At 36.6% G+C, this 288,358-nt stretch overlaps 17 protein-coding genes and 5 long non-coding RNA genes across 41 annotated transcripts in view; 13 read left to right on the top strand and 9 right to left on the bottom strand.

Moving 5' to 3' along the window:
• The window catches only part of LOC114538203, a 1,840-nt gene extending 1,607 nt beyond the window's left edge, over nt 1-233 (top strand). Inside the window, exon 3 of the long non-coding RNA XR_003688692.1 lies at nt 1-233. This exon is cut by the window's left edge and continues 311 nt beyond it. This is a non-coding gene — a long non-coding RNA (uncharacterized LOC114538203).
• A 25,239-nt stretch (nt 234-25,472) lies between these two features.
• On the bottom strand, nt 25,473-33,919 carry LOC114538213 (serine protease inhibitor dipetalogastin-like). Its single transcript, XM_028559362.1, has 8 exons — nt 33,874-33,919; nt 32,887-33,030; nt 32,597-32,755; nt 31,244-31,387; nt 28,733-28,876; nt 28,442-28,600; nt 25,768-25,911; nt 25,473-25,639 (listed from the first exon to the last, which is right to left on the bottom strand). Exons 1-8 carry the CDS (start codon nt 33,917-33,919, stop codon nt 25,473-25,475), a joined length of 1,107 nt encoding a protein of 368 aa, XP_028415163.1.
• Nucleotides 33,920-62,385: 28,466 nt separating this feature from the next.
• LOC114538197 lies at nt 62,386-62,867 on the top strand. Its single transcript, XR_003688691.1, has 3 exons — nt 62,386-62,409; nt 62,586-62,644; nt 62,846-62,867. It is a non-coding gene; the product is annotated as an uncharacterized LOC114538197 (long non-coding RNA).
• Nucleotides 62,868-85,150: 22,283 nt separating this feature from the next.
• Nucleotides 85,151-88,467, top strand: LOC114538218. Its single transcript, XR_003688695.1, has 5 exons — nt 85,151-85,321; nt 85,501-85,559; nt 85,762-85,830; nt 86,697-86,866; nt 88,330-88,467. It is a non-coding gene; the product is annotated as an uncharacterized LOC114538218 (long non-coding RNA).
• A 6,361-nt stretch (nt 88,468-94,828) lies between these two features.
• LOC114538207 lies at nt 94,829-99,905 on the top strand. 2 transcript variants are annotated; one of them, XM_028559356.1, is made up of 13 exons: nt 94,829-95,682; nt 96,522-96,556; nt 96,681-96,908; nt 97,053-97,113; nt 97,195-97,357; nt 97,511-97,778; nt 97,900-97,973; nt 98,171-98,371; nt 98,484-98,558; nt 98,641-99,023; nt 99,109-99,251; nt 99,388-99,565; nt 99,648-99,905. In XM_028559356.1, the coding sequence occupies exons 1-13, from the start codon at nt 95,520-95,522 to the stop codon at nt 99,899-99,901; spliced, it is 2,226 nt and encodes a 741-aa protein (XP_028415157.1). In that variant the 5' UTR covers nt 94,829-95,519; the 3' UTR covers nt 99,902-99,905. The 2 variants fall into 2 exon arrangements, with proteins under 2 accessions (XP_028415157.1, XP_028415158.1); XM_028559357.1 differs by having other exon boundaries at nt 98,484-98,512; nt 98,849-99,023; nt 99,648-99,798.
• Nucleotides 99,906-104,575: 4,670 nt separating this feature from the next.
• On the top strand, nt 104,576-106,361 carry LOC114538199 (putative transporter SVOPL). Its single transcript, XM_028559351.1, has one exon. It carries the CDS (start codon nt 104,683-104,685, stop codon nt 106,180-106,182), a length of 1,500 nt encoding a protein of 499 aa, XP_028415152.1. The 5' UTR covers nt 104,576-104,682; the 3' UTR covers nt 106,183-106,361.
• A 4,482-nt stretch (nt 106,362-110,843) lies between these two features.
• LOC114538212 (putative transporter SVOPL) lies at nt 110,844-112,289 on the top strand. The gene has a single exon (XM_028559361.1). The coding sequence runs from the start codon at nt 110,844-110,846 to the stop codon at nt 112,287-112,289; it is 1,446 nt and encodes a 481-aa protein (XP_028415162.1).
• A 3,851-nt stretch (nt 112,290-116,140) lies between these two features.
• LOC114538200 (putative transporter SVOPL) lies at nt 116,141-118,253 on the top strand. The gene has a single exon (XM_028559352.1). The coding sequence runs from the start codon at nt 116,209-116,211 to the stop codon at nt 117,694-117,696; it is 1,488 nt and encodes a 495-aa protein (XP_028415153.1). The 5' UTR covers nt 116,141-116,208; the 3' UTR covers nt 117,697-118,253.
• Nucleotides 118,254-121,204: 2,951 nt separating this feature from the next.
• On the bottom strand, nt 121,205-122,289 carry LOC114538210 (kelch domain-containing protein 8B-like). Its single transcript, XM_028559360.1, has 2 exons — nt 122,086-122,289; nt 121,205-121,993 (listed from the first exon to the last, which is right to left on the bottom strand). The coding sequence occupies exons 1-2, from the start codon at nt 122,287-122,289 to the stop codon at nt 121,205-121,207; spliced, it is 993 nt and encodes a 330-aa protein (XP_028415161.1).
• A 4,931-nt stretch (nt 122,290-127,220) lies between these two features.
• LOC114538217 (cathepsin D-like) lies at nt 127,221-134,445 on the top strand. The gene is made up of 7 exons (XM_028559367.1): nt 127,221-127,404; nt 130,154-130,425; nt 131,070-131,188; nt 131,476-131,675; nt 132,939-133,215; nt 133,453-133,551; nt 134,005-134,445. The coding sequence occupies exons 1-7, from the start codon at nt 127,340-127,342 to the stop codon at nt 134,164-134,166; spliced, it is 1,194 nt and encodes a 397-aa protein (XP_028415168.1). The 5' UTR covers nt 127,221-127,339; the 3' UTR covers nt 134,167-134,445.
• Nucleotides 134,446-135,037: 592 nt separating this feature from the next.
• LOC114538198 (ubiquitin carboxyl-terminal hydrolase 32-like) lies at nt 135,038-158,656 on the bottom strand. The gene is given in 37 exon segments (XM_028559349.1): nt 135,038-135,433; nt 135,914-136,006; nt 136,518-137,033; nt 137,187-137,429; nt 137,879-137,951; nt 138,444-138,562; nt 139,299-139,419; nt 139,619-139,693; nt 140,043-140,221; nt 140,518-141,174; nt 141,388-141,473; nt 141,476-141,538; nt 141,867-141,981; nt 142,554-142,613; nt 143,337-143,406; nt 143,541-143,587; nt 144,173-144,229; nt 144,317-144,422; nt 144,982-145,111; nt 145,875-145,955; nt 146,183-146,270; nt 146,609-146,680; nt 146,803-147,045; nt 147,525-147,665; nt 148,101-148,349; nt 148,990-149,101; nt 149,467-149,528; nt 150,359-150,442; nt 150,919-150,990; nt 152,183-152,298; nt 152,521-152,628; nt 153,156-153,287; nt 153,883-154,042; nt 155,855-155,973; nt 156,662-156,767; nt 158,190-158,317; nt 158,421-158,656. Coding segments are annotated over 37 exon segments (5,112 nt in total). The 5' UTR covers nt 158,479-158,656; the 3' UTR covers nt 135,038-135,262.
• A 5,418-nt stretch (nt 158,657-164,074) lies between these two features.
• LOC114538190 lies at nt 164,075-190,641 on the top strand. Of its 2 annotated transcripts, XM_028559344.1 has the most exons (4): nt 164,075-164,723; nt 170,256-170,657; nt 171,085-171,183; nt 190,201-190,615. In XM_028559344.1, exons 1-4 carry the CDS (start codon nt 164,138-164,140, stop codon nt 190,389-190,391), a joined length of 1,278 nt encoding a protein of 425 aa, XP_028415145.1. In that variant the 5' UTR covers nt 164,075-164,137; the 3' UTR covers nt 190,392-190,615. The 2 variants fall into 2 exon arrangements, with proteins under 2 accessions (XP_028415145.1, XP_028415146.1); XM_028559345.1 differs by lacking the exons at nt 164,075-164,723; nt 170,256-170,657; nt 171,085-171,183 and adding exons at nt 188,408-189,001; nt 189,308-189,709 and having other exon boundaries at nt 190,270-190,641.
• On the bottom strand, nt 178,564-189,294 carry LOC114538188. 11 transcript variants are annotated; one of them, XM_028559336.1, is made up of 8 exons: nt 184,206-184,411; nt 182,783-183,843; nt 182,336-182,576; nt 180,810-182,056; nt 180,575-180,719; nt 180,062-180,505; nt 179,880-179,992; nt 178,564-179,767 (listed from the first exon to the last, which is right to left on the bottom strand). In XM_028559336.1, the coding sequence occupies exons 2-6, from the start codon at nt 183,822-183,824 to the stop codon at nt 180,175-180,177; spliced, it is 3,006 nt and encodes a 1,001-aa protein (XP_028415137.1). In that variant the 5' UTR covers nt 183,825-183,843; nt 184,206-184,411; the 3' UTR covers nt 178,564-179,767; nt 179,880-179,992; nt 180,062-180,174. The 11 variants fall into 11 exon arrangements, with proteins under 11 accessions (XP_028415137.1, XP_028415139.1, XP_028415138.1 ...); XM_028559338.1 differs by having other exon boundaries at nt 180,062-180,719; nt 182,783-183,520; nt 183,728-183,843; XM_028559337.1 differs by having other exon boundaries at nt 180,062-180,719; nt 182,783-183,124; nt 183,248-183,843; nt 184,206-184,410.
• Nucleotides 190,642-196,233: 5,592 nt separating the features above from the next.
• Nucleotides 196,234-211,189, bottom strand: LOC114538194. Of its 7 annotated transcripts, none has more exons than XR_003688688.1 (10): nt 211,139-211,189; nt 210,913-211,043; nt 202,909-203,077; nt 202,013-202,083; nt 201,482-201,725; nt 201,109-201,180; nt 200,579-200,622; nt 199,554-199,637; nt 197,375-199,051; nt 196,234-196,564 (listed from the first exon to the last, which is right to left on the bottom strand). It is a non-coding gene; the product is annotated as an uncharacterized LOC114538194 (long non-coding RNA). The 7 variants fall into 7 exon arrangements; XR_003688689.1 differs by lacking the exons at nt 210,913-211,043; nt 211,139-211,189 and adding an exon at nt 206,668-206,911 and having other exon boundaries at nt 197,375-198,212; nt 198,931-199,051; XR_003688686.1 differs by lacking the exons at nt 210,913-211,043; nt 211,139-211,189 and adding an exon at nt 206,668-206,910 and having other exon boundaries at nt 197,375-198,212; nt 198,392-199,051.
• On the top strand, nt 207,367-209,920 carry LOC114538192. The gene is made up of 6 exons (XM_028559346.1): nt 207,367-207,583; nt 207,691-207,786; nt 207,915-208,286; nt 208,509-208,616; nt 208,717-208,955; nt 209,053-209,920. Exons 3-6 carry the CDS (start codon nt 207,962-207,964, stop codon nt 209,173-209,175), a joined length of 795 nt encoding a protein of 264 aa, XP_028415147.1. The 5' UTR covers nt 207,367-207,583; nt 207,691-207,786; nt 207,915-207,961; the 3' UTR covers nt 209,176-209,920.
• On the top strand, nt 209,982-211,341 carry LOC114538193. Its single transcript, XM_028559347.1, has 4 exons — nt 209,982-210,063; nt 210,266-210,357; nt 210,455-210,575; nt 210,927-211,341. Exons 1-4 carry the CDS (start codon nt 210,051-210,053, stop codon nt 211,325-211,327), a joined length of 627 nt encoding a protein of 208 aa, XP_028415148.1. The 5' UTR covers nt 209,982-210,050; the 3' UTR covers nt 211,328-211,341.
• Nucleotides 211,342-214,424: 3,083 nt separating this feature from the next.
• Nucleotides 214,425-216,578, top strand: LOC114538209 (coiled-coil domain-containing protein 57-like). Its single transcript, XM_028559359.1, has 5 exons — nt 214,425-214,442; nt 214,540-214,770; nt 214,973-215,108; nt 215,901-216,113; nt 216,418-216,578. Exons 1-5 carry the CDS (start codon nt 214,425-214,427, stop codon nt 216,576-216,578), a joined length of 759 nt encoding a protein of 252 aa, XP_028415160.1.
• A 4,123-nt stretch (nt 216,579-220,701) lies between these two features.
• LOC114538208 lies at nt 220,702-228,117 on the bottom strand. Its single transcript, XM_028559358.1, has 2 exons — nt 227,875-228,117; nt 220,702-221,706 (listed from the first exon to the last, which is right to left on the bottom strand). Exons 1-2 carry the CDS (start codon nt 228,115-228,117, stop codon nt 220,702-220,704), a joined length of 1,248 nt encoding a protein of 415 aa, XP_028415159.1.
• Nucleotides 228,118-229,747: 1,630 nt separating this feature from the next.
• Nucleotides 229,748-238,809, bottom strand: LOC114538204. Its single transcript, XM_028559355.1, has 8 exons — nt 238,648-238,809; nt 236,024-236,163; nt 235,427-235,585; nt 234,707-235,015; nt 234,236-234,415; nt 233,798-233,977; nt 233,054-233,153; nt 229,748-230,079 (listed from the first exon to the last, which is right to left on the bottom strand). The coding sequence occupies exons 5-8, from the start codon at nt 234,384-234,386 to the stop codon at nt 230,043-230,045; spliced, it is 468 nt and encodes a 155-aa protein (XP_028415156.1). The 5' UTR covers nt 234,387-234,415; nt 234,707-235,015; nt 235,427-235,585; nt 236,024-236,163; nt 238,648-238,809; the 3' UTR covers nt 229,748-230,042.
• Nucleotides 238,810-248,958: 10,149 nt separating this feature from the next.
• Nucleotides 248,959-258,198, bottom strand: LOC114538201. 2 transcript variants are annotated; one of them, XM_028559353.1, is made up of 8 exons: nt 258,042-258,198; nt 255,407-255,546; nt 254,810-254,968; nt 254,090-254,398; nt 253,619-253,798; nt 253,181-253,360; nt 252,437-252,536; nt 248,959-249,462 (listed from the first exon to the last, which is right to left on the bottom strand). In XM_028559353.1, the coding sequence occupies exons 5-8, from the start codon at nt 253,767-253,769 to the stop codon at nt 249,426-249,428; spliced, it is 468 nt and encodes a 155-aa protein (XP_028415154.1). In that variant the 5' UTR covers nt 253,770-253,798; nt 254,090-254,398; nt 254,810-254,968; nt 255,407-255,546; nt 258,042-258,198; the 3' UTR covers nt 248,959-249,425. The 2 variants fall into 2 exon arrangements, with proteins under 2 accessions (XP_028415154.1, XP_028415155.1); XM_028559354.1 differs by lacking the exons at nt 255,407-255,546; nt 258,042-258,198 and adding an exon at nt 255,271-255,378.
• A 17,560-nt stretch (nt 258,199-275,758) lies between these two features.
• LOC114538206 lies at nt 275,759-277,297 on the bottom strand. The gene is made up of 3 exons (XR_003688693.1): nt 277,228-277,297; nt 276,705-276,745; nt 275,759-275,797 (listed from the first exon to the last, which is right to left on the bottom strand). It is a non-coding gene; the product is annotated as an uncharacterized LOC114538206 (long non-coding RNA).
• An 8,100-nt stretch (nt 277,298-285,397) lies between these two features.
• On the top strand, nt 285,398-287,996 carry LOC114538196. The gene is made up of 3 exons (XM_028559348.1): nt 285,398-285,826; nt 286,148-286,216; nt 286,368-287,996. Exons 1-3 carry the CDS (start codon nt 285,398-285,400, stop codon nt 287,994-287,996), a joined length of 2,127 nt encoding a protein of 708 aa, XP_028415149.1.
• Nucleotides 287,997-288,358: the final 362 nt, after the last annotated feature.

The following is a 288,358-nucleotide window of genomic DNA, read 5'->3' as shown; positions in this document are numbered from 1 at the left end:
TTTGTTAAGTAAATTATTGATGTATATTATTACTCATATTATAAAAGCATATATTAATAGGATTTTCAGCTATTTTTAATGGTCAAAATTGTCTCATTTGAAGTTATTTATTCTCAAAACAAGGATGTTTTTCTTGAAATAAATTTTTTTTCTTATATGTAAAAAGTATTTTCTTATTTCAGGTGTAATTTTATCTAACTTAGACATTATAATTTCTTATGAAAGATGTTTTCTTAAAACAAGAAAATAGGTTTTGAGAAAAATTTTCTCATTCTGAAAAAAATTCTTGCTGAGAAAATATTTCTTGCTATTCTCCCACTTTCTTAAAACAAGAATATTTTTCTTAATATAAGTAAATATTTCTCAAATTAAGTTAATTTTTCTTAAAAAATAGTTACTATATTTCTTGTTTTAAGATTATTTTTCTCCAAAATTTCTTGTTTTAAGAAAACATTTTTTTCTTAGAACAAGAAAATATTTTCTTGATATGTTTTCTTAGCGAGAAATTATTTCTTGCTATTCTCCCATGAAAATTTTTCTCATTTCAAGATAAAATATCTTGAAATGAGTTTTTTTTTCTCAAAATAAGAAAGCGACTTTTTGCTGTGTACACGTGGAATGACTTGCGTGGGAGGGCTGAGGGCCCACGCTATACATAATTATAAATACACACTAAGGATTTGCGAGGAAAATATTTTATTACTCAAATTACACATGTTACAACATTGAAAATATTTCTTTTAATACCATGAGGCATTTTCATTTTAAAAGTTGCTTTTTTAAATATTCTTTGTACGCTTTGAGATGACTGTTCTCGTGACTTTTAAACTGTTCTCTTGTCGTTTTAACAGCGTACTTAATGGTAGACGGCTTGGTAACGGAGACAATAAAACTTGACACGAGTGGGTCATTTTGGTATGAGTTTCTTTTTCCAACGAGATAGCTGGTTTAGGATACTTAGAACATATCACCGTCGTCGTCATCATCATCTCTGCCTTTGTTTTCCTTCACATCTTCACATCGTTTAAAAGCTTCTTAATAAGAAACTTTCTTTTATCAACGGCAGCTTCTATTGCTTCTTATTGGTCAAAATCATCATTTGTAGTAAACGCATCTTTTGTGTGCATTATTTTCTTATGTACCGGATCTTTCTTTAGTTGTCTCATCCACAAAAGGCGCTCTAAATAGATATTTTCTAATTCTTTCTGGAGTCTAGGCATCGCATTGAAGTAAGCTTTCTTTTTAGAAGAGTGCTCATCGAAACCACTGTTTATAAGGCTTTCTTTCATTTCCTCGAAAGCTGGGTTACTTCTTTGTCATGCTTCTTCTATTAACGGTATCCAGGGATCCATTTCTTCTTCACATTCTGAGTCCGTTGTCGTCGTTGTCGTAATATTCGGGGGTTAGGATGCCCATGCAGTCAGCAATCGGGCCATCGGGCTTAATAGTGTCATATAAGGCCATATAAGGCCCAAACGAGCCTATGAGCACATGCTCATGATTGCTCATGAGCAGAGGCTCATCCGCTCAAAGAGATATTTCAGGCCCAAACTCCTCAAAGGGAGGAAAAAGGGGGTTTGGCGAATGCGAAAATGTGTGCATTTTTAGAGCGAAATATATGTTAGTGTTATGGACAACGCGATGCTTGGAGCATAAATTAAGACACGGATTAACGCTTGTAACAATGTAATTAAGTATAACAATTTTACAAATATTTTAAACATATTGTCCGGGCACTACATTGTTTTCTTGTCTAGATGGTTTGACTTTGTCTTGCGTAAGCAAGAGTTTGCGTTGACAAGCCCGGACTTGTCCGGGTTAGGACGCTTAGTCATGCAGCAATCGGGCCATCGGGCCTAATAGTGCCATATAAGGCCATATAGGGACCAAACGGGCTAATAAAATACCTGACCAACGAAAAAACGAGCCAATTATTATTAGGAATTTGTTGAGCAATCTTCTAAATATGGGTCGCATGCGTAGGAACTGTCCTGTGTTTACCTGTGGTAGTACAAATTTAGGAAGGTTAGCAATCGTCGACCAAGTACACGGCATGGGCACAGAGGAACGCAAGAGATGGTTAAAGTGGAGTAAGAAAGGAATATGTGTACCTCGACAGTGTAAAGAACCAAAGGAATTCGATATGGAGGAGCATCTGGAAAATTTATTCGAGCGCCAAGAAGACATAGAGAGAAACTTTAATGTTTATTTAAGCACTGAAACCAAGAGCCTCTATCTCGGGGGAAACGAAGAAAGTACATAAGGGATGGCTAACATTTTAGTTTGTGTGCATGTACTGGAGTAAGAAAAAGTACCGTTGAGCAGATGAGCACATGCTCATAACTACACATGAGCAGACATCTGGTCATAAAACTGCGTTGCTGCTCGATAACAAGGCATTTACACACTTGTAGTGCTAAGGCGATGAGCTGCCAATTTTGTGGAAGATATTTCAGCCGCAGTTACAATCAGCGCAGACAAGAACGGGAGTATTGACTACTACGAGAACAAGGAAGAAAAATGGCTCAAACAGACTCGGACAGTCAAGAAAGTGATTTCCAAGATGATGTCTCGACCACTTCCACTCAGCAATCTGGAAGTTCGACGACAACGGACTCAGAATGTGAAGAAGAAATGGATCCCTGGATACCGTTAATAGAAGAAGCATAACATAGAAGTAACACAGCATTCGAGGAAATGAAAGAAAGCCTTATAAACAGTGGTTTCGTTGAGCACTCTGCTAAAAAGAAAGCTTACTTCAATGCCATGCCTAGACTCCAGAAAGAATTAGAAAATATCTATTTAGAGCGCCTTTTGTGGATGAGACAACTAAAGAAAGATCCGGTACCTAAGAAAATAATGCACACAAAAGATGCGTTGATTACAAATGATGATTTTGACCAAGAAGAAGCAATAGAAGCTGCCGTTGATAAAAGAAAGTTTCTTATTAAAAGGCTTTTAAACGATGTGAAGATGTGAAGATGTGAAGGAAAACAAAGGCAGAGATGATGATGACGACGACGATGATAGTTCTAAGTATCCTGAACCAGCTATCTCGTTGGAAAAAGAAACTAATACCAAAATGACCCACTCGTGTCAGGTTTTATTGTCTCTTTTACCAAGCCGTCTAGGCTTAAGTACACGGTTAAAACGGAGCTTTTGGAAGAACGCGATTGTATCATCAAGGAACAAAAGGTTGAAAGGGTCTTAATTTCGAGTGCTATTATACACAATTCAAATTCAAGCCAGGAACAGTGGATGGAAAAATGAGTCAACCATACGTTCTCAGTGGCAAGAGCATTGCACCGGCATCGCAAAAGCGTAGGTTCGATTCTTGCCATGATCTGTCCTGAAACACCACACGAGTCAGAACACGAGTGAACACGAATGAACACCAGTGAACACGAGTCAGAACACGTGTCAAGAAATATGAACACGAGTGAACACGAGTTAAAAAATCATCAGCACGAATGAACACGGGGACAGGGTAGGTGGATAGGTAGTTAGGTAGGTAAAACTTTATTTAAAAACCAAGAAACATGCTAGCCCCATCAACTCTAGGCTGGTTTCCATGAGGGGCGTGTTTAAATATTAAGACAGTAATAAGAATACAGTATAACAATTACACTCAGACAGTTTCACACACAGGTAAGTAGGACTCATTTCAGTGTCCAACAACAATTGATTTAAACAAACGAGCGACTCAGCTGATTTTGCTTCGTTTGTGAGCCGATTCCAAAGCATAGCGCGGCTATATTTGAAACTTTATTGAGGTATTCTCGATTCGGCCTTGGGAGTCTATTTCTCTTCTCATGAAAGACTCCCGAAGAGCCGGCGCAGTATGGTAATTAAGTATCTTGTACATTAATACTGACTTAAAACCCTCGCTGCACGAAACTGAACTTTTTGCAACTAAATTGAAATCTCTGAGCAGCTTGCCACAAGTATCCAAAAGGGCGAGCAGCAATCGAAGTAGGGCAGAACAAGACTTTTTCAGGGGAACAGGGAACATTGGAATGGGAGAACCGGGAGACAGGGGAATTCCCCTCAGGATCTCACCAAATCCTTTTTTAGCAAATGTTTTCTTTTAAATTGAGTAAAATATTCGCGAAACATTACCTTAATATATGACACGTTCTTTATGTAAATTCTAATGGGAATTCCAGATTCACATGCACACGCCTTTATTTTGGACAATTTATTCCAATAGTTATTTCAAGGTTAAATTTCTCCTATAATATTTTATACAATTACTCGATGAGGCTAGCATAATATTTAACAATTATTGAATGGAGTTGAACACAATATGAAAATATTATCAGCCGGTGAGCTAGTGCACGTAAGTGACAAGGTATTATTATCTCACGTATTGCCAGGTTTTGACGTCATGTACAAAAATATCATTATGAAACAAGAGATAAGTGAACAAATTAAGTACACGTGATTGATATTTTTATATTTGTATAATTATGACCAAAGTGGAATTGATCAAAGACCCACAAGTTTACTTTGTCTATTTAACTTCAGATGAAATCAATGTTCTCAACGTAATTTCGTGAGTGATTTCAATGAGAATCTCACTGCGCCAAACTCTTAAACGAACGTGGTCATTACTGCTTTCACCACAGCTTACGCTCGCCTCAAACTCTACGATGTTCTGGATCAACTTCAAGAAAGAGCGTTGTATTACGACACTGATTCGGTGATCTTCGTTAGTAAACCTGGTGATCCATAGCCCCCTACAGGTCCGTACCTCGGCGAACTGACGGATGAGTTAAGAAGACTATATCACCACATGTACATTTATCTCGGACCAAAGAATTACTGTTACCGCACAAATTCGAACAAAGTTGAGACAAAGATACGAGGTATATCACGTTGAATTGCACCGCTAGGAAAAACGTTAACCTTGAAGTGATTCGTGCTTTGGTATACCTTCATGCAAAATGTATGTCGCAGGGCGGGTATCCGTAGATATCCCATTCAAAATTACTCGCAACACCAAAACAAAGGACATAGAAACCAAACGCATGAAAAAGGACTATCGTATTGTTTATCTAACCATTTGGCAGGCGTGCATAAACTTTCCTCTACGCAAAGGCAACCTTATCTTATCTGTGTAAAAAGTGCACCTTTGGACTAGGAAATAATTTTAACCGAATTTTATAAACTAATTGTTAGTATGACATAAATCATCTTGCAAATTATTTCAAACCTCATTGTCAACATGTACTCTATACGGTTAACTACACATCCGTTTGGCCTCTTAAGTACCAAGTCGAAAAAAACTAAATTTGTGAAAAAACGTTTGAGCTATGCAGATGTCATGATAGATAAACCTCCAGAAAATATTGTTTATTTTTATTCTGAATATCAGGAAACATTTGGAGAAATTCAAAATTTAGTGCCTATAGAATAAAACTTATTCAAGGCATACCTGACGATATACTGCGTAGACAGTATTAATCCTGAAACACGCAATTTATATGTTATTGATGATATTATGATGGGTGTAAAGGACGAAGTAATTTCAAAATTATTTACGAAAAAATCGCACCATGGCAATTTCAGCGTAATTTATATCGTGCAAAATTTGGTTCAACATATAAAAGAACACCACCGAACCATTTCCTTAAATGAAAGTTATTTGTGTCTGACCAAAAACGTTCGCGATGCTAGTCAAATCATACACTCAGCCAAGCAGATGTATCCCAGTCAAATGAAATTCTTTCAACAAGCTTTTCAATTAGCAACGAAAGAAGCCTATTCATACTTATTTGTTGATTTGACACCGACGTGTTCTGATAAAATTCGATTACGATCCGGTATCTTTCCACCAGATACTCATCATGTCTATCAACCAAGAGTATAAACGTAGGATGTGCTTGTGGACCTGGCTCATTTGACCATGTCTGCTTGCATGAAAAGGAACTCCGAACTTCTGAAAGTATTAGCCAAGTGTAAACCCGAACTGAGAAAAGCTATTTTAAAAGCAAACGAAAACGATCTACTGGAAGCTATAAGACAGTGTATTTTGAACGTCTGGTTTGATACAATTAAACTGAAACCAAAAACAGCGAAAAAGATTGAACCACACAACAAACATAAAAAGTTTGCAGCTGGCAACGAAATCCTATTGGAAAAAGAAGACCACGTCTTGTCCAGAAAGGGGAGGGCTTCCTACCGCTTCTACTCACCTCAGTTTTGGGACAATTGGCTAACTTTCTATATATGGAACGCGTCAAAAGATTGGTTCTTGTACCCGAACATATGGTTGAACAACGAAAGAAACCTTTCGTAGCACCTTTGACTGCACAAGTAGGTGAACTTGACTCCGAGATGCAAGGCAGCGAATGCGTTTGAAAGTCTCACGCAGTTCTATACTAGGTGTTTGCGGCTGTCCGAAACAATTTCCCATGTCAACATGACAAACTTGACAAGCGAAATGAGCCCCGTGTCGTATTGCAACGCACTTTTAAGACATTCTCCACTGATCGAAATGTTGTGCTTTTTGTTGCTCGTTTTGTTTAATTTTTCGGCAGTTTAACGTTTCCAAAGCCTTGCACGTGTTCGACGAGTAGGAAAATGATTAATTGTGCGAATGGAGGGTTTGCGAATATTCCACATGTACAGGGAAATGGTGAACGGTATCGGACGTTGGTGATGGTCCACAACAAGATTACAAGACTAACCAAGAAAGAAATCGATGTAATATTGCATGGTTTTCAAGAACTAGACATGAGGGACAATCCTTTGAACTGTACTTTATTTCGTTCCTTACATCTAAAGGATAACATAACTATACTTAAGACGTTAAGTTTCTTAGTACGATAACCATCGGTCACAAGGTACAACAGAAGCACAAATTCACGGGGTTTGAATAACACTTCAACTACAAACACTTTGGTTTATTTGAACGAAACGTCATCGGTACAAAAATACTCAGAACAAAAAGGAATGCTCTGGCTGTTCGTTATACCTGTGGGTTTGTCTTAGCAATGTGTGTTCTGTTGATACGGTGTTGTAAGTGTAGGTTCCTACAACAAAGACAACACGTGATCAGCCAGTTACCACTAGAACTAATCCCGCTCAGGAATGAAGAAAACGAAGAAGTAATATTGTTTGAAATGAAAGAAAAATGTTTATAGGTTTATTTATATGCATGCATGGTCACAACAATTCAGTCTGAACATAATTAGTTCACTCTGCACTATGCATTATGTTATGCAATCTATTAAATGTTATGTTCAAGATTGCTTAATAACAGTCTGTTTGTGCCTTCGTTGTCATCGGCAATTCCTCCATGTATTCAGCGTATGCGTCGTGAGGATTTTCCCATGCGCTGGAAAAGGTAACCCAGCTAGCACAATCACGTTCTATAAACGTTGTATTAACGTTCGTCGAACGTTTGGATAACGTTATTTAGTCAACGTTGTGTCAACGTTTTTTTGTGAACTCGTAGGAACGTGGTATTAACGTTAAGACTAACGTAACACCAGACGTTTATACAACGTGGGTTGAACGTTCAAATAACCTAACGTTAGAACCCGAAGTTAATACAACGTTCAACCAACGTTCGGCCTACGTTTACGCAACTTTCAACCAACGTTAAGATGACGTTAGAACCCGAGGTTAATACAACGTTCAACCAACGTTCGGCCAACGTTTACGCAAGGTTCAACCAACGTTAAGATGACGTTAGATACCAACGTTGGATACCAACGTTGAGACAACGTTATTTTGCGATATTTGAAAATTCCTAAAAGGTCATTTGCCAGCTTGAGAATACAGACTTATATAGTTATCGGCTGTCTTCACCCGTTCCTCGTGTTCTAAAACACATATGCTGACTATTCTATGATTTAGAACGCCAGTTATATCTGTACCAGGTGATCATAACCTGGCCGAGGAATTTTCACAGGTCTGATAATCACTTCTGCTAAGTTAGAGAAAAACATGGCCGACAGGCAGGGGCGGCGTGTTGTAAAACGATTACATTCTTGTAAAATTCGTGTGAAAACGAAGTCGACTACTGGAAAGAAGTTCTCTAGAGCTATACCTCTATTAGCTAATAGATATTCTCGTCTGTCCGATAACACTCCTGGCACAAATGTGAACACAGAACCAGATGTATTTTCCTCGGAAGACGTCAATGACAACGTAGATACTTTTGACAAAACTCACAAAACCACATATCCATCTCTGTCTAAGCATTATCAACGCCGCATTAAAGAAAACAATACTTGGAACGCCATAAGGCAAAGTCTCTTAAAAGCTCGGCTTGAAGAAGAAGCATTTGATTCTGATACTGAAAGATGTGTAGCGTGTCAGAAGAATCATGCATGTTGTCGGTGTTTGGAATGTGGTCCAAGGCAGTATTTTTGTCTTGATTGTGCAAAATCAACCCACGAATATCGAAATTATTTCCATCAACTGGAAATATTTAAGGTTTGCAAATTTTTAAATAATATTTAATGAGTGGTTTACAGGCTTAATACTCTTTCACAGTTTTACAATTAATAGGTACATACACTGTAACTGTTGTAAACCTTCAAATTAATGAAATTATTAGTCCACAAACAGCAAGTGTTGCCGAATATTATTATTAGTCCACAAACGAAAAGTGTTGTGAGTTGTAACAGGCATATACTAATTGTAATAGATTATATGTGTATGATTATTAACCGCAGTAAATACTTAAGTGGTGTACCTACAAGCTAACATACTGGAATATTATATATACTGGAATATTATAAACACGGAGAACATTTTTGCCTATATTATTACCTGTGTTGCAACTCCAAATTTATTTTGGAGCAAATCATGTTCAATATATATATATATATATATATATATATATATATATATATATATATATATATATATATATATATATTTACGGGTCATTACTAATCAATGGGTTGCTTAGTCAATAATATACACATCTATTGTTTCATTGGTATGGGCAATGCGGGTTGATGTATAGTCAAACTAGAATATTTTAAAACTTTGACTGAAGCCAAAGTCAAACCTTGTTTAACAATGGGTACCTATAATGAAGAAGTGACTTGGAACCCTGACAAGGGGAGCCTTTCACTCAATTTCAACCTGCTAGCCTTAAGGTAATAATTGGTATATTGCTCTTACAGATCTTATACTTGGTGGATAGGATTATCTGGAGTAAAAATTAAAGTAGCATACATTATCAATCTAAACCCACATGTTAAAACTTTTTAAATTGTTGAGAAGAAAAATGGTCTTTTATTGGTCAACCGAGTGGGGCATGTTTAGCCCTTGCCAATTGTTCAGTATATTATAAAGCATTATATTGAATACACATTCATTCCATTTAATATGTAAGTCACTCTACATTTAATGCTTAATTAGTTCATTTTTCACATCTTGATTAACAGGTAAAAAGTGGTACTTGTTGGGTGCCTAACTGTCCTCATTATGGAAAATTCTATGCGCGGTTGGACAACCATTTAAGTGGTGCTCATAGGGGCACTACAAGGGCAATGAACGACAAAATTCCACTTCAAAATGCAAGTCAAATAAACAAAGGCCCGTATTCAAAAAGCTCACTCACACTCACACTCATTGAGTGTGACATATAAATTTTGTTAATGCTGATCAATGAGAAAGTTTTCTCTCAATAGATGAAAAGATATAAGGTAAATCACTGAAAATCAAGCCCCTGTTCGGCTGAAAATACCGCCATTGAAACGTCATGAGAAGATTAAGATCTCCCACTCAATGAGTTTGAGTGTGAGTGAGCTTTTTGAATACAGGCGAAAGAAAAATTTGAGTATAATGCTCTGCAAATTCAGAAACCATTGAGTCATGCCCATGGTGGTGGTGAAAATTTGGGCAGTGTAATTCCAGATAGTCAGCCAGTTCTGCCTCCATTAGAAACACATCAGAACAACAAAACGTGTAAAAAAGCTGTTAAACGACAATTGTTTTCCAGTCATTCTGCAACAACTGTGCCATTTATTAAATTCAAAAGGATGAGACTTACATTCCAGCAACCATCCTCCCTAACCCTACACACAACGGTTAAAAAATCAAAAGAGCCAAGTGATAAGAGTGAAATGTTAAAGTCAACTGGATTAACAAGTAAATTGTCAAATTTTTGCAGCAATGGTAATGAAAATACAAATCCATCTGCATCCAATAAAGAAACATTTGGCGTTGGCAATCCTCAATTGATTCGTTTCCTTATTCATAACTCATCATCTTATGCAGTTCGGTCACTGGCATGCTTTTTTAAAGAGAAAGGTTCCATCAAGGATTACCACAACTCGGGACTGCGCTGGGATGTCTTTGGCGATGTGTCCTTGTCTTTTCTGGAGGAATTATTTCGAAACAAAGCCGTAGTCCTCAGCTATTTTCGACGTCTAGGAATCTATCCAAACTTTGGAAAAAGATCTGATAATTGTGTAGCATGTAATGGGAAGTGTGATTGTCCAACGTTGAAGCTACCTTTTTATCTTTTTTGCAGAGAATCATGTGATAAGAAACAATATGATTGTAAAAAATGCAAGAATTGGGTTGCGTGGCCACATATATGCTACGATTTTTTTTTCTCTCCAATATGCGATAAGTACTACAATTCCACGAACAAATGATAAAATATGGTCAATATTAGTCATAGAGTATGAAACAACAGAACTCTGCGACATGGTATATAAATTCAATAGATATAAGGGATTCAGATTTGACATCCAAAGGGTATCTGAAGGGTGATTTAAACCAAAAGGGCACACCTGGTATATCAAAGTTTAAAACCACGATTGAAAATTATCTAGTGGTTTTAATATCTACCGCCCCTGTTAAGAGACAACGAGAAACTTGTCTTAGAGTTTCTAGAAAAAAATCTTTGTCTCCAGGGAGATGCGCACTCGCATTCTTTGGTTTCTTGACCGCGTTTTTGTAGCGTATAGCACTGTTGGTCTATAGTAACCCGAAAATGTGTGTTCGAACTTCAAATGCAGCTCGTGGCAAGAATGTTTCGTTTCTCTCTTAGCACCGGTCCATGCATGCGCAGGGTATTACATCAAGTCTAGCAGATGGATATCAATTTTGAAAACAATCAAAACATGAAGTTTATTTATGGCACAAGGGGCCTTTATCCTCTCTTGTACACGCTGTATGACTATTTATAGAATCCCTTAGTATACATAAATAAATGGTTAGACGGTATATTCTTAATCCCAATTATTTCTTAAAAAATTTTACTGTGTGTATGTTAAAAAAGATATCTGCTATATATGTGATATATGTTATTTACACAAATCCTTGAGATTTCAAGTTACAGATAATGGTGTCGTGAAACGCCATTGGTATAATTAAAATTGTGTTCTGCTTTAATAAAAGTTTTTTTCGAAGAAACAAGGGCATTCCCTGCTCATTTTCATGACGTTTTATGATGCTCATTGCCTTAATTGCTACCTGCTCTGATGATAACAGTAGTTTGTCCGTAAATGGTTGAGTCCTGCACAAGATGTCCAAGGTCGTTTAGGGAGGATGGGTAATAAAACAACCAGTATGCATCTGCAGAGTCGGTGTAAATGGGAAAGACATACCCTTCATGTTGAATACAAACTTCATAGTTAGCCACAAGTGATTTCAGGGCGTCTTCTGAGAAATACTGTTTTCCTACTTATTTCAAAAGATTAAACTCAGTTTCAGTTATTTTGAGGTCTACTACCTCCAGATCTTCTTCTTCGATGATACACGTTTCAGCTATGGCAGCCTCCACCTTGTCCATGTCTATTACTTTTGACAACGCCTCGCGTATGTTTTGGGTATTCGTAATGGGTAAGGTCCTAGTTTCCACGTTTGCTGCTTCCTCAGTTTCACTGTCGTCATTTTTTGTGAACTCAAAAATAATGCTATCTTTGTGTTCCATAATCTTCTTGATCTGGTCAGCACCATAGCCGTTTGGCTTTCTAAGTGGAATATCATTTGGAAGGCCAATGATCTTAAACCCTCCTTTCGAATACGGAACTTTTGATCCTGGTTTCCCACATGCCTCACCTAGAAATATAAAAAATTGTAAAATATGCAATTTAACACACTAAACCATTTTTGGATAATATGGCAAGATAGACACATTGACTGAGATGCGTATAAATGCTGTCCATGCCTGAAGAACCGGCTTGACGGTTGCCGCCCGGTCACTGGGCTAAATTAGGAAAAAAACAGTTGTTTCTTCTGTGTGTACACGATTAAGTGTGCAAATGCTTATGTAAATTTAATTGTATACTGACGGACCCCAACCCACAGACAGGCAGTACAATTAAAAACACATTTACGCACTGTATTTATTGTTGAACAATTCTTGGATATCTTTACGCGTGAATTGTGCACTGCCACTGGGACTATCCGCATCTGCAATACAAGCATATTCATGTTATGGCAAGTTTACAAGGGATTCGTTTTCATATTTCCACGAAACCATGTAATATTTTGTACACACTACCATTAAAATGTGCCATAAACTTCAAAGATATGCTCTGGTTTTGTAACAAAATTTGAACACCGTTTTCGGAACCATATTGGCTTATTGATCCACTCTCAGGCTCCAATATTAATAAAGCTGTTTCGCATCCAAGTGTCTCAAGATATGAAATCTAAAAATATAAATCAAAAAGGCGTACCGGTACATTGACATTGTGCACAACATTACTACCTACTCGGTACCGTACGTATACATACATATATGGTCATGGATCCATGGAGTATGGCTATATTATAAGATCAAATGATGAAAATATAGTCAAGTCGTTTTAATTTACTCACTTGCTTAATAAGATTTTTTGTTTCCCTTTTAATTGCTTTTTTTTTCTCTTCAACAGACATGGTCTTCGGATCAGCCTTTCCAAGTTTTTGAGCTTCATGGTTCCATTTTTTTCTTTCTTCTTCACTGATGTCTTTCCATTTGGACGCAGCCAATTTCATCTTCTCTTGATTAGAAGACGTTCCTTTCAAAGCATCTACATAAAAGAGGAAAAAGTTTATACTTTTATTTATTCACAAATTTAGAAACTTAACAAAGGAAACCGTAGTACCTACAAATAAATACAGTAGTTTAATATACAGAGCAATAATCAATATAACAACATGATAAAAACCACACAAAAAGTAGAATACTCTTCTCACCTGAACTTAATAAGTTTGAAGTGAACATGTTGTATCCTGAGGCCATGCGTTTTATTGGAGGACACTTAGTGTATTTTGACATGTCTTGCTCTAGTGCTGTAGGTTCAAAGTTTCTTTTTCTTCTCTTCTTTCTTTCATTGCCAATCCACTTCTACACATTAATAGAACAAGACAAATTTATCATTAGTCAAGCTTTGTCTTGTTGTACGTGTGTCAGTTTAAATTACTTCATTACTAACCAGTGAATTATACAATGAAATTTATTGCAGATTATTAGTGCATGATGTTTAAATTATAGAAATTTAAAAAATAATGTTAATTAAGCAAAAGATAAATAATAAAATCACTTCAAAATACCAGTTACATGTACCACAGAATACCAGTTTTTTGATAATTGTAAAAAAATTGCTTGATGGTTAAATGGATTATACTTGTAGGCAAGGGCATAACCGGAACAATAATGGGAGGTGTTTATAATTAATTCACATATTCAGTTCTGACTTTTTCCCTAGAGATTTCTTTGGTAAGTGCAATAGCTTACAAAAGAAATCTGTAGGGCACTGAACTGAATATATGAATAAATACCCTTCCCCCTAATTGTTCTATTTACCCCACTGCTTGCAGATGATTCCCCTAGGCTAATAATGCTATTAATGCAGAAAAAACAACTAAATTTATCAGTTCTTTTTGTTTGCTCAGTTGCTTCATATTCTGGCCAACAGACTGTATAAATCAATATCAATCATTGTCAACATTATCTAAACTTAAATACAAACTTACACTAAAGTTAACTCATAAAAGACTTTGAGTAAAATTTTTTGCCATTTCAAATAGAGTAAAGGAACTACAGTACATAAAGGGTACAATACAGTGCTTTCACAATTTAAATTGCATACTTTTTACTGTGGGGGAGCCTGTCTTGACTTTTGAATAACCAGACATCCTCCCTCCCTCCTCCAATCCTCCCTTCCCTTGATAGAGTCAAACTTTTCTAAGGAAATTTCTTTAGAGAAGCGAGAATGCTGGTACAATAGTTCATTTATTTTTTTTATTGATTTTTTTGATTGTTGACCATTTTTCATTTTCAGGAAAACTAATAATCATTATTATCAATAATTTGGCTTTGGGGTAAAACAACAAAGGGTGTATTAATTGTTAAATAGTATAGGTATAAATATAACTAATTTTAGATACATAGGTCACCTGCTTCCTTGCGGATTAAGTTTATTATTTGTATGGCATTGTTTCATTTTGCAAATGTCTCTGGAATGGCAACATGAAGGCTTGAAGCATAAATCATATTATGATATTTAAAATGCTAATAGCAGCATTTTCATGGAACATATTTTCCTGAATGTTTAAGTTCATATACAGTGTATCACTATCATTTCGAATAAGCGTATAGGTTGTTACAATATTTAAACTAACTAGGTTTCTAATATTAGTCCTTTTCAATATAAGTGTATATAACAAAATCAAAACAATATGCAAATTTCACCAGCCACGGTGCATAATATGCAAATATAAAATTATGAGATGCTTGCGAGCATAATTCTATGTTGAAGACTGTTAAGAAATTAAAGTACGATGTTTCTAGCATAAATCAAACAGCGTAATCTGCAAAATTGATGAAATAAATCAGTCCTGACAACCAGCTACACCTGTCTATATATAAAAATCAACTACAATCATGATTATTTTTTTTACCTTAACTTTTTCAACCGTCGTTTCTGCTTTCTCCGCAGCTTTTGTTATCGTATCCTCCATTTCTTTTGAGGCAGAAATCATTCCGTTGTTATAAAACGAGCTTAGTATACGCTTCTGCTCATCACTTAACATTTCATAATTTCGCGTGGCAGCCATTTTGCTGAACAATAAACGCTATATTCGAGCCACCTTAAACTTTGCCTTAAATGAGCGACCTCGGGTTAGCGAGGTGATCACCTGGTACAGATATAACTGGCGTTCTAAATCATAGAATAGTCAGCATATGTGTTTTAGAACACGAGGAACGGGTGCTGTCTTAATTGTCGGTCTATTTGTTAGAAATGTCTCAATCGATGATATAGTGTCGGTATTCGCGGCTAGCGAACCATATATGCATGTCTGCGAAATCGGATTTTTTTTAAAACCTATACACTAAACAATATGGTTCTGATATTTTATTTCATGCAAGAATATATACACAATGTTACAAGCGACCTATTAACAAACATATTCACGTAAACATATACATATAATTACATAACAGTCTTTATAAAACATAAATAGCCAAATGATTGTTCATCTGATTCCTTCTTACGATCCTGTAAAAAATAACGTTAAAGACAATAAAGTGAAAATGGTGGAACTGCAAATGAACGTATTTGTCTAGCGCGACCGCGCTTGTAGGGGCTAGTAAATATATTTTATATGAATTAAGTTTACTATTTACTTTGTTCAGTCATCATTGGAGGGAAAACGTGCAGATACATAATCTAAGCCTGAAAACTCTCTCAATAGTTGCCTCATAAACTCTCCCTATAAAGATCGGGGCAGGTTTTTTATAACCAATTATATTCCATATTCAGCCATACAATACTTAATTCTTTTGTTAGTTTGTTACCTTAAATCTTGAGCCTCCAGCCTTGCTTGGAGCATATTTCAAAACTTCGCCAATCTGCTCTTCGACTGTTGCTTCATTGCAGTCCTTATGGACTCTCAAACAGGCCTCTATTAATACAAAAACAAACATAAACGTTAATTTCAAATAATTAAGGTGTCAATATCGTTAGCATTTCTTCATCAAGGCGTTTTAGGTCCTACTTCCAGACGATGGCGGAATAATTTGAAAACATAAGAATATTTTTACGGTTACGGGTTCCATGCACACGTATCCTATAAATTTTGAAACGATGTGAAAACGTTGCCTTTGTAGGCCCCTATTTAAAGAACGTCGATTTTGAGGAGTTACATGTACGATGCAAACCATAAAGAAATAATTATAACTGTAAGAAGGAAACGCTGAAAACAAAACTTACTTATTACAACTTTGCACACAGCTAGATCTTTGAATGGTCGTTTTGCTTTTCTGCCTTTGAAGCTATATTTAGACCAAAGATTATTTGTACCAAGCCTAGCCATTATCCTTCTAACACTGTTGGCACAAGTGTTCGCACAGAGTGTGCTCAAAAACCGTAACTAGAAAACAGAATTGATTGAAATGGAAACATTAATCATAAAACGGCTATACTAAATCCCCAGTCGTTTACGTAGTTAGTGTTTTTAAATTTTGCTGTATCAGCAAGGAACTCGATCATGCTTTCGGCCCATCACGCATAGGAGTTTAAAAGAAGCTTAGAACCATCGAGTATATTAACTTAGGAGAGTCTACTTTAATATCAAATTACTAACTCTTTTCTGTAGTCATCGTCAATAAGACGAGATGACAACTCTTCCAGGTCATCCACTGTATCCAGAGCATTTGATATGATATCTTCAACGATATCTTCATCATTTGCACCTTTAGTAGCACTTAGAAGAAAGCGCAATATCGACAAGGCTTCTTCGTGCTTAATTATCTATTAGGGTGCTTAGCTTTGTTAAGACGGGCCTTTGAAAGCCTAGGAAGTGAAAAAACGAAATTAAACTTTAAACATAGTTGCATGCAAGGCTGGGTTCAGTTATTAAACTGTTCAACAGAAAAAGATAAAAATCGTAAGTTTCGCAATATCAAAACTTAACAACTAACCACTGCTATGCGACTGGGAATGTCTCCCAGACGTTACACTTGTCAAGGGTGTTCCCTGTGTAAGATTCTTGTTTGATTCTACAAAGAAAAGAAGTATTATCAGCACTTCAAATATAAGTTACATCACCACGTCAATAAAACATTCCCCTAATACTATGAACATACACTTCTGTATATGTATAATGTATAAGGCCTGTTTCGGATACCATATACGTGTACAGGGCTGGATTACTCTGCAATAGGCCAACTCTCTGAATGTGAGGAAAGTGATCTTGGTTAAAAGGATTCTCTGGTACGATTTTCCATTCGAAAAAGCCAAAAGATTTTTCTCGATCGGTCGTTTGGGCAGCAGAAGAACAGACGGCCTTGGTTTTCTCCCTCCTTTTTAACTTTTCGCACTCAGCAGTTTAACCCGTGCTGGCACTTCGGTTTCGGGAGCTCTAATCTGTCACCCCATTGCCAAAAGTTACACGGATTTTTACCATCGCAGCAAACAATTAAGAACAGCCTCCCAAAGTTACGTTTACTTAGATCCTTCACAACTTTCATCTTGGTCGGTCTTTGGTGTGTGTCACACAGCGGATGAATCGTGCCATTCGCCCTCCACATCATCATAGCCGTATCAAATAGCGAACGATCTTGTTCAGGGCAAAGAATTCACAAAATTTAGGGTTGTTCTTGTTACAAACACAAAACTTTCCTTTCTTGGTAGAGATTGCGTTGCAGGCACTCCATGTAAGCACTCCATTGCTGTGTTTTCTTGGTCAATTTCTGCTCGATCTGCGATATTTATGTGCAAGCTACTCTTTGTTTGGAGGCGAACATGTTCAGGTTCGTCCTATCATTCAAACCTATTATTAGTAATGTATGCATAAACGCGTTTGGACAAAGTCATCTACGGACGATGTGTGTAAACAAATGCTTGTGCGCACATCATTACGCGTGGGAGTAGCGCACACCGTAGCGCGCACCTACACCTGTGACGTTTTGAGTTTGTAGAAAATTGTTGCACTCCTTTACCGCCGTTTAAGAAAAAACGCTCAAAACACTCAACAATTGCGTAAAAAGGCGGGTACCATGAGAAGGATCTCCTCGCAAACCTGAACATTTCCTTCATCAATTTGGAGTGTTTTGGATGCCCGTAAGCGCAAATACTGATAAAAAATCTAGTATGGCTGGAGACCTGCGGGAAGCATTTAGCAGCCGACGCATATCAACATTGTCCTAAAGTTGAAGAAGAAGCGTACGGGTTATGGCTTGAGAGACAAATGTAATAACAAAAAAAAAATAAAAAACCTGTTCCCTTACAAACCAAGTCCTAGTAGGATTGAAAGAAACATTCTCATAATACTATGTAATAAAATAAACAGTCCTAATAATGCTATGGAAAGAAACATACTATTAAAATGTTGACATACTAAATGTGTATAACCTGACAAATAAAATATTTTTCTCGCAAATCCTTACTGTGTACTTAATTACGGTTTAATAACGTCACACTCTCACCCTGCGTGGAGACCACGCATATCTTCGGGAAAATCCGACAGTTTTCGACATCCCGCGTGGGGATCACGCGTTGCGTGATTTTGGCGCTATATGGGGGGGGGTCACCTACTAATGAGTCAACTTGAATATTATGCACTGAATATGTAGTTGTAAACAGTAGCTTTGATTTAAGGTCAAAAATATTTTGTTCACCTGTTGAATAAAACGGCAGCCTTGCTTTCTATTTTGAACTTTAACTTATCCACCGTTTAAGCTAAACGGGCTTGATACAACCGGCCCCTGGTGCGTAAGCATGCATGTAGGTTTACTACCTCATCACGGTTGGATGAAGTTGTGATGTCATACATGAGGCACCTCTTAAGATTTTTTGCAGTTGAGAGGGTATTTTCTCAAATAAATGCGTGACTACAGTGCATGTCAATAACAATTTTGAGCCTATGGGTATTAGTCCACTACGAGGGACATGCATATACGCCAGATTTAATTGTACTTTCTAATGTACAGAAGGTATGATTAGCAAAACCATGTTTTTTATAAAATCCGTGTATTTCTAAAAGCAAGCAAATATACGCTTGCGAAATGATTCTGGGACTGTGACGACATTTTTCTTTCGTAATGCAATTGTTTGTCCCAAACATAAATTCTTCTCTTCACCACTAACTGCATGCTACTGATGATACTGACTGTATCAATGCTCATTCTGTTCTTTGATTCTAACAGTACATACTTGAATTGTTCCACTAGATTTCATAGATTTTTCCAGGATAATGGAAGAGCCAATAGGGATCTTTGACTCTGTGTATACTGGCAAAACATATCCCTCATGACCACAGTAGCAAAGTTTCCATTCAGTCAGTGGCGTACGGGAGAGGGGGGGCACATATTCATATATTCATGTTGTGTAAGATAAATTTATTTTCAAAGTCCATTGTCTTTACAGGTCTGTTAATATGAATTTATGAATATGTGCCCTCCCCCCCCCAATTATCGTCTCCTGTACGCAACTGGCATTATTTGTTACCCATTACCCGCGAGGATTCGAAGGATAAAGTTCCCGTGTTTCTAAGATCTGGTGTTGTATACACTTTTCAAGTGTAAACTGGTCAAACCCATTTGCACACCAGAGTACGTATCGGAACACTTGGGAATTTTCCTAATAACTGGAAAACGTCATATAGTCCGGTCATGTCCAGCACACTTTCCCACGTAAGCACTACAGGTCACTCTGTAGCTAGTAATATAGGTCTGAAATTTGATTCCACTTTTCATTCAATTTTCTAACTTTAATGACAACAACATTAAATTTTCTAACTTTAATGTTTGAATTCGAGGTATAATAATTATTTGTTACATAGGTGCTGTGTATTTTAAATGTGAGGAATTTAAATGTGAACCTAAAGCGAGGGGATTCGTGAAATATTTCATTGAATATTTCCCTGTGCGAAGGGCTCGCAAATTATATATCACATCTAAACAAAATTTATGACTTCCTTTTCCTGATCTTATATTGTTAGCATTGGCGAGGTATTTATGCGTATATAATCTGATCACGGGGAAAACCTCGAGATGGCTAATTCAGTTGAGATATATACCAAGCCAATCAGTTTACAGACGAGTCGCAGACACGCAGGGCCAAAATTGAACAGCTTAAACTCTACATTTTAATTTACAGGTTAATTTTTTAAGACACCTTGGCACCAACGTTGTTCACCTGTTGTGAGCCAGATGTCATTTTTTGAATGTTAATATATTATAATGAACGAAACAGTACACAGTCTTAACATATACAAATAAATACACCTACATTTAGACATTTATAAGTTTGTAATTTTGCAAAACGACTTGAAATGTCTAAAGTGGGCAGCGAAGCTAAGAAATTAAAACTGCCATTCATTCAAAACTCCACATTTTAATTTAGAGGTTTTTAAGACACCTCGGCAGCAACGTTGTTCACCTGTTTTGAGCCAGATGTCATTTTTTTAATCTTAATATATTATAACTGATGAACGAAACAGTACACAGCCTTAACATATACAAATAAATACACCTACATTTAGACATTTATAAGTTTGTAATTTTGCAAAACGACTTGAAATGTCTAAAGTGGGCAACGAAGCTAAGAAATTAAAACTGAATTTAGCGAACTGGGCTTCCAAGCAAGATGGATACATTCAATTAACATTCCGTTAATAGCTTGACATTATAACATTCCTATCAAGAAATATGAAGAAATATCTGAACTCCATCATGGAGCGAATTCGGTTATTCGATGAGCTGCAAGTATCCGATCTTTGGTAAGTCTTGGGAGCAATGAATATGCAAGAAAATGTTCGCGCCATATATAAGTGCTTAATTTATTATTTATTAAAATATTGTTCAAATATTACTGTTTAAAATGACAAGTTCCACTTGTAATAAGACTTAGAGTGCAGGTGTTATACGCATATGTAGGACAAAAACAGACCGCAGATGAACTATTTAAATATTCCTCGACTCAACTCGGCTGGTAAAAGGAAATTACGTTTGGAAAAAAACCAGCCTGGGTTCAACTCGGCTGGTAAAAGGAAATAACGTCAGGAAAAAAAGCCAGCCTCGACTCAACTTAGCTGGTAAAGGAAATTACGTCTGGAAAAAAACAGCGCAAGGAACAGCTTTGGTAAGGAAGTTGTTGTCTGGAAATGTTTTATGCGATATACGTTTTCTATCGATTACATGCACAAACAAGTGTTCAACTTCAGAATTGTGTCCTAGCACGCTATTCAAAATAGATTTAGGAGCAAGTTGTCCACCATCATACAGGTATATCCACCCTGCAGTCCTGTAATTACTGCCAAAATGGTTAAATATTGGTAAAAAACGACAAATGGAAGCAACTCAGTTGCATGGCTTCGACGCCACTGACCTATATTAGATGGTCTGAGCCTTGAGATCTTAATGTGTCCCCACCGTTGCTCACGTCATATAGGTCCACGCGTCGATGAAAATTACCGCAGACTGATATTTGTTTGGGTTTGTGGGTGGGTTTACATTTTCAAAACAAGTTTTTAGTAAGTATCTTGTGCAAATTTAATTACAATGTTTTAATAACCCCTCGCACATTACAATTACTTGTTGTCAAATATTCTAGTTTGTCAATTGTTGGAGTTGTCCATGAGAGAGTATTAAAAATTTTGACTGAAGAGCTTAAAGCCCTCTGCAGTTACTCCTTATTTATAAAAACGAAGTAGCTAAATTTTCTGTTCATTTTTTGCTTTTTCATTTTTCGGCTCGAACTTATATTTATCGAACGGTACAAATGCTTCGAACGCGATCGCTCGTCAGTTTATAACAAGGACAACATAAGAAACATATTCGCGTTCTTTAGACCAGAAGAGGAAAATGGTCAGAAATTGAACTTAAATTTATATCATATTTCAATCAACTTTTTATATCACTCACTCCGATATCCGAATTACGAGCCAGTTATTTTCGGTCAGCAAATTTACGAATGAGAGCAAAGACCTATATTATGACGTGAGCAACGTTGATCCCATTCAGCTGCTGGTTAGATAGGTCGTGCGCTCAGTCCATCTAGATTCTAGTATAGGTAAGTGTTTGACGCCTTGTATAGCAATGAATGGTTCCTAAATTTAAATAACTGACACATATTTCCGTTTGACACATTTTTCCGGATCCAGCATAGCCTCCTCCGCAGGCATCTCTTATATATAAAATATGCATAGTTGGCTTGGCAAATATCTGACCCTGGTAGGACTTTATTATGCAAATGTTTTGGACAGTATGTCTTTGTCTGACAGTGAATTTTAATTTATTTAACAGGAGATAGCACCCAAACTGTATCCCCATAATTAAGAGTATACACATAATACTTAATAGAGAGTTTTAGTTAGACATTTACCGCGGTTTCACGTTAGCAGTTTGACGTTGCCGTTGTTGCAAATTTGGCATTTAGTTAGCAGTCATTTACCTATACTTTATCTTAGAGCGATTCAAAATTGGCATCCAGTAAACAGTTTCGCTGTTAAATTTCTACCAGCTATTTCTAATGCTTCAATTTTTTTGAAATCAAGTGTCATTTACACCTGGAAAAGTTGAAAAGAACCTCCATTTTAATAACCGACAATTGACCTACGATATCATAGTAAACCGCCAATTGCCAATCGTGTTATTGAATAGCGGTAGACGCTCGGTAAACTCATTGAAAGCAGGCCAGAAAATTACCACAAAGATATGGATATCCAATATGTCTACTATATTAGTAATGTTTATACGTGAAACGAGACACTATTGCAATGACAATTCGCTCAGGTAAATGAACTACGTCAAAACTAATACACCTCCATGCAGTGGTTGAAAACGTGAACCGCAAACGTAAAATGGAAAAACTTCAACGTCAAGCCGCGGTTTACGCTTAGCGGTTGAAGAAAAAACGTCAAACTAAATCTCTCTAATAACAACTTATTACTGTTAACTGATGTACCTGAATTGGTTTTTCCTGATGAAGTAATATGCCGTTTACATTATAGAGTCATTTGCTGGTGATGTATTTATGATGTATTTTCTTTTTTCAGGTATAACGTTTTTATAGTAGGCATGTCAACAAAGGTTTTTTGTTATTTCAGTTAGGCATCTCCATTTATATTTATAATATAACATTTGTGGTACGCGCGTGCTGATTGGTCAAGAAGCGTGTTTTTATAACTGTATAGAAACAGTCTCGAGCCTCTACTAGAAATAACGCACTGATTATTTGACGTTCTCCCAAACTCCCACGCGTGTTTCTATAACTGTATAGAAACACGGAAAATGTTTTCTATTTCTTAACTAACAGTTTTTCACATCACGTTAATTAAACTGATGTTAGTTAGCTTTTGCATAGGTTGACCCGGTCAAATTGTCAAATCTTTTACTATAATCAAAGCAGCTGGCGCGTGTTTGCCACGATTTATGTTTGGAATAGTGAGCTTAAGCATGTGACGTTTTTGACAACACAAACGGCATGAGTAACGTTAAAAGACTGGGTCAAGGATTGTGATTAGTGAAAAACAAAAACTTTCCGGTTAACGTACGTGTTGTCAAAAACGTCACTTGCTTAAGCTCACTAATGCTTACACGAGCGGCCGTGTTGTATTGAATATACACTGGCGGTAAAAAAACTGCTTAAAATAAGTTAAAATCCTCTCAAATGAACGTAACTGTCCCTCTAACAATATATACGAGTAAATATAGACTATATTACACGCAAAGTTATATGAAATATTAATATTTTGTTGACCCTCCTTTGGTCTTATAATTGATGACGGCCTTACACCGGCGTGGCATGCTTTCTGTTAAGGTGGTAATCTTCACGGTCAAAAGAAATTCATCCTTTGGACAGTCTATACAGCAACGCATAAATCATGGGCGCCTTATGAATGAATTTTTTTCTTGCACTATCCCCTTGACATTATCCCACAGATTTTCAATAGGGTGAATGTCTTTTGACTGTGCAGGCCAATCCATTTCTGTCACTCCCTCTTCCTGAAACCATTGTTTGACTGTATCTTGGAAGTGGCAGGTTGCATTACAAACATTGTTTAGAATAAGAGAATTATACAAAATGCCTATGAAGCTCTCTCCTATATTCGCTTCCTTCTTATCAATTTGTATCTAAACAGTTCCTTTTGAACGCTAGTGTACAATAAAAGATAGATTGTTACGATTCCTGTTACATACGATTATAGAAACATTTGAGCAGTTCTTTTTGACCGCCAGTGTACAAACAACTTGTATAATTAAATATACCTGATAACAAATGTTTGTGAATGTAGAGACTTTTCTAATAATAAATTGAATATTGAATTTATACAAATAAAACGAAGCCTATATTGAGAACTAATAAAAAAGTAGTCGTAATTATCCTGAGCACGTGTGGAGGTGTTTCATGTAATACAATATTTCTGTGTGGGTGCGGTCAACAATGACTGTTTAAAAATAAATGACTTGTTCGTCACAAATACGACACAAATACTAAGCTTTAAGGTTGTTCATATGTCATCATTCAGAAATAACTTATTTATTGTCCACTTGGTCTTTCTGAGTAAATGAATGAGTAACTGCATGTGTATTTTAGAGTCATAAAAACATGTAACCACAATGTAGATACAATCCAGGATTAGACCCTCCAACATGTACAACCGGCACTCCTAAATTTAACCCGATTGCCTCCTAGAGATTTAAGATACATTTTAGTCTCCCATGTCTCAGATATCGAAATAACAATCTGCGAACATTAGTTGTTTATTCAACAGAAACATAAGAAGCCGTTAAAAAGGAAACGCAATAAAGCGTGAAAAACAGAACAGAGTTCTAACCACTGAAACGTTTATTTGTAAAAAAGCAAAAAAAAACTAACAGCTAACACAATAGAACACATCTTACAGAAGTAACTCGATTGACAATTATTAAAGCAACTATGCTAAACTACGCATTGTTAAACTAATAGTTTGCCATCAGAATGCCGGCTTCGTTCTTCACCCCTTTCTAGGCCTATATTAAATAATGAATAACGTAAAAATGATAAAACATTTATTTTAATAATGAGAAGTGAAGATGAAAGCACGCGGTAAAGCCTCTTTCATGACTACAATTACAAGCCCGGAACAAATCAAAGATCTATAAAAGCCCATTTTCACAGGATTATTTTTCGTAAATTGTTGAGAGTTGAAGCGGTGATGTCAAGTGATAACTGATAAGCGCTGACTTAAAAGTGTCTTAGAATGTTGGTGATGAATATGTCAGAAGACTGATCTGAATCAAAGGGTAACTTACTCCTTACACTCTCCATGATGCGCCAATCTTATTTTCCCATTACTTTTACATTGGGCATATTTAAAGGTGCACGGATTAGCGTATGTCTTCCCGTCTGTACCACATTGAGGATTATATTCCCTTGTACAAGCTGCAGAACACTTTGGTTCTACAATAAATTGAGAATATTTCAGGGGTTTAACAGTGAAGATATGGCTGGCTCAATACAATGTTTAAGGATAATTGTGAAAACCCGCTTCTATATAGAGTAAATCTCATTTCACTCACTGCAAGGTCCTTTGTGCATAATCGTGATGTTTTGTTTGAATTGACAAGCAGTCTCTTCCAAAATGCAGTAATTGGGATATGTATTGCCATCTGATCCACATACTGGAGGGAGTCTTATTCTGGGACAAGGAACGACACACGTTGGCTCTGGGTTTGGTCCTAAGATAGCAAATATTTGGATATCGTATATTACATCATAAATGGTAGAATGTGTTGCAATATACCTATTCTTGAACTGAATAACTAAATATATAGGAAAGTCTAAAATTGAGGTGTAATTTACATACCGCACTCTCCATGATGAGCCAGTCTCACTTTTCCATCACTTTCACACAATGCGCTTTTCAAAAAACATGGGTTACTATATGTTTTACCATCTGTACCACACTGAGGACTCCAAGGCAATGGGCAATATGGTCGGCACTTAGGTTCTAAAGTAAATAAATTTATAATTCAACACACTTTGACATAAGAACTCTACAAGTTATGAACTACAAGAGTACGGTTAGCTTGCTTGAATAGTTCAAGAATGAAGCCAGTACTCTTCAGTGAAGTAATTTTTTATTAAATTCTAATTAGGCCCATTCTTCCTATTGTTTAGGTGATTTTCCAACGTAAATATAATTACTCTTTGACAACAGTAAATTGGGGATCCTATAGGTATGTATATATACGAGCTAAACACGAGAAAAATAATATAGCCATGTTTCGCTAAATAGCTATATAGCCAAAGCATGCAAAAAATCAAAAACTATCAGTCCATTACAGAAATTGATTTATTGATAACTTTATTAAAGAGTTATGGCTTCTGGCAAAAAAGTAAATCCGTCACATAAAAGTGCGATGCTTGATAGAAAACCACAAATGAGCTCCGTGGAGGAGTAAAACATGTTTAACATTCAGCGGTCAAAATGACCACTTTTAACAACTTACTGCAAGGCCCTTTGTGAATAACTTTGATATTTTCTCCGAACTGACAAGCAGTCTCTTCCATTATGCAGTAATTGGGATATGTATTACCATCTGATCCACATACTCGAGGGAGCCGCCTTTTGGGACAAGCAACGGCACACGTCTTCGGTTTCTCCTCCGACGTAGGTTCTAAGATTGAAACATCATGCAATAATTCAAGCTATCGTGTAGGCACCAGTTCATTATTCTGAGATACATGCTAGGATATTGTGCGGGCAATTGCCCCAAATTCCGGCTTTCGGGGGATGCATGATGAAAGTGGATATACGATGCAACACACAAACATTTGGATTAAATTGGCGTCATGGGGAAAGCGACCCAAATGGACTTTGCATGCACCCATCCCCAATCTCTTGATTTAAATCATGTCTTCCCAAGACAAAAATAATTTAAATTTGAATTTTTTCAAATCTTCACCTAACGATTGGTAAATTTACCTATCAATATTCGAAATTTGACTATATATATATATATATATATATATATATATATATATATATATATATATATATATATATATATATATATATATATATATATATATATATATATATACAGTCGTTATCAAAAAGGTTGTCCCGATCAATATATATAGAAATATATAAATATCAATCACGTGACCATTAAACATGGCATATTTTGATCATTTATCACTTGTTTCTTTATTATTACAATATTGTTCACCTTACTATGACATTTAAGAAATTTTCACGACAGATTTCCAACGATTTCTCATAAAATTAACGTATGTAGTAAAATCACGTGACCGATATTTACGTATTTATATATATTTCCATATGACAACCTTTTTGATAACGACTGTATATATATATAATATATATATATATATATATATATATATATATATAATATATATATATATTATATATATATATAAATAACTGAAACGAACTGAAATTAGTCGCCTGATGATTGCCTCTGTCGCATGAAACTCAGAGTAGCGATGCCAATTTTTTAAGAATTATGTAAATGAATTAATATATATATATATATATATATATATATATATATATATATATATATATATATATATATATATATATATATATATATATATATATCACACGTGCAGTATCATAAAAACGTACATTAAAGCAACGTCTTAGAATAACAACTGACGATCATTTAAGTTAAACAAAACATGAAAGATATTTTTAAAATATGCATCATCTTGAGATGTCTTTCTAATTAATTCTGAATGCAAAATTCTGTTGTATCCAGTGACATTGTGGGGAATCATTCCATATTTCAGGACATATTTCAAGATATTTTGTTGTATCTTGGGTGTCATATTGTGCCGTTCAGAACGTCCTACGACATGTATACTTTGGTTCTACGTATATTGCCGTGAAAATCTGAGATTGCATGAAGAGTAACTTATACTTACTACATTCTCCATGATGCGCCAATCTAACCTTTCCGTTGCTTTGACATTGAGCATGTTTAAAGGTACACGGATTACTGTATGTTTTGCCGTCTGTACCACATTGAGGGTTGTATTCCTTTGTGCAAACTGCTGAACACTTTGGTTCTACAATGAATTGAGAGAATTTATAAATGTCTTAACCTCGTCCACACAATGTCCGGTAACGAAACTCTACGGACAAGAATCGCAGCATTTTGCAGCTACTTTCAAGATAGGCAGAAAATTCTCTTTCTCTCCGGAATCTGTCCCTCGTTTAGTTTCATTGCTGCGCACATTCTATATCATGCATGATATCAGTTTTTCAAATTAAAACTTTTATGAAGTCAAACTCTTTTTTTCATAATAACACTTTTTTTCTTCTCATTTGAAACTTTATCAATACATGAAATAAGATAACCAGTGAAGTTTCTAAGATATTAGCATTACAGCTTTATATTTTCTTTATGGTATCGTATGAACGCAAGAATTGGTTCAAGAATACAATGGTTTAAGAATGGTTGGGAAAAACCGTTAATTTATAGGGTAAACCTCATTTCACTTACCGCAAGGGCCTTCGTGTACAATCGTGATGTTCTGTTTGAATTGACAAGCAGTCTCTTCCAAAATGCAGTAATTGGGATATGTATTGCCATCGGATCCACATACTGGAGGGAGTCTTATTCTGGGACAAGCAACGGCACACGTTGGCTCCGGGTTTGGTCCTAAGATAGCAAATATTTGGATATCGTATATTTCATCATAAATGGCAGAATGTGTTGCAATATAACCATTCTGGAACAGAGTATATAACTTAATATATAAGAGAGTCCAAAATTGAAGAGTAATGTACATACCACACTCTCCATGATGAGCCAGTCTCACTTTTCCATCACTCTCACACAATGCAGCTTTCAAAAAACATGGGTTACTGTATGTTTTACCATCTGTACCACATTGAGGACTCCATGGCAATGGGCAATATGGTCGGCACTTAGGTTCTGAAGTAAATAAATTTATAATTCAGCGCACTTTGTTACAAAGAAACTCTACAAGTTTTTGACTATAGTTAAAGTACGGTTATATAGTTGACTTAAATGGTTTAATTAGAATGAAGTCACTACTCATCACTGAAGTAATTTGCTACTAAATGCTAATTATTTTTCTATTGTTTTTCAACGTAAATAATTATTCTTTGAAGACAGTAGATTGGGATCCTAGGGTTTGTATAATTTATACGAGATTCGGCACAAGAAATATAATACAACCATGAATTTTGCTTCCAAACAAACAAAATATCCGTCTATTACAGAAATTGATTTATTGATAACTTCATATTAAAGAATTAGGTCTTCTCGCAAAAAAGTAAATCTTGATAGAAACCACAAATAAGTTCCGTGGAGGAGTAAAACATGTTTAATATTGATTCAGCGGTCAAAATTACGACTTTTAACAACTTACTGCAAGGTCCTTCGTGAGCAAATTCGATAGTTTCTTCGAACTGACAAGCAGTCTCTTCCATTATGCAGTAATTGGGATATGTATTGCCATCTGATCCACATACTGGAGGAAGCAGTATTTTGGGACAAGCAACGGCACACGTCTTCGGTTTCTCCTCCGACTTTGGTTCTAGGATTGAAGCATCATGCAATAATTTAAGCCATCGTGTAGGCTCCAGTCCATTATTCTGAGATACATGCAGACTATCGATCCTAGGATATTATGACACATAATAACGAATGCCGATTTCAGCTTCAACGTGGCCCTTTAGACGTAGGCTTTTGCCCCAAATCCCGGGTTTAGGGGGATGCACGATGAAAGTAGATATACGATGCAACACAGAAACATTTGGATTAAATAGGCCTCATAGGGAAAGTGCCCCAAACAGACTTTGCATCCGCCCATCCCCAATCTCTAATATGGCTTTAAAACCTCGGAAATCGATTCTACACCTCCTAAGCGTCACTAAATCAAATACATGTAAAGCAAATCATTGTCACTAAATCAAATACATGTAAAGCAAATCATTGTTAAGATTTTGGCAAGGGGTAGAATTAAAAAAATTGAAAAAAATATTTTCTTTTTATCGATTACCTTGAAACGTGGCTTAAATATGTCAAATACCTAATGTTAAATTTTCATTGATAAAATAAAATGACGAAAACTCGCATTGTTTCCTCGTAACTAATCAACGATTGAAAATATTTTCAATGTTTCTCACTTCATTTATGCAAATGTTGCAATTTTTGGTCACACGTTACTTTTGAAGCGGAAGGAATCGTATAGCTACTCGGAAGACAACGTCTTTAACTTTCAGGAGATATAATTTGCGCTGCGAAAGAGCAAATGGTCGCGGAGAGAACCACGTTCACATTCGCCGCTTCATAAATATTGTAATTTGAGCCAGATAAGAAAGAGTTATTATTAGAGCAATGTCTTATTTCAGGTAAAAAAACGAAGGATATTTTTAAAATTTGCATCATTTTCAGATATCTTTCTGGGGCCAGTTGTTCAAAAGGTGTTTAGCTTAAACAGTGGATAAGTTCAAAATGGAAAACAAAACTGTATATTTATTGAACAACTGAGCTGAAATATTTTGATGTAAATAGCTTAATTGTCAATGAGAGTACATATTTAATGCATACGATGCAGATTTATAGTCATTCACAAGATGTATGAGAGTAATTTTAAACTTTGGCTTATGCACCGTTTAAGCTAAACGCCTTTCAAACAACCGGCCCATGATTTATTCTCAAAGCAGAATTTTGTGGTATCGTGGGGAATCGTGCAATATATTAGAGTACATGCGCTATCTAAGATAATCTGTTGTGTCTTGGGAGTCATATTAGGGAGGTTAAGATCTACTTCCACTACCAGTACCGATACGAAAATACATGACGTATTACAGTTTGGCAGCGCGGAAATTTTAAAGCGTTAAGATTGTGACTTCCGTAAGAAGTAAATAAACATGGCGGAGTATAGCGGCTATATTCACATCAAAAACTCTAATTACAATCTTTAAGTCTCGCCAAACAAAGCAGAAACATTATACAACTAAAAACTAAATAATATTATTAGAAAACTACTGCAGAAAATGACAATAATACAGTAAATATAATTCGGTACTTCGCCTACCTATCCACTTCCATTTTCAGCCCCAAAACCGTACTCGCGACTTCCAGTGTTGTCACATTTTGGACGATTGTTACGTCTGCGCATGCGCGTGACTGATTATTGGTATCGGTACTCGTAGCGGAAGTCGATCTTAACCTCCCTATTGTTGCGTCCAGAGCCTCCTACGACATATATACTTGGGTTCTGCGTATATATTGCAGTGAGAATCTGAGATTGAGGAGTATTTTACTTACCACACTCTCCATGATGGGCTAGTCTAATTTTCCCGTCGCTTTCACATTGAGCATATTTCAACATGCACGGGTTACCATATGTCTTGCCGTCTGTACCACATTGAGGATCGTAATTTTTTGGGCAACCTGCCTGACACTTCGGTTCTACATTAAGTTAAAAATTTATGGCTTGACACACATTTAAGATAATATCAAATTAGTTTAATATATAAAGTTAGTTGTTGTATTGGTGATTATTGTAGATTGTAGCCTTTCGTAATTCGTCGAGAGACCTCGGATCAACAATAATGGATCGCAAGTAGCTAACGCATTGCTAAAATGACATTATTGGGGAATCTGTTAAAGGTAAGACAAAATTACGAAAAAATTGTAATAACTATACTGAGTTTCTGTCCGTCTTAAATCGAACTCGGCAGCTGTAACATATAATTAGGTAAGATAGAAGTTTTAAATTCAAATTTTGTCTCATGCCTTATATAGGGTGTATAAAAAAAAAGGTAATCCAACTTTGGCGCGCTATTGTGCGTGAACTACTCACTCTATCACTTTTGGAAAGGTTAGGCTTTTATCTATCGAATGACATGTATTTAGTACCAAATAGTGAAAAAAGGAACAAATAGGAGGCTGAGAAAAAGTGTTAGTCAAAATCGCATATTTTTAACTCTGAGAGTTGGGACTAAAACCATTGAAAATTAGCCCCCTTTGGGACTTAATTGAAGAATTTTGTTTCCGCGAGTAAACTACCCGCATATGCATATATATTAAGTAGGAATAAACCACATCAGGAGAACATTCCAAGCAATGCGGCGGCGATGTCAATTTTATATCGATAGAGATGGTGATCAAGTTGAAGGCATCTCTTTTTAAATAGTGTAAATGTAAATAATTGCAATAAACATGTTGTAAAACCAGTGCAAGCTGTGACATGTTCGTGATTATTTTTTTTTTTTTCTTTTGTTATGCACTGCTTTAATTTGGCTCAAAGATAAAAATATGTTATTAACATTTTTTATCAGTCTCGTATGTGCTCATTTTTCCACCATTTTGTATTAAAAGCATGTCATTCGTTAGTGAAAGGACTGATCTTTCCGAATGTGAAAAAATTTCATTCATAGACAGAGTAGTTCACGTACAATAGCGCGTTGAAGTTGGATTACCTTTTTTTGATACACCCTGTATAATTCTATTACAACAAGGCAGTCATCTTTGATCCGAAATCCTGACGTTATTGTAATCAATGTCTTGAGTTTCTGGTGAGGATTTGCTGAGTTTCAGATCTTTTCACCCATAAGTGCGAAAGTCTGGCCTAAATTCCTAGTCCAGTACTCAGTAAAACTGATAAATACTACTTACTGCAAAGGCCTTCGTGCACAATCGTGATGTTCTGTTTGAATTGACAAGCAGTCTCTTCCAATATGCAGTAATTGGGATATGTATTGCCATCGGATCCACATACTGGAGGGAGTCTTATTCTGGGACAAGCAACGGCACACGTTGGCTCCGGCTTTGGTTCTAAAATAGAATATTAAGCGTTTAAAATTTAGTATAGGGCTATCATGTTATATGACATCATAATTTTTGTACCGATTGGAATAACAAAATATATATATAAAACCAACTAAAATTCTGTGTAATGTACATACTGCACTCTCCATGATGAGCCAGTCTCACTTTTCCATCACTCACACACAGGGCAGCTATCAAAAAACATGGGTTACCATATGTTTTTCCATCTGTACCACATTGAGGATTATATTCCAGTGTGCAGTAATTACGACACTTTGGTTCTGTAGAAAATAAAATTTACTTTAATTACTTTGGCACAGACAGTTGTTTAAGAATATTAAGCTATCTTTAAAGCAAAATTAATGTTGGCTGATTTCCTTAGTTTGAGACTGTGGTAAATAATGGTTCAAACAAGGGCCTTAGTTTGAAAACTTCGCCGAAGGAGCATGAACAAAATGGTCCGAACTAGAAGTTTATGTTTGTGATTTAACATGCCGGAAGTTGTGAAAGACCTTTCCCCAAGAATTCCTAATATTGGATTTTTAATTACTTAATTTTCTGAAAGGGAATTTATCCCAGCGGGCGAGGTTTTTTGACAGAATATTTGGCTGATTACTTCCTTCTGAACACGACAATTTTGCTGATATTCACACTTACTAAAGATTAATAATTAATTTCTAAACCCAAATTTGTGTTGCTTCCTTCGGGACTTCTCTAGTTGGGCAGAGTGAAGATTACTGATTTACTTACGGCAAGGTCCAAGACTAACAGCTTTGATATCTAGACCGAAATCACAAGCTGTCTCCTTCAACACACAGTAATTGGGATATGTAAAGCCATCTGAGCCACATACTTGAAACCGGAAAAATATCCACGGACAAACTTTGGAACAAACATCCCTCGCTTCTATATATGGTTGACGATTAAAAAAATGTACTGTGAGGGATGGCAACGGTTTCTACATCAACTATATTAGGTCGCATTTTGGTCGCATCGCATGCACTTCAAACAGATTCTAGTTATCATCGAGTTCAATGGTAATACGACAGGATGCCCAATCAGGTCCAATATAGGTAATGATATACTTCGTGTACATTTAGACGGTCTAATTCTTGGTTATTTACCTCTGCTTTTGGCGTGTACGGGACTTGATACCAAGTAAAAAGCCATTACGGCAACAAAGAAAAACAGATCTAGCAATAAAAAACACCATTGTTAATTTAAATCTCAAATCAGATTCAATTGGGCAGAGGAAAAGCGATGGTTGTATATTGTAGGTTCAGTAAGAGTAATTATCAGGTAAAGTACTCTTAAAAAAGTTAAAAAGACTACCAACCATCGCAATAAAAAAGTTTAAGAATTGTGGAAAAACTGACAAATTACGAAGGCTCCTATGGCCTTAATTATACATTCAGTTCACAGATTATCGCTATTAGTGGTTGAAAAATATAGCACATAATCATTTTATGTTACCTGCTTTCATATTGTTTTTTGATAGAATTCGTTCCAGCAGCAACAGCAGCTTATTTAATAACCTGAAAATGGGAAAAGAAAAGAAAGAGAAATTGTAGCGAGATGTCTTTACAAATTGTATGAAATTTCCCCATTGAAACAACCTAAAAGAATACAGGTAGACGCATACGATTAAATATGAAATGAGAATTTCATCTTACCTGGTTCAAAGTCTTCGTTACTCACTCCAACAACAAGATGAAGGTGTTATGGGCAAAGCTGATAAAATTAGCTTCCTTAAATAGTATCGTTTTCGTGCATAGCCCAAGTATCGATCTTCATGCATTTTGAGTGTGATACGATACGACGCAAAACACTATTGGCTGCAAGCACGCAGAATCCATGATGCATGTTCAAAGAATTTCCGCGGCTACAAATTAATTATGCCGAAAGGAAATATCAAGCTCTTATTTCATGGACGACTTCTCATGCAACCTTTTTGTAATGGCTGATTGGAAGCAGAATTTGATTGACGCTGACAACCCTATTCACAAGTTATTTCACAGTTCACAAGTCACACCGTGACCGTAAACGCGCAGCAAAAGTTTAGAAAAGCCTTCATAATACATAAAATGTTTGATTTTGTTATATTATAACTATTACAATTCTAATGCGTTTTACCGATTATTGGTTAAGGTTCACAAACTTCTGAGAGATGTAAATTTGGTAGCTATGAAACTTTTGTACATTCCACGGATCGATGCATTCCTATACAAACATTTGCAAGATCGACTAAGTTGGCTACATTTCTCGAAAATAGAATTTCATTGCAAGTTGCACGAAATTATTGCATCGTGTAATACGGAGATAGATCCATTCTCACAGCTATACAACAAAGACTGTTCAAGAAATGACATCATACGAATCCTTATAAGTTGGTTTTATGGTAAAACTGAGAAAAAAATTTGTATTGCTGCTCGATTTTGTGCTGTAAGTTCAGTGACCTAAGTGATATTTAAAATGAGAAGATTCATTTAGGCACTTATTCAAGCGAGGTCTTTCAATCTTACAATCCTATTATTGATGTTTTAATGACTATATTTATGGGGAGAAATTAAACTTAAGATGCTAATAATCTAAATTAAGCTGCAAAACATGTCCCAAATACTCCTTGAAAATACTCTCATACTGAAATGAGCCACTTGTATTGGGAGGAGCTTGCCACCCATGCATGCATGTGATGCATTTCAAACGTCAGTTCAAAAGAGTCAAACACTTCAAATTCGTTAGGCATTAGTAATTCGTGGAGGCAGCATAGCTATATGTTTACAGGCATTTCATATATACATATTTTCGTCACTATTTCATATTTGCGCATTTCTGCTTTGCTCCCAATTTAAATACTACTGAATAAGTAACAAGTTCAAATTCCTTCTGCATGATTAGGACGTACACTGCAAGGCTTAAGCATATATAAGAGGTTATTAATTTAGACGATTCGTTTATGCCTTGCGAAGGCTCTAATTAAGTCTTCTGTGGAGGACTGCATGCAAGACATATTCTGTTGCGGATTTACAAATATTTTTGCTCAACAAATATAAAGGCTATAACTTATGAAGAATTGCGGCTAAGTCTATATGAACGCAAACCAATTTACGCATTGGCGCTTTTAATATATATTTCTATTAAAAAGTTAAAAAGCGTCATATAAAGCTATATACGCAAGCTACACTTCAAGCTACACTGAAATCATATTTTAATGTGGCAGACGAGTTAAAAATATCTAAGTATACGCTAGATCGTTTATGTGCATAGAAGAAGTTATCAATCATGCTAACGCACACGGCACACCACCTAAAGGCTTAACTTCACAGAGTTCTTTTTCGTTATACTTGGGAGGCTTTCCTATTCCACATGCATGTATGCTACAATCTATTGCAACTCAGCGATTTGATGCTGCATGCTGAGTGTTCGCCTGTGATCATGACGTATATGAATTTCCGTGGTTTATATGTGTCCGGAATACATTGACCGATTACGTCTGTCTTTGTAATTTCTGCTCTACTTTCGTCACGAAACATAAGAAAGTTATCATTGCGCTTGGTGAGAAACAAGTGGCAAAGTTTAATTATGTGTTGTGGTCAGGTTTCAATTGGGACGCAAGCCATGTTCCTTTCTTCTGTCACACTTAAGTCCTCTGTTATTGTACATGTATATGCGTAATAATTGTATAATTGTGTAATTGTAATTGTGTTGTGATAAATGATTAAATGATTACAACGCTGATGATGAAGTGGATAAAATCTTCAAACTGCTAAATTTTCGACTGTATCTATTTAAACGTATTTGTTCATCCCTTCCAATGAAGTGTAGAATTTATGTTTTATTATGCCTTTACACACCTTCGTTTATTATATGACATCACTGTGTGGGGAAATGCACGTCGCGAGCATATTGATCCGCTGCTAAAGGGTACCTTTAGTCAAATCTGGGCTTGCTAAAACTAAACTCTTATACAGCGGAATTTCACTGTTTAACTCTCTGCCAAATGACCTAAAAATGGTCACTGACTATACTCCCCTTCTGCATACAATTTTAAACTAAAAAAGTTCTTTCGTGATTTAAATTATGAAGTTGATCATCTTGAACATTTTTCTTGTTCTTCATGCACGAACATTGTTAAATGTCTCTGTTATATCCACTGACTTTTCACTTGCTCTATTTTTCGTCCTCTCAATTTACTCAATATTCATAATATTTCTACTTCTTTCTTTTGTTCATATTGTCTCGTCCACTGTGTTGCACATATACATTGTGTTGTATATATTCATTGTGTTTTTTATACACGTATACATAATATTCAAACTTAATGATAAATAAGCAAACTTATTCAGTATGAATCCTCTCAAACGTATTTTAGAGTACACCGAACGAAGACCTTTTGATCTATGAAAAAGAGATAAGGAAACGGGGTTTTACTTCGTCGTTGACAATTAAAGTATTTGAGAGAAAACTGAATAGTTAGACCTTAGAAACGTTATAGTTTCCCCCTAGAAACGTGTACGTTTCAAGTGTGAAACAAACGCGTTCGAATCGAGCCTGTGCAAGGTCAATCGAGTTCCGTAGTAAATCCATGCGATGAAAAAGGAAAGTAAAGAGATAAAAGAGATGAGGAATCTCATCCGCAGACGCCGGAATAGAAAGGAAGTTCTGTGGCGAAGCGAAAGGCTTCTCATAAGCACAAAATTGAAGCCAGCACCAGCAAGGTACTTGAGAGACGAAGGGAAAAGCTTAGCACGACAACATTTGCAACTAGAAACCTCAGAAGAAAAGGAAAATCTCTTTGAAAAGGCGTAGGGCTGCTTATAAACGGAAAAAGGGAGTAATACACGTGAAGAAAGTGAGATGCGAAGGGAAGGGAATAGGGCTTATGCAAGAGAGAGAAGGCAGCAAGAAAGCGTCCAAAAACGACCAGAAAGGCTTGAGAATATGAGGAAACGAGCGAAAAGATCTTATGAGACAAGGTCAATACCTCAGTAGGTATAGTAAAAAAACGATCAGGTAGGACTGTGTGATGAGAATAGTACGAATGAGGATCTTATATAAGTAGTTCAGACCAATATTTGCATGAACGTGGCTCGCAAAATGTTGACAACCCTTTGTATGAGCAGGAATTCGTTCAGAATGAAATGCACAATTTTTATTTAGATCAAGAGCATTTAGATAATCGCCATTGTACAATTTGTGCAGAGGCTTGAACATGGAAAACTTGGCAGCATATCACTTTGTTTGTTACCGGTGTCAAAGAGACACAACAAGTCCCCAAAGAATTTCAGTGTTTGCAATGACATGGACCCGGGTACTGTTCCTGAGCAATTATTGAGAGGTTTGACACAGGTAAAGGAAATGCTGATTCCAAGGGTTTGCCCCATTATGCACCTCTACAGAAAACATGGCAAGGGGCAAAGAGGCTATAAAGGCCTTGCACTAAACTTACCACAGGACATTCAAATTGCCAATGGGCTTTGATCCAAGTTCATGTCAAATTCCGAATATTAATTTTCCAGTTCTTTGCCCCTTAAGTGCTTCCTAGTTTACAATGCTCTGAGGGCAATTGTGCGTCGTCTTCACAACGCATTCTTTCGATCAATCGACCACATTAACAACAAATCATAATGTATTCTTTGTAGCAAATTATGTAGCTAATTTCAATAAAGGTTGGATTCCAACGCAAAAATGATGATGGGTTGTAATATTGATTATCCTCGTTTATGTCAAAAGACTGACCCCATGCATAGCAAAAAGATTCCCTTTGTGGAGAATCGCAGGTTTCTTGTGTTTAAGGCATTCGTAAATGCAAGCTTACGGGATTCAGTTAATCTCAGTACTCTCAGTTAATATCTTGGAAAGACTGCCTTTCAACTGAAACGTTGCAACAACGATTGAACTTGTATTTATATACTCATCCAGTTATCTCCTTGAGTTCCTTATGTACTTAAACAGCGCCCCGATTATATATCATGTCATACATATTGTAGATTATAGCTACATATCATATCATACATATCTATACATCCTTAAATCTCTATTTCTATGTCTGAATAAACTTAAGATGCTAATATCTGAAGCTGCAAAGTCAAGATAATAGCGAACCTTAAAGAGCGGCATGCTACATATGTTAATAACCATTCTTAATCTCGACCAACAAACTGAATTAACATGTACTTTTCACACCGACATTCTTTTGAAATTCTCAAAACGCTATAGCCTACAATTTATGTGTATTTCACACATAATGCATGTTATACACAGGCTGTTTTAGATACCACATTAATCTTTGGAGACTGAAGTCATTGTTTGTGTTAAGCAGAGCGTGTATGTGCATAGAAGAAGTTACCGATCGTGCATACGCACACCTCTTAAAGGCTTAACGTCACAGAGTTATGCATGTATGCTACAATCTATTGCAACTCAGCGATTTGATGCTGGCGTGTTCGCCTGTGATCATGACGTATGAATTTCCGTGGTTTATATTTGTGCCGGGAATATATTGACACTGATATATTATTACAACACTGCATGATGATGTTTATTAAAAGGTCTGATGCCAAATTCAGTTTGTCCACAATTTTAATGTGAAAATATCGTTTGTTAATGCTAGCGAAGCCTTTTTATGCAGTGTCTGAAAACTTGGCATCATAAAAGCTAGGATAAAAAGTGGTAGGCTGGTATCATTTGAAGGTCGCGAACTTTATTTTAAGAAATCGTTGAAACTTAGAAACATATTCTGGTATTTATAAAACAATATATATGCTTGAAACTTAGATTGTGGGGTATATTTGTGAAAATCTGAGTGCAAATTAACGGAATCTCTGTCCTGAAGTTACATTATTATAAGACTATCTATTTACTAAACACCATGGCTTCCTATATATCAACGGTTTTGGGCCAAGAATGTAGGATAAAAATCCACTGTTGTCAAATGAAACCGTTACTGTCAGTTTCAAACATTTTACTTATGATGATGATTTCTTGCTGACTGACATAAGGAAAGGTACAGACAAGACCATGCAGATACTTGCGGTCATTCAAGACCTTAAGAGAAAATAGCTTAAGATGCTGATAACCTGAATTAATAAGCTGCAAAGTCAAGATTATAGCAACTTTGCAGAGCTTAATGTTATATTTTTACTTACACTTTTTACATACATTTTTCAGTTTAATCTTGATCAACACACTGACCCTAATTCTAAACATATCCCAACACTCCTTGAAAATACTCTCATACTGAAATGAGCCAAGTGGCCAAGTGTATTGGGAGGAGCTTGCCACCCATTGATGCTTTTCAAACGTCAGTCAAAACACTAAAACACTTCACAAAAGAGTCAAACACTTCAAATTCATCAGGCATCAGTAATTCATTGACGCAGCATACTTATTTATAGTATAACATTTATAGTACGCGCGTGCTGATTGGTCGAGAAGCGTGTTTCTATAACTGTATAGAAACACGGGAGACATGGGAAGCGATGTAATGAGAATTTGTAATTGAATCGAATTTTAATATTTGTACAAAATCTTTTTATTGAGTTATATTATAAAAGAAATAGAAAACATGTTTTCCTGTGTTTCTATACAGTTATAGAAACACTTGTGGGAGTTTGGGAGAACTCGAAATAACCTGGAAAAACACGCTCTACGGGCTCGTTATCCCACTGATTATTTCTCGTTCTTCCAAACTTCCACGCATGTTTCTATAATTGTATAGAAACACGGAAAATGTTTTCTATTTCTTAAATGTTTGGCATTTCATATTTCATGCATGCACATTTCGTCACTATTTCATATTTGCGCATTTCAGCTTTGCTCCCAATTCAAATACTACTGAATAAAGGTCAAATTTTACTTCTGATTCGGACGTACTCTGCAAGGCTTAAGTATATACAAGAGGTTATTAATTTAGACGGTTCGTTTATGCCTTAATTGTGCAAGGTTTAATTGCAAGTCTTCTGTGTAAGACCGCAAGACATTTTTGTTGCAGATTTACAAATATTTTTGCTCAACAAATATAAAGTCTATAAGTTATGAAGAATTACGACTAGGTCTTTGCTAAGTCTATATATGAACGCAAATCAATTTACGCAGTGGCGCTTATGATATATAATCTATGTAAATCTATTGAAAAGTTAAAAAGCGTCATATAAAGCTATACACGCAAGCTACACTTTAAGCTACACTGAAATCATATTTTGTGGCAGACGAGTTGATCGTGTATGAGTGCATAGAAGAAGTTACCGATCATGATGACGCACACCTCTTAAAGCCTTAATGTCACAGAGTTATTGCTCATTGTACATGCATGGAAGGTTCTCTTATTCCGGCCAATTGCATATATGCTACATGCATCTATTGCAACTCAGCGATTTGATGCTGCGTGCTGCATGACGCCTGTGATCATGACGTATGAATTTCCGTGGTTTATATTTATGTCCGGAATACATTGATCGATTACAACACTAATGACCTTTATTAAAAGGTCTGCGTGATGCCAAATTTTCTTCCAGAGATTTCAGGTGAAAATATGGTTTGTTAATGTAAGCCTCATACCCTACAGCAAAGCTTTGGTATGCAGTGTCTGCAAAAGTTGGCATCATTCAAGCCACGATCAGCAGTGGTATGCTCGTGTTATTTGAAGCCGTACTTTATTTAGGATATGTATCGCCATCTGATGATTCACAAAATCATGAAATCCAAATTTTTACGCGAGAAACCACGTATTTGTAAAACCACATATATATAGGCTGCAAATTTTAAATGTGGGGCATATTTATGAATTGTGAGCAAACATGCACTAACGGTATCTCCGTTCTGAAGTTACATTATTGTAAGACTACCTATTTACTAAACTCCTTGACTTCCTATCAACGGTTTTTGGATAAAAATTCACTGCTGTCACACTATTGTTTACCTATGTGAATTATGATGATGATTTCTTGCTGACTGACATAAAGAAAGCTACAGATAAGACCGTGAAAGATATTTGCGGTCCTTCAAGACAAGACAGTCTTTTTATTGACGTATGGATGACTATATTCATATGGAGAAAATAAACTAAATACGCTAATAGTCTGAATTAAGGGTGCAAAGTCAAGATTATAACAACCTTAATGAGCTTAATGCTATATATCTGTACCTACATTTTTTTAATCTTGACCAACACACTGACCCTAATTCTAAACATATCCCAACACTCCTTGAAAATACTCTCATACCGCTGAAATGAGCCACTTGTATTGGGAGGAGCTTGCCACCCATTGATGCTTTTCAAACGTCAGTCCAAAAGAGTCAAACACTTCAAATTCATCAGGCATCAGCAATTCGTTGACGCAGCATAGCTATTTATAATATAACATTTATAGTACGCGCGTGCTGATTGGTCGAGAAGCGTGTTTCTATAACTGTATAGAAACACAGAAAATGTTTTCTATTTCTTTAATGTTTGGCATTTCATAATTCATGCATGCATATTTCGTCACTATTTCATATTTGCGCATTTCAGCTTTGCTCCCAATTCAAATGCTACTGAATAAAGTTCAAATTTTACTTCTGAAGAGGTTATTAATCAAATTTTACTTCTCAAGAGGTTATTAATCCAGACGATTCGTTTATGCCTTAATTGTGCAAGCTTCAAGCCTTCTGGGTAAGACCGCAGGACATATTTTGTTGCGGAAATTATTGCTAAATTTTGTTACAAATATTATTGCTAAACAAATATAAAGTCTATAAGTTATGAAGAATTACGACTAAGACTAACGCCTGTATTCAAAAAGCTCACTCACACTCATACTCATTGAGTGTGACATATAAATTTCGTTAATGCTGATGAATGAGAAAGTTTTTTCTGAATAGATGAAAGATACAACGTAAATCACTGAAAATCAAGCCCTTACTCGGCAGGAAATACCGCTGTTGAAACTTTATGAGAAGATTAAGATCTCCTACTCAATAAGTTTGAGTGTGAGTGAGCTTTTAGAATACAGGCGTAAGTCTTTACTAAGTCTATATGAACGCAAACCAATTTACGCAGTGGCGCTTTTGATATATAATTTATGTATATCTATTGAAAAGTTAAAAAGCGTCATATAAAGCTATACCCGGCCAATTGCATTTATGCTACATGCATCTATTGCAACTCAGCGATTTGATGCTGCGTGCTGCATGACGCCTGTGATCATGACGTATGAATTTCCGTGGTTTATATTTGTGCCGGGAATATATTGACCGATTACAACACCGATGACGTTTATTAAAAGGTCTGCGTGATGCCAAATTTTCTTCCAGAGATTTCAGGTGAAAATATATACCACTTATTAACCGAATTGAGGTCCGTACTAGAAAAATATCAGATCGAGGTCTTGACAGTATGGACCGAGCGATAGCGAGGTTCGTACATAAACGACCGAGGTCTGATATTTTTCCTGTACGGACTGAACGTATTCGGTTGATAAGCGATTTATTATATGGCATACAGTATTTAGTTTATTTATCTATACAATGTGCTGCAGCATTCTTGCCGGCTCTTTCGCCAGCCAGTTGCCAAGCAAGCACTGAAGTGGCTTCTAAAACGTGAAATCGTGTTATGGCGGGGAGTAAGTGAAATGAAATATGTCGTACCCTTACAAAATATTGTTATTTCCTAGGAAATTTATAATAAATATATTAAAATAAGCATATTTTTTCATCATATGGCAAAAATTTTTAGAAAATAGGGAAAATTAGACTTTGCCAGGTGAATCTGTAATTTTATGCATAATTAGCAGTTGACCTGGAATAGTAAACATTAATTTTCTTGTAAAATATGAAACTTAGACTAATTTCAGCCTCCAGTGACCACCCATTAAAACAACCATTCTGAACCATATAAACAACTCAGAAAGACTGTAGCTTTGATAATTTAGGATTTAGAGCTATGTCGACTATGCCGTTTCTAGGCGTGGTCATTTTCAGGACTTTCATCCCGGATTCAGATTTTGGCACACATGCCATGTTGACCAACATGGTCATTTTACCTTAAAACAGTTGAGATAATCTGTCCTAAATGAAATGCATACAAACTTCTTTACAGGTCTTAGACTAATATAAGGACAATTCTCCAGTCAAAAATTTTAACACTCTCTCATGGACAACTCCGAAAATTGACAAACTAGAATATTTGACAAGAAATTTTAACGTCAAGCCGCGATTTACGGTTAGCGGTTGAAGAAAAAACGTCAAACTTTTCATAGTAGGCATGTCAACAAAGGTTTTTTTTTAATTTTAATTAGGCATCTCCATTTATAGTTATTATATAACGTTTATAGTACGCGCGCGCTGCATGATTGGTCAAGAAGCGTGTTTCTATAACTGTATAGAAACAGTCTCGAGTCTCTACTCGAAATAACGCACTGATTATTTCACATTCTCCCAATTTCCCATTGTCAATTCTTTTACTAATAAAAGCAGCTGGCGCGTGTTTGCCATGCAGACCTACTTTTTGTTTAAGATTCGATAGATTTATGTTTATAATGTTTACACAAGCGTGTGGTATTGAATATACAAACAACTTGCGAAATTAAATATTCCTGAAAGCAAATGTTTTGTGAGGTAGAGACCTTTTTAATGATAAATTGGATATTGAATTTGTACAATTAAAACGAAGCCTATATTAAGGAATAACTAAAATGTAGTCGTAATAATTATTATCGTGAGCGCGTGTGGAGGTGGTTGATGTAATAGAATATTTCGGTGTGGGTGCGGTCAACAATGACTGTTTAAAAATAAAGGCAAATTGACTTGTTCGTCACAAATACGACAAAAATGGAAATTAGCTTTAAGGTTGTTCATATGTCATGATTCAGAAATAACTTATTTATTGTTCACTTGGTCTTCTGGGTAAATGAATGAGTAACTGTATTTATTGTTCAGTTGGTCTTTCTGAGTAAATGAATGAGTAACTGTGTAATATTATAGTGATGAAAATATGTAACTACTGTGTAAATACAATCCAGAATTAGAGTCATTAGACCCTCCAACATGTACAACCTGAACTCCTAAGTTTCACCCGATTGCATTTTCGAGATTTAAAATACGTTTTAGTTTCCCATGTTTCAGATATCGAAATAACAATCTGCGAACATTAGTTGTTTATTCAACAGAAACATAAGAAGCCATTAAAAAGTAAACGCAATAAAGCGTGAAAAACAGAACAGAGTTCTAACCACTGAAACGTTTATTTGCAAAAGAGCAAAAAAAACTAACAGCTAACACAATAGAATACATCTTACAGAAGTAACTCGATTGGCAATTATTAAGGCAACTATGCGAAACTACGCATTGTTAAACTAACAGTTTGCCATCAGAATGCCGGCTTCGTTCTTTACCCCTTTCTAGGCCTATATTAAATAATGAATAACGTAAAAATGATAAAACATTTATTGTAATAATGGGAAGTGAAGATGAAAGCACGCGGTAAAGCCTCTTTCATGACTACAATTACAAGCCTGGAACCGATCAAAGATCTATAAAAGCCCCCTTTCACAGGATTATTTTCCGTAAATTGTTGAGAGTTAAAGCGGTGATATCAAGTGACAACTGATAAGCGCTGGCTAAAAGTGCCTTAGAATGTTGGTGATGAATATGTCAGAAGACTGATCTTAATCAAAAGGTAACTTACTCCTTACACTCTCCATGATGCGCCAATCTAATTTTCCCGTTACTTTGACATTGGGCATATTTAAAGGTGCACGGATTAGCGTATGTCCTGCCGTCTGTACCACATTGAGGATTATATTCCTTTGTGCAAATTGCAGAACACTTTGGTTCTACAATGAATTGAGAATATTTCAGGGGTTTAACAGTGAAGATATGGCTGGCTCAATACGATGTTTAAAGATAATTGTGAAAACCCGATACTATATAGAGTAAACCTCATTTCGCTCACCGCAAGGTCCTTTGTGCACAACCGCTAGATACCGCGTGATAGAAAACCGCAAATGAGGTTCGTGGAGGAGAAAAATTTGTTTAACATTCAGCGGTCAAAATGACTACTTTTAACAACTTACTGCAAGGTCCTTCGTGAACAACATGGATATTTTCTCCGAACTGACAAGCAGTCTCTTCCAATATGCAGTAATTGGGATATGTATTGCCATCTGAACCACATACTGGAGGAAGCACTATTCTGGGACAAGCAACGGCACACGTCTTTGCTTTCTCCTCCGACTTTGGTTCTAACATTGAAGCATCGTGCAATAATTTAACCCATCGTGTAGGCTCCAGTTCATTATTCTGAGATACATGCTATACATGATATATATAATATATCACACGTGCAGTACGCACATTAAAGCAACGTCTTAGAATAACAACTGACGATAAAAGATATTTTTAGAATATGCATCATCTTGAGATATCTCTCTGATTAATGCTGAATGCAGAATTCTGTTGTATCGAGAGGCATTAAGTTGGAAATCATGCAATCAGTGGCGTAGCCAGCCCGACAATTTAGTCATGCTATGCTAATATTTTGGTGTTCATCGACTGTGAAAACAATGAATTTCTAAAGAAATGAATAACGATAATAACATAAAATTTGCATAGCATGACTAAATCTTCAGGCTGGCTACGCCACTGCATGCAATATATCAGGGTACATGCAGTACATAAGATACTTTGTTGTATCTTGGGAGTCATATTGTGCCGGACAGAACGTTCTACGAAATATATAGTTTGGTTCTACGTATATTGCAGTGAGAATCTGAGATTGCATGAAGAGTAACTTATACTTACCACATTCTCCATGATGCGCCAATCTAACCCTTCCGTCACTTTGACATTGAGCATATTTAAAGGTACACGGATTACCGTATGTTTTGCCGTCTGTACCACATTGAGGGTTGTATTCCATTGTGCAAACTGCAGAACACTTTGGTTCTACAATGAATTGAGAGAATTTAGATGTTTTAACCTCGTCCACACAATGTCCGGTAAAAGAATCTCTACCGAAAGAAATTGCAGCATTTTGCAGCTACTTTCAAGATAGGCAGAAAATTGTCTTTCTGTCCGGACTCTGTCCCTCGTTTAGTTTCATTGCTGCGCACATTCTATATCATGCATGATATCACTTTTTCCAATTAAAACTTTTGTGAAGTTAAACTCTTACGCCTAGGTGTTCACAAAAGTCAAAGATAGAATGTCATTCCAGTTTAAATGAAGTAAATTGATATAAAAATCTTCCATAATAACACTTTTTTTCTTTTCATTTGAAACTTTATCAATACATGAAATAAGATAACCAGTGAAGTTTCCAAGAAATTAGCATTACAGTTTTTTTTTCTTTATGGTATCGCGTAAACGCAAGAAATGGCTGGTTCAATAAAATGGTTTAAGAAGGGTTGGGAAAACCCGTTAATTTATAGGTTAAATCTAATTTCACTCACCGCAAGGTCCTTCGTGTACAATCGTGATGGTCTGTTTGAATTCACATGCAGTCTCTTCCAAAATGCAGTAATTGGGATATGTATTGCCATCTGATCCACATACTGGAGGGAGGCTAATTTTGGGACAAGCAACGGCACACGTTGGCTCCGGGTTTGGTTCTAAGATAGCAAATATTTGGATATCGTATATTACATACATCATAAATGGCAGTATGTGTTCAATATAACTATTCTTGAACAGGTTATATAACTTAATACATAGGACAGTCCAAAATTAATTGAGGAGTAATGTACATACTACACTCTCCATGATGAGCAAGTCTCACTTCTCCATCACTCTCACACAATGCGCCTTTCAAAAAACATGGGTTACTGTACGTTTTACCATCTGTACCACATTGAGGACTCCATGGCAATGGGCAAAATGGTTGGCACTTAGGTTCTAAAGTAAATAAATTTATAATTCAGCGCACTTTGATATAAGAACTCTACCAGTTTTTGACTGTAAAAGTACGGTTATATAGCAGACTTGCATGGTTTAATTAGAATGAAGTCACTACTCGTCACTGAAGTAATTTGCAACTAAATGCTAATTATTTTTTTATTGTCTAAGGTGAATGACAGTTTTTCCAACGTAAATAATTACTCTTTGAAGACAGTAGATTGGGGATCCTAGGGTATGTATATACGCGATTCGGCACAAGAAATATAATATATAACATTGAATTTTGCTTCCAAACCAAAAAAATCAGTCTATTACAGAAATTTTTGATAACTTCATATCAAAGAGTTAGGTCTTCTCGCAAAAAAGAAAACCACAAATGAGTTCCGTGGAGGAGTAAAACATGTTTAACCTTCAGCGGTCAAAATGACCACTTTTAACAACTTACTGCAAGGTCCTTCGTGAACAACTTCGATAGTTTCTCCGAACTGACAAGCAGTCTCTTCCATTATGCAGTAATTGGGATATGTATTGCCATCTGATCCGCATACTGGAGGAAGCACTATTTTGGGACAAGCAACGGCACACGTCTTCGGTTTCTCCTCCGACGTTGGTTCTAAGATTGAAGCATCATGCAATAATTTATCGTTTAGGCTCCAGTTCATTATTCTGAGATACATGCAGACTATCGATCCCAGGATATTATGACACATAATAACGAATGCCGATTTCAGCTTCAACGTGGCCCTTTAGACGTAGGCTATTGCCCCAAATCCCGGCTTTAGGGGGATGCACGATGAAAGTAGATATACGATGCAACATACAAACATTTGGATTAAATAGGCCTCATATGGAAAGTGCCCCAAATAGACTTTGCGTGCGCCCATCCCCAATCTCTAATAAGGGCTTTAAAACAACCGAAATCGATTATACATCTCCTAAGTGTCCACATAGTCATGCACTAAATCAATTATAGGTAAAGCAAGTCATTGCTAAGATTTTGGCAAGGGGTAGAATTAACTGAAAAAATATTTTATTTTTATCGATTACCTTGAAACGTGGCTTAAATATGCCAAATACCCAATGCTAAATTTTCATTGATAAAATAAGACAGCGAAAACCCGCATTGTTTGCTCGTAACTAAGCAACGATTGAAAATATTTTTCACTTCATTTATGCGAATGTTGCAATTTTTGGTCACACGTTACTTTTGAAGCGGAAGGAATCGTAGCTACTCGGAAGACAACGTCTTTAACTCTCAGGAGATATAATTTGCGCTACGAAAGAGCAAATGGTCGTGGAGAAAACAACGTTCAAATTGACCGCTTCATAAATATTGTAATTTGAGCCAGATAAGAAAGAGTTATTATTAAAGCAATATTTTATTTCAGGCAAAAAATGAAGAATATTTTTAAAATATGCATCATTTTGAGATGTCTTTCTGATTCATTCTTAATGCAGAGTTTTGTGGTGTTGTGCGGAATCATGCGATATATCGTGCAGGTGACATGCGCTGTCTAAGTTACCCTGTTGTATCTTGGTAGTCATATTGTGCCGTCCAGAACGTTCTACGACATGTATACTTTGGTTCTACGTATATATTGCGGTGAGAATCTGAGATTGAGGAGTAATTTACTTACCACACTCTCCATGATGGGCCAGTCTAATTTTCCCGTCGCTTTCACATTGCGCATATTTTAACATGCACGGGTTACCATATGTCTTGCCGTCTGTACCACATTGAGGATCGTGATTTTTTGGGCAACCTGCCTGACACTTCGGATCTACATTAAGTTCAGTTATATAGTATAATTATTGTACTGGTGATTATTGTAGATTGTATAGCCTTTCGTAATTCGTCGTAATTAGTCCAGTACTCAGTAAAACTGATAAATACTACTTACTGCAAGGACCTTCGTGCACAATCGTGATGTCTTGTTTGAATTGACAAGCAGTCTCTTCCAATGTGCAGTAATTGGGATATGTATTGCCATCTGATCCACATACTGGAGGAAGCACTATTGCGGGACAAGCGACGGCACACGTTGGCTCCGGCTTTGGTTCTAACATAGAAGATTAAGCGTTTAAAATCTTGTCCAGGGCTTTCATGTTATATGATATCATAATTTTTGTAGCGATTAGAATAACAGAATATATAAAACAAACTAAAATTCTGTGTAATGTACATACTACACTCTCCATGATGAGCCAATCTCACTTTTCCATCACTCTGACACAGGGCAGCTATAAAAAAACATGGGTTACCATATGTTTTTCCATCTGTACCACATTGAGGATTATATTCCAGTGTGCAGAAAGTTCGACACTTTGGTTCTGTAGAAAATAAAATTTACTTTAATGTACTTTGGCACAGACAGTAGTTTAAGAATATTAAGCCATCTTGTTTTAAAGCAAATGCTGGCTGATTTCCTTAGTTTGAGACTGCAGTGAATAATGCTTCAAACAAGGGCCTTCGAAAATTTCGCGGAAGGAGCATGAACAAAATGGTCCTGACTAGAATTTGCGTTATAATTATATAAAGTTAGTTATTGTACTGGTGATTATTGTAGTTGTAGCCTTTCGTAATTGGTCGAGAGACCTCGGATTATCGCAATAATGCGTAGCAAGTAGCTAATGCGTTGCTGAAATGACATTATTGGGGAATCTGTTAAAGGTAAGACAAAATTACGCGAAAAAATGTAATAACTATATTGAGTTTCTGTCCGTCTTAAATCGAACCCGGCAACTGTAATAAATAACTAGGTAAGATAGAAGTTTTAATTTCTAATTTTGTCGCATGCATGCCTTATATAATTCTACTACAACAAGGCAGCCATCTTTGATCCGAAATCCTGACGTTATTGTAATTAATGTCTTGAATTTCTGGTGATGATTTGATTTGAATTTCAGATCTTTTCGCCCATAAGTGCAATACTCTGGCCCAAATTGTTAGTCCAGTACTCAGTAAAACTGGTAAATATTACTTACTGCAAGGGCCTTCATGAACAACCGTGATGTCTTGTTTAAATTGACAAGCAGTCTCTTCCAATATGCAGTAATTGGGATATGTATTGCCATCGGATCCACATACTGGAGGAAGCACTATTGCGGGACAAGCAACGGCACACGTTGGCTCCGACTTTGGTTCTAACATAGAATATTAAGCGTTTATTTAGTCTAGGGCTATCATGTTATATGGTATCATAATTTTCGTAGCGATTATAACAAACTAAAATTCTGTGTAAAGTACATACTGCACTCTCCATGATGAGCCAGTCTCACTTTTCCATCACTCTCACACAGGGCAGCTATCAAAAAACATGGGTTACCATATGTTTTTCCATCTGTACCACATTGAGGATTATATTCCAGTGTGCAGTAATTACGACACTTTGGTTCTGTAGAAAATATAATTTACTTTAATGTACTTTGGCACAGACAGTTGTTTAAGAATATTAAGCCATCTTGTTTTAAAGCAAATGTTGACTGATTTCCTTAGTTTGAGACTGCAGTGAATAATGCTTCAAACAAGAGCCTTCGAAAACTTCGCCGTAGGAGCATGAACAAAATGGTCCTACTAGAATTTTGCGTTTGTGATTTAAGATGCGGGGAGTTGTAAGGGGTTCTGAAAGACGTTTCTCCGAGAATTCCTAATATTTGATTTTTAATTACTTAACTTTCTGAAAGGGCGAGGTTTTTTGAACGAATATTTGGATGATTACTTTATTCTGAGCACGATGATTTTGCTAATATTCACACTTAAAGATTAATAATTACTTTCTAAATCTAAATTTGTGTGTTTCCTTCGGGACTTCTCTATTTGGGCAGAGTGAAGATTACTGATTTACTTACGGCAAGGTCCATGACTAACAGCTTTAATATCTAGACCGAAATCACAAGCTGTCTCCTTCAACACACAGTAATTGGGATATGTAAAGCCATCTGAGCCACATACTTGAAACCGGAAAAATCTCCACGGACAAACTTTGGAACACACATCCCTCGCTTCTATGGTTGACGATTAAAAAAGGTACTGTGAGGGATGGGAACTGTTTCTACATCAACTATTTAGAAGGTATTTTCTTAAAAACACAAGCTATAGCCTAGTTCATACGTCGCATTTTGGTCACATCGCATGCACTTCACACAGATTCCAGTTATCATCAAATTCAATGGTAATACGACAGGATGCATGTCCAATCAAATCCATAATGATACTTGATGGTAATGATACTTCGTGTACATTAAAACAGTCTAATTCTTGGTTGTTTACCTCTGCTTTTGGCGTGTACGGGACTTGATACCAAGTAAAAAGCCATTACGGCAGCAAAGAAAAACAGATCTAGCAATAAAAAACACCATTGTTAATTTAAATCTCAAATCAGATTCAATTGGGCAGGGGGGAAGCGATGGGTGATATTGTGGGTTCAGCAAGAGTAACTATCAGGTAAGTACTCTTAAAAAGTTAAATAGACTACCAACTATCGCAATAAAAAAGTTTAAAAATTGTGGAAAAGCTGACAGATTATGAAGGCTCCTATGGCTTATATGCACTCAGTCAACAGATTATCGCTATTAGTGTTTGAAAAATACCTGCTTTCATATTGTTTTTTGATAGAATTCGTTCCAGCAACAGCAATTTATATAATAGTCTGAAAATTGGAAAAGAAGAGGAAGAGAAATTGTAGCAAGATGTCTTTACAAATTGTATGAAATTTCACCATTGAAACAACCTAAAAGAATACTGATCTAAATATGAAATGAGAATTTCATCTTACCTGGTTCAAAGTCTTCGTTACTCACTCCAACAACAAGATGAAGGTGGTATGGGCAAAGCTGATAAAATGAGCTTCCTTAAATAGTATCGTTTTCGTGCATAGCCCAAGTATCGATCTTCATGCATTTTGAGTGTGATACGATACGACACAAAACGCTATTGGCTGCAAGCACGCAGAGTCCATGATGCATGTTCAACGAATTTCCGCGGTTACAAATTAATTATGCCGAAAGGAAATGTCAAGCTCTTATTCCATGGACGACTTCGTGCAACTCTTTTGTAATGGCTGATTGGACAGGATTTGATTGACGCTGACAAGCCTGTTCACAAGTTATTTTACAGCTAGTTCACAAGTCACACCGGGATGGTGAACGCGCAGCAAAAGTTTAGAATAGCTTTCATAATACACAAAATGTTTGATTTTGTTATATTATAACTATTACAATTCTAGTGCGTTTTACCGATTGTTGGTCAAGGTTCACAAACTTCTGAGAGATGTAAATTTGGTAGCTATGAAACTTCTGTACATTCCACGGATTGGATGCATTCCTACACATACATTTGCAAGATCTACCAAGTTAGCTACTATACATTTCTCGAAAATAGAATTTCATTGCAAGTTGGACGAAATTATTGCATCGTGTAACACGGAGATAGATACGTTCTTACAGCTATACAACAAAGACTGTTCTAGAAATGACATCATACGAATCCTTATAAGTTGGTTTTATGGTAAGACTGAGAAAAACATTTGCATTGCTGTTCGATTTTGTGCTGTGAGTTCAGTGACATACGTGATATTTAAAATGAGAAGATTTATTTTGTCACTTATTCAAGCTAGGTCTTATTATTGATGTTTTAATGACTATATTTATAGGGAGAAAATAAACTTAAGATGCTAATAATCTAAATTAAGCTGCAAAACATGTCCCAAATACTCCTTGAAAATACTCTGAAATGAGCCACTTGTATTGGGAGGAGCTTGCCACCCATGCAGGCATTGATGCATTTCAAACGTCAGGTCAAAAGAGTCAAACACTTCAAATTCCTCAGGCATCAGTAATTCGTGGAGGCAGCATAGCTATATGTTTGCAGGCATTTCATATTTCATACATATTTCGTCACTATTTCATATTTGCGCATTTCTGCTTTGCTCCCAATTTAAATACTACTGAATAAGTAAAAACAAGTTCAAATTTTCTTCTGATTAGGACGTACACTGCAAGTTTTAAGCATATTCAAGAGGTTATTAATTTTGACGATTCGTTTATGCCTTGCGAAAGCTTCAGGTCTTCTGTGGAAGACTGCATGCCAGACATATTTTGTTTACAAATATTTTTGCTCCACAAATATAAAGTCTATAAGTTATGAAGAATTGCGGCTAAGTCTATATGAACGCAAACCAATTTACGCGGTGGCGCTTTTAAATTACTATTAAAGAATTAAAAAGCGTCATATAAAGCTATATACGCAAGCTACACTTCAAGCTACACTGAAATCATATTTTGTGGCAGACGAGTTAAAAATATCTAAGTATAGGCTAGATCGTTTATGTGCATAGAAGAAGTTATCGATCATGCTTACGCACACTACCTAAAGGTTTAACTTCACAGAGTTCTTTTTCGTTATACTTGGGAGGCTTTCGTATTCCACATGCATGTATGCTACAATCTATTGCAACTCAGCGATTTGATGCTGCATGCTGCGTGTTCGCCTGTGATCATGACGTATATGAATTTCCGTGGTTTATATGTGTCCGGAATACATTGACCGATTACGTCTGTCTTTATAATTTCTGCTCTACTTTCGTCACGAAACATAAGAAAGTTATCATTGCGCTTGGTGGGAAACAAGTGGCAAAATCTAATTATGTGTTGTGGTCAGGTTTCAATTGGGACGCAAGTTTTGTTCCTTTCTTCTGTCACACTTACGTCCTCTGTTATTGTACATGTATAGGCGTATTAATTGTATCGTGTTGTGACAAATGATTAAATGAATACAACGCTGATGATGAAGTGGATAATCCTCAAACTGCTAAATGCTCGACTGTATCTATTTAAGCGTATTTGTTCATCCCTTCCAATGAAGTGTAGAATTTATGTTTTATTATGCCTTTACACACCCTCGTTTATCATATGACATCACTGCGTGGGGAAATGCATCTCGTGAGCATTTTGATCCGCTGCTAAAACGTCAAGAAGAAAGGACTGAAAAATTAACTTTGGATGAGAGTATGTCAACTGAGAGTTCTGTCGATCTTGAAAAATTCTGCTAGTTGTCCACACCCTGCGTAGCTCATCTCCGAGTGAGCTTCGCAATTTGTTTCATTTCTCTGGTGAGATGCATGGTGTTTATAGTCGATGTTCCTTAACAGACCTAAGGGTTCCTTTAGTCCAATCTGTGCTTGCTAAAACTAAACTCTTACACAGCGGAATTTCACTGTTTAATTCCCTGCCAAATGACCTAAAAATGGTCACTGACTACTCCCCTTTTGCCTACAAGTTTACACTAAAAAAGTTCTTTCGTGATTTAAATTATGAAGTTGGTCATCTTGAACATTTTTCTTGTTCTTCATGCTCGAACATTGTTTAATGTATCTGTTACACCCACTGACTTTTCACTTGTTCTATTTTTCGTCCTCTCAATTTACTCAGTATTCATAATATTTCCACTTCTTTTGTTCATATTCTCTCGTCCACTGTGTTGTACATATACATTGTGTTGTATATATTCATTGTGTTTTATATACACGTATACATAATATTCAAACTTAATGATAAATACGCAAACTTATTCAGTATGGATCCTCGCCAAAAGACTAACGTATTTTAGAGTACACTGAACAAAGACCTTTTGATATATGAAGAAGAGATGAAGAAACGAGGTTTTACTTCGTCGTTAACAATTAAGGAATTTGAAAGAAAACTGAATAGTTTGACCTTAGAAACGTCATCGTTTCCCCCAAGAAACGTGTACGTTCCAAGCGTGAATCGAGCGTGTTCAAGGTCAATCGAGTTCCGTAGTAAATTCATGCGATGAAAAAGGAAAGTAAAGAAATAAAAGACGTGAAGAATCTCATCCGCAGACGCCGGAATAGAAAGGAAGTTCTGTGGCGAAGCGAAGGGCTTCTCATAGCAGTAAAATTGAGGGGAAAGGGAAACGAAGGGAAAAGCTTAGCACGACAACTTTTGCAACGAGAAACATCAGAAGAAAGGAAGTAATGCAAGTGAAGAAAGTGAGATGCAAAGGGAAGGGAATAGACTTACGCAAGAGAGAGAAGGCATGCAGCAAGAAAGTGTCCAAAAACGAGCAGAAAGGCTTGAGAATATGAGGAAACGAGCCAAAAGATCCTATGAGACAAAGTCAATACCTCAGTAGGTACAGTCAGAAAACGATCAGGTGTGATGAGAATACTACAAATGAGGATCTTATACGTAGTTCAGACCAATACTTTCATGAACGTGGCTCGAAAAATGTTGAGAACCTTTTGCATGAGCAGGAATTCGTTCAGAATGAAATGCACATTTTATCATTTAGATCAAGAGCATTTAGATCATCGCCATTGTACACTTTGGGCAGAGGCTTGAACATGGAAAACTTGGCAGCATATCCCTTTGTTTGTTACCGGTGTCAAAGAGACACAACAAGTCCACAAACAATTTCAATTGCCATTAGGCTTTGATCCAAGTTGATTTCAAATTCCGAATATTAATTTTCAAGTTCTTCGCCTCTTAAGTGCTTCCTAGTTTACAATGCTCCATCAACAACGCAATTGCAGCATCGTCTTCACAACGCATTCTTTCGATCAATCAACCACATTAACAACAAATCATAATGTATTCTTTTTAAGAAATTATGTAGCTAATTTTAATAAAGGTTGGACTCCAACGCAAAAAGAATGATGGGTTGTAATATTGATTATCCTCGTTTATGTCAAAAGACTGACCCCATGCAGAGCGAAAAGATTTCCTTTGTAGAGAATCGCAGGTTTCTTGTGTTTAAGGCATTCGTACAAGCTTACGGGATTCACTTAATCCCAGTACTCTCAGTTAATATCCTGGAAAGACTGGCTTTCAACTGAAACGTTGCAACAACGATTGAACTTGTATATATATATACTCATCCAGTTATCTCTTTGAGTTCCTTATATTATAAACAGCGCCCAGATTATATATCATGACATACATATTGTAGATTATAGCTATATATCATATACATATCTACACATCCTTAAATCTCTATTTCTATGTCTGAGTAAACTTAAGATGCCAATCTGAAGCCGCAAAGTCAAGATATAATAGCGAACCTTAAAGAGCTGCATGCTACACATGTTAATAACCATTTCTAATCTCGACCAACAAACACATTTCACACCGGCATCCTTTGAAATTCTCAAAACGCTATAGCCTACAATTTATGTGTATCTCACAAAATATGCATGTACACGCAGGCTGTTTTAGATACCACATTAATCTTTGGAGACTGAAGTCATGTTTTGTGTTAAGCAGAGCGTGTATGTGCATAGAAAAAGTTACCGATCATGCTTACGCACACCTCTTAAAGGCTTAACGTCACAGAGTTATGCATGTATGCTACATCTATTGCAACTCAGCGATTTGATGCTGGATGATGCATTTTCGCCTGTGATTATGACGTATGAATATCCGTGGTTTATATTTGTGCCGGGAATATATTGACCGATTACAACACTGATGACGTTTATTAAAAGGTCTGATGCCAAATTTTTGTCCACAATTTTCATGTGAAAATATCGTTTGTTAATGTTAGCGAAGCCCTTTTATGCAGTGTCTGAAAACTTGGCATCATAAAAGCTAGGATAAACAGTGATAGGCTCGTATTATTTGAAGGTCGGCGTACTTTATCTTAAGAAATTCAAATTTTTAGGCAAGAAACCACATATTCTGGTATTTATAAAACCATATATATGCTTGAAACTTAGATTGTGGGGTATATGGCTTGGGTATGGCTTCCTATATCAACGGTTTTGGGCTAAGAATGTAAGATAAAAATCTGCTGTTGTCAAATGAAACCGTTACTGTCAGTTTCTTACTGATGATGATTTCTTGCTGACTGACATAAGGAAAGGTACAGTCCAGATACTTGCGGTCAGTACAGATACTTGCGGTCATTCAAGACCTTAAGAGAAAATAGCTTAAGATGCTAATAATCTGAATTAAGCTGCAAAGTCAAGATTATAGCAACCTTAGAGAGCTTGATGTTATATTTTTACATACATCTTTTACCTACATTTTTTTAATCTTGACCAACACACTGACCCTAATTCTAAACATATCCCAACACACTTGAAAATACTCTCATACTCAAATGAGCCACTTGTATTCGGAGGAGCTTGCCACTAATTGATGCTTTTCAAACGTCAGTCCAAAAGAGTCAAACACTTCAAATTCGTCAGGCATCAATAATTCGTTGACGCAGCATAGCTATTTATAATATAACATTTATAGTACGCGCGTGCTGATTGGTCGAGAAGCGTGTTTCTATAACTGTATAGAAACACGGGAATTTTCCCGCCGAACTTGACAAGCGGAGCGATGTAATGAGAATTTGTAATTGAATCGAACTATAATATTTGTACAAAATCTTTTTATTGAGTTATATTATAAAAGAAATAGAAAAAAATTTTCCTGTGTTTTCATACAGTTATAGAAACACTTGTGGGAGTTTGGGAGAACTCGAAATAACGTGGAAAAACTCGCTCTACGGGCTCGTTTTTCCACTGATTATTTATCGTTCTCCCAAACTCCCACCCGTGTTTCTATAACTGTATAGAAACACGGAAAATGTTTTCTATTTCTTTAACGTTTGGCATTTCATATTTCATGCATGCATATTTCGTCACTATTTCATATTTGCGCATTTCAGCTTTGCTCCCAATCCAAATGCTACTGAATAAAGTTCAAATTTTACTTCTGATTAGAACGTACTCTGCAAGGCTTAAGTATATACAAGAGGTTATTTATTTAGACGGTTCGTTTATGCCTTAATTGTGCAAGCTTCAATTGCAAGTCTTCTGTGTAAGACCGCAAGACATATTTTGTTGCGGATTTACAAATATTATTGCTGAACAAATATAAAGTCTGTAAGTTATGAAGAATTACGATTAGGACTTTGCTAAGTCTATATGGAACGCAGATCAATATACGCAGTGGCGCTTTTGATATATAATTTATGTAAATCTATTGAAAAGTTAAAAAGCGTCATATAAAGCTATACACGCAAGCTACACTTCAAGCTACAGTGTATGAGTGCATAGAAGAAGTTACCGATCATGCATACGCACACCTCTTAAAGGCTTTACGTCACAGAGTTATTGTTCATTGTACACGGAAGGTTCTTCTACTCCACGTACATGTTACAATCTATTGCAACTCAGCGATTTGATGCTGCATGACGCCTGTGATCATGACGTATGAATTTCCGTGGTTTATATTTGTGTCCGGAATACATTGACCGATTACAACACCGATGACGTTTATTAAAAGCTCTGATGCCAAATTTTCTTCCAGAGATTTCAGGTGAAAATATGGTTTGTTAATGTAAATCTTATACCCTACAGCGAAGCCCCTGTATGCAGTGTCTGCAAAATTTGGCATCATACAAGCTACGATCAACAGTGGTATGCTCGTATCATTTAAAGCCGTACTTTATTTAGGATATGTATCGCCATCTGATGATTCACAAAATCATGAAATCCAAATTTTTACGCGAGAAACCACGTATACTGGTATTTGTAAAACTACATATATATATAGGCTGGAAATTTTAAATGTGGGGCATATTTATGAATTGTGAGCAAAAACTAAAGGTATCTCCGTTTTGAAGTTACATTATTATAAGACTATCTATTTACTAAACTCCATGGCTTTCTTTCAACGGTTTTGGATAAAAATCCACTGTTGTGAAATAAAACCGTTACTGTCAGTTTCAAAATTTTACTTATGATGATGATTTCTTGCTGACTAACATAAGGAGAGGTACAGACAAGACCATGAAAGATACTTTCGCGGTCTTTCAAGACAAGACAATCTTATTATTCACGTGTGCATGACTATATTCATAGGGAGAAAATAAACTGAAGATGCAAATAGTTTGAATTAAGGTGCAAAGTCAAGATTATAACAATCTTACTGAGCTTAATGCTATATTTGTTACATAGCTACATTTTTTTAATCTTGACCAACACACTGACCCTAATTTTAAACATATCCCAAATACTCCTTGAAAATACTCTCATACTGAAATGAGCCACTTGTATTGGGAGGAACTTGCCACTCATTGTTGCACTTCAGACTTCAGTCCAAAAGAGTCAAGCACTTGAAATTCGTCAGGCATCAGTAAATCGTTAACGCAACATAGCTATACGTTTTCGATTTCATATTTCATACATATATTTCGTCGCTATTTCATATTTGCGCAATTCTGCTTTGCTCTAAACTTAAATACTACTGAATCAGTACAACAAGTTCAAATTTTCTTCTGATTAGGGCGTACACTGCAAGTTTTAAGCATAAATATGAGGTTATTAATTTAGACGAATCGTCCATGCTTTTGGCAAGTTTTAGGTCTTCTTCAAAAGACTGCAAGATATATTTTGTTGCAAATTTATAAATCTTTTTCCTCAAGAAATATCTAAGTTGTAAAGTTTTTGCATCCAAAGTTTTGTAAAGTCTATATGAACGCAAACCAATTTCCGCGATGGCGCTTTTGAGTTTTGATATACGTTTTAATTGAAAAGTTAAAAAGCGTCATATATACAGTAAAGCTACACACAAGCTACACTTCAAGCTACACTGAAATCATATTTTGTCACAGACGAGTTAAAATTATCTATAAATAGATCGTGTATGTGCATAGAAGAAGTTACCGATCATACTTACGCCCACCTCTTAAAGGCTTAACGTCACAGAGTTCCCTATCGTTATACATGGAAGGTTTTCTTATTCCACATGCATGTGCTACAATCTATTGCAATTCAATCTATTGATGTTGGATGGTGCATGTGCCCGGAATGCATTGACCGATTAAAACACTGCATGGCGACGTTTATAACGAATTTTTTAAAAGGTCTAATGCCAAATTTTCTTTCACAGATTTCAGCCAAAAAATGGTTTGTTAATGCAAGTCTATATTCTATACCATAGCATGCAGTGTCTGAAAACATGGCATCATAAAAGCTAAAAAAATTATGTTAATATTTCGCTAGCGAGCTATTTCTCTGCAAGCGAATATCCAGTCTTAAAGGTGTGGACACAGACTGGACGCGATGCGGCAACGCGACGCGAATTTTGAGTTTTCAGAAGCATATAAGTTAAATTCTTGAAGCAAAATTTGGAAACGATGGACGCTAGAGCAGTCAAAATGTTTTATTGTTATGTAATCTACAAGAATATTATGATAGTTTAAAATTTATTTGATTTTAAAAAAATTACAAACGTTGAAAATTCGCGCTGCGTTGCCAATTCGCATCCTGTCAGTGTGGGCCTTTAAAGGTCGAGATTGTAAATATATTCATGTTGTATCACTGAAAGACCCTTTTGAGGTGATATGTAATAAAGTTTATATAGTTTTATAGTTTATCAGCCATGTTTACTTTATACGCCCAAACACCAATTAAATATTTGCTTGGATTTTGTATTTGTAAAATTTGGAACGGGTATATTTATTTTTGCTTTGCCGTGCATGCTAATAAATTGTGTTTAGAGTATACAGTGTGTATAAAAAAATTTCGAATCCAACTTTGACAGGCTGCTGTGTATAAAATACTAAAGTAAGCGATATAATTTTTATATGGCAACAAAGATTAGCTTATTTAGTATGCGATTATACCGTTCTTATATCGACCCAGTTATCGTCTTTTTAAAATTGTTGTTCGAAATCAAATTTTTCCGCCGATGGGAATTCGAAATTAGACCTCCAGACAAAAGAAAATGCAAATTTAATTAAATCGACAAACTGTTATGTAGCAAAATTTAGTTAATTGTTGTTTCGTGCTTCATGGAGGCATTGTGTTCTTCAAACTTCTATCGTTGAACATTGAATAAGCAGAATTTTTGCGATAAACTTGCGCTTTAGTTTTCAGTAATAATTAGATTTTAAAGCCCTTTGGGACTAATTTTCAATAAAACAAACTTCCAGTTCCCATCGGCGGAAAATGGTGATTTTTATGAACTTTTTTTTCGAACAGGTACTTCTTCATTTTTCAACTAAATTACACGTACAACGTGTCATTTGAAAGAGAAATAAATGAACTTAACAATGGTGTAAAAATCAACCAAATTTGTCAAATGCATTTTGCATTATTACACACAAAATTTCGATTCGAATTTTTTTGATACACCCTGTAGAGTGCTATAAACCGCGGTTAACCTAGGTCAAACGTCGGTCTCATAAAGGTTGAGGTCAGACCGAGGTCGAACCGCGGTGAGACGGAGGTTAAACCTCGGCATAACTCCATCTGACAGACATTTATTTCTTAAGATTTTTTCGATTTGGTTATTGTGTTGTTCTTCTCAGCTGTTCATAACATTTCGTTCGGAAGCGAACGGCAACTGCGAAGGTATTTTTCCCTAGCGGTCGTCTGCGGTTTCTATCGGTCCACTGCAACCGAACCGCAGCGTTAGGTTATTTCTGGACATTAATTTCTGCGTTATTGAATAACACGTTATCACATATTCACACGCACTCTAAATTTAGCTTCCTACGAAGGCCTTAATTTCCGTCGTATAACATCAGAAATCGTTCTTTTGCTTGTGAGATAAATGCTGTTTCCCGTCGATCGCTAGTCTCACAGGCATCTGCATGCTATGGTGACGTCAACGGCGTTAGAGGTATTTTTTCCCTAAACAGCTAGAACATCAAAGCGATACTACATAAAGAAGCTTGTTTTAGCTTTCATTCACACTGACGCACCGAGCGCCAAACTTGTTCATCTTTCTGTCCATTTGGGATCAGAGAAGACAACATTATACAGGTAGAAAAAGATTGAAAGTTCTCGCTCAATTAAATGTAGCTATGTATATCAATTAAGGGTGTATTCACTAAAGGGATCCACAGTTATAAATATATGTGTTGTTTTTGGTGTTTTTTTTTCATTTCGTCTCATGTTTTATTCGTTGTCGTAAAATCTCTACGACTGACAGTTTGCAGGTAAAATTAATTGCTGTGCTGCTGCTGTTGAATTAAAGTAAAACAAACCATGAAAGCAGGTATTTATTCGGATTTTATCGGCACATGATTTTTCGTCACATCGCAGTAACGTTGAACTTTAGGTTTAGCCTGTTTAGACTTGCAAGCTGCGCCGTAATCTTCATGATCGGGTTTTGTGTTCTGATTACAATCTATATAAGACGTTTGACGTCAAAAAATTTTTGCTTTGTTAATAATAATTATTAATTTTATTTTCTCAGGTCTCGTTTTTGTTCTGGCGCTAACCACAGTTTGTTTGCTGTCAAATTCGCTTGTTGCGTTACAACCAGGTACGTAAGTCTTTGGGGATAAATAACCTCAGGCGGGATCAAATTCTCAATATTAAGATTAATGCCAACAAATTGTTTTTAAAGAGCTATAAAACATCAAGAATGTAGTTTTTAGAATACAAACAGACAGGCACATTTCGTTTTAGCTCTATATATCTTTAATGGAATATGTAACATACAGTATTCAGTGGCGTAGCAAGAACGATAATTGGGGGGGGGCAATATTCATATATTCGTGATACGCAGGTTTAATTTTTTTTTAAATCAATTGTCTTTACAGTCTGGTAACATGAATATATGAATATGCCCCCCCCCCCAATTATCGATGCTGTATTACTATAGTAATGTTGCTAATAAGATGTACATGCATAGACGGAACAATTAAGATGTAGCAATACTCAAACATTTATCTGAAGAACACGTGAATTATTACTGAGAAAGACAACAACCCCTCGCAAATTTCAAACGAGGCAAATATTTCCAAAGCTACCACAGTAACTACACCTAGTCACAGGGCTAAGGCTTGTAAGCTTAAAATTGTGTAATTAGTTGACAAAATAAAAACAATCGCCATGTTGTATTTCTCGACTTGAGAGACAAGTGAACCATAAGTAGTGAACTGAAAATTGAGCCAGGGGTGGATCCAGCACTAGTGCACAAATTTGCATTACAAAACAAAGTGGTTATTTTTAGCAGTTTTCTTGTGTCATGCAAATTAGTGCACTAGTGCTGGATCCACCCCTGAATTGAGCCGTTACCGCCCTGCACTTCTAGCTTTGTTATTTATGCTATTTTTCTTCTTTCTAGATTTTTGCTATCTTGAACCAGACCTTGGTCCCTGCAAAGGTTACTTCCCGCGATACTACTACGATCCCAGTTCAAACAATTGCAAGATATTTATGTATGGCGGTTGTCCCGGAAACGCCAACACCTTTAAAACTTTTGCTGCATGTATAATTACATGTGGCCAGTAAAAGGTTTGTCCATATAAGTAGAAAATATTATTAGGAAAAAGAGATTGGCCAAACTCAACAGTTGAAGATCATTTAAATAGCATTGCCCGTTATTTCTTATTGTTTTTATTAAAATACTAGAAATACATGCACGCAAAGTCCCCTCGCCTGAAGCAATAAATATATATTTCCCTCACTGAAATTCTATAATACTCGTTTCTGCTGAATGATCGAAGTCGTAAAGTAAAATCCTATATCTTGATAGAATTATAATGTCGACTCTCGAGCTATCAAATTCAGCTATAATCATAATTGTGCTACGAATAGTTTTAAATACAACAATTTTTAGCGAAATTTCAATTACTTTTTAAACAGATTCACCTTTAAAAATAAATACTTTCCAAATCAAAATCATTTCAACGAAATTGACGAATAAATTCAAAGAGGTGTCATACATTTGTTGATAAATCCACGTATTATTTAAACTTACAGAATACCTTGCATGCTTTAAAATACATAATCTACCTATTTACCTGTTCAAAAACATTTTAAAAATGCTTCAAAATCGTAGATCTTTTATCATCCATATGAATGAAAGTTTTTCTATTCGAAGGCATCTTTTACATTATTTTTTAATGAATTTTACGAGTCAATTTTTCGTATAATTTTAAGACCGTCCAAATGAAAAATATTATTTAAAAAAAGTTTTGTAATTCAAAATATCGGTTATGCTGACGTGAACCCAAATTTTAATTTAGCCAATCGCACGTTTGTAAACGTTTGCTAGTTACCAGTTTTAACTCGTCTTAAACTCCACATGCGCGTAACTTACAAAAACGCCCAACGTCCATGACGTAATGGCGGACAACTTTCTTTTCGCATTTGCATTCCCGGGCGTAATTAAAATCTCCAGGCGGAATTAGTACCCTCGCCCGGTGCTTCGCACCGGCTCGGCGATAATACTATTGTGTGACTTAAATTAATACGCGTGCATTCTTTTCATATTGTTACAGGATGAGAACGAAAGAAAGCAAGAATGAAGAAATTTTGAACCGGGGAATAACAGGGGGAATTGTAGTTTGCTTTATTGGTATACTCTAGTTTGCTATCGGTGTATTAGTACTACTCTTCTTTCTTATTATAATAGCTATAATAATAAATGCTCTCACATCACCATTCGACGTACTCTTTCTTACACCCATATGCTCGTTGCTGAGCCATGGTGAGCGCGGTATTAACGCAGTATCGATATGATACTGCTCGTTGGAACATCTACAGTGTTGAAATTGGTAGGATACCGTATTCTGGATGAAATACATACAGAGAAAACAAAGAAGTCGAGTAACTAATGTTAAAATACATTAAACGGGGTTTTTTTGCTCTTCCTCGAATACTTTGAATGATTTATAGAAATAATTTTTCGAATCTTTGTATTGTATGTTTCGCTATTTTACAAGCTCACAATACTTTTTCGGTATAATATATAATTTATAGTAATAATTTTTAATTGATAATATATATTTCGCTCGGGGGATTTGGCAAAATATTTCCCTCAGTAATGATATTTTATCATCAATCCCCCTCACTCCAGGTCAATGATAAGTATCTCGGGTTATCTTCCGATAATAGTATCTTGGAATGTCATACAGTATTTCAGGATATCCTACTATAGCACCTTAATTTGGATGGTATATTGTGTTGTAGGGTTATACGCCAAGAATTTCAAAACACTTCTACACTATTTTGCTAATGTCAGTGCTACAGTGCTTCGTGCGGTAGAGGCGTGTGGAAATTGCTCTGTGATATTGTTATACAGGGTGTCCCAAAAAAAACGCAACCACTTAAATATGCAAGAATATTAATATATTGTTCGGGTTTGCACCATAGTTCAGCTAAAATGACTTTTAGCATTGTAAATGAAGGATTAAGAGCCATTTTCAATTCCCAGAGGTGCTTATCTATTGTGCTTTAGAGCTGTATTAATGTTCTGCATATTTAAGTGGTTGCTCTTTTTTTGGGACACCCTGTATATTAAAGATCCCAGTTCGATTATTGTGTGTGTCCAACACAAGGCAACACGTTATTTTGTTGATTATGTCTCTGCCATACCACATTTGCCTCGCTTGCCGCTTGGACCGGAGAATACGAGTTAGTAAAGAAATTTGTTTGTGACGATTTAAAATTAACCGGAGTATGGGATCAGCAAGGCGGTGACAAGAAAGTGTTTAAGACCTACGACACCTCAATCACTTGGCGGAAAACTAAACGTTTACAGTACCTAGACGGACCTGAAGCAGGAAAGATCACTCAGCTTATGTACTCCAAAATCATGCAGAGTTTAACTACTGTAAGCGGAATTAACAACATAAATAGCTCGGACTGTTCATGCCAGACAGAACCAGATATTATGCAATCCTACTTATGTAAATGTTGTTGCGATATAAAGAACTTAAATTAAGTCAAAGCGCCAGTAACGAGGTTATCCAAGCGCTATCGGGAACTGTTGATCTCATTGCTGAAACTTGTTCACATTTTCATGATAGTACCTATTTTAAAACAAATAAAAAAATCTAACCCCAAGTCGTAAAAAAGCGCAGTTTACATAAAGGCCGGCGCACACTAGAGCTATGTGCTTAGCAAAAAGTCATTCGTGGCCATTAGCGTAAGCCAGTTGCTCTCATGCGCGGACGACTTTTCCAGTGACTTTCGTCATTCGTGCCAAAAGTCGCCGGAAAAGTCGCCCGCACACGAGAGCAACTGGCTTACGCCGATGGCCACGAATGACTTTTTGCTAAGCACATGCCACATAGCTCTAGTGTGCGCCGGCCTAAAATCATCTCAAGATTCCGACATGCATGAACCATTCAACGAGCACTCCCCAATTGAAACAATTGAAATCATCGAAGCAACGAATTTTAATGACCTTAAAGTTAATAAAATTTCTGAAGCAAGTATTCCTACGGATTCTACAGGGTGTATCAAAAAAAAGGAGACCTTTAGAAATCAAGCTATTGTTAAAATTTGAATGCCTTTTCAATTGCATTTGCTCATATGCTGAACCGTAGTGCGTGAAATATTGATGGATACATGCATACATACATTAGAAAATGAATTGACGTTTGTACACAAGATTATCTGCTCCTAGGAATTTGAAAATAACTTTAATAGCATAAGGAAAAATAACGACCCAAAAATATTCAAATGACTAAGCACACTACCAGAACAAAAATGCCGGGGTTCAACTGACTTCGGAGCAAAGAGTTTTTGTAGTCTTAACTTATACCCAGCCAGCCGGCATCAGAAAAGCAGCTCGCGATATGCACAAGCGTACGGTAGTTTGTGTTGAGAGAAATTGAGGCCACGTTGAAGGACATGGTCCATGACATTCAGTTCTTTTGATGTTCAATTTTATCAGTAATTTTCAATCCGGATCGAAATGTCAAGTGAATCTGTGTCAGATCAAGTTGTAATTCATTCCTGACTCATGTAAACATTTTAACAGGCAGAGTTTGTAAAATGAGATGCTGAGCCATTCCGGATTCAAAGTCAATTCTAACTCGTGTGAACAGCCCTAATGCTCGCAGGCAGTGTTAAAAATTATTGAACAAATGATTTGTTCGTGTTTTGAAGGAACAGCTAAAGCAATTTACCACGCATACTGTTATCGCTTTTGTGCTTAGTCGTTTGTGCTTAGTCATTTGAATATTTTTGGGTCGTTATTTTTCCTTATGCTATTAAAGTTATTTTCAAATTCCCAGGAGCAGACAATCTTGTGTACAAACGTCAATTCATTTTCTAAAGGTCTCCTTTTTCTAATGTATGCATGCATGCCATCAATATTTCACGCACTACGGTTCAGCATATGTGCAAATGCAATTGAAAAAGCATTCAAATTTTAACAATAGCTTGATTTCTAAAGGTCTCCTTTTTTTTGATACACCCTGTACAGTACAGGGTGAGTCAAAAAACCTGACACCTTTGAAATTCAAATTAGCTGCAATGTTTCTGTATTAGGCTGTAATGAGACAGAAGTTGCCTGAAATATCTCATGGGTATACGAAGCATATCAAATAAGTGAACCCATTAATTAAGTAGAGCATAAAGTTTGTTCCGTTTGGAAGTTAAAATTCATTCTAAGCTCTGTAATAAAAAAGAACGTGGGATTAGTTCAATAGACCACTTGCCTTTTAGCGCAGCCCGCTTTGCATGACGGTAGGAGTCGTCACTTTGCAATCGAACGACATGGCGACTGTAATGAGCGAACGATTATTATTTGATGAGATATTTACCAATATTTAGTGCTTCTTGTTTACAATCGATGAGTTATTTAATCCTAAAATAAACATAGAGGTCTCAAACGAAGCGGAGGTAAATTTTTGAGCGAAATCGGTCCATTCTAAACGAGGAAAAAGGAGTTCGAGTGAGGCATCAACAAGACGTTCTTCGCATATTTATGCCTTGAAATATCTCATTCTCCAAAGAAAAACAGGTGAGTTCACCAAATAACCGGCGATCACCCAAGAATTTTTACTTACGAATAAGCTTTGACATTTTCCCTTTCCCGATTTTGTATTTTGCGCCCTGCTTTCTAATTCGTATTGCTTTTTAAACTCCGTGAAAATGACCATGCTTGGCAAAATATTTGACCGATTTCGCCTTATATTGTTCAAACACAGACTAAATGTTTTGGCGGGAAATTTGCAATGTTTGAATACTTAATTACTTTTTTGCCGATGTTGAAAACTACGAACAAAAACTACAAATAAGTGCTGTTTGACCTAGGCAAACTTTTCGAAAATTATATAAATAAAAGAATATAGTATTTTGAAACAATAATGGAGGATGAACCAACCACTTCAGAAGGGAACAATACAGAAAAACCACTGAAAAGGTGGACAAAGAACTTAGAGTTCCTTCCTGAATTTACATTTGAACTTTTAAAAGAGCACTTAGGAACTGAGTTAAGTGTGGAAAATAACCCAGGTGGAGCTTACAAACACAAGAAATTGGGATATGGATTGTTCAAGGAAAAATATGTCAAAAATGTAGAAGTAAAAGCAAATGTATTTAAAGACCAGTTATGCTGTTTTCTAATCAAGCAAGTGTGAATGCTGCTATGAAAAAAAAATGTCTACACTGTGTATGTTCATCTGAATCAGGACACTGGGGAAATTTTATACGGTAACTGCACATGCAAGGCTGGCAAAGGGGGCAATGTAAACACATTGTAGCCCTAATGTTTCAAGTAATTGAATACAAGCAATTAGACTTGTCTGAAATTCCAAATGATCTTACATGCACACAAATGCTGCAACAATGGCATGTTCCTCGCAAGGATGAGTGTGATGAAGCAGTCCTCTATGAGGATATAAATTTGTTAAAACATCATACGAGAAAGACACAAATAGCATAAAGCACAAAACATACAACTCAAGTTCCACCACCAATCCTACACCACACTTTGCTCGAGAAATTCAACCAGATGATATTAAAAAACTTTCTACTGCACTTAATAAGTCACAACCAAGCTACCTTAGTAAATTGTTGGAATCCAATAATTTTCAGCCACACCTATATGAAGAATTGCATAGCAACCTTCCATCTAAAAAACGGTGTATTGAAATGAAACAAGATGCATGTATAATTTACAATACAAAGGTTCGGGATGAAGTATTACAACATCTACCCCAAGGGAATATAACACACAAGGAAATTCTCGAAATAGAACAAAATACCAGGGATCAGTCATCCAGTGAACAGTGGTTTAAAGAAAGGGAAAATAGGGTAACAGCCTCAAACTTTGGGGCTATAATAAAAAGAAGAAAATCAATTTATCCAAAATCCATTTTGACAAAAATAACAAAATCAACCCAACATGCAAATGCCCCTGCACCATGCAAGTGGGGGAAAGATAAGGAAGAAAATGCTGTAAAAGCCTACCATAACTTTCAACATCGGCAGGGAATGAGTGTTAGTGTGTGCTTTAAGTGCGGATTTGTAGTCAATTCTTCTTTCCCTTGGATGGGAGCAAGTCCCGACTTTCTTGTTTCTGATACAAGTGAGACAAATAACCTTGGCGTTGGTGAGGTCAAATGCCCTTACTCAAAAAGAGACATGACCATCAATGAGGCTTGTCAAGACAAATCATTTTTTCTTCAAGAAAATAAGGGAGAGATCAGGCTAAAACACAACCATAATTACTATTATCAAATTCAAGGCAGCATGGCAATACTCCATGTAAAGTGGTGTGATTTTGTAGTATTTACAAATAAGGACCTTCATGTTGAACGAATCTATTTTGATAACAATGCTTGGGACAAAAAAATGTTACCTGAGCTAAGCAGCTTTTATTTTGAATACTTATCTGATACTTCACAACTTATAAATGAACAATAATTTTCTTCCTTAAATATCATTGGAAACTTTCCAACAATTTACTGTAATGGTACATGTTAGTTACTAGTATAAAACAAAATTTGTGGCAAAAATCATGGCTCAGCAATTACAGGAGGCAAGAACAGTGTTAGATATGAACAAATAGTCCAAATTTTTTCAAGATTATCTGCCAAAGTGATTGGAATGACCTGATTTAAAATTCTGTAGTTTTTTATTCGTCCAATTGCCCTTTCTACGTGAACGCGAACTGAAGCAATTTTTCTTGTCATCTTTTCTTCGTCAACAGATAGTTGGGGCTTTCCATCAAGAAATGGGGGGATGTGTAATTCTACACCAGTGGGTAGGTCTGACTCTATGTCAAAACCTCGATCTGCCATTAAACTGTCTCCTGGCTCCAATAGTTTAAGGATGCCACAATCATTTGTTATTTTTTTATCACTTGTTCTCCCTGAATACAGACTTGAAACCAAACTAGGGTAGCCACTGGGGGAAATACCTAGTAAACTCTTTGCCGTGTTATGATTTTTATAGCTAGAGAATGTTATCGATTGACTTCTGCAGGATGAAGGCCTTTCTATAAAAAACTCGGTGCAATCTATGATAACCCTGGTTTTTGGGAAGGCTGTTTTGAAGCAATTTGGCATGTTGTCATCAACAAACTGGCGACTTGGCCAAATAGGTAGAGCCCGAAGGCGTTGTTGTAGGAATGACAGCCAGGTTTTCCAAATACGGGAAATATGACTTTCACATAAACCAAACCTGTGGGCAATATCCCGTAGCAATAATCCACATCTTAACCGTGACAATACTAAAAACAATTCCTGTTCAGGAGATAGAGATCGTTCTTTGCCACACTTGGCTTGACCTTCTGATAATATAGGTGCAGTGTTTGACCCATGATAAATAAGGTGGTTGCATGCGGGAGACAGGTAATCAAAAAATGCTTTAAAAATTGTGTAGTTAGGAAACCCAGTATAAAATCGAAAATCAATGTCACTACCAATAAACCTTTCAATGCGAAATAAACACTGTCCCATTTTTTTTACATCCTCGTCATATTTCTTTTGCAAGGTTACACTATGCGCTTGTAGGGCTTTGACATTTTCCTGTAAGTGTTTTATTTTGTTTTGAGCTTCTATATCCATGCATCTTTCTTCAGGTAACATTTGCTCCTGAACTGAGGTTTTACTAGGAGATACATGCTCCTTGTCTTGTGCTGTTTCAAACACTCTGACAGTAGGAATCTTCCTTGACTTTGTAGCAGTTTGTGGCATGAAAATGGTGGGGATGTTGTCACTATATGTTTTTTTGCCACCTGGGAAATGAGCTGAACACACCTTTTGACTAGGAAGGGGGTTGAGTAATCCTCTTGTTTTCAAAAATTTGTTCCATTTTTTGTTAACATCTTTATCTTTTGGAATTTTGTGAAAAGAGAGCTCAGGATTTTTATAACTATTATTACTGCATCCTGGCACACAACAGTATGTTTTCCATTGGCGTACTTTGCTTTCATTGTTCCCTTCTGAAGTGGTTGGTTCATCCTCCATTATTGTTTCAAAATACTATATTCTTTTTATTTATATAATTTTCGAAAAGTTTGCCTAGGTCAAACAGCACTTATTTGTAGTTTTTGTTCGTAGTTTTCAACATCGGCAAAAAAGTAATTAAGTATTCAAACATTGCAAATTTCCCGCCAAATAAAGGCGAAATCGGTCAAATATTTTGCCAAGCATGGTCATTTTCACGGAGTTTAAAAAGCAATACGAATTAGAAAGCAGGGCGCAAAATACAAAATCGGGAAAGGGAAAATGTCAAAGCTTATTCGTAAGTAAAAATTCTTGGGTGATCGCCGGTTATTTGGTGAACTCACCTGTTTTTCTTTGGAGAATGAGATATTTCAAGGCATAAATATGCGAAGAACGTCTTGTTGATGCCTCACTCGAACTCCTTTTTCCTCGTTTAGAATGGACCGATTTCGCTCAAAAATTTACCTCCGCTTCGTTTGAGACCTCTATGTTTATTTTAGGATTAAATAACTCATCGATTGTAAACAAGAAGCACTAAATATTGGTAAATATCTCATCAAATAATAATCGTTCGCTCATTACAGTCGCCATGTCGTTCGATTGCAAAGTGACGACTCCTACCGTCATGCAAAGCGGGCTGCGCTAAAAGGCAAGTGGTCTATTGGTTTAACCACTTTCGCATTAATTAACAACGTCTTGTTGATTGTACACAATAGGAATTGTCAAATTCGCGGCTAATTTGAATTTCAAAGGTGTCAGTTTTTTTTACTCACCCTGTAGAGCGAGTCATATCCCAACTGGAAAGGCTAGCGGTTATCCATCTACGGTGATCTACCCAATCATATAGTGTATGTTCTAAAGCGAGCCATACTTCAACCGGAAAAACTAATGGCTGTCCATCTACTCAGTTATATATAATAATGCAGATAATATTGATCCGGCTCCGAATCATCTGGTGCCGTGCCCTTTTCTACGCAAGAAAGGCCACTGCTTAAAGTGGCTCGGGGCAGTTTTCAAGAATTCCATTGTTCATCACATTGACACGTTCAAACAACGCATTTTTGTGATTTATTCCAGAGATATTCGGAGTTTTATATATTTTGATGTCTTTACTTTTGAATCGTATTAGTTTTAGTAACAAATCGTCCGTTGCTATGGCGACATTCACTACAAAATTCACTCCAAAATGGCCAATTGCCTCGGATAGTGGGAAAACAAGCACGGTGACCCCTAATTTTTTTTTGTGCATTATTTTACTTGGAAGAAAAACTAACAATTAGCAAAATTTAAAAAAATTCTATAATGGCAAAAAAAAATTATCGAAAAAAATGTCATTTTTACATTTTTTAAAAATTTGCCATTATAGAATTTTTTTATATTTTGCCAATTGTTAGCTTTTCTTCCATGTAAAATAATGCACGAAAAAAAATTGGGGGTCACCGTGCTTGTTTTCCAACTATCCGAGGCAATTGGTCATTTTGGAGTGAGTTTTGTACACGTATGTCGCCATAGCAACGGACGATTTGTTACTAAAACTAATACGATTCAAAAGTAAAGACATCAAAATATATAAAACCCCGAATATCTCTGAAATAAATCATAAAAATGCGTTGTTTGAACGTGTCAAAGCGGAACGATGAAATTTTTGAAAACTGTATCGAGCCACCTTAAAAGACCCAAGGTGCGATTTTTCCCATCGGTTAGACCTTCATCGATCCACTAAACCTTATCAATCATACAGTGTACCTCCTCTGTTTAAGGACCAAATGTCATTTCCGTCACAGGTTTCCCACCAAGAATGAGTTTTCCAATTTTCCAGTCCCATATGAACTACTGCTTTTGAACATCCTGCAATTGAATCATTGTGGTTACTTGTTAGACCAAAATGGCTTCCCCGCTCAATTTCAGTCATATTAGTGGCCGCGATTTACCATTCTACGTCCGCTGGTCATGCGGAAAATACAATCCTATATTCACATATTCAATCTAATGTCGACGCGTTCATGCAATCCCATCCTGATGCACTTGTTCTGGTAACTATAATTACAAGAGTACTGGTTTTAACGTAAAATATATTCAGAGATCAACTGGACTTTTCCAGGTAATCAAAGTGCCCACTAGAGACAATGTAACCTTAGATTGGTGCTTAACTAACCATAAAGATAGCTTCTACGAGTCTATTCAATTTCCGCCTTTAGGAAACAGTGACCATAATATCAATATGGTGTTTTTAAATTCTCAAATATCCTCTGTAAATCCAGATAAAACTAAAGTATGGAAACGAGATCTGAGGGATAGTTCACTACGGCCCTTTGGCCGTTGGATAACATCCTTTGATTGGCCAGCCGTTTTTAATAACAATTCGTGTGATGCTAAATATGAAAAATTCAATGAGATAATGAGTGAAAAGATTGACATCTTACTCCCTTTAAAGAAAACTAAAGTAAGAAAATGCGATAAACCGTGGATGACTTCGTCAATAAAAGAATTGATTATTAAACGACAAAGAGCTTTCCATCATTATGGGAAAAATTCTAATGCATATAGACTTTAGCGAAATAAAGTCCAACGTTCGATTAAATCAGCACGATTTAAATACTATACCCTATCAGTGGAAAAACTTAAAATGTCTAATTATTATTTATTATTTAAAAATATTTTAGAACGGTAGCTCTTCAGGGCTCTTACGCACCTGATTTTCAAGAGGCCGTTCGTTTACAAGTTAAAAACACACTATACTATACAAATATATACAAATAAATTACCAGTTACTTAAGTAAGTACAATAGGCGTCGGAAATGTTTATCATTCTAGAGAATAGTGACCGAGAATTGATCTAAACTTCTGGCTACTCAAGCCTGGGTCTTTAGCCTCTGGGGGTAAATTATTCCAGGCCGAAGCAGCTGCATAGCTTATGCTTTTTTTCATGAAATTTGTATTAGGTTTGTCAAGGCTGAAATCTCGGTTGTTGCTACGGAGGTTATACCTTGAGTTTGTTTTAATATCAAACATATTCGTTGTGGTACTTGGCATTTTGTCATTCCTAATCTTGTGCGTAAAAATTAATTTCTTTCGTTTAAAGCGTTCTTTCAGGGGTTGCCAGTGAAGTTCTTTTAAAACATCTCGTGATCTCGTTTCGTATGTTTTACTAGTGATTACGCGTGCTGCTCTGTTTTGCAATTTTTGTAATTTATCAATTAAATAATCACTGCAATTGTCCCATACAAGGCTACAATAGTCGAAATGTGGTAGAATAATGGCATTGTAGACTTTTGTTAATGTTGTTTTTGGAACTAATTTTCTCATTCTCCGCAACGTGCCAATACCTTTTGAAATTTTTGTTTGAATGTTTTCGATTTGCCTTTCCCAAGTAAGGTGTTCGTCTATAACAACACCCAGAGTTTTAGAAAAACTTACTCGTTTGATTTTTGTTTCACCTACGTGGATTTCCGGTTCATTTGACATATTAGAGAGCTTTTGTCTAGATCCAATTACCATGTATTCGGTCTTCTCCTTATTCAGAGTGAGTTTGTTAGTCAATAGCCACTGGTGTATGTTCTCTAGGTCGTGATTTAGGGAATCCTGAATTTCCATTGCCGATTTGCCTTGTGTTGAAATGTTTGTATCATCAGCAAACATGCTAACAGTCGATGTTGACAAGCAATTTGGAAGATCGTTTATGTACAATAGAAATAGTAATGGTCCGAGGTTTGAACCCTGCGGTACACCACATTTAACGATTCTTTTGTCAGATAATATTTGATTAACTTTACAAATTTGAGTCCTATTTGAGAGATAAGACTGGAACCAATTTAAATGATTTTTCTCTTATTCCATAGTGGAAGAGTTTCCTTAGCAAAATACTATGGTCAACACAGTCAAATGCCTTTTTTAGGTCAAGGAAGATAACACCGTTCAAACTTCCCTTATCCATGTTGACAAACCATTGATTTGTTATATTAAGGAGAGAGGTCTGAGTGCAGTGTGATTTTCTAAAACCAGATTGTTGTTGTACTAGTATATCATTCTTTTCTAGATAAGTTTCCAGCTGTTGAGTGATAAGTTTTTCGAATATTTTTGCAACGTTAGATAAAATTGAAATTGGTCTGTAGTTACTGCAATCGGTCTTGCATCCCGATTTATGTATTGGTGTGATTATTGCCGTTTTAAAATCATTTGGAAATATGCCTGTATTTATAGACGTGTTGAATATTAGTGTGAGTGAATGTGCTATTATATCAGCTGAGTCTTTTAAAAGTTTGTTAGATATTCTATCATATCCTGATGATTTAGAAACATCGATAGATGATAGGATTTTGTGAACGTCTATTACAGTAACATTTTTTATCTGGAATTGCGAGTTACAGTTGGAGAGGTATGACTCAGGCAATTTTGAAGCTTGTTCCAGATTATTAGCTAAGTTGGTTCCAATTTCGTTGAAATAAGTATTGAAGGTGTTTGATATGGATGGAGCATCTGTAAAACTTTGGTTTTCGTGCTTAACTTCAGAAATAATGGTCGTTTTTGTATTTTTATTAGTAAGTTTATTGATTGTTTTCCACATCTGTTTTGGTTGGTTTTCGCAGTTGTTTAGGGTGTTTGTAAAATAGTTGGTTTTAGTTCTCTTTATCAAAATGTTAAGCTCATTTCGTGCTTTTCTAAAAGCATCATGGATTTGTTTTGATCCAGTTTTCACTGATTTTCTTTTCAAAAAGTCCCTACGATGCATCAAGTTTTTAATCTCCCTGGTAATCCATGGGGCATGTTCACTTCTTACTTTCCTAGTGATCGGTGGTGCATGCCTGTCAGCTACTGTAACATATATATCTTTCCATTCATCCCACATTTCATCCGGGTTATTCGTTACTGAGATTGTTTGCAAATGAATTGCTAATTCTTGTTTGAATTCGTCAACGTTGTAGTTTTTAAATTGCCTTGTTTTAATTATTTTTGGCGCTTTTCGTTGTATTGAGATTTTTCTTTGAATAAATATGAGACTATGGTCGCTAATCCCTATGTGGTCTACACCAGTATTCATGATTATTTCTGGTTTGTTTGTAAAAGCTAGGTCAATTTGTGTTTTAGATGTCTCAGTTACTCGTGTAGGTTCGTTAATTAATTGTTCAAATTGTAGAGTTTTTGTGAGTTCGGCAAGTTTCTTTGTCTGGGAACTGGCATTGTTGTTTACAATTTGAGACCAGTCACAGTTGAAATCTCCAATTAATATTACTTCTTTGTTTTCATTGTCCATTTTCTTAACGAGGTCTTCATATATATTAAAGATTTCTATCATAGAGTCAGGTGGTCTATACCAACAATTTATCAAAAAGGGTTTCGATTTAGGTTTAGAGATCTCAATTGTGATCGTTTCAAGTTCGTTAGACATCAGCTCTTTTCTTATGCTATAATTTATATGAGTTCTTAAGTAAATAGCAACTCCCCCCCCATTTCGGTTCCTGTCTTTACGTACAATTTCGTACCCACTTATTCCGACTTCATGATTCGGAACCGTAGCATCAAGCCGAGTTTCGTTAATACAAATGACATCAAATTGTTGGTTTAAAAGATAAAGACGAAGTTGGTCTAGGTTTTTCACTAGACTTCTGATATTCAGAAGGGCAATAGTAAATCCTTTTAATTTAAATGGTTTAAGCTTATTAGCATTCGAATTTGGTTCGCAGTTGTGGACTTCAGTTTTACTATTCTCGATCACTTCCCTCCTTAAATTATGTTGATAGTTGCATTTGGAATCATTTTTGGTGTAGTGATTAAGCTCAGGGCGCGTATTATTAACTATAGTATTACGATTAGTTAAAGAAATATAATCTGCTGTATAATTCCTTTTGTTGTGAAATAGTCAAGTTTTAAAAAAATTGATATAGTTTTTTGCCAGTAAGGCTGTACCTTGCCTATTTAGGTGTAAACCTGATCCATTAAGATGTCTAGTGTTTATATTGCTGTGATCAATAAAGTACCAATTTGATTCTTCGCAAAGATTCGATAACAATTTATTAGTTTCATGAATCTTAGTGTTTAACATCGGATCTTGTCGTTTTACAATTTCTGAAATAGCTATTTCGCAAGTAGGATTCCGTTTTACTATACCTTGACATAACGCCTTCGCTTCGGCTGCTAGCTCCTCTGGTTTCTTGTTCTGTATGTCGTTTGTACCAACATGTAAGATAATCGTATTGGGCTTTGTACGTAGCGTTGGTTGTACGTAATGCTCCATGTCCGCTATTTTGGCCCCTGGGAAGGTTTTAACTTGGATTTTTTTCCCAGCAGAACGCGAGAGTTTGGCTGGCTGCAGCATCTTTACCATAGAGTCTCCAAGGATAATGATTGGACTTTTTATTGACTTTGTGTTTGTTGCTTGTGTTTGAGGTTGAGTGTTGATGCCTGCCTGATTCCTATCAGTTATATCCGATTTACCATTTGAATTAATGCCTGGTTGCTCATCGTCGTCAATATTAAGAGCCTCATAGCGATTACTGAGTTGAATGTTTGCTCTCCCGGTCTCGGTTCTACGGCCTTGTCCTTGTTTTCGCGTCGAATTTAGTTTTATTTTGTTCTGTGCTTGAGACGGTTGTTGCTCAATATTAGTATCGGTATAGGGAGCTGCTTGAAGAAGTCTTATTGATGTAATTAGGCTAAGCCTTTCATTGTCAAGGTCCTTGATTTTTGTGTTCATATCCGAAGCTATAAGTGTTAAATTTTCAATCTTGTTCCGAAGAGTTTGGTTCTCGTCCTTTAACTCTTGATTTTCTCGTCTTAGCTCGTTTATTAACATGTGTTTGTCATCAACTTTTGTTCCAAGCACCTCTTGTTTCAGATCATTAACTTTCCTGTTTAATGTAGTGTTCAAATCATTGATTTTATTCTCCAAATAGTTAAAAACATCTTTAAATGCTTCGTCAACAAGTGGGAGGTTAGGGTCGTATGACTCGTTGCTAATTTCCGATTCATTAGTATTCAGGGTCGAAGCAACATAACCTTCGTCCTCGTGGCGACCTTGGTTCGATTTGTTTAGATTTAGTAGACTTTCGGATGCAACTAGGGCAGCTGATTTCATTTTATCCGTGACTTCATCTCTCTTTTTTCCATTTACGGTGACTGTTAGTGAATCGGGATACCACCGCAAGTCAATATCTTCGGATTTAAACTGCTTTGTAGTTCCTCCCGGACAACCCCAATCTCCGTCGGTTAAATTAAGTACTTCTTCTACAAATATCTGCAAATCTTCGTACGATCTTGTCCAGGTTAACTTGCCTTTTTTATTGAGTGCTACGCCATGCAAACAGCTAACTTTTCCTGACGAATTATTACTCATTATCAAATTTGATTATAGCTTTTGAACGGAGCTCCCAATTGCAGTGTGCACACGGTGCGAACACGTAATCCCTCGAGATGGTGGAAGGAAATTAAGTCACTAGGCGGTTTATCTTCCAAAAGATGTTGGTATCATCAATAACTCTGAGATGACGTCTCTAATTGTTACGAATTGGCCGAAGCCTTTAACAGTTTTCTTAGTGGTCTTACATCACATTTTGCTCCGCCTGGTCAGAACAACCAATCAAATCTTAGTGTACCAAATGATTACCTTATCGGCATTAACCAAGTGTATAAGGTACTTCGCAACATTAGAACTAATAAGAATCCTGGACCAGATATGTTACCAAATAAAATCTTGAAAACATTCGCATTCGCAAACACTCGCCCCAATTGTCAGAGATATCTACAATTCATCTATGATCCAGGGTGTATTTCCAACGAATCTCAAACTCTCAATTGTAATCCCGATTCCTAAAGTTCCAATACCTCATAGCGTGGAAGATGATTTGAGACCTATATCATTAACACCACAGATCTCTAAGGTAATGGAGGGGTTTACCCTGACCAAGCTATTTTCCGAAATTGAGAACAAACTAGATACAAGACAGTTTGCATTACCAGGAAAATCTACGACTCATGCGTTAACATACCTTATATATTGTATTCTATCTTCTCTCGAAAATGGTTCCTGTTCTGCTAGACTGTTCTTTGCTGACTTCAAAAAAGCGTTTGATCTTGTGGACCATAATGTTATCCTGCGTGAACTAGAAAATCTTGGTGCACATCCTGTTATAGTGAGATGGATTAAGGCCTTTCATGGTAACCGTGAGCAGTGTGTTCGGATTGATAATTCGTACTCGTCGTGGAGCAAGCTAAATGGTGGTTTACCTCAGGGAACAAAACGTGGTTCACTCTTTTTTGCTTTACTTGTCAATTCATTGCTCAATGATTGGCCTGGAAGAGTTAAATTTGTGGATGATACCACTGCTCTGGAAATAATCCCGCTATGTTCACCCAGTGTTTTACCAATCGTCGTTAACGATATATCCGACTAGGCAGGTGAACGAGGTATGAAATTAAATCTGAAAAAATGTAAAGAAATGGTCATCACGCTTCTTAAGTATAAACTGATTGAAAACCCTATTTATGTTGACGGTGATGTGGTAGAAAGAGTCCCCCACTTTAAATTGTTAGGTGTGTAGTTGACTGATAACCTCTCATGGGATATACATGTGGATAAAACCTTAAAGAAAGCGAATTCACGTTAGATCTGACCGAACCCACGACTATGATTTTCGTAATATTTATCCAGAACTTTCTCCAATAATGTCTGAACGCTTTAAGAATTTTGTTACTATAAAATATAGTTAGTTATTTACCTAGTTAGGAATTTCAATGTATATTCTTTTAAAACTTTGTTACTACTTAATGTACTAGGTTGTTATATATCTACTAATTTAGTTAGGAATTAAGATAAGTTTTTGCAATTTTCCATGTAATTCAGTTTTTTAACTGCCATGTGGATTTTAATAAACCTAAATTACCCTAGAAAAATTACCCTAAATATGTCGGAAGATCTGAAGTATAATTGGGCAACTTACCGTTTACACTTTCAATGATGTGCAAATCTCATTCTCCAGTCACTTTTGCATTGTGCATATTTGAAGATACAAGAGTTAGGGTATGTCGTGACTTCTGTACCACACTGAGGATTCAATTCCATTGTGCATGCCACTGAACTCTTTTGTTCTACAATAAATTTAGAATTTTTAGCGTTTTATAGATTTTGCATGTTCACATGATATGCGTACGAAACTACGCAGCCAGAATGTCACACGATTGGCGAGAGTTGTCCGGTTCTCGTTTTATATTCCGAGACAATTTTCATTTCTGTTTTCAATCTTATTCCATTTTAGACTTTTACGACTGCTTTCAGTTACCTTCGGCTTTCAAAATCTGCTCACGCGACTATGAGGGACCTGGAAATCAGCCCGCGCGGGCTGTCGTAATCTATCGGCGATGTCCACTGTCAGTATTCATTGATACATAAAGTCCTTTATTTACCCTTCAAAAACTCACTAATTCATTAGCATTTTCCCCGAGCCGGTGCGGAGCACCGTGCAAGGTCACTAATTCCGCCCGGAGATTAGAAATTACAGCCGGGTATTTTGACAGAACGTAGCGGAATCCAAAGTTGTCAAAATTAGATGTCATGGACGTTGGATGGTTTGTGTATGTGTGTGTATGTATGTATGTATGTAAAACTTTATTAATTCAAAGACACTAGCCCCAACAACAATACGGGGGCGTTTACAAGATAAAAAAATACAAATAGCGTTAAGAAAGTAAAGATCATGTACAAGTTGGTGTGAGTTAGTTATGCGCATGCGCGAGATTGAAATGAGTGGAGACCGTTAATTAGCAACTTTCTGATTACCTGAGTCAGAAATTTGGATTTCAATAATAACGTCAGCGTTTTAAAACGTGAGCTTATATGTAACTATCGCTTGACTATCAACTGAAGCTTTCACGGCTTGTTTACACTAGCGATTTTCTTTTTTTGATAGATGTGAACGAGTAATTAGTTAAGGATAGTCTCATATATAAGCACTCTTAATTGAACATCAGTAACAGATTTACTCGTTCACATACAGTAGGGGGCAAAAGTTTGAGTCTAGTGGCGTTGTAGAATTCCAGTATTAAATCCTGGCAGCGTATCCGAGTTAAGACATGCGTGCTAGTGTTTCAGTACTGTAAACCACATCAATTGAACTACGTAATTGTAATTCTACGTCGACCTTAAACAAAAAAGTGAACTTTTCACGAAATTTGTCCACGTGCGCAAGTTCCACGCTGGGTAGTGCATAATGTATAGTAGCCTCCTCTGCAGGCATTCCTTATGTATTAAAAAAATGCATATTTCGGCTAGCTGTGTCGGGGTAGGCGAGGAAAAAAGCGGGAGAGATGCATGCAATAAATCAATACAACAAATTGCACTGCGTATACCAGCTCACGCATGCAAATTTTAGAAAAAAATGACAAAATCGTAGTGTGTGTAGTGGAAAGGAGTGAAATAATTTTGCCCTACAAATTTACGTAAAATTTTCTGGTTTATTAAAGAACGAATAAAAGTGTTTTGTAATTGTAACATGATAATCCGGCTGCGATAAAGGTGGGATTGATTGGGGGAGGTGTGTTATTGCCCCCCCCCCCGCCCCGGAATAATGAAAATTAAAAAATTACGCGCGAAAAGTACGCATTAATTAAAAATGTTTTAAAGTTTACTGAACCTTCAGTTTTAATAGCAGAAACATGTGTGTCGAAATAACGGGCAATATTACAATAATAGGAAATTACAACCATGGAATAAAAACATGAATGCGGTCAATTTGTAAGCCTGAATAGCAAATTATTGGACTATTGTTTATACGAACTTATATGAGTATTGTTTAAATGAGCATCGACATGAATCTTTACCTTATCTCAGTAGATTTCTCATTTTGACGAGCACACGAGGTAACGGATTATCCATATTACGACACGACAACAACTGAAAGCTATTCGACATATTCGCTATTTGTAGCGTGAACTTCCTAACAAAGATCTTTATTTGGCCTTGCAGGAACCTCAAATCATTACAATAGAATGCCATTTTGTAAAATAAAAATACGAATTCGTATAAATGCCAGATCGAGCAGTAGAATCCATATCCAGTGGTAGAATCCTACAGATTTTTAAAAACATCCGCTGTCAAACATCCAGAAATTTTTCAATATTCCTTTTTTACTTGAAAAGGATATATTTTTCCTTTAAGTCAAATAAAGCAATCCAATAAGAAATCAATATTTTTCCTTCACCAAGCCAATCGGAAAGCTTAAATTTGAGTCAGACCGCGCAAAGATAAGGCAAGCCGATGAAGAAGCAATATTAGCCCTCCACCAACCAATCGGAAACGCCTGAATTGCGCAGATGAGTCAAACCCCCGCAAAGATGAATCAAACTCTTTCTAAGCCAATCAAATCTTTTAAGCCCTGTCTCCAGATGCTTCTTTGCCTTACTAAAAAGAATTTTTACCCAAAGGTCCATATATCTGTCATATCCTACCTCTCAGTATTCACCGCCAAAGAGGTGGATATTAAGCGTGGAAAACACTCGCAACTCACGAGATTTATTGGTGTGGTAAGAAGCGGGAAAATGTTATTATTAGATAGCTCGAGATTTGACTACGGCTCCGGCTCCGGCTCCGGCTCCGGCTCCGGCTCCGGCTCCGGCTCCGGCTCCGGCTCCGGCTCCGGCTCCGGCTCCGGCTCCGGCTCCGGCTCCGGCTCCGGCTCCGGCTCCGGCTCCGGCTCCGGCTCCGGCTCCGGCTCCGGCTCCGGCTCCGGCTCCGGCTCCGGCTCCGGCTCCGGCTCCGGCTCCGGCTCCGGCTCCGGCTCCGGCTCCGGCTCCGGCTCCGGCTCCGGCTCCGGCTCCGGCTCCGGCTCCGGCTCCGGCTCCGGCTCCGGCTCCGGCTCCGGCTCCGGCTCCGGCTCCGGCTCCGGCTCCGGCTCCGGCTCCGGCTCCGGCTCCGGCTCCGGCTCCGGCTCCGGCTGCATGCGAGCTTCGTCACTGTGGGGGAAACATGCGTTGCATGTATGAATACGCGCACCTCGTACCAGCCTGATTAACCTCGGCTCCTGCTATAATAAATGCGTGTTTATACTGTCGAATATTTCGGAATATCGACGCTCAACATTAAGACGCAATAAGGGAGCTTTAGCAGCGACTACGAGTACGAGATTCGTCATTCTCGCGCGTTGTTTTCTTACGCCATAAGCCAAAACTCGCAGCTATTGGATTTTTCGGTACGAAATTTCCCAAAAAACTCGTATTCGAAAGCTCGGCGGCTACGAGTTTTGACTGATGGCGTATGCAAACAACACGCGAGAATGACGAATCTCCTGCTCGTAGTCGTGTCAGATGAGTGACGGCTACGAGCCGATGATGAATTATCACGAATATCACTTCAATATAGATGAATCTCGTTGTGGTAGGGGGAGCAATTGTTTTCTGTAAAAGCTCTTTATTATGTTTCAGTATAGCGTTCGGTTTACGAACCCTCTCACTTCAGGTCTATAAATGACGAATATAGTCTGCCTAGCTAAAACAAATATCGCAATGGTATAGCTAGCTAATACGCATTAATCCGAAGTTCATTCTAGAATTACGAGGAGCATAATGATTTACACTTGCCACTTTGTCGTCTTGTTGCGGGACAGCGATCGTTCAGTTTCAGGGGACTAAATTATGGAATTCGTGGAAACCGGAGGTCAAATGCGAACGGTCTTAATGTCTTCTAAATATAAACTTTACAAACACCTCTTGACTTCTTAAATTATATATATATTCTAGATTTTGGAGAATGTAAATATGTTCATGTTGTATTGTATCACTGAAAAACCCTTTCGAGGTGATATGTAATAAAGTTTATATAGTTTTATAGTTTTTCAGCAATTTTTACGTTATACGCCCAATCGCTAATTAAATCTTTGCTTGGATTTTGTATTTGTGACCTGAGTACGCATAAAACGTGGAACGGGTATTTATTTTTGCTTTGCCGTGCATACTAATAAATTGTCTTTAGAATATAGAGTGCTATAAACCGCGGTTAACCTAGGTCAAATCTCGGTCTCATAAAGGTTGAGGTCAGACCGAGGTCGAATTAACCGCGGTGAGACTGAGGTTAAACCAAGGCATAACTCCATCTGACAGACATTTCTTAAGATTTTTTCGATTTGGTTATTGGGCTGTTCTTCTCAGCTGTTCATAACATTTCGTTCGGAAACGAACGGCAACTGCGAAGGTATTTTTTTCCCTTGCGGTCGTCTGCGGTTTCTGTCGGTCCACCGCAACCGAATCGCGACGGCAGTGTTAGGTTTAGCTTTCCACGAAAGCCTTAATTTCCGTCGTATAACATCAGAAATCGTTCTTTTGCTTGTGAGATAAGTGCTGTCTCCCGTCGATCGCTGGTCTCACAGGCATCTGCATGCTGTGGTGACGTCAACGGCGTTAGAGGTAATTTTTTCCCTAAACAGCTAGAACATCAAAGCGATACTATACATAAAGAAGCTTGTTTTAGCTTGCATTCACACTGACGCACTGAGCGCCAAACTTGTTCATCTTGCTGTCTATTTGGGATCAGAGAAGACAACATTATACAGGTATAGAAAAAGGTTGAAAGTTCTCGTTCAATTAAATGTAGCTATGTATATCAAGGGTGTATTCACTGAAAGCGATCCACAGTTATAAATATATGTGTTGTTTTTAGTGTTTTTTTCTCGCCGGCTTCGTCTCATGTTTTATTCGTTGTGGTAAAATCTCTACGACTGACTGTTTACAGGTAAAATTAATTGCTGTGCTGCTGCTGTTGAATTAAAGTAAAACAAACCATGAAAGCAGGTATTTATTCGGATTTTATTCGCACATGAATTTTCATCACATCGCTGTAATGTTGAATTTTAGGTTTAGCCTGTTTAGACTTGCAAGCTGCGCCGTAATCTTCATGATCGGGTTTTGTGTTCTGATTACAATCTATATATAAGACGTTGACGTCAAAAAATTTTTGCTTTGTTAATAATAATTATTAATTTTATATTCTCAGGTCTCGTTTTTGTTCTGGCGCTAGCCACAGTTTGTTTGCTGTCAAATTCGCTTGTTGCGTCAAAACCAGGTATGTAAGTCTTTGGGGATAAATAACTTCAGGCGGGATCGAGTTCTCAATATTAAGATTATAATGCCAGCAAATTGTTTTAAAAGAGCTATAAACATCAAGAATGTAGTTTTTAGAATACAGGCAGACAAGCACATTTCGTTTTAGCTCTATATATATCTTTAATGGAATATGTAACATACAGTATTACTAGTAATGTTGCTAATAAGATGTACATGCATAGACGGAACAATTAACATGTAGCAAATATTTCCAAAGCTACCACACCTAATCACAGGGTGTTGCAGAATTCGCTGGCTTCTTTCAACGAATATATCTGCACGGCTGGTTCAACACTTTCATTACGTTTTTAAAGATTTTATTTAACACAACACAATACTATGCTTACAACAATCCTAGACCTTCTAACTAAATTATCGTTCATCGTGACATTTTATAATTTCAGTCCGGAAACCGTACCTACATATCATTTATCGTACAACACATACTTAAAATACTTGGCTTGTCTTCATATAATTATGACGTCCTTACTATTATCTCTGACACACATATATCAAAATTAATTGGAAAAAGATTATATATACTGGACATGAACATTACACAGACATTTTACAAATACAACGCATCACGACACATACATATAATTATTATAATAAGAATTAAAGACTATAACTGCTATAAATCCGACACAGGGCTAAGACTTGTAAGCTTAAAATTGTGTAAATTGGGTTGACAAAATAAAAACTATCGCCATATTGTATTTCTCGACTTGAGAGACACTTAACTATAAGTAATGAACTGAAAATTGAGCCGTTACCGGCCTGCACCTCTAGCTATGTTATCTATGCTATTTTTCTTCTTTCTAGATCTTTGCTATCTTGAACCAGTCCCTGGTCCCTGCAGTGGCTACTTGCCACGATATTACTACGATCCCAATTCAAACAGTTGCGAGATATTTATATATGGCGGTTGTTTCGGAAACTACAACAACTTTGATACTTCTACTGAATGTTTCGCTACATGTGGCCAGTAAAAGGTTTGTCTATATAAGTGAAAAATATTACTAGGAAAAAAGAGATTGGCGAAACTCAACAGTTGAAGATCATTTAAATAGCATTGCCTGCTATCTCTTGTTGTTTTTATTCAAATATAAATAAATATATATATATATATATATATATATATATATATATATATATGCTCTACAAAATTGTCTTGTATTGAGCACTTTCTATTCTTGAAAACGAGAATATTACATCATAATTTCTTATAAGTTATATATATATATATGGATGGATATATAGATAGATACTCGAAATCTAATTAGAATTGCATATGTTGTGTAATATGATTGAAATCCCATGCAAATGTTATCATATGCAATTCTAATTAGGTATCTATCTATCTATTTGCGGCCAACGTTTTTGCAAATGGGTGTATATATATATATATATATATATATATATATATATATATATATATATATATATATATATATATATATATATATATATATATATAAATCCAATATTACATTCCAGTATTACATTCTGGCAGCGTATTCGAGTTAAGACATGCGTGCTAGTGTTTCAGTACTGTAAACCATATTAATTGCAGCACAAGGACGAATAGCTGCACTAAGTATTGAAGGATTCTTTTCTGAGAATTTCAAAAGGTGGTATGCAACTAACCTTCGGGAGGTTCGAAGAAACTAAATCATACTCAAGCAAACTTTTAGTTGCTTCGGTCATGCTGGGTTTGGCAATATTGAAAGATATAATAGGATCCTAATTAAGGACATGCATTTCATCTGGTACAAATATGATATCGCGTCTAACTACATGATAATCACCCTAAGCACGTGCACATCTTCTATGTGCCAGAAATCTTTTAGAAGCAAAGGGTTTTTACATGGCTTTCCATCTCAAATTCCAGATCTAAAACTTATGGAACACTTGTAGGACCGTTTTAACCGGAAGAGGGCGAGGCACAGACCCACCAGCCAGGATGACTTGAAAAAACACGATCGCGATGCCGTTGCTTCCGAACGGAATGTTATGAACAGCTGAGAACGACAACACGATAATCTAATCAAAAACATCTTAAAAATGTCTGTTAGACTGATTTTCGACCCGACCGAGGTTCGACCTCCGTCTCACCGCGATTTGATCTCAGTCTGACCTCGGTTCAAGCGCGATCAGATTAGGTTATTTCTGGACAGTAATGTATTTCCTGAAGTATACAGGTTTATTCACCTAACTAATACTGCCAGACTAAGGAGCGAGCCTAAAGGTCAGTCCTCAGATCTAAGTTTGTTAGCTCGTTAAATTCCGTTATATCACGTAGTCACATCTGCCTGCATTTTCAGAGACACTTTCAAAATTACGAGTTAAGAGCTTCTCATTATTTTGTGGGCAGCACAGCGCAGCATAGCATAATTATATAATACTATTGTGTGACTTAAATTAATGCGCGTGCATTCTTCTCATATTGTTACAGGATGAGAACAAAAAAAGCGAGAATGAAGAAATTTTGATACGGGGGAATAACAGGGAGAATGTAGTTTGCTTTATTGATCTACTCTAGTTTGCTATCGGTGTATTAGTATTACTCTTCTTTCTTATTATAATAATCAATAAATGCTTTCACATCACCATTCGTACTCCTTCTTACACCTATATGCTCGTTGCTGAGCCATGGTGAGCGCGGTATTAAAGTGCCTATATCACTTGTGGGATCTTTACGGATTTGAATAGAGCTTGAAAAATTAGTTTATAAGTTCTACAACCCTTTTTGATATAAATAAATAGTTTCGGGAATATTTACATCTAAACATGACGATTTGCCTAAATTTCCGTCGTACTCGGGGGCCGAGTTCTTGTAATTTTACTTCGATCTTCCAATAACGTAGAATATTTTGAGAAAAACTCGCCCAGTTGCTACAGCCATACACAACGCACCGTTCCCGCATTTTTTTCTTGAAAAGCGCAAACTATATCGCCAGTGAAACTCTTCATGTTTACATTATAAAAGACGGCGTGTTTGCAAATCATTCCTGACTCCCAGTCCCCCCAACCGACGTATTTTCGAAACTATTCAATTATATCAAAAAGGGTTGTAGAACTTATAAACAAATTTTTCAAGCTCTATTCAAATCCGTAAAGATCCCACAAGTGATATAGGCACTTTAACGCAGTATCGGTATGATACTGCTCCTTGGAACATTGTATTGTTCATCTCATATCTGTGTATTAAGATACATATCGCGAATTATCTTGATTTTATAGTAAGGCCGTTTTGTGCCATCTTGTATATATAAGATGTCATCCGATAACACGTTCCTAGCTTTAATTGCGGGCTTACGGCATCTGTTTGAGTCTGTTCCAACTTCCAAGCCTTTGCATTGAGTCGTTATAATAGCATTCTTCAACGTACCTCTCCTCCAACGTCAGTGTTGAAATTGGTAAGATACCAGACCAGACAATACAGTTAAGTACTTCCGTCACAACATTTGCGCTGCAGTTAATGCACTATTGAACATTGTGGGACATGACTTGTACGAAGATTAAAGCTGTGCGGACTAATGCCATCCAAGTGCATTTCGCAGCCGTTGGACTTTGGGGTACGAAATTTGCCAAAAAACTCGTACTCGAAAGCTCGGCGACTACGAGTTTTGACTGATGGCGTATGCAAACAACACGCGAGAATGACGAATCTCCTGCTCGTAGTCGTGTCAGATGAGTGACGGCTACGAGCCGATGATGAATTATCAAGAATATCACTTCAATATAAAATATCACTCAAATTATATATATTCTAGATTTTGGATTGTAAATATATTCATGTTGTATTGTATCACTGAAAAACCCTTTCGAGGTGATATGTAATAAAGTTTATACAGTTTTATAGTTTATCATCCAATTTTACGTTATACGCCCAAACGCCAATTAAATATTTGCGTGGATTTTGTATTTTGTCGCCTGAGTACGCATAAAATTTGGAACCTGTATTTATTTTTGCTCTGCCGTGCATGCTAATAAATTGTGTCCCGTCAATCAGACATCTGCATGCTGTGGTGACGTCAACGGCGTTAGCGGTAATTTTTTCCCTAAACAGCCAGTACATCAAAGCGATACTACGTAAAGAAGCTTGGTTTAGCTTTCATTCACACTGACGCACTGAGCGCAAAAAAGCGTACGAAACTATGCAGCCAGAATGTCACGAGATTGGCGACTGTTCTTAGGACACAGGCAAGGAAAAGTTCTGCCCTTTTCCGGTTCTCGTTTTATATTCCGAGATAAGGTTCATTTTTTTTTCCAATCTTATTCCATTTTTGACTTTTACGACTGCTTTCAATTACCTTCGGCTTTCAAAATCTGCTCGCGCGACCATGAGGGGCCTGGAAATCAGCCCGCGCTGTCGTAATCTATCGGCGATGTCCACTGTCAGTATTCATAGATACATAAAATCCTTTATCTACCCTTAAAAAACTCAGTAATTCGTAAGCATTTTCCCCGAGCTGGTGCGGAGCACCGGGTGAGGTCACTAATTCCGCACGGAGATTAGGAATTACACCCGGGTATTGTGACAGAACATAGCGGAATCCAAAGTTGTCAAAATTATATGTCATGGACGTTGGAAAGAAGGTAAAGATTATGTACAAGTTGGTGTAGTTATGCGCATGCGCGAAATTTAAATGAGAGGAAACCGTTAGTCAGCAACTTTCTGATTGCCTGAGTCAGAAATTTGTATTTCAATAATAACGTCAACAATTTATCGGCAAATTTGCAAACTTTTTTTTAAAACCTGTTTTTAAAAATTACACCAAATAAAATGGAAAAAATAATACCAGAAATGCCAATGAAAATCATCAAAAGGGTAATCGAAAACAAAAAGGGTTACTCTTCAAGATTAAAAAGCGAGAAAGGACCAAACGATTTATACTCTATGTAAAGCTTTGAAAGGCTATTACACCATTCTTCCTAACTTCAAAAAGGGTTTTTAAAACGTAAATTTATAGGTAAACTGTCGCTTGAAAATCAACTGAAGCTTTTACGGCTTGTTTACACGGTGCGATTTTCTTCTTTTGATAGATGTGAACGAGTAATTAGTTAATGATAGTCTGATATATAAGGGATTTAATTTTCCACGGGCGGAGAAAGAGAGTGCGCACACCGTAACCTATATTTTTATAAATTTCAATACTTTTTCTATAAATAACCGCTATACAGGGTGTATCAGAAAAAACTAGAAGATTTTAAAATGTTCAGAAAACTATCATTTTATCAAGATATCTCAAAAATATATTTACGTCTAAGTATTTTAGCATCTTCTGGCTTATCTAAGGCCCTGTTCATATGAGCCGGGCTAGCTCGCTTTGCCGGGCTGGTTTATTTTCTTATTCACATGAGGTGGGCTAGCCCGGTAGCGTTACATCATTTGTTGATGCTTCACAAATCGAAAAATGTTGCTTGCATTGATTACAGCGGTTTTGGGCAGATATATTTCGTTAATTTTTGAAATGTATTGTGTTCTTTTGGTTTGCGAAAATGGCGAAATGGTGCTATGAAGGTATATTTGTAGAGAAAGCGATCGACGATTTTCAGCCCAGTTTACCGGGCTAGCCCGCCTAGTGCGTTCATATGAGCCCGTTTTGCCGAGATCTCGCCTCGCTCAAGCGAGATCTCGCCAAAGCGGGCTGGCCCGCTTTCCATGTGAATCAAATTTCAAAAACATATAGAAACAACTTAGGAAGCGGGATCTCGCCTCTAGCGAGTCAGCCCGGCAAAGCGGGCCAGCCCGGCTCATATGAACAGGGCCTAACAGTAAAAACTAGCAGAAAATTAACCTCGAAAAGCGGGAGAACGGTTTGTAAAAGCCTCATTTTTAACCGCTTGTGCAAAGAAAATGACACGTTGAAAATCCAAGTTCAGTTAAAGAGGTAAAAGTTTGGAATCTTTTGTGCAATGTATCGCAATATCAAAAAATTTGATAAACTGATTATGTCCGCCGCGAAACGTTTCAAAATTGGACTTTTTCCCCCGTTTACTCCGTTCTCTCGTAACTTTTTACACGCAAGAATGATTACATGCATGAGTGATAGTTGGAATGACGTAATTACCAGCACTCTTTGTTAAGTGAAAACAATAAAACAAGAGTATTCATTGTTAGTTATGTTTAAGGTCTGGTGCCAAGTCAGTATTGATGTACAAAATACTTAAGAACACACTGCGTCGGTTCTTCGGGGGTCTTTTGTGAGAAGAGAAATATATATATATAGATCAAACTAATCACCACCAAGTATGAAGGTCGAAGTCAAATACCAACATATTTCAGATGCCGAAGAGGAAGCTGCGAATTTGAAAGATAATCTTTTCAAATCTCGCTCAATTGACGAGATTCTGGATCATCTAGGATTGGGACTTCTTTATTAGAAAGTCTTGGCGTTTCTTTGTCTCCTAGTAATGACATGTGGTCTGGGAACAGCCATTTTACCCGCTATACTTCCCAGTTTGAAACCAGACTGGAATATCTCTTCAATTATGGCTGTGGTATTGACAATCTCTACATCAGCCGGAAAAATCGTTGGGACGCCGTTTTGCGGTTGGGTGTCGGACAAACACGGTAGAAAGCGTTCAATTATTGGCGGGGCGGCGTTCATACTTGTTTTCTCATGTGTGAGCGCGTTTCAACAAACTATTTTGCAGACGCATAATGCTACCTTAAACTAAGTAAAGCACTAAAGACATTTCTTACACGGACAAAATAATATATTTCATTTACTGTAACAGGTTTTCTATATACAAATCCGCAATATTTGCTAAATGTGATGGAATAAAACATATGTGTTTGTACCAACCAAAAACATTGTCCAACTCCGAATTAATATCATTTGCCAACACTACAGAGTCTTAAGATAGGCAAAAATTTGCCTGTCATCCGCATGTAGGCAGGGAGCTGTCTTCTTGACACAGTTCGGTAGATCATTAATATATATTACGTATATATTTGTAATTAGTATTAATTTCGAGGTGAGTATTTCCCACAACCACGTTTCGCCACAACCAGACACCAGGACATCATCAGCTATCGCCTTACATCCCTTCAACCCAACCAACGCTTCATCCAATCTTTTTTGAAATCCCTCCGGAGCTGGTGAGATTCCAAACGGCATTCTTAACCATCTGCATCTTCCCCAAGGCGTCCCAAAAAGGTCGTAGCAAAACTGCTCTCCTCATGCATCTAAAACAACTTGCTAAAATCCATTCTTCGCATCCAATACAGTAAAACATCTCGCTTTCGACAAACTGCGGTAGAATATCTTTTATGGTTGGAAGAGGATAGTGGTTCCTCTTCAGGGTTTAATTGATATGCTTCGGGTCAATACACACCCGGATACGACAGTCTTTCTTTATAGGGCCACCACCAATGCCGATATCCAATTTGTTGGAACGTTCTAGGGAAGTAAGGCACGGAGTTCCACCAATATGTCCTGCTCCTTCTTCAATAGGGACTTTCCTGGTGGGAAACTGAAAATTACATTTTTTAATACAACTTAAGCGTGCTGCGGTTTCAGAGGCTGACCTTGTTTTATACTACTTTGCATTCATAAGATCGTCAATACACTATGCCTGCTCTACGTGAAGACCTAGAGCGAATTCAGAAAAGAGCACTGAGGTGTATTTTTCCAGGAAAAAACCTACTCCGACGCTTTAAAACTTGCAAAAATAAGTGCAATTGATGATCATCATGAAACACTGACAATGAAACAGTTCAAGGCAATCATGGACAAACCTGGATGTAAAATCAAAGATTTATTACCTGAAACAAATAATGATGTTAAATATAATTTGAGGAAACACAGGCCTTTACTGTAATGGTGCCGCGCACCAAAACTAAACGTTTTTCAAATTCATTTATTATAGCTAGTAGTAACGCATATAACGCATCTAATGGTTTTTTATGTAAGCAATGTAAATAGATTTTATCTAAATTTTAATTCGTAACCTTATATAACTTACTTCTACTACATTTTTATAAATTTGCACGCAATTCAGCTCTTATAGCTGCAATATGCTTTTAATAAATCTCCATCTATCAATAACTAAAGTCGTGTCTGTACTTTCAAGAGAAACTTAAATTTCCTTAACATTAATCGCGTTCAGCTCGTGTTTCGCGCGCATTTCTTTAACTCTCGAAACATTCCCGCAGTGGCGTGCGAGAGACGATAATTGGGGGGCACATATTGAAATATTCATGTTGTGCAAGATTGATTTTTTTTTCAAATCTATTGTCTTTACGGCCTGTTAATATGAATATATGAATATGTGCCCAACCCAACCCCCCAACCCCAAATTATCGTGTCTCGTACGCCATTGCGTTCCCGCGTGTTTGGATCAGTCTATCGATCAGATATAATAGACATTGTTATATAGGTGATGTGTATTTTAAATGTGATTGGTTCATTCGCAGTCACATGATTTTAAGCCGGTAAATGCAATGCAGTGAAAAATTGTTGCCCGCGTCTTGTCATAACAAAGTAAAGTGGTTTTTTTAAATGAAATTGTTGTGTCACATGTATGTTTTGGTTATATAACAAAGCACTTAATGTACACTACCTCGGGAAATAGCGAGTTTTGTTTTCCCTCGAGTCTCAATGTTTCCCTCGACTCAGACTTCTGGGAAAAACAATACTCGCTATTTTCCTCGGAAGCATACATTAAGTGTATAATGTATAATAGAATGATTGGACATTACATGCAAAACTTTGAGACTCTGTTTTATCACTTTAAAAACGATTTAGCAACAGACGAATGAGACGAAATTATCGCATTCAAGCAATTGAGCAAGTTGACCAAAATTGTGCGCTATTGCCGATTCACCGAACCGCTTCGCGTTTAAATTCACTACCCAGACCTTGTTTCAGGTCAGCTCCTCTGTCATCAAGTGCATTGATAGGTCAAGTGTGAGCTCTGATTGTGACAATTATGGGCGGCCGTTACCACCAAAAATGTTACACGTGTGAAATGAATGGACATAAACAGAAATCATTCATAACAAACACGAATGATTCAATGTGTTTAGAAATGCTTGAACATATTGTAGTAATATGACTGGACAAAACAAGAAATGACTCGTTCAAAGTTGAAACGATTCACTTCACTGTGTATTAATTCGGCTATTATTGAACTGATTCGTATGGACCAAGTGAAATGACTTGATGTATTTTGCAGTGACGCAACAAGTCGTATAAGAGTGACCCAGTAAGCTGTCAAATAATTCATGCTTTTTTACAGCCATCCGATGTGTTTTAAAATAGCTCAACTAAATTCGACACCATTCAACCAGATGAGACGCGATTCGATCTAATATGCGACAATGTAACTCAATGTGAAACGGCCCAGTTAAAGGCGGCGTCGTTCAGCTAGATGTGAACAGATTCAAAATCATGTGAAATCACTCAAATAAATGTGAAATCACTCAACAAGATGTGAAATGGCTTCACCAAAGGTGAAACGATTCGCGTCCAAGTGAAATGACACGGCATATTTTGATTTGACGTAACTTGTGCGTTCTTGACACGTCTTGTTGTAAGTTGATTCATCATGTTGTGAAGTGAATCAACAAGATGCTTCCATCTTGTTATTTATACTTCCTTGAAAGAAATTTTACGGAAATAAAATCAAAATATGGAAATTTGCCGCATGTTTATTGAAATGAGATATCGTTCAAAGTCCTTTCCGCAACTCACACTTCGACGTTCGCACACCGTTATTTTGTATCGCGACATTTTCCAAGCTTTTTTGCATTTTGCTGGCAAATATTTTTCCCCTGGAAGATCTCAGTATAAAGGTATGTGTTCAAAGATTTATACTCTGTTCTTGAACAATATCTCCTTGTTATTTAGAGTAAATTATTTATAGAAAACGGCCGGGTAAAGGGCAAAGGGCCATGTGTGCGTTTGCGCTTTCAGGAGAAAGAAAGTGCGAATTGTTTATTCGGGAAAATATGGCCGGAAAATATGGCTTAAAAATATAAGTTATACGTTAAAGAATTGTCACTGATTTTTCCATGTAACATTTGAAATAATTGTATTTAGGCTGACAGGGCTAGCCGGGTTAACCATGTGGCAGATGCGGAATATGCCGCGGGCCTCGCGCTTATGGGGGCATCGCGCTTTACTGTGCCGAGCTCGTTTTAACGAAAACACACCCATTTTATATCCTTTGCGCACTTAAGGTACTCGCGCATTTAGGGTCTTCATGACTAACGCATTCAGGGCTCCTACACTCTTTAGTTAACCCAGGAAAATATAGATCCCCGTTAGTATTTAATCTCTTGTTGCGCTGTTATATGATCCTGTTTACACGTGTTGCCGACCTGGTCCTGTATCGGACCATTGTCTCCTGTATCATGTTGCAGCTACAGTGTTACTTCTGATTTACTTCTTTTACACTCAAGAATGCATTAAACAATTCCTAAGACGTAATTACATCCAAAAAAATGAATAACAGATAAAACAAAAAACAATTACCAAATTTGTGTGTCTTTGAATTTAAAAGTTTTCATACCAGGGGATGGGGGCCCCGCGCCAAAAACCTGCCACGGGACTCGCGCGATGTTAATCCGGCCCTGTTTAGGCTCCCTAGCAGATGATAATGAAATAATTTCAACTTTGTGTTACGTTTCAGCTGTTGGTAAAATCCTTAAAGTGTATGCAACAATGGTGGGAATATTACATTCAATATTCATTTAAAATTATGTTAATTGCTTGAATATTCTCAAAATTATACAATTGTACATTATGGTGTCACCAAAATTTTATTTTAAAGATTTTTTTTATTTTTTAGAGTAATAATGTGGACACAGTAAATGCATTAATGCAGGTTGTGCAGATGCTGCATAACAGAGAGAGGTCACAGCAAGCCCAACCCTCGACTTCTGCTGTAAATAACGGGCAAAACGGTCAAACTACAAGTGCCTCTAGTAGCACATCCACTGGTGAACAAGCTGCCTCAACCTCGGCAACCAATTCTCGGCATCTAGAAGAACACCGAAGATTGTTTAGCCGACAAGCGGTAACTTTTTATACTGCATGTATTCATGAAACATGTGACCATAAACCCCCCCCCCAAAAAAATAGTAAGAAGGGAGGTGGGATATTTTGAGAAATGAAAAGAGAGGCAAAATTTAACTAGTTGGTTTAATTTACAAATTTTTAGAGGGTACAACCATACTCTAGGCAAATTCCCGGCCGTAGAAGACGTGCACCTGCCAAGAAAGGTAACAGTGCCAGTGGATTATTGTATTTGTAACGTTTTAAATTTAAATTATGATACAAAACACTTATAATTATTCCTGTAGAAAAGTGTTTGACAAAGACGATGTTCTGCTTCGCTGAGAGGGGAGCTACTGAGGCACCATCTTGCTCTGAGAAATTGGAGCTTCTAGAAAACGGTCTGGGCGAAAAACGTGTGTCTTTTCCCGTATCCGCTACTGCGGCTGCTGTGAAAGAAGTGTTATTCGAGTACGACATTGTTAAAATTACTTGTTTCTTTGTTTGTTTGTTAGGACTGCACTCTTTTTTGACTATTATTCATAATAGGCCTGGCTAATTTTATGAGTGAGTGGCAGGTATAACATCATGGCATGGCCTTATCCTTATCCTTATCCTTAATAGGGCTTATCCTCCGTTGCGCTTTTCTGGTGGCTTTCAAATTTTGGTGAGTCAGGAAAAGGAAAGAAAGAAGTTGAAAGTGGTTTCGCATGGCTCATGCAGTACGGAGCAACTGAGATGCTTTGGCAATGGCCGAATATACATACGACCGCTTCAAAGAAGTATTCCTTTGACGGAAACTGTGCGTTTTCATGAAGAAAAAGAAATATGCTTATCATGCGGTGAAAGCGTTTCAGTTAGTGAAATGAGTGAGCATCTACAAGCTTGCGAGGTAAGTTTAGATATTTCAGATAATCCACCGCTCCCATTGTAAATGCTAAGACAAATTACATCGGCCGAAGGAAAATGACAAACATGTTTTTGTTTAACAAACTATTTAACAATTTCGACAGCATTATCATTCTGCAAATGAGCATGAAACTGAAGAGGGAGACGAGAATAGCCGATATGGAATTAACAGTGAAAGGTATCAATTCTTCATAGCATGTTAAAACCTAATAAGACTATAGTTTGCAACTCTATGTGTACGAACTGTTTACAATAAAACATTGGAAATTCAATTAAAGCAATAGTAATGGAACTTCATTTTTAAAAAATCATGCTTTATACGGTATTTGGCTACAGGTGGTACACCATCTCATTTGTTCTTGAATTTATCTTTAGAAACGACGTCGTTCAAGTTACGGATGATGACACGTTAATTTCAAATACAACCTCTTTGCCGCTAAACGAACAGATCGCCCCGACACAATTAGTCTCTAATACTGACGCGAGAGACAGTGACCTGGATTCATTAGCACCAGTTCCTCAACCAAATGAAACGTTGGAAATCGAGGACAGCAATCGCGCTGAACTTGAAAACAGGTATTACCCAAATAGAAAATTTCAATGATACACGGAATCAATATCCACACCGATGCAATCAAAACCAATATATATTTCTTTCATATTTAAACATTTTTAATTCTGTTCTTAGCGTGGAAGTAGATCCTATGGCTCTGCCATACGAAGAACACCTACGAAACGCCATCGACGCAACACTAAAAGCAACGTACGTATTATTGCAAAGCTTGCTTGTAATCATCAATGAACGATATTTTTATGAGCGGAATTTTTTTATAATATTATTGCAGAACTGCAAATGATGACCCTGTCCAAGTTCTGCGAACCTTCTCTTGCCACTTTCTGCGGGGTCGTCCCCTCGATGTTATGGACCCAACGGTGCAACTTGAAGGTGAAACAACAGATGTTTTCGTTACGCGGGAAAACATTTACGAAGATGGCATGGACGAGTTGTTGGGTGGACTTGGTGTGAGCGATCCTAGTCTTCCTTTAGAAGTCACGTTTACTGGCGAGTGCGCACAGGATCTAGGTGGTCCTCGGAAAGAGTTCCTAGGTGCAATGACCCGCGAGATAAAAGACCATTTATTTGTGGTTGGCGGCGATACCTATACCTTACGCCAAGATGTTGTCGCCGAGACTCGCAGATACTTCTTTGGAGCTGGTCTTGTATTTGGTAAGAGAACTTATTATTATTAAACTGCAACTTACAACTACGTTCAAGTTAATGTCTTTGTTAACCCTGACTCTGTTCATTTAAGGTTACAGCATGTTACAAGGCGGACCGCTACCGTGTTTTATGCACGAAGAATTACTGACCAAACTTTTTGGTGTTCATGCAGAACAACTGAACGACGCCGAAGAACAACTTCGCAACGGCTTTTCGAAATTTGGATTAGTAGAGGTAATTACATTTGTTATACTGCCATAGAACACTGAGTACAGAAACAATTAAAAGAAGTGTATTTATGATTTATGTGTACCCGTTACTTTCATAATCATAAAAATTCTATTTAATTTTAATATATTTTTATTTTCAGCTCATCAAGGAAAGACCATCGATGCTCTTCCTATTACGAAGAACAGCATACCATCCGTTGACGTATCCGAGAATCGTAAAGATTTTGGCGCCAAAATTTTCAGAGCAGGGTTCCAACAAGAGGATGAAAGAGAACAGGGCATACAGGCTTTTTTTGAATTACGTCAAAGAGGTTGCTGGTATGTTCATATTTTCTTTCGTTCTGCACGTTTTATCTAATTAACTTTTTACCTATATAACACTTTTTATTTAATCCTTTAGCTGGGAGGCGAGAAAATGTATCGCTAGGCGATGTCTTAAGATTCGCCACTGGTTCAGAGGATGAGCCTGTTCTGGGTTTTGCAATCCAGCCTGCTTTGTGTTTTAGTGACGGCACGCGTTCGTGCCTACCAACCTCCAACACATGCATCAACCTTTTACGGCTGGCTATTGGTGAAATTCTTCCTGAAAGTCAAGATGAAATGTTCCAAAAATTTGATTTAGCTTTCAGCAATACCCATTTTGGAATGGCGTAACGTACCGATTTATATGTATATATATATATATATATATATATATATATTATTATATATATATATATATATATATATATATATATATATATGTCTCTCATTTTGTTGTAACAGCTCTACTCTACTGTATCGAGCACTCTTCTACATTACACTACAAGATTATTAAGCAGATATGTCTGAATCTGTTTAAAAGTCCCAATTCATTAGTCTGTTTAAAATCTATTTACATGGCATTAGCTTTAGATGTTTACGATCTCAGTTATAATATTTACAACAATATTGTACTTTATATATGGTACAATATTTTAAACTATTATATTTAAAACAAGCTTATGAGAAGTAATACCGCTTAATACATGTTTCAATATTATCCCGAAATTATTTTAATTCTAAAAAAAGGGGACATTTGTATTTGTATTGACATTTATCATGTAGGTTACATGATATTTACATTTGTTGTTTTGTGGTATATGCACAATTTGTGGAATATCATGCAGTTGAGACTCACTCCCACTTTTCAGTTATTAAATACTACTGCGATTCCTCGGGTAGTAAATTGTCAAGTGTTTGCAACGCATATAGGTACGGTTCAGTGTCCCATGGGTCTGTGCGCTCTACTGTTGACACTCTGTGTAAAAAATCAGCAAAAGCTGTTTCATCCAGTGGATTTGTAGTGTCCGGCACTACTACTCCGTCGTCATCATTGTACTGTGGTAAACCTGCCTGTACGTCCACACCATAAGTATTTAATTCGGTCTGGAGAAATGAAAAAGTAAACCAAATTCGAAACTAAGTAGATTGATTCCTAATAGATAAGACTTATATATTAGGAAGTGAGCAAATTCAAATTGCATAATTATATATGCCTATTTTTTACCCAGCGAACAGAGTTTGCAGCCCTTTTTCATCTAGAGAACATGATCAATTTTAGTAAGGTTCTGACTTCTGCACAAAATCTTTTTTCATGGTGCCTTATATGGAATTGTATGTATTACTCTATTTCGAAAAAGGCGGCAAATTTGCATAGCGACAAGAATAACTTACCTCAGAAAGATTTTCAAAATATTCGTTGGCAATAGTACCATTCTCGTGTTGTATTTGTTGCATGCCCATAATAAAATTGTTGAAGAGGACTTTTATTTTTCAGCTGTGCGCAATCTTGTGATGTATCCAAGCGTTTTGAAAATTTTGTAAGCATATCATTGATGACAGGCTTATAAACTTCATGAAGGCAAAAGAGGTGGCGTTCATTATCGGATCAAGGATTCCGTCGTTTCCATAAGTGTGAACAGGTCGTAGAACATGGATAGAACGGTTTGATATACATCTCTCCACAATCGCTCAATCCTTGAATTGTGAACACTGCGGCCAGTAATATAACTCCCACGAGATGGTCCTCTTGCTGATGGCTCAACATGTAATGAGCAACATCACGGTTTTCCACACCCATATCCCCTCTAACTCTGGATGGAAGCCCCCATTTAGCAATTGCTCTTCAAACAGTTTCAATACTGTTGCAGATTTGTTGTCAACACACATGCAAGATACACAATTACCCTGCTGTAACCATCGATGCAACCGTGTATGACAAAACGCCATCTAATACGAAAAAACAAAAATGACCATACTAAAAAAAAAAGTAACAAGGGACGACAATATTACTTCTTTAAAATAAACCACTTTTACTAATTTACATTTTTTCACAGATTTTATTTGTGTTGGTTTCAATTTTATCTACCGTGGTGAACACTTTTTTACTTGTGCAGTATTTGGCTACAACTGCACCATTTTAGGTAATAATTAAAATCTAACTGACCTTATCAATTTATGGTTTCCATCCATATGCCAAAGTGATAACGGTGAGCGTACGTTATACACCCTTCTTTGTATGGCGTTGATTGTTCTGAGTCTCCTTCCAACTGGATCTACTCTTTTGATAGAATCTCGTACTCGCCTTCTTTGAACCTTATTCCTTGTGACACAAGCTCTCCTTCTATAGTCTTCATTCCTAAAAAATGTAACCATTTTCACACCAATTCATTCAGACATTTAGACTGCTCCATTCATTCAACATAATACATGGCCAGATACTTTATGTTGTCTTGCCTGAGTGTTTATTTTACCCAATAGTTATTTTACCTGATCTTGGGAAATACGAGATTATTCGTTTAGTGTATATATCAAGGGAGTCGTCATCAATATCACTGAATCTCTCAATGCGTGTCATGTTAAATTCAGCAAGTCTGTTTTCCACTGTTCGCTTGCTGACACCAAGCATTAATGCCATTTGATTTTGAGTAAATCCCATATCTATAAAAGTACAGAAAAGCACATAGTATATATGATGTAATTTAAGAGAACAGTTTAAAATCATCCCTTCACTTCTCCCAAATTCATGATAATTGTTACTTTTTTATTGAAAAGTAAAATACAAACAAGTTGCCAAAACAATTTTTACCTTTAAAAAACATAAGCTGCTCTTGCGTAATAGAAAATCTTGGGCGTCCTCGCCTCCTGAGAGCTTCATCTGATGGAGCTTGATAAGGTTCATATCTTCTTTCTATCCCAAGATCTCTTTTCAATAATTGAACTGCTTTATTTATGCAGTCAACAACCTCCAATGGGATGACATCATGAGTTAATGCATTCTCAGCAAGTACTTCAAGTCGCATTGCACACAGCTCACGATCATCATAACTCGTGCTTTCACTTAACATGGTAATGACATCCTTGATAGCATTAATTAGTTCTGCTGTAAATGAATCCATAATGTATCTATATTAAATTGACCTAAAGGAAAAAACTATTCATCAGTGATTGCCCCCTCCCCTGAAAAAATGTAGCATATAGTATGCACATTGGGTATGGAATAGAAATAGATGGAATCTAATGTTAATGTGAGTTATGTGACATCCTTATTCTTTTCCATACAAAGGGGAGGGAGGGGATCCTCCTGTATATAATACATATTTAAAAATTTTGCCATGTTGCCTGCCCATGACATTAATTAAGCTATTAAGATTTTTGAATAGATTAGTATTTTCAAATGTTATATCAATGTTAAACAACTCTTTATAAAATGTTACAACACTATGTATGTCATGTATGTTGACGCAGATAATTCCTATATTAAAATAATTTACTCTAAAAACAAGGAGATATTGTTCAAGAACAGAGTATAAATCTTTGAACACATACCTTTATACTGAGATCTTCCAGGGGAAAAATATTTGCCAGCAAAATGCAAAAAAGCTTGGAAAATGTCGCGATACAAAATAACGGTGTGCGAACGTCGAAGTGTGAGTTGCGGAAAGGACTTTGAACGATATCTCATTTCAATAAACATGCGGCAAATTTCCATATTTTGATTTTATTTCCGTAAAATTTCTTTCAAGGAAGTATAAATAACAAGATGGAAGCATCTTGTTGATTCACTTCACAACATGATGAATCAACTTACAACAAGACGTGTCAAGAACGCACAAGTTACGTCAAATCAAAATATGCCGTGTCATTTCACTTGGACGCGAATCGTTTCACCTTTGGTGAAGCCATTTCACATCTTGTTGAGTGATTTCACATTTATTTGAGTGATTTCACATGATTTTGAATCTGTTCACATCTAGCTGAACGACGCCGCCTTTAACTGGGCCGTTTCACATTGAGTTACATTGTCGCATATTAGATCGAATCGCGTCTCATCTGGTTGAATGGTGTCGAATTTAGTTGAGCTATTTTAAAACACATCGGATGGCTGTAAAAAAGCATGAATTATTTGACAGCTTACTGGGTCACTCTTATACGACTTGTTGCGTCACTGCAAAATACATCAAGTCATTTCACTTGGTCCATACGAATCAGTTCAATAATAGCCGAATTAATACACAGTGAAGTGAATCGTTTCAACTTTGAACGAGTCATTTCTTGTTTTGTCCAGTCATATTACTACAATATGTTCAAGCATTTCTAAACACATTGAATCATTCGTGTTTGTTATGAATGATTTCTGTTTATGTCCATTCATTTCACACGTGTAACATTTTTGGTGGTAACGGCCGCCCATAGACAATTAGTATGTAAATATCTGGTAACCATCGCCGCTCAAGCGTGTATCTTTATATTATGATCACAAAGGTCTGGTACAGCTTTATGTAAAATCAACACTTTTCGATACATAACATAATTGATTGATTGGACATTACATGCAAAACTTTGAGAATCTGTTTTACACTTTAAAAAGGATTCAGCAACAGACGAGTGAGACGACTTGTCAAACTATCGCAAGCAACTGAGTAAGTTGACAAAAATTGTGCGCTATTGCCGATTTACCAACCGGCGTCGCGTCACTACCCGTGCCTAGTTTCAGGTCAGCTCCTCTGTCATCAAGAGCATTGAGAGGTCGAGTGTGAGCTCTGATTGTTATAATTAGTATGCAAATATCTGGTTACCATCGCTGCTCAAGCGTGTATCTTTATATTATGATCACAAAGGTCTGGTACAGCTTTATGTAAAATCAACACTTTTCGATATACATGGTGTATCAAAATAAACCCCTATTCGAAGGAAGCTGCTGTTGGAATTTGAATGCATGATTATGCACTAGAAACAGCATATTGATTAGGTTAGGGCATTCAAATTGAGCGTCTCGTTTTACATTTTAATCACACGTGAGTTTGATGTAATCATAATAATGCATTCAAATGCTAAATAAGGTTGATTTAAATACGGGATATGTTCTTTTATACAACTTGTAGTTTGAAATAAACCCCACGAAACGATTGAAAATGGAGCGACTGTGGACCAAATTAAAACAGTTTTTGCCAACTATGCGTCTTTCTGAAGCGAGAAGTTCTGATGAGTTGAAACCCAAACAAAGTATGAAGGTCGAAGTCAAATACCAACATATTTCAGATGCCGAAGAGGAAGCCGTGAATTTGAAAGATCATCTTTTCAAATCTCGCTCAATCGACGAGATTCTGGATCATGTAGGATTGAGGCTTCTTCATTGGAAAGTCTTGACGTTTCTTTGTCTCCTAGTTATGACATGTGGTCTGGGAACAGCCATATTACCCGCTATACTTCCCAGTTTGAAATCAGACTGGAATATCTCTTCAATTATGGCTGGGGTATTGACAATCTCTACATCAGCCGGAAAAATCGTTGGGACACCGTTTTGGGGTTGGGTATCGGACAAATACGGTAGAAAGCCTTCAGTTATTGGCGGTGCGGCGTTCATATTTGTTTTCTCATGTGTGAGCGCGTTTTCAACAAACTATTACTGGCTTTGGATAAACCTTTTCTTCGTTGGCTATGGACTGACTATAGTATTTCAGACTTATGTCACGATAGTCGAATTATTTCCTACAAGATACCGTTCTATGTTTTCTGTATTAATCGCTGTCTTCTGGCCTCTGGGATTTCTACTTTCGGCTGTTGTTTCAATGGAGCTTTCGGTGATCGGTTATCATTGGGCTCTGGCCACCGTGTGTTTTCCGAGCGCAGTTGTCCTTATCGCTAGTATTGTATTTCTTCCGGAATCACCACATTTTTACCTTGCAGCCGGAGACGAGAAGAAAGCTTTAAACATTTTACAAGATTTGGCGCCTGAAATGGATTTTAGCGACACAATAATTGGGAAACACGGTCCCAATATACAGAGGGCAGATTTTACACAACTATTTCGCTCAGGTCATTGGAAAATCACAACATGCGCCTTAATTGTGTCTTTTAGCATATTCCTATCGCATTATGACTTGATATACACCTCGTCTGACGTGGCAGGCAGTCAAAATTATACATCTACGACAACTGGTTTGCAACACGAGGATATAACAAGCAGCCACATGTATGCCATTATGGCCTGGATGAATTTGCCAGAAGTTGTGCTTATTATCGCAGCCGCTATGAGTTGTTACGTTTTCGCAGTTAAAACAATACTTTTAACAGTTGTGTCGTTGACACTCTTATTACAGATCTTTGCATTGTTCGTCGTAAACCGAAAAATTCCATTACTCATAATCACAATGTTATCTCGTGGCCTTCTTGCAACTTGCGCATCACTCCTGAACGTATTTGTATCTCTGGTTTACCCGACAGAAATTCGTAGCGTTGGTTTGGGCACTTGTGTCTTTGCTGGTCGTATCGGAATTCTCCTAGGACCATTCATCTTTGAGACATGGTTCGCCAAAAAGTATTTTTATGGAACAGTTTTGAACGTGGCAATAATATTCGCCTTATTTATAGCAACTGTCTTGCTGCCGACGCGTAACGCTACCCTAAACTAAGTAAAGCACTAAAGACATTGTTACACGGACAAAATAATATATTTTATTTTGTTGTAACAGATTTTCTACAAATCCGTAATATTTGCTAATTTGATCGAATAAAACCAGTGTTTGTTAACCAATCCAAAACATTCTCAAAATCCGAATTAATATAATTTGCAAACTCTACTGAGTCTTAAAGAAGAGGCAAAAATTTGCCTATCATCTGCATATAGGCAGGGAGCTATCTTCTTGACACAATTGGGTAGATCATTAATATATATTACATATTATCATATTTGTAATTGATCGCGTCGCGTAGCGACAGCGATCTATAAGCCGTTTTCCACTTCAACCGTATCGTAGCGAAACGTAGCGTATCTTATTGTTTTAAAGTCATTAGTTCTGGCTGAATAGTCGGAAACAAAGAAATACGCTACGATACGGTTGAAGTGGAAAACAGGCCATAGTTTCGGCTTGGTTTTTTTTTATTTTGCAGGCCATATCACCCTAATCGGGAACCTGCGCACAGGTAAGTTGCTAGTTAGTTAGAATCGATAAAGCGATCAAAATGCTAGCAAGTGCTATCTTTATCTTTACACTCATTACACATACAACTAACTGCACACGCCGAGCAGAGTAAGCCTGCACTAAAGGATTTCAAGCAGTTTCGAAATGGGCTGTTGTGTGTTTCTCCTGCTTTCAACATGCGACTATAGTTCGGTATATTGTTCATTTTTATTATTAAGAACATTTACGACACAAAATTTGCATAGCTGGGCTGGCTACGCCGCTGTGAACGACGCGATCATATAACGCCTAGTAGGCGTAACGAACATTCTACATAATATTTCAATAAATATCGATAAATGAAATTCATCGCTAAATTGCAGCTATGTTCTCTTCTTGCATTGCAATTAATAAAGTGAATAAATTCACATAGTTGAAAGAAATGGTTAGATTAGGGAAAATTTCGTCCCAAAATCAACTCAATCATTCTCATGGTGTGATAAGAAATATCTTGCTTTCGCATTAAAAGTTCAAGCAGTTAAATGTTCGACTCATTGAGCCAATAATGTTCCAACATTCCAACAAGGTATGTATCATGTCAGTAATGTAAAAAGTTATTTTTTAGATTAAAAGCTTTAAGGAACGAAGCTACCGAAAATAAAAAGAGCGTTTTTTACATTGTCAAATTAGGGAGAGCAGTAATTGGTGTAAGCTGTTTTGTTTCCCAGCCATTTTTTTGGGTCATTTACTTACGTTAGTTTGTTTGTACCTGGCAAAGTTAATAAAATAAAATAGAATACATTTTTTTGGTAGTTGGAAATTTTTAAAGTGCTTGCGATTGGAGAAGCTAAGTGTTATAATCACTGCATGCCTTGTTTCCCTCAAGTATACCTAGTAATTTCAACACCAGGGAATAATAATCCTTAAAGTGTAATCCCAGAAAGTTAAACACCGAGTTTTATAAGAAGAGTAAATAAATGACAAACAACCTTTCTTGAGTAGGCTTTACTAATACACTAACAAAAATTACAAAATGGCTTCTAATTTATAACTGCACGCGTAAAAATCATCATGTTGATGCAAGTTGTTAAAAACAGGAGTGAACAATGTTGTGCTGCACCCTGTGAACAGTATTCTTAACAATGTTGTTGAAGCTTGTTGAATCATCAATGTTGTTGCAACTTGTTACAACATTGCATCGTGATTGCGTCAACATTGATGATTCAACAAGGTTACCAATACTGTTCCCAGTGTGCAGCATTTTTCACCCATTTTCCACCTTATAAAATCAAGCAGTTAAATGTAGCATTCATCGAACCAATGGTTTTAGCCCACATCCCAACAATGTCAGCATCTCCTAACGTTGTCTGTTTTCAGTTAATGATTAGTCCAATGTACTCTAACAATGCCAATGGACGTTTCTAAAAAAAAACCGACTGCTAACAAGCAACTTGATACACTCCTCACAGAGAGTCTCTTTCTCATATCCGGTGATATTTCTCTATTTCTTCATAGGCAGCCCAGACATGTTTTATTATTATGACCGAGTAGACTCGTGTGAACGCGCGAGCCGCTACGAGAACGAAAACATGTCTGGGCTGCCTATGATTTCTTCGACTTCTCTTCGCGATTGTAAACATCCTGTAGTTCACGAACAACATCGGATGAACGGAAATAAAAATAAGAGTAGCGACTTGTTCTGAAACTACAAACTTCACAAAAATTAGCACCAGAACTAATTCGACAAAATTAAGTGTTGCTAAGAGGATTAAAAGGTTTTTCCTCGATATAGCTGTTCAAAGAAATATTGGATAATGTGTCGCTAAATATCCATCAAAATTCATCACAAACAGAGTCAGTGATGAAAATCCCAAGAATGCAGATGATACGTCGACTAAAGTGAGCGCTAATCTTCTATTGCTGTCCTCAGTTAACCATAACATCGCAGCAGTTGCTATGACTGGATGATTAATCAAGACCACAAGTAAGTCGCTACAGGACAAAATCATTATCATGAAATAACACAATTTCTTTCGAAGCTGCGCTGATCTCCAAAAACTGGTTATGACCAAGGAATTAAAAAACACTCCGGAGAAATGGAAACAGACATTTACGTTAAACAGAGATATTAGGTGTATTGGGTATTTTAACTCCACAGAAAAATGTTTAAAGTACAACACAAAATGCATTATATTGAAGTATATATGCTTTGAAGTATATGTGCATGTATTTCATTAATGACGGTCATTAACATAATTATAATAAAAAAATTCATATAACATAATTACTTTATAAATAAATAATTAACATTTTATGCCAATATACAGTTGGAGGTAAAAGTTTGAGTCCAGTGACTGTATTTCGTTGTTTTAGCAGCATATATTAATATTCTACAGAAAACCTTACCGAAATAAATAAGTAAAAAAGTAAACTGAAAAATACATGCTGTACCGGAAACAAGTATGACATGTTATGATAGTCATTTAACGTATGTTGATGTGCAAACATGCATTACATGTCAATGCATAGTATCCCTCTTTTTTGCTCTTGAAACGGCCTTTATTCTTGCTGGCATAGATTCCATAGGCAGTGGCGTAGCCAGCCTGACGATTTAGTCATGCTATGCAAATTTTATGTTTTTATCATTATTCATTTGTTTAGAAATTCATTGTTTTCACAGTCAATGAAAACCAAAATATAAGCATAGCATGACTAAATTGTCGGGCTGGCTACGCCACTGTCCATAGGTTTTTTAATGTCGCACGTTCAATACCTTGCCAGCATTCGTTGACCACTTGCCTCAAGTCATCCTGGCTGGTGGGTCTGTGCCTCGCCCTTTTCCGGTTAAAACGGTCGTACAAGTGTTCCATCTGGAATTTGAGGTGGAATGCCATGAGAACGAGATCACCAGAACGAGTTTGCTTCTAAAAGATTTCTGGCACCGCATAGAAGATGTGCATGTGCTTAGGGTGATTATTATGAGTTAGACGCGCGATCATCTTTGTACCATATGAAATTCCATGTCCTTGAAGAATCGCCGGGATGGTACTTTTCTTTAATTAGGCTCCTATTATATCTTTCAATATTGCCAAACCCAACATGACCGAAGCAGCTAAAAGTTTGCTTGAGTAGGATTTAGTTTCTTCGAACCTCTCCAAGGTTAGTTGCATACCATCTTTTGAAATTCTCACTTTTTCTGCGATCTTACAAGGAAAGAATCCTTCAATACTTAATGCAACTATTTGTCCTTGTGCACCATCACTTTGCCCATTTTCCCACCCATCTTAGCAGTGTAAAGGAATGAGGAATTTATTTTGTTATAATTTAGATCATTAGGACCAAAACAGTGTGCGATTAATATGGTTTACAGTACTGAATCACTAGCACGCATGTCTTAACTCGAATACGCAGCCAGGATTTAATACTGGAATTCTACAACAACTGGACTCAAACTTTTGTCCCCTACTGTATCATTAACAAAAGATGTCCAGTTTTTGCAACGACAAACTTGCAAAGTTTGCTCTCCTGAAGGCCCTCTTGCCGAAAAGTGTTTTATCCACTTTAGGCAATTTTTTTATGCTAAGTTATTTGAAGACGCTGCCACGATGCTCCCTGGTTATGTCATGATGATTTTAATTACGGTGAAAATATCTTTAATTTTCAATTCGCCACATAAAGTCACGCATAAATGCCTATTCATAGGCTGAAATTTAAAGCCTTCCATTAGCTGGAGTGTTTTCAGTGGCGTAGCCAGCCTGAGGATTTAGTCATGCTATGCAAATTTTATGTTATTATCATTATTCATTTCTTTAGAAATTCATTGTTTTCACAGTCAATGAACACCAAAATATTAGAATACTATGACTAAACTCTCGGCCTGGTTACGCCACTGAATATGTTGAATCTAGAAAGACCAACTTTAAGGTGCGACAAATGAAACTACACGTTTTATCAAGTACATCGAGTGGTCGAGAGTGACCACTTTTGTAACTAATTTGTATGCAAATATCTTGTAACCATCGCTGCTCAAGCGTGTATCTTTATATTATGATCACAAAGGTCTTCTACAGCTTTGTGTAAAATCATATAGATCGATATAATTTGAACTAAACCCCAGCAAACAATTGAAAATGGAACGACTACGGACCAAATTAAAACAGTTTTTCCCGACAATGCATCTTTCCGAAGCGAAAAGTTCTGATGAGTTGAAACCCAAACAAAGTATGAAGGTAGAAGTCAAATACCAAAATATTTCAGATGCCGAAGAGGAAGCCGTCAATTTGAAAGATAATCTTTTCAAATTTCGCTCAATCGACGAGATTCTGGATGATATAGGATTGAGGCTTCTTCATTGGAAAGTCTTCGCGTTTCTTTGTCTCCTAGTTATGACATGTGGTCTGGGAACAGCCATATTACCCGCTATACTTCCGAGTTTGAAATCAGACCAGAATATCTCTGCAATTATGGCTGGGGTATTGACAATCTCTTCATCTGCTGGAAAGATCGTTGGGACGCCGTTTTGGGGTTGGGTGTCAGACAAATACGGTAGAAAGCGTTCAATTATTGGCGGGGCGGCGTTCATATTTGTTTTCTCATGTGTGAGCGCGTTTTCAACAAACTATTACTGGCTTTGGATAAACCTTTTCTTGGTTGGCTGTGGAATGACTATAATATTTCAGAGTTATATCACGATAGTGGAATTATTTCCTACAAAATACCGTTCCATGTTTTCTGTATTAATCGTCGTCTTCTGGCCACTAGGATTTCTACTTTCAGCTGTTGTTTCAATGGAGCTTTCAGTGATCGGTCATCATTGGGCTCTGGCCACCGTGTGTTTTCCCAGCGCAGTTGTCCTTATCGGTAGTATTGTATTTCTTCCAGAATCACCACATTTTTACCTTGCAGCCGGAGACGAGAAGAAAGCTTTAAACATTTTACAAGATTTTGCGCCTGAAATGGATTTCAGCGACACAATAATTTTGAAACACGGTCCCAAGATACCGAGGGCAGATTTTACACAGTTATTTCGCTCAGGTTATTGGAAAATCACAACATGCGCCTTAATTGTGTCTTTTAGCATATTCATAGTGCATTATGACTTGATATACACCTCCTATGACGTGGCAGACAATCAAAATTATACATCTACGACAACTGGTTTGCAACACGAGGATATAACAAGCAGTCATATGTATGCCATTATGGCCTGGATGAACTTGCCAGAATTTGTGTTCATTATCGCAGCCGCTATAAGTTGTTACGTTTTTACGGTTAAAACAGTACTTTTAATAGTTGTGTTGTTGACACTCTTATTACAGATCTTTGCATTGTTCGTCGTAAACCGAAGAATTCCATTACTCATAATCACAATGTTATCTCGTGGCTTTCTTGCAACTGGCGTATCACTCCTGAACGTCTTTGTATCTCTGGTTTACCCAACAGAAATTCGTAGCGTTGGTTCGGGCACTTGTGTCACTGCTGGTCGTATCGGAATTCTCCTAGGACCGTTCATCTTCGAGACATGGTTCGCCAAAAAGTATTTTTATGGAACCGTTTTTAATGCCGCAGTAATATTTGCCGTATTTATAGGAACAGTTTTGCTGCCGACGCAGCCGTAAATCCGTAATATTTGCTAAATTTGATCGAAAAAACCAATGTTCTTTACCAATCCAAAACATTCTCCAAATCTGAAATAATATAATTTGCCAACTCTACAGAGTCTTAAGAATAGACAAAAATTTTCCTATCATCCGCATGTAGGCAGGGAGTTGTCTTCTTGACACAATTGGTAGATCATTAATATATATTACGTATATAATTATTATTTGTAATTAGTATTAATTTCGAGGAGAGTATTGATTTTCCTGCATTCTGATTCGTCAAGATTCACTGTCTCTGAAGTGATAGTCACGATCTTGGCCGATTACTATACCTTTTTGTTGTTGTTTTTCAAATGAAAAAATTGGAGTAACTATAAATTGTTATGAAATTATGTTGTTTATTATTTGTAAACACCTCGAAACTTGTACTAAAACAATTAATCGCCTTAGGCTCGGTGATTAATGTAATCACATCGCCTTCGGCGTCCGATTAAGAAATAGAAAACATTTTCCGTGTTTCTATACAGTTCTAGAAACACGCGTCGGAGTTTGGGAGAACGAGAAATAATCAATGGGGCGGGTTTTTCCACGTTATTTCGACTTCCCCCAAACTTTCACAAGTGTTTCTATAACTATATGGAAACACAGGAAAAAATGTTTTCTATTATTTTTATAAAATAACTCAAGAAAAAGATTTTGTACAAATATAATAATTCGTTTTCCGCTGATTAGGTTCTTTCCGCTGTTCCTGAGGGTATAACTTACAAACGGAACACTCTTAAATGTACGGTACGATTTCTTTGCACATATTTGGCCAATACCACACTTCTTTAGCTCGTCTAAGACATGCTTGTGCCCCTAAATGGCTTGAGTGGAATTTTTCACGAGCTTGCGGTATTACCATACGATCACCCTTGAGTATAATGCCTGTAGGGTCAATTGTTCTCTAAAGGTCGAGTATTTCCGAAGTTGCGAAGGAACCTTTTTCACCGACTCATGCAGGCCTCCCATCTTCTATTACTTGCTCCAACGCTAGACGTTCCGGATCTTCCTGAGTGAAACATCGAATTCTCTGGAGTGTATTCTTCTTGGCGTGTCCTGTAATGTTCTGTGCGACGTTAACTTGCCCGATACCAATTTCACCGGTCACGTTTGCATCGCTCGTAAACACATCAGCACGTTTCTCTTTCTCCTGAGGGCTCTGAGAATCCGGAAGAAATGCTCTGCTCATGTGACTGTAAAGTCATATTTCTGCGGCCTAAGTAGCATTCGTTACAGTTGCTTTGGGGCGGAGTGAAGACTTTTCTTAAATATCGTTTCGAGTGGCTTGTGATCCGTTTCCACCAGCACGTTTCTACCATATAAATACGTCTCGAATTTCTCCATCCCAAACACGATAGCTGGCAATTCTTTTTCAATTTGCGCGTAATTGACTTCGGTCTGGGTCAGCGATCGAGACGCATAAGCCACTGGCAGGCCATCTTGCATCAAGCAAACTCCGAATCCATGCAACGAAGCATCACATTGGAGAACGGGGGTTAAGGTGTGATCGAAATACCTTAGGATTGGAGCTGATGTCATGATTCGTTTTACTTCAGAGAAAGCGCTCCATCCCACATAAACTCATTTCCCTCCTTAATTATTTCTCGCAACCAGTGGCGTAACTAGAACGATAATGGGGGGGTGAATATTCATATATCCAGTTCTGCCCTACGGATTTCTTTTGTAATTGCAATAGCTTACAATAGAAATCCGTCTGGCAGAACTGAATATATGACTATCCACCCACCCAACTATCGTTCTCGTTACGACCCTGCTCGCAACTGTCTTGTCACCTCGGACAACTTTGGAGCAAATCTGCGCAGATAGTTGGCCATTACCCAACACGCGCTGTACAGCCTGCTTTTCTTTCAGTTGAGGCATTTCAGTTATCGCCCTCACTTTACCCTCTACTGGTTTAAGACCATCTGCTGTTAGTAAATGTCCCATGTACGATACATCTTTACATCGAAGTTTCAATTTCCCACTGTTTAGCTTCACCCCTTCACTCTGCATTGTTGTAATACATTCAAGAGGTTAACATCATCACCTTCACGAGCTTCGCCTTGCGTTTCGCCACAACCAAACACCAGGATATTATCAGCTATCGCCTAACATCCCTTTAACCCAACCAACCCTTCATCCAATCTTTTTTGAAATCCCTCCGGAGCTGGTGAGATTCCAAACGGCATTCTTAACCACCTGTGTCTTCCACAAGGCGTCCCAAAGGTCGTAGCAAAACTGCTCTCCTCATCTAAAACAACTTGCCAAAATCCATTCTTCGCAGCCATTACAGTAAAACATCTCGCCTTCGACAACTGCGGTAGAATATTTTCTATGGTTGGGAGAGGATAGTGGTTCCTCTTCAGGGCTTGATTGGGATGCTTCTGATCAATACACACCCGGATACGACCATCTTTCTTTCGGGCTACCACCAATGCCGATATCCCATTTGTTGGAACGTTCAAGAGAAGTAAGACACGGAGTTCCACCAATATGTTCAGTTTCTTCTTTAATGGGAATTTTCCTTGTGGGAAACTGCACCGGAGTTATTGTAGGATCTATTTCAAGATGCAAGGTTGCCAACAAATACGTCCGAAAATGCATCTGTCATACTTTCTTCGAAAATACCTTTGACAGTTCTCTGAGAATCGAAGTACTTACACTAAGAAAATTTTCTTCATTGACCGACAACAACTGCATCTGTTGTCTTGCTGTGGAGCCCAACAAAGGTCTAGAGTCGCCCTTTATCACCAAAAATTCAACACTATATTACTTACCATTTTTGAATTCACCACTCTCACTCTTTTCCTTCCTAGGGGATTCTCCTGACTCTTATAATACATAACTAAAGTCGTGTCTGTACTTTCAAGAGAAGCTTAAATTTCCTTAACATTAATCGCGTTCAGCTCGTGTTTTGCGCGCATTTCTTAACTCTCGAAACATTCCCGCAGTGGCGTACGAGAGACGATAATTGGGGGGCACATATTGAAATATTCATGTTATGCAAGATTGATGTATTTTCCAATCTATTGTCTTTACAGGTATTTTAATATGAATATATGAATATGTTCCCCCCCCCCCCCCCCCATTAACGTGTCTCGCACGCCACTGCATTCCCGCGTGTTTGGATCAGTCTATTTCTATGACCTATCCTGGCTATCCAAATGCGGAAACCATTTTAAAGTAATTGTTCAATAAGAACCGACTGGTTTTACAAATTGTAATGCGATAGGAGTTTGTGGCTGAAATGCTGAAAATAATATTATGCGTTCTAGAAGTGTACATAACATAATTGATTGATTGGACATTACATGCAAAACTTTGAGAATCTGTTTTACACTTTAAAAACGATTCAGCAACAGACGAGTGAGACGACTTGTCAAACTATCGCAAGCAACTGAGTAAGTTGACAAAAATTGTGCGCTATTGCCGATTTACCAACCGGCGTCGCGTCACTACCCGTGCCTAGTTTCAGGTCAGCTCCTCTGTCATCAAGAGCATTGAGAGGTCGAGTGTGAGCTCTGATTGTTACAATTAGTATGCAAATATCTGGTTACCATCGCTGCTCAAGCGTGTATCTTTATATTATGATCACAAAAGTCTGGTACAGCTTTGCGCAAAATCATCACTTTCCGATATACATGGTGTATTAAAATAAACCTACCCCCTATTAAAATGAAGCTTCTGTTGGAATTGAATGCATGATTATGCACTAGAAATAGCATATTGATTAGGTTAGGGCATTCAAATTGAGCGTCTCGTTTTACATTTTAATCACCCGTGAGTTTGATGTAATAATAATAATGCATTCAAATGCTAAATAAGGTTTTAATTGGGAGTACTTTTCTTTTATACACCTTGTAGTTTGAACTAAACATGCAGCAAACGAGTGAAAATGGAACGACTATGGACCAAATTAAAACAGTTTTTGCCGACTATACGTCTTTCTGATGGGAGAAGTTCTGATGAGTTGAAACCCAAACAAAGTACGAAGGTCGAAGTCAAATACCAACATATTCCGGATGCCGAAGAGGAAGCCGTCAATTTGAAAGATAATCTTTTCAAATCTACCTCAATTGATGAGATTCTGGATCATGTAGGATTGAGGCTTCTTCACTGGAAAGTCTTCGCGTTTCTTTGTCTCCTAGTTATGACATGTGGTCTGGGAACAGCCATTTTACCCGCTATACTTCCGAGTTTGAAACCAGACTGGAATATCTCTTCAATTATGGCTGGGATATTGACAATCTCTACATCAGCCGGAAAGATCGTTGGGACGCCGTTTTGGGGTTGGGTGTCGGACAAATACGGTAGAAAGCGTTCAATTATTGGCGGTGCCGCGTTCATACTTGTTTTCTCATGTGTGAGTGCGTTTTCAACAAACTATTACTGGCTTTGGATAAACCTTTTCTTCGTTGGCTGTGGACTGACTATAATATTTCAGAGTTATATCACGATAGTGGAATTATTTCCTACAAATTACCGTTCCATGTTTTCTGTATTAATCGTCGTCTTCTGGCCACTAGGATTTCTACTTTCAGCTGTTGTTTCAATGGAGCTTTCAGTGATCGGTCATCATTGGGCTCTGGCTACCGTGTGTTTTCCCAGCGCAGTTGTCCTTATCGGTAGTATTGTATTTCTTCCGGAATCACCACATTTTTACCTTGCAGCCGGAGACGAGAAGAAAGCTTTAAACATTCTACAAGATTTTGCGCCTGAAATGGATTTCAGCGACACAATAATCCGGAAACACGGTCCCAATATACAGAGGGCAGATTTTACACAGCTATTTCGCTCAGGTTATTGGAAAATCACAATATGCGCCTTAATTGTGTCTTTTAGCATATTCCTATCGCATTATGACTTGATATACACCTCGTCTGACGTGGCAGACAGTCAAAATTATACATCTACGACAACTGGTTTGCAAAACGAGGATATAACAAGCAGTCACATGTATGCCATTATGGCCTGGATGAACTTGCCAGAATTTGTGTTCATTATCGCAGCCGCTATGAGTTGTTACGTTTTCACGGTTAAAACAGTACTTTTAATAGTTGTGTCGTTGACACTCCTGTTACAGATCTTTGCATTGTTCGTTGTAAACCGAAGAATTCCATTACTCATAATCACAATGTTATCTCGTGGCTTTCTTGCAACTGGCGTATCACTCCTGAACGTCTTTGTATCTCTGGTTTACCCGACAGAAATTCGTAGCGTTGGTTCGGGCACTTGTGTCACTGCTGGTCGTATCGGAATTCTCCTAGGACCGTTCATCTTTGAGACATGGTTCGCCAAAAAGTATTTTTATGGAACCGTTTTTAATGTCGCAGTAATATTTGCCTTATTTATTTCGACAGTTTTGCTGCCGACGCAGCCGTAAATCCGTAATATTTGCTAAATTTGATCGAATAAAACCAGTGAAATAATATAATTTGCCAACTCTACAGAGTCTTAAGAATAGACAAAAATTTTCCTATTATCCGCATATAGGCAGGAAGTTGTCTTCTTGACACAATTGGGTGGATCATTAATATATATTACGTATATATTTGTAATTAGTATTAATTTCGAGGTGAGTATTGATTTTCCTGCATTCTGATTCGTCAAGATTCACTGTCTCTGAAGTGATAGTCACTGCCCGATGACTATAGCTTTTTGTTATTGTTTTTCAAATGAAAAAATTGGAGTAACTATAAATTTTTATGAAATTATGTTGTTTATTATTTGTAAACACCTCGAAACTTATACTAAAGCAATTAGTCGCCCGAGGCTTGGTGATTAATGTAGTAATCACATCGCCTTCGGCGACCGATTAAGAAATAGAAAACATTTTCCGTGTTTCTACACAGTTATAGAAACACGCGTCGGAGTTTGGGAGAACAAGAAATAATCAATGGGGCGGGTTTTTCCACGCTATTTCGACTTCCCCCAAACTCTCACCAGTGTTTCTATAACTATATGGAAACACAGAAAAAAATGTTTTCTACTATTTTTATAAAATAACTCAACAAAAAGATTTTTTACAAATATTATAATTCGATTTTCGCTGATTAGTTGACATACTTGTGTTCCTAAATGCCTTGAGTGGATTTTTTCACGAACTCCTGACGTAGAGCTTGCGGTATTACCATACGATCACCCTTGAGTATAATGCCTGTACGGCATTCTTCTCTAAAGGTCGAGTATTTCCGAAGTTTCGAAGGAACTTTTTTTACCGACTCAGGCCACCCATCTTCTATTACTTGCTCCAACGCTAGACGTTCCGAATCTTCCTGAGTGAAACGTCGAATTCTCTGGAGTGTATCCTTTCTAATTGGCATGTTCTGTAATGTTCTGTACGACGTTAACCAATTTCACCGGTCAAGTTTGCATCACTCATAAACACATCAGCTAGCACGTTTCTCTTCCTTCTGAGGGCTCCGAGAATCTAGAAGAAATGCACTACTCAGTACCTCAGCCATCACCACCATGCATTGATCTTTTCTTATATGTGACTGTAAAGTCATATTTTTGCGGCCTAAGTAGCATTCGTGGTAGTTGCTTTGGGGCGGAGTGAAGACTTTTCTTAAATATCGTTTCGAGTGGCTTGTGATCCGTTTCCACCAGCACGTTTCTACCACGTAAATACGTCTCGAATTTCTCCATCCCAAACACGATAGCTAGCAATTCTTTTTCAATTTGCGCGTAATTGACTTCGGTCTGGGTCAGCGATCAAGACGCATAAGCCACTGGCAGGCCATCTTGCATCAAGCAAACTCCGAATCCATGCAACGAAGCATCACATTGGAGAACGGGGGTTAAGGTGTGATCGAAATACCTCAAGATTGGAGCTGATGTCATGATTCCTTTTTACTTCAGAGAAAGCGCTCCATCTCACATAAACTCATTTTCACCTCAGCCAACTTTGGAGCAAATCTGTGCAGATAGTTGGCGATACCCAACACGCGCTGTACAGCCTGCTTTTCTTTCGGTTAAGACATTTCAGTAATCGCCTTCACTTTGTCCTAGCTCTTCTGGTTTAAGACCATCAGCCGGAAAAATCGTTGGCCGTTGGGACGCCGTTTTGGGGTTGGGTGTCGAACAAATACGGTAAAAAGGGTTCAGTTATTGGCGGGGCGGCGTTCATACTTGTTTTCTCATGTGTGAGCGCGGTATTTTTATGAAAAGGTATTTTTATGGAACCGTTTTTAATGTCGCAATAATATTCGCCTTATTTATAACAACTGTCTTGCTGCCGACGCTTCCTTAAACTAAGTAAAGCATTAGAGACATTCTTATACACGGACAAAATAATATATTTTACTTGCTGTAACAGATTTTCTACAAATCATAATATTTGCTAAATGTGATGGAACAAAACATGTGTTTGTTAACACTTAACCAATCCAAAACATTCTCCAAGTCCGAATTAAATTAATATCATTTACCAACTCTACAAAGTCGTAAAAAGAGGCAAAAATTTTCCTATCATCCCCATATATGCAGGGAGTTGTCTTCTTGACACAATTGGGTGGATCATTAATATATATTACGTATATATTTGTAATTAGTATTAATTTCGAGGTGAGTATTGATTTTCCTGCATACTGATTCGTCAAGATTCAATACTGCGTACCCTGAGGTTTGAACAGACAAAGGTTCACTGTTATATCTATTTGTTTCTGATAATAAAATCGAAAAAATTCCGATATTAAACAGGCAAATAGTTACCCCAAAGTAAAAATTTTGCAGATATCACGCGTACATGATTTATAGGATTAAAGAAATACTATTTGCTAGCTTATAGAAAACTATACTGAGAATCACCAATATAATACATGGAAAAAAAAGATCTACATCCTCCTAAGATGAAGTTTGAACTTGGTAAGAGAACCTTTAGATTTAATGGACCTTTACAATATAATAAATTGCCTACTAAATTAAAAAGTAAGAGAGGCAACGACAGTGTCAAAACTTTAATTTGGAATTATTTACGTAATTGATAGTGTAAATCGCATGTTTAGATTCTATTATTATACATATGATTAAAATAATTTGAATACAGGTCCCTCATGAATACCAGCTTTAGCTGAAGAGGCTAACCTGTTTAAACAAAAGTGATCCAATCCAATGCAGCAATCAATGAATTCAGATTGTGTATTGAAAGTGTTAGAGACTTTATGTTCGGATTTTGTTGACAAATAAACGCACTTGCTGACCATACAATGAACTCGAAATGTCAATATTGCAATCTCTCATTCATTGTATGGTCAGCGCGTGCGTTTATTTGTGAACAAAACACTCACAACAGTCTCTCGCTTTGCAATAATTCGCAAATAATGGCGTAAAACCGTAAAAATATAGCACATTAGCATAAATGAAAAAATTGGAAGGAAGGAAAGAGAAAATGGTGAAAAGATTTATTTTGTTTAAGATAAGATATGCATGGGAACGATAAATGTAAAAGGACCCTCGAAAGAGCTCATAATAATGTCGAATCCGTTCGCAAACCATAAAAATATAAGTAAAACAACTTTTAGTTATGTTGCACACGAAAGTCTTTGCTTCAACTATAGTTATCGTAGTTCTTGTTATATTTTTCTGGCAGTCAATCTATTCACTTCAGCGTATTTCACTTCAGCGTAAATGACAACCTACTATTCAGGAAAAACTGTAATAAAAACGTTTGATAAATTAAATGCCTTAACTCCCAAACTGAAATGGTAACTAGAGAACTACGACATGGAATTTTATGCTATTTGAAAATTTTAAAGACTATTTCCTAACACATTCAATATAAAGCTTTCAATACGATACGATTTGAGTGAAAATGTAATAACGACATGTCATTACAATATTTAAATATCAATTATATTCATGAAACGAGTTGAGTGTTCTTATATCAATTTTTACACAACAACAGCAGTATGGAAGAATCTTGCTTCAGACATTTCTGGAAATTCTTCCCAAGAATATCTTTCAAAGTTGAAGCTTTCAACAGACTTCATCTCTCTCCGCTCACCATACCCTCCCAGGACTACAATGTTGTTTCCAACAACAACAGCAGTACATCCCCTCCTCTTACATCTCATTGATGGCAGCATGTGACTTTGCCCCGTCTTGACATTGTAAATTATAACCATATTTATTGACATACCGTAGCTGTCAGCGCCACCAATAACAACGATATTGTCCCCCCATCTCACAGTTGCCATATCGCTTACTGCGTAAGGCAGTGGTGACAACTGTTTCAGCTCCTTCTTCTTTATATCGTACTGTACGACACTGCTGAGGTTGTCTTTGCATCTGCCAGTTGTTCTTCCACCAACTATCAACAAATTATCATCAAATATCTCCATGCTGTGCAGTTGCCTTTGTTCTGACATTCTTGATAAGGTCTTCACAGAATAGGGAGGAACAAGCTGGGTTGCTCGGATCAAGTCCTTTCCAACACCTCCGGAGGCTAATAACTGATCATTATACAGTACACTGTTGTGGTGTATCAACTTATCAGGTAGTTTGACAGGGCAGTCACTCCAGGGTGCTGAGGGGTCAGGTTTTGGGTAAATACTCATTCTAATCATATCATCAACAGTGACAGACTCATCACAGATACCCCCAGCTATGGCGATATGATTGCTATAAATAAATGAAGTCCATAACGATTCTTTGGCATGGATTGTAATGGCGACCATGTTCTTTGACGGAAGTTAAACATCTCTACAGAGTTAGTTCTGAAACCTCCTGCAATAATTATATTTTCCTTATCGCCACTTGGTCTATTTCTTACTTTTCTTGTGTTTTCTCCTTTCTTGGCCTCCATCATGATAAGAACGTCCTTTATTTCATCAAAAGCTTTGACCAAAGCTGTTTTCAATCCATCGACTTTGTTGTTAACCGCTTCATGTTTTCTTTCTATATCTGCTTTTATATCTGCGGTGTTTTTCTCGATATTCCCAATCCTTTCCTTGATATCTGCCAAAGTTTTTGTCATTCCTCTGCACGAGTGAAACTCAGTCAACTTTCGGAATTCACACACTTTACTTTCATGTTGAACAAGATCACCCTTGTTTACAATTAAACCACAACCTTGGTTTGTACAAACGGCTGGTGCATATCCACATGTACTCTCGTGGCGGTCAAGATTTTGTACTTGTACAACTTCTCGACAACCTCTGTCGATGTAAACGCAACGAATTTTTGATTCCTTTAAAAAATCTTTCACCATTCGTGATGGTTCAGCCAATGTCTCTACGGTCAGTTTATCAGAACATGTTGGGCATGTTTGGGAATTTTCCAGATATTTCGTAATACAACAACGGCAGAAAGAATGCTGGTTTCTCGAACACATAACCGGCTCTTTCAAGACATTTAAACAAATCTGACAAAGGAAATTTCGATCAATTTTGCTCACAAACCTTTCTTCATCGTAGCCTTGTATAATATATGAAGCCATATTTCACGCCGTTTTTGTGTCGTAAGAAAAAAGCAAGTTCTGTGGCGTTTGTCGCTCTGTAGTTAAGCCTCGCTGTATGGACTAATTATAAATACCGTGTTCGTTCTTGGAGAAGTCTGATCGAATTTGCAGCTTGAAATATTCAACAAAATCATCCGTTACAACAGACAAGCGTCGCTTAATTATTCAAAGCGTCTTTCATGCAAGACAATTATTTCTTGCACGTAACACTCGAAATATTTAATTACTTGTAACATGTCGATACCTGTAATTGGTCGAAACTAGTAAACAATTTCGTGCAATACACGTGATTGGTAAACAATTAGTAAACAATTTCGCAATTTAAATATGGAAATGAGTTCCCAGAATTGGCAGAAAATAATAATTTGTAATAATAATAATAAGAAAATCTAATCGTAGACACGCTTAAGAGTGTGCCGTAACTAACATATACTGTCCCTAATATAGTATTATTTATATTTAGCACCGAACACGTCTTTCAGTCTTTCTCGAATAACGAATAAAGTGCCACTAAACTGTCATGTAATAAACCAAAGCGTATAAGGAAAGGGACTCGGTGTCTTGCCAAAGTTCATGATCTTTGAAGCATGGCACCTCAAGCAGCTTCTGTCGTCAATGTTATGAGCAGAACCTGAACCGAATGAGATCCATTTATAATATCTAGTCTAATAAATTTGTAAGTAGTTGATATTTTAAAGTTGTATGTACTAATTGTTTTTAAAAACCTATAACGTTTAATAATCTTGTAAATAGTTGTCAAAATATTTTTGTATACATAATCATGCAATTCAGCCTTGTGGCTGCTAGATGATTTTAAACGGATTATCTATAACTATCTATATATCGACAATGTTTTTCGTGTCTAATTTTCTCGGTGAAGATTTCAGGTGTTTAGGAGTTACTAGGCTGATTTAATATGAAGTCTATGACTACAGGTATACGTCAAAGACGAAGAGAACCATAAACTATATGCAGGGCCTTTGTCGAAGCTTAATTGAGGGTGTATACATGCAAGTATACGGCAAATTCATGTTCAAGTAAACGTAAAAAGAAAAGAAATCGGTCAGGGGTCCCCAGACGAATATGCGCATCCGCCGCATCGGTCTAAGAACGGTGTTTAATTGACTAAACACGGGATCAGGGGCGTAACGACAGGGTGTCCCAAAAAAAACGAAAACTATTGAAATCACCCATAACAATGCCATTGTTAGAGTTTGAATGCCTAAGCACTCTGTTGGGCCCACAAGTGTATAAACGGGGTTGCCATAAGCATTTTTATGCATGCATATGATGCAGTCAAATTTGCTTGTTCGCAAAAATGATATTTATTAACAATATTTACAATTTACAAATATGGATAACAATATTTAAATGTGCATCTCAAAAACCATGACCTTCGACATGTCCCCTTTCTCTAGCAACACAAAGCATTTAGCATTTTATAAGTTGCATTAAATCCCCACGGGCTGAAATTCGTGAACACGGCATTCAAATTTTAACAATGAGTGATTTCAATAGTTTTCGTTTTTTTTGGGACACCCTGTGCAGGGTGTCCCAAAAAAACCAAAAACTATTCAAATCACTCATTGTTAAAATTTGAATGCCGTGTTCACGAATTTCAGCCCGTGGGGATTTAATGCAACTTATAAAATGCTAAATGCTTTTTTCGACCTGAGGGCCTTCGGCAGGAGAGTTAGTGGATCATTGTCCTTGAGATACGCATTTAAATAATGTTATCCATATTTGTAAATTGTAAATATTGTTAATAAATATCATTTTTGCGAACAAGCAAATTTGACTGCATCATATGCATGCATAAAAATGCTTATGGCAACCCCGATTGATACACTTGTGGGCCCAACAGAGTGTTTAGGCATTCAAACTCTAACAATGGCATTGTTATGGGTGATTTCAATAGTTTTCGTTTTTTTGGGACACCCTGTAGAACGATAATTGGGGATGTGAATATTCATATATTCAGTTCTGCCCGACAGATTTCTATTGTAAGCTATTGCAATTACAAAGAATTCTCGAATTCTGTAAACTAGGCTTCACTGGTCAAGCGTGTACGTCTTTATTCATATCATGACCATTATAATTGTGGTCAGTACAAGTATATGTATATGCGAAGTGACGGCAACAATATAATTATTTTCCCATACTGTTTAAAGTTTAAACCACCAAATGGCTATGGGGCGTCATTTCGGATGCCGACGAGGAAGCCACAGATTTCAACGATGATTGTTTCAAATCTCACCTAATCGAGGAGTTTCTTGATGATATAGGATTGAGACTTCTTCAATGGAAAGTGTTTGCATTGCTTTCCCTTTTATCAATGGCCTGTGGCCTGGGAACTACTCCCCCCCCCCCACGAGTACCCTGGGTACGAGACCCTGGGTACGAGGTTGACTATCCGCTATACTTCCTAGTTTGAAATCAGACTGGTATATCTCTTCAATTACGTCTGGAGTTTTGACGTTATCAATACCTACCGGAATGTTCCTGGGAACAAAGCTTTGCATGGGGTTGGGTGTCGCACAAAAATTAATATGTTAGATAAGCCTTTTCTTTGTCGGCTTAGGAATGACTATTTCATTTCAAAGTTAATATGTCATGATTTAATATTTCCCACAAGGTATCGTTCTATGTGTTCTGTATTAACAGCCGTGTTCTGGACTTTAGGATTTCTTCTTTCGAGTTTCGGCTGTTGTTTCAATGGAGCTTTCGGTGATCGGTTATCATTGGGCTCTGGCTACCGTGTGTTTTCCGACAGCAAAGTTCTTTTCTCAGCCAGTTTTGCCTGCTAGGAACGAAGGAGTGAGAAGTCTCCCTTCCACATCCACCAGATAGGCACTAAAAACGACTGGAGTGAAGGAGCCATGCCAACTTCAACAATTCTTCGATTATACTGACGTTTCTTCTCACGTTCGTTGGCATTAAACGAGCTGGTAAGAGTCTGGCGTCGATGTGTCGAAGCGTCAGGATTAAACACCCTGACATCAAAAAATGCTTTTTCACATCTTTGCCAGAGACCTAGCTCTCGCCTATGTCCACTCTGGCGTCGTCGGCGGAATTAGCACTGGATGGAAGTACTTCGCCAGTTAAAGGAGCAAGAGCAGGTTCAGTAGAACGTCATAGGCCATGATTTCGTCATGTCGTCGATGAATAAAACCTCCTTTCAGGCACGACAAGGCATGGTCCACGGTGAAAGATTTTCCACAAGCGCAGAAGGATGGAAGGCGCTTCAATGGCCACCGATAACGCATATAAGCCCCATTTACACTACACTCGATTTATTGGCACGGCACGGCTAAAATGGGTACCCGTGCCCAATTTTACTAGTGCTCAGGGTACCAAAACAAAGGCCGGGCACGGATGAAGTGGGCACGGGTACCCATTTTAGTCGTGCCGTGGCAATAAATCGAGTGTAGTGTAAATGGGGCTATAGATTGCGTCAAAGAACTCTCGTTTCGTGAGGACATACCCTTCATTAGCAAGTGGCAGTGCTGTCAACTAAGCTTAGGATCCCTTCAACAGGGCGAGATCATTTGCTCGAATTTGCTCTTCACTCATACTTGATCTCAAGTTCTGCAACACCAGCATGTTTTGGGCATGTCGATGATTAATTATCTCACGGCGCAAATCGTAGATGGATGCTCCATTTTCATTTGCTGGAACGTCATCATTCTGATGGATGATCTTGACAGATGGTCTTTGAGTCTCATTTTCTTCATCGCACAGCTCGGAGAAGATAGGAATTCCAAGACCTCCCATGCATTCTCGTCGGCAGTGAGCCAGTTACAGTAACTTCCTCTCATGGATGGAAGCACTACGGTTGGCTAGAAGCGATGGCAGGAGCTTCAGGCTGATGGAATCATCTACCACTTGCATCGCAGTCTTGATAACTGGAACAGCGCGTATATGGTAAGTAAATCTGTGCCGAAACCCAATATTGATTTCAGTTGCTGATTTTTACGCGTAATATATATAGGTCAGTGATTAGGGTCAGTGATCCAGCACTGATCTAATCAGATATTATTTCAGACAAAATTTGTTCAAAAACCAACAAGCTTAACCACGGCCAGGTTACGAAGCTACGGGCTCAAAAATCCAAGATGCCCTAACGAGAGGCAAGTACTAGTCGTGAAAGTTAATCTTTGTGTGGTGATTACTTTCGTTTTTTTAAACCAGAGTAGCGATAATTACGATGGATTATATGGCCTGGTTGCCGTGAACTCATGAACTTCAATTCGATGCATGACAGATCAACCTGATCAATTTTTAAGTGTGTAGATCAGATTAGATCTTATAATATAGGTATGTTAGCGCAATCACTCCCCACAATCAACAATTCCCACAATCTCGTTCCCAGGTCTTCCGTGTGAAATGACGGAAATGACGCAAGGGTTACGCAAGGGTCTTGTGACTTGCTTGTGACATGACCTGTGCTTGAACATGCTGATTGCTGAATTAAAAATTTAAAAAACACTCGTTTGCTGCGTTGGGAAGGCGTGTGGCTGAAATTTTTATCTCCTAATACAGAAAGTAGAGCTGTTTTATTGCAGTGATGTATCGAAGCATTTTTCTGCTTATTGTGGCTGCGGTCTTTGCAAGTTCTACACAACTATATAGGTATGTATAATAAAATTGTTGAAATGCACGAAGTATTTAATTGTGACTATTGTCTGATAAATTGAATTCATTCATGAAAATTTCGATTATACTTCATCAGTATTGACTTTTCCTAAGCAAGTGTGCACTTCTTCAACCAAAAAATATGAAGTTTAGCACTCGACAATCGCGTACCCATGAATAAACGGTTTATATAAGGCGAGATATGCATTTTTTAGTTGAAGTGACTCACCGGTTTTTGTCGGCATATTCAACAAAATACTAAATGACTGACAGTTTCCCAGTACACAAACAGATCAATGTATCCCCATTTATATCTGAAATAATTTTATGTGTCCTGAAAACTGTTTTGTGGAATATTTGTTGAATAAATAAAAGCAGTTGCCTGCAGTCTTGTCAAAATATGGGAAGACACTGAAAGAGCAGTTGGCAAGCTGCCTTGTTAGTTGCAACAGCCCAAAGCACCTTTAGGAAACAATGTAGCTGCAAAATCTTGAGCATCAACTTTTAGGAATATCTAAGACAACCATAATAAGATTCGGAGCGATAATGTGGAATACCTGCCCAATCCAACTCCTAAGAGTTAATGCTATGTATATATATTGTTTATGAACTATCTCAGAACAAGAATATACACTGATCCTCTTTAGATCTAATTGATCCACTTATAGATCTTTAACATAATACTAAATTCTATAGGTTAGATTCTATCGGGTTATATAGTTAAACTACAAGTTTCAATGCATCATCAGATTGAGAGCTTTGCAGTTACAAATCAGCACAGTAAACCCTACTTTTTTCAGAGCAAGCCAAAAGCAAGTTTTAGCAAAATAACAGTCACAAGACATATTCTAACAAGTTTAACTAACTTAGCCACTTCGGCACTTGTAGCAGGTCATGAACCTTAAATTATGCCTGAAATTAAACCTAAACTCATTCTAACCACATTCGTATTTAGGAACAGGCAATTACAATTTGATAATCTTTCTCTGAAAGTAGTTTTCACTTCTGTTTCATTCTATGTACAGATAAAATTTGTAAAAATGAATATATTGGCTGTTCATTGAATCAGCTGGCAAGTGAAATAACCTCCATGCAAATTACTACAGTTCTAGAATCTCACATGACTTCTGTCTAATTATGATGCAACTTCTGTCTAATGACAGAATCATTGTTTAATTAGTAAATATGCAGACAAGGGAATTTTTAATGAAAAAAGAGAAATAAATTTAATAAAATTATATTATTATTATAAAAATGCCAATTTGAACAGCATGAGTTAAAAGGGTTCTTTGTTAAACATTCAAATTAATAAGAGAATAAATGAGGTATTGATTAGTATAAAAGAATGTTGTACAGTTTACTTAAGAAAATGGTTTGAAAATGTAAATAGATTTCATTTCAAATATTACTGATTGAGCAATATAAAATTATAAATATCAGACATAAAGGAGGGTTTGAACCCAAAAATAAATTGAACCTAAAATTAAATTGTACCTGCCCTTTGAGGTTGCTTTACTTTAGCAAATTGATTTCATGGACATAGGCCACAAAATATATTATTAACACTTTAATACTCACAGATTTGGAAGGGACTAGACTAGACTTACTCAAACTGTCTTGACCTAGTAGTTCATTTGGGACAGCATTGGGCTAGCAAAATACTTGCCAGCTGAATTAAATGTTTCATGCGGTCTATGGTGGTGTATATAAAGGCAATTTATACAGCGTTGATCTTTGTATAATTGTAAAATTGTGTGCGGTTAAGTTTGCAGTCTGCACTACATTGTATAAAATGCTGACCAGTGGCTGTGCAATCATGTTCACAGTTTTCAATACTGAAGATCAAGTTATGTGTACAGATGCCTCATGCGTGAACTCGTGACAAGCTCTAGTGAGGGGCGGCAAATAAAATTTTGTTGAGTAATAGCGTAGTTTGCCGACTATTGCCCAATGCGACCAATACGACAAACCAAGGTACTCATATTTCACCAAGCATTTTCTAAATCTTAAAATCCCAAGCACAAAATACTGAATGATATTGAAATTCTTTTTGCAAGGGGAGCTATTAATAGCGATAAATTTATAGCGATGGGCAATGGAATCAGATATTTTACATTCGAGTCTTTCACTTGTTCTTATTTGATTTCAAACTCGCAAGGCAGGCCTTTCTATTGTACCTAAGCTGACGCTCCAACCTTGCTAGCCAGGCTTTCTCACCTAAGCTTGACTTGATTTGTGCTAAAATGATTCTGCTCACAGTGGCAAGAAAATTAGAATGTTTGTTCCGGTTCCCAGTTATGCCGGCTGAGGAAAAAATTTGTCGACTCGCCAACTAGTTAGGGTTGTTACGTCGCATTAATTGTTGAGGAATCAACGCAAATGCGCTTGCGCAATCGAGGATTAGATGGATAATGTTGTTTCTTTAGATCTGAGTATTGTGTAAACATTTAGCTAAGTATCTATGTCTAGTAAGTAATTAATCGAAGGGCCACCCGTGGTGACAAACCGACTATACCCGGTCTTAAATGTTTTGAAATCACAAAATTTCAAATTACGTAATTTTACGGGTTGGGGATACGTCATTTTTTTCGAATATTGGGTTCAAAATGGCGACTATGCCAAAAGGGCATATGACCGGGGCCGGGTTATGGGGCTGACGGTTGAGGTCCGTTTGGGTAGAATTAAAGGTTAAGGATAGGACACGAACGTAATTAAGCATTAATCATGTGTTATTAATCATTTGTAGGATACCTCTCACCAAATTCCGCACAATTCGCTCACAATTAAAGGAAATAAATTTGTCGGAAAAAGATGTAAGCGAAAAATCTATGAATTCAAAATACCACATTAACAGTCGTGCCGGACCTGAGGAACAGCTTAACAATTACATGGATGCTCAGTACTACGGACCAATCACAATTGGAACTCCACCACAAGACTTTAATGTCGTCTTCGATACAGGATCGTCTAATCTCTGGGTGCCTTCTAAAAAGTGCAAATTGACCAATATTGCCTGTTGTACGTATTCTAGATTTTTGTCTTCAGTTTATTTCTAAATATAACTTCCTCATAAGTCTGCATTGTGTTCAAAATATTATTATATCTTAAATGTATGGTGGTATTTTGGAGTAAATCGAACCCCAATTTAGGCGCTGTTACACAGGGCAATTTTTCTTGTAACTTGCAATGCAATTCTACGTTGAGGAGATGTTAATTAGTGAAGAATCTTTAAAATGTAAGTGTAAGAAACGTCCATGGAATAGATGTATAAACACAAACGTAGTTGGCAAATTAACATCTATCAAAAGTAGAATTACATTGCAACTAGCCTTTCTCACGATGACGTTTTTGGGGACTTTCAATTTTTTCAAACGTGTTTAAAAAGTTATGACAACATGAAAATCAGTTTTTTTAGAATCAACAGACCATTTTAAGAATACTGTAACTCCAGCCTAAAATTAAAGACTGTGGCCGTTATGTCTCACGCTTGTGGTTTTAAAAAAAAAGTACGGTACCCGAAAAATGGTGGCATATTCGTCCTCGTGAGGCTGGCTATATATTATATCAGCCCCGTTTACACTATACTCAATTTATTGGTGCGGCACAGGTAAAGTGGGCTCCCTTTAACACATTTCAATCAATCATATTTCATTGTCCTCCAGTGCTTCACAACAAGTATGACAGTTCAAAATCGAGCACCTACAAGGCGAATGGTAAGAACTTTTCAATTCATTATGGTTCCGGAAGCTTGACTGGATTTCTTAGTACAGATGTCGTAGAGGTGAGTAATGTAAAACATACATGCATACGTACAGCTGGGCTCGAAATAACGACGCAGATATCTCCGATCTAAGTGAACGATCAACTTTTATCTCCGCTTTCGATTGTAAAATCAGTAAAATCAGTTTTCGATTGTTCACCTCACATTTTCCGCTTGATTTTCTTTTCATGGACCGTAGCGCATTTCCCTCCATACCGGTCACAATTTATAGGAAAATCCAGCGAAAAATCTTGTACATTATTCTAGTCCGTATTTGGAACCACAAAAATTGTTTTGAATTTTTTAAGGTCGGATCAATGAAAGTGGAAAATCAGACATTTGCTGAAGCTATATCTGAACCTGGTATGGCTTTTGTTGCTGCTAGATTTGATGGGATTCTTGGCATGGGTTATAACACCATATCCGTCGACCAAGTTCCTACTGTGTTTACTGATATGGTTGCTCAGAAACTCGTTAAGAAGGCTGTATTTTCATTTTACCTCAACAGGTTTGTGTTTTGTTATGTGCATGCATAGTTAATCCACATCATTCAAAAGCAATGCAATAGATATACGAACCTGACTTCCACCTTTCCACCCTTGACAGTTTGTACTTAATTATTGGTAGCTTTATTGGAATGAAACTTTACAAGCTGTTTTACTCGACCTTCTGCCACAAAGGTTTCTGCCGCGCGCGGACTTTACAAGGGCCTTCAAGTTTTTAACTTATTTTTGAATTAAAGGTTGAACAACGTTTAAGCTGTTACAATTCTCTCGCGAATTCACACATTTGTTTCATTTTTTTGAAAAGATAGGTATTGTACCTAGAGACTAGAGAGGGGGGGATAGATAGCGGTATTGTACCTAGAGACTAGAGAGGGGGGATAGATAGCCCTGTTTTACAAATTTACTTGAGCTCAGGCTACCTGTACTAAAGCCGAACAAATGGAATTCGTACAGACTCCTATTACGGTGCCGTGCCAAAAATCTGAATTTAATTTCTCGGTAAAGACATTTAGTTCAATGGTAAAGACCGAGCAAGCGAGGTTAATAAAAAGTTTATTATATGGCATAGGGCATGTATTTGAACTTAAAACAAACAAGAAATGCATGAATTCGTACTAGTAGCCTGGTACGCATTTGATAAAAACAAAAAATATTGAATTATTTACTTTACCTAGACTGTCTGGAGACGTCTTATTAATTTCAAAAGCAGTTAAATTTCTGGGGCTGGTTGTATAAAGCCCGTTTAGCTTAAACGGTGGATAAGTCAAAATCAAATAACACTCTTACAACTCTCTTGAATGAGTCAATGTGAATATTATGCACTGAATATGTAGTTTTAAACAGTATCTTTGTATTAAGGTAAAAAACATTTAGTTTGCCTGTTAAATAAAACCACAGACTTGCTTTCTGTTTTGAACTTATCCACCATTTAAGCTAAACGGGCTTATACAACCGGCCCCTGAGCATTTACTTGTGCCTTTTTCATTCAGAATTTCTTTGTTTTTCATCTTGTAATGAATCGCGGTTAACGCCGGTCCAATATGGGAAAGTTTCGGTCCAGTACGGGAAAGCAATGGACCACTGGAAATTCTTCTCAGCCAATCACTGAGTTATATTTTTCTGGAGGTGAAACTTGCCATATAATAAGGACAGTTTATTTCCGAAATATGCTTTCTAGCGGTCAGCCTAAATTCTCACGTGTCACGTCGATCACTAGGAAACTTTCATGAAATGACCTGCACAGATATGATTCTGTTTTTATTTAGAAAAGAAGGTCAGTCTCCAGGCGGGGAGCTGCTGTTAGGCGGCAGTGATCCTGCACACTACAGCGGGGAGTTCACTTATGTTCCTGTTACCAAAAAGGGATATTGGCAGTTCAAGATGGATTCTTTAAATCTTGTTGGTGGTTCTGGTGGTGAATTCTGTAAGGGTGGCTGCCAGGCTATTGCTGATACAGGCACGTCCTTGATTGCTGGGCCATCCCAAGAAATAAAGGAATTGAACGCAAAAATTGGTGCCATTCCTGCACCAATTGGTGGAGCGGTATGGTTTATAAATTTTCATCTACAGGGTGTTTCGATAGACCCAGTACTTCAGAGGAAAAATGAGCATGTTTATTCATAGTTCTGCCTGACGGATTTCTTTTTTATATAAAGATGCTCTATCTGAACATGTTGTATATATGATTCATATTTAGTATGGATGTATATTTTCTATTATAGTACATCATTGATTGTATTTTCTATTATAGTACATCATTGATTGTATTTTCTATTATAGTACATCATTGATTGTTCGAAAATCGACTCACTGCCAGACGTATCAATCAATCTTGGTGGTAAGAGTTTCAAGCTAACTGGATCACAGTACGTAATCAAGGTAAGCATGCGAAGTGCATGTATCAGTGTTTGCTGCATAGCGCGATTGGGTTGCTTCCCATTTTCAGTGCTTGGTCGCGCATGCACTATTATTTATTGGGGCTTCGTACAGACAGAAAATGGTCTCGTACAGACAAAAAATGCATAGATTAGGCAATCAAGGGCGTTTGGACTGGATGTTGCTTATTCTCGTCCGCGAGAGCAACTACTTAAATCATAGGCAGCCCGGTCAATGCAGTTACATCATACTCTTATGTATATAGATAATATGACGTAACCGCGTTGGCAAGGGTGCCTATGCTTACATATAGCTGCTGTTTGACTGCATGGGGAGGCTCACCGCCCAACAGTCGTTCTTTTCATAAAAGTGAAGATTGACCCCCAAATAAAATAACAATTTCAATCCGTTTTTAACGTATATATGTGTTTTGACTAATGGCAATTTTGCTTTTAGGAAACTATTCTTGGGCAAACTGAATGTCTCAGCGGATTCATGGGCCTTGATGTTCCACCACCTATGGGACCGATTTGGATCTTAGGGGATGTCTTTATTGGTCCCTATTATACCGAGTTTGACATGGAGGCGGACCGAGTCGGATTCGCTAAAGCTACTTAAACAGACACGTTGGGATGGGAAACGCTGGGAAACCTAATAATTTTTAGTCTAATTGAAGTATAATAGTTTCGTAATTTTGCACGGCAGATACCACTACATCAACCTGGGTTCACAGACCGAATGATATGTTTTGCAGTATATACCAACAAACGTATGTTGGTGCAATAATCATACAATTGTAAGTAATTGAAGCTTTGTAAGAAAATACAGGGTGTCTCAAAAAAAACGCAAAACTTAAATATGCAGAACATTAATACAGCTCTAAAGCGCAATAGAGACACACCTCTGGGAATTGAAAATGGCTCTTAATCCTTCATTTACAATGCTAAAAGTCATTTTAGCTGAACTATGGTGCAAACCCGAACAATATTAATATTTTTGCATATTTAAGTGGTTGCGTTTTTTTTGAGACACCCTGTATAGTGGTTGTATGTTGCTTTTGCCTTACAATGAATTCAATATTTCAGTGGATATAAAAATATTATAATTAGTATAAGATAAAATAGGGCGGTGATAAATCATTCTTAATAAAATCAACCGTTACTCCGCGTAAAAGAAAAAAAGTCTGGAACCATATTTGGAGGCAAGTAAACCATCTATATGCAACCAGCGGTTCATATCCAGTTATGCAGCGCAAAAAAAATTTGCCACTACACTCCGTGCAACTAACTTACTCCCTGATTAAAATGAGCGAGGGAGAGGGGCCTCAAATTCGAATTCTCACAATTGAAAAGAAAACCATGCGAAAAATTTCGTTCGATCGTAAAACTCAGCCTAGTCCAAAAACGATGTTGTATTCATTTCATTCCACCATGATCTTCATCGAACGATGGACAGTCTAAAAACTTGGACTAAACCTCAATGCAAATTTCAATAGTTATATTTAGATTCTCAAAGAGAATTGTCATCAGCGGGTAGGGCAAACCAATTCAGCACGAGCGGAACATCAACACGATTTACAACATTTACAATTGTTCAACATCCTGGCGTCAAGATTTATGTATTCAAGTAACCCTTGGTCCACGTAATTCTACACGATCTTTCATATCGAACAAGCATTCATATATTACACGAACGAAATACATTATTTAATTATTTACTGAAGTACACATGCTTTCTTTATTTCATTATCAATCTCATCCTCGTCATTTGAGCAATCTGGATTGCGGTCGTGAATGTCGGGTTGAAAGTTTTTATGGTCCATACCAACACGCTCGTAAAATAACAAATATGGCGATTCCTTTTCGACCCGATCTGGGCTGGTCTCCTGAAAAATATCCACACGAATTAGTCATTGGAACATAAGTACCGCAGATCAACAAGTTGTCAGGAACTGAATTATTGTTTTTATGCCATTCGCAATAAAACCAATCAAGTAGGTTTGCGGCCAAAATTTAACGCATTATTATTGGGTTTTGGCCCTAGTTGAAAGTTAAATTAACGCTGGTTTAGCAAAAATGATTTAACAGAACCGTTCACGTAAATGGTGACATAACAAAGTAGAAAAATAAAGGGACAAAATGAAACCTTTACTTCTTTAAAGATTTTGGTTTTCTACACTGATTTCCATTTGGATTACTAGAGAAACACACTATTATAGAGCACTATTATCATAACATAGCATGTATGCAAATACCCCATGGGAAAGAACAACATCCATGTATTCTATTAATTCAGTAAGGATACTACTCTTACAAACATATTCTATCGTCTCTATTAAAATCAACTGCTTATTAGGTGTACTAACCTTGCAACTGCTGTCATTAAAACAATACCACTTCGAGTTCGGATTTTTCGAAAAAGAAACATAATGACCACCTCCCATCACGCCTGTGTGACTCTAAAAGAATAGTTGGACATATTTTTAGGTAGAGAACTTGAATATTTTAGAGGCCACAGCTTTAGAAAAAAGTAAAGGAAATGTTTCAGAAACCCAAAATTTCAAATATTCCAAGAGGGAGATGAACTCGTCATTGAATTCAACAGAACAACGTTTGATTAAGGAGTGCAATTGGTGATGACCTTATATATTTGATAACGCTCCTATTTCAAACGAAAACAAGCATCTTTCACAACTTAGAATGAGATTTCAAAGACGTTACGTAAAGGGTATTCAATCAATTTCCAAATGTCTTGGGGTGTGTTCGGCAAAGGACTCCGTTTGATCATTTAATTCTCCCTCACCCCCTAACCAATCCTGCACATTGCATCAACAAAACTATAAAATATCACTTAAGTTTCTCTTTGTTAAAAAATACAGAAAAATCTGGAGGTTTTAGGGGTTGATGATCTTTTTGTTCAAGCCCCATGCATGCTCTTATTCGGAATATAAAGAAAGTTCATGTACTTACAGATATGGTATATAAATTGTACAACATTCGTGACGTATCGTTTTCATTATCGCCTTTCACGTTCTTTTCGGCAATACCAGAAGATTCCACGTCAAAAGTATCTACACTATTTATTGCGACACAGTTGACATCACTTGTCTTACTTGAGGATGAACAACTGGACGTGTCATCGAAATCAGTCTTTACAGGTGCCTGGTCATAATGATTATCTTTCTTACAGTCTTCACTCGAACCGTTCTTCCCTCTTGTTTCACTCGAAGTTTTATCAAGCGCGCGGACTTTGTCAGAGTTTCCATCAACGGAATGTTTTTCTGCACAGCAAGGATGTTTGCCCTCCTTTAAATGTCTTTCAGAGTATTTCTCCGTGGCTGATTGCGATGAGCAGTCAGAATCTTCATTGATATCAGGAATACCCCCGGTTACAACACACGACTCGTTACTGGAATAACCCGAAGAATTCGACGACAAGCCTGAATCACTGGATTCTTTGTGCTGCCGTTCTGAGATTAAATGATTCTAGAGAGAATACGCAGATAGGTATGGTTTAGAGTTCAGAGTTCTCAAAAGAACTTTTTAAACAAAACAGGACTCTCGTGAAATAGTTTGCATGCAGTAGTAAAAGTTCCTGCACGTGGGAAATTGAAAATAAATGATGAGACGAATTCGTACCTTGTCGCAATCTGTTTCAAGAACCACTGGACATCCAGATTCTTTACCATGCTCCAAGATTTCTTCGGCTGCTGTTTGAACGTTCACTGTTCTTACAAATGTACTATCCTCGCACACATTACTCGTCGTTGTCCGTTTTACGACGAATTCCGATGGATCAAATGTCTCCATTGGAAAATTTACGATTTTGTTCGACTTCACCCACCGTCCGTTCATAAATTGAAATCGTTTCAAGTGTATTATCTTGAAGTGGGAGAAAATACAGAATAGTGTTAACAATGGTTTGAGATATTTTCACAAGGGCGATTCCATAGCTTATTATATAAGCTTGAAGAATTACTCGACGCTCATTGGTTGAGAGGAGAACAGTTATTTCAAATAGTGGAAAGGTATTTGTGTCCAACTTAAAAAGTTTGGCAGGATAAGAAACAACCGTGTTTGCATTGAAAATTATGTCCAAAAGATCTCGATGAAGAGCTTCAAAATTTTTACTATATTATCAATGCTTATAATAAACAAATAATAATCATGCGATGATGCTTGTACATGGCTGGACTATTCAGCAGAAATAACACATCTTGGAGACACTTTGTCAAAATGAGGTAGGGCGAAGAAAGTCGTTACACCAAAACTAGTTAATTTTGAGAAGTTTATCTAACATCAGACTATAGACTCTGTTAGAATATTCATACCAATATCGGAGGTAAGCTCCAGATATCCAACTTTTTACTTGCTAATTGATGTTTCTTACATTTGGAACAATACCTATAGGTATACAAGAGATAATGAATCATTTGTAGATATTAGGTAGATATTAGGTAGATATTAGGGGCCGGTTAGCACATGGCTAAAAACTCTGATCCTGCGGTTTAACAGCATGGAGCAATGTTGTGCTGACAATATTGCTTACAACATTAAACAATATTGTGGACAAAGTGAACAGGGTGTAGCAATATTGTTCAATGTCGATCACAACCTTGAAGAATGTGGGCAGCACAACATTGTTTCATCCCATTATTATCAATATTGCATCAACCTGATCGTTTTTTTCGACCAGTTAATTTTTAACTATAATGGCAGAATTGGCTTTGTATTTTCGAGATAACTACTCAAAACCTAGTTATAGTAGAAAGAAAAAATTATTTCCATGGCTGCTCGAAAAATATTTTCTCGCCAACTGAGATAAATCTATCCCCATATATGAAATGGTTCTATTCACAAGATCTTCAGTAGTTTTCCTTATGCATTACTACCTACCACAATTCATCTTCTCCTAATTCTTCCTCTTTTGTGAACGCTTTAAAACATTCATAAAGGTCGATGGGTTCCGTCTGAAGACGACGACTTTGCTCGACACTTGCGTGTTCCGTGAACACCTGAGAGAATTATAAATTCGAAATTGAATTCAAAATGAAACCTTTGAGTCGATTGGTGTCACAATCTGTGATATAAGTACCTATCATATACAAACTCATCAGACAGAAATACACAATTTAAAGCTGTTCAGCATATATGTTCAACTAATTTGAAGCCACCATTAGACTATGATATGACCAATGAAAGCATGGACCCAGGATCATTGTATGTTTCGGATAATTTCCTTCCAAGTTATTATTTTTATATAAGATAGCTTAGTACATATCTTTTCTCTTGAAACTGAGATAAGGTGACATTTTATTTGTATTTTTTGCGTGTATTCTGTTATTTGCAAGAACGTGAACAACCCACACTCACTTCTCTTGAGATATTGCTTCTTTCTTGACAAATTTAAGTAAAACTTAAAAATGTCCTATAGCACAGAGCGTCAGCATTTAACATTAATTAAAAATTCTACTATTTCCCACTCAAAAATATCAGAAAATAGCCAAAAAAACATAAATTCAGTTTGGCCGCGCACGTAGGAAGTCTGGGGTGTCCTCCAATAGCTCCTTCAGTTTCCGCCATCTTTGGCTTCACTTGAACATTAGCCAAATGAGCGAAGTTACTACACCATACATATATAGAGCTCCCTGGTCGCTTCAAGGAAATCGATTCGGCATCAGAGGATTTAAATATAATTTGCTACAAACAGCGACTGTTTCAGAAATGCATTCAGCGTATTTACATTCTTACCTTTTCTTGCGATGACTGATATCTTAAATGTAACGTGGTGGGCTCCCACTCAATGGCAAGATATTGACAATTGCAGTTAAACTGTTCATCATTGCATTCTATAGTACAACCGCGACAGAACCTAAACATTTACACAAAGCATATATTACTGACGAAAACCAATTTCGGTGATTTACCCACACTGCAGCAGAGTTTCCACAACTTATTTGCATATGAATGTCCTCAAAGGGGGATAGAAATGACAAATGAGAGAGACTAAGAACTTTTGGAAAGAAATACATAATATATCCTATATTAATCCTTCGTTGAAATATACTTACTTAAACCAAGGGCACAAAGCGCACGAAAGACCACTTTCAGTGACGACCTTCAACTCGAAAGGATATCCATTCTGCCTACGAATACAATGATGTGTATGAAAAGATTCATAGAGAATACAAACAAATAAACAACGCATTATTATATAGAAGAAGGAGTAGAAACAGGTTTAAAAACGCGAGTAAAACTCGCGGTTAGGAGAAGGAGTAGAAACAGGTTTGAAAACACGAGTAAAACTCGCGGTAGGAGAAGGAGTAGAAACAGGTTTAAAAACACGAGTAAAACTCGCGGTTAGGAGAAGGAGTAGAAACAGGTTTAAAAACATGAGTAAAACTCGCGGTTAGGAGAAGGAAAAGAAAAAGGTTTAAAAACATGAGTAAAACTCGCGAGACCACCACTGTTTTCTCGTGGGACGTATAAACATACCTGTTAGACGATAGTTCATCTCCAGGCGATGGGACACTAACGAACCGTGATATTTGCTGCCAAACACTTAAATATAACTCGCTGTTCTTAGTGCCTGGAATACAAGGAATGATGAGGGGACAACCAAACAAACTTGGACGATTCTTTTGAGGTGCTATGAAATAAACATCCATCCTCATCTAAAAACAAACATGTGTATTTTTTGAAATGGTATTCGTAAATACTTCCGAAATTCTTGGAAGTATAAACATGCGTTTTTTAGTGGGAGCCGAGGTTCATCACTTCATCAGCCCAGCGCGGGCTGGTGGCGTATGCATACAACGTGCGTTTTGCACCGCGATGACCAATCTAGTGGCTGTATAGCGGAAGCCGTAAACGTAAGCGTTGCCAAATGTAAAGCTGAACATCTGGTTTACTGACTCGTAGGATTAATGCAGTATACGCAAACAAAACTAGTATATATTGTTGTATTTACCAGTTTTCGATGAAGTCCTATCAAATATCCGCAAGTCTGGCCAGCCAAATGTATTCCAGTATGCACTGAATTTCCGGAATTCGCCGATGAAATGCTTGTATTTCGCGAGTGACCAGGAGTTGATTGAACACTGGCAGACGGTTGACCAGAGTAGGAAGACAACTCCACCGTCGTATTCCCGGCTTCTGTCGTATTCCAATGGTTCGCCGATTTCTTACCGGTGAGTTTCCGCATAAACCTGGGACTTAATTGTTTTAATAATCCTACGTTGTTTCTCTTAGACACTTCGGAACCGACTTCTATAGTGTCTTCATCGTCGTCCGAGGTTTGTCGACTAAGACAGGGTAGTTTTAGCGTCCCACTATAGCTTCTCTCGCTGCTACTCCGACTAGGACTTCGTACGAGTTCAGCGCGACGAGTATCACAAGGGTGACTTTCAGAGCGTTTCGTGTCAGAGGAGTTCGTGTCACATCCATCGTTGTCGTTATGGCCGGATATGCAACCCTCTGTACTTAAATTTTCGGAAGCTTCACCAGAGGATACAAGTGCTATGTTCGGAGGCGAATTCTCCACAACTACCGGTGGGGTAGGAATCTCGAATGCGTACAAGATCCCTGATAGGCTTGAACGAACTTTTTGACTATCCAAAGGTTGACCCTGCATGCAAAAGACACAGAAAATTTGTTAAAACAATCGTGTATTTACGACACGATTGAATAATTTATAAAAATATTAGCGATCGCTACAAGTTCCGTGATCAATGACATATTTTTGCGGAAAATATTTTAGCGAAGAAAAGCAAAGTTTATGGTAAAATAAAACAATAATAGAGTGGTTTCGCTAAGGGGACACCTTGTGCTTCCTTTTTACCTTAATAGATGCACCAAGTAGCTCAGCCATTAAAAGTTGACTGGGAGTTAAAGAACAAAGTTTCGCCAGCTGTTTTTTAACATCTTGTAGTTGTCGTCTGTGTTTAACAGTAAACCATATTTAATCGGAACAGAACCATCGAGAGTGACAACTATAAAAAAAGAAGACAATAATCTTATATTTGTTCTATTCGCATCGTTGTGTTCTAGACTGCCACACGAAACACACCAACAGAAGTAAATTGCTTCCAACAAAATTGGATCATGTGAAGAGGCCGTTTACACTTGCGATGTTCTTCTTTTGATAGATGTGAACAAGTAATAAGTCACAAGTACTCTGAAGTGTACGAGCTCCTATTTGAACATCAGTAACTAATTCACTCGTTCACATCTATCAAAAGAAGACGTTCGCACATAAAATCGCAGCAAAAATTTCAAGTGTGAACAGGCCTTATGTTTCAATATATTTCAACCACTCACCAATACATTCGACATAGATAGAGTTATCCATAGGAATCGGCAGGGACAAGAAGGTGTATGGATCAAAACGAACGCTGATGTGACTGCATTGTAAACATCGTACACAACTTTTTAACTACAAGAAAACCCAAGAAAAAATAAGTTAGAAATGAGGGGCCGGTAGTATCAAGCCCGTTTAGCTTAAACGGTGAATAAGTCAAAATTAAATGACACTCCTACATCTCTCTTGAATGAGTCAACTTGAATATTATGCACTGAATATGTAGTTGTAAACAGTATCTTTGTATTAACGTCAAAAACATTTAGTTCGTTTGTTGAATAAAACGGCAGACTTGCTTTCTATTTTAAACTTATCCACCGTATAAGCTAAACGGGCTTGATACAACCGGCCCCAGCTAAAGCAGCTTCCAAGCGTTAAATTGCAAACTTTTATGGAATTACGTTGCCCGTATCACGCAGTCTCAATCTAAATAGGTCCGTTTACACTTGCAATTTTTTCTGCGATTTTTTCCTATTTATAATTGTGAATCAGAAAATTATTTACGGATTTTGAATACGAGTTCTTATGCAATCAGAGCGTTCGTAACTAATTAGTCGTTCACATCTATCAAAGACGAAAGTCACAGATTGCAAGTGTAAACGCAGATCTTGTGATGTAGGAATTGTGTTGCCAGTTGGAAAAAGTACCTGGCCTTGGAATAAATCCACGACGATCGATTTATTTCTTTTAAGGTGATTATCCCACGCCTGAATGTAAAATGAGATAAAATATGGTAAATGTGCATTGCAGGCCACAGAATCATGCTCCTTGATGGATCTCCCTTCATCTGCATTAGTTATTTAGGTTATATTCAGGCTTAGTAACTGTCGAATAGACGTTTCTTATAATGACGTCAAACGCGAAAAGTGTGATGTTACACGAAATTTGATTGGCTCCACAAAACTATCGAGCCAATCAAACTTCGTGTAACATTATACTTTCCGCGTTTGACGTCATGAAATTCGACGTAATAACACATGATGGGGGTAATAATACACGGAGGTATACCATATTAAGTCTATTATAGACTAAAAAAAGGCCTCTAAATATTTTTAGCTTTTCTCTTGTGGTATAAGCATACGATTTTTACTCAGTTGCTCCATTTAAAAATTGCCGACTGTCTCGCCTCAGTTGCGCGCGGGTTGCCACGCGTGGGAACACGAACAGTAATACAACACTGTAGCAATTACCCCCAGGATCATCGTGATAATAAGGATAGAAACATAATTGAAATATTAAACATAATTGAAATATAGAACGTTCTCTGGTTGAAATATTAATTGAAATATAGAACGTTCTCTGGTTGAAATATTTCAACCAGAGAACGTTCTACATTTCAATTATAATAAGGATAGTTTGAAAGGTTATTAAACCCTGAGAATTGTGCTAAAGATAAAATGAAATTCTCCGTGAAGCATATTAAAACACACCTCCTTTGCAACCTCTTTATCAGGTCGGCCATCACTATCTTTCAATTCAACATAAGGCTTGCTATGAACTCTAATAACAAAAAATTAAAACATAGGAACCTTAAAAATTTTCCTCTCAGTCTGATAATTGTGTGTGTTAAGCTGATTTTTCATAACTTGACAGGTTGGCCATGCTCAGGGCAGCACCATCGAAATAAAGTTTACCTGTTAAGATCTTCATGCAAACCATCAAGTAGAAATGCCAAGAATTCCTATACCAAATCAGAGAAAGACGTCTTAAAGATCACGCCTTTAAATACGAACACTAAATCGAATTCATTCAGTGAAAATAAAAGACCTTCTTCAAAACAGTGTCAATACTAAAAATATTCTTCGCTGTTATATTTGAAAGACAGCGACTTTGTCTTAACAAAACATATCAAAATAATATACAACCAAACCAACCAACCAACAAAACAACCAAGGAGCAGCGTGGCAGCGTCTTCAAACAACTTAGCATCAAATGTGGTATAACAACTGCCTAAATAGACAAAGCAATTCTCGACGTTTCGACCTGAGGGCCTTCGGCAGGAGAGTTAGTGGATGAACTCTCCTCACTAACTCTTCTGACGAAGGCCCTCAGGTCGAAACGTCGAGTAGTGTTTTGTCTATTTAGGCAGTTGTCATACCACATTTGATGCTAATATACAATCAGTTGAAATGCCTCATTGTTATTGCTGATGAATTTAGCACATAAAAATCACGTTTCACTTGTCTTAGACGTTGAACTGGTCTTAAATTCTATTCTGCCTGCACCCAATTACTGCGTTCCTACAATTAAATGAGTGTTACTTCACCTGAGAATCTTGTTGTTGAAAACCGTTAAAACGAGGCGCATACCGGCCAATCGTCCACTAAAAGGGTAACAACAAACAGCGAAGAAAGAGTTAGTCGAGAATACTCCCAGTTCATTTCACTAGATTGTGCACCAGCGTACTTACCCTTAATCTTAAGGGTGCAATTGATCTATAACTGGTGCTCCACAGATCTTGTACCACCTCTCCATATCGTTTGGCTATATTACCTTTCATGCCAAGTGGGTTTGTTCTTCAAGAGAATATCACATTTTCAGTAAAACCAAACACAAAAAAGAACTTCTTGAAGTAGCAATATCTAGTTTCTTAACTCAGCTGTAAGAAGCCGACAGTTTCTCAATTAAACTGTAAGAAACACTTCCTAAACTCGAACGAGAAACGGTTTCTTAACCCGAGTGTGAGAAACACTTTTTAACTCGAATATGAGGAACAGATTATTATTTAGAATATGAGGAACAGATTATTAATTAGAATGTGGGAAACAGAAATGGTTTCTTAACTTGAATGTGGGAAAAAGTTTTTTAATTCAAATCTGGTAAACGGTTTTTCAAATCAAGTTGGGAGGCAGTTTCTTAAAAACTCGAACGTGGGGAAAAGGTCCTTAGCTCGACTGTACGTAAAAATTTCTCAGCTCTTTAGCTGCAGAAAAACATTTGTTAGGAGCAATTTCTCAACTCAGCGCTAAGAGTAGTTTCTCCTAACTCAGGTATACGAAGGTATTTCTTAACTCGACTACGGAGCGAGAGACGTTTCTTATCTCAAATGTAAATACCATCGCTCTTGGGACTTACTTATTCAATTCGTAAAGGTGATAGCGATCCGTGAAATAGTTGGTCAGCGGTACTGTATTACTCATACACTGGATTGCTGAATTCATGAAACACGTATTTCCAAGATTACTTAAGCCAGTCATACCCCTGCCTAAACAAAAAACGACAGAATGCTATCTACAATATCAGGGAAAACAGAATATTAATTAGGGATTTTAAGAATGTAGGACGCGAATGCGACGACGACATCATATGACATTGAAAACCTTGGGTTTCCGCTTAGGAACAACTCTATGGAGTCCAATTTCTTGTCATTGCAATTAACTGTATTTTACAGCCAAAATACCTAGGATGATCATTCTCAAACACGCGGTGAAACTAAAATCAAGCTTGTGTTGACACGAATTTAGCCAGAGTTGCAAAAAAGCTGCGGGTACGCGGGTACTACCGGCAGGAATGTTTGCTTTGAATGAAGTTTGCGAGGAAGGTTCAAATTTGAATACTCTAATTGATCACATGCATGTAAAAAAGCCAAATATTTCTTTATGCTGGTTGCAACTTGACTCAGTGACGTACCGCCATTTTGAAGTAGGTTTTCAGAACTTGAAATCCTGCCGGAGGAAGGTTCAACTCTTTTTGCAACTCTGTAGTCATATCTGAGATTTGAGTTTAGTAATAAGGGAAGTTTGTGAAATGGTTAACACTGATATTTATTGATATATACTGTTAACACTCGAAAGGTTGAACTCTTTTTGCAACTCTGAATTTAGCGAAATTTTAACCGCAAATTATCAAATGACGGTGATGTTAAGGCGGTTCTACAGCAAAAACAGCGAGCTTTCTACAGCAAAAACAATTGACTTATTGAAACCTCGCGTTCACATTTTGAATTGTGTTAGAGGCGATTCACTCACCATGCGGTCGTTTGTCCTGAATTGCTTTATTTAACGCCAATGACGTCATTTCCTCAGGCCAACTCATATCACGATTACGAACTACATAAATTAGAACAAGGATTTTAGCTTAGTTAGACGAGGTCGAACTTTTAACTATAGCTCACGAAGAACACTATTACCCTCCCTACACCAAGTACATCCTTACACACGAGCTTGTGAGATGTGTGAAAAACACGAAGTCAAATTATATTAATACATTTTAGCAAACGGTCTGCTTGTTACGCCATTGCAATTCCCAGTTCACATACTCTACCCTGTCAACTTACTTTCAATAAGTATAGGATGTTGATCGACAATTCCTAATGCCTCTAGTGTCTGAGGAAACTGGTCTTCGTCCAGGAGCTGAAGGTTGCTCTGAAATTAAACGAGAGTCAATTTAATCATTTACACAATGTTTATTACGCAGTTTTGAAATTGATTTTAGAATTGAAAACAAGATTTGCTGACTTCACGAAGCGGCAGCTCTACTTCTGATCATTTTTACCAAGTGAAATCGGCTAAATTTATGCAGTCAAACTTGTTGATGAGCGGGTTAGGTATCATTCCTGCATTACTCTACTAATAAGTAGAGTCATTCGTCGTCTTGGGGCTTTTTAATACAGTGTTAATTGACAAAAACCTCACAAATTTCCACAAAATACAATTTTAAGATTCATGCATGTCATTGACCAATAAACTAAACAACGTCTTACCTCATCAGCCATGTTCCAAAGCCGAACATCTTCTTGCCTCAGTCGAAGTCTTTGACAAAGAAAATCAAACAGCTGGAAAATACAAGAATGGCGAGGTTAAAATAAAGCCGCAGACATTTTCACAGAGATCAAGCTTAGCATAAGTTGAAGTTAAATAGATGATTGTTAAAAACTCATAAAGGCGAGTAACGCACCTGTTGCAAGGTGTTCATTCTGCTGAAGACGGCGGTGTAACTAAGCTGTCGTTTCGGTGTGATCATCTGAGGAACAGCCCCAGCAGAGGACGTGCCAAAATTTAGGCCACTCAGAGCAAATCCTACGCCTGACCATGACGTAAAGCTGTTTTTAGCTGCTGGTTGAACATGGCGATAAAGAAGAAGAAGTCTGGGGAAAAGCTCTAAAACCGGCGAGGGATCACCATCGTTTGAAACGATAACCTACAAAATCAACAAACATGAATAATAATTATAATAATAAGGTCTAAGGCTTTACACAGGGTGTAAAAAGAAAATAAATTCACATGACGAAACTGAAAATGGAAAAAATTTGCAGTCCAGAGGTCTAGGCCACACTGATCGGGAAAGTGAATATCAGTAAATAAAAGCCTCGCCTTCGTCTTGGTATTTACTCGGTGATACTTACCTCGTCTTCAGCAAATAATTGTTAAATACTAGGTTTTTGAATCAAGGAGCGAGGTTTTTGAATCAAGGAGGGAGGTTTTTGAATCGAGGAACGAGGTTTTTAAATCGAGGTTTTTAAATCGAGGTTTTTGAATCGAGGATCGAGGTTCTTAAATCGAGGATCGAGGTTTTTAAATCGAGGTTTTTGAATCAAGGAGCGAGGTTTTCAAATGTTATACGACCAGTGAATTCGAAGTGTCATTAATATAAAACTAGGTTCAAAGTAAATTACTCACATTTCTTGGTAAGGCTGGTGAGCCTGTGTACCATTGAACGAGGGCCTTCCAAACAGATTCAGGAACAATTTCAAAATCTCTTCCTCGGACCAATGGCACGGAACATTTCAATTTACCACCGTCAGCTGTCAGCGATTGAATCTGTTCAATTAGAAAAATCTAAATAATTAATTCGTTAAAAAGGTCACTATTATGTTCATGTTTTTTAAAAACAGCCAAAGCAAATCCTCAGTAAAACAACACAGCAGAAAATGCATGGTGTTTATGCAGTTTTAATAATAATCTAATCATTGTTACCCAAATTGTGCATTGTTGTATCGCTATCAGAGAGAAAACTATTCAATAACTTTAAAAAGTTCAATTCGTTTTTGCCGTGTGCAAGTTTCAAGTCTTTCATGCAAGACATAATAAAATCTTTTAAGTTTAAAGCCAAAGTATTGAGAAGTTTTACTGACGCGAAGTCAAGTAAAAGATTTATATTTATGGTTTAAAAAAGGAACGTGAATCTGTCCAAAATGTTTTCAATCGTCTGAGCCTTTTTTGCTGCACTTTTTTGCTAAAAATCTCTGCACGAACCTTGCGAAAGTCTGATTCAACCAGCCATGAGTTATCTATGGTACCAGGCTTCGTAATGTTAACCCCATTTACGTCAACCAATGGTGCAACAGAGCGCTGTGGTTGTGATAACCTCCTACCAACCATCCCTTTACGCTGAGAGCTCTCCATTTTATCCCACGCTTGACTCGTAGTTGATGAGGGTGTACTGGACAGCGGACTTACCCCATTCTTTTCAAGTGCACTAGTGGATAAACTACGGGCCACAGTCTAAAATCAAAACATTGTTATTTCTCATCTCAACCCAACTCTGCTGAAGCTAAACGCTTTTAACAAAAATATATATATATTTGTCTTGGAGAGAGAAACACACATTAAATAAATTTACACGCATCAAATTAACCTTGACCTGGGTCGAATTATGGAATTACGTCCAAATTTTAATCCTAGCTATTAGTACCATACACGCTCAATAACTTTAACTGTAATCCAAACCTAATCGAAATGAAAGCATAACAGCAAATACGCCCTTAAATTCGTAATTCCAAATGTAACAAGAAGAACAAAACTGTTCGTAAATGTCACTTGAATGAAAATACAACCATAGGATGAGAACACATCCAGTAAATTATCTGGCAAACGGTTAGGTGGGAACAAGGAGGAATTTTGTTTTAGACCAATCAGCAAATTTGTTCACATTTTAGTAACCCAATCAGAAAGCATAAATTTAGGCTACCTCCGGAAAAAAGGTACACTATTCGCTATTCACAATTTCACATGAATAAAACTAAAAATATACGCATTCTGATCGACTTTGCCTGAAAGAAATTGTAGATGGGGTCTTTGGGACATGTATGAGAAATTTGCGACCTTTTTCTAAGGTTGAATTTGAAAGAATGTCAATTCATACCGATTTCTGCTTCCCAATGAACTCCTTCCATCTTTTCCACCAGTCCATGGCGACGATATACCAGGTGGTACCAGGTCGTAAACCTCGAAAATTTTCCCGATCCAACCAACCCCTTAAGAAAATGAAGTTCATCATTTATTATAGCTTCTGGCAGTCATCCAATGCTGACCTAAAAGCCCTGTTACACGATGCAACTATTCATCCAACTTGCCTCGCAACGTTGTTGCATTGAAGCAAATTCAACTTCAAAACCATACTTGTGGTTAACAAATCAACCAGAGCCGTCGCTTGAAGCTTATTCGGGGGGGGGGGGAGGTGGATGTATATTCATTTAATTGTCTGATCTCCGACTGATTTCTTTTGATAGCGATTGTTTTTACGCTTGTTTAAACATGAATATATAAATATACACCTCCCCCCAATTACGTTATCCTCGCGCTATGCGATCAATCGATTTTGTAACTACTTTTTTATTACCATATCACTTGATATTCGTCCTTTCGTGTTGCTGGTCGTAAGCCAAATACTACATGACATATCTAAAGTAAATGGATATACGATCATTCGGACTTCTAGGACTTCTAGGATCATTCTAGGAACGGTTACGACAAAAAATTACAACCATTATATATATTAATTCACATCATTCGTTTTTGCCGTATACAAGCTTCAATCTTTAGTGCAAGGCATATTTTGTTGAGTATTTTTTAAACCTTTTTCTTACCAAGTTTGAAGCCTATGTATTGAGAATTGCGGAAAGTCTTACCAATTTCCGCGGATAGCTGTATTCAGAAAGCTCACTCGCACTCATTAAAGCCCGTTTTCCACTAGGCGAATTTATTCGCGCGACGCGAAGCAGCGACATCTGAAATCCAGTGATGTGATTGCTTTGCGAAAAAATTCGCCGCGAAAAAGTAGAATGGAGAGAAGTCCCTACTTTTTATCTGTTCGCGCGAATAAATTCGCCTAGTGGAAAGCGGGCCTAAGTATAAGTGGGGCATAGAAATTGTGTTATCACTTATTAATGTGATAGTCCTTTCTTAATCGATGGAAAGATTTAAGGTAAAACATCGCAAATCAAGCTCTTATATTCGAGTGAAAATACCGCAAACGAATCGCTATAACGTGATTAAGATCTCCCACTCAATGAGTTTAATGCATGTGGGTGAGCTTTTAGAATACAGGCGGCTAGATTTCGATCCTGCCAACTGACCAGCTCAGTGGCAGAACTTTAGTAAATATATATTGTCGCTGTAATCAAACAACACAGTTCCTATAGCACGTGCACAAGGCAGTGAAGATAAATGTATATCATAGCTTTAAATTCTTAGGAATATATCATACATCGAAACGATAAGAATATACGTGCCTGGAATAAGATATCCAGGACGAAACGAGAGAGTGTTTGAGATGTCGCCCATTTCTTGTAGTCATCTAGCGTCAAGAAACCATCCTGAAATCACACAGACAAGCGGTTGCATGTAGAGATGAATATTCAAACTCTTATATAGCCTTGTTTCAAAACATGTGCACAAGTCCCAAATCATGTAGCTTCATCTAAATAATCACCTACAATCTTTCGTGATGACGTAAAGCCTGATGTTACAGGAAGTTTGATTGGCTCGTTAGTTTGGCAGAGCCAATCAAATCTCGTGTGTAATATTCTAGGCTCAAAGGTTTGACATGAAAAAGGTCTTTTTGGCTGGCAATAAAAAATACAAATTTCCAAAATTCACGATTTATACTAACTTTACGGTTACTTTTCAAGCTGTTATGAAAGTACTGTCGCGATAAGCAGAAATCAAATTCTTGTTTACACGCAATTAGTTTATTGAACAAAGGAAAATAATGCGAATACACCTTCCTACGTTTACTAAAAATATGAATTAAGGAAATGTGAAGCTTCCTGGTGGTCAAATGAACAAGTACCTTATCCGTGTTGAAATCGCTTAAAATTTCTGTGACCAAGATTTCTGCATCGATTTCAGTTTCTGTTTGAGCCTGCATATGAGAATAAACGTTTGTTAGTGCACTTCTAATGAATTCACAAGCTTTGGAGCTGTGAGCATGGAATGGTGTAATAAACGACGTGTTAATTTCCTACATTTATTTTGGTTGGTCAAGATTAAAAGCCCTGTTACACGGTGCAAATTTCTTGCAACTTGCAATGCAATTCTACTTTTGAGAGATGTATATTTGGGAACAACGAAACTGTTGTGTTTATTTACACTTCATGCGCTTTACTTCTGCAAGACTCTTCACTGATTTACATCTCTTAGAAGTAGAATTGCATTGCATGTTGCAAGAAAAATTGCACCGTGTGGCCTTAACTGTTTCTCAAGCTATTACTACAGGTCAGGTGTGGCAAAAAAATCGCACTGGTGGAGACTTGCCTCGGGGGGTGATTCGTCATTTACTAAAGAATTTTAGACTGATGACGTTTTTCTCTCAATGACGCAACAGAGTAAATAACAGGAGCCGGTTGTATGAAAGCCGGATAGCGCTATACACCGGATAGTGATTTTTTCAACCGTTCTAAAAATGCATGAAAAGCTATAAAATCTCAGCTTTGGAACTAAATATTATTAAAGAGGATCCTCGACTTAGGACTACTAAGATTTAATCAAAGTTATACCTAACAACAGGTGATTTAAAAGCCATTGAAAAAAACGCTATCCGGTGGATAGCGCTATCCGGCTTTCATACAACCGGCCCCAGATGCAGAGCTAAAACTAGTGTACCCATTTTTTTTCAGTGCGCACGCCCGAGAAATGCCTGAGATTGACAATTCTGCAATTAATCGAAAATGTTTGTGGAGACGTTTACCAAGAAATCCAAGCCATTTTAAACATTTCAGCTACTTCCGAACATGCGCATTTGGTCACCTTTCGCTCATGCGCACTAAAGAAAGCGGGTACAAAAAATGTATCTATTACTCTTTGACGGCGCCTTGACGTACAGATTTAAATGAATTATTTAAAATTATAAAGCGTTCAGGATAACTGGAAGCAATTTAAGAGCAAAACTAATTGTATAGTGCAATTCAGAAATTTTAACATAAAGTATGTAAAATGACCGCAAACTAAGTGTGAAATTTGCAACAAAGGCGACCGAAAACCGCTGAGGCGAAACTGCGGTCGGCGGTCTCCCACGCACGCCAATCTAAAACTCTCTAGTGATTCGAAAAGATTACCGTGGATGAATGAGGAATATTTTCCGACTTCAGGTCAATCATAATTTTAATCATTGTTCTAATTTCGTCCACGGAAAGCAGCCCATCCCGATCCATATCAAAGATCTTGAATGTAACTAAATAAAATATATCAAGTCATATATGCCAAGGCTTTTATACAAAGTGAGGTGGTTAGTTGTATTATTGATAACTTAAGATTTTTTATCATCAATATTTATTCATTTCAGAAAATAGCAAGAAAAGAGATTTCCATATATTGAAATGAATAATATATGTCAAATTAAGGACTAATTTCAGATACTAAGGAATGTAAAAGGCTTGTTACAGCCTTGACTTACAGGCAAATCTTTCAGCAACTGGCCCTCGGCAACATGTTGAAATTCCACACGCAATCTCGCGGAAGTCAATATGACCATCTTCATTTTCATCAAAAGCATTAAAGAGAGCTACGCAAAAGAGAATTTTCAAATTATGCACAAACTAATAGTCCCTGTAGGCATAACATTCCCTGCATGTCTGTTAAAAGCTCACTAACACTCGATGAGTGTGTCATATAAATGATATCACTAAACAATGAGAAAGTTTTCTTAATCAATGGAAATATTTAAGGTAAAACACTGAAAATCAAGCTCTTATTTGAGTGGTGACACCGCAGTAAAAACGTTATGAGAAAATTAAAATCTCCCACTGAACGAGTTTGAGTATGCGCGAATCAGCGCATATTATTTATATTTATTTATAATCAGCATTTTAATCAGCGACAATGCGAAATTTCGAATTGTCATATCTCGAATTCTAAGACAGTTTTATCCTCTGGAATTCGCTATTTTTAAAACATCACTTGAAACTTTGGCGCCAGATAATGGGTTACTTTGTACAAAACCAATAGGTTCGGCACATGAAAAGTTCGAAGTCTGAAACGGTCTTTCTTCCCTAAAATAAAACAATGAAAGAGAACGAGATATCCACATACCCTTGGCAAGAGAGTCAGAAACACAAGATGACACGAGTGGTATGAAGGTTTCCAAATCAAACTTTCCAGTTTTTGTTCCAGACTTTAAATACCAATATCTTTTCTCCAATTCAATGATGTCCAACTCTTGCACTACATTGGATGCAGGAATTAAATAAATTCATATCAAATATCATGTTGTAATAAAATAAGAGTAGCCCAAATATCCTAAGATTCTTTGTCTGCAATCGTGCGACCTTTCCCTTTAATGGCAGGCAGACTTTCAGAAAAATTCAGGGCGCTTCTCTTCCATTCGCGACAATCGAACAACAATCAACAGAACATGCAGCAATTCATATTTTAGTTATAAAAGCGTCTCGAAATAACGGCCGAGCGACGGAAATTGTCGGGTTAATTAGTATTGGCTATTGACCGGACAAAAGCTTGACTATATATCGGACATTGCTATACCCCTAACTAATTTTATCCGTGCTGCCAATACAACGGCCGAGAACAATGCCATGCATTTTAGCCGTACCGTCCCGAAAATTTAAATGTAGTGAAAACAGGGCTTAAAACACCCTCCGAGACAGCATCCTGTATAGCTACGCTGTCACTCTGAGACTGCAGTTTAGGCCCAGGGAGATAAGAGAAAGCTTTAGGGTTTATGCATTATAGAACGCAAAAGCGCACAGATGCTATACTGACACAAATGTGGGAAAAGACTAATAATTTCGAAGTTACTTACAGCCAGTAAAGTTAGCAAGTGTTTGATAAAACGTGGGTGTTTCTCCATAGTCTGTCAATTGTAAACCATTGCCTTGTTTAATCAACCATTTTGACAGTGTGATGGAATCAGGATGTCTTCTCAACCAATCGCAAAAATCTTGGGAGGTTATTTTCTCACTCTAAGGAATATATGTAAAACATTTATTAAAACAATGCTATGAACAAATCTTAGCGGGGGAAACGGGGGGTGGTTGCTGGCTTGTTCTTCCCCAATACGCTATAAATTCAAGGCAACGATTTATTTCGAGTTATATTAATGATCTTCGTAGAGTGAAACTAGAACGATAATTCGGGAGGGAGGGTTCTTATATCTTCAGTTCGCAAGACGGATTTCTTACGACCCCAAGCACCCCCGCGCGCTCGCCTTTTTCAGCTCATCGGTATACAATAACTGAATGCAATGTTATTTTTACTATTAAAGCGCCTGGTACGAGGCTGCATTTGGCAGACCATTATCTCAGGCATATATCACTGTACTAATGGCTGTTTTCACAACTTACTGTATATGAGCTAATATACAGTAAGTGGCTCAGACAATAAGCAGATTTACCATGAGGACGTGAACGTCAAATACGACGTGAAAATGGCGAATAAATGGCGTGATGCGCCCAAATATGGACATGCCACGCCATTTACTCGCCATTTTCACGTCGTATTTGACGTTCACGTCCTCGTGCTAAATCTTCCTAATCATACAGATTACGCGACAGCTCTTTACAATGTGTAGCTATATTATAAATAATAGAATTTGCTCATTTTTATTATCATAAAGCTGGCTAGAATTAACCCACTTGCTCTCGTGATATATGGCTGTGAGCCAACGAATACTCTACGTCGTCTCGTTGCCTATCAACTCATATACGACTCGAGCTGATAGCAGAGAGCTCGTGGCATAATTGTTAAATGGACGTAGCTGTAGTAATGCAATATTAGATTAGCTGCTCAATACGACTATATAACGAAAGCCGCACATTGAACGAGAGACATTCGCTTGAATGACGTAATAGTCTTAATCGAGTGGAGGTAACGAGGCCAATATAGCTGCATTCCTCTTCCTCATTCCTCTGTCAATCTTTGTAAAATCATGTTTTGTGTGTTTTTTCTCATTTGCTCACAACTTTTTAAAGAAAAGTATTAAACTAACACGCGCAAACTATAATAATTTATTTTCTATTCAAAAGAAATCGCAGCCACTGATTGGCTAATATCATAATAATGTTTAAAATCGTCGTTTCCAACGAGTGACGTCATAACGTGGGACGCGACATTTTTCATGCACGGTATTAAGTCATAACTATAAGTCTATAACCCAGACGAAAAATGTCGTCGTATGTCACGTTACGACGTCGAAAACCCAAGGAGCAGGAATGTGAAACAATACACAAATACGAGTGAATATAAAGTTGGAATGTTCATTATTTTGAATGAGTAATTAATAAACAATTATTGAATTAGGGTGTCATATGTGAAGCCGGAATTATCAAGCCTTAATATGTCGCTTTCAACCAAAGCGAATGCTGAGTTGATTAAACCTCTTGAACCTCGTTCAATAATTGTTAATCATATAATGGTGAAGGTTGTCAGGAAAGTACATTAACAACAGTTGTTTTAAGACATCTTGTTTGACCCTAAACTGGCATACACAGAGGGGAGAGGGGCATACACAGAGAGAGGGGCATACACAGAGGGGAGAGGGGCATACACAGAGAGAGGGGCATACACAGAGGGGAGAGGGGCAACAGGGCAGTTATACCCTTTCCCTTGTAGGGAAAACAAAACTTGTACACCTTTTCTTTTTCTATAATGACTTAAACTTAAGTTATTAGTGAAAAGTATCTGTGTGCGATGTGACCTTCTGGCAGAAATGACTGCATGTGTTTATAATAGCTGTGAAAATCTTCAAATCTTCGTAGTTTAAAGATGCAACTTACTAAAGCAAAAAGCTGTCTGATTGAATCAGGTACTCTGCCTCCTTCAGATACAAGGAGAAGACTTTCCATATCATCCTGAGACACATGATTACCATCACTTGAATAGATCTCAAATATGACTAGAAAGAAATATGAATTACAATCTTTCTTGGTCTGCTGTACTGCACATGGGGTTTTCAGTTCAATTTACATGTTCTTGTTGGCATGATCAAATGGAAAAAATTAAAGAAAAAGTAATGCTGACTAACCTAGTTTTCAACTTAGTTTAACAGATAATTAACACTTATTTAAACAGCGAACGAAGGAAACATTATGTTTTGTGGACCCAAAACCTGTCGATATTTCACGAGGTGAAGCCGAGCTCGATGGTCGAGGGTCCACAAAACATAATGTTTTCTGAGTTCTCAGTAAAAAAGTTCTTTATTATAAACCACTTGTCAAGGTGAACAACAAAATATCTTTTCATAAAAGACATCATTTCAAATGGATAAACAGTCTAAAGGTCGCATGTCCAGGTGATTAAAGTTGTTATTTCCAATGAGATAACAGGTTATCTCACTCTGCAGGGGGTTGCGCAGGCAACATCAAGATTTCATCACTCTTGCATGATTCGCTCTCGCCAATGAAATGCTGCGAACACCAAACTTTGTCAAGTGGTATATAATCAATACACTTGTAGCCCATTGATTGGGTCAATTTGCTCAACCAAGAGTCAACCATTAGGATAAACTAATTTCACAGAAAATCATACTTTCCTAGTTGAAAACATATCATAAACCAGAGTAAAAAATATATGTTTTCACTTACATCGTAATTTGTCCATTAAGGAACCTCGAGTTAATAATGCAAGACCACAGAGAAGGTCCTTGAAACCAATACCTTTACTGTTCCCTCCGAAGGCAAAATACATTTGCTGGAAAAAAGACACATAATCAATAATTATGGCAGCTTTAATATGAATTTAGAAAGTTATATGAATGCAGTGATTGTCTCTGTCTCTGTCTGTTACAAGAACAATCAACAGCATTTTGCATGGAAAATTGTTACTCCTATTGGATGACGCATTAATGCATGTAAGAGTGGGCTTTATAAACTTGTAAATGTTTTATAAGAGGTTTGATTTTGAGAATCTAGGTAAGACTAAGTTCATGATGTGATAAGGCTGTGCACATCTAAACATATATACATGTACAGTTATAAAAACAATTAGAGGATTCCCTGTTATGTTGGAACAAAAACTGCAAAACTAAAACTTATGGAATGATTCCAAGCTTATGGAATCTCAATTCTATCAACAGCAAGAGTATAATCAGACTAATACAACATCCAGTTCACACATGACTAACCATGAACAAAAAAAGAATGAATGTTAATAGCCATTGCAATTTGAAAACAGTTCCCTGCATGTGGTAGAATAAACAGTAACTCTTTCCCAGTAACTTTTTCATCAAAAACATATATACAGTCATGCATTTATAAAGCACGGGTCATATTTCTTGCAGAATTGGTGTAATGTATTTAGAATATAACCATGTTCAAAAAATGGCAGCGAATTATGTCTACACAAGTACAACTCTGCAACATCTTGGTTTAAAATGTCCACGAGCAGATGTTCTTCTAAATGACATTTGACAGTTGACATGTTAAAGCACATTTACCTATGTTTACAAAATAGCTCAGTAATATGTGTGCCATATTGAACTTTTTTTTATCTTATTTCTTACTATACTACTGCAACTTGCTTGCATTCATTCTAACACCCCTCAACCTTGTGTTTATGAGGGCTGGTTCTCAGAGATAGGCAGATAGCTAAGGTCTAGTGGCTACTATGTGGGTTTTGCAGCTACCAAAGCTATAAACAATGCTGCTAAAGCAATTATAAACAAAGGCACTCAGCATTTTGTTCAAGATCACACCCTAACTGCAGGGTATAGCATGATCCCAGCATGATCCCAGTCCTATGACTCTGATCTCAGAGAAAATATTTTCTCATAATTCCAGCATCATTGAAGAATTTTGGATAATTTCTGCCAACTACAAAGTTTCGAACAATTTTTTTTCTATAACTGTAGCCTAGCTCTTTCTGACAGGGAGATTACTTGCAAAGGCCTTAAATGAAGCTGTTTATATACAAAGGTCATCTCCAAGTACAAATATATTCCTGTATGATTATTTAGTGTTTATCAAAAACCAAAACGTGTAAATATTTGAATAAAAGTTTATCATGACATCAAAAATTCTGTATTGACAAAGAATAAAGACCTGATTGTAGCACCCATCTCCGCACAGTCACAAAAATTGATATGAAAATAAAAATAAATTTTTAAAGCCTTACTTCTGCTAACTTGGCTGGAACACTTTCACCCAGAACTTCACGCAGAAACAACGATTTTCCCATAGCACCACTAGCACCAGCGATCCGTTTGAACGCTAGCCGTAACCGTTTCAGTTCGTCTTCATTCACTAAGGGTGGATATTTTGAAAACTACCGGTCAATACATAACAATATTTAAAGGAATACAGTTTGAATAATGTACAACTGTTAATAATCTCTGTACGTCTATACCTCGTCTTTGTACTTCTTCGTACGAGAAAAAGCTAATCTTAGATTCCCTTTGACCCATTGTTAAAATCAACCCAAATTCACGTCATTTTTGTTTAAAACGTTAGAATAGTCTTAAGAAACGTTCATAGTTTTCATTTGAATGTTTTTATACACAATTTGCTTCGACATATTATAACTCACTATAATAACTTTCAACGTCATGTGAGTTCATCATACGCTAGTCGTTGCTCGTCAACACATCGTCTGCTACTCGAGCAGATACCGGAAAGAGTCGAAAACAACATCACTAGGAGTTCTTATCAGAAGGAAAATTGCTGCCGGAAATCTCAAGCAAAGACCTTTCCTCACATCAAAGGTTTAATTCCAATACATGTCTACTAAATGAACTTTATGAAGACAAGTCGTTTCGTTTCTAAAAGTTTTTCCTGAATGGACCTTTTCGGTAATTACGTCACAACATTGTCGTTTTACCGAGCAATGTTGAATATTTGAAAAGGCATCCTTATTTACACATGAAACTGTATTATTATATATTAAACAACTCGGAAAAGCAATTGCGAAATACAGAATTTTCGAGTTATAAAATCATAAAATAAATGGCAGCTTGTTCATTTTATCTTTGACTAGCGTTCTACCCACAGCTCATAATCATTGGTAAATATTTTCCCTGCCTATCGGCCATATAAACCATGACTACCGATGCAACTATATATCAAGAGGTTCTGGCCCCAATTAGATCTAAACTTAATCCAACAGCATGAAAATAACGGTTTATTAGTTCTTCTTGGAGGAATTGCCGTATCCGATATTTAAGAGCTGCTGTAATTGGCGTGAGCTGTAGCAATACCCTGCCTCGATTATTGTGAATATTCATGCATCCGTTTACACTAGAGCGAAAGTTTCCGGATTCATCACGAAAGCGGAATGTTTTAGTACCGGATTCATGTTCCTGTTTACACACGCAGCAACGAATCCGATAGAAAATGTACTCGGTTTCCGGAAACTTTGAATCCGTAAAAGTTTGTGGAAACTTCGTATCCAGAAACATTTGAATCCGGAAAATTTTCTTGTGTAAACGCTTTGCACGACGAATCCGAAGAAATTCAAACGTGACGACCAAACAATTCTCCAAGAACAAGTAATGTGAGTGTAAACGGACAAATCCGCATACAGAGACAACTAAAGTGTAGTGTAAACACCTGGCGAATCCGATACATGTGTGTAACAATGAATCCGGATAAATTTACAAATCCGGAAACTTTCGTTCTTGTGTAAACGGGGTCTTAATTTTGTGCTGTTCGTGTTTGTAATATTGTATCTTGTATTCAAGTGGCAAAGCATTATAAATAAATAAATAAATCATGCGAGCGAAATCAAATCGCGCATCGGAAAATTAGCCAAAGCTGTGCACAACAACTAGATCAAACTGTCACACATACATCGGTATGATCACATACATCACATACACTTTTCAAATACTAGTAATACTAGTATATTTCCAACCCAACGTTGTTCTCAGGGTCTTCTGTGTACAAGGCTCGGTACAACGCAACGAAGATCCTGGTCGGGGCTGATGCGTCACAGCATGGATAGTTAATTCATGCTGTCATGCCGTCACAGCATGGATAGTTAAAAGACTTTATTCGATTTTATTATCCATGGTCACAGCAAAGTGGATCTATCGCCTCGAGAAATGATATCATATTACATATTTCCAATATCTCTACCAAACTGGGTAAAGTGCTCCTAACACAAAAATGGATTTTAGATATTTAAATCCTTATTGGCAGTATATACGATATTCAAAAACCGAATTGCAATAGCTATTTTATTTTAGTCCAACAATTCATATTCATTCGTATTGTACTGTAAATAATTCGTGTAATAAATTGCTGAACTGAACGCGACTTTATGATAGGAAACACTTTGGCATAGAATCGTCAATCGAGCTCATCGTATTGGCCGTGCAAGAATCCCGTCTAGCAAACCCCGGAGAATTGTGGCAAAGTTTGCTTGCCATAAAATGAGAAATGCCGTCATAAATAAAAGGAAACATTTTAAAGGGACTAATATATTTATTAGGGAAGATTTTTCTGATAATGTATTAGCTAAGCGACGTAAATTAATTTCCAAAATGTTTGAAGCAAACGAAATGGTAGGGTGGCTAATTTACGTTATGATAAACTAATTTCGCATTCAAGAAATATTTTAAGTCAAATATTAGCTTCTGCTCAGCCTGTTGATGATGGTACTGTTCCATGAGATAATGCAAATAAACAATACCAAATTATATGTATATATATACAGGGTGAGTAAAAAAAAACTGAAATTCAAATTAACCTTTGAAATTCAAATTAGCTGCGAACTTATGACTGGAATATGACAATTCCCATTTACAATCAACAAAAACGATTTGATAAAACTGTTCTTTTGTATTTACAGAGCTTAGAATGCATTTTAACTCCTAATGGGAATAAACTTTATGTTTTAGGTTAATTCGATAACTTTCACCGTAGCACGAGAACGAACGAATATAGCTTCATTATAATCATTAATGTCATTAACGCGACGAAAGAATTGTGAAATCCTCATTCCCCAGAGGTTGGCTTTTGTTATGTGATCAAATGAAAATAAGCACAGCTGTTAAAACATGGACATCAGTATACATAGCCAATTTTCAACAATTGCATGACAAATCAGCCTGGCAGCTATGCAGCTAATTTGAATTTCAAAGGTGTCAGTTTTTTTTTACTCACCCTGTATTGTCTCCTGTTGTCGGTATTCTCGTTCGTATTTGTCTTATCTCGTTCATATGTGCATAACGAGCATAAAATTCTATTTACAAGTAATTAAAATTCCTGCATATTCGTTCGTTCTCGTCCTACGGTGAAAGTTAATTTTAAGCAACTTCTGTCACATTATATATATATATACACCCATTTGCAAAAACGTTGGCCGCAGATAGATATATAGATAGATACTCAAAATCTAATTAGAATTGCATATGCTGTGTAATATGATTGAAATCCCAAGCAAATGTAATGATATGCAATTCTAATTATATATATATATAGTGTATATATATATATATATATATATATATATATATATATATATATTATATATATATATACTTTGTTTGTTTGGTTCGCGTTCTGGTTGCTGACGCGGTCTTCTTGCGTTTGAAATTCCACGCGCTAAATTTGTTTCTGTGACTGCATTTCGAGAAAAGCTCATTTCGTTTGTTCAGGAGATTTTCCGACTTTGACTTGATAATTTAAAGCTTTTCCTCGGTACAGCTAGAGGTTGCAACGATTTCCGCCCGGGGTAAAAGCTTGTGCTAGAATTTTCTGCTTGCCATAAGTAAATCACCAACCCTTCTCCGATCCCGTTTACTGTCATTTCATATAAGTAAATCACAAAATAAACTTTGGTAACTACGTATATCAACATTTATTCACCTCCTACGTTTCGGGGCATGCCCCTTCTTTAAGGATGAATATAGCAGTCAATGGCCTAATGTATTGTCCTTTATACATACCTATATATAGTAATTACCCTACATATTATTCAAAGTCTCTTACATTTATCCCCGAGGTACAAACGAATCTAATTTGCATACCCAAAATGCCTCCCTTTGTGTAGGCTTATCAACATTGGTCTTATCAATAATGATAACCCTCACATCCCCCAAACCTTTATGCCCAGGGCCAAAAAAATGTGCATATAAGTGCTCCGCAGCCATTTTTCTGCCCCCTTGTTCATACTTCCTCATAGATAATGATAAAAAGCCTTCGATTTCGTTTAGAAGACGATATATATAGCATAATAATGCGAGTCTTTGTGCCCTAAATAGGGATGACGGAAGCTATTTGCCAAAAGAATATTTGCATATATGAATGATAGATGACGTCGTTTTGAGAGTATATAAGGAACTGAGTTTCAACATCATATCACCCCTGAAGAAGACACTAGACCGGAGTGTCGAAACGTTGGGTCGTGAAAGTTAATCTTTGTGTGGTTATTATTTCATTTATATTAAAACCAGAGTAGCGATAACTACGAAGGTTTAACATGATTTTGCTCCAAATTTTTGCAACTCCAATATATATAACTTAGCATCAAATGTGGTATAACAACTGCCTAAAATAGACAAAACACTTCTCGACGTTTCGTGTCGGGAGAGTTAGTGTGAGAGCCTTCGTCAAGAGAGTTCATACTAAGCGTCGAAACGTCGAAAAGTGTTTTGCCTGTTTTGTCAATTTTAGGCAGTTGTTATACCACATTTGATGCTAAGACGCTGCCACGCTGCTCCCTGGCTATATATTGGATCCAATATATAGATATATATATCTCTTGCATACGTCTTTAACTTAGGTCTGCCAATGGGCCTCGAACCGGATTCCAACTCGCCACTGATACAGAAGATCCTTAGGAATTCGCCCATCCTCCATGCGGTATATACTCATGGCCGAGCGGCCCGAGCCACCTCAATCTGCGTTGTCTTAGCAGGTTGAACATCGAAGAGATATTGGCTCTGGGAAGCCATGATATCCGGTCCATGAGATGGAGAGGATGCGACGAAGACATCTCAGGTGTTCAAGCGCTTCTTCTTACGGGCATATGTGGTCCATGACTCGCTACCGGTACCGTGCAGTAATGTGTTCATCCGTATATATGTAATTATACAGCTTGAAGTTAATTGCTGCATATTTATTCACTACAAATTTGTTTCGTCTGTTGCCAAGGTTATATACATTATACACATCCCATACTAGTTCCTTCAAGTTAAGCAAATATAAACATGCTACTGAACTAAACAAGTACATAATTATGGCACTTGAAGGAGTCACAGGTTACTAAGGAGTAAATATTCGTTAACTTGGAAAGTAATGCAATGCAAACGTTGCAATATTTCTACATACGAAAAATTTATAATAATTTATCACCCTGAATTAAGCACTTTAAACTGGAGAACAGAACTTTTGTCGAAATGTAGAAATATGGAACAAATTACTATACTTAGCAATGTAACATGACCTTCTATAATCCGTTGATTTCACTATGTATATAGTGTATATAACCACGATGTAACCTTGGCAACAGAATGCGAGTATTTTAAATATTGTAAATTCACCTGATGCCACACACGAAAAAATGGACCTTGGATCTTTATACTGCTCTACTTTTGTATATATATATATATATATATATATATATATATATATATATATATATATATATATATATATATATATATATATATATATATATATATATACACCCATTTGCAAAAACGTTGGCCGCAGATAGATATATAGATAGATACCCGAGATCTAATTAGAATTGCATATGTTGTGTAATATCATAGAAATTCCATGCAAATGTAATCATATGCAATTCTAATTAGACTTCAAATATCTATCTATCTATCTATCTGCGGCCAACGTTTTTGCAAATGGGTGTATATATATATATATATATATATATATATATATATATATATATATATATATATATATATATATATATATATATATATATTATTTGTAAAAATTCGCTCTCCCCCCGTAAAATGGTGACAGACGGAAGGAGAGAAACAAATCGAGATCTCGAGAATGAATATATAGGTCGCGCGTAAGAATGGGCCGAGGCACGCTGTGCTGGACCTGCTGGTGGCAAGTGAACTTTAGTGAAGTGACTGCCTACGGTTCAAAATGATGTTCAAAATGCGTTTCGTTTTGGTCGTTCTTGTGACTTTACTGTTGCTTACCATCGGCTTTTTTTTGACGTTTGTCGCAGAAGATAAATCAGGAAGAAATGGACAATATTTTGGGATGAAATTAGGAGTTCAGAGTGTCAATACAGCGCTGCAGTCTATTATGGCTGAAGTCAAGGATATAAAGAACGATGTATATAAGCTACAAGCACAAAAGCCACTAGATTTACCACAATGGATCGAGCGTTTCCAAACTCCGCAATGGACGGACTTCAAACCATGGCGTGGAGTGCAGGTATTTTTTGTATCATATCGTTATGCCTATCTTAAAAAGTGTGTCGAGTCCATCCGTGTGGCTTCGGCGGATATCGACAAATCATCGGTATGTTTGTTTGTACTCCATCGCACACCAAAGACCACCGCGAGAGACGTGAACCAAACGTTGGAGGTAATTCGAAACGTGACTTTCTGCAAAGTCTTCGTGTGGAAAGTTAAAGAGGACAATAAAGAGAAAAACTACGCTTTGAGATTAAAACGTCATTGGTGGTTTGTTCTGGAGTCTGTCTTTGACGCAACTCTCACTGGTATGTATGCCATAATTCTGCTTTAACCGTCTGCGCTCGCTTCAGTTTTAGTCGACAAGACTTAAATGCATGTTATGACAAAAAACAAACAGCGAACTATCTGTTGTGCAGGAAAATGCGGGGCAAAACGAGACAGAGGGGCTAAATGAGAGTAATGAGACATTGAGGCAAAAATGTTAATTTTCGGTGTATTACCGCAGATTTTTAATTAGAAACATCGCAGGGTCATCAACAAGCATTTTTCGAAGTTATTTAACGTGGTTTGAGGTTCATAGCTATTTTGCAGCATCAATTCTTCACGATTGCGCCGAAGTTGGCGTCTCGAAATTGAGGTATGTAATTTACTTAACATATTTAGATAGTTTATGTTACCGCAGTTAAGAAATATACCACATTTGTTTTGTATAAAAAACAATAAATAATAATAATAATCATATTTAATAAAAGGGGTTTTTGCTCATGTTGGTCTCAATTTTTATTATTTTGAGCCTTTGAATCCCCCCACGTGCTGTGGGGCTAAATGAGACACACAGTTAACTGTCTCACTTGGGCATTGTTCTTTGGGTATTACCATTATTTGTTGTAATTTTGCGTGGTATGAAATAACCTAGGAATATTGCAGCATGTATTTTAGTGTCTCAAAGTGGTATTTAATGCAATAATATAATAAGTATTTATAATACCATCTTTCAACCCTACATATGTGCGTCATTGCTCAAACAATTCATATTAATAAAAAAATTACTGTAGATTTTATCTCAATGAAGAAATGATAATATGTGGTTAGTTGGTACAATGGTACATACAAATTTAGTATTTCATAGTTGAGCTATCAGTTGACAAGGTAAAGATAGACCTATTAATCTGTTTAGAATGGTTCGAAAAGGCAAGCGCAAGACCGACCAGGCAAAGTGGTTAGTCTGATACAAGAAATTGTCAAGAACTGAAAATGTTATTTGCATAGTTATTGTAGAATTTTCACAATGTTCTATGTGTGATGGATTTTGGTCTCAGTCATTGCCTGGAGAAAATTGGGGTCAGTGTTATAAATGTAAAAAAATGGTACCATAAAGATTGTTGGTGTTCTGTGCCATCCGAACTGTAATATGTCACATTTGCTATGACTACTGATAAAACTATTTACTTTCAATGTATTTTTAACTGTACTTATATCCTACAATTAAAATACATTCAAATTTTAAAACAAATTCTGTATATTTAATACTTGTCTCATTTTGCCCCTAGGTTAGGGCAAAATGAGACTTTACCACAGGTCTTGTTTCTTAAATAAATGCCACAATATTGCCTGAAAATCCTGTTTTTTTACTATATTGGTTGATTGGAGTCTGTTTAGCATGCCAATAATAAAAAATAGGTATGCAATATGTACATGTGGGTAGCCTGTAAAACATTAACTGCAATAAAGCTATCTTGTATTCAATGTCAAATGACAGGCTGCTATAGTGGCAAGTAAATATAAACTGATGCTTAGTCTTACGTTTTAATGCCATACACAGTGACAAAAATGCCCTATACTTAGCTACTTGAATACAGTTATAACAAAGTCAAATTTTTTACACAATCTATATATTATAATATTTTATTTTCATTAAATACATTTTAAGACAAATCAAAACATATATAAAAGTATATTTACAACATATAGGGAACGCATATTTTTTAAGCAGAATGGGTGGAGAGAACAAAAAAAAGAGAGTAAGGTTCTCGGATGGTGGCACACATACTGTGATAACATAAAGCTTAGTTTAGAAGGAGAGAAGATTTCAGACATTTTCAAATTATTTTGTTTTGATGTCCCTTGATTATCAGCATGTCTTTGTTACATACAACATTGGTTTTTTGTTGGTCAAATGAATGTTATATAGTTAATAAATGTTAGAAAGGTTATTGCTCCAGTAAGATTATATGGCCTGTTTGCCAAAGTTTATTGAAAATACGGTATCACCATTATAACTGAAGATGATAGTGTGATTTCATAGATCCAGTAGAAAGGTACAGCTGGTTTGCAATGTTGCTTACAGATAACATCTCAGCAAATCTCAGTAATAATGGCACATAAAACATTGTGATAGTATATAATTTGAACATACCATAACCACAATTCACTGTTCTTTTGACTCTTAATCAATTGGTTCATGAGATAAGGCAAATAAAATACTTTACTATAAAACATTAACAGTATTTTATTCCAAAGCTTGCCTTTCAGATGGCAGAGTTTCAACAGCTTAGGAAATTTTGATGTGAACCAATCCTGGAGTGATGAACTTCAATAATGACGTCCATATTAGTAACCTTAAACTAATATTTCGTTTGAATATATCATCAGAATGGCTGTTGTTTTATTTATACCTCCACAATAGCTGCTTTCAATTTCAATACCTGCAAAATGACAAGGTCTAATTTTAATACATTTACAACAGCAACGTTTTTTGCTTGCCATATCTCAAGAACCAATTGATTATTAAGAGTCAAAAGAACAGTGAATTGGGTTTATGGTTATAGTATATTTAAATTATATACTATCACAATGTTTATGTGCCATTATTACTGAGACTTTTAAATAATTTGGAGAAAAATCCAGGTCCTAGGACATACCTTCCTGGTAACTACTACTCAGCAATACACGTTTATATCAATGATGAATGGTGGCATTCAATGTCGACTGATTTTCGGACTGATTTATACCACAGTGATAAAATATGGTCAATGAAACTTGCAAACAAGCCACGTAGTAATAAAGATTTGTACACTCAAAATTGCTCGACCACAGTAGTGGACAAAAGAGCGATTGAATGACAAAAATTGACCCAAATAATGCAACGTTGACTTTACCTTGACTTTTATATATAGTCTTGCCAAAACTCAAAGCAGCCCTTTGAATGAAATTCTGATAAACATTCACAAAAGAACAAACGAAAGTTTCCGGAAATATTGACGAACGCGCGAACAGTACATGTCTATTATCTTTGTTCATCCGACGATCGCCGAAGATTAACGACAGACGTATACATCCCCACACACAGACGCTTTAACTACATATTTAAATATGCTTTTTTGCCTTTTTATGATGGTCGGACTGCGTCTCGTTTTGCCCTGCATTACCCTACTGTGTAATAACTATGACAAATAACATCCAATTATTAATGGTAATTGCACTGAGTTGAGTGCAATTTGGTGTGAAATCAAACGCGTGATTACAAAATCGAACGACCGCGAAGCGGGAGTGCAATTTGTAATCACAAGCTCTGCGGGGCATATAAAATTCAAAATAATAGAATTTTGTCAAAAGGGGACAATGTTCCCCTGTAATTTGATTGGATAGTTACACTGAAATACTAAATCTGATTGGTTATTGTGGTGTAGAGCTTCAATCATATTACAAACTCAGCCCGGGCTGGAATTTCAGCCTGGTTTTAAAATAATTCTGACGTGTTATAAACACAGCCCGGGCTGAAACTTGCCATGTAATTGAAAAATATTTTCGCCCCGGTTTGAAAAAAAAACACTCCATGTAATCAGCCCCTAAGAACTGGTGATTAGCAACTTGCTCATTGGCTAAGAAAAAATGTTTGTATTTCAATGAAAAACGTCAGCAATTTAGCTGTCATTTTGCAAACTGTTTTTTTAAAAATGTCTCGTAAAAACAATATGAAATGAAATTAATATGAATAAAAACAATATGAAATGAAAACAATCAAATGAAATTATATAAACACCAAATATATAAATATATTAAAATATGATCAGAACTGGAAATGTTAAGCGCTTAAAGTTAAACGGTGAACAACTCGTACTTAAAATTTTTGAATTGTTAGGTGTCTACTTTGTTTATTTCGTGTTTAAATGAATTAAGATTTAAGAATGCATTTTATGAATTTGTATATCGTTTTTGCGAAGACCTAACCGACTATTTAAGGCTTTAAATCATCGTTTTAACTTCAAGAAGAGTTCTTTAAAGTGTAATTCGGAGATTTGATATAACAAATATCACTTCGAAGCTTTTATAGATTCACAGTGGAGCGTCCCCACTTTTTTACTCGCACGCGCTAGTAAGCGTTTACACCCGGTTCCCTTCTGATAAGCTCCGTCTCCGAGCACATTTTTAATTAGGAAAAATGGAATTTTTGCCATTAAAAAAATGCAATTTAAAAAATTTAACCGCTTTGACGTTTTTTTGTAGTGTAAGTTAAACGCTAAAATATATTTTCTTTAGAAAGCCCAGACATAATGTGCTTGGTGAAAATTTGATCAAAAAAGTTTGAAAAATGAATGAAAAAGTATGTAATGGAACAGCAACTTTGCTTGAGAAGTAAAGATACATAATTATGAATGTTTTCAGTGAATGTTTGTATCATCAAATGGTACTAATTATTAAAAAACTGATATCATCTGCGACCTAAAGCTATATAACGCCAAAAACTCGAAATGTCTTGCAATGTATTTTGTCGATATTTTTTAAAATTAAAACGCGAATTTAGAAGTATTCTTTGAAATTCGTCCTATATTGTTATTCTACAAATATGCAAACACTCTGCCTGTAGTTGACAAACAATAAAAAAGCAGCTCTGACAACGTTTTACTTTTGCAAACACAATTTGACAATTCGGGTGAATATGGCAGTCGACAAGGCAAATCAGATTGCACTTTTATACAAAATAGGATTTTAATATTGCTTTTAAAAACAACACGAACACTTAAACCCAACAAAACAAACAACATACCGTTAATCTCCAAGATTTTAGTCCAAAAATAAAAACAATCCGATCCAGTTTCAGAAAAAAATCAATTTTTCACCTTTCGAACAGCGTTTTCTTTATACTTTTGTATTGAAATTTGGCCGAAGGAGCTTACCAGAAGGGAATCGGGTGGTTGCGTGGCGCGTGGAAATGACGTGATATTTGGCAAAACTCGGGGACACTCGTTTCAATGCACTGTTTCAATATCACTCGTGAAAATGATGAATAAATGGCGCGATGCACCCAAATATGCACATGCCACGCCATTTATTCGCCAATTTCACGTCATCTTTGACGTTCACGTCCTCATGCTAAATCTCCCTAATTAAATCGGAAGAGTCGAGCCTCTTTCAACATTAAATCGGAAGAGTCAAGCCTCTGTCATTGATCTCTCCTCTGTGATAGAGTCGACTGCAATCACCGCATGATTTAAATAACCGGAAAACATAATTCGACGTTTAGTGTTTGGGGATATAAATTTTTCCTGTTTTGAAGGTTTGGCTATAGTGAAGTATTAACTATGTCCATATGACTATTACTGCATGCAACGCCTGCAGCAGGTAAACGGTGATTTCATTTCACCTTTACGATTTTGTTTGTTTCCAAAAAATGTGAAACATCAGCCATTATATTGAGGTCTGGCTAGCTCAGGAGAAAATTTGCTTCGTTTGAAATGGGAGGGGCTGCTGCATGCATGTATTTCTAGTAATATGCGTAACATTTTCTGTCACCCAGCACTTACCATTCATAACGCCCTCTCTCTTGACCTCAAAAGGAAGCTCGTTTAACGGCTGGTTGCTTGGGTACAAGCACGATATCTTGTTCCTCGAAGAGGACACTGTCCTATCACCAGACTTCGTAAAGGTTATGTGGTATGCAAGCGAGGTGAAGCGACGTAATGCTGACATCATACAGTTCGCGCTTGGCGGATGGTCTGGAGAGAACATGATCAATGCACATCCGGACACGTTTATCGTGCGCACCGCGCGAAGTATGCGTGGGATCGCGTACGGTATCAACCAATCGACGTGGTTGTACTTTAAAACCCTCGAGAAAGATTTTAAATCCGATAATCAAGCCGATTGGTGCGAATCGATGGGCTGGGTTCTGGGAAAACACAACGATAAAAAAGGGTTTAGGATTATCGTTCCAACGTTGAGTCGTTTTTGGCATATAGGTAAGTTAAGCGGACAAACTATACTGTATAACTTTATCTTTACTGGATAGCAATTGGAGAGCTTGGCCTTGTGAGGTAATTAAGCTTGTCCAGTTCAGCCCGTCTTCCACTGGGCAAATTTGTGTACGCGGATAAGATATCTGGAGTGTGATTGGCTGGGTTTGACACAACACAACTGGATAAGATGAAGTTCCTATAGCCACAGAGGTTTTTACTAATTAAACAACTTTGATGAAAACATGACCGAGTAATGTTGTGCTTCTCTACTCCATGAACTTTAAGGTTATCAAGTTGGCAAGATGCTGCAACTTGTTAATAACTATGTTCTTGGGCCCGGCAAAACATTGTATTATCCAGCATTGCTCACATCTTAAAGCAACAACTTCAGCTGCTTAATCAGTGATTATTTACTCTCGAATCTTCCTAGGTGTACACGGTCTGGGGCCGGGAGGTGATTTTAACTGGCAACGAGGCATCACAGCACAACCTAACTGGGCGTATGCAAGCAGGTTACTTGAACCAAAACATGCTCAAGTTAATCTTGGCCTCAGAGATCTCCTAGGCTTTCTTTGTCAGTACAGGGTTGATTTTTGGAATCTTAAAGACACGGAGTGTCTCAACAGCTTCAGAAGATGGAAAGGAAAGGATAGAAACAGAATAATGTGTGCGAAACAGCCATATGTTCATGATCCGTGCGATGTTTTTGTACCAAGTTGAAATATTTTAAATAGAAACTAGATTTTAGTCATACAGAGTTGTAAACAAGCTGCGGGTACGCGGGTACTACCCGGAGGAAGGTTTGCTTTCAATGAGGTTTTGCGAGGAAGGTTCAAAGTTGAACACTCTAATTGATCACATGCATGTAGGAAAAAACCAAATATTTCTTTATGATTTGAGTCCAGAATACGGGAAGTTTGTGAAATGGTTAACACTGATATGACACTCAAAACTATCTAGATTGTATACGTTTTTACCTTATAGTTGAAACTTTTTACCTTATTTGAGACTATTTATCTTAGTTGAAACTTACTTAAAAATGACAACCTCAAGGGAGGGCTGACCCTTATCCTGTCGATCAGCGTTGTAAGTGTGAACTGTGATTTTGCGTTGGAAGCTCGCTCCAGCTCCAGCTCCGGCTGAAACATTGCCTCTGTGAATGTTATTTTACACTTAACTACATATACTAATATTTTAATCGAGTTAAAAAATACAATTCTACCAAATCGCTTCTTACATCCGGGTTACCATGACATGCGCACGCACCGCCGAGGATCGGTGCCACAGAGGAGAGGTGAAAAATGATTTTTTTTAAAAAATGGCGGGCGAGTTCGTCGTGTTGAACCTTAAATTTTAAAACTTAATGGTAAGTGAATGTTTTTTCACTAAAAAAGTAAATACATCAATTCATCAAAGAAATTAAAGCGTAAGAACTTTGGTGAGATGGCGTGTCGGCATGAAAACCGCATGCCGATTTACTTTTGAAATTCGAACCACAGTTAAAAAGAGCATACCGAAATGAGTATAATTGCCAAGTTTGGCCTATATTTTCTGTACTTTACAATATTTTGCAGCCAAACTTGGTAATTTTACCTCCTAATCCCACTCCTCATAGTTGTATTTCCTGATTTTGTTGTTTTAATGGGTATCACTACAGTCATATTTGATCAAAACGAAGCAATGTCGGATAGAGTAATAAAAATTGTTGACAAAGCGAAGATCAAAAGGCTCTTGTCTTTTAAATTGCATTTTTTTAGGCTTAAGAATGCTGTTTCTCATTAAAAAGTGCAAAAACACTTGCTGGAGTTTCGCGCATGCGCATCCAAACAGGGACAAGAAAGCGCAGCAGTGAACGGTCTGTATGATCTTTCGATGAAATTTCAAAATATTCATTTCACTGGGCTACGGTGGTTTGGAAGTGCCATTTAATTTATTAATATTAATTCAAGACTTTTGAGAGAGCGTTCCAGACTTGACTTGATCTTACCTACCAAAAATCCTTTGTATAATAAGATCAAGTCGAGTCTGGAATGCTCTCTCAAAAGTCCTAAAGATTAATCCAACGATGACTCTAAAGGAATTTAAAACGGAGCAATTAGATTATTACAAAGTAGCATTAAATAAAAGTTATGATATTGACGATCCACGAACGTGGCAATCAACTTGCTTAAAATGCAATCAAGCATGAGGAGACCTGACTAGACCGATAACATGTTGTTTTTAGTTTCAGTTGAGTAGTTTGCGAAATTTTCTTTGTACATATACTGGTATATCTGTTTAAAATTAGGGAGCGCAGTAATTGGTAAAAGCTGTTGCGTTTCACTGCAAGTTGTTTGTGTCATTTATTTATGTTAATTTGTTTGTACCTGGCAAAGTTAATAAATGTATTTATTATTATTAAATAATAAAGAAAGTTAATGTTATACGGGTCTTCGTATCGTAGTGTCTCAGGTCTTAGGACGCTGGTCCGGTCGGTTACTTGGCCCCTCCGGTGAGTGTAAATTCGAGCTCAGTTTGCCTGATCTAGTTTGTTAGTTGCTTGCGTGACCCATCCCTCCCCTTTCCCTAACAGCTTCACGATTTTTGGTGAACTATACCGGAGAAGCGTCTTATTAATCTCGCTGGGTTTTTTTGTTAGTTTTGTTTTTTGCAGGGTTAAGCAAAGTTCTTTTTACAGCCTTTTCGTCGTTGAATAGGTGTTTGGGGTAAGAGGTAAATTCATTAATGATCGCCACACGTACAGGTATTTCCTTTCTTTGTGTGTGTACTTTGATGTTCGTATTGTTTATTCCACGGTTTCGCGTCAGTAACTCACGTGTGACAGTTGATCACGGGATGGAAGAGGTACCGTTAAATAGCATGGTTCGTAGAGTTATTATCTGCGCCGAAAACAGCAAACTCAAAGAAACACAGTTTTACCCTAGCCCGATCGTTTCGCTCGGATACCAGAGAGGTTAAGATACCCCGGTTCCGGTGTACGGGTACGGGTGAATTACACGTACCCGTTACCGGTAAGACGGGTACGGTTTGCAACTTAAGAATTTTCTTAAATTCCGGGTAAGAACAACACCGGGTAAGAACTGACTATAAAAGTAAATATGTATTATACATTTCCATTGTAAGTCCTACTTTTTATAACTATAGTATTTCGTGTGTTTGTTTTGAAAATCAAAAATATCAAGATGGCGTTCATAAATTATGTTTGCAAACCATTTTTGAGAAGCCTGAACAATATGAAGACCATATTAATACGTAAAATGTATTTTAAACGTGTTAAAGACACTCACCCGCTTCTCCATTTGTCCTTTATGAAAAAAACTTTGACCACTTTGTCTTTGTAGTTACCCGTTCGTTGTTTACGTGTAGACCGTCGTTTACAACGGGAAAACGGGTAGATATTACGGGTAAATATGCTGACATCAGCGAAAAATGGAAAACAAAATGGCGCTACCCGTACCCGTACACCGGAACCGGGGTATCTTAACCTCTCTACCGTCTCCATTCCTACCGATCGGCAGCGGGCGAAAATATAGTGTAAGAGCTGGTGTGTTATTGTACTAATTTGAGCCTTAGGATCCGTTAGAACGTTAAGATAAAATAAATGAAATAAAATTTATGGTGGTTTGGAAGGGCCATCAGTCTTCTTTCCTTTCCCTTAGGCGCCACTTAAGGTGCCACTTACCACGTTGAACTTAAAGTTCTTAAATATTAAATATGCTGCTTCTGGTGTCATAACATACAAAGTCAAATACAGTTTGATATCTCAAGCAAAAATGTATGGTTGTGTTATATTCTGCATCGTGTTACACTTAAATCGAGGCGTTATACACTTCAGTCGAAACGAACTTTTCGCCTGAAAATATTTTCACCTGTGCTTCCAAGCAACTGAGATTCTTGGATTTGTCGTAAATATCCATGGCTATACGTTAAGTATTCGACAGCTTAAAAGAATTTTGCGTGCTAGAGGTTGTCGAAGAAGGAAAGAGCCCAGTTATTTTGATGAAATCTTGAGGGTCATTGAGATGGAACTTGCGTCAAGCTCGAGTTTACTTGGCTACAGAGCGATGCACCAGAAATTAACAATCGATCATCATCTTGTTGTAAGAAGAAATGTTGTTCGCCAAATCCTGAAAGTTGTTGATCCTGAAGGCGTACAGATTCGATTTCGTCATCGCTTAAGACGGCGACGATATTGTGCTAAAGAGCCAAACTATATTTGGCACATCGACGACTATGATAAGCTTAAGCCATTTGGCTATTGCATTCATGGTGACAGATGGCTATAGTGGTCGAGTTTTATGGTTGAAATTCGCTGGTAGAGAATTTACTTTCCTCTTTTTTTGCCATTTTTTAGCTTCTTTCTGCGGAAAATTTATCTGCAGTAAACTTTTTTCTTTTCTGCTGTTTCTGAGCTCATTTCCTTCTCAACAAATGCGTGAAGAGCTAGTATGTCACCACGATGAACTAGTCCAAGTTCCTGAAGCACCTCGTTTGTGCTTTTTTTATCGTAGGTATATCCATCTGATACACTTGAAACACATTAATCAAAACCGAAATTCAAATGATTTAAAAACTACTACACAGGGGAAATATTCTGAAATAATTTACGCGGCGTTAAATAAGTTTAAAATTGACAGAAAAAGTTCATGCTATGTCTTGAAAGTACAGTTCTCTTACAGAGACCATAAAAAATATCTTGATGGGAATTCATTGCCACCAAGAAAGGTATGGTAGAAAACGCTGGTGCGGATAGACAGATGCGGATAGATTCTTGCGGATAATGGTAGAAGACGCGAGTAAATTCTTGCGGATAAAGTAGAAAACGTGGGTAGATTCTTGCGGGTAATGGTAGAAAACGCTGGTAAATTGTTTTATTATCAAACAATCATAAGTTTGGAAGAATAATCCGCTTAAGTCACGTTTTGACAAGGTTTTGTTACTTTTGTTAAATATATTTGGTTATGTGTTGGTTACTAACCATTACATTTTTGGCTTATCTTCAACAACTTATCTCAAATCACTCCGTCACTTGTGTCCAGTTTAGGAAAGCCGTTAGACTAGTTACCTATTTTGACAACTCGAAATGAGAAGTTTCCTCACTGCTACTATTATCCGCACGAATCTATCCGCATCCGCCTATCCGCACCCGCGTTTTCTCTATTGAGCAACACAGCAACTTTAATAAGTGCATGCAGATTGCAGAAGGCGATTTTCACAATGCGAATGGCTAGAAACTGGCGACATGCAGCTATTTAGCTTTCAAACAATACCTTTTCCAGTCATAAAAGCTATAAATAGACATGTTTATGTTTAAAAGTGTTCGATCATTTCCTGCTTTATATGAAAAGTTAATAAAATAAAATAATAAAATAAAATAAAGACTGTTATTATTGAGTTTACAATGAACAGAACATTACATTGTTCGCTCGAATTACAGCTTTTCGATCGATAAAATTGGTATAAAAAAATTCAAATGAGAAATGTGAACATGGTGGTTTGTTCGACCGTGACTTTTCAATAATTTTTGTCACAAAAACATAGATTTTGAACCAAATATGTATCGCCAAAAGAGGAAGAGACGTAATAGCCCTTGGAAAAAACTAAATTTTTAATTTTACTTAAGTTTGTGTCGGCCTTTTCCATATTTCCCCGACGAAAGCAGCCAAAAAGATTAATGAAAACATCACAAAAACGCCTCAATTGAAAGGCGAAACTCCCTCACCTGAAAACTTTGATAACAACGATGAAACCAAGCCTAAAGGCATTCAAAAGTGTGTAAACCAAAGGCAAAAACCGGGATATAAGTATAACTCGGCGAATAGCTTTGTAGTTTGTACTGCAAAAAATATAAATACTCTTTTTGGCACAATAAGCCTCGTTTCCATGTTGCGCGAAGGTCTTTATCAATAAAAAAGTTCTCAAAATCTGGAAAACAAATGGTATTGCAAATATAATTACTCGGGCTACTGTGGTAGCCGAGTCTAGGTTTCGCGATTATTACTCCGCCTGCGTATGCGCAGCGGAGTCTTAAAATGCCATGGTTTTTTTTCCTTTTCGTCGTAGTTTTGGGCGACAGAAGTTGGCATTTCTACAGTAACCCAAAACATTTTGACTGAGAAGCCCTGGGTTACACGGATGAACTATGTACATCAGTTGGCATTTAGGGAGGTTTTGGGGGTGATTTTGTGCAATGTTTATTTTTCTTCGTGTCCTTGTGCCTCGTGTTTGAATCGACGTTCTTCCCTTGTGAAAAATTGAAAAATATGAATGTCGAATTGAAAGAGCTTTCAGAACCATGTTCAACAACTACAAAGGTAAGTTTTTAAGATTTAGATTGTACTCATATGCTGTGGTTGTGTTTTAATACAAACTTACTAACTAAGTATATACAAATGTATTGCGTTTAGTTCAAAATGGCTGACACGTCGATTAAGAGCTCTAACAACGAAAGTGAATTTGATGTGGATAACAACGAAAATAAAGAGCCTAATGCGATAATTAACGCCACCAAACATCTAACAGTTAACCACAAAGGCAAATTTAGCTGGCATGGTTCGTTTGAAAGCCTTCAAGCTTTCATGAGTAAAGTTACTGAGACAGAGACAAGATGGACCCTGCCTGGTGGCTCGTGCAAAATGCTTGAATTGAACGAGGCGGTGATCAGATGGTATGCCGATAGCAAATCACTGATAATTAAAGGGAAATCTAGCGACAAGATTATTACACAGCTTCGCATAATCGCAAATTTAGCTCAGACCAACAACGAGGAGATAAATATCATCGAAAAAGCAAACAACTCTGACGACACTTTGGTCGATAACACTAACAGTAGCGGGGGCGAGGTCATAAATGGTCCGGCAGATGACAAATTAGAAAAACTAAGTGTCGCCGTACACGAACTTGAAGCAAAATTCGAACGAAAGATGAGTCAACTTGCATGCGAAATAAATGAGACAAGAATCGACTTATTTAACGAAAAAATGATCAGAGGAGAGAACGAAACCTTGAATAAATTAACGAACAATGAACAATCATCGGTTCTAAAAGGGTTACTCGCGAAACAAAACGAGAATTTGAAGAAAGAAAACGACAAACTTAAAAAACAGATCGATAATTATAAATGCGTTATGTCTGATCTTAACCAAAAAGTGAAAGACCTAGAAAACGAAAAAAGCAGCTTAGTCACAGTCAAATTCTACAAAACGAGCAAGAACAACATAAACCTGAGTCAACATGGAATATCGCAAATAGCTGCAAAAGAACGTCTAAAACCCAAAACATCCCAGAACGAAATCCCAGCGGTATTAAAGTCAACGATGAACAATGTGATTTACATCTACAAAATCAATTCGACATTCTAAGCGACGACAGTGAAATTAACCGAGACGTCTGGATAGAAAGAACAGATAAACAAAACCAACGCAAACATATTAGTGGTGATAAGACTAGACGACACCGAGAAACCAAAAGAAACACACAGGATCGCGGACCATACATGCACAAAAAAAAAGAAAGAAATGACCCAAAAGCAGTATAGGCCGTAGGATGAGCATCCAAAAGATGCAATTCCGTTGCACCCCTCGTGAAACTACATAATTTTCACATGAATCAATAGATAAAAACTTACTTTATCAGAATCCGTCGCTCCCCAAGTGAAACAGGTGCACAAATGGGAAAAAAATCCCTCCAAAGTTTGCTATATTCGCGCTTCGAAATATTCGAACCGCCATTGTTTTAGTAGCAAATACGCATGCGCTTGTCAGCCAAACTCGCACTGCGCACGCGCAGACAGGAAAAATGGATTTTCCCTGTGGGTTTTCCCCGATTTCCCGTGTAAAAATAACAAAATAAAATCACGGAATAAAGATCAAACCTTGTAATATTAACGAATAAATACACACACAATAAATATTGTTAAAACACATTGTACATTTTGCTTGCTCATATGCTAAATCACTTCAATTTATTGGCTATTGTTTCAAAATACCGTTTTAACGTATAATTCTACTTATTAACATCTTAATTCAATAAAAATTTGTGAGGTAAAAAACCCACCTGTATCAAACAGGACGGAGAATATATAAATATACATACAACTGACACAATCAAGAAACAAGTTAATTATTTCGCTTAAATATAGCCTTGGCCAAACGCAGCAAGAAACATTGTCGCGAAAATATTCATGATTTTCAATGTTTGCTCCAATGTTTCCCTGTCTCCAAAATCTGGAAACATTGGCTTTTAATGCAGAAACAAAATTTGCTTCCCGAAAAGCAAAAATATTTCCTACCAAATTTGGAAACATTTAATTCCACACTCTCTCTCCGTTCGCCGACGCTGGTAAGACAATATGACATAACGAAACATTGGTAAGAAAAATAGTATCACAAATATCTTTGCGCAACAATGTTTCCCAGTTTGTCCCAGGCTATTTATATAAACTCCTAGGAAAACCTCTGATTGAATTTTTAAATTTAATGTATTATTGAATAACTATGCAAGGTATGTTTGGCACTTCTTTAATTGTGCGTTCTATCCATCGCTGAAGTATATTCTATGGATATCAATCTTGGATTTGGACCAACTTTTCCATTCGTTCTAACAATCTTTTCCAACCATCTTTTCCAACCCATCTGTTCCAACCGACGAAGCCAGAATGCACCAGCGAAGGACCTTTAACTGTGACAAAAACATGTCCCAGGCACCAACTCGAAGTTCATCATAAAAAAAGATAAATTGGGAAGAAATATAAAACCTATAATTTCATCATAAGTATCTATAATTGAAAGCAATGCATGTTTTTTCCTTGAGACTAGATTTTCATGAGTGCAAGGCCAAAGCCAAGGCTGGTCAAGGGGCTACGCTCAAGACGAGTTTGCTTGTATTCTACAATCTACAATAAGCTGTCCTGGTTTTTGTCTGGTAAAGTTCTACTTCTCGTCCTTGAACTATTACATATATTGTGTCATAAATTGGTATTTAGCAACAATCTAGAATAACAAGGAAAAATTCAACCTGGTTTTTCGCGCCCAACACTAGCTGACTTTTTCTTGTAGATTTGCTTCTGCGCCAGGGTGCGCTTCAGCTTCTCAACCATTACCATACTGTTAACCCTATTCACGAGAGAGACGTACGTGTTGATAATATAAATACTTGTGGATCCGAATGAGAATACCGAGTAGGTAAATAAAAACTGATCTACTGCACTGCGCAGATAATACCTACGTGCATTACCATCATTGTTCTTCAAATATACCATCGAATCCAGTGTCATCGCCATCAAGTTCGAATAAGCCATCGTCATCGTCATCATCTGATAAATCGTTCTCGTCTGTATTCTGATCCGAATGAGAATACCGAATAAGTAAATAAATACTGATCTACTGCACTGCGCAGATAATACTTACGTGCATTACCATCATTGTTCTTCAAATATACCCTCGAATCCAGTGTCATCGCTATCAAGTTCGAATAAGCCATCGTCATCGTCATCATCTGATAAATCGTTCTCGTTTGTATTCTAGTCGGGCGAATTTGTGCAATCGCAACAGGAACAAAGACCAGTACACTTCAGTTCTGCTTTTTGGCAGGCACAACGTCTTGTTGAACATCCAGACTTACAACCACAGTTAACGTTTTCCAGAATTCCATCAGGAGCTGCCGGCATGGTCATCCATTTGATAGTGACTTCACCTTCATTTACTTCCCAACCAAACTCGCTGATTGGAGGGGGTGACATAACTGGTTGGAGTGCACTTTTCCATATGCGGCATTGATATGAGGCACGATTTGTATGAAGTAAAAGAACGTCTTTCGTGCATGGCATGGTGTTCTCTGCGTATTGACCAATGCTGAATAGGTTGAAACGAGCAAGATTAACATCATCGGTAGAAAGCTGTCCATATAGACGACAGACATACTTTTCGATATCTCGAAACAACGTTGTTGAGACCGCGTATGTTGATCCAAGTGACTGGAAAGTAGACAGAAATTCTGGAAATTTCTCTAAAGCGTTCAAGGTCTTTGTCTTTCCTTTTCCATAGAAGGCACTGGTACTGTCACAGCCTTAAATTACACAGAAATGAATACGTCAGATCTATTTCTTGTATTTTTCAAATGGTCAAAAAATTTGCGACAACACTCAAATTTGTATACCTGTGAATGCATGAAAGCCAATGAGAGCATCACAAAGCTCAGAGCCAAGAGTTAGATGCACTTTAGCAACATCCAATATTCTCCTTTGGTTTCCAATCCCTGTGTCAAAATACAATGATGTTGGTATCGCTAACTTATGTCCTAATAGCAAGATGAATACATCAGTGTCGGGGCTGCGTATGACGACATGACCATGAGTTCTTGAAGCTTGTTTAGCGTGAAGTAGTAGTCGTGTGTCTGCTTCTTCATGGTCGCTGTACAGTTCTTCGCATTCCTCAATCTGAACTTCCTCTCGATTGTTGGTACAGAATTGATGACACATCTTGCCATGACTGACAAATAGTTCAATATTTCCCATCAAATTTGACAACCTTTCAACGTGTTTCAGATGCTGAAAGAAGAACTCAATTAAAGATTCTTTGTTCTTTCCAACCGACAAGAATTTCTTGAATTGCCGTGGTACTTTCTGGTCTGCACCTAGAATCCTAACGACTGTTGATCCTCCATCAGCACGACTACTCCTTTCCATGTTCTTAATACTAACGTCGGGGTATGTGTCACACACGAAATCAACTCTTGTTGACTTTGAATTTGATGCTAACGATAAAATTCTACGGAGTATGATCTCAGCTAACTTCCCGAAGGTATCAGGGATGTGTTTCATCATCTGGATAAGAGCCATTCCATCCAATATCAAAGCATTATTAGATGGTACGCGTTCGATCGCTGGATCTTCTACACGACTCTCGAGAACATGCATTAACTTGGATTTGGGTGTTTTGACAAGCTTTCCATCAACAGTTGCAATAGGTGATGGGAATTTTCGAAGACTATAGGTCAGAACGTCTTTCATGTCAATGTTTCTTGATTTTCCCACTGCAAGCAACCGTGATACAAACTTAAGGTCATTCTTCAACTCAACAATTTGTCCTTTGCTGGTCTTTACTTTAGTTTTTCTTTCCATTGTTGAGAATGTGTTCAGCTTTGTTGCTTTAAGCGTTGCAAACAGATCTGGTTCACTTGTTAATAATTGTTCTGACATAAAGGTCTTACATTTCTGTTCTCCTATATCTTTTGCCGAGATCATGTCATTGGAAACACTTGCAGGAGCCACCTTTCCACTGGCGATATTAACCATGCTGCCTTCTACTTCAAAAGGATTGCTCATGTTCATGATTACTTCCACAACATTTCCCACTTCATGCTCATGGTGCTTAATTTGTGTCTCATCCATGTCTTTACGTGATCTGCAATGGAAAATTAAACTTACGTATAAGCAACCAGTTAAAATAAAAAGTGCTTCCAGTGCTTTCCACGATTACCGGGGGGCATAGAAACCCTTGGTTGACTGTACAGTATACCTGTACACTAAGCAAACCTGTTGTCTGTATTGATGTAAAAATCATGGGGTCATCATTATCTACTGTACAATATTTTTAACATGGTGGATAAGTGGAGCTTTGTATTGCCCAAAATGTCAAAGTACAGTGATTCAGCATTTTTATATTTTAGGACAAATTTTTTACCTAGTATGTGATGAATTATCTGCCATTGTGAGACACTGTCTTGTTATGGCACCACGGTCAGCCTGTGACATTATCCATCTGTGCACTGCACCCCGATTTAGAGTAAATCCAACCAGACCTCCCCTCACTTTTGAATCACGATTATAGGTCTGCTCCATTACCTGGTCACATGCGGTTGACGAAAAACCATGTGCTGTCTGACGCTGACATGTCCAGTTTGTTATAATATCATTGGTCACCCCTAAAAAAATGTTGAGAGTTTACATTTCACTGCAGCACCTTTAATAACAATCTAAAATAGAGACTGCGGAGGGGCTTGGCCTCCCCAATAATTTTCCATACATGTCTGAAAAAATTTTATTCCTTATATAATGGCTTGTGTAAGAGCCGTTTAATAAACTTTTTTGCAGAAACTCCGTGGCCCGTGTAAAATATTGTATGTCTTGCCTGGATGTGATGTTTCAATACATAGCATCTCCAACCAGTATGCTGTACCATATCTAGCATAGTGAACTCTGTCAGTTGCGAAAAACCATGGCAGCATTGATCTAACTGCTGAGAGATGTAGATCCCAGTCGTTTTCTCTTGTTGCTCGTAAAAACATTGATGGTGCTGGGAGGGATCTTGACCTTGGAATGCTATCCCGTCTCTGTAACTCAGTACTTGCACTTTGTTCCCTTTGAATGATAATGCCCCCAGTGATGTGAGTTGTCTCTTTGCCAGATCTAGTTTCTTCTGAGAAATCATCATTATCCCATGCAAGAGTAGTTGGAACATCACTAACAAAGCCTGGAGGAATAGCAGAATCATTGGATATATTCATCTGTGCAAGGGCAGTTTCATGGCACAATACAAATGAGTGTGACATGCAATGTCCAAAGCCACTCAATAGAGAAATTACTGAGGCTGAACCTGTCAGTTGTCTAAGTGCCATGGCAAGTGCTATGCTCTTGGGTGTAGGATTCCTTCCCCCAGATGCTAAATTCACAAGGTCTTGTACAATTGATGTTAGTTTGGAACTGTTCTTGCCCTCAATTGGCACGTACTCACTTAAAGTTGGCTCTGAAGAGAATCCACAAGTCCAAGCCAATACATTAAAAAGTTCACATGGAACTACTTTTTGCACATTATCCATTGTCAAATCAGATGCCAATGGTGGCCAAGGAAGATTCAGTTTTGGTATATCTTGGATAAACAACAATTTGAAATAATTAGCATTAATGAAACTATGCTCGACTCGTCGGTGTCTGACCAGGAAATCAAAGTTAAAGGCTACGATGTTGTAAGGAAAGATAGAAATAGACATGGCGGTGGAGTCGCAATATATGTACGAAACGTAATAAATTTTACAGTAAGAGACGATTTTAGTGATGATAGTCTTGAGACAATCACCCTTGAAATTTCGAAACCAAAATCCAAGCCATTTATAATTAATTCTTGGTACAAACCACCTAACACCACACTTGAAATTTTCGATGCATTTGAGCATTTAGTTAACCAAATGGACTCTGAAAACAAAGAAGTAATTTTACTTGGAGATTATAATTGTGACTGGTCTTGTCTGGCTTCTAATAACGCTAATTCTCAAACAAACAGGCTTGCCGAAATTACTCAAATACTACAATTTCAGCAATTAATTACTGAACCAACACGGATTACATCAGATAGCAAAACGTTAATAGATTTAGCATTCACAAATAAACCTGAATTGATTAATGGTTCGGGAGTCATTCACTTGGGCATTAGCGATCACAGTTTGATCTATATTCAGCGGAAAATCGCTGCCCCTAGTGAAAAACCAAAACTTATAAAATCAAGAAATTTCAAACACTATAATCTAAGTTACTTTAAGTCAGACCTCTCTACATACCTGTATGATCAAACGTATTATGATATAATACTTGATCCAAATATTATGTGGGAAAAATGGAAAACTATATTTCTGTCGGTTGCAGACTTTCACGCCCCAGAGAGAACAAAAAAAGCTAGAAGCGAATATGCACCATGGATAACTGATAAAATTAAACAAACAATGCATCGAAGAGACTTTTTAAAGAAAAAAGCGGTTAAAACTGGTTCGAAGCAATCTCATGACGCTTATAAAAGCGCACGGAATGATTTAAATAGACTAATTAAGAATACAAAAGCTATATACTTCACAAATACGTTGAATGGCTGCAAAAATAACCCAAAGAAAATGTGGGAAATAATTAATAATCTTACAAACAAACAGTCAAAAACAACCCTTATATCTGAAATTCATTATGAAAACCAAAATTTAACTGAAAGGAAAGATATTGCAAACGCCTTAAACCTACATTTCAATGAAGCTGCCTTTCGGCTGGCTGAAAATATGCCACAGAGCTCAAGGACGCCCGAATCATATATAACAATTCCCAATGCACAATTTGTATTACAAAATGTTTCAGTAGATAAAACATATAAATTACTATCTACAATCAACATATCAGCAGGACATGATAGAATATCAGGTAAACTTCTAAGAGATGCTGCCGAAGTAATAGCTCCATCACTAACAGCAATCTTTAATACATCTATAAATACTGGCATATTTCCTGAAGATTTTAAGACAGCTATTATTTCGCCAGTACATAAAGCTGGAAGCAAAACTGATTGCGATAATTATAGGCCAATTTCAGTTTTATCTTCTGTTGCTAAAATACTTGACAGACTTATCACAGAACAACTAGAAATTTTTCTTGAAACTAATGAAATACTAGTAGAACAACAAGCAGGATTTAGGAAAAATCACTCTACTCAAACTTCACTACTTAATAATACAAACCACTGGCTAATGAATATGGACAAGGGTTTATTAAATGGAGTGATTTTTTTGGATCTTAAGAAGGCGTTTGATTGCGTTGACCATAACATATTATTTAAAAAAATGCATTGCTATGGAATAAGGGGTCACGCGCTCGCCTGGTTCCAGTCTTATCTTTCTAATAGAACTCAAATGTGCAAGGTAGATCAAATATTATCTGAACCAAGAACTGTTAAATGCGGAATACCTCAAGGATCTAACCTTGGACCACTTTTGTTTCTATTATATATAAACGACCTGCCAAATTGTCTAACTTCATCATCGGCAAGCATGTTTGCAGATGATACAAATATTTCAACCAGTGGCAAGACTAGTGAAGAATTACAAGAACACCTAAATACTGACTTAGAAAACGTGCATCAATGGTTACTTGCAAACAAACTTACACTCAATAAAAATAAGACTGAATATATGATTATTGGCTCAAGACAACGAATTTATATTTCAAATCTAATATCAAATCCTAAAATTGAACTCGGCGAATCAGTTATTAAACAGGTCCAAAAATCAAAAACATTAGGTGTTATAATTGACCAAAATCTTTCATGGAGCCATCAAATCCAACACATTTTCACCAAAGCTTCACGAGGAATAGGAATGATGCGACGAATAAAACAGTTTGTCCCAAAATCAACTCTAATAAAAATTTATAATGCTATTGTGTTATCACACTTTGACTATTGTAGCCTTGTATGGGATAACTGTTGTGAATACTTAAAAAATAGACTCCAGAAATTGCAAAATAGAGCAGCTCGCGTCATAACTGGTAGAACATACGAAGTTAGTAGCGAAGATGTCCTAAAGGAATTGGACTGGAAGCCTTTAAATCAACGATATAATGTCAACAAAGCAATCTTTCTGCACAAAATGCGAAATCAAAAAAATCCATCATCAATTTCTAACATGTTCAAAATAAAAAGCAACGATAGATATAATCTAAGAAGCAACTATAACGATTACGATCTTGGGAAACCTAAAACAAATTTCATGAAAAAAGTTTCAGTTACTCAGCTGCATCACTTTGGAATGGTTTATCCAATGAAGCGAAAGAATTAGGCATAAGTACTAAAAAATTTAAACGTATTCTTGACGACACTTGACCAAACACCAAATGTATATGTATAGTTATATTTGTATATTTCTGTAATGTATTTTAGTTCTTTTTAATTGTATGCGTGTGATACACGGCCCTTTGAAAATCAGGCTAACTGAAAGGTTACCGTGTTTAAATATTTTAAAATAATAATAAATAATAATAATAATAATAATAATGTTTGCTCTGTTTGCTCTCAGAAATTATACATACTACAAGTATGACCATAGGTAGCCCAACACTTGTGTTCCGCGCGCGTACACGCTACTCAGTTATTAGCATATATTAATTTATCTTAAGGTTGGCAACTTTATCACCAATTATCAATAATATATCACATACATACATGTCAAACTTCGATAAAAACTGAAAAACTACCACAAAATACTGCAAAATTAATAAATATAAATGAACTTGGATGTATTTTCTAAATTCCGACATAGTTTTTAGCTTCAAAATGTATTGGGAAATACGGAAATTTGTTCATTTGAATTAAAGTTTTTGAAAATATATTGTCAAAATTTTCTTGTCGATAGGCGGGATCCAATTTACTCTATATTACGTCACCTTCGGAGATATCCGGAGTCAATCCTATCGGCTGCTCTCTCATTGAGAAATCTTCGGAAATTTTCCGACTTTTCAGCGGCCAATAGGATAAATAGGATTGACTCGGGATTTCTCCGAAGGTGACGTAATGTAGAGTAAATTGGATCCCGCCTATCGACAAGAAAATTTCGATAATATATTTTCAAAAACTATATTTTTAATGAACAAATTTACGTATTTCCCAATACATTTTGAAGCTGAAAACTATGTCGGAATTTTGAAAATACATCCAAGTTCATTTACATTTAATAATTTTGCAGTATTTTGTTGTAGTTTTTCAGTTTTTATCGAAGTTTAACATGTATGTATGTGATATATTATTGATTATTGGTGATAAAGTTGCCAACCTTAGGATAAATTAATATATGCTAATCACTGAGTAGCGTGTACGCGCGCGGAACACAAGTGTTGGGCTACCTATGGTATGACAGACAACAGTTTGACAGGCAAAGCACCTCATTTTGTGACCTTTTGTCACCTGTAGTGTTTCCTCGTGTTGGTCTTTAGGTCTATAGATCCATACTTAAAAATGTTCACAACTTAAAATATTTATCATCAACAGCTATTAAAATTATCAAACATTGCTTCTGTGAACCTTATTTTACTCTTAACTACTTGTACTCCTATTCTAATCGAATTAAGCTTTCTCTGACCACAGCTCTGACGTAATGCTAAAATGCTCGACCGCGGAGAATATAAAACACAATTGATTGACAAGAGAACTTTGCAGCTGCCTAAAAGTAAAGCTCCCTTGTCTTTAAGGTTAAATTTAGCTCCGCTTGAGCTTTTAAGATAGTAACGTAAACTTTACATGTTCATCTAAACCCACTATTTGCCTAAGAACGACATATTGGTCAAAATGATCGACAGAAGTGTGAAGATTACTACTGCATTAATTATTCACCCAAACTGTCAAGCTTGCAGAAGGAATGCATATATAGCATGACTAAATCGTTAGGCTGGCTTCGTGCTTTCATATATGCAATGACTAAATGTGTTACGCAAGGCTTTATTGAGTTCAGAACAATGCATATATAACAATGCATAAATAGGAATATCAACTGGCATGACAGGGATTAATAATTGATTCAGTTCAGCCACAAGCTGCATGAGTAAATAAGGGACCATGCAAAATTTATTTGTTTCCAGCTGATCTGAGAGATTAAATCAACGAATCAGAAGCCAGACACATCATTTCTTTCATTTCATATGACTTTGGCACTGGAAAATTTTAAGTAATTCTATAATTTTCACGCTGAAACACGTTTGTTTTTCCAAACTGTAAATAAGAATTTCTTTTTATGTTACGCAAGGCTTTATCATGTTCAGTTATATGCATATATATTAAAATAGTTATAAAAATGGGAAATATCACCTGCCATGCGTTGTATAACAATGTAATTTTTAGCCTTTCGCAAATATCAATTACAAATTGTATGTTATTATCATAATTAATTTTTTTAGAAATGCGTTGTCTGTCAATGAACACCAAAATATTAGCATAGACATAAGATTGGCTACGCTGAGTGACAAGAAATGATGTTCAAATTGCGTTTAGTTTTTGTCGTTTCTGTGACTTTACTGTTGTTTATCATCTGCCTTTTGTGGACGTTTGTCCCAGACGAAGGAAGAAATGGACAATATTTTGTTGAGATGAAATTAGGAGTTCAGAGTGTCAATACAGCGCTGCGGTCTATTATGGCGGGAGTCAAGGATATAAGGAACGATATAAATAAGCTACAAGCACAAAAGCCACTAGACGATTTACCGCAATGGATCGAGCGTTTCCAAACTCCGCAATGGACGGACTTCAAACCATGGCGTGGAGTGCAGGTGTTTTTTGTATCATATCGTTATGCCTATCTTAGAAAGTGTGTCGAGTCCATCGGTGTGGCTTCGGCGGATATCGACAAATCATCGGTATGTGTGTTTGTACTCCATCGCACACCAAAGACTACCGCGAGAGACGTGAACCAAACGTTGGAGGTAATTCGAAACGTGACTTTCTGCAAAGTCTTCGTGTGGAAAGTTAAAGAGGACAATAAAGAGAAAAACTACGCTTTGAGATTAAAACGTCATTGGTGGTTTGTTCTGAAGTCTGTCTTTGACGCAACTCTCACTGGTATGTATGCCATAATTCTGCTTTAACCGTCTGCGCTCGCTTCAGTTTTAGTCGACAAGACTTAAATGCATGTTATGACAAAAAAGAAACAGCGAACTATCTGTTTTGTAATGTGTAATAACTATGACAAATACCAACCAATTAAAGCATAAAGCAACGATTAAAATTTCAAGGTGTGTTCTTGTGTCAGTTGTGTGTATGAAGCATAGTAAAGAGATGATTATAGGCGACGTAACATTTTCTGTCACCCACAAGAGAATCTAGCACTTACCATTCATAACGTACTCTCTCTCTTGACCTCAAAAGGTAGCTTGTTTAACGGCTGGTTGCTTGGGTACAAGCACGACATCTTGTTCGTCGAAGAGGACACTGTCCTATCACCAGACTTCGTAAAGGTCATGTGGTATGCAAGCGAGGTAAAGCGACGTAATGCTGACATCATACAGTTCGCGCTTGGCGGATGGTCTGGAGAGAACATGATCAATGCACATCCGGACACGTTTATCGTGCGCACTGCCCGAAGTGTGCGTGGGATCGCGTACGGTATCAACCAATCGACGTGGTTGTACTTTAAATCCCTCGAGAAAGATTTTAAGTCCGATAATCAAGCCGATTGGTGCGAATCGATGGGCTTGGTTCTGGGAAAACACAACGATAACAAAGGCTTTAGGATTATCGTTCCAACGTTGAGTCGTTTTTGGCATATAGGTGAGTTAAGTGGACAAACTACGTAACTTTATCATTACTGGATAGCAATTGGAGAGCTTGACCTTATGAGGTAATTAAATTGTCAAGTTCAGCCCGTCTTCCACTGGGCGAATTTGTGTACGCGGATGAGATATCTGAAGTGTGACTGGCTGGGTTTGACACAACACAACCGGATAAGATGAAGTACCCATATAGTCACTGTGGTTTTTACTAATTGATCAACAATGTTGGGCTTTTCTACTCCATGAACTTTAGGGTTATCAAGTTGCAGCAGTTTTTGTTTGTTGTTGACAACTGATGCTGGAACTTGTTAGCAACCATGTTCTTGGGTCCGGCAAAACATTGCATAATCCAGCATTGCTCTAATCTTGAAGCAACAACTTAATCAGTGATTATTTACTTTCGAATCTTCCTAGGTGTACACGGTCTGGGGCCGGGAGGTGATTTTAACTGGAAACTAGGCATCACAGCACAGTTACTTGAGCCAAAACATGCTCAAGTTAATCTTGGCCTCAGAGATCTCCTAGGCTTTCTTTGTCAGTACAGGATTGATTTTTTAGATCTTAAAGATACGGAGTGTCTCAACAGCTTCAGAAGATGGAAAGGAAAGGATAGAAACAGAATAAGGTGTGCGAAACAGCCATATGTTCATGATCCGTGCGATGTTTTTGTACCAAGTTGAACTGAATATTTTAAATAAAGCAACTTCGGATCTTTGAAACTAGATTTTAGTCATATTTGAGAATCTAGTTTAGTAATACAGGAAGTTTGTGAAATGGTTAACACTGATATGACACTTGAAACTACTTGTATACGTTTTAACCAAAGGAAATTTAAACTTTAAAATGACAACCACAAGGGTGGGAGGATATAATTTTTTTGAAATGAGTAAATAACACGTTTCTGGTAATCGTGTTCAGTGTTATCGTCCTAAAAATAGCATGTGATTGTTCTGTTTCAAAGACTCTTTTCAATACCACAAAGTCTATTTTACATTTCGTTAAATCTTGGTAACCGGGCTCATGTGAACAGCCCCTTAAGGTTAGTTTCCACTCAGGAAAATTCTCTTTGAATCGGAGTTTTCTTTGTATAAACGCCGCCTGAGAACTCACCGACAAAGGAAATTTTCCTGTCCGTTCCGATCCAAAGGAGATTTTTCTGAGTGGAAACTAGCCTTTAGAGACGGGAAACTCATCTTAAACGGGAAACTTTCTGAATGTGAATCCGGTCACGGACGAGTTTCCTGTCCCAATTTTCCCGTCTAACTTTCCCGTCTAAAACTGACTACACAGACGGGTAAAAGTTGTACGGGAATCCCGTCTGGACGGGGAACTCGTAATTATTCGAATTTGGACGGACAAATTGGTCGAGTTATTGAAATATCAATGCGGCCAGCCGGGCCAGGGATGGAACAAGGCTAATCTACAAAATGATTATCAGTTGTAATGATTCGGATATCTGACCTATCTGACCCATACGTATAAATTCCCGCCTTGTTAAGTTTTTTCAAAGTGTTTATCACGTATTGAAACGTTAACCAAGGTTTTTGAAAAATTTTTTCATAAAAATGCCGCGTTTTTTTGCCGCTTTTGGATGCCATAACTTATTGTTAAAGGAAAATATTTCCTCATATCGGTAAGAAACTTTTAACCATATTTTTTAGTGTTTTTTTTTCGGACATTGTTTTATTATCTTGTCAGTTGAATTTGTCAGTTTTATAATTTTAACTGCGAAGCAGTGGGTAAGTGGTTGGTAAATACTAAACAGACTTCAGGGATATAATATCAGATCATGTCAGAATAACTGGACACTCAGACTAGCGTTTACAAGTGTTAGTAATGTCTTTCTTGTATTGTTAAAAAGGTGAGGTTGTATCAAAAACTCTTGTTAGAAAAGTCTTAAAGACTGGTAGTATTTCTGTATATTTTGCATTTTTTGAACTGAAGAATGACAATTATTACATAAGTATGTGATTTCAATACATAGCTAGCCTAGATATTATTTGGTATAATTTTATTTTTATTATATGATTGATTTGAAGTTTGCTGGGTTGTGGTACATCAATTAATTATATAACTTTCACTATGCTGTTGCATTTTTTTCACTAAACTATTAATTAAAATATGTATTATTGTTATTCATGCAGTTTTCCAGACGTGAATATTTATCCTGAAATACGTGCCATATGGATTGAAAATGTGAATAAGATTTCCCCAGTTAAGTTTGTACGTACAAAGGAAAGCCGATTATGTTCAGATCACTTTACTATGGAGATGAAACAGCAGACTGGAAAAAGAGTAATTTTGAAGCCAAATGCTATCCCAACTGTGTTCCAAAAATCTCAGTTTGATACCTATGCTAAAAATTTTACCACAATGTTTAGATATATCTATATGACAGTGATATGTTTTAACTGGTTTATAGTTTTGAATAGTACATGTCTCATGTAGATACCCATGAAAACTGTTCCTCGCCTATAAGAAAACTCTTTGTGGTATATATTGTTTTATAAAAATGTATGACAGGCACTTTATTTATTAGATAATTTGGTATATGTTTTGATGATGTCATATGCCTAATTAAAGCCTTCTGTATACATTATTGTTGATGATGATCTTTTAATTAATATCAATGAAATTATAGGAAATACACGTTGGTAAGTCAGAGATGGAAGAAAAAATGGTTTGTGGTTACAAAGAGTAAAATCGGCAAATGAGGTGAGTGATGGAGCATTAGATTTGCAGGTCACAAAAGTAATGGGTAACAAAGAAAGTGTAAGTATGAGGGATGGTGCTGGGGCAATCACAATTGAAGACAATGTAAGTACTGAAGGCAGTGTAAGTATGGAATACAACGTAGGTAATGAAGACATTGAGGGGGTCACTGAAGAAATTTCTAGTAGTAATGAAGGTGTAAGTATACTCGGAAGGAAAAGAAAACTTGAGGATGAAGTGATTTTGGATGAGGTAAGCACTGCTCTGAAAAAGGCTCATATTACTAGAACATCTGGAGCAGTGAATCATGATCACACATATCACATCAGTAAATCTCGTTGTAGTTTGAAACAACAAGTCGATGATGTTGTCAGCAAATTGACAAAGTTGCAGAAGAGGTATAAAGTATCCAAACGAAAGACTCGGCGCCTGAAGAGAAAGGTTGTGACTCTGAGTTCAGTGGTAAGTAAGTTAAAAAAGAAGAGTCTTATAAATAGTGATTGTGCCTCAATCTTGGAAACAACCTTTTCCGGAGTTCCAAAGGAACTGATGAAAAGGTTGGTGTCGCAAAAGAAAAATCCTGGCGCGTATCCACCTGAGCTAAGGTCATTTGCTCTGACCTTAAAGTTTTATTCAACGAAGGCATACAATTATGTTCGGAAAAGTTTCAAGCTAGGGCTGCCACACGTATCTGTGATCCGATCGTGGTATACGTCGATGGATGGTGAACCCGGTTTCACGAAAGATGCCTTGACAGCTTTGAAAGATAAGGTTCTTGCTGCAAGAAGAGATAGTGAAGAAGTTGTTTGCGCTCTCACCTTGGATGAGATGTCTATACGAAAACACGTTGAGTGGGATGGTAAGAGATGTCGACCTCGGAACGGGCATTGAAGACGACTCTCTACCTGAAGCTACCGATGCTCTTGTGTACATGGCCGTTTGCGCAAACTCAGGTTGGAAAATACCCTGTGAAAATTTTCTGTTGAATGGGCTGACTGGTGAAGAGAAGGCCAACTTAACGAAAGAATGCATTCGAAAATTGCACGAAGTCGGGGTGAAGGTGCTTTCTTTCACATGCGACGGTCCATCGACCCACCAGGCGATGTTCTTACACCTGATAGCCTGCAGGCGTATTTTCCGCATCCGTGTGATCCAGAGGCCAAGATCTACGTGTTTCTGGATGCCTGCCACATGATAAAGTTGGTGCGAAACACAATGTCGGACTGGCAAGTTCTGAAGGATGAAGAAGGGAACACAATTCAGTGGCAATTCATCGAGAAATTGCATCAGTTGCAAGAATCAGAGGGTTTACATCTAGCAAATAAGCTTCGGGCAGGGCATATCAAATGGAAACCACAGAAGATGAAGGTAAACCTAGCAACACAGGCGCTCAGTTCGAGTGTCGCTGATGCTTTGGAATACTGCGAAGGTAAGCTGAAATTGCCACAATTTCAGGGATGTGGTCCAACTGTGAAGTTTATTCGTGTTTCTGATCGCTTATTTGATGTTCTGAATTCCAGAAACCGGCTGGCGAAGAATTACAAAGCGCCAATCAGGAGATCGAATTATCAGTACACGAAGAAGTTTCTGGACCAGGCGAATGAGTACATCCGAAATCTAAAGGGTCCTGATGGAAGATCGATTCTCAAGTCGAAAAGGAAAACCGGATTTCTTGGTTTTTTTATTTGCATCAAAGCAATTTTGGGATTGGCTGACGATCTGGTTATGCCGGAGAAACCTGTCCTGAAGTACCTTCTGACGTACAAGATGAGTCAAGATCACTTGGAGTTGTTCTTCGGTGCTGTGCGAGCATGCAGAGGATGGAATAACAATCCAACCACACGGTAGTTTGTAGCCGCGTACAAGCAACTGCTGATGAGGCACAATATTAAAGGAGGTCATGGAAACTGCGTTGACTTTATGCTTGACAAGAAGAATGGCATTCTTCTGCATTGAGAATTCATCCCAGTGAATATACACAAGATGGTGAATGAATTTATCCTCACAGCTTAATACTGAAGAAAAAAGTGGCAATGTATTGACATTATTGCAAGTGTAATCCTCACAGCCTAATGCAAAAAAAAGTGAATTGAAGAAAAAATGTCAATGTATTACAGCAACTGTTAGCATTACTGCATTTTATCAAGTTTATTTAAATATACAACTATACCATGAAGAGATACCACACTCTGTGCAAGCCATATATAGCTTCCAAAACATTGCCAAAATCATGGGATGATATGTAATGAAGAAAACGCGTAAATGATATACTCTTGGCAGAGTGTCATTTGGTTGTGGGTAGTATATGATCGAAGAATTTTTCCTCTTACTTCTGTGATCAATCATTTAAGCAAAGTGTCACAGATAGAATGGTTTACATGCTTTGGCACCTGACAACAGTAGATAGATTTTTAGATTAATTGTAGAATAGAGATAATTAAATACTAACATGTAAAATGTACTTTGCACAATACATTTATACTGTGTGCTTAATTTTTTAATAAGTTCACCAGTAAGTAGCTTGTTTTTATCCTTTCCAATTATAACAAATACCATTATTTTTGTGGTACTTTAAGGCAGACAGTAATCCAATCTTCTGACCCTTTGTCCCTATTTAGTTTTTACATACCATCGATCTCATTACTTCATGTTAGTAATAATATCTTTTCCACTGTCTGGGCCAATCAGATTGTCGTATTTTTTTCGCGCTCTTTTTTATTTTTTGTTTATTTCATGTAATTGACCGGAAATTGTATTTAAAGTAATAAGGTACGAGCTGGTCTTTAAATATAAATTATATAGCGTTTTATCAGTTTATTATTTTCAACATTTGAGAAAAAAATCATATTTTAGAGCGCTCAAAGGGAAAACGGAGAAAATATTAACATCGTGAACGGTCGGTACATATGTGTTTCGCGATATACGTATTTCACATTTAAAGCTTAAAACACCCTTAAAAAAGTTTAGGATGCCTTTCAAAAAAAGCTAGTTGGGTAATAGTTGTTATAACTACCTTATATTCAGTAAATCGTAAAATTCTATATTGAAGGGCCTAACGAAGATGACAAAAACGGCGAGCCGACGTCCGCCGAGGTTGGCGAAGCCGAAGAAATCGCCAAAATGGTATGAATTTTTAAGACATGTACTCGTAATAAGTTTGGACCGGTTTTTGATAAAATATATCATAGCTAGAGCATGCATGTATCTATCTTTGTTTCTAAGCATATAGCCCGCAGAGCTACAGCCATGTATAAAAAACATGCTACCTTTCCTATACGTAATTAAAGGCTTAGAAACAGCATTGTTATGATTAAGGTGTTTTGTCCCCTCATATATAAATAATTTTTCTCAAATATCTTTCACACAGATGATAAAGAAAGAAAACAATTCCAAGGTAAACCATTTAGAATTTATTGCTCCCTTATAACAAATCATGAGGAATAAAATTATATTGACCATAATTATTTTTATTTAGGAAAATGTTACAACTGTGGCCAAAGGGGCCATAGAGCTGCCACGTGCAGAAGAAGTATGTGTTTTCAAAGTTTTTTGATATCACAAAGCACAAGTGTTGAGGGGAAATAGGAAACATTTCACCTGTCATATGTATTTGCTCTTATTAATTACAATTAAAATATTGATTTATTTCAGAATTTAACAGAGATCACCAAAAAAGTAAGAAATATGCTGTTATACCATATAACAACTCTTCCACTGATGAAAAAAGTCATATATCTTGCAACCAATAGGAAAAGTCACAAACTATTGCATGACTAATACTAGTATTTATTAGATATAAAATATAAGCCAGTTACAGTAATTGTTGCATGTATTTTGTAGAAAAAAAATGCTTCAAGTGTGGGAAAGTGGGCCACTTGGCAAGAAACTGTCAGGCCGAACGTCTTGGCCTGACATATGTCTTAAAAAATTGCAGAGAGTGCACATTCAATGTTGCAAAATAAATTATTGTTTTTCACTATTTTTACAAAATGCATGTATTATATAATTGTTAATAATTTTAAAAATAAATTTCTAAAAGTTAATGTTAAAGTTCCTAATAAAATAATCCATCAGTATTTTGTGATACCTTTCTTTTCAAACACATTAGCAACACAACTAGTTCATCAGAGATTGCATGGTTCTGCAAATATGTGATAATGAAAATGACTCAAAATACAGAAATGCTTCTGCATAGAGCATAATTTGGTGGAGACAAATGATATGTTGTGAAATACTAGGATTGGTGCATTCTGGCCAAACAAAAGTACTCAACAAACCCCACATACAACACATGTTTATTATAATTAGTTAGCCTGGAAGTTCACAATATGAAGCAAGGGAAAAATGTATTGGCCTCTTGAGGACTATGAGGGATTCACCTGATTTAAACCTAGACAAGGACATGCCTCGTATACCATTTGTGTATTCCTTTACTTGACTTGCCCAGAGGGGCATCAGGCAAAGCATATGGCATAAGCTAGTAACTAACTGACTAAAGTTTTAGTTTAGAATAAGTTATTATAATATAACATTTATAGTACGCGCGTGCTGATTGGTCGAGAAGCGTGTTTCTATAACTGTATAGAAACACGGGAATTTTCCCGCCGAACTTGTCAAGCGAAGTAATGTAATGAGAATTTGTAATTGAATCGAATTATAATATTTGTAAAAAATCTTTTTATTGAGTTATATTATAAAAGAAATAGAAAACATTTTTCCTGTGTTTCTATACAGTTATAGAAACACTTGTGGGAGTTTGGGAGAACTCGAAATAACGTGGAAAAACTCGCCCTACGGGCTCGTTTTCCCACTGATTATTTCTCGTTCTCCCAAACTCCCACGCGTGTTTCTATAACTGTATAGAAACACGGAAAATGTTTTCTATTTCTTAAATAATTAACTGAAATACTTAAATACATAATATGATGGAAAAACCATAATATTTACATACCTGTCACCCAAGCTAGCCCAAGATCGATTCAAATATCATTACCACTTTAGCCGTTTTTAGATTTCTTTGACTAGGCCTATAAAAACAAAAACGATTTAGAGAATCGGAAAGTACACGACAATCAAAAGTAAACGACAGATTTTCGCACGTTTTCAAATGGATTTATACTGTGCTTTCGTTTTTCATCTGTGATCAGGTATTAAGGCTGATAAGCGACGTGTCTTTCTAACAATTCTTAAATAAATTTCTCGCCTACTACTAGTTGACTAATCAATTAGTTGACTAATCAATTAGTTGACTTGACTGTTCTTAATTCAAAAGAAAATATGCAAATATTTCGCTAGCGAACGATTTCGCTGTAAGTAAAAATCCGCCTTTAGCTTCAAAATTGTTCCGATTTCCTGTAATTTCAGTATTTGCTTAATGTCCGTTGCGGCAGGATTGTTTATTAAACAAAAAGTAAAACACACGTTCAGTCGTTCACAAAACAACGAATGCAACACGTTTACTGACAAAAAGTAACCGGGAAAAAGATCACTGGTGTGGGCTCAATATTGAGCCGTGTCAGTGGTCATTACCATGGCCAGTTGGGCCCATATCTGGCGTCAGCACGAAAAATCCGCCATGTTTCTTGCTTCACTTTTTTGACAGGAGGAGCCGGTCCTCCAGGAATTGTCATATAGCTCAGTGGTGAAGCCACGCACGTTCGGGCCACTGGTTCGGGCACGTCATTCCAACGTCACTGCATTCGTCATCAATTAGTACATAGTCTCCTGAGCCACGGGAAGAACAATGTTGTCGCAGACGAGGAGTCACGAACGATCAGGGACCTAAACGACTGGAAAATCGATCCGAGGGTCATCAAACACCTAATCAAAGACTGTCAAGTAGATCTCTTTACATCTCGAATGACCCATCAACTCAGCCGATACGTCAGTTGGCGGCCGGATCCGTATGCGATTCATACAGACGCCTTCACGATGGATTGGGCGAAATTGATAGCGTACGCATTCCCACCTTTCAACTTAGTTCCAGCGGTCCTTCACAAAACGACTTGGGAACGACTCAAATCTCCTGAAAAACATGTCCTATCGGAAACAATTCATCCCCTGTTCCCAGCTCTAAAACTAACCGGGTGGAGAGTATCAGGAGACAGTTCGAAACAGCGGGCATTTCAGCAACGGCTATTGACCTGCTCTGCAACAACGTTAAGACCTCATCCACCAAGACATACAACTGTTCCTGGTCCCAAAGACGTAGCTGGTGTGAAAGACGGGAAAGTGATCCCGTACATTGTCCAGTCTCTGAGGTCTTAACGTTTTTGGCAGAGCAGTGTTCGGAAGGGAAGCAGTACAGAACTATTAATATACTGCGATCGGCTATTTCGTCAGCACATGTTCCCCTTGATAATAAGCCAATTGGTCAACACCCGTTAGTTGTTCGGCTAATGAAGGGAGTCTCGATATCCCGACCCCCTCAACCTCGGTATCAGCATACCTGGAACGTTAAGACAGTTACAAATTACCTGGGTAACTTGGGAGAGAATTCAACGTTACCTGCAAAGCAACTGTCACCAAAACTTTGTATGCTGATGGCATTGACCTGTCCGAAAAGGGGTTCCATTATGACATCTTTAGACATAAGATACATGCATTATTTCCCAGAAGGTGTAAAGTTCTAGAATTAGGAAAGAGAATTAGAATAAGGTGTAAAGAATTAGGAAATAAATCATCACAGCTAAATTGCAATTAGTATAATTGCAAAGTTTGGCTGCTGCAAAATGTCAAATATCAACTCATTTAGTTACACACTACCGGCCGTAATAAAAAGCATCGAAAATTGCCAACTTCACATTACTCTATATTCCGTACATTCAACTTTAATTTTAGTAATTTTACTAAGTTTAGTATGCACGAAAATTGCATAAATCAATTTTGCAAAGGGTCTATTTTGGTATAATTGCTCTATCCAGTGTATTGAGAGATCAGAGGTTTGGCGTGAGCAGTTATAACTTTCCGGTGTCACGCGCGGTCTTATATACACCGCACAATTTCCAATCTACATTGGCAAAAAGAAGTTTCATAAGCTGCATATACTGTATAGCATTAGCAATCTATTAAAAGTGGTATTATACGTAATAAACATTTGAAGGTGCAAAATCTATCTTCAGCACATTTACCTCGTAGGTCTGAATTATTACTTGATTCTCTTCGATGCGGTCGTCGTACGCAAGCATTAGCAGAGCCACAAACTTTTTGTTCACCTGAAACAACGATGAGAGTGCTGAACAATTAATGTTAGGTTTGAAGGTAACGTTGAAGCTTATGAATAACAATAATAACGCGATTTTGTAAAAAAGCTGTACAGGGTGAGTAAAAAAAACTGACACCTTTGAAATTCAAATTAGCTGCGATGTGTCTGTAATCGGCTGTAATGTGACAGAAGTTGTCTGAAATATCTCATGGGTATACGAAGCATATCAAATAAGTGAACTCATTAATTAACCTAGAACATAAAGTTTGTTCGCTTTGGGAGTTAAAATGCATTCTAAGCTCTGTAATAAAAAAGAACGTTGAGTTAGTTCAATTGACCGTAACGAAAAAGATGGTGGCATGTACATTTTACCAGAATGCATTGCGGGCATAAGAATGATTGACTGAAAAAAGATGGCAAGAAAAACTCTTAATGACGTGAAATTTTAACCCAGCGAAGAAAATAACTTTCTATTTTATGCTTGACCTTTAAAAGACGTCAGTTCGCTTTCTTAAACGATTTCCGACCGCAATGCACTCTGGTAAAATGTACATCCGCCATCTTTTTTGTTATGGTCAATCGGTTTAAACACTTTCGCATTAATCAACGTTTTGTTGATTGTACAAAATGGGAATTGTCAAATTCCAGCAATAAGTTCGCGGCTAATTTGAATTTCAAAGGTGTCAGTTCATTTTTACTCACCCTGTATATCTAATAAACTCGCATCAAATGTGGCACAACAACTGCCCAGAATTGACAAAACAACCGACCTAAGTGCCTCCGTCGGGAGAAGTACGAAGTCTTCTACACTAATTCTCCTAATATATTCCTGATAGTCGACACTCTTTAATACATTGGCAAACTTAAGTTGCAACGAACGAAAATCGCATCAGTAATTGCAACTGTAAATAGGCCTTTATGTTATAAGAATTGTTGCAGTACATGACATACCACTCTGGTAGATTTCCCTCATTAACAAACATCTGGTCCACTTCCTGAAAATTTCAAATGAACAAATATTTTAACGGGTGTTCGTTAAACTTCAACTTTGTAATTCCCCCAATTAGGGAAATGTTGTAGAGACATTTTGAGCATGGAGCAATCGCTGTTCCAACGACCAAGTTCCACGCTCAGCCTCTGAACTAACAACATTGTTAGGGAATAACCAGGGTGCGGCGTCTAGCACAGCGAACGCCATAAAATATACAACACTATAACATCTCGATCTTAAGTTTCGATCTATTAGGGCCCAGGACGGCCTTTTTTTGTATGGCTAGCGTAGTGGTCATTGCAGCCACAGCGGAAAAATCGTTAAAATGATGAGTAATTTGGGACATAATATCGGAGGCAAACGCCCTTCTTGGAATATTGTGCCGCAAGGAAGAACGCCACGAGAAGCTAAGTCATATCGGCACTATAGGATGATAGAAAACATGAAAGACACTCCAGTCTAATGCTTTATTAGCGTAAGAGTACTTTACCAGAGTCCTTTAAGAAGACATTTTCCCTTTTCAGTTCCTCAATTTGCATTTGTAACAGATCAGATGAAGTACCTGTAAAGCAATTATGCATTCGGTCATCATGCCGCCTATGCAGATCATGTTGTCCTAGATTTTAGCGGCAAACGTAAAGTTTCAGGGTGTACTACAGTATCTCTAGATAAAGATACGATATTCTTGCAAGCACGTAGGATTATTGTATTCCATTAAATGTAGAACATTGCTTCGCGCACTGCACCGGAGTTATAGCTGTGCCAAACTAATAGTTTAGCTGTGCTTCCTCACGTATCCCTTGCACGAGCTCCTCTCTTGCCAAAAATAGACAAAAAATATACCACAAAGAGCAGCAATATACCTAAGCCAGGCGTATCAATATTTTTGACAAAAGATTCGTTTAGTTTTTTCAAAGTTGTGTTTTCTTCTTCTGATAAAGATTGGCTGAGTGCTTCCAAAGCTGACTTCTCGCGATCCAGTGCTTTAACTTGAAGATAAAGTTTCCGACATACTTCTTTTGCCGTTGTCGTTGACATTTGTTGCAAACTAGTAGTTTTAGACTTATTATTGTCTCGATCAACTTCGACAGAATCTGTGTGGCTCTTCTGCGAAAGATAAAATGTATATATCGCAAAATATTGGGGACTACCGCAAGTAAACCAGAGAGCGTTTCGCTTCGACCTTGCGTTTAAATATGCAGATCAGGATGAATATCCGAAAGAAATTGGTAATGAGTTACAATCCCTATACTCGCGCTTTTTCATAGTCCCCGCATGTACACAATTGTCCTAGTCATCTTCGTGTAAGTGTCAGTTGAGGGGGTACCTATAGGATTCCTTGTAGAAACTATACTCAATAGAGATGATTAAGGGGTTGTTTACATGAGCCCTACCTGTAAGGCTGTGTTTCACCTCTGTTTACAGAGGGCCTGGACGCCACGTTTTGGTGCCAAAAACCAAATGGCTGGAAACAAAAAGACTATTTTCACTATTTCACATTAAAATATTTTTACTTTTCCAAATGATTTTTCAACAGTATACTCTGTCAGTGCTTTGGAAAATTAACGAAGAAAGCCGGAACCGTCAAATAGCATCGTTGCTGACGTTAACTCTTTACCCCTACAGCGAGGGCTAGCCCTCCCTGTTACGTTTATATTGAAAATTTCCAGCCCTACCAAGCGAGATCCCGGGTAGTAGATATAGTGAGATCTTGCTTGCTAGGGCTGTCCTTTCTCTCATGTAAACGAAATTGTTCTTTTGTATGGATTTATAGTTGCACGCGCGATCTCGCTTGGTAGGGCTGGCTTTCCCTGAAGGGCTCATGTAAACAGCCCCTAAGGTTAATTACATTCAAATCATTAATTAACAGCAATATGGCATTTTAAAGGAAACTTATGTTTATATGCACAAAAACCTACAGAGGCAATTCGAATAAATTTCCTACTAAAACGTTTAATCGAGAGACCCACCGTATACAGTTCATACATGGTGGGTATAGAAAAAAACAAAATGGTCGACAGTTTTGCATTAGCAATCATTAGCAGGGCTAATGCAGGAGAAATTAAAACAATAAGTGCAGTCAGTGGCGTAGCCAGCCTGACGATTTTGTCCCACTATGTAAATTTCGAGTTATTATAATTATTCATATCTTTAGAAATTCATTGTTTTCGCAGTCAATGAACACCAAAATATTAGCATAGCGGGACATATTGTCAGGCTGGCCACGATACTGAGTGGAGTACAGTTCCAAGATATCAAAAACAAATCAACAAAATACGAGATTACGCACTTTTTGAACTTATCTTTACCGCTTTTTCTTTTCTTACTGCTTTGTTTCCTGGAATATGGTTTAATATCAGCATGATTGACAGCTGTACTTGAATCATCATCAGATCACCACTAACACTGGGTATGCCATCGTCATTGCCAGAACTGGCATGGATATTGATTTCTTCTTTCTAAATAAAAAAGAACATGTTCAAGCGCGTGCACTGATAGCGTGTCCTTCGGCGAGACAAAAATTACGCAACTAGATCTTTGATTATCTTTGATTATCTTTGATTATCTTTAAGGCACTGTTGCACGGTGCATTAATTTTTGAAAGATGTAAATTTGGCAACCACGAAACTTGTGTCTATAACTTTCCATGGATAATTCTTACACGTCACATTTTCCAGACGCATCACTAATTTCCATTTCTTAAAATATACAGGTATTAAATTGCATTGCAAGTTCGTGTAACACAGCCTTTAATTGGAGTATATTTATATATTAATGTTCATATAACCCTAAAACAACCGCTATCTATGAAATCAGTCAAATGTGGATTAGCATGTATGTAACTTTCAAGACAATTAAAGACAACCTTGGGTAGAATTGTCAAGAGTTTAATGTTCAGGTTCATGTTCACAGGTTCATCCGCAGCAATTTTAGTTCTTATATAATAACATTTCTAAATGAATACTTCTAGATCTTTGTTCAGAAAAATAGTAAAGATGGGATGTATGGGCAATTACAAATCAATTAAGTAGCCTACACTCATTGCTTTAGGCAAAACCAGTCAGCAAAAGCTGGCCCTGGACCCTTTTCTTGTTGATTGTGATAAAATACTGAAGTGCACAGAAACTGTAATAATGTTGCATTTCATTCCTCATTCATATCATCTAATTCTCAATATAGAAGTATTAGTATTATCCAAGGTTTATAAAGGGTGTATTAGTATCCAATACACCCTTATTAGGTTTATAAAAAGTATTAGTATTATCTAAGGTTTATAAAATTATTATTATCTAAGGTTTTAAAGTTAATATTAGATTGAATGATTTAATATTAGATTAAATTGACGCATCGATTCTGCCTCTATAATGAATACAATTGGTTTGTATCCTGAGCAACCTGGTTCAGATGATATATATATATATATATATATATATATATATATATATATATATATATATATATATATATATAAACCCTATATATTTTATTAATATAGGGTTAATTTTATGTACAAGGTGTCTTTAAAAAATACTAGAACAAATTGAATTATGCTGGCATTCCAATTTAGCTGATCACTTTACCTAGACCACAATTAATTGAACTGATCAAATTGATATGTGCATACTAATGAGCATTAAGCTCATTTTAAGGCATATGTAAACAATGTTTGGGTTATATTATATATGTGACAAATTGTATAATTATAACAATTCAGATTTAATTATAGTTTATTGAGCTTCATTGTACATCAATTTGCTCAAAACTAGTCATCTTCAAAAAGTTAAATGAAAACAATTAAATGCTCTATCAAATTGAACATATATGTTATCATATGATATTTTTACATATTTTAACACACATACATAGCCAACTGATTGCCAGCCTGGCCTACAACCGTCAACCAGATATTTAAATATGAATAAAAGACTAAAATAATTCTTTATTTTGGTGCTTGCTAAGTCTTGATATGGATCGACTAACAAGCTTCGATTGATCAAGTAATAAATTAATTTCAGGTTATTGTATGTGCATGTAAAATATTCAATAGATGAAATGTACCTAGTTTATTTTTACTTTGGGAGAATTTGGATGAATGAAATTTAATTCATATGAAAAAAAATAATAAAATAAAGCTCTTCAGATGAATGCATCTTAATAGGTAAAAGTTCTAACATCTTAAGAAAGGATTAAATAAATAACCTGCATGATTTAATAGCATTTGTCGGAGCTAGTCACACAGGTTAATCATTGGAGTTCTTAAGTCTGAGTTCTGACTATACATTCATTCTAGTATTAAATTACAACTAACTCAAACATATATATTTACATAGAATGTGCACATACAGCGACAAATGTTGTAGTAGATTACTTTGCAGGAGTAAAATGCAAAAATTTCCACTGTTTATACAATTTCGAGAGTTCGCCAGTTGGTCTGGTCAGATAATGAAACTTTCATAGTTCGGATAAAAGAAATGTATAAACCAAATCATGACAATTATTGGGTCCTACTAAAAACCGCCCGAGACCATAGGCGGCCCAGAACTGATCTCGCTGACCTCGCGCGACGCTCATGTTGTCTGAGCAGTAAGACTGTTCAGCGTCGCGCGAGGTCAGCGAGATCAGTTCTGGGCCGCCTATGCCGAGACCGCCCGAGACTGCCCGAGAGTATAGAAAAATAGGTACGCAATGCGTACATGTGGGTAGCCTGTAAAACATTATTAACTGCGATAAAGCTGCTATAGTGGCAAGTAAATATCAACTGATGCAATAAAATATTATTTTCTAGTCTTATGTTCTAATGCCATAGACAAGGGAATAAAGCCCTATAGTTAGCTGGTTGAATACAGTTATAACGAAGTCAATTTAGTACACAAGCTATATATTATAATATTTTATTGTATTAAATACATTTTAGACAGATCAAAACATACATAAGTATTTTTACAAGAGATAGGAAATGACATTTTTGCAGAATAGGTGGAGAGAACAAAAAAAGACAGTAAGGTTCCGGGATGGTGGCACACATCATCTGATAACATAAAGCTTAGTTAAGAAGGAGAAAAAGGTTTCAGACTTTTTCAAATGATCATCGTTTTGATGTCCTTTGATTATCAGCAAGATTGGCTATTTTGTTGATAAATCAATGTTATAGTTATGTTAACATTCAATAAAGGTTAAATGTTATTGTTCCAGTAAGATTATACCACTTGTTTTCCAAAGTTTATTGGCAATACGTTCACCATTATAACTGAAGATGATAGTATGATTTCATTGATCCAGTAAGAAGGTAGAGATGGTTTGCAATGTTGATTACAGATAACTTATCAGCATCAATTAGCTGGACATAATAGCACCAGTTCGTAGGTCCAAAAAATCTCTGTGGCTTTTTCCAAGTTTGAATTTAATTATCAGTTGACAATATCTTATCACTGTGGTAATCAGTCCGACAATCAGTCAACATTGAATGCCATCATTCATCATTGATATAAATGTGTAAAAATTGTTTCAAACATTTCAGCATAACAATTTCAAAGGACTCATCTATGTATCTGAACAATATTTTAAAGATTTTTGTTCAGTTGAAATGCACTTGTGTTAAAAGTTTTGTTTTTTAAAAAAATATGTTTTGTTAGTTATGTTCAAATAAATGCTTCTTTTTAAACTCCAAGACATTTGGTTTAGTAGCTGCATGTCCACAAGCAAGAAATTGACAAGTGAAATATTGCATTATAATTTATAAAACAGGGCAACTTGTTACTACCATTTGCAATAAGGTAATGTATTTGGTTTAATAGCTGCATGTCCACAAGCAAGGAATTGACAAGTGAAATATTGCATTATAATTTATAAAACAGGGCAACTTGTTACTACCATTTGCCAAATTATAAGGTAATGTATTTGGTTTAATAGCTGCATGTCAACAACCAAGAAATTGACAGGTGAAATATTGCATTTTGATTTATAAAACAAGGCAACTTGTTACTACCATTTGCCGAATAAGGTAATGTTTCTATTAGTGTAACTTTGTAGTTGTAGATTCAACGCTCACCGATTAACGCTTTTTCGTCTTTTAAGTACTCGCCTTCGCTTTAAAATTTGACAAACGTATTAACGTGACTTCGGTTGCTTCGAATTCCGTCCTTCGAAAACAACGAAATTTTCCGGAAGTAGAAGAACCACCGTTCGTCATCTTTCGTATATCCGACGATTACCGAAGATGTGGCACCCACACACACACAAACATCCGGACACTTTTTCGACTACATAGTGGTTAGCCGCGCATGCGCAGGCTACCCACAAAAACCGCCCGAGACCGCCCGAGAGTATAGAAAAACCGCCCGAGAGTATAGAAAAACCGCCCGAATATCCCCTAATCGTTCCAGGCTACTAAGTTCTTGGTCCTGTAACAGAATATAGTGGAATTATATTTACCAAAGATAGTCCGGTATGTTTTTCTCTCTTCTTCTTTTTACCCATATCATTTCATTGTGTTATTATTTTTAAAATCAATCGATATAATTTGACATAATATTGTTTCAAACTGTTTTGAAACTATTAAAACTTTTCTCGTAAGGCAACACATCCTCACTCTAAGAATACCTATTATAGGTATATGTCAAATGCCGTAAGAATATGCATTATACATAGTTCAAGCCTCTAACACTTGTAGGACCCAGAGCCCAGAGATTGGTCCGCGTGATGCGCATACTCTGCGCATATGGTAATATCACACAATATGGCGGCTGCCAAAGAGTGCGCTAAATCGTCAAAGCGCTAGTTTAGAAAACTTACGCGAATTAACCGGTACAATAGAGAAAAAAAAGACCCCAAAGCAGAGCGACTTCTTCCTCACGTACGATAGCAGTGGTAAAAGAATACGTGATTCCAATTACAAATACCGCTCTGTTGCTGAACGCAAAAAAGCAAAAAGCGAGCTACCTCTGGCCAAACTAGTAGTGTTACTGGTAAATTAATCATAATATTTGTAGAATATCTGCAATATATATATATATATATATATATATATATTGCGTGATAGCGCTGTCACAGTAAATAATTATTGTATCTTTAGAGAGCGACGACGTTGACCTTTGCCCATTTGAATCAGATAGTGGCTTTGATTTTGACATCATTACTGAAGAATCATCTGATGTTTCTCTACAAAGAAGTTAGTCTCATCCCTATATACCGTGATGTTTCATTTATTACTACTACTTATTACGACTACTACTCAACGCTGGCGTGCAAGCATTACTGTGCAATTCATATGCAAAGTCTATTATTTATAATTTGTAGAAAATTTGACCACCTGTATAGCAAATTGTGAAAGTTTGACTCAAGAAATGAAGTCCAGTACCCAGTCCATGTGGACAAGAAGAATGCAGTCTGTGGATGCTGCATGGGAAAATAGTAGATCTGCTATATTTGCTGCTGTTTTAAAAAGTCAAGCAATTCCTAAAACTGGGGCTGTTTGCTTCTTGTGCGGAGAAGACAGAGCTGTTGTTCGGTGTCGCCACTGTGGACCAGATGCATTACTCTGTAACAATTGTGATGAGACAGCTCATGAGAAAAAACCTTTGCATGACCGTGATATTTGGATAAATGGATTTTATCAAGCAGTTCCTCCAACTGAAACAGTCCTACCAGATGGATCTCCAAGCTTCAACAGTAAGTGATTATTGTAAATTTATTAATTCAAAAGTTATCATTGGTTTGTTCAGATGCTGACTATATTCTTGATAATCTTGTTCCAGAGACTATGAAATATATCAATTATAAATATTGCTATGCATGCATTTATTTTTTATACAATCATTTCAGGTAAACTACAAGTAGTGGTTCAGTAATCTTATACTGTATAAAATAGACTGATTATTACATTTTTTACAGGAAAATATGCTCCATTTTTATTTTGCAAAGAATGTATTTATTGCAAGGGCCAGGATACACTTTCTATCATCCCCTCTAATGAAATGTGCATTCTTATAACAGCCAAAGGTACGAGTTGAGCTGTGTTGTACAGTGCTGTGCACTACATCATGTGCTCTAAAATTGTAGTTACTATCAGCTTATCTTGATTTTCAATGTTTTCTTGCAGGAAGATTTGATTTGTATTCATTCACATACAGTTGCACTGGATGTGATCAACAGTTCTCACCATTAACACTGGAGAAGATAATTAATGAAGGGTATTGGCCAGGTGGCCCAAAGAATCTTAATTACATCTTCTGTGAAGATGTGTTCAGAGTTTGGGATTCACTGCGAAAGTATATGCCAGGCACATCTGAGACAGCATTTCGTAGGTCCTTCGCCTCCATATCTAGTGAAAAGGGCAGGGTTAGTAAATCATACTTAGGTCACTGTACATAGATCAATCAAATTTTGTACCTGTAGTGGTCTAAAACTGTGCATAATCTTCTTGATCAATTTTTAGTCAGGTATCATCAACGCATCAGTGTTTCATTGTGCATTCAAAGAATGGTGTTTTGCCATGCATGAAGTTGACATCTTACAAGAAAAACAATGGGCAAATTGCCCATCATGTTTTAGATCCTAACATTCGTGTCATGTTGATGGAAACGCTAAACTTTATAGATACAACAGTGTGCCAAGGTATTGTGTTGTTGCCTGGCTAAAATCATACTGACCAAATGTCCATGATTTATGTAATTTGTTTATAGAGGTGAAAGAAAATGCTACTATGAAAATACATTCATTGAAGATGATGAACTGGTAGAGGAGCACTTGAACAATGTTTATTCCAACAACTCAGCTAAGGTATGATCATGATTGTGAGGAATTATGGAGAATTGTGCAATGATAACAGTTTTGTGTACAATGATAATATACCAAAACTGCATAAGAGTTGTACTTATAAATCATATTCAATCCTCCTAGGGTCATTCAAGTAGTTCCTATTGTGGTTCCTCTCATTGGAAAGCTGCAAGTAATACGGTCAACCGCCAATCCAAACTTGATGAAACTGGTCTTGTTGTAGCATGCTGTAGACATTCTCTGGCTCAATCTGCTGTGAATATGCATCAAGGTGAACTGTATGGTACACACATTATTTGCAAACCAACCGACTAATTCACCATAAAGTTAAGTTCTTATGGCAAGATGTGATTTGTAAGTACTGGCCTTGGTTTATTTCGCTTCCCAAAGATTTGTCACCTGATGAAGCCTTTTTGATGGCACCAGCATTATCTATCATGCATAGTAAAGCTCATGTTTGGTCTTGCCAAGTATTTTAATAAAACAAATGTTAACCAATTTTAATTAGGAAAATCATTCAAATTGCATACTTATAATGTTCATTCCTTTCAGGTCACATGGGGTGGACGTTGGCAAATTGGAAGTGGTTACACTGCAGGTGAAGAGGTTGAGCAAATCAACAGCTACATCTCGAGATTGGGATCAACAACAAAATACATGCATGCAGCAGGTACGTAGCTGTTCGAATTTTTAGGTTTCCTGTAAAATGTATTGATTGCGTGTGAATTTGCTGTGGTTTATTGATTATAATGTCTGAATGTTATATTTTTCATCGTTTTCAACACTTTGTTACATTAGACTACTTACCTCTTAATTTCTGAAGACTTACATTTGCCATTGACGGATTAAGCTTTTTCATTTATATACGACAGGTCGCAATGAAGCACAAACGGAGCATGTTCTTCACTGGAACAAGTTAAAGATTCTTAAGCTGCCAGTCACTCTTTGCAAGGAATATGTTTATGTATGTTTGTTTATTCGTAAATTTTATTAATCAATAGTTTTTCTCAGTAAACTAAAAATAGACTTTTGATATTTATAATTCAATTCTCTTGTGACAGGTAAAGAAGTTAATAGAAGAAAATAAGAAGGAACTTGATGAGCTGGTAAACGAGCTAAATCTTTCCGCGTATCGTGAAGAGTTCGGTAATTGGGCTGCTGAAATAACAGCGTGTGGGAAACGTACGTAATTATACGCATTTTATTCATTTCAACTTGCTTGATTCAAACGCGTGAGGTGTATCAGGTGGAATGTTTAAAACTCGCAAACTACTATACAGACAGTAGCGTGTACATGCTCTACAATGCCGGTTATAGGGCCTAATTCCACGGGCGCCTTTCTCCGCGAAATGCGAAATATTTCGCCTGTTTCTTTTGAATTTCGACCACTTGAAAAAATTAACTCTGCTTCATTGCTCACAATTCAAAAGAAGCAGGAAAAATATTTCGCCTTTCGCTTGAAATTTTAGCCCGTAAAATTAGGGCTATAGACTAACTATATATAGTTACCTGTACTTACATTTGTGTTTCCAGGGTCGAAGTTTGAGATGACGAAGCGTGAAGGTGATCTTGTTTCTTACTATGAGCTGTATACCGAAGTTCGCGAAGCTATCGCTTTGAAGCCGTTCCTCGATGTTGCTGGTGATGAAGCTGAAACAGAAATAAACGACGGGAATTCAGGATTGTATGCTCAAGCCTTGGCAAAACATCAGGAAATGGATAAGAAAGAAAAGAAATTAAGAAACCTTGAATCGACTCTATGTATAGTTGGAAATGAGTTAGGGAAGCAACAAGCCCTGCAAGAGGGGAAAAATCTTTTGGCTGTTAGAAAAAGAATTTCTATTCGCGAAGTGATTGAAATGTTATGCTTTTCTATTTCACAGCAAAAGAAAAATATTAGCCGCCTAGCAGGTTTAAGTATACATTTATTTTAACAGAAACTTTAATAACAGAGACTTTAAACTGTGGTCGTAGTTAATAATGTAAATGTTTTAAATGAAAGTATGTATTTAATATACTGTTGGAATGTTTCAGATTCGTCGAAACAAAGGGCTAGATTGCGTAGCAAAAATGCTCTGGAAAAGAAAAAACTTAGCGATTCCAACACGCAATATAATGTGGTAAATCGGTTGTTAGAAACTGATCCTGAAGAAGATGATATCACATATATATATGCAAATTTATTATGCAAAGAATCATACCATTCGCATTTGTGCGTTTTCTGTGTTAACATTTGCCATTGTTTCAATAAAATAATAACACGATCAGATGAATTTCGGGTGAATATTGTTCAAGAATTTATATTTTGCCGCTAAATTTGTGCCGCGAATAAATTCCGCGATCAAATTCCGCGATTATGATTATGAATCAATGTAATGAATAATTAACCGTGAATAAACATACACGCGGACCAATCTCTGGGCTCTGGGTCCTACAAGTGTTTGAGGCTTGAGGCTTGAACTATGTATTATGCATATACGGCATTTGACATATATTACTAGAAGTTACTATCGCAAGGGAAGTGCTGGCATCGCAAGTCCATTTATCACATGTTGAAGAAAAACAACGGCTATTATAAGAGGTGGGTGGCGGCTTTTCGGGTCGGTTGTCGTGCGCTTGTCATCACGCGGAAATACAAATCAACACAAATCGTTCTTTGTTTTGACTTCAAGCCGCAAGTTAAACTGCTCAAAAAAACGAGTGCTTCGTTAGATTCAGTGTTCACTTGCGGTTTGCCTACGAAGTGGCAAAAACGAAAACTTTCTATGACCGCCATTCGTATTGAATCTTAAAACTCATTGTCATCGGATCAGATGGCATTGCGATTTCTGTGTAAATACTTGACCGATTTTAATAAAAATTTTTAGGATCCATTTTAAGGAGGAAATTGTCCTCAGGAGATACATTCTTTTTTTAGGTCGATATGTTGCCAATTCGCCATAAATAATATCAATTTAAGCGCGTGCTTATTGCGTGCTCGAAATGTTGTCATGCGGTTCGAAAGGCAACAAAACTCTATGGTGCCCTCCTCTAGGGTAAATTTGACCCCAAAAATCGATTCCTGATATAAAATTGGACCAAGGGGTCAGTTTTTCGGCTTTTTTTGCCCGATGTTATTTTCGATATTTGTATTATTGTGAAATAGTATTGCCGGTGAATAATTCATATCATCATGCATGTTTATACAAAAAAAAATCGGCAAAAATCCTCTAAAGGCTCGATTTTGACGCTAAAGGTATCAAAATAATCCTGAAAATGTGAACTAAATCACAGTAACCGTTTTAGTTTGTATTTTGCGTAATATTTTATAGATTAGGCCGCTTTGATTTGTAATATTGAATAATAAATAAATCGCATGCATTTTAAGCCTGCAGCACACGAGAGCTATCAGCTGAGTTACGGGTTAGTCGTACCTGTTATCTCAGCCGACAGCTCACCGTGTGCGGATACATTTTTCTGAGTTTTCTGCCACATGCAACCTTTTCTCGCATATCATACAAGTTTGATACCATTTAGATCGTGCTGAGATATTTAGTTTTCCTTCTTACCGACAATATTGTCGGGTTTAATCTATGTGAGTCAGTGGCGGGTCGCGCGCGCCGGCGTGGCTCGAAGCCAGTTTTTTGCCCTGCAGGCAATATGACGGAAATAACCTTGCAGGGATTCGCAGACGCAGGTAACTTCCATATATAGAACGCATACCATATATGGTTTTCGCCAGAATGAATGACAAAAATCGCCTCAATATACGTGCCCAGACTCCGAGGCGTACACGGCCAACCTCCAGATTAGTGTACTGGCTCGCTGCGCTCGCCAGCAATAATAGGTATTTTAAGAGTGAGGATGTGTTGGGTGCTTCGCACCGATTCGGGGATTACGAGCATTCAATTCAACACAAATATAATTTGGAAGGTTTATTCCATAAATAGAGCTAAGAGGTTAGGAAGAAACGACGCTGTGTTGTTTATGCATTGATAGATCCCTTACACGAATATATATTTTAATATGTCGATAGCAAGTCGATACCTGGTCACAGTACATAAATAATACTATACAAAACGGACATTTTGTGCAGTAATCAAATCATTTTGGCGGTATACAGTATTGATTATAAGTATATTGTTTTGTATCGATTTACGCGTCGAAGTATCCACATCATAGACATAATATGCACCGCAGTTTATTTACATTATTTACAACGCAACTATTTTAGTTATTCTTATGAAATGACGGATAAATTGTTGCCATCATATAAATGTAGTGAATGTAGTCACAGTTGTTTGACGAAGAAGAAACTAAACTGAGAAAATCACGCCTGGTTTACATGGGCAACTAAAATTATAATTTAATAGTGACAGCACAGATTACCCAGATGTCTCACTTCTGATTAAAAAAGCGTAAGCGCTTGCTCAGCAAGTGACTAGAGGCATTCCCCCCCCGAAATTTCAAAATGGAGCCGAACTATTTTATTCATGGAAAAAAACCTCCTCTCATTTGCTAGAGAAGGCGACTGTGTAGTTAAGTTTGTGTCTGAATCCATCATCATCTATACGCCCTTTGGAAAAGTGAGTTTAGAGTACCTCGTTTTCAATATTGTACGAGTGTTTTATCTTTTTTCGATTGTCGTAGGAGCGGAAAATTATAAGCAGTAGAAATCTCCATAATTTCAAACATATTTCTTTTAAAAAGTGTTTGAATATCTTTACATTGAATGGAACTTCCTGTACAAATCAATAAATGAACATATATTCCGACTCATTTGACACATCGTGCAGTTTTTCACTTCAATTCAGTTCGTCTCCATTTTGAAACTTTATTTCGGGGGGGTGAATGCCTCTAGTCACTTGCTAAGCGTGCGCAGAAAGCGATGCGCAGTGACGAATCGCTTACGCTTTTGAGTCAGAAGTGAGACATCTGGCTGTTAATCTGTGGTGACAGTATCCGCGACTAACGTCACTTGAGTACTTTGAGTAATTTCCTTTTGATTAATATTTAACCTAGTTCTTTATATTTTTACTGGCATAAGTCAAAATGTTCATGTTGGGAAACGTCTGGTTGCTTAGGTATTACAGGGCATGAAAACTTTGCACTATCCTTGGATCCCTAGTTCTAAATTACGGATCCTTTTATGTTTTGATATTACTAGTCGTGTATCGTGTTGAAGATTTCTATTAAAGATGTAACTTCAGGTCTTGATCTTACTTTTTTCTTTAGGAGGCAGAAAGAGTTGTCTTTATCTTTGGAGAGAGAGTCGTCGTTGGAACGTTCTGGGGCTCAGCTAGAGTTAGATTGGCAGCGCAGATCTGATAACGAAGAGAGAACTGGGTATGATAAACAAGAAGAACTAGTTAAGAATTTAACACAAGACAAAGAAGAGGTGAATATATATCAATATGCAAATAGTAAAATGTTACACCCCTTTCCATTGCCTCTACCCTACCCCCTCTCAATTTGGAATCCCGTTGAAGTTTCAGCACCACAAGGTCCAAATAAAGCGATATAATGTTACTAAACTGATCATCAGGGACTTCAATGTCAAATTCAGGTTGATAGAACTCTTCTGTGTTTTTTCACATCAGGCGTTATCGTTGGTGAAACAACAGAAACGTGAACTGCTTCACAAGGATAGTGTTATCCATATTTTGAAGACACAAAGAGATGAATCAGTTTCTATCCTCAAGCTTCATGGACTAACCGTGCCTTCCGAAATATCAGGTAAGTTTTACACCTTGATTGTAGGTAGATCGTAAACGCTTAGCGTTGTGTTTTTATACGGCGTATATGGGGCCCTAGCTCTTCCGGCAGCTGGGGAGATTAACACAAATAGAGGAAATGATGTAAATTGAACAAAATTTTGTACAAGGTGTGACGGGGTGTAAAATCCTCGAGAAATTTTAAAAATGATCTAAAACATTGGTGCCAAATGAGGCATTTTTTGAGATTGTTCTTGTATATCACAACTATGTAAATATAGTCTCTTTATCTAAATCCGTAATGCAACTAATGATTGTATGCAGTGGTAACAGAAAACTCATCGATTCCAAATTCAGTCTCCGTTATTCGCCGTAAAAAAGTTGTTGAAAATAGATTGCAAGTCGAATCATGCTCCTCTCGTAGTGGCTATACTTAAAAGCCAGCTGATGTGCTTAACGAGGTAACTGTCGCAAGATGTATAAACTTTAGATGCGGACGGAAATATCAACCGAAAATATCTTAGTATTTTCGAAACTTTACTGATGATATTACTCGAAGTTTAACGCGCATGTAATTTTCACTGAAATAACGCGATTTTTCATCATGACCAAAACACTTGACACATTCCAAAATTCTTTTGAGTTTGCACTGATGTAATTAAGGACCTACCCTGCGCTCACGAATCTGAAACCTTTACATCGATACCTCCCCCATTGCTTCGCAAGATCTTATCATTTCTCTAGATTTTATCATTCATGCATGTTTCGCAAATCTCAATTGTGACAAAAGCATGACGTTTTCGTCCGGGTTAAGTTCAGACTTCAGTATCTTTTCTTGTTGAAGTTGAAGATGTTGGCACACCAGCAGGGAATACGAATAATGAAGAACTTCAAATTCAGAACGAAAATTTGCGTCATGTTACTCATCAAATGAGAGAGGACATGGAGGATTTGCTGACGAAAAAGTTGACGCAACGTACCACTGGATCGATTACTAATGCAGGAGATGGCGTACCCATTACGGAAGGTAATTGTATGATAATAAAGCGGGAATATATTTCATAACAAAACAATTTCGAAAATATAAAGCCAGATTGTTTTCTATGCATGGATGATTTTAATTTTTTCTTAAAATCTTTTCTTTAATATAGCTACTCTACTGTAGTCTGGGTTTGACCCCCGGGGCTTATTAGGCAATCCCCTTTCTACTGTACATATATAGCTTCTGTATTTTGAAAGACATATTTTTAGAATGACTAATCGTTATAGTGATCGTAACAAAGATCAGTGTGAATGGAATTAATCTGGTATTTCTGTACTAAACATTTCAGAATATGTGACAAGTCTGGAAAAAGAAATTCGAGAAGTGAAGGCGAGAAACCGCGAACTGACCCAATCCATGGCTAATAAAAATGCTAAAACTGAAAATACTGAGCCAACTTACGTTTTAGTAGCCAGCTTGTCGATTTGTCTCACTATGCTAATATTTTAGTGTTCATTGACTGTGAAAACAATAAATTTCTAAAGACATGAATAATTATAATAACTCGAAATTTACATATATATAGCGGGACAAAATCGTCAGGCTGGCTACGCCACTGCGAACAGGGATAGTATTAATATGGTCGTTGCCGGTGACCTTTTGTTGCGGTGTTTGAGATTCGTTGTTTGGGCTCTTTTGATTTATAGATGTTTTGGTTGTTTTAATTATATGTAAATCGGCATTGTACAGGGTGTATCAAAAAAACGCAACACTTAATATTCATGATATCCTCTTTGTTCTACAACACAAAAGACGTTTGGCCCCTGGAATGCGAGAAAGCTTGTAATCATATTCTAGCGGCACAATCGTCGGTAAACAAAGTCGGGTGCGCAAACCAACCAGCTGAATTGAAAGTATCTAACGAGTAAAATGTTATTTACAATTTATTTTACAAGGTCGACAGTTAGCATTCAAGTTATCATGCACGACAATAAAAACTCGTTGTTCGGTTGTTAGCTGCACCATTATTAGTTTAGCTGATTTGACTATTAGCAGTTGAACTGTACCATAAGAAGCCATTTTAAAATCCCAGGGGCATAAAATCTATTGAGCTTATGAACAATATGAATTTTAGAATATTAAGTGTTGCGTTTTTTTTGAGACACCCTGTAATGCTGATCGTCAACATCGCTTGTTTGATTGCAATTTTCCCCCTCATTAGGGATTAACTCAACGATAGCGCTATTATTAGTGACCTTTTGTTGCAGTGTCGGAGCTTAGTTGTTAGGGCTCTTTTAATTTATAGATGATTTAGTTGTATTAATTATATGCAAATCAGCGTTGTGATGTTGGTCATTTGAGTCTGAATGTAGATTGTTTAATTTTTTATTGCTATTTGGGAAATCATTGTTTCCCACAATAGTCCTACGTGCGCTGCAATAATCTTCCTTGTTATCAGGGGTTTCAAGTATGACCTCGCTTATTTGTGTGGATTCTCCTGCTTCTCCAATACTTTTAATTTTTGTTGAAGGTCTTCAATTGTGACATCTCGATCATATATTGCTTTATTTTTTTTCATCCAAAATAATAGCAAATTCATTCAGCATAGATTCCAATCTATGGTTACAAGATATAGATTATGGTCCCCATTGGGCACCATAATCTTACTCACGGAATCTACTAGAAATACATGCCACTTCAAAGATTACTAGAAATACATGCATGCAGCAACACCTCGCCATTTTAAACGAAGCAAAATATTTCGTGTGCTACCTAGAATTTTCTACGCTAATATTATGAAATAACTCGTGCAAATTTTTCGGAAACAAAGACAGTCGTAAAGGTGAACAGAAATCACCTGTTTGCCTGCTGCATTACGTTGCAGTTTAAGTGAGCGTTAAACTTTTCTATGGCTAAACCTTCAAAACATCAAAACAGCACAAATAATTATAACCATACAAGCACTAAACCACAGAATACCTATCAGAAGAATAACTCTATACTATTTTTTCGTAAGTGTGATTCGTCATGATTCGTCACTTAGCAAGTGCATTTTTTTGAGGTAGTCACCCCCTGCCAAAATTTAGCAATATGGCGCGCGCGATATAAAAACAACATTCGACGTTTAGTCACAGAATACCTATCAGAAGTAGAACTCCTGTACTTTTTTTGTAAGTGTGATTCGTCATGATTGGTCACTTAGCAAGTGCATTTTTTTTGAGGTAGTCACTCCCCTGCAAAAATTTAGCAATATCGCGCGCGCCATATTGCTAATTTTTGGCAGGGAGTGACTGCCTTAAAAAAATGTACTTGCTAAGTGGCGAATCATGACGAATCACACTTACGAAAAAATAGTATAGAGTTAATTATTCTTTTGATAGGTGTTCTTTTTATATTTTGACATAGGTAATTGGAACCATATCGTAGTTCTTATATAGTTATAAGTTAATTTGTAACAATTGTCTGAATTAGACAAACTAGAGAAAAAAAAGGACGTTATGTGTATGTGGGCTAAAGGGGAACATAATGAGTAATTTGTTGAATGGTTAATTGCGAATTGAGGGGCGTAGAAATAGAAATAAAAATAACCAGATGGGGTAGTTTGGAATTTGTTGGACAACCGCCAACCATGTGGTGTGTTTGAAATAAATTTTTTTTAAAAGGGGGTTTTGTTTGTTTATGATGGAGTTCTTCAAGAAACTATGTAGTTGCGTTTGTAGTAATAGGTTGTGTAGCGTTATTGGTGGTGTTTAAGTCAAGGTTATGTAAGGAGGTAGGTAGAAAAGTAAAACAAAAGACAAGAAGGCAAGCGTGTGAATCAGTATCCCCGTACGCGGCGTTTCATCCTTTTGCGGACTCGTCAGCGGGGAGCAGGGTTGGCTTTGTGTGAAGGAACAATGAAGATAAGAAGTGAGTAAAAGTGGTGTGTGTTTGTAGGAGAATCATAAAGAATCAAGGTTAAAGTTATCAAACCTGCGTGAGAGTGTATTCGTAAAAGGCAAAATGGTAAAATTAAACTGTGTGTCTTACCAAAGTTGTTGTTGACTTTAGATAAACCAACGCGGTGAGCCATCTCAGGGTTGGTGTGAAATCGAGTGTAATTTTACTTAAAAATTGTTTTGAATTGCTTGACAGCAGAGCTTGTGTTCGAGCTTGTATCCGTTCAAGAGACTTGATCGAAAAGGGGTCAAGGATTGCACGTGTGTGCATAAAATGCGTTAATATGTTACGTCACTGAGGTCAGGTATCAAAGTCTGTGTTGGGGATAGTGGGGGTTTACGTGTCAATTATGGTTGTGTGTGGACATCCGAGGTTTAAATGTGTTTTGGTTGTAAGTTGTACTTCATTGTTTATTTAATATTTTGACATAGGTAATTGGAACCAAATTGTAGTTCTTATATAGTTATAGGTTAATTTGTAACAATTGTCTGAATTAAACCAGCGTTAGGACGTTAAGGTTAGGACGTTATGTATATGTGGGCAAAAGGGGAACAAAATAAGTGATTTGTTGATTAGTTAATTGCGAATTAAGGGGTGTAGAAATAGAAATAAAAATAACCAGATGGGGTTGATGGAATGTTGTTGGACAACCGCCAACAATGTGGTGTGTTTGAAATGAAATTTTTGTAAAAGGGTTTTGTTTGTGTATGATGGAGTTCCTGAAGAACCTATGTCGTTATGTGTGTAGTAATAGGTTGTGTAGTGTTGTTGGTGCTGTTAATTTTATATTTTGACATAGGTAATTGGAACCATATTGTAGTTCTTATATAGTTATAAGTTAATTTGTAACAATTGTCTGAATTAGACAAACTAGAGAAAAAAAAGGACGTTATGTGTATGTGGGCTAAAGGGGAACATAATGAGTAATTTGTTGAATGGTTAATTGCGAATTGAGGGGCGTAGAAATAGAAATAAAAATAACCAGATGGGGTAGTTTGGAATTTGTTGGACAACCGCCAACCATGTGGTGTGTTTGAAATAAAATTTTTTTAAAAAGGGGGTTTTGTTTGTTTATGATGGAGTTCTTCAAGAAACTATGTAGTTATATCGAGGCAGTGAGGGTTTCAATTCAAATATGCCTTTGAGAAACCGTGTTACCAATGGGTGCTCCCCAAATGTGCGGTGGTCGTGCAGCGTCAAGATAGATGAAAGGGCAGATCGTGCTGTGTTTATAGCGCTGTACCCAAGGTTTTGCTTGTGTAGGTGCGTTAGAAAAGCCAATCCTTCGATCACACCAGCGTCATCATTAGCAATATGTTGCTCATGGCAGAACTTTTGCCATTTTAAAAGATAAGAGTTATATTGTTTACTCGTGCTGTTTCGCCAAGACGCTAAGATTATGTCAACTGTATCTTGTTGGAGGCCCATACCTGCTAACTTGCTCCCGACACAAGACAGACTAGAAGACTGAGTGTTTTGTGCATAGGGTGGATTGTCTGGGGTTGATCTGCTAGGCTGAGGAGACAGCGTTCCGGTTTCAGGAGAACTGGGTCGCGAATGCACATTTTCATTGCTTTGGAGTACCACGACTGCGTCGGCCAATCTGGAAGAACACAAATCCCTGTCGCCGTCTCCTCTTGTATCTTTTGCAAGAATCGGCTTATTACACTAAATGGCGGAAAAGCATAGAACTTTACTTCGGATAGGTCAACAGAAAAACGTCCACGGCCTTAGCTCCCGGGTCGGGACGGTACGAAATGTATGACGGGAACTGTGTGTTTAAGCGGGAAGCAAACACGTCTACGTTGGCAACGAAGTCTAGTTTTAGTAGCGCTTCGTGTAGTCGTTTATGGTTCAACATCCATTCGGTGTTAGATTGTTTCTGGCGGGATTCGAAATCAGCCTCTGTATTTTCTATACCTGGTACATGGGCCGCACTAAGCCAGATATTTCGCATGATACACCACTCCCATATTTCCTTGCCTAAAGCATTACACTGGGCGGAGTGGCTTGTACCCATATGATTAATTACGGCAACGGCTGTAGTATTATCTAGTCTTACCCTAACATGGGTATCATTCAGTGAAGAACAGTAGGTTTGTAACCCAAGATATAATGCTAATAATTCTAGGTAGTTAATGTGGTGGTGTTTCTCCCCTTCACCCCAGGTTCCCCCCGTTTTGCTTGTTTGAAAAACCGCTCCCCATCCGCTAAGGGAAGCATCAGTCGTCAACGTACAAGATGGTAATTTGTGTGAAATGACGTTGTGAACATGAGAGATATTTGCGAGCCACCACCTTAGCTCTAGGCGGGAGTTTTCAGACAACCCCATGGTATCATCGAAATTTCCTTTTGATATTCGAAGTGCTTTGGTTTTGTCTGCTTCGAGTGAACGGTAATATAGAGGGCCATGCACCACCCCAGGAAAAGAGGCTATTAATTTACCTATTAACTGGGCTAAATCACGAATTTTTATCTTGCGTGAGTTCAATACGGTGTCACACATATTTGTAATATCCGTACGTTTTTCATCAGTTAACGTAACTGTCATGTCGACTGAGTTGATGATAAAGCCTAACACCATAATAATCTGAGACGGATTAAACGCAGATTTTTCCGGATGAACGACGAAACCTAATTCGTCAAATTGTTTCAACGCGGCAATTACACAGGTAGCGCATTCCTCATAAGTGTTACCCTGGAGGAACAGATCGTCTATGTAACTTGCAATTATATGCCCAAGTTGACGCAGTCGGGCTAAGGGTGGTTTGAGTAACTTAGTAAACATTCGTGGGCAGCTAGACAGTCCATTAGGCAAACAAGTAAATTGGTACAGAACGCCCTTCCAACGGAAACGAAGGAATTTGCGGTCTGACGGGTTAACCGACACGGAATAGTATGCGTCCTTAAGGTCTAGTGAGGCCATGTAACAGTTTCGTTCGATCAGGTTAGTGATAGACCGTAACGTTTCCATTTTGAAATGGCGATACGTCACAAACTCATTAAGCTCTTTTAAGTTTAGGATAAGCCTATGGCGCCCATCTTTCTTTGGTCGTGTGAAAATAGTCGAGAGAAATTCGCCTGGACAATGCGCAGTTGTTTCAACAATCCCTCGAGATAGCATAAGGGCTATTTCCTGATCAATTATCGTGAACTCTGCACCCGAAAAGCTGTGGTTTAGTGCTTGTATGGTTATAATTATTTGTGCTGTTTTGATGTTTTGAAGGTTTAGCTATAGAAAAGTTTAACACTCACTTAAACTGCAACATAATGCAACAGGCAAACAGGTAATTTCTGTTCACCTTTACGACTGTCTTTGTTTCCGAAAAATTTGCACGAGTTATTTCATAACATTAGCGTAGAAAGTTAGGTCTAGGTAGCGCACGAAATATTTTGCTTCGTTTAAAATAGTGAGGGGTTGCTGCATGCATGTAATTCTAGTTAAAAATACAAAACAATCGCACCGTAACCATTAGCTTCACTTGGCCCGCATATAACCAACTTATGTAAAAACAGTGCTTTAGAGCACTTCAAATCTGCATGTGATATGTTACAAGCTACGAGTAAGATGGTAATGTCTGTAAAGATACAGTGTGTCAGATTGACAAAAATTAATCATTAACATTATAGTGAACTCATCAGTTTAAATTGTTATTTCATTTGAGATCCTACCAAAAGGTATTAAGTCTCGTCAAAGATCTTTCCAAAAAAGAATAAAGTAAAAAAAAAACTGTAGGCTTTCACCACAAGAACTGGTGGTGTAGTGGTGAAGACGGTGATCTGCCAAGTATACAGTCAATGGTTCAAGCCCTGGACAAACCGAAAAAGAACAACAAGGTAATTAGATGAGAATTTGTGAGTGTGAGAGGAGTAGAGCGAAAGGGCGAATATGCCCTCGCCAAAGGCGAGGAGTAGACAGAGGGGAGTTGTCTTTCCCCCGTCTTTCCTCACTTTCAGTGTAAGCTTTCTTCAAAAATTTAATTGTGTAAGGGGATAGTTTGGGATATCTGAGGATAAGAAAGAGTAGGGATAGTTAGGAGTAAATAGGAGGATAAATAGGGGTAAAGAGGTTTAAATGAGTACAAAAAGACTTAAACGTTTTATATACTGTTTTCTCACCTATACCCTCCCCCTGCTCCTGGGAGCCGAGGCCGCCCAATTACTAAGTCTTTTTGTACTCATATACCCCTCATTCACCCTACTTATCCCCTGATTTCCCTAAAGATTAACTTTTATTTCCAAAGATTAGTCAAGTATAAGCGCGAACAACAAACCAACCCTTTTTCTTTCTTTCCGCCATGAGAAACGTACCATCCTGTTCGTGATACCACGATCTTGTATTTGACAGTGCACGACTTTACCACAAGGCTAACTGGCGATTGTTGGAAGCCTACACAAACTTATTCGCCATAACCTTACCATGTATTATTTATAACGAAAATTTTCATCTAAAACGAGATTCGAACCTCCGACTTTCGACACATGAAACCAACATTTTCACCATTATACTACAATTTCTTCTGCTGAAAGGCTACGTTTATTTAATTAACCTTATCCTTTTCACGATCAAGTTCATAATGAAAATTGGTTATGATAGGATTCGAACCATCGATTTACCATTTGGGAGACCATAGTCTTAATCACTAGACTACAAGAACTTGGTCTGAAAGGCTATGGTTATTTAATTTTCTTTAACCTTTTTACAAAGTTCATATTGAAAAACGGTCATGGTAGTATTCGAACCATCGATTTACCACTTAGGAGGCCATTGTCTTCACCACTAGACAACGAGATCATGTGCTGAACGGCTAAGATTATTTGATTTACTTTAACGTTTTTACTAAGGACATAATGAAAAACGGTTATGGTAAGATTCGAATCATCGATTTACCACTTGGGAAACCATTGTCTTCACCACTAGACTACGAGATCATGTGCTGAACGGCTAGGATTATTTGATTTACTTTAACATTTCCATGATGTTCATATTGAAAAAACGGTTATGATAAGATTCGAACCATCGACTTACCACTTGGGAGACCATTGTGTTCTCCAATAGACTACAAGACCATGTGCTGAAGGGCCATGATGATTTACGAACTTTCGATTTTTCATTTGGGAGACGATTGTTTTCACCACTAGACTACGAAAACGTGTGCTGAACGGCTAAGATTATTTGATTTACTTTAACATTTTTGACAAAGGACTTAATGAAAAAGGGTTATGGTAAAATTCGAACCATAGATTTACCACTAGGGAGACTCTTGTCTTCACCACTAGACTACGAGATCATGTGCTGAACGACTAAGATTATTTAATTTACTCTATCTTTTTCACGAAGTTCATAATGAAAAAACGGTTATGATAAGATTCTGACCATCGATTTACCAATTAACTGACCACTGTCTTCACCACTAGACCACGAGATCATGTGCTAAACGGCTAAGATTATTTGATTTACTTTAACGTTTTTACGAAGGACATAATAAAAAACAGTTATTGTAAGATTCGAACCATCGACTTACCACTTGGGAGACCATTGCCTTCACCACTAGACTACAAGATCTTGTGCTAAAGAGCTATGATTATTTAATTTACTTTATCTTTTTCACGAAGTTCATATTGAAAAAACGGTTATGGTAAGATTCGAACCATCGATTTACCATTTGGGAGACCACTGTCTTTACCACTACACAACGAGATCATGTGCTGAACGGCTAAGAATATCTGATTTACTTTAACGTTTTTACTAAAGACATAATGAAAAACGGTTATGGTAAGATTCGAATCATCGATTTAGCACTTGGGAGACCAGTCTTTACCACTAGACTACGAGATCATGTGCTGAACGGCTAGGCTTATTTGATTTACTTTAACGTTTTTACTAAACACATAATGAAAAACGGTTATGGTAAGATTCGAACCATCGACTTATCACTTGGGAGACCATTGTCTTCATCACTAGACTACAAGATCATGTGCTGAAGGGCTATGATTATTTAATTTACTTTATATTTTTCACGAAGTTCATAATGAAAAAACGGTTACGGTAAGATTCGAACCATCGATTTACCATTTTGGAGACCATTGTCTTCACCACTGGACTACGATATCATATGCTGCACATATACTTAATATTTGATTTACTTTAAAATTTTCACGAAGTTGATGATGATAAAACGGTTATGGTAAGATCCAAACCATCGATTTACCACTTGGGAGACCATTTTCTTCAACACTAGACTATAAGATCATGTGCTGAGCGGCTATGAATATTTGATTTACTTTAACCTTTCTACGATGTTCATAACGAAAAAATGGTTATGGTAAGATTCGAACCATCGACTTACCACTTGGGAGACCATTGTCTTCACCACTAGACTACGAGATCATGTGCTTAATAGCTATTTAATATTTGATTTACTTTAACCTTTTGACGAAGTTCATGATGATAAAACAGTTATGGTAAGATTCGAACCATCGAATTACCACTTCGGAGACCATTGTCTTCACTACTAGACTATGAGATAATGTGCTGAGCGGCTATATATATTTGATTTACTTTAACCTTTCCACAATGTTCATAATGAAAAAACGGTTATGGTAAGATTCGAACCTTCGATTTACCATTTGGGAGACGATTGTTTTCACCACTAGAATACGAAATCATGTGCTGAACGGCTAAGATTATTTGATTTTCTTTAACGTTTTTCACAAAGGACTTAATGAAAAAGGGTTATGGTAAAATTCGAACTATAGATTTACCACTAGGGAGACTTTTGTATTCACCACTAGACTACGAGATCATGTGCTGAACGAATATGATTATTTTATTTTTTATATCTTTTTTCACGAAGTTCATAATGAAAAAACGGTTATGATAAGATTCTGACCATCGATTTACCATTTGGCTGACCACTGTCTTCACCACTAGACTACGAGATCATGTGCTAAAGGGCTAAGATTATTTGATTTACTTTAACGTTTTTACGAAAGACATAATGAAAAACAGTTATTGTAAGATTCGAACCATCGACTTACCACTTGTGAGACCATTGTGTTCTCCAATAGATTACAAGATCATGTGCTGAAGGGCTATGATTATTTAATTTACTTTATCTTTTTCACGAAGTTCATAATGAAAAAACGGTTATGGTAAAATTTGAACCATCGATTTATCACTATGGAGACCCTTTTCTTCTCCACTGGAAAACAAGATCATGTGCTGAACGGCTATGATTGTTTGATTTACTTTAACCTTTTCACGAAGTTCATAATGAAGACCATTGAGAAAAGGAGCAGCGTTATTTCACCATAAGCTAGTTATATGCAGCCCAGGTGAAGCAAATGGTTACGGTGCGATTGTTTTGTATTTTTAATGAGGTCAAGTCTGATTTCACAGGTCACAAATTAAAATTTGAGGAAAATGGTAATTCAGATTCATTAGAATGTTTCAACATTTTTCACTTATTTCATAGCTGAAATTGTACTCCAAATCTCCATTATAGCGCAACAGATCTAGATATTAAATAACTCTACTTCTCTTAAGCTGCGTTTACACGGTACCATCCGCTCGTCACAACATCTTCGTTTCCATGCAGCGTACACCTAAGATCGTATAAGACACAGTCACTGTCGGGCACAGCACGGCTACCATCCCCAGTCTGATTTATTTATATCAATTTCTTTTTTATATTACATCCCGTCAATTACGTATCATAATCGCTTAATCATCATGTTCCTCTAGCAAATTGTAGTTACAAGATTATGTATTGCGACATGTATTATTTACGCAATCATTTTGATCGCGCGCCACACTTTCTTCTCACATTAGTTTTGGTCCCGAAAACGTTAAAAGTTGATACAGAAACTACGATCAAAATCTCCCGATTCCTGACCTGGACAAACAAACTAGGACAAGCAAACTTTCCCTGCTCAGTAGGCATAAAGTAAGGTTTTAGATTATCGTGATGGGCTATGAACTCTCGACCTGTTTCTGATCTAATCTTCTTCTACGCCTAGTCTTCCTAAAATATAGTGTGAGGTCCAAGCTATTTGGGACAGAATTTCCACTCCTTTGGCCGCCTAAGCCATACATGCTCAAGCCATACAAAATCTAGTTTCCTGCTGACCCAGCAAGTCCGACAAAGCGAGGAGTCCTCGGAAGGATCGCGAAAGTTTATGATCCTCTCGGGTTGATTTCGCCCATTATTCTGCAAGGAAAGTTCCTCTACCGCGAGTGTTGTGACGCTAAGGTCCCCTGGGATGCCAAACTGCCTCGTGAGTTAGAAGCTAGATGGACGGCGTAGGGGAAAAGCCTACCAGAGAACGTGACCGCACCAAGGAGTCTAGCTAAGTTCCAGGAGCCAATTGAAGATACAGGTCATTAGATCAAAATCATTAGATCTGGTCGCACACGAAAGACAGTATAGAACTTAGTGCTTTAGATTTCAACATATATTTCGAACAGTAGCGTTAAAATTAGAATTCAATCAAGTTAACATTTATTGGGACGGTGAACACTGAACGAGGCACAACTTTTTATATTCTAATACTTTTTATATTATAATAGGGGGGGGGTGTTGGAAATTATGCGGAAATAGAATGATTATTATAATGCATGCAAACGTCATGGGTATAAATTAATACTGCATGCGGATCAATAGTAAGTAAGAAAATTGGATAATTAAGGACAGATTGGAAGTGAGGGTTAAACATAGCCTCTAATGGCATTCCTAACACAGCCTCCTACTGCCATGAATGACTGGTCTTGTTAAAAACCAATATTATAGGTAAATAAAAATATCTACAATCCCTCGCGAACATCTTCGTTTTATATATTATAATTTCTTATCTTCGCTTTTACCTGGGAGGGTGTCCATTTACCAGCTGCCTTGACAGACAGTGCAGCCTTGGAACACTCTGGCTTGAGATGCACGTGACTAGGCTGACCTTTGACCGTGAAACTGTCCGTAGTTGAGGAATTTCCCGAAGCTGAGACTTGCTGACTTCGTCCCCGCGATGGGTTAATCCAGAACTGTCCTCGTCTAGTAGTTTCCAGACATCTTGTAACGACGCGCGGTCGTCTGATGAGAACGAAGGTTGCCATGGCGAGACGAGGTCGTCACGAACAGTAGACGATTCCGGTAGGCCTGCTTTTAATCCTGATTTTAATCAACTGTTTGCGTTCTTTTGTTAATCCATTAATCCGTTGAGCAGCTTGACGTAGTTTGGTGTGTAATCCTTCAGATGACGATACTACTCCCTTCATACCAGGGACTTCTGAAAAAAAAGGAAAACGTTTAAAATTCAAATCCTGACTAAATCATTCAGAATTTTATGAAGTGAATTTAGGGTTTGTTATGTGTTGATGAGAAATGTTGATGAGAAGTTTTCCAGCCGCAATCAATTTACTGTTTTGGAAAAGGTCGTAATTTACAAATTGTGAACGGGTTTGAATGAAATATATCTCCATAGACAGGCGTCATAGCTATATCACGCTATTTTAGGTGGATCAGGACAGCAAGGGATATGCATTCTATATATGGTCTAACAACTGACAGTGGTTGGGTTACATCACAATCTCTACGTTTCAATTAATTCAGTAGATTTAGAATGTTCTACGGCAGTCGTGATTGTTAAGATTCTAAACACAAATAAAGATAGTACTTTCAAAAGCGTCAGACAGTACACTCACCTTTCTCTCGAAGGTCTTGTATAAACTGACTTTCTGGATTGTACGTATTCAAAGGTTTTCCGTGACTGACAAGATCCAATTTTAATGCTGAAAACTGCAGAAAAGCAATGAGAAAATGCAATCATCTCCTGCCTGTCACACAATTCTTGACTAGATGTTGCTAATACTTTTACCTCGGGTAGTTTATCTGCGACAAACATTAACCCATACTTTCATAAACGATCTCTGCAGAAACTCGAATTTCTGTCTAATTACACCGAATACAAAAATTTTGGACATTACGCTCTCAAAACAGATAAATATCAAACGATTATCAGTAATTCTTCCGTATCCACACTATCGCATGTAGGCTGTGTTACACTCACATACAAATTTTGTCATCACCGATCAAAGAGAAAGTTATTTCTTAATCGATACAAAGATTTAAGGAAAAACACTGAAAATTAAGCTCTTATTCGATTGGAAATACCGCCATGGAAATGTTATGACTCCTACTGAACAAGTCTCGAGTGCGCTTTTAAAATACATTAGTTCCTCGCTAACTCGAACTCCCAAAGGGAAAGAAAAATTGATCGAGTTACCGGGGGTTGGAGTTAACTGGAGTTGGTGTCATATTACGTTTATTATATATAAGTAATACAATAAGGTATAAAATCCAATCGAATCATTCTTCAAGAGATATCATGCCTACCGATATGAATGATCACCGAAACTGGACGACATTTTAAAATTAAAAGATCGAAAGAATACAAAAGGAACTAAAAAAGCTAGATCAATAACGACAGTTGCACTATACAAAATCTTTTAAAATTGATAAGCATTTATATACAATTATATACACTGATTAACTTTTTATTATTTCGATAGTTTCCGGTCCATCATATGGCTCACAACTGATATCTTAGGTTCAGGATTATAGCTGCTCGCTTTGTTGCTCAGTGAATCACCCAGGATGTTACTGACCTTCCTGCCCTCTGGCTGATAACTAATCAAATCCTCTCTTAACTGCTTGCGGTTTTAAAAGTACATATAAATTTCGTTCGATTTGCATTAACCAACAACACGGTAAAGTAAAAATGAAAGTGGGTTCACCGTTAAGCTTCAGACTGTGATACATTTACCCGTTTAATTTGTTTTAATGTAATATACCTAAAGAATGTCTTTATTATATCCATTTTGCATCTGCGATCTAGTCATTTAACAATATCATTGAACCTGGTTTCCTAATGATACAGCATCAATATTTCTTTTCAAACCCGTTTTGTAAAATTCGTCAGCCTGGTGTCTTTTTTGGGTTACCTGCAGCTTGAGATCAGAGTTCTGCTGCTTCAAAGCATTCATTTCTTCGTTATCCCGACGATTCCCTGTTGACAACTGATAGTGAAGTTGATATGTTAGTTGTTAAGTTGCTAAGTTTAAGTGCAATGATCATCAATGCTCGACACAGCTTTCTAAAATCTAGGAATGCAGCACTCGAAAACTAGCCTCATTTACACTATAGACTAAATTTATTGGCACGACATATGTTACTGCTAATAAATACACACAATAAAAATAGGTACGCAATGCGTACATGTGGGTAGCCTGTAATGCGATAAAGCTGCTATAGTGGCGAGTAAATATCAACTGATGCAATAAAATATTATTTTCTAGTCTTATGTTCTAATGCCATAGACAACGGAATAAATGCCCTATAGTTAGCTGGTTGAATACAGTTATAACAAAGTCGATTTATTACGCAATCTATAAATTATAATATTTTATTGTATTAAATACATTTTAGGACAGATCAAAACATGTATAAAACCATTTTTACAAGAGATAGGAAATGAAATTTTTAAGCAGAATAGGTGAACAAAACAAAAAACATGTATAAAACCATTTTTACAAGAGATAGGAGATGAAATTTTTAAGCAGAATAGGTGAACAAAACAAAAAGGATCCGGGATGGTGGCACACATCGTCTGATAACATAAAGCTTAGTTTAGAAGGAGAAGGATCTTAACAAAGATTTATCTAAGGACTTATCTATGTATCTGAACAATATTTCAAAGATTTTTGATCAGTTGAAATGCACTTTTGTTAACAGTTTTGTTTTTTGAGCTCCATAGCATTTGGTTTAATAGCCGCATGACAGGTGAAATATTGCATTAAAATTTATAAAACAGGGCAACTTGTTACTACTATTTGCAATAAGGTAATGTATTTGGTTTAATAGCTGCATGTCCACAAGCAAGAAATTGACAGGTGAAATATTGCATTCTAATTTATAAAACAGGGCAATTTGTTACTGCCATTTGCAATAAGGTAATGTATTTGGTTTAATAGCTGCATTTCCACAAGCAAGAAATTGACAGGTGAAATATTGCATTATAATTTATAAAACATGGAATTTGTTACTACCATTTGCCGAATTATAATTTATAAAACAGGGCAACTTGTTACTACCATTTGCAATAAGGTAATGTTTTGGTTTAATAGTGCATGTCCACAAGCAAGAAATTGACAAGTGAAATATTGCATTATAATTTATAAAACAGGGCAACTTGTTACTGCCATTTGCTGAATAAAATAATGCTTAATATTTTTTCTATTAGTGTAACTTTGTAGTTGTAGATTCAACGCTCACCGATCACCGCTTTTTTAGGACAGATCAAAACATGTATAAAACCATTTTTACAAGAGATAGGAAATGAAATTTTTAAGCAGAATAGGTGAACAAAACAAAAAGGATCCGGGATGGTGGCACACATCGTCTGATAACATAAAGCTTAGTTTAGAAGGAGAAAGATCTTAACAAAGATTTCATTGAGGATAAAATACTTGATTTGCCAGATCATTTAACAGTCACATAACAAAGAGTCCAAAATTGTTTCAAACGTTTCGCATTAACATTTTTTAAGGACTTATCTATGTATCTGAACAATATTTCAAAGATTTTTGATCAGTTGAAATGCACTTTTGTTTTTTGAGCTCCAAAGCATTTGGTTTAATAGCCGCATGACAGGTGAAATATTGCATTATAATTTATAAACAGGGCAACTTGTTACTACTATTTGCAATAAGGTAATGTACTTGGTTTAATAGCTGCATGTCCACAAGCAAGAAATTGACAGGTGAAATATTGCATTCTAATTTATAAAACAGGGCAATTTGTTACTGCCATTTGCAATAAGGTAATGTTTTGGTTTAATAGTGCATGTCCACAAGCAAGAAATTGACAGGTGAAATATTGCATTATAATTTATAAAACAGGGCAACTTGTTACTGCCATTTGCTGAATAAAATAATGCTTAATTTTTTTTCTATTAGTGTAACTTTGTAGTTGTAGATTCAACGCTCACCGATCACCGCTTTTTCGTCTTTAAAGTAATTTATTGCTTCCTGCACTTGAGACTTTATAATAAAGTAGATTAAATACTTTAGTTTGACGCGCAGGTAATTTCCCTGGAATTCTGATGACATATAGGTAACGTGTGGGAAAGCGGAGATGAGGGTCAGTATAGATAAAGAGCAGAATGTGCTGCCAATTCATTCTGCTCCTCGCTTCGACAAGGTCATTACAGATCAAATTTGAACCCGCCCTCCTCCCCGTTTTCTCACGCGAGTTTAAAGTAAAGGTATATTAGTATATTCGGTAGGGCGTTTAAATTAGCCCCACCTTTTCTGTGCAAATTGTTTAGTAATTGAATTTATTGTTTGTTGATTAATAATTAATTTGTTGTTAAGTAAAAATTAATAAATCAGCATGTGCGTTAGACAATTACGCACATTGCCAAAATTATTCCAACTCTGTGTCTGAGTTGTTTTTGTACGAGATCTAGAACACAGAAAACAGAGCTCGTCATGACAAGGTATCTTTTAGATATGAAGGGAAGCGATAAAATGTTTTTAAGTTCGTCGCACCGAAATTCACTCAAAAAGTGAGAAAGTATTTCATTTAATTGCTTCGATAGTTAATTTAAAGTAATATCCCGCCCAAAAGCGTAATTTAAAACATCAAAATACCATTCCGCATATGATGGAATTCATAATTTACGTTATAAGTTGAAAAACTCTTTTCCCAGTAGATGTTAGCCCTATTTTATATCTTTTGTAAAATCAACTATTGGCATAACAGCCCGTTAACAAGCGCATTTATACGCTGAAATATGCACTCGGCGATCACAAACAACAAATGAGTAATAACCGCGCAGAAGACTATGTCCGATACGATGACGAATGCAATGACGTGTCGTGGCTTCACCAAAATACGAGAACATATATCACAAACATTCTCAGCGAAGACGGATAAAAAAACAAGTGCATTAAAACAAAAGCCCATAGCCATTTAGAGAAGAAGACTCACCTCTTTTCAAGAATGATGAAGTAAACATTAAAGATGAACCATAGTTGCTTTACATTTCCCAATTGAGATGTAAGGTCTAATTTCTCTTGCCGTAAACTACCTAAAGACGTGCAAGAATATATATTGTTAAATAGGCAATTATATTATATACCTTAACTGAAATTCTAGTCGGTTAATACAGAATGCCTTTCGTGCGATTCCCACAATTTAAGTTACCATGATCAATAGTACAATGCGATTGGAATATCAGCTACAAAAATCTTAATCCTTGATACTCCAGTTGTGTCTTGCAAAAAAATACAGGCATTTTTTTTCAAATTTCCACTCGGGCAAATTCTCAGGGCTAATCAACATGCTAGTGTTTTTTTAATGACCCACAGACATACGCAACTTGAAAGTCAAATATTTGACTCAACGGAAATATTTGCAATAAAGATAGTCAACAGTTATGTAACTCGGTGTAGTAAATAAGTAGATCGAGGCAATGTAAGTAGGGGTTGTTTTTTATGCTACCTGCGCGCGGAGTGAAAACCCGCAGAAATTATTCAGGACATTGTAGGTTAAAATTTGATATTAGACACAGAAAACTAATTCAACGTTCAACTATAACTATTCAGATAACAGAATGAAAACTGCTGGGTATGCGGGGGATGAGGTAATGTTTCAATTTAATGACGCTATGTTTAAGCTTTGTACCTTTTTCAACTGCTGTTGTATGGTTGAACTTTGTTATTTATCACTTACCGATTGTGCTGTTCAGCTGTGCCACCAGACCTCTTATATGAACATTATCCTTACTTCCATCTAAAACGTAAGTTGGCTCAGTTTTTTCAGTTTTAGCATTTGTATTAGCCATGGATTGGGTCAGTTCGCGGTTTCTCGCCTTCACTTCTCGAATTTCTTTTTCCAGACTTGTCACATATTCTGAAATGTTTAGTAAAGAAATACCAGATTAATTCCATTCACACTGATCTTTGTTACGATCACTATAACGATTAGTCATTCTAAAAATATATCTTTCAAAATACAGAAGCTATAGAACGGGGATTGCCTAATAAGCCCCGTAAAGATAAGGTTTTAAGAAAAAATTAAAATCATCCATGCATAGAAAACAATCTGGCTTTATATTTTCGAAATTGTTTTGTTATGAAATATATTCCCGCTTTATTATCATACAATTACCTTCCGTAATGGGTACGCCATCTCCTGCATTAGTAATCGATCCAGTGGTACGTTGCGTCAACTGTTTCGTCAAATCCTCCATGTCCACTTTTATTTGATTAATAACATGACGCAAATTTTCGTTCTGCACTGGAAGTTCTTCATTATTCATATTCGCTGCTGGTGTGCCAACATCTTCGACTGCAACAAGAAAAGATAAGTCTGAACTTAACCCGGACGAAAACGTCATGCTTTTGTCACAATTAAGATTTGTGAAACATGCATGAATCATAAAATCTAGAGAAATGATAAAATATTGCGAAGCAATGGGGGAGGTATCGATGTAAAGGTTTCAGATTCGCGAGCGCAGGGTAGGTCCTCAATTACATCAGCGCAAACTCAAAAGAATTGTGGTATGTATCAAGTGTTTTGGCCATGAAGAAAAATCGCGTTATTTCAGTGGAAATTACATGCACATCTTGCGAAAGTTACCTCGTTAAGCACATCAGCTGGCTTTTAGGTATGGCTACTATGAGAGGAGCATGATTCGACTTGCAATCTATTTTCAACAACTTTATTACAGCGAATTGCGGAAACTGAATTTGGAATCGATGAGTTTCCTGTTACCACTGCATACAATCATTAGTTGAATTACGAATTTACATAAAGAGACTCTATATACATAGTTCTGGTATGGAAAAACAATCTCAAAAGATGGCTCCTTTGGCACCAATGTTTTAGATCATTTTCAAAATTTCTCGAGGATTTTACCCCCGTCACACCTTTGGCTGTCACTGCCTCCTAAAGAAAAAAGTTGGATCAAGACATGAAGTTAAATCTTTAATAGAAATCTTTAACACGATACACGACTTGTAATATCAACACATAATAGGATCCGTAAATTGGGGGTATGTTTTTTTTACGATTTTCGTTCAAACTTTACACTTTTTCTTTAACTTAAAAAATCGTTAGTTATCTATCCGTATAGTACAATATTCATTAACAAATAATTGCACTTCAGCTCAGCAAAGGAGGTGTTTTAGCGAATGAATTGAATGGCTGCTATGGCCAGGTTTATCTTACCAGGTGTGTGTAAGCCCCCTGAAAAATCACCTCATACGCTGAGCCTGCGATTAATGAGAAACGTTTCACGATAGGTCGGAATTTAAAACCAATCGAGAGAGCAAAGTTATATTCATCGTTTATTCGCACCTCTCAAGATCATTCTTTCTCCGCGCGAGTTCAGATCTCATCTTGGCCTCCTGGTGATGCAACGTTTCCAATTCAACATCCTTTGCTACAGTTAATCTGGAATATCCCGGGTTCTGTTGGTCCATCTTGCTCTTTAAGTTTGCGATTGATTGATTTAGCCTGTGTAATAAAAAAAATCACTCAGTTGTCACCAGGTCCTGTACAAAGTCGTTCCTCTCGAAATGTTAAAAAGTTGTCGAATTTCAACATCATTTCAACAGCGGATATATTCTGGGTTTTGAAATAGACATGCCCTGTGGCAGAAATTAGGTTAGTGAAAATAAATTAGAACAGCTCACATTTGGATTTTGGGCATATTGAGAATTAAAAATATTTTCAAAAAAAGCTACTCGTAAAAAACGAGACACGAGTAATGAACCTTTGGAGGTTCACAATCAAAATAAATAATGCATTTCGACTTACGCCAGATCCGCCAATGAACATACATTGGTACAGAATCAGAAATGCAGAATGTGAATGATTTAGGTAAGAACCCATTTCAATATGCATGGTCTTGTCCCCCGTCCCTCCCCCCCTGAGGAATTTCATAAAGCTAACGTCTGTATTGTGACATCATTTTTCTTCAGTTTGTCCACAAGTCTCCATTCCTTTTGACGATGTTCCTGTTCTTTAGCTTCGAGTTGGTTTTGTAATTTGCGAATATTCTGTTGAAGTTGTCTTTTTTCCTCAGTGAAACCCTGGAATGAACAATCACAGGTTTAAATAATGTGAAAGCATCATTGGGATGATCATATATAGCTATATACCCAGGAGTGTATATACGGCTGTACATATTGTATTGTACAACCCAATTGTTGCGTCTTTTCAATAACTAAACACTCAAGAAACTACCACAAGAATTAATGTTTGGTATCTTGTTCTACGTGAACATTACTCTGTAACCACAATGTTAAGGCCCTGTTACACGGTGCAATTTTTCTTGCAACTTGCAGTGCAATTCTACTTTTGAGATATGTATGTATATTTGGAATAACAAAACTTTTGTGTTCATACACTTCACGCACTTTCCTTCTGCAAGACTAATAATTTACATATCTTAGCAGTACAATTGCATTGCATGTTGCAAGAAAAATTGCACCGTGTAACACGGCCTTTAGTACTAATTACCAGTGAATTCGAATTATGGCAGTCTGAAAGGGATGTCTAAATAGAAATCAATTCTGCAGTATTTCATAGATTTTATTTATCAACAAACCAAACTAGATGCAATTCTCATGCAACATGCAATGATCATAGTTAACTGGTTTGAGTTATTCGAAAAACGGGTCATTTTGATCTGAAGGTTACGTTCATCTAAATAATTGTTAATGAACAGGCATATTGAGGTTTTTATGGTCTTAGGCAATGGAAGAATTTTCTGAAAAATTTCACAATCTAGAGAACAAAGGTCCTGTGTTTCTTGCCATTTGCCTAGGAAAAGTATGGGGCTACAGCATTTTTCCATCGTATTAACACCAAAGTCTTTAAACACAGACATTTAAGACAGCTTGTCAGGTTTAAAACCTTGTACATAATAAGATGTAAGTTAATCTGCTGAAAATGTGTCAGATTTGGCGGAAACAGGTATTAATTTCATGTCCAGAGTCAACAAACATAATCCTTGATTCTAATTAAAATCATTTAGTATAAGTAAACAGCAAAAAGTCATTTTATATTTAAAAAAAAAAAACTCATTTTAATGAGTTCAAATTTTTTTAAGAGAATAATAAGAAAATTTTCTTACTTTTTTCTTAAGAATTTTTTTCTTAAAATAAGAAAAGTTGGACACAAATAATTTCTCAGTTTAAGAAAATTTTCTTGAAATTAGTCCAAAATTTCTTATAGAATGTTCATAATGAGAAAAATTTTCTTAAGAAATTTTTCTTGATATAAGATATATTTCCAAGAAAATATTTTCTTATAATAAGAAAAGTTAATTCTCAAGAAACCCTAGAAACTCTGACATGATATTTTGTTACATGTATGAATGTAATGTAAATTTACTAAAATATTCATGAGTCAATATAGAATACACAGCAGACATTAATACATGAGAATTATAGGTCCTACATGATTATATAGAAATACAGAGAAATGATCATATATAATATTGCACCCAAGCTTTGAAGGTTTTGTATTTGTCCAGTGCTTATTTGACATGTTTTTAAATATCAATTATTGCAGTACAGATCCATTATTGCAAAAGAATTTTTGTGGTCCTTAAATTCAGATGAGACATCATCAGATAAAGTTGAGAGCAAATAATTGGTGAGAAGTAAATCCTAAGTTCACACTTGAAATAAAACTTTGCAATCGTGTTAGGAATTGAGTACATCACACAAAAAATACTGGTAAATAATAATTTAGCTATTGTGGGGAATTTTAAGCTATTCTTTAGCTATCCCCTGCTATACCGGCATCTTTAAGAAAACTACTTTAAGACTATTATCAAATATGCCCATCCTTCAACCCATTCTACACTGCTTTTCTACCTCTCATGATAGTGTAAATTCCAATCAATTCACCATGTAAATGCATGTAATTAATTCAAACAATATATAGATAGAGGCCTTATCCAATGAAATCAAATTTTTTTAAATCCAAAAACTGTCCCTAACAAAATATGGATGATAAATGTATCTGAAGGCAAAATAGAGAGCTTTGGGATAATGTCAATGATATAGGCAGACTCTGATGCACAATTTATACCCTTTGGAACAGTCGAAACCCTGCTGTGGAGAAGCACTGTTACATTAACCCCCCTCGATTTAGTATCAATCTGAAAATATAACTCAACTCTTTATAATATCCTACATTTCAAACAAAGACATTAGAAACACTGCCATATGCTCTTCCTTCGTTATATATATCACAACATTGGACTATACTATTTTGCTCCTCTGAGCCTGAGGTGTTCTAACCAAGCCATAATTGCTGAGGAATTCTAAGGTATTGTTTAGCTATCCGTGCTATAGCCAACTATTTAACTATATAAACAGATAATAACATGGAAAATCATAGCGCAAATCATTGAACGATGAAAAAGACCTAAATACAATTCTTGATCTATTATAGGGTGGAATAAAGGCTAACGAAGGCTTGTTAATAAAGGCTTGTACGTTGTATATAATAACACACTCGATCAGCATGTTGGCATATGACATCATGAAACATCAACTCACCTTATGAAATACCACAAATTTGCGCCGATATAGTGTATATTTTTTCACATCCTAAACGTCCATATCTTTATCGGTAATATATAAAGTAAATAACAAGATAGAAATGCCATATTCGCCTTAAAAAACAATATTTCTTTAATATGCATTAATAACGTTATAGGTTGTTTCGCTAAGTATTCAAATATCCCTCGTGGTCTACGCTTGAAAGGCATAATGGGATAAATGAAATAATCAGGCTCTTCATCAGGCTAGACCATACAATTATCAGTATTAAACCTTTGAATGCTTTGAATTATCTCACGCCGGATTTCTGTAAATGAAAACAGCATTTTGCAAACATTATATTATGACTTTCTTCTATTTTAATGGTTCTTGACCGAACATGTCACGCCATGCTTGTAAGGTGCAAGTACGAAAAGCTTCATTGTTGACTAGGGCATTTTTACTCATACTGATAATTAGATAAATTAATAAAATCATCTAATGATTGGAACGAAAAACAGTAAAATATGAACCATATAACTTTTTGAAATCAACAAACTTCAACAATAAGGAACATTTGAAACACAAGTAATTTTAAAGTTTACTCTCAGCTGAAATTCTTCAAATTTAATGCGAAGAGCATTTTTTTAGTTTAAGAATGTATATTTCTTATAACAAGAAATTGATATCTCAATATTTTCTTAAGAAAACAATTTCTCATTTTAAGAAAAACATTTTCTTGATAAGAAAGTGATATCTCTGATATTTTCTCGAGAAATAAATCAAATAATTTTCTTATTTCAAGAAAATGTTTTCTCAAATTAGGAAGAAAAAAGTCTTAAGAAAATATTATCTCAAAATAAGAACATGATTTTTTGAAACAAGTAAATATTTTCCTAAAATAAGAAAATTCAATTTCTTAAGAAATTCATTTTTCGCTATGCATATATATATATATATATATATATATATATATATATATATATATATATATATATATATATATATATATATATATATATATATATATATATATATATTTATATATATATTGTGTCGATTTTAGTGATATCAACGGTCGTGCTGTCGTCATAACTGTACTACCATATCCACTGGCTTTTGATTCAAAGGTGGTTTCAATTAACCACCTAGCTAGTGCTGTTTTAAGATTCGCAAAAGTAAATTGGGAAACGAGTATCTTTTGAATATCTTTCATCCGATAGTAGAAATACGCTTGGATTTCTGGTTACTCAAGTTTGATTTATTAATAATATGGCGTTCCAAGATCCTCTACTCTGATTGGTTGGTCGTGAAACACATATCCGTCGGTCAATAATCAGTTATTATTACTCCAGCTATGGTAAAAATCCATTATTATCTCTAGACATCTTCTCCAAAGTTCAAAAACACTTTTTTGTTTTCTCTCGCATTTCAGGTGGAATTGAAAAAACAATTCCTAGATGAGGTGGTAAACAAAAGAGAATTTAAGGTTGGTTATAAAGTGGTTCTAATCATTATAATTTTTTTAAGAAATAAACGAAACGAGGAATATGTGGCCATTCGGGACTCCAAAGTTAATTTGGCCCGGGTTCAAATCTCTATATAAATTCGTGACTGTATATAATTTCCGAGTCATATATAATTGTTTATTCCATCACTACCACAATAGTTTCATAAACTTTTTCTGAGTCAGAAACAAATTTATTTAACTCATATTCGTGTATTTTTATGGATTAAATGTTCAACAATGGTATGGTCAGCGGGCATCTCGAGCTGTCAATCAAGCCATTGCTCGTGTATTTACGTCGTAAAAAAGATTTTGTAACGATTTTGGGTCGGATTACACAAAACTCTGCTAGATGACCCGCATATCCGTTCTAATCTGATACCTAGGTTCTGGTCTACGGGTACAAAAATGAATTTCCATCGACATTTGATTTCTTGGACTTCACCTGTAAAATGCTTCCCAGTAGTCAGACTTTGACAAACAAGATTTTTATCATAAAACATGTAAACAGCTTGAATTTCTATTGAGCAAAATGAGACTAACCATACACGTACAGACTGCTTCAGGGTAAATTTACCTTTTTAATATTTTTTGTGAGGGAGGTTTCAGTTAAAACTGGACTTTTCTGTCTAATTCTCTTAAATATAATGAATGTACTCTGTCTTAGTCAATATTTCAACTGTTATATGATTAGTTCTTGCACTCCCAAACCAGCTCAGATGTGATCCATTCAGGCAAGCGAGTTTGTTGAATTGTGTCCTCATTTTCCAAGGTTCTGCCAAGAAAGAACAAAAGCGGAACTGCCAAAAATGATGTAGCGGTATATTTGTACACATCCGACGTTTGGGGGCCTTCAGAGAGAGTTCAGACGAGCAACTGAATTAGTGAGTTCTTAATTGAACTATAATAAAGAACTATAATAATTTTTACGCCACATCAATAACTCGAAACAGCTTATAAGATCAATGGTTGTACTCTGACGAACATTGCTATTTGTGAATTGGTTAAGTTTTTGAAGAACGAAAATCATGAGAGTAACGACCGTGAACTTACTAAACTATATTTGAGTGGCAATTGTTAAACAGCTGAAGCTGCTAACGATTTATGTGATGCTCTGAAGAGTGGCACCTGTAAATTTACCAAGCTAAATGTAAGAGGCAGTGGTTTAACAGCTCAATGTGCAAAATATTTAAGTGATGCCCTATAGAGTGGCACCTGTAAACTTACCAAGCTAATATAGCTAAATGTAAGAGGCAGTGGTTTAACAGCTGAATGTGCTAAACATTTAATGGATGCTCTGAAGAGTGGTAGCTGCATGTAAACGTAATAAACTACATGTAAGTGGCAATAATTTAACAGCTCAAGGTGCAAAATATTTAAGTGATGCTCTGAAGAGTGGTAGCTGTAAACATAATAAACTAGATGTAAGTGTCAATGATTTAATACCTGAAGGTGCTAAATTTTGAAGTGATGCTCTGAAGAGTGACAACTGTAAACTGATTTACTAAATGTAAATTCCTAGATTTACTAAATGTAAATTCCCAGTTTAAACGCGTAAAATGTTGTCAAATGTTCTTGTTGAAACTTATGACGACTTGTCTCTTGTACAAACAATTTTTTTTCAAACAATTTTTTTCCCAGATATTTTTGGTCGATTATATTTTGCCCAACTGGATGAGACGTTTTATGAGACAAAAGATAAAATGCGAATTTTCAGCCCAGACTTTCATCGCTCTCTTTCGAATGTGTTAAGTCAAGCTCATCTAATGGATTAGTTCCGCCTTATTACTCGGGCTACCGTAGGTAGCGAGGTTGCCGTAGGTAGACGGAGTTATAAAATGGGCTCGGTTTTTTCTTTTGCGTCGCGAGTAATATACAGAGTGGCGGTTCTGGAGCAGGCGGTGCAGGCGGTGCACGAGGCACGCCGATGATATCGTCGAGTCTTAAATATTTTAATTTATTCAGGTAATTTTAATATAGTTGAGCTTTGCCGGTTTGTTACTCAGCAATTTCGGTTTATTTTCCTGCGATTTCGCTACCGTTTATTTATCTACATCGTTTGGTAGTGTCTGGTTGCTTCATTACCGTTAGCTGTGTACAATTTTAGTTTATTTCACACAGTATATTGCTGATATGGTTACCGTTCATATATCTGTAGAGATTTTAAATTGCTGTCGTCTTTGTTTACAAAAGGTAATTTGTGAGCGCTACGGTGTGCGCTACGGTGTGCGCTACGGTGTGCGCTACTCCCACGCCGTAAAAATCCGTGTAACTTTTGGCAATGGGGTGACAGATTAGAGCTCCCGAAACCGAAGTGTCAGCACGGGGTAAACTGCTGTGTGGGGGTTAAACGCCGGAAATAGTTGTATTAAAACAGATATAGATTTGCGTTTTTAATATTTATTCATCTAACGATTAATTACAGCAATAAATTGTAATACATCAAAATCTCTTTTCGTATCCCTTTTTGTTCGTTTGCCATGGATTCTTCAACAAACGCTCTATTAGTAAACCTTTTAAATCGCTTTCTTTATTTTACTATTCATGTTCAAACTTGTATTCGTTCAAAAGTCTTTTGATAAGAAACTTTCTCTTATCAATAGCAGCTTCTATTGCTTCTTCTGGATCAAAATCATCGTTTTCAACAAATGCATCTTTTGTGTTCATTATTTTCTTATGTATCGGGTCTTTCTTTAGTTGTCTCATCCACAAAAGGCGCTCCATATAAATATTTTCTAATTCTTTCTGAAGGTTAGGCATGATGTTCGAGAAAGCTTTCCCTTTGGCAGAGTGCTCATCAAAACCACTGTTTCCAAGGCTTTCTTGCATTTCTTCGAAAGCTCTATTACTTCTTTGCATTGCTTCTTCTAAAAGCGGCATCCATGGGTCCATTTTTTCTTCAGATTCTGAGTCAGTCGTCGTCGCCGAACTTTCAGACTGCTGACTGGAAGTGGTCGAGACATCTTCTTGGAAATCTCCATCTTTGCTGTCATAGTCTGTTTGAGACATGTTTATTTCTTGCTCTCGTAGTGGACAATACTCCCGTTCGTGTCTGCGCTGATTGTAACTGCGGCTGAAGTATCTTCCGCAAAATGGAAGCTCATCCCCTTAGCACTAGCAGTGTGGAAATGCCTTGTTATCGAGCAGCAATGCAGTTTTATGAACTGGCAACTACATTATCTTTCTCTTCTTGAAAAGCTTTAAACTGATTCTGATATTCTTGCAATCTCTAGACATAATTAACCATATCATTTGTTGAACATATCAGAATTAAACATGTAGCTAGTGAAGAAAGACAAGCAGAAGAAAAAGCTTGCAGCTCAGCTGCAGCTATTCTGGAACAGTTCTAATTATGCTTAATTGCTGCCCAGTTTGTTCTCAGTCAATTACAGGGTTGCTTTTCGTTGCTAGCTATATCACAGGATAAATTTATTCTTGCACATGTGTACAAGTATATAGCACAACTATAAACAATTGAAATTCAACAAAACTTCATAAACCTTATCAGAGGACTAACTACATAAGGCGATGAAAGGAGTGTCCCAATTAGTGAAAAATTGTTGCCTGCTTCTTGTCATAACAAAGTAAAGTGGGTTTCTTTTTTAAATAAAATTGTTGTGTAAAATTTATGTTTTCGTTCCTATACAACAAAACACTTAATGTACACTACCTTTGGAAATAGTGAGTTATGTTTTCCCTCCAGTCAGACTCTTGGAAAAACAAAACTCACTATTTCCCTCGGGAACATACATTAAGTGTATATTATAAGACTGTAACTTCTCTTCATGTAAATATAAGACAGTTATACTTTTATCAAATGTAATTATTTTCACCTTCACAATTTAATATTTATAATAGACACCAATGTCACTATGTTCAACTATATTGCACCAAGCCATTGCAACTAGGGGTTTAAATTAAGAAGCCTGTTAAAGGTTTTAACAGACTCCTAGCTCAATTAATTTTATCCTGTTTTTATTTAAATATTTTGTATGCAGAATCGATTCATCAAAATAAAAAATTAAAAAATTTACCTTTTGGTAGTGTTTCTGTAGCTCCTCTTTGGACTTCTCTTAATTTTGTAATTTGATGTTGAGTTCATTAATCTTCACACACAATTCACTAACTTGAGCAGTCTTAACGTGCTCTTTTTCCTTAACTTTACCAATCACCGTATCATATTTCTCTAACGCTTGATCTCGTTCTAATATAAGTTTCAAGTTATGTTCAAAATCATCCTTCAACTTACGAAATCTCAACTTTTCCTAGTGTCTCAACTCCCTATCTTTTTCAGCTATAGTTTCTTCCAGTGCCTGAACTCTGAGTTGAGAAGCTTCACGCCATTCTTTATCCTTCTCTTAGTTTTGTAAAACCACGGAGTCTAAATCGTTTGCAGCATATTAATAACACATTGAGTGCACGAAGGACATGCCAACTTCAGGACAGTTTGCTGATATATTTCGACAGTTTGCGATTGCTTTGCGGCGGACAGTGCATCTAGTATAGTATATACAGGGTGTCCCAAAAAAAAGTCCCCGCTATTGAAATGAAGCTTTTGTTGGAATTTGAATGCATGATCAACGCAGTAGTGTGTAAATAGCATATTTATTAGGTTGAGGCATTCAAATAAAGCGTCTTGCTTTCAATTTAGTTTATCATAATATTAAGGCAATCAGATTCGAACAAAGGCTTGATTTCAATAGAGGGGACATTTTTTTGGGACACCCTGTACAGCGATTAGCCCGCCCATTTAAGCTTCATATTGTGCTAAAATACATTCATTGAAGAAAAATTTCTAATTTCTATATAATATTTTTCTTTGTTTTAGTAAAGCTGTTTTGTGCATTGATCGCCCCACGTGTGTCAAGCAAAACTACGCTGGTCCCGCGTGGTCGGAGATTACGTAAGAATAGAAACATAGGCGTACATACGCTCTGATAAAATTTTAAAATCCAATCCTGGAAGTCAACCTGTTCATACGATCCAATTTTGTCGGATTGAATTCACTTCTGATGAAAGTTTTATAGTTTGTTGAGTTGCAATATATGTGAAATTTATAAGACGCTTTATGACGTCATGATCTCAGATCAGCTGGCTAGTCATGGCTTTAAATACGTCAAAAGGCGCCTGAAAAAACGGAGTAGTTCTAAACTCAAAATTTTTAAATGTAAAACGGACAAAAATAAAAATTCTAATGAAGGATATGATAAGCCAGTCTTTAGTGAAGCAGAGGATATGGCTTCTTATTCGTTGATTTTTTCACTCAGATTACCTGGGTATGCAATGCCGTAGAGGGTGACTGACTTTTTTTCATCCATACCATTCCATCATTTCAATGTATGTTCGCCAAAAAAAAACCCTAGACAGGTTTGTAAAATTAGTCCTTCCGTTTTGGACAAAAGATTCGGATCGGCGTATTCTTCTTTCAACGAGAGCAACCCCCCCCTTAACGCACTAATTGTGTTAGATTTCACCGTTAAAAAGATTTCACGAACAATTAAGGGGTGTTGCCTCGCATTGATGCTAGTTGCTCAGCCTTCACAAAAGTTGCTCTAAACAACCTGGAAATTTTTTCAATAATAATCATTTCTATATGACGCATTTCTCGTTTTTTGGGTTTCGCTTTTATTTTGTGGAGCAATGCAGACGAGGCGTAGAAACTTCCCGCCCCAGTGTCGATTACGGCGCGACATTTAACACTATTCATATTAACAACTACGACAGGATAAACGACAGAACTATAAGACTAAGTAGCGTGTCATTAAAGGGCGCAGCGGGAGGCTTCGTATCACCCGGGGCGTAACAAATCGAGGTATGATGTCTACGCTTACATTTGGTACAAGAAAATCGGCTTCGACAATCAGAAGCACAATGATCGGCCCCAGTACGGTTAAAACACAAATGCTTATCGCTTAGATACATCTTTCGTTCCTCAGACATAACCTTTAATACGCCTTAAACCGCGTTCACAACACGGATCGAGTAAACAAAAAAGCGGGCTGTGTCAGTGTGTCGTTTTGCTTGCGTAAATTCAAATATAATTTTGATCAAGTCACAGAATATGTATGCATGCAGTGTCGTTTAGCTTCGATCGAGTATGCTCGAAAAGCGTACATTAACATATACCTGGGTGCACATATCAAAACGCACCGTATGTGTCGTATGTCCGAAAACTGTCCTCACGCACAAAGAAACAGAAAATTGAATAAAAGCTAATAAGACGGTCACAAATATGTCCAAATTGATTTACCGAAATCAAGCCGGATTCGCCGCGTGGAAGAATTAAGTCTTGCGCGTATTTTACTGTTTGACTTTTATTTCAAAGCTTTTGGCATATTTACAGTGTCTCAAAGCGATTTTTCTTCCGTAAATAACCGAAATTTCCATTCTCAATGGCGTAGGGAGAATACCGAGATTGGGGGGCGGGCTCTAACTAATAGAAAGGGCAATTAAAAATATGTATAGGGACGGTTTTATCGCCAAAGCACTAAAGACACGACTAGTGAGTAGTGACTGTAGTGTGGTTTATATTCATCATGGTCTACACAAAGATTAGGAACGGGTAAGTGGGCGTACCTGTAGGCCCTGGGCGTACATTGGAAACAAAAAAGGGCACCTTCGATTTTAAAGTTGTATTTACAGAATTACCATTTCCAAAAAGGCATTTTTCACCAAAACCCCTGCACTTTTGGGCCCTTGGATTTTTTTTGGGGGGGGGGCACGTGCGTAGTATAAAAAATTCTTCGTCGTTACTGATAATTTCGAAATCACTTGCTTCTTATGTCGCGCGTTGAATAAATGAATTGGTATAAATACTTTGATGATGATAATTTTGTTTCTTGCCTAAAACGCACAAAACTGAATCTTATTCGTAGCTTTTACATTATAATATCAACGTGAAATTAGCCATACGCCTAGTTATATGCCGCCAAGGTGAAGAAAATGGTTACGGTGAGATTGTTTTGTATTTTTAATCTGCAAAACAATTTTATTTTATGTTTAAATGCCAGGACACATTAAACGAATGTTTAGTCCACTTGTTTTTGGTACATTTTGAAGTACAAGTTTAACTATATATCAATGAACATGCGCATGTTTTCTTTCAACAGTTCCAATTGAAGTTTTTCGCCATATGCTTATAACCGACCGGAGACGTTATTCCGCGGTGTTCTGGAGCCCGGTCACGTGTCACTACCCTACATGCGGTAGTGACGTAATCATCGCGGGTTCTCTTTGCACATGCATGCAGTTAGTCTTTTGCGAACAACAGAAGCTACGCGTCATGACTATAGGAAAAATGTATTCAATTCATTCTTACAGTAATTTATCTCGACTAACGTCTATATATTAATGACATTTTAATAGATATACCAAAACATTCCTTCAAATATCTTTATTTTTAACAATTCAGCTCTCAGCTTATTTCCCATTTTAATCAACTGTTTGCGTTCTTTTGTTAATCCATTAATCCGTTGAGCAGCTTGACGTAGTTTGGTGTGTAATCCTTCTGCTGACGATACAACTCCCTTCATACCAAAGACTTCTGAAAAAAAGAGGAAAACGTTTAAAATTCAAATCCTGACTAAATCATTCAGAATTTTATGAAGTGAATTTAGGGTTTGTTATGTGTTGATGAGAAATTTTAGGTTTTCCAGCCGCAATCAATTTACTGTTTTGGAAAAGGTCGTAATTTACCAATTGTGAACGGTTTGGAATAAAATATATCTCCATAGACAGGCGTCATAGCTATATCACGTTATTTTAGGTGGATCAGGACAGCAAGAGATATGCATTCTATATATGGTCTAACAACTGACAGTGGTTGGGTTACATCACAATCTCTACGTTTCAATTAATTCAGTAGATTTAGAATGTTCTACGGCAGTCGTGATTGTTAAGATTCTAAACACAAATAAAGATAGTACTTTCAAAAGCGTCAGACAGTACACTCACCTTTCTCTCGAAGGTCTTGTATAAACTGACTTTCTGGATTGTACGTATTCAAAGGTTTTCCGTGACTGACAAGATCCAATTTTAATGCTGAAAACTGCAGAAAAGCAATGAGAAAATGCAATCATCTCCTGCCTGGCACACAATTCTTGACTAGATGTTGCTAATACTTTTACCTCGGGTAGTTTATCTGCGACAAACATTAACCCATACTTTCATAAACGATCTCTGCAGAAACTCGAATTTCTGTCTAATTACACCGAATACAAAAATTTTGGACATTACGCTCTCAAAACAGATAAATATCAAACGATTATCAGTAATTCTTCCGTATCCACACTATCGCATGTAGGCTGTGTTACACTCACATACAAATTTTGTCATCACCGATCAAAGAGAAAGTTATTTCTTAATCGATACAAAGATTTAAGGAAAAACACTGAAAATTAAGCTCTTATTCGATTGGAAATACCGCCATGGAAATGTTATGACTCCTACTGAACAAGTTCGAGTGCGCTTTTAAAATACATTAGTTCCTCGCTAACTCGAACTCCCAAAGGGAAAGAAAAATTGATCGAGTTACCGGGGGTTGGAGTTAACTGGAGTTGGTGTCATATTACGTTTATTATATATAAGTAATACAATAAGGTATAAAATCCAATCGAATCATTCTTCAAGAGATATCATGCCTACCGATATGAATGATCACCGAAACTGGACGACATTTTAAAATTAAAAGATCGAAAGAATACAAAAGGAACTAAAAAAGCTAGATCAATAACGACAGTTGCACTATACAAAATCTTTTAAAATTTATAAGCATTTATATACAATTATATACACTGATTAACTTTTTATTATTTCGATAGTTTCCGGTCCAGCATATGGCTCACAACTGATATCTTAGGTTCAGGATTATAGCTGCTCGCTTTGTTGCTCAGTGAATCACCCAGGATGTTACTGACCTTCCTGCCCTCTGGCTGATAACTAATCAAATCCTCTCTTAACTGCTTGCGGTTTTAAAAGCACATATAAATTTCGTTCGATTTGCATTAACCAACAACACGGTAAAGTAAAAATGAAAGTGGGTTCACCGTTAAGCTTCAGACTGTGATACATTTACCCGTTTAATTTGTTTTAATGTAATATACCTAAAGAATGTCTTTATTATATCCATTTTGCATCTGCGATCTAGTCATTTAACAATATCATTGAACCTGGTTTCCTAATGATACAGCATCAATATTTCTTTTCAAACCCGTTTTGTAAAATTCGTCAGCCTGGTGTCTTTTTTGGGTTACCTGCAGCTTGAGATCAGAGTTCTGCTGCTTCAAAGCATTCATTTCTTCGTTATCCCGACGATTCCCTGTTGACAACTGATAGTGAAGTTGATATGTTAGTTGTTAAGTTGCTAAGTTTAAGTGCAATGATCATCAATGCTCGACACAGCTTTCTAAAATCTAGGAATGCAGCACTCGAAAACTAGCCTCATTTACACTATAGACTAAATTTATTGGCACGACATATGTTACTGCTAATAAATACACACAATAAAAATAGGTACGCAATGCGTACATGTGGGTAGCCTGTAATGCGATAAAGCTGCTATAGTGGCGAGTAAATATCAACTGATGCAATAAAATATATTTTCTAGTCTTATGTTCTAATGCCATAGACAACGGAATAAATGCCCTATAGTTAGCTGGTTGAATACAGTTATAACAAAGTCGATTTATTACGCAATCTATAAATTATAATATTTTATTGTATTAAATACATTTTAGGACAGATCAAAACATGTATAAAACCATTTTTACAAGAGATAGGAAATGAAATTTTTAAGCAGAATAGGTGAACAAAACAAAAAACATGTATAAAACCATTTTTACAAGAGATAGGAGATGAAATTTTTAAGCAGAATAGGTGAACAAAACAAAAAGGATCCGGGATGGTGGCACACATCGTCTGATAACATAAAGCTTAGTTTAGAAGGAGAAGGATCTTAACAAAGATTTATCTAAGGACTTATCTATGTATCTGAACAATATTTCAAAGATTTTTGATCAGTTGAAATGCACTTTTTGTTAACAGTTTTGTTTTTTTGAGCTCCATAGCATTTGGTTTAATAGCCGCATGACAGGTGAAATATTGCATTAAAATTTATAAAACAGGGCAACTTGTTACTACTATTTGCAATAAGGTAATGTATTTGGTTTAATAGCTGCATGTCCACAAGCAAGAAATTGACAGGTGAAATATTGCATTCTAATTTATAAAACAGGGCAATTTGTTACTGCCATTTGCAATAAGGTAATGTATTTGGTTTAATAGCTGCATTTCCACAAGCAAGAAATTGACAGGTGAAATATTGCATTATAATTTATAAAACATGGAATTTGTTACTACCATTTGCCGAATTATAATTTATAAAACAGGGCAACTTGTTACTACCATTTGCAATAAGGTAATGTTTTGGTTTAATAGTGCATGTCCACAAGCAAGAAATTGACAAGTGAAATATTGCATTATAATTTATAAAACAGGGCAACTTGTTACTGCCATTTGCTGAATAAAATAATGCTTAATATTTTTTCTATTAGTGTAACTTTGTAGTTGTAGATTCAACGCTCACCGATCACCGCTTTTTTAGGACAGATCAAAACATGTATAAAACCATTTTTACAAGAGATAGGAAATGAAATTTTTAAGCAGAATAGGTGAACAAAACAAAAAGGATCCGGGATGGTGGCACACATCGTCTGATAACATAAAGCTTAGTTTAGAAGGAGAAAGATCTTAACAAAGATTTCATTGAGGATAAAATACTTGATTTGCCAGATCATTTAACAGTCACATAACAAAGAGTCCAAAATTGTTTCAAACGTTTCGCATTAACATTTTTTAAGGACTTATCTATGTATCTGAACAATATTTCAAAGATTTTTGATCAGTTGAAATGCACTTTTGTTTTTTGAGCTCCAAAGCATTTGGTTTAATAGCCGCATGACAGGTGAAATATTGCATTATAATTTATAAAACAGGGCAACTTGTTACTACTATTTGCAATAAGGTAATGTACTTGGTTTAATAGCTGCATGTCCACAAGCAAGAAATTGACAGGTGAAATATTGCATTCTAATTTATAAAACAGGGCAATTTGTTACTGCCATTTGCAATAAGGTAATGTTTTGGTTTAATAGTGCATGTCCACAAGCAAGAAATGACAGGTGAAATATTGCATTATAATTTATAAAACAGGGCAACTTGTTACTGCCATTTGCTGAATAAAATAATGCTTAATTTTTTTTCTATTAGTGTAACTTTGTAGTTGTAGATTCAACGCTCACCGATCACCGCTTTTTCGTCTTTAAAGTAATTTATTGCTTCCTGCACTTGAGACTTTATAATAAAGTAGATTAAATACTTTAGTTTGACGCGCAGGTAATTTCCCTGGAATTCTGATGACATATAGGTAACGTGTGGGAAAGCGGAGATGAGGGTCAGTATAGATAAAGAGCAGAATGTGCTGCCAATTCATTCTGCTCCTCGCTTCGACAAGGTCATTACAGATCAAATTTGAACCCGCCCTCCTCCCCGTTTTCTCACGCGAGTTTAAAGTAAAGGTATATTAGTATATTCGGTAGGGCGTTTAAATTAGCCCCACCTTTTCTGTGCAAATTGTTTAGTAATTGAATTTATTGTTTGTTGATTAATAATTAATTTGTTGTTAAGTAAAAATTAATAAATCAGCATGTGCGTTAGACAATTACGCACATTGCCAAAATTATTCCAACTCTGTGTCTGAGTTGTTTTTGTACGAGATCTAGAACACAGAAAACAGAGCTCGTCATGACAAGGTATCTTTTAGATATGAAGGGAAGCGATAAAATGTTTTTAAGTTCGTCGCACCGAAATTCACTCAAAAAGTGAGAAAGTATTTCATTTAATTGCTTCGATAGTTAATTTAAAGTAATATCCCGCCCAAAAGCGTAATTTAAAACATCAAAATACCATTCCGCATATGATGGAATTCATAATTTACGTTATAAGTTGAAAAACTCTTTTCCCAGTAGATGTTAGCCCTATTTTATATCTTTTGTAAAATCAACTATTGGCATAACAGCCCGTTAACAAGCGCATTTATACGCTGAAATATGCACTCGGCGATCACAAACAACAAATGAGTAATAACCGCGCAGAAGACTATGTCCGATACGATGACGAATGCAATGACGTGTCGTGGCTTCACCAAAATACGAGAACATATATCACAAACATTCTCAGCGAAGACGGATAAAAAAACAAGTGCATTAAAACAAAGCCCATAGCCATTTAGAGAAGAAGACTCACCTCTTTTCAAGAATGATGAAGTAAACATTAAAGATGAACCATAGTTGCTTTACATTTCCCAATTGAGATGTAAGGTCTAATTTCTCTTGCCGTAAACTACCTAAAGACGTGCAAGAATATATATTGTTAAATAGGCAATTATATTATATACCTTAACTGAAATTCTAGTCGGTTAATACAGAATGCCTTTCGTGCGATTCCCACAATTTAAGTTACCATGATCAATAGTACAATGCGATTGGAATATCAGCTACAAAAATCTTAATCCTTGATACTCCAGTTGTGTCTTGCAAAAAAATACAGGCATTTTTTTTCAAATTTCCACTCGGGCAAATTCTCAGGGCTAATCAACATGCTAGTGTTTTTTTAATGACCCACAGACATACGCAACTTGAAAGTCAAATATTTGACTCAACGGAAATATTTGCAATAAAGATAGTCAACAGTTATGTAACTCGGTGTAGTAAATAAGTAGATCGAGGCAATGTAAGTAGGGGTTGTTTTTTATGCTACCTGCGCGCGGAGTGAAAACCCGCAGAAATTATTCAGGACATTGTAGGTTAAAATTTGATATTAGACACAGAAAACTAATTCAACGTTCAACTATAACTATTCAGATAACAGAATGAAAACTGCTGGGTATGCGGGGGATGAGGTAATGTTTCAATTTAATGACGCTATGTTTAAGCTTTGTACCTTTTTCAACTGCTGTTGTATGGTTGAACTTTGTTATCTATCACTTACCGATTGTGCTGTTCAGCTGTGCCACCAGACCTCTTATATGAACATTATCCTTACTTCCATCTAAAACGTAAGTTGGCTCAGTTTTTTCAGTTTTAGCATTTGTATTAGCCATGGATTGGGTCAGTTCGCGGTTTCTCGCCTTCACTTCTCGAATTTCTTTTTCCAGACTTGTCACATATTCTGAAATGTTTAGTAAAGAAATACCAGATTAATTCCATTCACACTGATCTTTGTTACGATCACTATAACGATTAGTCATTCTAAAAATATATCTTTCAAAATACAGAAGCTATAGAACGGGGATTGCCTAATAAGCCCCGTAAAGATAAGGTTTTAAGAAAAAATTAAAATCATCCATGCATAGAAAACAATCTGGCTTTATATTTTCGAAATTGTTTTGTTATGAAATATATTCCCGCTTTATTATCATACAATTACCTTCCGTAATGGGTACGCCATCTCCTGCATTAGTAATCGATCCAGTGGTACGTTGCGTCAACTGTTTCGTCAAATCCTCCATGTCCACTTTTATTTGATTAATAACATGACGCAAATTTTCGTTCTGCACTGGAAGTTCTTCATTATTCATATTCGCTGCTGGTGTGCCAACATCTTCGACTGCAACAAGAAAAGATAAGTCTGAACTTAACCCGGACGAAAACGTCATGCTTTTGTCACAATTAAGATTTGTGAAACATGCATGAATCATAAAATCTAGAGAAATGATAAAATATTGCGAAGCAATGGGGGAGGTATCGATGTAAAGGTTTCAGATTCGCGAGCGCAGGGTAGGTCCTCAATTACATCAGCGCAAACTCAAAAGAATTGTGGTATGTATCAAGTGTTTTGGCCATGAAGAAAAATCGCGTTATTTCAGTGGAAATTACATGCACATCTTGCGAAAGTTACCTCGTTAAGCACATCAGCTGGCTTTTAGGTATGGCTACTATGAGAGGAGCATGATTCGACTTGCAATCTATTTTCAACAACTTTATTACAGCGAATTGCGGAAACTGAATTTGGAATCGATGAGTTTCCTGTTACCACTGCATACAATCATTAGTTGAATTACGAATTTACATAAAGAGACTCTATATACATAGTTCTGGTATGGAAAAACAATCTCAAAAGATGGCTCCTTTGGCACCAATGTTTTAGATCATTTTCAAAATTTCTCGAGGATTTTACCCCCGTCACACCTTTGGCTGTCACTGCCTCCTAAAGAAAAAAGTTGGATCAAGACATGAAGTTAAATCTTTAATAGAAATCTTTAACACGATACACGACTTGTAATATCAACACATAATAGGATCCGTAAATTGGGGGTATGTTTTTTTTACGATTTTCGTTCAAACTTTACACTTTTTCTTTAACTTAAAAAATCGTTAGTTATCTATCCGTATAGTACAATATTCATTAACAAATAATTGCACTTCAGCTCAGCAAAGGAGGTGTTTTAGCGAATGAATTGAATGGCTGCTATGGCCAGGTTTATCTTACCAGGTGTGTGTAAGCCCCCTGAAAAATCACCTCATACGCTGAGCCTGCGATTAATGAGAAACGTTTCACGATAGGTCGGAATTTAAAACCAATCGAGAGAGCAAAGTTATATTCATCGTTTATTCGCACCTCTCAAGATCATTCTTTCTCCGCGCGAGTTCAGATCTCATCTTGGCCTCCTGGTGATGCAACGTTTCCAATTCAACATCCTTTGCTACAGTTAATCTGGAATATCCCGGGTTCTGTTGGTCCATCTTGCTCTTTAAGTTTGCGATTGATTGATTTAGCCTGTGTAATAAAAAAAATCACTCAGTTGTCACCAGGTCCTGTACAAAGTCGTTCCTCTCGAAATGTTAAAAAGTTGTCGAATTTCAACATCATTTCAACAGCGGATATATTCTGGGTTTTGAAATAGACATGCCCTGTGGCAGAAATTAGGTTAGTGAAAATAAATTAGAACAGCTCACATTTGGATTTTGGGCATATTGAGAATTAAAAATATTTTCAAAAAAAGCTACTCGTAAAAACGAGACACGAGTAATGAACCTTTGGAGGTTCACAATCAAAATAAATAATGCATTTCGACTTACGCCAGATCCGCCAATGAACATACATTGGTACAGAAATCAGAAATGCAGAATGTGAATGATTTAGGTAAGAACCCATTTCAATATGCATGGTCTTGTCCCCCGTCCCTCCCCCCCTGAGGAATTTCATAAAGCTAACGTCTGTATTGTGACATCATTTTTCTTCAGTTTGTCCACAAGTCTCCATTCCTTTTGACGATGTTCCTGTTCTTTAGCTTCGAGTTGGTTTTGTAATTTGCGAATATTCTGTTGAAGTTGTCTTTTTTCCTCAGTGAAACCCTGGAATGAACAATCACAGGTTTAAATAATGTGAAAGCATCATTGGGATGATCGATATATAGCTATATACCCAGGAGTGTATATACGGCTGTACATATTGTATTGTACAACCCAATTGTTGCGTCTTTTCAATAACTAAACACTCAAGAAACTACCACAAGAATTAATGTTTGGTATCTTGTTCTACGTGAACATTACTCTGTAACCACAATGTTAAGGCCCTGTTACACGGTGCAATTTTTCTTGCAACTTGCAGTGCAATTCTACTTTTGAGATATGTATGTATATTTGGGAATAACAAAACTTTTGTGTTCATACACTTCACGCACTTTCCTTCTGCAAGACTAATAATTTACATATCTTAGCAGTACAATTGCATTGCATGTTGCAAGAAAAATTGCACCGTGTAACACGGCCTTTAGTACTAATTACCAGTGAATTCGAATTATGGCAGTCTGAAAGGGATGTCTAAATAGAAATCAATTCTGCAGTATTTCATAGATTTTATTTATCAACAAACCAAACTAGATGCAATTCTCATGCAACATGCAATGATCATAGTTAACTGGTTTGAGTTATTCGAAAAACGGGTCATTTTGATCTGAAGGTTACGTTCATCTAAATAATTGTTAATGAACAGGCATATTGAGGTTTTTATGGTCTTAGGCAATGGAAGAATTTTCTGAAAAATTTCACAATCTAGAGAACAAAGGTCCTGTGTTTCTTGCCATTTGCCTAGGAAAAGTATGGGGCTACAGCATTTTTCCATCGTATTAACACCAAAGTCTTTAAACACAGACATTTAAGACAGCTTGTCAGGTTTAAAACCTTGTACAATAATAAGATGTAAGTTAATCTGCTGAAAATGTGTCAGATTTGGCGGAAACAGGTATTAATTTCATGTCCAGAGTCAACAAACATAATCCTTGATTCTAATTAAAATCATTTAGTATAAGTAAACAGCAAAAAGTCATTTTATTATTTCAAGAAAAAAAAACTCATTTTAATGAGTTCAAATTTTTTTAAGAGAATAATAAGAAAATTTTCTTACTTTTTTTCTTAAGAATTTTTTTCTTAAAATAAGAAAAGTTGGACACAAATAATTTCTCAGTTTAAGAAAATTTTCTTGAAATTAGTCCAAAATTTCTTATAGAATGTTCATAATGAGAAAAATTTTCTTAAGAAATTTTTCTTGATATAAGATATATTTCCAAGAAAATATTTTCTTATAATAAGAAAAGTTAATTCTCAAGAAACCCTAGAAACTCTGACATGATATTTTGTTACATGTATGAATGTAATGTAAATTTACTAAAATATTCATGAGTCATAATATAGAATACACAGCAGACATTAATACATGAGAATTATAGGTCCTACATGATTATATAGAAATACAGAGAAATGATCATATATAATATTGCACCCAAGCTTTGAAGGTTTTGTATTTGTCCAGTGCTTATTTGACATGTTTTTAAATATCAATTATTGCAGTACAGATCCATTATTGCAAAAGAATTTTTGTGGTCCTTAAATTCAGATGAGACATCATCAGATAAAGTTGAGAGCAAATAATTGGTGAGAAGTAAATCCTAAGTTCACACTTAAAATAAAACTTTGCAATCGTGTTAGGAATTGAGTACATCACACAAAAAATACTGGTAAATAATAATTTAGCTATTGTGGGGAATTTTAAGCTATTCTTTAGCTATCCCCTGCTATACCGGCATCTTTAAGAAAACTACTTTAAGACTATTATCAAATATGCCCATCCTTCAACCCATTCTACACTGCTTTTCTACCTCTCTATGATAGTGTAAATTCCAATCAATTCACCATGTAAATGCATGTAATTAATTCAAACAATATATAGATAGAGGCCTTATCCAATGAAATCAAATTTTTTTAAATCCAAAAACTGTCCCTAACAAAATATGGATGGATAAATGTATCTGAAGGCAAAATAGAGAGCTTTGGGATAATGTCAATGATATAGGCAGACTCTGATGCACAATTTATACCCTTTGGAACAGTCGAAACCCTGCTGTGGAGAAGCACTGTTACATTAACCCCCCTCGATTTAGTATCAATCTGAAAATATAACTCAACTCTTTATAATATCCTACATTTCAAACAAAGACATTAGAAACACTGCCATATGCTCTTCCTTCGTTATATATATCACAACATTGGACTATACTATTTTGCTCCTCTGAGCCTGAGGTGTTCTAACCAAGCCATAATTGCTGAGGAATTCTAAGGTATTGTTTAGCTATCCGTGCTATAGCCAACTATTTAACTATATAAACAGATAATAACATGGAAAATCATAGCGCAAATCATTGAACGATGAAAAAAGACCTAAATACAATTCTTGATCTATTATAGGGTGGAATAAAGGCTAACGAAGGCTTGTTAATAAAGGCTTGTACGTTGTATATAATAACACACTCGATCAGCATGTTGGCATATGACATCATGAAACATCAACTCACCTTATGAAATACCACAAATTTGCGCCGATATAGTGTATATTTTTTCACATCCTAAACGTCCATATCTTTATCGGTAATATATAAAGTAAATAACAAGATAGAAATGCCATATTCGCCTTAAAAAACAATATTTCTTTAATATGCATTAATAACGTTATAGGTTGTTTCGCTAAGTATTCAAATATCCCTCGTGGTCTACGCTTGAAAGGCATAATGGGATAAATGAAATAATCAGGCTCTTCATCAGGCTAGACCATACAATTATCAGTATTAAACCTTTGAATGCTTTGAATTATCTCACGCCGGATTTCTGTAAATGAAAACAGCATTTTGCAAACATTATATTATGACTTTCTTCTATTTTAATGGTTCTTGACCGAACATGTCACGCCATGCTTGTAAGGTGCAAGTACGAAAAGCTTCATTGTTGACTAGGGCATTTTTACTCATACTGATAATTAGATAAATTAATAAAATCATCTAATGATTGGAACGAAAAACAGTAAAATATGAACCATATAACTTTTTGAAATCAACAAACTTCAACAATAAGGAACATTTGAAACACAAGTAATTTTAAAGTTTACTCTCAGCTGAAATTCTTCAAATTTAATGCGAAGAGCATTTTTTTAGTTTAAGAATGTATATTTCTTATAACAAGAAATTGATATCTCAATATTTTCTTAAGAAAACAATTTCTCATTTTAAGAAAAACATTTTCTTATGATAAGAAAGTGATATCTCTGATATTTTCTCGAGAAATAAATCAAATAATTTTCTTATTTCAAGAAAATGTTTTCTCAAATTAGGAAGAAAAAAGTCTTAAGAAAATATTATCTCAAAATAAGAACATGATTTTTTGAAACAAGTAAATATTTTCCTAAAATAAGAAAATTCAATTTCTTAAGAAATTCATTTTTCGCTATGCATATATATATATATATATATATATATATATATATATATATATATATATATATATATTGTGTCGATTTTAGTGATATCAACGGTCGTGCTGTCGTCATAACTGTACTACCATATCCACTGGCTTTTGATTCAAAGGTGGTTTCAATTAACCACCTAGCTAGTGCTGTTTTAAGATTCGCAAAAGTAAATTGGGAAACGAGTATCTTTTGAATATCTTTCATCCGATTGTTATATGATTCTTTAATTGATACGCGAGGTAGGAGATCTTTACAATAGTTTTAACTAAAGTTCGCTAATGTTCTCTTCTTTTTCCGTTCTTCTCTTCTCTACTTCTCTATCTTCGTCGTTTTGCGTTCTTGTCTTTGGTCGTCTGTCCTGTAGGTTGAGCTTCTTAACGTTTCATAAGTTAATCTTTACTCCGCTAGTCCACTGAAGGTTCAGGTGCTGTGCACGCCCTTTTATAATGAGGGTTCAGTGACTCTTGCATACGTCATCAACCATAGTGGGCTGATCCTTATCCAGCCAATCAGCGTTGTACATGTAACCAGTGGGTTGGTCTTAGAAGCTCGTTCCAGCTCTCATATCTTGTTTATTTAAGGCGTTGTCGCACTAGTCGAGTTGGTCTTCTGCTCAATCGATCAATACTTAAAAATGTTCACAACTTAAAATATTCATCATCAACAACTAGTAAAACATACCAACAATACGTCTGTGAACAATATCTTTCAACTTAAACTATTTTCACTCTTATTTTTATCGAATTAAACTTTTGATGACGTAATCTATTACATACTTGACCGAGCAACATTTTTTACACAATTGATTGACATATGAACTTGAATGGCCTACAGCACGCACACTTTTTTAAAGAATGCGACCATTAAGATAAGTGACGACTTACGAATGTTTATCCAGGTATTAATTCTGAGAGGATTATATTTATTTTCACCTTATTACTTATTTAATCCCACGATATGTCATACATGAAAGGGAAAAGCGATTAATGTTTGCAAATGGCCGAAAATTATATTTACTCAGGCGTCTTGTGGCAAAAATCATTCACTAATCCCTGTCATGCTCTTGATATTTCTTTTTTTGCAGCTATTTTTATATGCATATCTCTAAACACAATAAAGCTTTGCGTAACAATCCTCCTCACCTAGAATAAGCTGTCCCCAGCTTCGAGTGAGCTATGATGAACTTATATATGTCTACAAATTCGCACTATTTTTGAGCTCGGCGTGGCTATCACGGGCATATTACCAAATGCCTAATAACTGAGACCATACATATAGTACGTGTTGTTATTCTACGACAACACTACATAATTGATTATACGAGATACAACTGATCTAAATATAATTGACTTATGCCTACATGCACCTCAGGGGTAATCTAACTATAATAATGTCATATAATTATATTAAACACGTCAGAATATAGCAATATTAAACCAAAATTAGTGTGAAAACAAGGGGTGAAAATTTCCTGTTTTCCTGAATGTATGTATACCAGGGACTTAAGCGAAATTATAAATTTTGTAGATGCAGTCAGAAAGTGTACCAAAAATTATTCAAATTTCATAAAATATCTTATCATTGCAACAGCGAAAATTGTATTCAGATTCTTGGTTGATCAACTCACATAACAGGAAATTATTATAAAGCTCTTCCGACAAAACATCTCTCCATAATAATAACCTAAACCTATATATACGTCTTAATAATTCTTCAAAATATTTCAACTTATGCAAACAAATTTTATACGTATACTTCTTAATATAACTGAAACTCATTTTACTTTTTTAAACGTCATGCACGGCAAACCAAACTCCAAAATGTAGGTTTTCATCGACAATATAAATACCGAGTCTACATAGAGAAAACAAGAATGTGCCTAATATTTAAGCTTTTGGCTTGAAAAAGAATTGTAATCCATTACAACAAGTTTGGGAGACCCTTGACTGTCCCGGGGGAAGAGAAAAATATATTATCAACGAATGACGCATAACTAAAAGCGTCAGAATTAAATTTATACACTGACCCAATTAAAACATGCATGCGCTATCCTACGGCAACATGTTTAATCAGCATGCTGAGTGTACCTAAGGAATTTTAGTTGAACAGCTATATACTCTCGTGTTTAATATTATCGCACATAAACAAACAAATGATAAACATATACGTGTAACATGAGAATGACAAAAACTTATATTATACAAATCTTAAAATGCGTCCAGTTTCATGTCCATAATACAAGCATTCTGACCATCAGGAAGGATCCGGAAAACTCTGAGACTTTCGTACGTCTCAATAATCATATTTCAACGACCACGGAGGCTTCCACTGATGCGTCTTTAGCTGGATTTCTGGCATAGCCAACACGTTCAGATAGAGGGAGTACATGTCATCAAACTCGTCTTGGATTGCAGACTGAGGGCAAAACGACTGTAGTTTCAATTGTAGTTCGAGGAAAGTGTATAGGTTGTGGACAGTTGTCTTGAACATATAACCAAAAAATGAAACAAAGTCTAGCATTGCCATAAGTAGAAGTATTGATGAATACAGAACGTGAACGTGCGTTTCCTTCGAACCAGTCATCAGGTGTTTCAGCAAGGCTAGTATTCCACCCGTTGTTACTATAGTACATAGCGAGGTTTTTTTAGAGCCGTTCCCTCCCACCAAGTTGTTATAAGATTCTTTATTTGATACGCGAGGTACGAGATCTTTACAATAGTTTTAACTAAAGTTCGCTAATGTTCTCTTCTTTTTCCGTTCTTCTCTTCTCTACTTCTCTATCTTCGTCGTTTTGCGTTCTTGTCTTTGGTCGTCTGTCCTGTAGGTTGAGCTTCTTAACGTTTCATAAGTTAATCTTTACTCCGCTAGTCCACTGAAGGTTCAGGTGCTGTGCACGCCCTTTTATAATGAGGTTCAGTGACTCTTGCATACGTCATCAACCATAGTGGGCTGATCCTTATCCAGCCAATCAGCGTTGTACATGTAACCAGTGGGTTGGTCTTAGAAGCTCGTTCCAGCTCTCATATCTTGTTATTTAAGGCGTTGTCGCACTAGTCGAGTTGGTCTTCTGCTCAATCGATCAATACTTAAAAATGTTCACAACTTAAAATATTCATCATCAACAAACTAGTAAAACATACCAACAATACGTCTGTGAACAATATCTTTCAACTTAAACTATTTTCACTCTTATTTTTATCGAATTAAACTTTTGATGACGTAATCTATTACATACTTGACCGAGCAACATTTTTACACAATTGATTGACATATGAACTTGAAATGGCCTACAGCACGCACACTTTTTAAAGAATGCGACCATTAAGATAAGTGACGACTTACGAATGATTTTTATCCAGGTATTAATTCTGAGAGGATTATATTTATTTTCACCTTATTACTTATTTAATCCCACGATATGTCATACATGAAAGGGAAAAGCGATTAATGTTTGCAAATGGCCGAAAATTATATTTACTCAGGCGTCTTGTGGCAAAAATCATTCACTAATCCCTGTCATGCTCTTGATATTTCTTTTTTTGCAGCTATTTTTATATGCATATCTCTAAACACAATAAAGCTTTGCGTAACACGATAGTAGAAATACGCTTGGATTTCTGGTTACTCAAGTTTGATTTATTAATAATATGGCGTTCCAAGATCCTCTACTCTGATTGGTTGGTCGTGAAACACATATCCGTCGGTCAATAATCAGTTATTATTACTCCAGCTATGGTAAAAATCCATTATTATCTCTAGACATCTTCTCCAAAGTTCAAAAACACTTTTTTGTTTTCTCTCGCATTTCAGGTGGAATTGAAAAAACAATTCCTAGATGAGGTGGTAAACAAAAGAGAATTTAAGGTTGGTTATAAAGTGGTTCTAATCATTATAATTTTTTTAAGAAATAAACGAAACGAGGAATATGTGGCCATTCGGGACTCCAAAGTTAATTTGGCCCGGGTTCAAATCTCTATATAAATTCGTGACTGTATATAATTTCCGAGTCATATATAATTGTTTATTCCATCACTACCACAATAGTTTCATAAACTTTTTCTGAGTCAGAAACAAATTTATTTAACTCATATTCGTGTATTTTTATGGATTAAATGTTCAACAATGGTATGGTCAGCGGGCATCTCGAGCTGTCAATCAAGCCATTGCTCGTGTATTTACGTCGTAAAAAAGATTTTGTAACGATTTTGGGTCGGATTACACAAAAACTCTGCTAGATGACCCGCATATCCGTTCTAATCTGATACCTAGGTTCTGGTCTACGGGTACAAAAATGAATTTCATCGACATTTGATTTCTTGGACTTCACCTGTAAAATGCTTCCCAGTAGTCAGACTTTGACAAACAAGATTTTTATCATAAAACATGTAAACAGCTTGAATTCTATTGAGCAAAATGAGACTAACCATACACGTACAGACTGCTTCAGGGTAAATTTACCTTTTAATATTTTTTGTGAGGGAGGTTTCAGTTAAAACTGGACTTTTCTGTCTAATTCTCTTAAATATAATGAATGTACTCTGTCTTAGTCAATATTTCAACTGTTATATGATTAGTTCTTGCACTCCCAAACCAGCTCAGATGTGATCCATTCAGGCAAGCGAGTTTGTTGAATTGTGTCCTCATTTTCCAAGGTTCTGCCAAGAAAGAACAAAAGCGGAACTGCCAAAAATGATGTAGCGGTATATTTGTACACATCCGACGTTTGGGGGCCTTCAGAGAGAGTTCAGACGAGCAACTGAATTAGTGAGTTCTTAATTGAACTATAATAAAGAACTATAATAATTTTTACGCCACATCAATAACTCGAAACAGCTTATAAGATCAATGGTTGTACTCTGACGAACATTGCTATTTGTGAATTGGTTAAGTTTTTGAAGAACGAAAATCATGAGAGTAACGACCGTGAACTTACTAAACTATATTTGAGTGGCAATTGTTAAACAGCTGAAGCTGCTAACGATTTATGTGATGCTCTGAAGAGTGGCACCTGTAAATTTACCAAGCTAAATGTAAGAGGCAGTGGTTTAACAGCTCAATGTGCAAAATATTTAAGTGATGCCCTATAGAGTGGCACCTGTAAACTTACCAAGCTAATATAGCTAAATGTAAGAGGCAGTGGTTTAACAGCTGAATGTGCTAAACATTTAATGGATGCTCTGAAGAGTGGTAGCTGCATGTAAACGTAATAAACTACATGTAAGTGGCAATAATTTAACAGCTCAAGGTGCAAAATATTTAAGTGATGCTCTGAAGAGTGGTAGCTGTAAACATAATAAACTAGATGTAAGCGGCAATGGACTAACAGCTCAAGGTTCTGAATATTTAAGTGATGCTCTGAAGAGTGACAACTGTAAACTTACTAAATGAGATGTAAGTGACAACGCTTTAACACCCGAAGGTGCTAAATATTTAAGTGATGCTCTGAAAAGTGACAAATGTAAACTTACTAATTAAATTAAATGTAAGTCGCAATGGTCTAACAGCTGAGGGTGCTAAATATTTAAGTGATGCTCTGAAGAGTGACAGCTGTAAACTTACTAAACTAGATGTAAGTGTCAATGATTTAATACCTGAAGGTGCTAAATTTTGAAGTGATGCTCTGAAGAGTGACAACTGTAAACTGATTTACTAAATGTAAATTCCTAGATTTACTAAATGTAAATTCCCAGTTTAAACGCGTAAAATGTTGTCAAATGTTCTTGTTGAAACTTATGACGACTTGTCTCTTGTACAAACAATTTTTTTTCAAACAATTTTTTTTCCAGATATTTTTGGTCGATTATATTTTGCCCAACTGGATGAGACGTTTTATGAGACAAAAGATAAAATGCGAATTTTCAGCCCAGACTTTCATCGCTCTCTTTCGAATGTGTTAAGTCAAGCTCATCTAATGGATTAGTTCCGCCTTATTACTCGGGCTACCGTAGGTAGCGAGGTTGCCGTAGGTAGACGGAGTTATAAAATGGGCTCGGTTTTTTCTTTTGCGTCGCGAGTAGTATACAGAGTGGCGGTTCTGGAGCAGGCGGTGCAGGCGGTGCACGAGGCACGCCGATGATATCGTCGAGTCTTAAATATTTTAATTTATTCAGGTAATTTTAATATAGTTGAGCTTTGCCGGTATGTTACTCAGCAATTTCGGTTTATTTTCCTGCGATTTCGCTACCGTTTATTTATCTACATCGTTTGGTAGTGTCTGGTTGCTTCATTACCGTTAGCTGTGTACAATTTTAGTTTATTTCACACAGTATATTGCTGATATGGTTACCGTTCATATATCTGTAGAGATTTTAAATTGCTGTCGTCTTTGTTTACAAAAGGTAATTTGTGAGCGCTACGGTGTGCGCTACGGTGTGCGCTACGGTGTGCGCTACTCCCACGCCGTAAAAATCCGTGTAACTTTTGGCAATGGGGTGACAGTTTAGAGCTCCCGAAACCGAAGTGTCAGCACGGGGTAAACTGCTGTGTAGGGGTTAAACGCCGGAAATAGTTGTATTAAAACAGATATAGATTTGCGTTTTTAACATTTATTCATCTAACGATTAATTACAGCAATAAATTGTAATACATCAAAATCTCTTTTCGTATCCCTTTTTGTTCGTTTGCCATGGATTCTTCAACAAACGCTCTATTAGTAAACCTTTTAAATCGCTTTCTTTATTTTACTATTCATGTTCAAACTTGTATTCGTTCAAAAGTCTTTTGATAAGAAACTTTCTCTTATCAATAGCAGCTTCTATTGCTTCTTCTGGATCAAAATCATCGTTTTCAACAAATGCATCTTTTGTGTTCATTATTTTCTTATGTATCGGGTCTTTCTTTAGTTGTCTCATCCACAAAAGGCGCTCCATATAAATATTTTCTAATTCTTTCTGAAGGTTAGGCATGATGTTCGAGAAAGCTTTCCCTTTGGCAGAGTGCTCATCAAAACCACTGTTTCCAAGGCTTTCTTGCATTTCTTCGAAAGCTCTATTACTTCTTTGCATTGCTTCTTCTAAAAGCGGCATCCATGGGTCCATTTTTTCTTCAGATTCTGAGTCAGTCGTCGTCGCCGAACTTTCAGACTGCTGACTGGAAGTGGTCGAGACATCTTCTTGGAAATCTCCATCTTTGCTGTCATAGTCTGTTTGAGACATGTTTATTTCTTGCTCTCGTAGTGGACAATACTCCCGTTCGTGTCTGCGCTGATTGTAACTGCGGCTGAAGTATCTTCCGCAAAATGGAAGCTCATCCCCTTAGCACTAGCAGTGTGGAAATGCCTTGTTATCGAGCAGCAATGCAGTTTTATGAACTGGCAACTACATTATCTTTCTCTTCTTGAAAAGCTTTAAACTGATTCTGATATTCTTGCAATCTCTAGACATAATTAACCATATCATTTGTTGAACATATCAGAATTAAACATGTAGCTAGTGAAGAAAGACAAGCAGAAGAAAAAGCTTGCAGCTCAGCTGCAGCTATTCTGGAACAGTTCTAATTATGCTTAATTGCTGCCCAGTTTGTTCTCAGTCAATTACAGGGTTGCTTTTCGTTGCTAGCTATATCACAGGATAAATTTATTCTTGCACATGTGTACAAGTATATAGCACAACTATATGTAACAATTGAAATTCAACAAAACTTCATAAACCTTATCAGAGGACTAACTACATAAGGCGATGAAAGGAGTGTCCCAATTAGTGAAAAATTGTTGCCTGCTTCTTGTCATAACAAAGTAAAGTGGGTTTCTTTTTTAAATAAAATTGTTGTGTAAAATTTATGTTTTCGTTCCTATACAACAAAACACTTAATGTACACTACCTTTGGAAATAGTGAGTTATGTTTTCCCTCCAGTCAGACTCTTGGAAAAACAAAACTCACTATTTCCCTCGGGAACATACATTAAGTGTATATTATAAGACTGTAACTTCTCTTCATGTAAATATAAGACAGTTATACTTTTATCAAATGTAATTATTTTCACCTTCACAATTTAATATTTATAATAGACACCAATGTCACTATGTTCAACTATATTGCACCAAGCCATTGCAACTAGGGGTTTAAATTAAGAAGCCTGTTAAAGGTTTTAACAGACTCCTAGCTCAATTAATTTTATCCTGTTTTTATTTAAATATTTTGTATGCAGAATCGATTCATCAAAATAAAAAATTAAAAAATTTACCTTTTGGTAGTGTTTCTGTAGCTCCTCTTTGGACTTCTCTTAATTTTGTAATTTGATGTTGAGTTCATTAATCTTCACACACAATTCACTAACTTGAGCAGTCTTAACGTGCTCTTTTTCCTTAACTTTACCAATCACCGTATCATATTTCTCTAACGCTTGATCTCGTTCTAATATAAGTTTCAAGTTATGTTCAAAATCATCCTTCAACTTACGAAATCTCAACTTTTCCTAGTGTCTCAACTCCCTATCTTTTTCAGCTATAGTTTCTTCCAGTGCCTGAACTCTGAGTTGAGAAGCTTCACGCCATTCTTTATCCTTCTCTTAGTTTTGTAAAACCACGGAGTCTAAATCGTTTGCAGCATATTAATAACACATTGAGTGCACGAAGGACATGCCAACTTCAGGACAGTTTGCTGATATATTTCGACAGTTTGCGATTGCTTTGCGGCGGACAGTGCATCTAGTATAGTATATACAGGGTGTCCCAAAAAAAAGTCCCCGCTATTGAAATGAAGCTTTTGTTGGAATTTGAATGCATGATCAACGCAGTAGTGTGTAAATAGCATATTTATTAGGTTGAGGCATTCAAATAAAGCGTCTTGCTTTCAATTTAGTTTATCATAATATTAAGGCAATCAGATTCGAACAAAGGCTTGATTTCAATAGAGGGGACATTTTTTTGGGACACCCTGTACAGCGATTAGCCCGCCCATTTAAGCTTCATATTGTGCTAAAATACATTCATTGAAGAAAAATTTCTAATTTCTATATAATATTTTCTTTGTTTTAGTAAAGCTGTTTTGTGCATTGATCGCCCCACGTGTGTCAAGCAAAACTACGCTGGTCCCGCGTGGTCGGAGATTACGTAAGAATAGAAACATAGGCGTACATACGCTCTGATAAAATTTTAAAATCCAATCCTGGAAGTCAACCTGTTCATACGATCCAATTTTGTCGGATTGAATTCACTTCTGATGAAAGTTTTATAGTTTGTTGAGTTGCAATATATGTGAAATTTATAAGACGCTTTATGACGTCATGATCTCAGATCAGCTGGCTAGTCATGGCTTTAAATACGTCAAAAGGCGCCTGAAAAAACGGAGTAGTTCTAAACTCAAAATTTTTAAATGTAAAACGGACAAAAATAAAAATTCTAATGAAGGATATGATAAGCCAGTCTTTAGTGAAGCAGAGGATATGGCTTCTTATTCGTTGATTTTTTCACTCAGATTACCTGGGTATGCAATGCCGTAGAGGGTGACTGACTTTTTTTCATCCATACCATTCCATCATTTCAATGTATGTTCGCCAAAAAAAAACCCTAGACAGGTTTGTAAAATTAGTCCTTCCGTTTTGGACAAAAGATGTCGGATCGGCGTAAATTCTTCTTTCAACGAGAGCAACCCCCCCCCTTATCACGCACTAATTTGTGTCTAGATTTCACCGTTTTGGAAAAATGATTTCACGAACAATTAAGGGGTGTTGCCTCGCATTGATGCTAGTTGCTCAGCCTTCACAAAAGTTGCTCTAAACAACCTGGAAATTTTTTCAATAATAATCATTTCTATATGACGCATTTCTCGTTTTTTGGGTTTCGCTTTTATTTTGTGGAGCAATGCAGACGAGGCGTAGAAACTTCCCGCCCCAGTGTCGATTACGGCGCGACATTTAACACTATTCATATTAACAACTACGACAGGATAAACGACAGAACTATAAGACTAAGTAGCGTGTCATTAAAGGGCGCAGCGGGAGGCTTCGTATCACCCGGGGCGTAACAAATCGAGGTATGATGTCTACGCTTACATTTGGTACAAGAAAATCGGCTTCGACAATCAGAAGCACAATGATCGGCCCCAGTACGGTTAAAACACAAATGCTTATCGCTTAGATACATCTTTCGTTCCTCAGACATAACCTTTAATACGCCTTAAACCGCGTTCACAACACGGATCGAGTAAACAAAAAAGCGGGCTGTGTCAGTGTGTCGTTTTTGCTTGCGTAAATTCAAATATAATTTTGATCAAGTCACAGAATATGTATGCATGCAGTGTCGTTTAGCTTCGATCGAGTATGCTCGAAAAGCGTACATTAACATATACCTGGGTGCACATATCAAAACGCACCGTATGTGTCGTATGTCCGAAAACTGTCCTCACGCACAAAGAAACAGAAAATTGAATAAAAGCTAATAAGACGGTCACAAATATGTCCAAATTGATTTACCGAAATCAAGCCGGATTCGCCGCGTGGAAGAATTAAGTCTTGCGCGTATTTTACTGTTTGACTTTTATTTCAAAGCTTTTGGCATATTTACAGTGTCTCAAAGCGATTTTTCTTCCGTAAATAACCGAAATTTCCATTCTCAATGGCGTAGGGAGAATACCGAGATTGGGGGGCGGGCTCTAACTAATAGAAAGGGCAATTAAAAATATTTATAGGGACGGTTTTATCGCCAAAGCACTAAAGACACGACTAGTGAGTAGTGACTGTAGTGTGGTTTATATTCATCATGGTCTACACAAAGATTAGGAACGGGTAAGTGGGCGTACCTGTAGGCCCTGGGCGTACATTGGAAACAAAAAAGGGCACCTTCGATTTTAAAGTTGTATTTACAGAATTACCATTTCCAAAAAGGCATTTTTCACCAAAACCCCTGCACTTTTGGGCCCTTGGATTTTTTTTGGGGGGGGGCACGTGCGTAGTATAAAAAATTCTTCGTCGTTACTAATAATTTCGAAATCACTTGCTTCTTATGTCGCGCGTTGAATAAATGAATTGGTATAAATACTTTGATGATGATAATTTTGTTTCTTGCCTAAAACGCACAAAACTGAATCTTATTCGTAGCTTTTACATTATAATATCAACGTGAAATTAGCCATACGCCTAGTTATATGCCGCCAAGGTGAAGAAAATGGTTACGGTGAGATTGTTTTGTATTTTTAATCTGCAAAACAATTTTATTTTATGTTTAAATGCCAGGACACATTAAACGAATGTTTAGTCCACTTGTTTTTGGTACATTTTGAAGTACAAGTTTAACTTATATCTTATCAATGAACATGCATGTTTTCTTTCAACAGTTCCAATTGAAGTTTTTCGCCATATGCTTATAACCGACCGGCGTGTGCCCAGACGTTATTCCGCGGTGTTCTGGAGCCCGGTCACGTGTCACTACCCTACATGCGGTAGTGACGTAATCATCGCGGGTTCTCTTTGCACATGCATGCAGTTAGTCTTTTGCGAACAACAGAAGCTACGCGTCATGACTATAGGAAAAATGTATTCAATTCATTCTTACAGTAATTTATCTCGACTAACGTCTATATATTAATGACATTTTAATAGATATACCAAAACATTCCTTCAAATATCTTTATATTTCAACAATTCAGCTCTCAGCTTATTTCCCATTTTAATCAACTGTTTGCGTTCTTTTGTTAATCCATTAATCCGTTGAGCAGCTTGACGTAGTTTGGTGTGTAATCCTTCTGCTGACGATACAACTCCCTTCATACCAAAGACTTCTGAAAAAAAGAGGAAAACGTTTAAAATTCAAATCCTGACTAAATCATTCAGAATTTTATGAAGTGAATTTAGGGTTTGTTATGTGTTGATGAGAAATTTTAGGTTTTCCAGCCGCAATCAATTTACTGTTTTGGAAAAGGTCGTAATTTACCAATTGTGAACGGTTTGGAATAAAATATATCTCCATAGACAGGCGTCATAGCTATATCACGTTATTTTAGGTGGATCAGGACAGCAAGAGATATGCATTCTATATATGGTCTAACAACTGACAGTGGTTGGGTTACATCACAATCTATACGTTTCAATTAATTCAGTAGATTTAGAATGTTCTACGGCAGTCGTGATTATTAAGATTCTAAACACGAATAAAGATAGTATTTCAAAACCGTCAGAAAGTACACTCACCTTTCTCTCGAAGGTCTTGTATAAACTGACTTTCTGGATTGTACGTATTCAAAGGTTTTCCGTGACTGGCAAGATCCAATTTTAATGCTGACAACTGCAGAAAATCATCTCCTGCCTGTCACACAATTCTTGACTAGATGTTGCTAATACTTCTACCTCGGGTAGTTTATCTGCGACAAACATTAACCCATACTTTCATAAACGATCTCTGCAGAAACTCAAATTTCTGTCTATAAACACCGAATACAAAAATTTCGGACATTACGCTCTCAAAAAAGATAAATATCAAACGATTATCAGTAATTCTTCCGTATCCACACTCTCGCCTGTAGGCTGTGTTACACTCACATCACATAATTTTGTCATCACCGATCAAAGAGAAAGTTATTTCTTAATCGATACAAAGATTTAACGAAAAACACTGAAAATTAAGCTCTTATTCGAGTGGAAATACCGCCATGGAAATGTTATGACTCCCACTCAACAAGTTCGAGTGCGCTTTTAAAATACAATAGTTCCTCGCTAACTCGAACTCCCTAAGGGAAAGGAAAATTGTTCGAGTTACCGGGGGTTCGAGTTTACCGGAGTTAGTGTAATATTACATTTATTATATATAATAATACAATAAGTTATAAAATCCAATCGAATCATTCTTCAAGAGATATCATGCCTACCAATATGAATGGTGACCGAAACTGGACGAAATTTTAAAATAAAAAAGATCGAGTGTGTGTTAATAAAACTCAATGTGTTAACATATTCAATTTACGCTTTGGCTTTGGTTAGTATATTCAATTTACGCTTGCATTTAAAAAAATTTATATTCACAGAACGCCGAAAAAAGGAGAGTTAATAAGATCATAATTATTTGTCCGGGCTAGCATGCAAATTAGCAAACATATTTTAATGCAAGCGGATATTAGAAGCCAATTTGACAAAAATACTAGCTAATCACAATTTTTTCCATTTATGAATGCGTGATGGTAATCGAGATTTCAATTTTTTAAACGGTGTTTAAGAAAACCGGAGATTATTTTAATGTCTGTAATGTTTAACACAAGTGAAAACCCGTTGTTCGAGACTGAATGAAATTTACCTTGTGCGATAGTTTTTATACATGGGTGCCGTAAAAATGTGTCTCGTTCTTTTGTTGCTAAACAAAGTGGCTCAGATGGCAGATCATTAGATTAAGTTAAAGTGAGCAAATTATCAGTACAATTTATCTACGATGATATTTGCATACATTCAACAACCAAAACATCTAAAGTAGCAAGAAGCTCTTTATAGAATGATGTAGTCAATTTATTAGCACGGGACAGCTAAAATTGGTGCCTGCGTCCAATTTGATGCACAGCAATTTAAAGCACAGCGCATCCATTTTGACCGTGCCAATAGTTTGCAGCTAAAATTTACTGGTTCACTTTCGGCATTCGCGTTAGTTGATATGAAAATACTTTTTGTCAAGCCAATCAACCACATAATATTCTTTTGAGAGAGCTGTCCTCGCAGCAAGTTCCCAACGACGTGAAATTCTATGACGCCACGCTTCTCTTCACGACGAGCTGCCTCGTCTCGTCCAATGTGTCACCCAGGGTAAAAACCGTGCTGTAAGTACATAGTTTAAACGAAATTGACTTTTTGTTTTGAAATTGACATCTCCGAGACCTTTGTGTAGACCGTAAATATACAGTTGGTATTCAGCCAATAATGAAAACTGTTTAAAGTTTGTCAAATATTTTCACTAAATTCTTGGCAAGCTTCCTTCAGTAAATTAACCTGCACACGCTGGTTTTACTTCTATTTTCAATTTACAACAATTTCATGAAACAACTCTCGTACAACAATCTAAACGATCTCAAAACGCTCTAAGACAGTCTGGATTTATAATAATAATACAGCTCCACACATTTACTTATAGTCCCGGCCCGGTTGTATCAAGGCCATTTAGCTTAAACGGCGGATAAGTCAAAATTAAATAATACTCTTACATCTCTCTTGAATGGTCAACTATCCCGTCCAAAAGGAAAATCGGAATTGAAAAGGCAAGTAAATCTTTGGAACTGTTGTAGAATATGATAAACTGACAAATTTGCAAATATAGTAAATTTAAATCCAGTGGCAATATGGCGTTTACGGCCATGATATCCTAGTTCCATAAATCTTATTAAAATGGAGCTTTCTTTCAACGTAGATGTAAAGGGGATTGAAGATTTATAAATGGCTATTCACAGCCAAACTTCGTTCTACATAAAACACGTGATGTTCAGCTGTTGTTTGCTCTATACACTTGATCGTATTTCTTCGCTTCACTATCCCGTCCAACAGGAAAATCAGAATTTAAAAGGCAAGTAAATCTTTGAAATTGTTGTAGAATAATATAAACTGACAAATTCGCAAATATAGTAAATCTAAATCCAGTGGCAATATGGCGTTTTACTGCCATGATATCCTAGTTCGATAAATCTCATTAAAATGGAGCTTTCTTTCAACCTAGGTGTAAACGGGATTGAAGATTTATAAATGGCTATTCACAGCCAAACTTCGTTCTACATAAAACACATGATTTCAGCTGTTGTTTGCTCTATACACTTCGAATATTCTCATCAAATGTATGACAGTATGATCGTATTTCTTCGCTTTACTATCCGTCCAACACGAAAATCCGAATTTAAAAGGCAAGTAAATCTTTGGAACTGTTGTAGAATATGATAAACTGACAAATTCGCAAATATAGTAAATTTAAACCCAGTGGCAATATGGCGTTTTACGGCCATGATATCCTAATCCGATAAATCATATTAAAATGGAGCTTTCTTTCAACCTAGGTGTAAAGAGATTGAAGATTTATAACTGGCTATTCACAGCCAAACTTCGTTCTACATAAAACACGTGATGTTCAGCTGTTGTTTGCTGTATACACTTCGAATATTCTCATCAAATGTTCTTCGCTTCACTATCCCGTCCAACAGGAAAATCAGAATTTAAAAGGCAAGTAAATCTTTGAAATTGTTGTTGAATATTATAAACAACAAATTCGCACATATCCTAGTTCGATAAATCTCATTAAAATGGAGCTTTCTTACCAAGGGTATATGTGTATATGAAAGAAAACAACCTGTATTTTTTTCTGTATATTTGTGTTATAGATATCACAAAATACATACTGTACTATACAGTATAGACCCTCTGTGATTTATATACAATCATATTTCAATTGTGTGAAAATGATGTTCTTGTAATCTCCATTGTAGAGCAAAAGCCGCGCGAATCATTTGTTTTATGTTTATCAACTCGAACTGGAACACGCGACTGGAACAAGATGGCTTCCAGCAATGGGAAATAATGTTAAAAATGTAGTGTAAATGTATTTGTGTTCTCTTCATATCATGAAAGGGTAAGTAATTTTTGAAATTGTATGCATAAATTGTTTGTCTTAAGCCTTAATTCCACGGGCTAAATTTTCAAGCAAAATGCGAAATATTTCTCCTGCTTCTTTTGAATTGTGAGCAATGATGCATAATTAATTGATTCAAGCGGTCGAAATTCAAAAGAAACAGGCAAAATATTTCGCATTTCGCCGAGAACAGGCGCCCGTGAAGTTAGGCCCTTAGAGTTAGGCCCTTAGAGTTAATATGTGGTTATCAACATGTTTCATTGTGAATTTTAAAATTTAGAGAATGGCATCGACGATATGCCTATAGAAATGTCCATTGCAATAATCTGTTTAGTAAAACTCTTGAAGGCTGCTGAACGGCGTTTGCATCAGCGCAAATAAAAAAATAAAACAATGCTGGCAGCAGATCATGACGTTTGTTTGCCCCAGCAACCCTTTTGGACTATAATATGGTTGACATCTAATATAGGATTTCTTCATTTGTCACCTACATTCATTGAAATCTACAAAAGCTTTATAAAAACTAATAGCACTATTATAGAGCACCTGTATTATATATATTTTTGGAAGAAACCATGTAATTTTGCACTATATCAGTGATGACATAAGCCTTATATGGGGGGCACCTGTTCCTCAACACACACAGTGCCCCCTGGCAAAAATCCTGTTTACAGCCTTGGGGCCAGTTGTTCAAAAGGTGCATGGATAAAGTTATCCACTGGATAGTGACCTAATTTTTCAACTGTCGTAAAAAGCTTTGAAAAACAAGAAAGCTACTTCACAACTGTGAAGTTAAATCTTGGCTACGCCAAGTGGTGAAGATATGCCATATATAATTGCCTGGATTTTGCCCATAATTGCACACTGAAACCTCCCACCAGATTGTTCAAAAACCTTATCTGCTAAACAGTATCATTACCTGCTCAACCAATATCAGCTATTCAACCATCAGTACCAATCTGGATCAGTATTTATATATGCTGAAATAGTTGCAATTATAGCATAGTAAATTCATATACCTGCGTAATATATGTTTGTTTCTGTAGGCGAGACCTAAGATCTCTTGCTTCTTTAGCAAAGTTGCACCATTTCGCAGAATGTTTCTCGGTGAGCAGTTTTCGTTTGTTACACTCTCTGCGACCTTTGGAGGTAAAGCTTCAGATGCGGTCGAGCGCTTAATTATGGCGCGCTGTTGACGCATTCTTTCGATGACGCATTCGTTCATTTGGCCTCAAAGTTGGCTTTTTTTCGTGGCTTTTCACCGGAAGTGACGTACATTGGAGAACAGAGGGACCTGTACATGAAGAAAGAAGGCTGCTTTTATTTTGCAAAACATCCGGACTATCCCAGTGTCAGATTGGAAAGTGAAATAGATAAAGGCACTATATTATTGATCGCGTCGCGTAGCGACAGCGATCTGTAGTTTCGGCTTGTTTTTTTTTTTTTATTTTCCTCTCGGGTCGACCCCCAGCGTCGCTAGCTGCGGGCCATATCACCCTAATCGGGAACCTGCGCACAGGTAAGTTGCTAGTTATATCACGTGTTGTATTCACTTTGGGCATATTTCTTTTCACCTTCGAACTTCGAAGCAGTAAAGTAGAATCAATAAAGCGATCAAAATGCTAGCAAGTGTTATCTTTATCTTTACACTCATTACACATACAACTAACTGCACACGCCGAGCAGAGTAAGCCTGCACTAAAGGATTTCAAGCAGTTTCGAAATGGGCTGTTTTGTGTTACTCCTGCTTTCAACATGCGACTATAGTTCGGTATATTGTTCATTTTTATTATTAAGAACATTTACGACACAAAATTTGCATAGCTGGGCTGGCTACGCCGCTGTGAACGACGCGATCATATAACGCCTAGTAGGCGTCTTGTTACATATAAAGCACGTGTTTTTTTGCCTGTTGATTTCCAAAAGCTGTTTGAAAATACTGACATTTCACCCTATCGTTTCTTCAATTGACGATATTGACGATACGAATTTCTATGTTGATTTGTACTATATTACACTGGTGAAATTTGACTCATGAAATCGCAGGATCGAACTATCTAAATTTTCCCGCAAAATCCGAAAGCAACCATCCTCGTAGTACAATTTTCTTTAAGAATTAACTTCAAGATATTAAAAATTTTATAATAAAAGATAATATGAAACCAGACATTTTTCTCCGATTTTATTTTTCTGTAACTTACCCATTGCAATACCCAGGCTTGTCAAGTAGTTCACGTTGTTCCTGTGGAAAAGGGGACGCCCTTAGAATTGCCACTGATAGTGTAGTGGTATTATAGCATGTACACCGCTTAAAAATAGTAGTAATCCAGAAAAGAAGAGGGGTTAGAGACTCTCCTTTCAAAATATATTACAAAATTTCTACTTGTTTTCGTACGAAGAATTTAAAACTGCGGAGTCGGGTACTGTTTGAGGATTCAAACAAACATCTGATGTTTCTTGATGACATGTGGATTTTGAAGTTCCACTGGTATATCGCTGTAGGATGAAATAAGTTCCGATTAAATTTCCTGCAGTTACACGTAATTGTAAAGATATGAATCCGATCAGCATAAGTATATCGCTCATGCATATATATATGTTGAGTTGAGCCTAAATTTAGTGTGTATATTTAATATAGTGAATACCAAACAATATCTGACGATACTGTATACGCCAATGGCAATGGCCGAATAGCCCAATATAAACATCTCTTAGTGGTAGTACCTTGTTGCAGCAAATTATAGTAATGACACGTCTTTGCATGATAACACCTTTGTATGGCACAAATGCCTCTGAAAATAGTCAAAAGAACTTTCATGAACTGTGGGGATTACTACTTATTTTAAGGGCAAAAATATCGCGAGGGTGGTTATACAACCTGTGCACCTATACAGTAGATAGTAAATTATTCAGTGTATCGACTGTGTAAGAAAATGGGTACATGGTATGTAGAATTTGAGCTACAAGCCTATTTACCAACGGTCAATGAAGTCATTTACACTTGCCTTGGCCGTGTGTGTTTCTTGTTCAAGAACCTGGGGGTGAATGCACAGCTGGTCACCTGATCCTGGCACACATACTTTCGGTCTCAAACAAAAATCAATAGAAAACGTCAATTTCAACAGTTAAATCTTCGTTTCCCGGTTTTGCTGACCTAACGTGAGAAACACAGGAGTTTCTTGTAAAACATCCGAGGCTCGTATCAATTTTTTGACGGTCTGTTATCAGGATGTGTTTGACTTGTATGTTCGATCATAGTTTCATGTCCATAACTTGTTTCATGTCCAGGATGCACGAAATTATTCCTAACTTTTAATTCTAAACCTCACCCTAACCCTGACCTAATTGCTTATACTAAAAGATTTGAATCAAGGATTATATTCGCGGACACTGGACATGAAATTATTACCTATTTCCACCAAATCTGACAGGTTTTCAGCAGATTCGCCAACAAGCTAATTACTATACAAGGTTTTAAACTTGACAAGCCGTCTTAAATGTATGTGTTTAAAGACTTTGGTATTAATACGTCGAAAAAATACAGTAGACACCATACCTTTCTTTGGCAAACGACAAGAAACAGCACGCTTGTTCTCTGGGTTGCGAACGTTTTCATAAAATCCTTCCATTGCCTAAAACAGACCATAAATCCTTTGACAAACCTCAATCAGCTTGTTCATTGCGAGTTATTTAGTTGAACATAACCTCCTGATCAAAATGATCCGTTTTTCGTCCTCGTAAAAACGTACAGATGAACTGTTTAACTATATATTCATGTTAAAAAGTCTAGTCTTAAGATTTTGCTGGATGGCAATAGAACTAACCTCTGTAAATTCGTTTTTTTCGTCGTGGCTCAACAAAAATAGTTTTTTGTGTCTCAAGTCGGTTCCATAGACCAAAACTCTTACAAAACAAAGGATAATCATTGTGAATTAACGTAACGGACTAGGATATGAAATATCGTTCCTATATCAGTTTTAACAACACACAAACCCTAACCGATTTAGAATTTCGACCTAAGGAAGCACCATCAAAAGGTCCAGTAAGATTAATCTGTATAAAAATCACATTAGCTGTATATATACAAGAGACGAACAATTCATCTGGACGAACCTGGGCAAATTTTATATTAAAAGGTAACATGAAACTAGACATTTTCCTACGATTTAATTTTTTTAACTTACCTATTGCAATCCCCATTTTTGTCAAGTAGTTCACGTTGTTCCTGTGGAAAAGGGGACGCCCTTAGAATTGCCACTGATAGTGTAGTGGTATTATTGCATGTACACCGCTTAAAAGTAGTAGTAATCCAGAAACGATGAGGGGTTAGAGACTCTCCTTTCAAAATATATATTAAAAAAATTTCTACCTGTTTTTGTACGAAGAGTTTAGAACTTTTGAGGATTCCAACAAACATCTGATGTTTCTTGATGACATGTAAATTTTGAAGTTCCACTGGTATATCGCTGTAGCATGAAAAGTTCTGATCAGATTTCCTGGAGCCACACGTAATTGTAAAGATATGAATCCGATCAGCATAACTATAGGGAATAGCCCAACTAGCAGAGAATAGCCTAAAATACGAGTTTCCCAATTAGAATATGAAATCGGTTTGTAATTCCTCAGATTTGTTGTAGAATTATACAGTAGAACTTCTTAAGAGCGTCAAAAAGTAATGAAGAGCCGTTATAGGTTTCCTAAATCAATCACCGTTATTAAAAAATGACTATACAAAAGATCATCTTGTAGCTTAATGTTATGGTGGACGTAATTGATCACCTTTGTCGCCACCAGCTGCTTTGCTGGTTGACCAAACATCCAGTTGCTTCCTCTTCCAACCGTCATTCGCTGGCTGTTGAACATGAACCTAAAAAAAAGAAACTTAATTTAGCTACAGCAATACATGAATTGTCTCATTTTTCATTAACTACCTGCCATGCAGAGTTTACTTTTAATACACACAGGTTGAGATGATTGCACCGTAAATGTGCCAGCTTGTTGCACATCTTTCTTTTCGCTCGACCCTAATGCATCGCCGTTCTGAAAAACTACCTGGGATGCTATAATGTGGAAAGATTGGACTAGATTTTATCCGTGAAAATGATTGTTTACGAAAATGATTGTTTACAACAATTACGACACAAAGGAAACCAGGTTAACGACTGCTTGAAGACATGTAGATAAGTGGAGTTACAAGAAAGCTATTACAGCAATAAACGTCAAAAAATATCAACATACGAGCCCTTTCCCCAAATTTCTACCACTAAGTCTTCTATCATGTCAAAGACTACTGTATACGTACTTTCAAGGCGTCCGCGAACTGTCTTTGTATTGCACCACCAATTTGATCTACATTGAAGAAGATTTGCTTAAATTAATGTATGCATTTCATTTCCCAGTTTTAACAATATTTTGCTGCAATACTGGCATATTGAATCATGCAGAGCTTGCTCCAACTCAATAATCGCCTAAAATCCTTTGCACATCCAAATTTAACAAATGAAATGTTGAAACAAGCTCGGAAACCACTTCATAAACTCACTTGCAACGGACAATGAAATCACTTTCTCGAGTGATTTCGTACTTTGACCAGAAGTTCGAAAATGTAACTGGGTGACAAAAAGACAAAAGACTGCAAAAGTTAAGGCATTTCTAACGAGGCTGCAGTCATATAATGCTTGTTTCAACAATGTTTTCAAATAAATTGTATACTGCACCTGCCGGGATGTGTAATTATTTGGACGATGAAGATGTTACAGTATGCAATTCTTCCTCTAGCTTCAAGACCAAGTCTGGAAAATAAACAAAATTGACCCAATTATAATACGAAATCAGGCTACACAGCAAAAAATCAATTTCTTATTTCAAGAAAAAAATGACTCATTTTAAGAAAATTTTCTTAAAACAAGTCCAAATTTTCTTGGGAGAATAATAAGAAAATTTTCTTATTAATTTTCTTAAGAAATTTTTTCTTAAGAAAACTATAAGACTTTTTTCTTAAAATGAGAAAATTTTCTTGGGAGAATAATAAGAAAATTTTCTTACTAATTTTCTTAAGAATTTTTTTCTTAAGAAAAAACAAGGTTTTTTTCTTAAATTAAGAAAGGCTAGGACTGAAAAAGTTTCTTATTTCAAGAATAAATGCCTATTACCTAAAAATAATTCTTAAGCCAATAACAGGATATTTTTTAAAAAAGCAATATATTGATACAAAATTTGACAATTATCAACCAGTTATATTATAAAAAATAGGAGTAATTTTGAACATACAAGTAACAATGTTGAACATAAGTATAATAGAGAATATACGAGATTCATCATTCTCGCGCTTTGTTTGTTTACGCCATTAGCCAAAACTCGTAGTCGTTGCATGAGCTAAAAACTCGTACTCAAAAGCCCAACGACTGCCAGTTTTGGCTGATGGCGTAAGCAAACAACGCGTGAGAATGACGAATCTTGTCTGCTTTGTTTCATATACCGCACAATATCAAGCTAGCAAAACCTATACAGACATGCATTCAACTGTTCAAGTGTTCATCATTTACTGGGACTCATCCTTAAAGTTGTTGTACTTGTCCAGTGCCAATTTAAAATTTGAGGTAATGTCTTCTGGCACATTAGAGTCATTAAAAATTAAGTGTTGTAAAATACTCAAACCGATCTCTTGGGTACGTGGGTAGTCCAAATCCAATAAGTAGAACGTGGCTAGCAAGGCAACCACCGCTTCCTTTAGGAGCATGATGTCCATCTCACAAACAATCCTTTTCCCCAAAATGAGATAAACCTTCGCTTTTATAACAAGGAGGACTGGGATGGTTCCAGATCGCCTGGAGCACCATTGCTCTGGATCTTCATGGTCCTTAAAATCAAATATTGAATATCAGTAATTCAGTAATACTATTAGAAATATAAATGAGGAAGTCAACAACAAGAATATATTAACTATATTTGACAGTATATACCTTAAGTCGATGCACCAAATCGACGTTCTTCTTACTTGCCTTTCTGGACCCAAAGACAATAGGCAAATTTTGTACCACGTGGAAAAGTTTGGACTCTAAAAAATTAAGGAAAGAATTAATTTATAATTATATATATGAGTAAAATCAGATTTTGCATCACCATTAAACAGAGAGAGGCAATTGTTTGGCCAGCACACGGGTGAACATTTCACAAGACTTACCCAGCTTTGGGCTCCTAGGGGGAGTAATCCCAGCAACATCGATTCCATAATAAATGATCACTTCAATCTCCTCAACTAATCTTTCCACACTGTTGGTCTTGAACTTTTGACGATCCCCATCAGTTGCAACCTCCATTACACGCCTCACTTCCTCTATTATCTGTTGAGAAATAACTGACAATATTATGACTTGAACTATACAGGATGCACCTAAAATGTGTAGGGGTTTGATACTTTGATTTATAGTTATGTTTAGACTACATGACATTTAAGTTTTGATGTTTTGAGCAATGGCCGCAACATGGCCTGAAATAATAGAGTTTGACAGAAATCATCATTAGACATAAATGTTAAAGATAATCGAAAAAGGCCAGATAAAAAAGATAAAGGTATCAGACTTTAGAGCACACAAGAAACATATGTACCCAACTATAGATTTTAGCCAATGGGCAAGGTGGCCATAGTCTAGAAAGACTGATTCTTAAAAAGATAACTTATATGTCTACCTCTACATGATCTTCAAAACAAGGGTACTTTTTCATAAGTTCCTCGATTCTTTCTCCAGGAGAGACACTTGTCAACCACGCTCGTCTGGCACTAAACTCCTTGTTTAGGTAGGAATTGACAACTTCGACATTGGGTTTTTTCTTATCCAATTCTTTCATTAATCCTTTGTAATGCCTATTCATCACCTCTATTCCATCAATGGAATTATCTAAAGAAAATTAAAAACTTAATTAGTGTGGGTCACTCTCTCCAAATTCCACCACCTGCAAATACATATAGATATTAACCCATTTTCTTTAAGGGATAATATATGTTGTGAAAATTGGAGTATTTTATATGGTCAAATATTAGTATTATTATGACAATTAAAATGTGCTGTGAATTCAATAAATAAATGCAAAGTGTTTTATTACCATCACCACTTTCATTATTACAACCATCATTCACAAGGATTTCCTCTTTCTCTATACAATCTATCTTGATAGATTTAGTATCTGTCTTTGCAGAGTCTTCTTCTGTAATGCTCACATACTTTCTCTTACTAGCTGTAGGTCCTTGTGGTTTAACAACTGGCTTTTTATTGCTCAATCGCCTTTTCAGGTTTTTGAACACAATGCCCTATAAACACATAATTTAATAGAAAATAGGCTATGTTATACTGCAGATAGAATTAATATACAGGGTGTCCCAAAAAAAACGCAACCACTTAAATATGCAAGAATATTAATATATTGTTCGGGTTTGCACCATAGTTCAGCTAAAATGACTTTTAGCATTGTAAATGAAGGATTAAGAGCCATTTTCAATCCCCAGAGGTGCTTATCTATTGTGCTTTAGAGCTGTATTAATGTTCTGCATATTTAAGTGGTTGCTTTTTTTTTGGGACACCCTGTATATAGGCATCTAATGGTAGATAGATTCTACAGAAAAACAAATGGAGCAGCAGATACACCAAAAATTAAGATGCTGCCCACACTTCAACCTGGTTGTAATGGATTGCTTGACGATAATACACATTCTATATTATGCTGCATATTGAGCTCAGACAAAAATAGATTGCATAATAGAAGAGATGGGATATACCATTAATATTTATATGTACATGTTATAATAGTGAATTGATAATACTCACATGGCCTGTCTCTGCATCTCGGAGGAAAGGATATACCACAATAAGAGATTTTGACATTTCTTCAAGCTCAGCTGATGTTGGGAAGCGGTTGAAAGGCGGGACAGATGAAGCTGAAACCATATTACTAATAGTACCTCGTATTAGCCTTTCATATTCGGGTTTGGTTAAACCTCCTTTTGACGCTGCAGCTTGAATGGCTGGATCTGAATACAATATATAAGCAGGGGATTTCTGTGTGGCTGGTCTTTGAAGGTTTGGAGAACAAGTTGGATATGAGGTGTTTTGTGGATCACTGCTTGAAAGTACCAAAGGGGATGTTGGCATTCTGGGAGATTTTGTAACTGGGGAACTCTCTATTTCAAAGACATCGTCTGAAAAACATGGTGATGACACCCGAGGTGACACAGAGCTTGAGGTTGATGGTGAAGAAGGTGTCTTTGAAGGGCCTCTTGATGGTAGTGAACATTTATCATCCTAATAAAAAAAGATAATATTTTTTAGCTATACTATAGTAATATCCTGTGATAAGGGCTTTGAAACACATGTATGAAAACTAAATTATAAACATAAAGATGCCACCTATCATCATTTAATACTAGTTAGAGTATATATGTTGTCCCTGCCTTAAATTCATAAACACTTTTGTGTTAATTACTCAAGCTTTGGGGAATTTTTGACTCAATGAGATTGAGATTAGAGGGTCTTCCTTAGGAAAATTATGTAATGTAGAAGTGCAGGATGCAATGGAATCAAAACCAGTGCCTATAAGCTATATCCTGTGAGAAATATAATTAGTGCATTGGAAAGTGGTGATTATGATGTCGAAAGACTGTAAAAAATCATTTGAAGAGATTCCTTAACCCTTTTAGTAATATCCTGTGATAAGGGCTTTGAAACACATGTATGAAACCTAAATTATAAACATAAAGATGCCACCAATCATCATTTCATACTAGTTAGAGTATATATGTGTCCCTGCTTTAAATTCATAAACACTTTTGTGTTAATTAATCAAGCTTTGAGGAACTTTTGACTGATTGAGATTAATACTCACATTTAAAGAAGCCTGTATTATCTTCCAAACTTTAGACCGTTGGATTATTCTTCGACCACCACCTGGGAAAATTTCTGACAAAGCTTCATAGCAAAGCTCCTGAAGGTCTTCTTTTTCTGTGAGTTCATTTTCTACAATAGAATTAAATGTGAAATATATCAGGAACATAACAGTTTAACAGCAGGGCCTGGCCAGATATATATATAAGTCCTATTCACTATTTACTAGTTTTAAAATGGCTCATGTGTGAAATTTCGAACGTTTACATCAAATAGTAAATAGTAAAATAGGTCATATTAGTTCAGAATATTATTGTTTAAAGAATGCTTCAAAGAACATGTTATTAAAAAAGCAAATAAAACTATTAATATATCTATTTATCTTTTGACTGCGACTATGGAGGCAACCATGTGGTCTGTGTGACAGAATCCTAAAAGCCCTAAAAATCATAGATTATTTAATAGAACTTACCCTTCAGAACATCGCCGATATCTTTTGACGCATCACATATCAAATCAATTAAAGAATTCTTTTCACCATTCATCGTAAAACCAATAATTTTCTAAAGCTTTGCTGTTTTATAGCGGTTGTAAAATTCCCTCGAGTGTAGAAACAGGAAAGTATGTTTACGACGCCGCGAATCTTGGGAAATATTCAAATTACCCGCCTCATTTCACTGCCTTCGCTCAGTGTTTCCATTACTATTATAAATTTTTTTCACGAAGCTTTTGTGAATTTACAACTTAAAATTCGAAACCAATCACCGGATTCACCATTTCATTTTGATTCTATACTATATTAGGCCGGACAAAAATGTAACTTATGTTCTGAAAATGTTGAATGTGTTCGTTTTCAAAAACGTTGGAGGGATATTTTAAATGAAGTTTGACACTAAAATAGTGGAGACACCCATTTTTTGTTTATTTTGAGTTTTGACAGATTTGACTATTCACTCTGCTATTTAGTAATTTACTGCTAAACCACGGTTAACCACCGCTAAACTGAGGAATGAATGAACATGGAGGACAACACTCAATCGTTTGGGGCGATTTGGAAATGTTTTATTTGCAGTACTTTTATTGCTGTGACCTTAAAAGCTTTGATGGGCCATTACTTCGCAGTGCATAGCAACGAGCCTAACTTTTTGGTGAAATGTGGAGTTGATAATTGCCCTGCTATATTTCGAAGATACCACTCATTCTACAAACACGTGTCCAACAACCACAGGCAAGTCTACGACAGCAATACAGAAGGGGTTGGTCAAGCAACGATCCCTATAATACAAATAAATCCATTTGCAATCAATGACGAAGAAGATGTTGATGAGCATGGACCTGGCAATTCCAATATTTCATCGAGTGAGTCAGAGTCAGAAAGTGCTAGTGGCAGTGACTGGGAGTTAATATCTGACAATAGTGACCCAAATGAAAACCCGACGGAAAATCAGGTATGCAGCTTTTTATAATTCATAAAAAACTTGCCCTTTTTGTTTGTGCTGTACAGTCTGGTGCACCGACTCTTTCATGACAGCAAACTTAAAAGTTATTATAAAATAAAATAAATTTTTATATTATAAACAAGCTATTATTGCCTACTATTTGAGAAAGTGTTTATATGTTACTTTGATTTATTATCTATTTATGATATATTTTATTGTTAATTCTTCTCATTTGGATGATTTCACTACTGTGAACTGAAGGAAAGAGTTCTGCATGCATTATAGCATGAAAAATATATAAGTAAAAAATAATATATGTAATATTTTCAGAGCTTTGATTTCCACCGAAATGAAGCACTATTTGTGCTAAAGGTCAAGGAAAGGAACAGTATAACCCAGGTATGTTATTCTTTGGATTTTATACAATGTCTATCACGCCATTGAGTGGCAATTAGCTCCATCAGTTAAATATCATATAAGTCCCTCATAATGCCATGTAGATGACAGTTGCTTATACCCTTAGAATAATTAACTTTTTTCTCCTTACTAGGTGGCACTTGATAATATAATTGATTGCACATCAAACATTGTCAATAGTGCCTTAAATGTTGCAAAGAGAAATATAATTAGTGCATTGGAAAGTGGTGATTATGATGGAGACATTCGAAAGACTGTAACAAAATCATTTGAAGACTTTCCTCAACCCTTTTCATCTATGAGAACAAGTTATTTGCAGACATCATACATAAAGAAAAACTTCAACTATGTTGAAATCAAGGAGGTACTACTTGGAAAAAAGCTTTCGAGAAAAGTTTGGAAAAATAAACGGTCCCTTGTAGAGAAGGACGAGACTTTTGTTTATATTCCACTGATTGAGAGCCTGTGCCAACTTTTGTCAAACAAGAGAATTGCTAAACTAGTTATCAAAAAGCCCAACCAGTGTGACCGTGATATCTATTATGACATTTGTGATGGCCAGCTCTTTCGAACTGATAAGTTTTTTTCAGATCATCCTGATGCATTGCAAATCATCATATACCATGATGCAGTTGAGGTTTGTAATCCTCTTGGAAGTCAAGCTGGTAAACATAAGCTGGACATGTTTTATTACACATTAGGAAATTTTAACCCAAAGATTAGATCCAAGCACTGCGCCATTCGGTTGTTGGGCATAGCAAATGCAAAACTGGTTAAAAAGTATGGTTATAATGCCATATTGAAACCTATCATTGAAGATATCAAGAAAATTGAAAGTGGCTTTCCTTGTGTTGTAAATGGTTCTGAAAGACTTGTTTATGGAAAGGTAATCAGTTGCACTGGTGACACAGAGGGCCAACATGAATGGGGAGGTTACAAAGTTGGTGTAGGCTTTGCATTTCAGAAATGTCGGCATTGCCAGTGCACTTATGAAGCTATGCAGCAGAGTTTTTATGAAGAAGACTTCATACAAAGGACAAAAGAAAGCTACAATCGACACTGCGATGAAATTGAACAAGCGCCAACTGATCAACACAAGAATGACTTGGGTACTACCTATGGCATTAACCACCGTAGTCCCCTTTGTGATCTTAACGGTTTTGATGTCACTAAACAATTGCCACAGGATATCATGCACACTTTGCTTGAAGGTGTTGTTCAATATGAGCTTCGTCACATATTGGCATATTACATGGAAAATGGACATTTTACGCTAATTGAACTAAATGCTGCAATTGCTTCTCAAACCTATGGCTATAGTGAGGTTTCTGATAGGCCAGGTCCTTTAAGAGAGTCTGTATTTCAAGGGGAGGATGGTTACAAATTGAAATTCAAAGCTTCCCAAACACGATTATTCCTGAGGCTTCTACCATTTATTTTGTGTAGCCTAATTCCAGCTGGTGATGATTATTATACTCTAGTAACTGAGCTTATTGAACTCTGTCAGATTATTTTCTCCCCTGTCATCACATTGCCTACAATCAACCTGTTGAAAATGAAAATTGGTCAACACCTGCAGAATTTCAAGGAACATTTTCCTGGCCTAAATATCATCCCGAAGCAGCATTATATGATCCATATCCCTTCTATGATCAAACACCTTGGACCGCTGATCAGACATTCATGTTTTGGCTTTGAATCTGCCCACAACTATTTCAAGGAATTAGCTCGCAAGCAAAATTTCAAGAATTTACCAAAATGATTAGCACAACGATGTCAGTTGAAAGAGTGTGGCAATTTTGCAGATACCAGTGAAGTGGCTCAATCACACCCCCTCTTTGCAACTGAAAAAAACTTTGGACCTTTGAAACCAGTAACTGGAAAAGAAAGGGCCTCTTTGAGAGCCAAATTTGACCTATTTGGCCTGTTACCTGGCATCAGTCTTCAGGACAGTTACAAGACATCCTGGGTGGTATGCCATGGCACAGAGTTTAAAAGAGGTGGTATCATTGTTTGCAAGGTTGAGGAAGATGGTGAAAGACCTGTGTTTGGTTCTATTAATCAAATCTGGACTTTTAATGACTTTGTGTATTTTGAATACCAGCCATTAGAAACATTGTGTTT

Source organism: Dendronephthya gigantea, unplaced genomic scaffold (assembly GCF_004324835.1).
Source record: "Dendronephthya gigantea isolate DGI-Jeju-01 unplaced genomic scaffold, DenGig_1.0 000177F, whole genome shotgun sequence".
Taxonomy (NCBI): Eukaryota; Metazoa; Cnidaria; class Anthozoa; order Malacalcyonacea; family Nephtheidae; genus Dendronephthya; species Dendronephthya gigantea.
This window is presented reverse-complemented; position numbering and strand designations above follow the sequence as displayed.

Excerpts from the sequence above, each read along its gene's own strand:
- LOC114538213 (XM_028559362.1), bottom strand. The coding sequence starts at position 33,919 with ATGGCTTTTTACTTGGTATCAAGTCCCGTACACGCCAAAAGCAGAG. Across the intron at positions 33,031-33,873 it reads CGTACACGCCAAAAGCAGAG|AACCAAAGTGTCGTAATTAC; the intron begins GTAAATAACCAA and ends TATTTTCTACAG. Across the intron at positions 25,640-25,767 it reads GGCTCATCATGGAGAGTGCG|GACCAAACCCAGAGCCAACG; the intron begins GTATGTAAATTA and ends TTGCTATCTTAG.
- LOC114538207 (XM_028559356.1), top strand. The coding sequence starts at position 95,520 with ATGGAAATTTGCCGCATGTTTATTGAAATGAGATATCGTTCAAAGTCC. Across the intron at positions 97,358-97,510 it reads GTGAAAGAAGTGTTATTCGA|GGCTTATCCTCCGTTGCGCT; the intron begins GTACGACATTGT and ends TATCCTTAATAG. Across the intron at positions 99,024-99,108 it reads TGGAGCTGGTCTTGTATTTG|GTTACAGCATGTTACAAGGC; the intron begins GTAAGAGAACTT and ends TGTTCATTTAAG.
- LOC114538199 (XM_028559351.1), top strand. The coding sequence starts at position 104,683 with ATGGAGCGACTGTGGACCAAATTAAAACAGTTTTTGCCAACTATGCGT.
- LOC114538212 (XM_028559361.1), top strand. The coding sequence starts at position 110,844 with ATGCATCTTTCCGAAGCGAAAAGTTCTGATGAGTTGAAACCCAAACAA.
- LOC114538200 (XM_028559352.1), top strand. The coding sequence starts at position 116,209 with ATGGAACGACTATGGACCAAATTAAAACAGTTTTTGCCGACTATACGT.
- LOC114538210 (XM_028559360.1), bottom strand. The coding sequence starts at position 122,289 with ATGACAAAAACTTTGGCAGATATCAAGGAAAGGATTGGGAATATCGAG. Across the intron at positions 121,994-122,085 it reads AAGGAGAAAACACAAGAAAA|AACATGGTCGCCATTACAAT; the intron begins GTAAGAAATAGA and ends CTTCCGTCAAAG.
- LOC114538217 (XM_028559367.1), top strand. The coding sequence starts at position 127,340 with ATGTATCGAAGCATTTTTCTGCTTATTGTGGCTGCGGTCTTTGCAAGT. Across the intron at positions 127,405-130,153 it reads AGTTCTACACAACTATATAG|GATACCTCTCACCAAATTCC; the intron begins GTATGTATAATA and ends AATCATTTGTAG. Across the intron at positions 131,676-132,938 it reads TTTTCATTTTACCTCAACAG|AAAAGAAGGTCAGTCTCCAG; the intron begins GTTTGTGTTTTG and ends GTTTTTATTTAG.
- LOC114538190 (XM_028559344.1), top strand. The coding sequence starts at position 164,138 with ATGATGTTCAAAATGCGTTTCGTTTTGGTCGTTCTTGTGACTTTACTG. Across the intron at positions 164,724-170,255 it reads CTTTGACGCAACTCTCACTG|GAAGCTCGTTTAACGGCTGG; the intron begins GTATGTATGCCA and ends TGACCTCAAAAG. Across the intron at positions 170,658-171,084 it reads GAGTCGTTTTTGGCATATAG|GTGTACACGGTCTGGGGCCG; the intron begins GTAAGTTAAGCG and ends GAATCTTCCTAG.
- LOC114538188 (XM_028559334.1), bottom strand. The coding sequence starts at position 183,824 with ATGCTCAAATGCATCGAAAATTTCAAGTGTGGTGTTAGGTGGTTTGTA. Across the intron at positions 182,057-182,335 it reads GATAATTCATCACATACTAG|ATCACGTAAAGACATGGATG; the intron begins GTAAAAAATTTG and ends TTTCCATTGCAG. Across the intron at positions 180,720-180,809 it reads TGGCTTTCATGCATTCACAG|GCTGTGACAGTACCAGTGCC; the intron begins GTATACAAATTT and ends GTGTAATTTAAG.
- LOC114538192 (XM_028559346.1), top strand. The coding sequence starts at position 207,962 with ATGAAGTCCAGTACCCAGTCCATGTGGACAAGAAGAATGCAGTCTGTG. Across the intron at positions 208,287-208,508 it reads TGGATCTCCAAGCTTCAACA|GAAAATATGCTCCATTTTTA; the intron begins GTAAGTGATTAT and ends CATTTTTTACAG. Across the intron at positions 208,956-209,052 it reads TATCTAGTGAAAAGGGCAGG|TCAGGTATCATCAACGCATC; the intron begins GTTAGTAAATCA and ends ATCAATTTTTAG.
- LOC114538193 (XM_028559347.1), top strand. Across the intron at positions 210,358-210,454 it reads TTTGCAAGGAATATGTTTAT|GTAAAGAAGTTAATAGAAGA; the intron begins GTATGTTTGTTT and ends CTCTTGTGACAG. Across the intron at positions 210,576-210,926 it reads AATAACAGCGTGTGGGAAAC|GGTCGAAGTTTGAGATGACG; the intron begins GTACGTAATTAT and ends TTGTGTTTCCAG.
- LOC114538209 (XM_028559359.1), top strand. Across the intron at positions 214,771-214,972 it reads TAACACAAGACAAAGAAGAG|GCGTTATCGTTGGTGAAACA; the intron begins GTGAATATATAT and ends TTTTCACATCAG. Across the intron at positions 215,109-215,900 it reads CGTGCCTTCCGAAATATCAG|TTCAGACTTCAGTATCTTTT; the intron begins GTAAGTTTTACA and ends GTCCGGGTTAAG.
- LOC114538208 (XM_028559358.1), bottom strand. The coding sequence starts at position 228,117 with ATGGCAACCTTCGTTCTCATCAGACGACCGCGCGTCGTTACAAGATGT. Across the intron at positions 221,707-227,874 it reads GTAAATGGACACCCTCCCAG|GGTAACACTTATGAGGAATG; the intron begins GTAAAAGCGAAG and ends CTGTTCCTCCAG.
- LOC114538204 (XM_028559355.1), bottom strand. The coding sequence starts at position 234,386 with ATGAATAATGAAGAACTTCCAGTGCAGAACGAAAATTTGCGTCATGTT. Across the intron at positions 233,978-234,235 it reads TGGCGTACCCATTACGGAAG|AATATGTGACAAGTCTGGAA; the intron begins GTAATTGTATGA and ends TAAACATTTCAG. Across the intron at positions 230,080-233,053 it reads TTCATCATTCTTGAAAAGAG|TTGTCAACAGGGAATCGTCG; the intron begins GTGAGTCTTCTT and ends CTTCACTATCAG.
- LOC114538201 (XM_028559353.1), bottom strand. The coding sequence starts at position 253,769 with ATGAATAATGAAGAACTTCCAGTGCAGAACGAAAATTTGCGTCATGTT. Across the intron at positions 253,361-253,618 it reads TGGCGTACCCATTACGGAAG|AATATGTGACAAGTCTGGAA; the intron begins GTAATTGTATGA and ends TAAACATTTCAG. Across the intron at positions 252,537-253,180 it reads ACAGCTGAACAGCACAATCG|GTAGTTTACGGCAAGAGAAA; the intron begins GTAAGTGATAGA and ends GCACGTCTTTAG.
- LOC114538196 (XM_028559348.1), top strand. The coding sequence starts at position 285,398 with ATGGAGGACAACACTCAATCGTTTGGGGCGATTTGGAAATGTTTTATT. Across the intron at positions 285,827-286,147 it reads AAAACCCGACGGAAAATCAG|AGCTTTGATTTCCACCGAAA; the intron begins GTATGCAGCTTT and ends TAATATTTTCAG. Across the intron at positions 286,217-286,367 it reads AAAGGAACAGTATAACCCAG|GTGGCACTTGATAATATAAT; the intron begins GTATGTTATTCT and ends TCTCCTTACTAG.